We start from the raw sequence: 288,358 nt of genomic DNA, 5'->3' as shown, positions 1-288,358 counted from the left end.
GTTTTTGTAAATGGAATATAAAGATGTAATCACAAAGACTGGGCAGAAGATGGGACTGACGGTGTCAGGAAAGGGGAAAATGTTTTTTTTTTTGTTTTTTTTTGTTTTTTTCGAGACAGGGTTTCTCTGTGGCTTTGGAGCCTGTCCTGGAACTAGCTCTGTAGACCAGGCTGGTCTTGAACTCACAGAGATCCGCCTGCCTCTGCCTCCCAAGTGCTGGGATTAAAGGCGTGTGCCACCACCGCCCGGCTGAAAGGGGAAAATGTAAGAGCCGTTTGCCAGGAAACCCAATATAAATTTCCTATTGTCAGCTTAAAGGAGCAAAAGCTCACCTGGGTTGTTTAGGCACGAATTTCAGAAACACTGATTTTCACGGAGGTGTGCTTTTGCCTCGTTTCTGCTGTCTGCCTCCGGAAGTAGAATGTGCAAATGAGATTAGAGTTCTGCCAGACAATGCAATGGAAGGAGCAAGTGAGGCAGAGTGTGCCTGCATCAACTGGTGAGCTATAGAATAAGAACTAGGTCAACAGTGAGGTAAAGATAGATTGGGACAGGAGCTCAGGCAGAGGGGAGTGAAAAAGATGAGAGCAGCGAATCAGAAGTGCCGGAGGGGACGAGAATTGTTGGAGGGATGTAGCACTTGAGCAAGCGAGGAAAGACAAAGCCATACTCAAAAGAGAGAGGATCGAGATGCACATTACAGCGGTGTGGCTATGGCTGGATGGCTAAACTGGGATGGAAACATGGCAAAGGTTTTCTGGGGCTGAGGATGTATCCGTTGGTAGAGTGTTTGCCTAGCCTGGGAACCATCTAAAATGAGCACGCTGGTAATTACCTATAATTCCAGCACTCAGGGGGCAGAGGAAAGATGAGCAGAAGTTCAAGGTCAGCCTGGGGTGAATGAGACCCTTTCTAAAATAGGAAGAAGAAGAGGAAGGAGAAGGAAATTGTCATTATCTGTTGGGGAAAATTATTTTAAGGTGTGTTACTTTTGTTGATGCTGCATTTGATTAACTGTGAACCTGTGATGCTTTGCCTGTCTAAAACACCTGATGGTCCTAATAAAGAGCTGAATGGCCAATAGCAAGGCAGGAGCAAGGAGAGGAGGGGCTGGAAGGTAGAGAGTATAAAGAGAAGGAGAGCCAAGAAGGAGCAAGTAACAAGGGAACAAGGAGAGGACTTCAGCAACCAGCCACCCAGCCACCCAGGCAGCTGTGGAGTAAGAGGAAAAGTAAAATACACAGAAGCAAGAAAAGGAAAAAGCCCAGAGGCAAAAGGTAGGTGAGCTAATTTATGTTGAGTAAGGCTGGATAGACATGAGCCAAGATAAGGCCAGCCATTCATAAGTAAGAATAAGCTTCTGTATGTGGTTTAGTGGAGCTGGGTGGTGAGCCCCCCAAATAGCCGAAAGAGTAAAAATATCGCACAAAAATTTTCTTTGGAAGTGGGGGTGATCAATGAATTGCAAAGCCAGTGTGATCAGTGGTAGTTCTTAAGAGATGTTGCTATTTCCAGGTCAATGGATAGAGAGGTACTGATAGCTAGGAGGATGGAAAGCCAGGAACTAAAAAACAGTAAAGGCCCCTCTGTATGCTGTGAGTATGTTTCATTACCATTGGTTAATAAAGAAGCTGCTTTGGGCCTATTGCAGTGCAAAAAACAAAAACAAAAAACAGTAAAGGAGCGGGCTTAATCCAGAAGTCAGTAACAGTGTGGGAAAGGGGTCATTGGTGCATATATTTAATGCTATGTTCTTCAAAAGGAGCTGAGATTTTTGCTTTTATGGGGATCACAGTGGAGACACAGTAGCTGGAGCAGTCTTCACTTGAAAGAGCTGCATGAGAAGTTTTGTGGTCATCTTTGTTAGTCTCCAAATGCCCCTTTTACAACCAAGATTTTGTAACTTCTTAGTGTTAGTAACTTAAAAGAAAAGGAGATTTGTAGAAAGTTGACAAAATGACCTTTACAAGATATTTATCAGGAGGCAGGGCCAAGAAGGAGGAGAGCAAATCTTCAGATCCTAAGAGGAGCTTAGGTGAGAGACAGCATCAGAGCCATAATGGCACCTTTGGAATGAGGGAAAAATGGGGAGAGGGAGAGGGAGATTGAGAGAGAGAGAGAGAGAGAGAGAGAGAGAGAGAGAGAGAGAGAGCCTGCCTTCCCTCCAAATATAAAGAACAAAGATTTCCAACTCTTACAGTTTGTCGGGAGTATGGGTATCACATGGTCCAGCTGGCCAGCCTGTGAGCCAGAGGACATGGAGACATGTGCCAGAAAGACAGCAAAGTTTCTTCAGCACAAGGGCACTGCCAGGCTCGCACAGCACACTTGCTAGCATTCACTGGTGCAAAAAAACACAGCTCTCACTTCAAAAAGAACAAGAACTAGTTTATTTGGAGCCGAGTCTGTGTGGTTGTGTGTGGCGGTGTGAGTGAGAATGGCCCTCGCGGGCTCAGATATTTGACTGCTTGGTCCTCAGGTGGTGGAACTGTGTGGGAAGGATTAGAAGGTATGGCCTTGTTGCATGAGGTATGTCCTTGGGGGTGGGGTGGGGTTGCGGTTTCGCAATCCCACACCACTCTCTGCTGGCCCTCTCTACGCTATGCCTGTGGATCGTGTGAGCACTCGGCTACTGTTGCAGTGTCGTGACTGTGAGGTATTCACCAGAGAAGACCACCTGGACGCGGGTTCAAGCTGATAGGAAGTCTTTATCAGCCTACTGGTGATGATACTGGATGTTTGGGACCTGAGTGCCTCCCCAAGTCTTTCCCAGGATGAGCTTCTAAGAACAAAATCCACATCTTGGGATGGCACCCCTCAGTTAGCAAGAACTGTTAGCCAGAAGCAGAACTACAGAATCCAGAAAGCAAGGTTGGTACATTGAGGGACATTCCCAGAACTATGGACTTCGATAGATTGGGTGTTTGTTCTCCTTTTGGCTGGTATTGCTGCTACGTAGTGGGGTCCATGGCCTAGATGGTGCTTCCATCATGGCGTCAGGTGTGCTAAAGTCCGGGGCCTACTAAGACCTGGTGGTCTGTTACACCATGCTGGCTTGCCTGCTGCCCCTGCTTCCTGGTATGACAGTCATGGATTCACCCTCTAACACTGTAAACACCAATAAATTCTTCATAAGTTGCTTTAAGTCAGAGTGTCTTATCACAGCTATAGAAAAGTAACTAAGACACTACGGCCTGGTAAACATGGAGTGAGGCCACCCGTTTCCATGTTCTTGTGCACTGAAAGTGGTTCTGAAAGCCACTTTCAGAAGATTTTATGGTAGCAGAGCAAGCAAAGTCATAAATCAATGGATTTTTAAAAATCTGTTGATGGAAACAGGAGAAGGGGTTGCAGAAAGATAGGAGGATCTCTGCTCTAGGCCTCAGATGCTATCTGATGACGTCCTTAGCTTTGGGCTTGGTGGGAGCTGAGTTAATAGATTCAAAAAGGTAGATTTTTTTTTTAAATCTGCTAATCACAACTTGTTAGTTTCAACACAGAGATGGGTAAGCAATAGCTACTTAGTGAACTAAAGCTATCCTGAGATGAGATACAGGACCCTAAAGCTACCCTGAGATGAGATACAGGACCCTAAAGCTACCCTGAGATGAGATACAGGACCCGCCACATTCCAACCTCTCTACTGTGAAGGCTGAATTTATTTCTTAAGTTTAAATTACTGTGCTAAAAAGACCTATAAAACAAAAACCCCTGCTAACCTGTAAGTCCCATTTGCCCAAGGACAGACAACTTCCCCGGAATGCTGGGGGCTGTTGTTCCCATAAGTTAACAAACTGCAACCCTTCATTTCTGTGAACAACCACGGTTGTCCTGACTGAACAGGACCGGCTAGATCACTAATAGACAGGAGGTTCATAGGCAGGAAGTATGGCAGGATGCATGCTTGCCTCTGATTGGACACAGGTGGGACATGCACAGCCTCCTGGATTTGCCTTTAGATGCCTCTGACTAATGTAGCTTGTGACCATTCTCTGGGAATCCCAGGTATGGATCCGGCCAGTGTCCATCGTCCTGGTGTTTTAACTTAGCTTACTTCAAATTTGGCTCAAGAATTTGTGGTCGTGGTCTTACTCTCACCTGGTGGGATTACCACTCCACCCCTGCAGTTCCAATCAGTCTTTGAGGGCAGTTTCTTTCTTTGTGTGTATGTGTGTTGTGTGTGTTGGGGTTCCCTCGGAGGCCAGAAGAGGTTTATTGGATTCCCTGGAGCTGGAGTGATGGAAGGCTGTGAGGCTCCAGGTGTAAACCCTGAAGGGAAGTGATTCTGACTTCAGCAGGCATCTCTCCAGCCCTCAGCTTTTTTACTCCAAGTGAGCTCCATGGAGGCTTGGTCTGGCTTATGGGGAGCGTGTGTGTGTGTGTGTGTGTGTGTGTGTGTGTGTGTGTGTGTGTGTGATAGAGCTAGAGGGTCTGTGATCTAACACAGGTATGCTGTAAAGCAAGGATAAAAGGCCAGGTAATCTATTTTGAAGTGTAAAAATGACTACACTTAACTAAGTTGTTGGGTTTTTGATTTGTTTGTTTTGCATCTTGGGACCCAGCCACTGAATTGAAACGTGGAGTGGTGTGCAACTCATTAGATGTGCAGGAAGCCAAGACTGGTGAAATTTGTGGATAAATCTCACTTCTGGAAAATCCAGTGTCTTTTAAAAGCATGTGAACATACATTTGGTCTATTTGTGGAACACCTAAATTCTAGGTTCCCACAATTTTCTACAGTTCCCCACATCACCTGGAAGTCTGGCAGCACAAGGCAATGCTTGCCATGTCACTGTCTTTCCAGCACATTCTATCCACTTGGCAGAAGAGAAGCCCCACAATTCTGACCACAGCCTTTCACAACCCCAAATGCCTACCGTCCACCGCTGTCCCAGAGTAGTGAGAGAGCAGTGGGGGAGATCAGGGGCCTCACCGGTGACACTCACCAGTGGAACTCCAGGCCACCAAGGGGAGCCTTGGGAGGTGGGAAGGTGGGAGACTCTAGGCAGGAGGCCTCCTCTGTTGACCTTGCCATAAAAGCAGTGTGGCAATAGTCCCAGCTCCCGGTAGACTAGGACTGGAGGAGTAAGCCTGACAGGAGGCTTCTGGGAGGGGGAACTGGGTCAAGTATAGCTTCTGGGAAAGCTCCAAGGCAGCTCGCTGTGAGGAGGCCTGGGCGTGTACCTTAGGGACAGAGGTGGCAGGGGAGCGTGCTCTTCCTCCACATAGCCCTCCTGTTGTTGGCTTAATAAGGATGGTGCTGATCTCAATGAATTATTAAAGCATTACCCTGACGCTGGAGATGAGGTTGTTCCCTTTGTCGTCTTTTCTACTTAGAATTCCTTGCAGAGGTTGTTTTCAAATGTGCATCTTTGTGTCGCAGCTGAAGAGCCTCCTGGAGGCAGCCCTTCCCTCACACCCCTTCCCAGATCCCTTCCTGCCACCTTTTGCCATTCGAGGGGTGTTCTGAAACCCACTTACAAAACCACCCGAATTTGTGAGTGTGTTGGTGTCATTGCAATCTCACCAAAATTGTGTCATTTAAAACTTATTCGTTATAAAATCTAATCTCAAGATTGCTTTGGAGTGAGTTTTTTTATCTTTTAGTTAAAAATAAATAAATAAAATTTAAAAAGGATTTTCCCATGCTTATTTACTTTTTGTTCATCAACTTTGTGCAATTATTCCCTTTTTAAGGTCTCAAGGTTTCTGTTGTAAATGGAGTGAGCCCGTCGTCACACTGCACACCTAGCCACTGCCACGACTGATGCCGAACTGCCCCCTGTTCTCCACCCCTCCCCACCCCCATGCTCCAGTCTCCTTTCCTTGAGGACCCCACTTTGGAAGAACAGCCTGGCAGTATTCAATTTATTATTAATGAGGTGCTCTCCTAAGGCAGTGGCTCTCAGCTTTGGCTACACACTGGAATCGCCAAGAGAGCTTTAAATTCTACCTATGCTTACGTTTGACTTCTGATTTAATTGGCCTGGGCATTGGGGTTTTTAAGCATTCCCTGGGTAGTTCTAATGTACAGCTAAGGCTGAGAATCAAGATCCTAAAATTGGTAAATTGGTTGTTGGGTTAACCTGAAAAGTAGGGTGTTGGGGGTGAGTAGGCGTGGAAACAGGACTGTAGGGGGTAGTGGTAGTCCAAGTTACTGTTGGGTGTGGGGGGGCTGCAGCGGGGGATCTCAGGCTTCTTGCTGGTGTCAGCATGTCTTGGGCTCTTGGTTCTAGTTAGTGTCTGTGCTGCCTAGATTTATGCCAACCTGTCACAAGATATAGTCATCTGAGAGGAGGGACCTCTTTTGAGAAAATGCCTCTATAAAGTCAGGCTGTAGACAAGCCTATAGAGCATTTTCTTAATTTGTGATCAATGGGGGAGGGCCCAGCCCATGGTGGGTGGTGCTTTCCTGGGCTATGTTGAAGGAGCTGAGGGCTGCGTCTCTGCCACCCAGCTCCCGGCCACCTGGCTAGCATATGCCCCAAAATAACGACACACAAACTGTATTCATTTAAACACTGCCTGGCCCATTTCTATTAATGTGTGTAGCACCCCAAGGTGCGCTTACCGGGAAGATTCTAGCCTATGTCCATCCTGGGTCAGAGCTTCATTGCATCTGCCCCAGAGAGCAGAGCTAAGGCATATGAGCTCACTTCCTCTTCCTCCCAGCATTCTGTTCTGTTTACTCCACCCACCTAAAGGCTGGCCTATCAAATGGGCCAAGGCAGTTTCTTTATTAGCCAATGACCTTCCTCCATCAGGGCTAGTGGTCCTGGGTTCAATAAGAAAGAAGAAAGCAGGCTAAACAAGCCATGGGGAGCAAGCCAGTAAGCAGCACCCCTCCATGGTCTCTGCATCAGCTCCTGCCTCCAGGTTTCTGCCTTGCTTGAGATCCTGTCCTGATTTCCTTCAATGATGGACAGCCAAATTAACCCTCTATTCCCCAAGTTGCTTTGGTCATGGAGTATTCATCACAGCAATAGAAACCCTAATCAAGACAGTGCCTCCGTGTTTTTATTTGTTCAGTTTTTCTTCAGCATAATCCAAAACCATGCTACCTGCTTCTTTTAATATCTCAACATTATCACCGCCAATCATACCCCTTCTCCAGATACTCACTGTGGAGCAGAATTTACCTAGTCTCACAACTTTGCCTGTGTCTGCCCAACCCCACGGCCTTTGAAATGAGAACCAGGGAGAAGGCTCTCCCTCAGGATTTAGCCCACAGCCCTCTCTCATCCCTTTTGCTCTTTGTGATTTATATATTGGAAAGAGAAGCCAATCTCTGTCCTGATTGTCACTGGTTCCCAGTCGCTTGAATAAGATGATGTTGTTTTAAGTTCTATGCCAACTCTTGACTGATTTGCTTCCTCCGCTTATTGGTAAGGTCATGCCTGGCTTCCAGCTACATTTCGAAGTCTTCATATGTGTTCTATGTGCTAAAATCCACTCTTTTTTCCCCCATTTTCCCCTTCTCTCTAATATCGGCCCCTGCATCTCATGTAGGGACGCACTTACCTCTGTCAAGAGGACCTCTTTTGCTTGAGGAGTTACTCTGGCACAGAAGTAACATTCACAGTTTTAGACAAAAGCCTCATAAAAGATTCTACTGTGTAAGCTCTGGGCCGAGGAATGGGAAGGGCTCCTCAGGAGATTATGTGGAAATAGGACCGGGTTGGGTCCTTGGCCAACCAGAGAGACGCTGGGGTGATAGGGTAACCCAGTGCCCACACTGCTCTCTCAAGCTGTACCCAAAGTTGAGTGAGCAAGGAAGAATCTCAGAGAGCCACCAGAAGCTGAGTGGGAGGAAAAGCTGTTCTCTTCGCTGTCTACCTATGATGGAGGAAGGTCGTTGGCTAATAAAGGAACTGCCTTGGCCCATTTTATTGGTTAGAAGATAGGTGGGAGGAGTAAACAGAACAGAACGCTGGGAGGAAGAGGAAGTGAGCTCAGACTCCACAGCTTTCCTCTCGGGAGCAGATACCTGAGAGAGCCACCATGCCCCGCTCCCGGGCAGACACACGCCATGAAGCTCCCACCCAGGATGGACATAGGCTAGAATCTTCCCGGTAAGACCGGTGCTACAGTTTATTAGAAATGGGTTGATCAGGATATCAGAATTAGCCAGTAAGGGCTAGAGCTAAAGGGCCAAGCAGTGATTAAATGAATACAATTTGTGTGTTGTTATTTCGGGCATAAGCTAGCCAGGCAGCCGGGGTGCTGGGGACGCAGCCCCGCCGCCCTTATTACTACATACCTATAAGCCTTAGTCTACCTTAGACACTAACTTCCTTGGGGCAGGAACTCTGTCTTAGTTTCTGCGTCTGTGCAATGACCAGTGCATCGCCAGCAGGTGCACAGGAAATAATTACAAACAGATCCACTGAGTCATTGAATTGACTCTTGGTCCTGCTTCCCTGCTCCTATGTTAGAGTTTCTTGACACTGAATTCCTGCCCAACCCTTCTCCGAGGGCTTTAAAAAGTAATTGGATTCTGCTCCAAAGCTGTGCCGGAGGAGTGACTCACAGTTCAGCCGTCTTCACAATGGACTGATCATTTGCTGCTTGGATTGACAAGCAATGGTGCCTTTGCTGGCCTGTGGAAGAGAGAATCCCAGCCATTCTCACGAAGCTGTTTGGGGGGGAAAGGGATTATTAGGAAATGAAATCAGAACTAACTGAAGCACACCTAAGGCATTGCACAGAACTAAGCTAACCGTATCTGCTCCCTTTCATCGTTTTGTTTGTTTGTTCATTTGTTTTTCAAGACAGGGTTTCTCTGTGTAGCCCTGGCTGTCCTGGAATTCACTGGACCAGGCTGGCCTCGAACTCAGAGATCCGCCTGCTTCTGCCTCCCAAGCGCTGGGATTAATTGCGGGTGTCAACACCACCACTGCCAGCTCAACTTCATCGATTTTGCCTCTTTAGGAAACAAACAAGTACCTGGCTGGATGTTCTTACTAAAAGCAATGATAAAAAAGCGACAGTTCCACGCATGGAGATGTTTTCAAGATTAAAGGGTAAAACGAATATTATAAAGATTCATCAGGCCATTCTTAGCGAAGAGAAAATTATCTGGGAGGAAAGTACTTTTACGAAACTGCAGAGACATTGGCCAAACTGCTGAAGCCCAGGGGACAAAGCACCAGGCCTGACCAGCATGGGACTTCTATCAGGAGAGCCCTCTCTTGCAACCGAAATTTACAGGTCTCAGCCTTCCCAGGACTGGGTAGCTGCAAAAGGAATCTACCTGGGAAGTAGAAAAAGACAAGATCTCCTAAGTAAATTAGGAGCATGGGGACCTTGGGGGAGGGTTGAAGTGGGGAGGGGAGAGGCAGGGAGGGGAGAAAAATGTAGAGCTCAATAAAAATTAATAAAAAAAATAGCTCAATAAAAACAATAAAAAACCACAGGGGGGAATAAATACATAAATAAATTTAAAAAAAAAAAGAAAGAAAAAAAAATGGACACGTCTCTTCCACTTCCAGAGGCAGTCAAAGGAAGTAGCTTTGTTTCTAAGCAGATATAGTGCTGGGGAACTGGCCAGATACATGTTGCCCACAAAAATCTGCCTTCCAGTAAAAGTGTCGAGTTATTGTTTGAGTGGCTTCAAATGTTCAGGCTGAGGACAGGGCTCGGTGGAAAAGTGTCCGTCCATCACACTCAAAGGCTGGGGTTTCGTCGACGACATTGCAGGTGAAAGAAGACAAACCTAGATTTCCTCCAGGTCTGAGGCTGGTGGTGGCTCCAGGCAGCCTGGCAGCTGTGGCAGGGAGTCTTATCTGAATGGAAGCCTGTTCATAACAGGCGGCTCTGAATAGTGGATCATCATTCTAGAGATGTGAAGCCACAAGCTGGGGAGATGGCTCAGAGGGACCTTTTTTTTTTTTTAAAGAAAAACTAGGTATGAGGGCACATGTAACCCCAGTGCTAGGGTAGCAGAGACTGAAGGTTCTCTCAACCCTCTAGGTGCCAGCCTGGCCTACTCTGGGAGTTCGAGGCCAGTGAGAGACCCTATCTCCAAAGAAAAAGTAGATGGCACCTGGAGTTGTGTTCTGGTCTCTACAAGCGTACCCCACCACCACCACCACACACACACATACCACACACACACCACATACACCACACACACATATACACACAGACATATACGCACACACAGACATACACACACCACACACAGACATACACAGACAAACACAGAGACATACACACACACGGATATACCCCCCTCACACACACACACAAAGCCTAAGCCACACACTATGTCTAAAGAAGTAAAAGGTGAACCTGAAAATCTTTACATAAAAAAGAATATTTAAAGATAGTGGAACAATTGTGAGAAAAAAAACAAGTAGAACTTCTATAAATTATATAATTGAAATTTAAGACCATTATGTTGTTTAAAAAACAATAGATAAAAATATAAAGAGAATTAGGAAACTGGAAAGCAGGCCTGAAGAAATTAGCTGATACGAGGCGTATTGGTAGTGACAGCATCGAACGTGGTATTCTAAATTTTGTAGGGGAGGGATAAATAATAAAATTCACTTCTGCTTGTTAGGAATCCAGTGTGATACTTACACATAAAATGTTTCCTTTTTATGCAATGTGTGATGCATCGCTGGACTTGTGATGAAGTTTTTTTTGTGTTTATTTGAAATTAAGTTAGAATAAAGTTTGATATTGAACTTCTAAGATAGCAAATGTGGAGATTTTAGTAAATATCTGAGTCTGTCTGTATAAGTTTATAAATGTTTTACATTTGTCTCATTTTGAATTCTGACTTTGAATTTGATCTCTTTGCTGTGTCTTACTAGGCTGAGGCCGGCATGGTACTAATCACACAATCTGACAGAGCAGTTACTCAGAACTGTGACTTGAAAAACAAATAACCACAAAGAAAGCAAGGGAAAGGAAGAGAAACTTAGAGAAAGAACAGGAGGGAGCAAGGAAACATTAAGCAAAATAAATAAATAAATAAGGTAGTTACAAGTGAATTACTTTATTGTGGATGCATCTAGAAGAGGTAAGGCAGAAACAACATAAATTCAGGAATACAAATGAGCAATTTTTGAATTGCCTCTTGGAGCTCCAGGTTCAAATTCGGCAGATAACACATGTCATGCAGGTCTGGGTCCTGTGTTAGAGAGGCAATAGCAACTTGGTAATTTTTAAAAAGCATCTTAAGTGTGGAGAGCATTTTAAGGGATAATGGTAAGAATGAATCATGTGGCATAATAAAATGAAAAAGAAAAATGTACTTCCTATCTACAGAAGGTTCTAAAGCCCGGTGTGCTGGTACACATCTTTGATCCCATCACTCGGAAGGCAGAGGAAAGCACATCTCTGAGTTCGAGGCCAGCCTGGTCTACAGAGCAGATTCTGGAGCAGTTTGGGATACAGAGACTTGAATAAACAAATAAAGGTTCTGTAAACAGCGTGGAGATATAATGCTTTATAGACAATGTCAGCCGGACAATGTGTAAGCAGTCATAGGAACAGAAAATCATTTACTTTCACCACGTAGACAACAGCCATCAGTGAGTGGTAAATACTGGATAGAAGACTGGCAAAAGGGTTCTTACACAGTCCCTACAGAGTTCTTAGTCACTCAAAGGAGAGTAAGATAGTGGTAGACCCTAACGCGTACTGAACCGTAGGATCAAGCTTACCATCAGTAACAGCCCAGTGCGCATTGTATGCAATGAGCAGTGATGATATGTAAGGGCGAGGACACCATAGCCTGCATGTTTAACTTGAACTACATGGAATTTTGGATTTCGGTCAACAAAAATAACGATCGTATGTGATTCCGTGTAATGTTACTATTTCTGTTGCTTAAACATGAACGTGATCACTCGGAACCGCGAATGAAATCCGAAGTGAGAGTATTCTGCAAAACAGCTGCCCTGGAGTTTCCAACCGTGTTATTAGAGAATTGAAGAGGGCAGGAGACCAGCAGGGGAGAAGAGTGGCAGAGTCTAAAGGGATATAAGAACCAGCCACAAGCCAGACAGTGGTGCTGTACGTCTTTAATCCCAGCCGTCAGGAGGCAGAGGCAGGTGGATTACTGAGTTCGAGGCCAGCCTGGACTACAGAACTAGTTCTAGGACAGCCAAGCCTACACAAAGAAACCCTGTCTTGAAAAAGTCGAACAAAAAACAACAACAGCAAAACCCCACCACAAGAAAAACCAACTACAATTGTTCTCAACATGATCCTGGATGTTCAGGGCAAAGCTCAGATATAATGGCTTCATCAAATGTATCCCGCGTTAAACAGTGAATCTCATTTATGAACTTTTACCAGCATGACAATTACACTGTTGTTATCAAACCTATGTCTTTATTTTAAGGAACTCAAGTAGGGTGAGAGGTGATAATATCTGCAGACACCTCTCTACAGGCTCAAAAGTTTAACAAAGAATGAGGACATGTCTGTGTCACGTGGCAGATTATCGCCCAATGGCATATCTACATGGAATGTGTATGGATATTCTTTTCACTTCACTTGTGGCCTGATTTGGATAATTTCAGAACAAACAGCGGGAGGAAGGATGAGTTGTCTTTATTTTCACCCAGGCTCTGAATGCTGGGCTGTCGGGTTCTTTCCTGAATGGAATCTTTTGACTCTACGACCAGCTGTGTAATGACTGGGGTGATAAAAAAAAAAAAAAAAAAAAAAAACCAGATGAAACAGAGAAAGGGAAAAAATGAGTTCCACTCTAGAACTAATGGAACTGCCCAGCGACGTGCCCAGCGACGTGCCCGGCATCAGTGCGCTGGTGAATGGGACCCTGCTTTGCATGGTGCAGCTGTCCATTGGCACCTGAGAGCCACCTTCATCTTTGCATTAGGGTAAGTAAAGCTACCCCAGGACTAGGAAATGTTTTTACAATACTGAACTGTACTAGAGTCCTAGAGTGACAGGGAGATTAAGGCTCTGTAGACTGACTGCACAGCTGGAGATGGAAGTCCTTGCTAAAAATAGAGATGAGTTCAGTTTGCCGCATCTCTAGTATCAAGTTGGGTTTGCACGGTGAACTGGAGGCTCCGGGCAGGCAAAGGTGCTGAAGAGTCTCTGTGTCTCCCTGTGGTCTCTCTGTGTGTCTCTGTCTCTCTGTGTGTCTCTGTCTCCCTCCCTCGTCACTACTCCCTTCCTTCCCCTCAACCTTGTCTCTCCCTGAGCATGGTGCTACTGAGGCCCTTGCGACTTCTCAGGCCAGGCTTCCTGCCAAGATCCTCTTTGTTTTTTCCCTGGCCCTCAGTCAGGTTTTGAGCTCTTTGTGAGAGCCCCTTCCTGTCTGTGCTCCCATCCCTCACTCTTTCCCTTCTGTCCTGTCAGTCTCCCCTTTGTCCTCTGGCTTTCCTGTGTGCCCGTCCAGCCAGCCAGTCTGCACAATTCCTCCCAGTCTGCTCTCATTTTCAGCATAACTCTCTTTCCTTGGGAGGCAGAAAGAGATGAAAGTGAAAGTCACCCTGACCACACACAGAAGAGCAGGACAGGCGGGAGACTTGTCAACACGAGGAAAGGGCTCTCTGGAGTTTTGAGTTCTCAAAAGACTTTAACGGTCCATTTTCACACAGAAGCAAATTAACCTTTACCATGGGCTGTAATCTGGAGCGGACAGATCTGGGTTTTCAAGCCAGGCTCTTCACTGCCGGCACAGATGTGGATGAGTGGTAAGGCAGACCTGGAGGGCCCCCCTGGAGTCAGGCATGGAAGGCTTTTGGCTCAGTGCAGCAGCTCACACCAGGCTTTTGGGAACTAAGTGGATCCTGAAGGCTGTGACCTCATCAGTGAATCAGTTCATTCATGAACTCATAATTTAATGGGATATTGAGTTCTTAATTTAGTGGGAAACTTACCGCTTAGGAGGTGAGACCTACTTGAAGGGGATTGTACTCAGGAGTGTGCCTTTGAGGACTATGGCTTCTTCTGTTGCTTTCTCTCTGCCTCCTGTCCTCTGTGAGGTGAGCTGCTTTGCTCCAGGCACCCTCCTGTTGTTGGTTGTTTTTACTCTTTATTCTTTGCTCTTCTGGGAAGCCTGCCACCCAGCTCCCAAATAAATACTTGGAGGTTCATTTTTTCTTAGCTTGACTTGTTTCTTGCCAGCTTTTCTTAAATTCTTCCCATCTACCTTTTGCCTCTGGGCTTTTTTATACTTATTTTCTATTTCTATATATCTTTTTTCCCTCTTATTCTAAGTCTGGCTGTGTGGCTGGTCCTTTCTTTTATCGCTCCTCCATCTCTTCTTCCCAGATTTTTCCTTCTATTATTCTCTCTGCCAACCTCACCTATCCTTTCTCCTGCCTTGCTATTGGCCATTCAGCTCTTTATTAGACCAATCAGGTTTTTAGAGGCAAAGTAACACAACTTTATAGAGTTAAACAAATGCAACATAAAAGAATGCAACACATCTTTGCATCATTAAATAAATATTCCACAGCATAAACAAATGCAACACATCTTCGACTAATATTCTATAACATTGCCGCTTTTTGTCTTAAAAAAGGGGAAAGGTTTTAACTTTAGTATAGTAAAACTATATACAACAAAAAACAGTTATCAAATAAGAATTGCATTTACAATATTCAGTTCACTGTATTTAGCAAATTCAGAGAAAATACTCCATTATCTAGCTTATCTTAGTTATTCCAAAGTTTTATACCTAATTTATTTTCTAGCATAACTAAGGAAAACTGCAACTATAACCATCTAGTTTTCAACTCCACCAAAGGTCCCAGAAGGATATAATACTGCCTGAGTAAACAGGAAGTGCATTGCAAGCAATTTCCAAAACTTAAGAAATGACAGAGACATCTGGCTGTTTGGACAGTCACCCAAAGTTACTCTTCAGTGTTGGAGTATTCATCTTTGGCCCACAGGCTTAGAATATCTGGCAGATTTTTCAGTGAAGCAGGAAATTTGAAGGACTGTTCCACCTTGTATTAGTGAAGTTTGTCAGTCACTTTCGTCTGTGTCCTGCAGAATATCTGGCAGTTTCTTTTATGAAGCAGGAATCTCAAAGAGCTGACCTACCTTATTTTGGCAAAATTCAACAGACCTTTTCCTGTGTCCCTGTTTGTCAGTCTGCACAGCATACTGTCAGCAGTCAAAGGTAAGAGCAGTTTCTTTGCCAAGTGACTAATCTTGTCACAATGAAAGCAAACTCCATTAGGCGTTTCTTCAGTGCCCAGCATCCTCTCTGAAGTTAACTGGGGCTGTCAGCAGCAGATGGGTCTCACTATCATGAAAAACCCTATATTAACAAAACATTTTGAATGCCATCTTCTATAGGTCTTTGAAGTGTTTGAAGACCATCTGTCTATAATAGATCTCTGTATGATCTTGAAAACATACCTAACATACCTAGAAATTTGATGGTTATAAATGACTAACCACTAGTCTGTGTTTCTTGATTATCCTAAATAGTTTATAGTAATAGCTTTCAAAAACTAGAACTTTACATGACATTTTTAAATGACCTGCATAGGTACAATTCCTTAAACAAGAGTAGAAACATATAGAGGGTGTAACAACAATAACTTTGCATTTGTGTCCTTATACTATATTCCTGTAAATAATAGCAAGCATCCACAACACACCAAATAACCAAAGACCACCCACCCCATCTCTTGGGAATCTGGGCGTTGTGTTCTCCAGACTGCTTCCTGTTGTCTGTGGGTGAAGCCATCTTTTTTGGGTCCCTGAATAAAAGTGAGATAATAGCCAAGTCCTGGGAAACCAGTTATAACCTTATTTGGCATATATCACCTGTCAAGTTTCAGGAGGTGTCCCTTGATGGAACCCTATCCATATTAACCTGGAACAAATCCATAGCCTCTTGTTTCCTGTGGAAACAGAAACAAAACTTCTTTTCCAAAGCATTTTTTTACTTCCATTTGACAAATACATTTTGACTTAATTTTTAAAATTAAAATTACCCTAAGGAATCTAGATTGGTTCAGTTTTGCAGTCCTGTTCACAATCCCACATCCCCCAGCAGCTATCTTTTGCTCATCAGCAAGCAAAAAATTCAAGGTCAATGCAGCAACTTACAGGGTTCAGATTCCCTATGTATTTCCCATCTCCATGTAGCGTATTCTTTTTTTATATTACCTTATATCTCTCTTTAAAGATATTATTTTTAAACTATTCATTTTTTTCTATGACTATATACTTTTTCTTTTCTTAAGTCTATGAACATTGTTAAACACACTGTAACCTGTTCAGACGGTTTTTCCATCTGGATCTGTCTTTACTGTGTATCTCTTAGCCTTTTATGACCATGTGAGCAAACTTTAAACTGCTAAGCTATAGCTGGGTCCTCTGAGCAGCTCTATCAGCTGGCTCTGCTACACTCATGAAAACCAATCCTAAAGCTCGAGGCCAGGTCAGAGGTGTGTGACAGAGAACTGTATTCAACCCCCCACCCCAGAGATCTAGAGCCCCCACCATGGTGTTCTGCCACATCACAGGCCAAAAACAATGAAGCCAGGTGATCATGGGATAAAACCCATAGCCCAAAGAAGTCTATCTTCCTGAAGGTTGATATTCTTAGGTATTTTGTGGTATTTCTGGTTTTTGTTTTTCATTTGAGAAATGGAAATTTTTGTAGTTCCTTCTTCAAAGTATTAACTGTGAAAAACAAATGAAACCAACTTTAAAAAATATAGAAGAATCAGGCAGTAGTGGTACAGGCCTTCAATCCCAGCACTTGGGAGGCAGAGGCAAGTGAATTCTCAGTGAGCTCTAGTTAAGCCTGGTCTACAAAGAGAGTTCCAGGACAGCCAGGACTATTACACAGAGAAACCCTATCTGGAAACAAACAAAACAAACCAAACAAAAGTACAGGAGAACACTCCTGATGTATAACAGTTTTCTCCAACATTGAAACATTGTATCCTGCAGGGAAGCTCTTTTAGCAGGAAGATAAACAACTCAAGATAGCTTTAGGAAGTCCCTAAAACTGACCGGATTCTCTAGGCCCCTCCCTGCTAGGGTAATCAGAGCCACTCTGCAAAGACGACTCTGACATAAGCAAAGTTACATAGACGATTTTGAGACCAGACCAGCTAGCTAAATGGAAGAAGTTTAGACCAACTGAGGCATCTGGAAAGGACACCCTCCAAACTGTTGAGTTGCTTGCAGGCTGTGCAAATGCTACAGGTTCCCAGCTTTGTGAGCTGTCACCTATATGGGGGTGGGCTTATAACCATCTTTGAGTCATTTCTGCTCCTGTAAGTAACCCCTCCCTCATATTTCTTTAAGTTAGACCGATAAAACTCATTGGTTCGCCAAGTTGGACGCTGAGGGTATCCGTACTTTGGTCGGTCATGAGCTCCCTCTCTGGGGTGAGTAGAGTAAAAGTTTTGTCCCACAGCAACCCTTTCACACACATACCACATATACATGTGTGCAATGCATGAGGCCTTGTTGTTTAACTCTTCACTGACTGGTCAAGTCAGACACAAAGCGATCAGTTCATCCCCAACATGTTTTGCAGCTCAGGAGTTTGTATCCGGTTTTTAGGATTCTCTTTATTGTATTTCTGCATGACTCCCCTTCGATTTCCCTCCACATCCTTCTCTTTCTATTTCCTTATTACACTTTATGTATTATGTAACTTTTCTTGTTGTTATAACCAAATACTTGACAGGATGCAACTCAGGGAGAAGGGGTTTATTTTGGCTACACACACACACACACACACACACCCCACACACAGTCACTCACACATACACCCCACACACCATACACACTCAGACACACTCCACGCGCATTCAGATACACTCTGTCTCACATATACACCACACACATTCAGACACATTCTCTCTCTCTCTCTTTCTCTCACACACACACTCAGATACTCTTTCTCTCACATAAACACGCACTCACACACATACATCTAACTTTGAAAGTTGAAGTTCAGTAGTTAAGCAGAGATTGACGGTAGAAGCTCCCATATTGCCTGGTTAGGGAGAAATTCACAAACACATACCATGGTTAGGTATAATTGCTAGTTGGTGCTACATCCTTGCTGAGTTTCCTAGCAGCCAGAGATGGAAACAAATAATTAAGAGTAGTAAGGTCTCTGAGATTAAGAACATATGTAAAAACTGTAATTCTTTTCCTGAACATTTCTGTGGGATTTTCATAAAGAGAACCAAATAGCAAGAGATGTCTAGCATAATAATGCATATACCTTCATATAGTCATGACAGTCAGCTTCAGAGAGCTGCTTTTATGGTCCACTTTATATAGTCTGGTGATGTGCGCTGATGTGAAGTCTTGGTAAAGCATCTTCATGAGACGCTAAAACAGTGTGATGTTTGTACACAGTCCTCCAAGGTCCTCCATTCTGCATAGATTTTAGAGCTCAGGACACATAGGAAGAGACAGACTCATGTCCTGTAGGTGGTGTGGTACTCTACAGGCCTTATCTCCAACAATCTCTCTGGACAACTGTAATAAACTACAGTCCCTGAGAGTGGGCGCTCTCTGACACAGGTGAAGGGCAAAGAGATGTGATTGGAAGGCAGGTACAGGGAGGAATAAAGTCCTTTTAACTAAAATTATCCTTCAAGTAAACTTATCTGGCTGAACAAAGCTACTCCGTCTCTGCATGCGGGGGTGTTGCGGGAGATTTGTTTGTATTGTCGCTCCAATGGAGTCAAACCTTGATTCAGAGGGGAAAGTCGGCATTCAGCTGGCCAGAATAAACCAGAGTTTTGGTGAACTCACATGAAGATAGAGAGGCAGCTGATCTTTTTTTTCCATTGTTCTGTGACTCTATCAGGTTTATACCCTAATATCTGACTCCTGAACTTTGTAGTTAATAAAACAACAAAAGACGCTGCTATAGTGGGGGATTGGGAGGCTATGTATAGGAACAAGCAAAATGATCGACAATTATGATATTAGATAATTCTTTGATGTTTATATTGATTTTAAAATTTGGCTTCTATCTTGGAGGCAAAAAAAAAAAAAAGAGCACAAGCCTGTGTGTGCCTCAGAAAGAAAACACCAAAACGTTGGCAGGAGGAAGTTGGGAGAAGTGGGATTTGGAGTGGCGTTTCTTGCTCCTGTTGATGGTGTTCTCAGTGGCGAGCAGCTGTCACTTCGGTGGGGAGGAAAACGTGGAACAATGAGTGAACTTAGGGGACCATAACTGACTACAGTCAGCTGCGTCCAAGAGTCAGAGTGGGTGACCACACCTGGTGTGCTGCAATTTAGAAGAGTTAAGGGAACTTTACATTTACGGTTGATCCGGCTCCATCCCCATTTAGGAACGTAGAATGTCTGAGCCATTTTAAGTGCACTTAAAAAGTATTGACACTTAAAATAATTTCCCACGTGGTTATGAGGTGCAGCCGGTTGAAAACTACCTGAGGCCCCTGAGGACCCAGCTGGGGTTATTTGCCTGTGGTCAGTGTTCTCCTGAGCGGGCACTCTTTTTCTTGGCTTCATTGTTCCACATGGCTTCTACCAATAGCTTTCACAAGAGTGCCCAAATACGGAATGTTGTAGATCGGATGCGAAACAGTGCTGAATGAATCTATACACCACAATTTTCTGCCTGGGATCACATGGGGAGAAGGGCATCCGTGTTTAAGCCTTAGTTTTATGCTTTTTTTTTGTTCTGTTTTTTATGATGTGGTGTGGCCCACTGGGTTGACATGCATGGTGCTGGCCATCTCAAAGGACACGCTAATTAACAGCTAAAGATGGCAAGGCTAATTGCTCATCTTCCTCAGTCCTTGGTTTCTATTGTTTGTGATCATTGGACATGAAGGCCACGTATCTGCTAGATGGCTTTTTACAGAACAATGTGTGCTCGGAGAGCAGGGTTGTCTTTTTAATACTGTGTCTCTGTGATTTAGGAAAGTGCCTGGTGTATAGTAGGTACCCAGCAAAAATGCTCATGCACAGCCGAGAGAAGATTAATAATAAAATAATATGAATGCAGAATGGAGTGGCCCTTAGCCTGTCTGATGGGCTGAGGAGAAGGGTTGTGGAGTTTACTTCTGGTTCTCCTAACTTTTCATTTGCCCAAAATAGAGCGGGCACAGAAAGAGGGAGAGGAGAGGCCACCTTGCCAGGGCTCAACCCCTGTCACTGTCTGTCCAGGCAAAGAACCTTTCAGGAAACTAAGTTGGTTCTAAGTGTGTCCTGCCCAGCTGTGTTCCACTTTGGGACACGTAGGGAACTCTGTTTCGAGATATTTGATTACACTGTGTAAAGATGTGCCACTCTGATTGTTTAGTAAAAAGCTGAACGAACAATAGCTAGGCAGGATTTTCTGGGCAGAGAGAACGCTGGGAAGAAGAAGATGGCGTTGCCAGTCAGATGCGCAGGAAGCAAGACACACAAGAGGAGAGGTAGCAGCCACGAGCCATGCGGCACCACGTGGAGAAACAGAAATGGGTTAGTTTAAGTTATAGGAGCTAGTTAAGAACAGAAATGGGTTAGTTTAAGTTATAGGAGCTAGTTAAGAACAGAAATGGGTTAGTTTAAGTTATAGGAGCTAGTTAAGAACAGAAATGGGTTAGTTTAAGTTATAGGAGCTAGTTAAGAACAGAAATGGGTTAGTTTAAGTTATAGGAGCTAGTTAAGAACAAGCCTAAGATATCAGCCGAATGTTCAGAATCAATGATAAGTCAGCATTTGTTTGTCTACCAGTGAGTGGGTCCCGTACAAGGATTATGTTTAGCTCTTGAGAGTATGAGATCTAGAAATTATGAATTCTGTCTGCTGTGGCATTTCCCCCACATGGCTGGATTTTTCTCCTAAAAAACAGAAGATCAGGCATGGTGGCATACACCTCTAACCTGAGTCTTATAACAGCATCCCACATGCAATTTTATATGAAAGCTGAATTCAGGGCAGCCTGAGTGTAACAGCCTGGGGCACTGGTGATCACACTTACACATTATCTTCATGATCTGTTTTGATTTTCATTAGGTTTAGAATTATGCATGTTTGTGTGTATCTGTGTTTCTGTGTGCAGGTATGTGCACATGAGTGTAGGTTCTCGGGAGTCCAGAAGAGGGCGTCAGATCCCTTGGAGCTGAAGTTACAGGTGATTGTTAGCTGCCTGATGTGGGTTCTGGGAACCAAGCTCGAGTCATCTGCAAGAGCAGTGAGTGCTCTTAACTGACGAGCCATCTCTCCTGCCCCCCCTTATCTGGTATTTAGAAGCAACTCAACCTTCCTGGGAAGGTGGCCTGAGATAGCTGGACAGTCTGGGTTCAGAGTCGGTTTGAACAAAGCCTGTGCTAGGCAACCCATGACTCTCCTTGGGATTTGGTGTCTTTACCTGCGGAATCAGACCACAGTGCTGTGTAGCCAGAAATGTTGAAAGGGTCAGCATTTTCGAAATGCCAAACGCTGTTTTCTTTAGCCATAGCAACTGTTGCCTGTGACTTCCAGCTGGACTTTAAAGAATGTTGGTATGATAATTGCAGGAAGGACCCTCTGCTCCGGAACCCACGTGTGCTTTTTTTCCGATTGCACACCCACAAAGGCCACCGAGGAACCCACGGAAGCTCATAAAAAATTTCCCCACACTTTCGCTGCTTACGTTAGAGGTGAGAAATAGAAATACAGGAGTGGAGAGTATCGTCTACGAGCGTCTGTCTTGAGATTTTCATGCTGTGGGTCCTGTGGGCTTATAAACAAAGCGTGTGTGTGTGTACGTGTGTGCGTGTACGTGTGCGTGTGTGACTGTGTTCTCAGGAGCTTGCTCCTAGGTGTACCACAGAATAGCACGGCTGGATTGTCCAAGGAATAAAAATCATTAATAGAACTGTCTTCTGGGTTCCCCTCCAAATGGCTGTCTGTGTGCTCAAGGGAAAGAATTCCGGCTTATTCACAAATTGTGTTATCTTTCCACAAGATGTTCATTGTTTTGAAAATAGGCGAAAACCTCAACAGCTCTGCAGCATATAATTATGTGTCCTTGTTAGCCAACAGGAATGTTCCCTAGTGCTGTGACGATACACTTGAGAATAGGAGGGAGGGAGGGAGCTCCAGGGGAGAGCTGGAGGCCAGGAGCAGAGCAGCTGCCCCCTCCCATCCCTCCCATTCTGTCTTTTCTGTCTCAGGGTGTTCACAGATTGGTGGCTTTCCCATAAATCAACAGCCTCCCTAGAGCTTTGGTGGCGCTTTCCCAGGCTTCCTCTTTCACCCCCTCCCCAGCTATCAGTGTAATAAGTGATTTCAGAGTATTAAAGCAAATTCCACCACCGCTGAATCATATATAAGCCCAAGGCCAAAAGATGACATCAGGAACATATGTGCTAGTCGGAAGGCAAAACCTGGCTTTGGAAATGAGAAAAAGTTCTCCAGTGGGGAAACCGGGAATATGAAGGCTAGAAAAGGCTCCAAGAGAAGTGCGCCTCTAAGCTTTATCTCCATTCAAGAAGTTACTGGAAAAGAACCCCCCGAGGATGTTTGTGCACTTCTTAAGCAAGTCTAGGAAGCTAGGGTGTGTGTGTTGCACAAACAAGGCAGACAGTATGTTAGGGATGGACTTTGCTGGCTGTGACTCTTGATGAAGATGATTTTACAAGCCTGGAATTTTCCCAGCAAGCTTTATTTTCATTCAGAATGGTATCTGTGGGATATTAATTCATTAATCACACATGCCTGTCCCCATATCCAAAGAAGATGCATTTGTGATACGTGTTTATCTAAGCACATTGCAGCATCGGGATGTGGTCATTTCTCCTGGTGTTTTTCTGAAGCTACGGGACAAAGTCAAATCACTTCATAATTTGACATCATGTTTGAGCTTTATTCAGATCTTCTTGTTTCCATAGAAACAAAATCACTTAGTGGTGTAAGGAGCACGTGGAACAATATAGAAGCAAGAGGGAATCTGAATGGAACAAAAGAGAGGAATTAAGGTCAAATTTCTTGGGCTCTATAAATGTTCTATTACTATTTTATTTATCTCAAAAGATTAAGCCAAAACCTCCTTGATGCAACTAGGTATAAAATGTGTTTGCTTTATCCTGCCCAGGATTCGAGTTCACCTTTCTCCAACCTTCTGTCCTGCAGATGCTCCCATGTCTCACTGTTCATGGACATGAGTATGTGTGTCCATGCTTCAGGGTGTGAACACACATGCAGAAGACCCGTGGTCTCTTGATTGAAGTCTATTTTCCTCATCTTTGACCATCAGATGACTTTACCAAAGGTCACCCTTGTTTCCTCAGATGCACATACACTAGAACCAGCTGAATTCTCATCTGAGTAGACAGTAAGGGTGCATCCGAGGACACCCCCACTCTCCCAACCGCTCACTTGTTAAAAGTCTAGGTGTTGAGAGTCCCTCATGACAGGCAGTAAGGACACTTAGACACAGAGGCACAAGTGGGTAGTTACAGCCAGTATTATGTGTGTGGGTTATTTATGAGGAGCTCAGTGTGAAGACTTCCTGGTCCCCTATGACCAGCATCTCCCCCTTTCTATACTTCTAGTCCTCGGGATGCTTGATTGACAGCTTCTATCCCTTGCAAGTGTTGAGTGTTCTGTCCTTTACCTGCTGACTTCCACAGATGAGAAAACGTGTGCTCCAAATCTTGTTTCTCCACTCACTAGACAAATGGACGAGGCAAACCTTAGTGCCACACAACCCCAGCACTCTGGCTTTGCAATGATGTGGTCGGGGATGGGATGTTAGTTAGCCTGTGTTGTGGTAAGAAATATCTGGAAGGGGGGATTGTCTTGAAAAGAAGAAAGGTCCCTTTGCGCTCACAATTTTGGCAATTTCCTCCACAGTCAGTTGACCTTGTTTCTTTGGGCCTGTGATGAGGCAGCCAAGCCCATCACAGTGAGGAGGGCTTGAAAGAGGGACCTTCTCACGTCATGATAGCTGGGAAACGGAGACACAATGAGAGGAGGGCAGTTTCTCCCTCAAGGGTACACCCCCCACCCCCCAATGACCTAACTTCTTTCTGCTGGGCCTCAATTCCTTGAAGTCCCACAACACACTGGGGACCATGCCTGAAACCCATGGGCCCTGGCAGAACACTTACTAAGCTATGGAAATCAGCTAGGGGTCTTATGACAACATCAAGTCCTGATGAGATAGATGGCTTAGGTCACTAAGGCATTTGCCATCAAGGCCGGCAACCTGCATGCAGTCCCTGGAAGGAGCAAACCGCAAGTTGTCCTTTGATTCCCACAAGTGTTCATAGCACAGGCACATGTGTGTGCACACACAGGGGAAATTAGTAAGAATAAATAAGTGTCACCTAAATGCATGGCCAAGGATGCCATGCTGTCGAGAGAGTGACCTGCTTTCTCCCAACCTCCTCTATGCTTCTTGTCCATGTCCTCAAACCTGCCCTTAGGCTTCCAGCATCCAAATGTATCCATTTACAGATTGATCATCTGCACCATAAACTCAAGCCTCGTCTCTTCTCAGACTGCACTACATGTTCAACAGATGTTTGTTTATTGTTGTTGCCATGACCAGGTTGAGATGGACAAGTCAACAGATTTTTAGGTTTCACATATGAATTCACAATGTTGCCCTGGAGATATATCCATGTTGCTTAACTTGATTTTATATGTAAAAAGATAAATATTCACTCATTTAATGGCATCTGATTAATACACTAAATGCAGGTTAGCTCTCTAAGCAAAGCTGCATTTGAGTATGACCATTCTCTTCTGAAGTAGCAGATTTTATATTCATGGCAGAACTGTACCATGAAAGAGGTCACAATTCTACGTAGTATTTTTCTGTCTTCAGAGAGGGACCAGAGAAACAACAAAACTGAACTTTCCATTTTCCATCTTGCTTTAGCTTTTTCTCACTATAACAAAAACGTTCAAGACAGAGCCTATAAAGGGAAGAAGGATGTATTCAGGCGCAGAGGTTTTTCTCTACAGTCATGGCCAGTTGCTTTGGGGCTGTGCCTAGAAAGGCCATCACTGTGGGCAGTGGGACAAAGCCACTCACCCACACATCTAGGAAGCAGAGAATGAGTCAATGGCTGGAGTCTCACTGTCCCCTGCAAGGACACACCCCCAGTGACCCAATTCCCTCTGCTAGGCCCCACCTCCTTAAGGTTTCTCTGCCGACCAAGACATTTAAGATCCAAACCATAACAGTAGTTGACAAATAACTAAGATCACACCACTGCCCCTGCCACAGGGTCTCAGTGTAAACCTGAACCTGGGAAGGATGATTCTCTGAGGGTGTGACGTCATTTCTCCTCAGAGTACCCCGTGTCAGCAATTGACGCTCTGGACTGGAACAGAGGAGGGACAATGAGGTCAGAGAGAGTCCAGTAGCAGATCTGGTGTAAGGAACTGAATGAGTTAAATATTGGGCCTGCGTATGCGTGGTAACTCTGCCCTGTCTTGTCTACCTCTGCCCAGCACACCGGCTACCTGACTTGTGCTCTTGAACAGTACCAAACCATATGTATTTCCCTGCAAATAGCGTGTTCTTCCTTGCTTGCTCACTTTTGATCATGCTGTTCCCTTTGCCTAGAATCTTCTTCCTTCAGATCCTCATGTCCATCTGGATGTGTGAATCCCTAATTAGGGCCAGTTATGGCACGACTTCTTTTGAGGAAAGGTAAACCCATCTTCTCCTTCCTGACCTGGGTTAGAGGCTGTTATTCCCCAGTGCTGTTGTGTAAGGCTGTATGGTTTTGTCTTACTTTGTCTATTTTGTTTTGATATTTGGCAGTACTTGGCATGAGACTCAGGCCTCATGAGTGCTAGGCAAGAGCTTTACCACGGAGAACCAGATTCAGTACTTGAGTAGGCTTTTCATTGTATAAAATCATCTTGACAAGAGAATGAATTCTTGCCCAAGCCCTACTCCTCGTTGAGTGCCCAGGACTGGAATTCTTGGTTTCTTAGCTCCTCAGATGTCCTTCAATATGAGAGAGTGTTCAAACGCCCCCCTCTGTCTTCTCCCTCTGCTGTGTTACCGCAGCCTTGAGAGCTGTAGAATAAAAATGAGACCATAGAGAGGCGCTGGGCTGGAGTCACCAGCTTCAAGAAGTAACGCTCACACAGTGGTGTTCTGAGGGCAAAGCCTCTATGGGTAGTCAGGAGTTCGGACTCTCACACTGACTCAGTCCGTGGCCCGTGGGTGACTCTTAACCCTTAATGCAGGCGTAATGACACTCGCTGCTTTGTGAGGGGCTATTAAAGTTACCAACTGCGTGCCAATGCAGGGATGAAAGGGTTAAAAACTGTAATTTGTGAGGCCTGCCAGGTTGTGTCACTTGTCATCTGTGTTGTGCTTAGAGGTGAGGCAGATAATTCTTGGCCTTAATGCCACCTTCTTAGGAAACAGGAGAGTCATGGGGAAGGAGAAGCAATGTGTCCCTGAAGTGTAGGGGAAGAGAGGTTGGCAGGGATCCCGAGCAGCCAGCTCTCCTGCTTCCCCTGAAGGCAGAGGTGGAGAAATAAGAACTCGGGGAGACTTGCTGGACTATACATACCAGCCTAGACTTTTACAGCTTCACTCCTGGCCAACGGTTGAGGCCACCCCCCAATGGGCCCACTTTGTGCAGACCCGAAGGGTGTCTGCTGATCTGTGTTGTCCATTTGTCCTGTAACATTCAGAACTAGTTTGTCCTCAGTTGTCCCTGAGTGTTAGCCCTGGTTCTGTAAACCTGCTGTCTTAGCTGAAGGAGGAACTTTGTTTTTGTTTTGTTTTTTAGTATTGAAGTGGAAAGAATTCATCTTAGAAGCTAGGCTCTGAGGAGAAGGGTGCTTACTTTAAAACCTGTGTTGGAAGTCGAGTGGTGGTGGCACACGCCTTTAATCCCAGCACTCAGGAAGCAGAGGCAGGCGGATCTCTGTGAGTTCGAGGCCAGCCTGGTCTACAAGGGCTAGTTCCAGGACAGGCTCCAAAGCTACAGAGAAACCCTGTCTCAAGAAAATGAAAGAAAGAAAGAAAGAAAGAAAGAAAGAAAGAAAGAAAGAAAAAAACCTGTGTTGGAAGCCACGGTCACCTTTGCAGTCACCACTTTTGCATTTGTGTGACCAGAGAGCTGACAGAAGCAGCTTAGGGAGGAAAAGTTCCTATGGCTCACAGTGTGGTGGGTTACAATCCATTTTGGCCAGGAAGGGATGCTGGGCTAACTCAGTATCATTAGGACTATGTGACACAGAGAGCTATAACTTGGACCAGGAGGAGAGACCTCAGGGAGGTGACAGCTGAAGACCGCCCTCCTTTCCTCTTCCTCCAGCCAGGTCCCTCTTCTGCAGGGTCCACAACCTCCAAAGCAGGGCCACAAGGTGGGACCCCCTGCTGAAAACATGAGCCGAGTGAGGCGTTTCAAATGGAAACCATAGCAACCCCCACTAGAGTCCCCTGTGATCCGATGACAGGTTGGGCCTTCCTCAGGAGAAAGGTGCTTTTCAGATGCACCAATCCCAAGTTTTCTTTTGGAGACTTCATGCCTTCTACCATCCCTCCATACTGATGGGAAACAACCCTCCTGCGTGAGCGAAGCGGCCCTTCTCAAGGCCTTTCCTCGTACTCTGGTCCAGGACCTCTCCCTAGTCCCTGACCCTGGAGCATCTCCAAAGTGTTTTCATGTACTGGGTGGTGGCCGCGCTGAGACTAAAGAAAGTCACAGTGGTGGAGCTGAGTCTTCAGGTTGTCACTGGTTGCTGTGACAAAGCTGTGACTTTGGAGCATCACTGTCCTCTCTCACCTGTGCCTGCTGAAATCCTCAAGTGAATTCTGAGTTAGTCAGAGTGATGTCAGGGGTGAGGCTACTGACCCGGTAATGAAAATCACGGTCTTTTGGGGGAAACTGAAATACGTCACAGGTCCTAGGGGATGGCTGTGAGTGTCCCCTGCTGCCCACTGGGGACTTGACAGCACTGGGCATGGTGGGTAGGAAAATTTTCACGCTGGGGAATCCCAGCAAGTTGAAGAGTCTTCCTGCTTAGCCAACTCAGGCAGCTCCTGGGCTTCAAGAGCTATAGTGATTTCTTGAGCACTTCCTGTATTCTGTCAGAGCACTTTGCCGGGAACTGGGACAGCTGTAGAGGGAGCACACAGCAGTCCTTGTCCTTGCGTATATCATTCTGTGGAGAGATGTCCGAAGCAGGAGAAAACAGCATCACCGACTGAACGATGAGGGCTCATTCAGTCACCCTGCATCCCTGTGGCTTGGGGTCTTGGTCCAATTCTCATCCCAGTAAATCTTTCTCCGTGTCTGGGCAAGCCAACAGGGCTAACATAAGGAGCAGCCGTGTTTGGTTTTAACATATACAGGAGTGACGTTTACAATACTTAGCACCCAGTAAACAGAGGTGCTGGACAGTCAGATGGACATCTGTGACGGGGGTGTCAGAGTCAATCGCTTCCTTTCAGGGGTCTCAGGAGAAAGCTTGGAGCAGCTGGGGTCATCTGCTTTCCCAGAGAAGGTGCCTGTGGCACTGGCTGAGAGGTGAAGAAGCCATGGAATAACCAGATCAGACAAAAAACATACAAGTATCAATTCAGCCCCCAAAAGATTCTACAAAAATGATGTGCTCTTGTGAGGTCTCAGCTGGTGCTAACTGTTCAAAAGTCCCAGTGTTAACTTTATTTTTTTAATAGTTAGGTTTATTTAAGTGCATGAGTGGTTTGCCTGAATGTATGTATATGTACCACGTGCTCTGGTCTACAGAAGTCAGAAAAGGGTGTTCTCTCCCCTTGAACTGGACCTACAGATGGCTGTGAACCTTCCTGTGAGTGCTGGGAATTGAACCCAGGTCTTCTGCAAGAACAAGTGCTCTTAACTGCTGCATCTCTCTCCAGGCCCCTACTATTCACTTTTTAAAGAAGTTAGAATCTGGATTAGCACTTACAGCTACTGAGTCCTCAAAAGTTTATAAGATGACGTTGCAATAAAACGACCTTAAAGATCGTCACCTGTGACATCCAGGTGGGACAGCAGCTGTCAGGGCACCAGTCCCTTGAGCATGAAGTCTTTCCTGGGAAGAATGTGGTGGCCCTGCTGTGCTCTTTGATGTGGTGGCCTTCTCCTTTGGATCTGCTTGTGCCCAGCCGTGACCTGCTTTCCACACGAATGGAGCAGACCTGGAAGGACTCCTCTTTTACAGGGAGACAGGGCACACTGTTTGCAGGGAGTGGCAGTGACCTAGCAATCCAGAGCTGTGGTTGTTGGAGAGCTGGCCCACTACTGGTCCTGCAGGTTCCTAACTTGTCATCGTGGCTGGCAACAGCCCCTGGCTTTTATTGAAGACTTAATTGAAGAGTGTCTGAGGCCTGCATGTCTTTGCTGCCTGACGACCTTAAAAATGGAGGACCAAAGAAACTGAAGCAAGGAATAGTGTGTCCAGTGTGTGTTATCCTTCCTCAGGTGGAACCTGGCAGGAATCATCTTTTCTGTGATGTGCATGACAACTCCGGGATGACGAGGCTGAGCAGGGGCTGCCTGGAGAGTCACCTGCCTGTTTAAAAGGATGAGGTGTCAATCATTTACATTTCTTAATAAGGGAACTGCTCCACGCATGGCCCCTGGTGGTTGCCCACTTTCATATCACGTGATCAGTGATTGTTAGAAGACTCCAGTCTTGCCAGAGTACTGTGACGTGGCACACAGTGAGAACTGGGTCGATTTGGTCTTGACTCTTGGGATTATTATCCAGGAACTTGAGTGCCGGGGAGAAGGACAGTGGGTGCAGTGACTTGGCAATCATTGGGTGGGGTCAGAGAGGGGGAGCCTAAGTGCATTCATGGCAGGTCAGGTCAGATGAGAGGAAGGATGTGGGAAGGAAAACAGGTGCCATGGTGATAGGATTGCTTCACCCAACTCTTATTAATGAGCATCTCTTACGTGTCAGTCACTCATCTGGGGGGTAGGGATACATCAGTGGACAAAGCCGGCAAAAGTCTAACCCTCATAGAGCTGATATTCTAGTGTGGGGACAAAACAGTCAGGGGAGATGGAAATCGATATGAAGTGCTGCTAGGGAGAGTGAAAAACGATGCAGGGCGTGCTGGACCTGCTGGTGCAAGACTCTGGGTTCCATCCGTCTCAAGCAATACACACACAATGCAAGAAAAACTCTGACGGCCAGCCAAGTCAGCAAGATGGTCACAATGTGAACATCTGATTGGCAATGGATAAATAAGATTTATTATACTATTTTTTAGTATGTTTAAACTTTTTTCATAATAAATTTAAAAAAAAAAGGATCAGGAGACCCTGGAGGAAGGATGTGGTCACACAGGGCCTATGGGTCAAGACAGGAACTTTGTGTCTCGCTGTGAGTGACACGGAACCTTCAGAGCTTTTTGAGCAGAGAAGGAACACTGATTGGACAAGGTGTTTTACATACCTTAGAGCTGTGGGCATGAGGTCCTGCCAGCCTGGAGGTCCGCCACGGTCCTGGGAACAGGTCTGGCACAGCTCCTTTCTTTTGGTAGAGCTAAAACACCATTGTTGTTGTGTGTATTTCCACAATGGCTTGCCTTTGGCCATCTTTGGGAGTCTCTGTCCATCCAGTAGGAACAACATATGACTACGGTTGCTCTTTCTGATGTCTGGCTGGCACTCTTGGGCGTCAGGCAAGGTGTACCACATGAATAGGTGGGCTGCTTTTCGCCTCAGCTCAGGGGATCAGGGAGAACCTCAGAGTCGGAGTGGTGCAATCGCCCTGTTACTTCCCAAAGCCCTGCAATGGCCTCAGACTTTTTACTGTATTTGGAAAGCTTAAGGCAAGAAGGACATTTGGATCGAGAGCAAATGAAGGCCTATTAACTTATTTTAAAAGTTTTATGTTATTAGAAATTAGGAAATTACAAAAGCAGGAGCCATGGAGGTGGCTCAGCAGTTAAGAATGCTTTCTGCTCTTGCAGAGGACCCCAGTTTGGCTCCTGCTATCCACGGGTGGCTAACAATCACCTGTAACTCCCTCTTCTGCCCTCCATTGGCACCTGCATTCGTGTGTGCCCACAAACAGACACACAAAGACACGTAATTAAAAATTAAAAAAGAATATAAAGACACTCCCTGTGTTCTTCAAGTAAGGGAAGGTGGACCGCCCCCTGGAAGTTACTGGGGACACCTGGCCAAGAATGGCAGCTACTGGGGCAAAGCACGGCTGTGTTCCAGGGACCAACCAGGCCCCTTCCATTACGGGCCTGTCTAACTGGGCATTTGTCACGTCAGTAAGATTAAAGAAATATCATCTAAAAACAGAACTGAATCTGTCCCACCTTTATTCCCATCTTGACTCCCAAACTCCACCCTTCCATCAGACTTTGCCCACAAATAGCAGCAGGGAAGTCAGGATTCACACCAGGATGTGCTGCAGGTGCCCACGAGACTTCCCCGTGATAGAATGTCACAGAACCAGTTTGCCAGAGAACGCTCAACCACTTACTAATGAGTGAGCAAGTATGAACTGGATAGCTTCTAATAACATTATTTTGCCTGTAGATTCCTTTTGTAATACTTGAGCCAAATGTTACACTTAATTTTTTCCAAGTAGATGTTTTACTGAGGGAGGGAAGTTGTGAGAAGCGACGCTGTTTCAAATCCATCGGATTTCCGATACCTCGTAGGAAGAAACATGGAAACAGCAAGATTCCTTAGCATGCGTGCAGTGTTAGTATATAGTGCTGTGTCTTCATGTTTATAGCTCGTTATCATCCAACATCTATAAGCTACCTCTCCTCCATGAACTTGGCTGATTTCGTCAGCCCTGTTTTATGGAAGGCGGTGGAGGAGGTGGAGAAGGTGGTTTTAGATGCCGTAAAGCAGATAAGTTGGTTGTAGTGATAGCTGGGGCCAGCACACACACTGGGTGAGGACTGATGTCTTAGGGCAGCAATGCATTTTGACTTGAGACTCACCCCAAAGCAGCTTGACCAAGCCTTTGGATAGTTGTGCGAAATGTGGGATGGTCCCTGAAGTCAGGGCTCCTGTCGGCTTCCAGCATTCATTCTTTCAGGCTCGAGGGACTAAGATCTAGAAAGGCTCTAGGGAGAGCATTCAACTGATGCTGCAAAGAACCTGGCTGTGGCTTAAATGACCTGTGCATAGAGGCAGTTCTGGCTGGAGTGCGGCTTTGCCCCTGTCTTCCTTTCCACCTGAGGCAAATAAAACAGAATCATCTCAGTGGCCACCCTGAGCACAGAAACAATGGACGCTTACCTGCTTTTTGACAACTGCTAAAACCCCTCCCAAGAAGCAAGCTGATTCACAACGAGTTATGGGCTAATGATATTCTAAAATACTTGATCATTTATTAGCATGCTTAAAGATAAATTAGCCCCCCAACAAGACCACCCAAAGCCAGAGCCTGGTATTTTTCCAGGACTGGTCTCTTCAGACTCATATGACAGCAATCTTTTTTTTTTTTTTTTTTTGGAGTTCACTTTTCACTTCTTTGGATAGCTGCTGAAACAGAGCAAATGTTTTCCATGGTTAACATAATAGAGATTCCTACACAGTGTGTGGTTTTCCCCTGCTGGGTGCCCTTCAGTGTTCTGGCTAGTTTGTCAGCTTGACACAAGCTAGAGTCATCTGAGCGGGGAGAAACTCCATTGAGAAAATGCTTCCCTAAGATTGATTGATGTGGGAGTGTCCAGTCGGGCAGGTGGTTCTAGTTGGTCAAAAAAAAAGCAGGCTGAGCAAACCACAGGCATCAAGCAGCGAGCAGCACTCCACTGAGGCTTCTGTCTTCAAGTTCCAGTCCTGACTTCCTTCCATGATAGACTGCTAAGTGAAACTATTAGGTGAAATAAACCCTTTCCTCCCCAAGTTGCTTTTGGTCGTGGCATTTTAGTATAGCAAATAGAAACCCTAAGACACTGATAATCAGGTTTCTTCTGTCTCCCCTGCTCTCCTCTGATCCTTTTAGGCATCAAACTGGCAGAATGGGGAAGAGATTGCAAAGCCCTGACCTATAAGGCCAGATGTCACTTCAGTTTGTCATTCCCTTAGTGAGACTCAGCCACACAGAAGTAAACAAAGCTGAAAAATAGGACCCCTGGCTGGTCAGCCAACTTTGAGCAAGAATGTTACATTGCAAAAGAGGGCATGAAAATGTTGGTGGGTATCTCTCATCTCTGCCACTTCCTGTAATAGCAGTGAGCAAGGACTACTTTCCAGGATGCTCTGAAACTTGGCACCTCTTTAGAAAGTACCAGAATTGCACAATTCCATTTCTCGTCAAATTACCAGTGACAGTTGCAGAGCAAGCATCCACGTTGCACAGCTATTGTGTGTGTGGGGTTCCCACATGATCGGGCTGGAGGGCTGGATGGGATTCTGTTTGCATAAAATCCCAACAAGCTTCTCGGAGAGGTGTGGGAATGGGAACCGTCCAGGCAGTGGCATGAACGGGGGCAGAGCATTTGTGGGAGAGACTGAACCCTGTCGCTGTACTGTCAGCAGGGTAGGCCAGCTCTCTGGGATCAGCATGAAGGGATACAACTGGGGACAGTAAAGTTGGCATTATTGGATCTGGATACTATTGAGAACCAAACCTCTACATTGCACTGCATACCTATAATTTTCCTAGTCTACCATCTTCGTTTATATAACTTTATTCCCTGGGAAACGCCTTAGGAGATAGAAGTCATAGCCAGCTTTATAGATCATTTGAACACTTTCTGGAAGAACTATCCTTTAAGGAAAAGCATCAAACAACAGTTTGCATCTTAAGATTCTTGGAGATGCTTGACTTAAAACCCTGCTGTTATTTTGCTCACCAATCCAAAACTCTGATAGTATCATCCTTGATCAGTCCTGACCAGGTTTCCACATTGAAAGACTACCTCCAACAACACCTCCAAGTCTCTGCAACTGTCTCTTCCCATCCCCACATCTGCCATGCTACCGAGGCAGGGGAATGCCTTCCTTACTGCTGTGAAGAAACAAACCTGTTAGCGGGGTGTGTGTGTGTGATATCGTGCGCAGCCAGCATCCGGCTTCATCTCTTGGTGTAGAGACTGTGTGCCAACTTCCAGAAGGAAGAGAAACGGTAACAATGTTATAAATAATGTAACCAAAATGTTACTGGGGTGACAGAGTGGCTCCACCTGCTACTGAGAGAGGACCAGTAAGCCTATTGGTCTCAGTTTTTGGTTAAGTCAGTGGTTCTCAGCCTTCCTAATGTTGTGACCTTTTAATACAGTTCCTCATGTTGTGGTGACCCCCAACCATAAAATGATGTCATTGCTGCTACTCCATAACTGTAATTTTGCTACCGTTATGAATCATAATATAAATATCTGATATGCTGTCCTGGAACTCGCTTCATAGGCCAGTCTGGCCACAAAGTCACAAAGATCTGTTTGCCACTGCCCCTTGAGTGCTGGGATTAAAGGTGTGCACCACCACTGCCAAGCTAATGAAGAGATTTTTACCTTGGTGTGTGAAGGATTTGACCTTCAGTGATTCAGAGAAAGGGTGGAACTTATCAGAGCACAACCTAGTGATCAGAGTAGCTGCAGGACAGCCAGGACACAGAGGATCTCACAGGGACAATCACAAGGGTACAGAGCGGCAGAGCCACAAGGCCAACAGTGGCCACCCTGGGGGCACTCCCAACATGAGCCGCCTTGTGCACGCAGCAGTGACAGCTTCATGGATGAACTCTTAGTCTGGCTCCCAGTTGCTTGTCTCTGTAACTTTCAAGCATGCTCAGACATGTTTTTGCCTAGAGGACCAGCATCAGAAGTCCTATGACCTTAAGAATCAAGTGTCTCAATCTTCCAGACTGCTGAGCAGCTGAAGAGACGCCATTGTGAAGTGGATTAGTGCTGAGCCAAAAGAGTGTGCAGTTGGGATGGAAAGGAGCCAGGGGAAGAGACTACTGTCTTCCCTGTGCACCTACACCCTCGGGCCTCCAGGCTCTTCCCATGATATGTAGGTCAGTGGGTCGCAGATTGACATCTCTTGTGGGATGGGAAGAGGAAGAGGAAGGAAGCAGAGGACCCGGAGTCTCAGCCGAGTACCAAGTCTGCATAGACCACTTCTGCTCACCCTTGCTTTCGCTGAGAAACCCCCAGGGCTGCGCAGTCACGCAGTGAAGCAGCATGCTTCGCTTTTTAATAGTTTCTAGGGGCCAGGAAAATCTGGATTGTGTGGGGAGTGCCTCTGAGAGGTAGGGGGTGTTAGGAGAGGGAGAGGGAGTTCTGTGGAGTTTGGCACACTTCAGAGAAAACATCAGGTGTGACAGGATGTCATATGGGGCCCTGCAGCCAGAGGAAGTAGAGTGACATTCAGCATGTGTATGCGGGAGAGGCTCACAGGTGAGGAGGGGGAAGAGAGTCCTGCTTACCAATTCCTTTCCTACTGCACAAATCTGGCACACTTGGATTAACATTGGCTCAATACTCTGGGGAATTTAATCTGTGTGATGGAAACATCTGGTTGGAGCTGACCTACATACCTAAAGAATATGTATTTCATAGTGAAAGTATCTGGGACGTGGAATATTAAGAAGAAAACAGAAAAACATCAGTGGTCTGAGCTTTCTTTCTAAGGTGAGCGGCCCCCTCTGTGTGGGGACAGGGAGGGGACCGTGTTCACACTCAGCTCCGGGTGCTGAGAAACACACCCTGCAAACAGAGAGAGAAAGCCATCCATGTGCACCCGAGAGGTTGGTTAAATGTTCTGAGACCCAGTGAGGAAGGGAGTGTCTTCATTCTCTGCAGTCAGATGGAGAAAAAGGAAAGCAAGCATCAGAGGGCCGCTTCCCCTGCACAGCTCTGGGAGGATCTGCTAATCCAGGCGGAATTAGTGCAGGCAGAACAGCAAAGCAGGCGAGGGGAAGTACAGGGGAAGAGCAGGGGGTGGGGTTTCTGTGGAGAGCTGCAGTGCCATCGGGATTCCCCGCCCCCTCTGAAGGTGACTGTAAGTCAGCACCTTCATCAGTCTTGCCACAATCGATACATTTTTGTTTAACAATAAATGTATAAAGTGGAAAATACATGATAAAAGTTACTGGCAGGCGCAGTAGCACACGCCTGTAATCCCAACACTCAGGAGGCAGAGGCAGGAGGAGCGCTACAAGTTCAGGTATTCTGGGTCTACCTAGAGTTCCGGGCTAGTCTGTGCTACGCAGAGTTCCCGGACACCTAGGCTGGGGTGAGACCTTGTCTGAAAAAACAAATAAGATGAGAGTGTTTGTAATAAAATAATAATAGTAAAATAATAGTAATAAAATTATTGAACCTACCATTAATAAAGAGTACTACAAAGAGGTCCATAAAAGGGTAAACTAGAAGTCATTTTTGATAAACTAATAAGCACATCCATCCATAGTTAAAAATGTAAATATACAGAGAAATATAACCCCTAATTTTGCCCCCTCTTTCCATTTTTGGTGTCACAGACTTAGCTGCTGCTGAAACCCCTGTAGGAGGAACATGGTGCTGCTCCTTCTTTTGTACCCATAAGCTAGGTCAGAGCACTGGGCTGGCTGAGCTAATAGGCGTATGTATAAAATCATGGTAGTGTTATACCTGCCCTTTGAGGAACAGCTACTTGGGGCACGGAACAATGCATTCATCAATTGCATCCTTACAATACGCTTGCTAGACCATTTATGGTATCTGTGATCACAGATGAGGGCAGAGAAAAAATCTGCCCGGTAAAACAGCTTGAGCCATGGAGCTGGGATTCACTCATGTGGAGTCAGTAGAAAGAAGGTGTTAGAAACACCTGGGTTTTGGTTGTGTTCTGGTCCCAGCCTGGCTGCTTCATGTGAAGCAGGGAGACCCTGGGAAGCACCATTTTTTGCCAAGATCTATGGAGGTAGGCTGGGCTGCAGCCCCTATCCTGGGGGACAACCTTTCTAGTACTCTTGTGGGTTTGCATGTGTGGGCCACAGAAACCTTTCTTGCCAAGAAACACTGCTGGAAATATAGAGACTCATCTGCTCTGCCTCTGTCACGGGAGGTGGCCCTGAGACCTGGTCCTGGCTCGTTCTTCCCAAGGCACTGGGAAGATTATCATTTACACCACCCTGCCCCTGCGTGATGTGTTCACCATCCTTTCCTGTTGCATTGGGCAATGCTGGTAACTGGAGTGGGGTTAGCTCTCGTGGTCATTGACTATGCTGTCAGACAAGGCTGTGAAAGCCCATGGTTAGCTGTCTCAGAAGGCACAGGGAAAAGCATACAGAAGAGATGTCGTCAGCACATCAGACGAAGTGAAGCTGTCTTCTGCTTGAGATGTTTTCAGTAGAGAACCATGAACAGCCAGCTTGGGCCGGATGCTGCATGAGAGGTGGGTTCAAACATCAGGAAACCAAACAGGAAACTCGATGTGAATCAGACGGCAGAGCAGACAGGACTGAGAAGGGCCACATGACTTAATCAGACGAAGTGACCCTGCACTGTGTAGGGCCGAGGGGAGAAGGCACAGGAGCGAAATCGAAGGGTTGTATAAGGCTGACAAGAATGGGTTCTGCTGCTCCAAAAGGGACATCTTAAAACACTGGACACGCTCCAGGCTTCACGAGGGGAGGCCCTATTGGCCCGCCAGCCAGCTGGGCCAGGTATTCTGTTTCTGCGGGACTGTTAAAAAACAAACAAACAGCCGGGTGGTGGTGGCGCACGCCTTTAATCCCAGCACTTGGGAGGCAGAGGCAGGCGGATCTTTGTGAGTTCGAGACCAGCCTGGTCTACAAGAGCTAGTTCCAGGACAGGCTCCAAAACCACAGAGAAACCCTGTCTCGAAAAACTTAAAAAAAAAAAAAAAACAAACAAACAAAAAACCCAACAAAAACCTTTCGCTTATGTGTTCCTGTGGCTCATGTTCTGTTCACTTACCTACTTATTTCTGTGACACCTGCTACTGTGGAGCCTAGGAGATAGCATTATTATATGTACTGGCAGGCACAGAAGGAGCTGAGGTAAGTTCCATTCTGTAAGAGCGTTGTCTGGAGTGAGTTAGGCTGCCAGCACTCTGAGGGGCTTTGTGCAGGTGTCAGGTGTCTCTGTGAGACAAGGCCTGGGGTCACAGGTTTCTACTTGTATTGGTTTCTTTCACATAGGCAGGACCTAGAGAGGGGAGGCAAGCAAGCCATTGTGAGCTTTGGGAGCAGGAGAGGGCACCCTGAGGAAAGCCCAGGCCTCGTTGGTCTCAGGAGAGTCTAAAAGCAGCCGTGCCCCTTGCTCTGAACCCAGCCCTCAGAACGACTTTTGCAGGCCATTGGCATGAGCTCGTGATGCCAGTACTGGCCATCCAAGTGGTTCGGAAGCCATTCCACTTGTATTCCGAGAGGACATTAACATAGCACTGCAGTTTTAAGTGGAGAGAAAGATGTAGCGTGTTCCAGATAGCTCTGGGCTCAGGCTGGAGATGTGGTTTCAAAAGCCCTTCTAGAGACTGCACACTTGGGTGTGCCATTCTCCCGCCTTCCTTTCTTGTGTGCGATATACAGATCCCTTCCCATTTTTGACAGCAGGAAATAGTCCCCTGGCTGCTTCCTACATCCAGTCTCTCCTGCATCCAGGCCAGCTTGAGCAGAAATGAAATTAAAAGTTCTAGAGTGTGTATTAAAGTGCTGTGCAAAGGCTTTACACATACACACTCAATTCTTACACAGTTCCTTAGAGATAGGTAATTGGTGTTTAAAAGCGTTCATGGGTTCTTTGAGAATGTCGTACATGTTTTGAACACATACATCCCACTTGCCCAACTCTCCTCCCTTCCAATCCCCTTCTCTGTCCACCCAACTTTATTTTTTTGGTTTTGTTCTTGATATATTTATCAAGACCTATTTGTGCTGCCCAAATACGTTTGGACATGTGGCCTTTTACTGGAGAGTGGTCAAATGATCAGGGACTACACTTACAGAAAACTGTCTCTCCCCCTGCCAGCAGCGATGAGCTTGCACCCAAGCCCATTCCTACTGGGATCTGTTCTGACTTGGGCCTGTACGGATCTTATGCACGGTGTCCCAACCACTGTGAATTCATCTGTGCATCGCCCCTGCTGAGTCCCGAAGATGCTGTTCTCTTAGTTATGACCTGCCTCTGGCTTTTACAATGGCTTCCACTCATCCCCTCTTCCACAATGATCCCCGAGCCTGGGGAAGATACTGTGCAGTATTTGTGGATAAGCTTGAGCATCCCTTATCCTCTGCACCTGGGCCAGTTGCAGGTCTCTGTGTTAGTCACAACCTACTGCAAATGGAAACGTCTCTGATGAGGGCTGAAAGATGCATTCATCTATAGGAATAAAAATATGACATTAGGAACTGGCTTGATACTGTGTCCATTTAGGAAATAATCGTAAGCTTCTCTCCTAGGGCCTTTGACCTATCTAGCCATAGGGTCTTGGCGTGATAATGGTGCCAGGTATGGGTTTCAGTTTGTGGAGTGGGACTTAAATTCAATCAGAATGTAGTTGGTGTCTCTCACTGTATTCTAGCAATTGTCACATTAGTGGGTATTTCTCATCAGGCCAGTCATTACTGTAGCTGACAGGGGTCATAGCTGGATAAGACCAAAGCTCACTTTTCTCTTTGCTGGTGTTTATAGCACTTCCCAGCACGCAGCACGGGGAAAGCTATCCAAACTGCATGAAGCTCCTACGTCAATACCAGCCTGATTTCTCCATGTTTTGTGACTCAAATACGTGGTGTCTTGAGCAGGAGGGTCTTACTATCAAGTGCTAGAGACTTTGACGCTAGCCTGCACCGTCACTGGCCAACAGCTCCGACATTTTTACTTGTTAGTTACTGGTGTCTAATAGGGGCATTGTCTTAGTTACTTTCCTATTGCTGTGCTAAGATACCATAAGCAAGGCAGCGTATATAAGAAAGTGCTTTGTTATCTTATTGCAGAGGGCTAAAGTCCGTAATGGCAGACAAAGGAATGGCCACAGAAACAGCTGAGAGCTCACATCTTGATCCACAACACAATGCAGAAAATGCTCACTGGAAATGGGCTGGGCTTTTGAAACCTTGAAGCCAGGCCCCAGTGACACACTGTCTCCAACAAGGCCACATCTTTTAATCCTTCCTAAAGTGTTCCACTAGCTGGGGACCACATGTTATAACACTTAAGCCCATTAGGGAGGACGTTCTTATTCAAGCCATATAGTTACTGTTTCCTTTTATGGGTTAGCCTGTTTTAATATCTGTGTGTGTGCACGCACGCGAGTGTCTGTCTCTATCTCTGTCTCTCTGTTTCTCTCTCTCTCTCTTTGTGTGTGTGTGTGTGTGAACTTCTACTGTAGCGTGTTTCATATGATATTTTCTTAAGGTCTTCAGTGTTATTTATGTCTCCCTACATTTTTGTCTTATAAAGAAACTGTAGCACGGAGGAATTAAGTGACTGGTCTGGACCAGCATCCTACTGCCTTAAAACACTTGCCCATTTAATATGGGCAAAGGATTTCAACGAACGTTTTTTTTTTTTCAAAGACAATGTATTAATGGCCAATAAAGACAAAAAAGAGGCACAGTATCACTAATTCTTAGGAAAAACCAAATTAAATCATACAAGCAGCCATAGCATATCATATCCATTAGAATGGCTTTTGAGAGAGAGAGAGAGAGAGAGAGAGAGAGAGAGAGAGAGAGAGAGAAAGAGAGAGAGAGAGAAAGAGAGAGAGAGAGAGAGAGAAATAGCAGATATTGTTACAGAGGGGAGAAACTGTGGAAAACAACTGGGCAGCCCCTCAAAAATTCATCATAGAAGTATCATGCTGATCCAGTTACTTCCTCCTTACTTACCAAAGGAACCAAAAGCAGGCACTCAGATATTTGTACTCCGTTACAGCAGCATTGTTTACAACAGACGAAAGGTGGAAACAACCCAAATGCTTTGCAGCTGACTGACTAAACAAAATATGCAATAGACACAGAGTGGAATATAAGTCAGCCTTAAAAATGAAGGCCATTCATCCATGTTACAATATGAATGAGCTTTGAGAGCATGTTAAATTCAATAAGCCAGGCGCAAAAAATGCTGGCTTTTGTATATGATTCCACTCATCTGAGACACTAGAATGGGTTTATTAGGGATCTCCAAAGGAACAGAGCCAACAGCATGAATATATATTACATGGGCCTTATTAGGCTGGTTTACATGATGTGTGTGGGGCGATCCTGCAATGGCCGCATACACACTGGAGAGGCTGTTCCGGCCAGGGTACCTCCATAGTCCCGGTACGGCTCCGGAAGCTGAGGATTCTTGGAGGAGCACAGTCCTCAGTCTGTGGTGGAAAGCCATAGAAGCTGTGTTCTGCCATGACTGAAGGCTGCTCCAGCAGTAGCAGCAAAGAAGACACACTCACAAGCTAGCAGTAAGGACAGACAGACAAAAGCAGTGGCTTTACCCCGGGCCTCTTTGTATCAGACCATCACTGGAAGACACAGCCCACTCTGGGGGAGGACTTGCCCCTCAGTTAATCCTCCCGGTAAAATACCTTCACAGAGCCACCTGGAGGCCTGGCCCTTAGTTGATTCCAGATCCAGTCAAGCTGACAATAGAGAGTAACCATCAAATACATGGGCAAATCCGTAGAGGAAAGGTCATTTGGGGTCACCAGAGAGAGAGAGAGAGAGAGAGAGAGAGAGAGAGAGAGAAGAAGGGAGAGTTGTTGGGTAGTGTGGCTGTCCAATTTCAGCTTGGGATGACAGAAAGGTTCGGGAGACCCACACTGGTGACGGTTTTATGGAATGAGAATGTAATTTATGTCACTGAACAGTCTATTTGGAGATAATTAAAATAGTAAATTTTATATTCATGTCTGTCTGTTTGAGTTGCTGTGACAAAATACTTTAGGCTGGGTCTTTAGAAACAGTAGAATTCATTGCTCATGACTCTCAAAGCTAGGTGATTCAAAGTTTATTGAAATTCAGTGTGTGGCGAGGCCTTGTTCCTTTTTACGGCTCCTTCTGTGTCCCTGGGTCTCCTTTATTTTATTTTGAGACAGGGTCACACTTTGTATCTCTGGCTGGCCTAGAATTCACTATGTAGACTAGGCTGGTCCTTAAATCATAGAAATTCACTTGCCTCTACCTCCCTAGTGCTTAAAGACACGTGCCACAAGCCCAATCTCCTGGGCCTCCTTTAAAGGAAAATTAGTCCTTTTCATGGAAACTTTGCCCTTGTGACTTAATCATCTCCCAAGGATGATGTCTCCAAGCATTGGAGATTAGGCCCCGGTGTATGATGGGAGTAGGAAGGGGCAGGGAACACACACAGTCAGACCATAGATGTGTTCTGCCATCATTTTTGTAAAAAGCATTCCATCAGGCTCCTCCTCCCTAAACAGCAGACACACCACGCTGGGCCTCCTGCTCCTTCGTTAGCCCTTCTTCTACTCCAGCTTGCCAGTGGCAGCAATGGGACCATAGAGCAGATAAGCACAAGTCTTTATTGTATGCTCACGTCTCTCTCGCTGTGCCTGCTCAGCTGCGTCCAGACCTGCCTGCGGCTACAAAATCCCTCTTGTGAATCAGGAATCTCTATCCAGTGAACATCACAGCCCTCAGCTCTGCCGGTCACAGCTACGAACATTGGAGCTGGTGCCACTGTCCTCACTGAGCGCCACTTTGTAGGATGGTCTGCAGGTGCAGTCACACCCAGCGCCATTGAGATCGCCTTGGAGCTAAAGGACAGTATAGGTATGAGACTCAGAAAGCAACAAGCTCAGCGCTGCCCTGAAACCATGGCCCTGCAGCCTGCTGTGCCGGTTGTGGCTTCCATACCACCTCTGAGATTGGTCTGTGTTGAAATCTGTCTCTAGGGTTGGGACCCTTTGGACAGGTGAACTAGAAAGACTAGGAGGCAGGTGGGCAGATTTAATCTGGTTCATTAACAATGGTGTCCATTACATTCTCTCTCTCTCTCTCTCTCTCTCTCTCTCTCTTTCTCTCTGTGGTATCCTTAGAGCGCTCACCATCTAGAGAAGCTGCAGTTGACCGATAGCTTCAGCTTTGCTGTCTCCCCGGGCTTCTTAGCTCTTTTATAATCTGGGCATAGCTGCAGCTGAAGAGAGATGAGTCCAGTGGTGTCAAGTAGTGGCTGTCTACAGGTATAGAGTCTGCATTTCAGCGTGGCTTTTATTCAAGTCTGATTGCCAGATGGTCACCTGAGGCAAAATATGATGCACTCGGGCACGGGTGGGGGCTAGAGGGGACCAGATGAAAAGTCTGTGATTGTGCAGTGTTTGAATAAAATTCTTTGATGATTCGCTGTATCTCCCTCTTCTTGATAAGCAATGTCCTTGCAGGTGGCCGGTACGCACCCTGGATGAGAGAGCTGATTTTTCTTCCCTGAAGTCTGCAGGTTGCTCTGCAGTGAAGACCCTGCCTTGCGGGTTCCCCGCCCAACAGGGGAGCCAGGTTTGATTGTAACAAACAGCGGCCTCTAGTGGATAAATCAGAATTTGCACTTGGCAAAGACTACATCAGGAAATGGGGAATCCTGGTCAAATTTCAAAGGAACAAAGACAAGGCACTTTCCCATTGTTTTCTCCCACGAAGACGCTCAGGGTCCGGGTCTGAAGAGTTTGTTTCCTTTGCACCACTCACTCCTAGAGATGATATTCAAGACATTTTTTTTCTTTTTCCTTCAAATCACTGGTTTTGATTTTTGAAGGCTCTCCAGCTTGGCTCAAAGATTTAACCCCAATCAAAGATTTAGCCTCAAGATTTCCCATAGATAGCATCAACTTCTCTTACTGTTCTTGTGCATGTGTGCGTGTGTGCAATGTATTTGTGTGTGTGCAATGTGTGTGCGTGCATGTATGTGCGCGCGCGCGTGTGTGTGTGTGTGTGCACACACAGGCATGTGCAAGTCCGTCTCCACATGCCACCTTGAGGCTGGAAGGCAGGAAATCAGAAAACTACACAGTCCCGTCCCAACAAGCTTTGGAGGAGGCCTGAGTGCCCGCTTGTCCTTGTTTGTTATAGCTTCTTCCCTGGGCTCCCAGCCTTGTTTTTCACTCATGCCTGTGTGCTCCCTGTGAAAACAGACGGTCCTCTCCTTGACCAGCTCTTCCACCTAGCAGCAGTTGGCTGGTGTAGGTTCCTCTCTGTTCTCTGGCTTTGGTCTTGGCCTCACCCACACCTCAGATTCCAGGGTCTGGTCTCCTGGGTGATGTCCAGGCAGAGTTAGCTCTGTTGATGTGTTCAGTCCCAAGAAAACATGGGGCCAGGCAGTCAGTGATCTCTGACTTTGCCAGGAGCCGAGAGAACTGTAGTGGAGAAAGGCTAAAATCACAGCTCCTGACCTGTGAACTTGCAGATTTGTGTTGGGAAAAGGAGTTTGGGGCCTGGGGAATAAGAGAATATGTTTTCTTGTAATTTCAAAAAAACCAAAGCCAGTATAGTCTTGGTGTGTGCATACTGTGAGAACTGGGCCAGGCCTGATACGGCCTTTAACCACGTTGCTATGTGCTGCGGTGCTGGTGCCTTGTGTGACTCTAAGCTGCGAGTGTCCCTGTGCTGTGCTTCCACCATAATGTGACCAAAGAGTAAGCATTCCCTCCAAAACATCCCTCTCGGGGCCAACCTGCCCACCCCAACACTACACACACGGTCTCAAAGACTGATAGAAACTTCACCTATTAGGAATAAAAAGATGAATTATATGGACGCCGTTCACCTTCTGTTCAGAGGCAACGGTTGTCCTGACAAGGATTCTCTTCTTGGCTATACTCCAGGCAGTGTCCTCTGGGCCATCTTTTTGACAGGCCCTCAACCTTGACCTACAAACACTTGGACAAACACGAACATAGCTTCTAAAGTGTAAAGCTTCATCCCCTGGATGGCCCCAGGCTCCCCAAGCATGCTGATGTTAGGAAATTCAAAGCCATGAGAAGAATTTACTGCTTGTCCCAGTCAGTAACTGAAGACAGGGCCCCTGAATCTCAGTCTCTGTGGATAGGAGGAGCCAAGTGTCAATAAATGCCAGTAACCAAACCTAAGTGGACTTTAAGTAGATGAGCCTCCTCTTATAAGAACTATTTTTGAAAAAACTGTATGGACCTGAGTTTAGTTCCTGGCATGTCCATGCACTCAAAGCCACACCATGGCGGTGTACGCCTACAATCCCAGCACTGGGGGAGGAGGCGGGAAGAGGAGAGGATGAAAAGGTAAGAGCAGAAATGGGTGGGTCCCTAGGTCCAATGAGAGATCTTCCCTCAAAACACAAGGTGGTGGGCGATTGAGAAAGATCCCCCAAATGTCCAACTTTGACCCCCACACACGTGTGTGTGTGTGTGTGTGTGTGTGTGTGTGTGTATACACACCAGAACACAGACATACACAAGCAATGTTAAAAACATCATTTTATAGTTTTTAAGTAATTTTATAATGACTAGTGGCTTTCGTTTCTCTTAAGGCGACTTTGTCCCTGTTCACCTGTTTTCCCATTGACAGTCTTCCATTCTCCCTGTAAAACGCCTGGTCGCCTCTGCAGATGAAGATGGAACTCAGCCCAGCTGCAGCTTTCACCCATCACAACGACTATTCATTGCCAGTGTCAAGCTTTGTTTATCTCTGATAGTCCAGTCAATGAATGATGGACACCGTGGGCACGACTTGTACACATTTATCACAAAATTAATGCTGACTATACAAACACAGAGGCAATAGCCATAAACTCATCATCAAAACAAACAAAAGATGCTAAGCCCCAACATGGGTCTTACACTAAGCCACTGTGCATAGAGAATCACAAAGACACAGCTGAATTCCAGCTGGGGAAACCAATGGGTTACAGAGAACTTTAGCGGAGTTCATCCAAACAATCACAGTCTCACTCCATCGGCAGGCACGCTTGTCCATGTGTGCATGCCTGGAGTGGGGAGTCAGTGATGGAAATGAACACACAACACCATGGCGAGAGATCAGTACCGAGCCGGGAACTGTGTGACAAGAAGGTCTGTGATTGTAACACTCAAATTCATCAAAATTGACCAGACGTTGTGGCTGAACCTGTGACACAGGCATCCTTAGGATGCTCTCCTGGAAATGGTCCATGCCATCCTTACGGTGTGGCCATAGAAGGGACAGGCAGGACACCTGAGAAGCAGAGTGAGTAGCAATCAGAAATGATAAAGCAGCCTGAAGACTGGAGACTACAGAGGTCCTTCTGTCATGGGGTTGGCACTCAAAAAGGACCAGCCACTTCTGGAGACAAATGGAGAGCTAGATTCAGGTTGTGTGTGCTCTGAGGCCAATCCCTCATGGCCTTGCTTCTGACTCTCACTGTCCTTTCTCCATAATCTCTCCCTGGTTCCCAGTCATCTGCCCCACAGTGGTACTGTTCAATGCCAGTGACTGTTCCAGGCCTTTTCTCCTTCCTCAAGTCTCCAACATGCCTCTCCCTGCTCACCCTGTGCTCCTTACCACTTAACCTCTGAGACCTGGAGGAAGCCCGAGAAGTAAGGTGCTGTTCTGTCCCTGGTCAATCTGGAGTTCTATTCGAATTGAGGCTTTGCTAGCTATCCTGTGTAAAATTGCATCATCATCATCATCATCATCATCATCATCATCATCATCATCATCTGTCCCCTTACCCACTTTATCTTTCCTTTCTAAGAGCCTGATACATGTTTATTTGTGTCATTTGCTCTTCCACACAAAAATGTAATTCTTTGGGGGACCCTGCTCTGCTCAACACTAGACTCAGGTACACCCAATAGTGCTGGGGACATCGAAGGTGTTCAATGAATGACATGCATGTCTCTCTCTCTGGCATTAGTAACCCTTCTTCCCGAAAATGCTGTCCTCATCACGTCTTTGTTCTTGTCTCGCCCTCTTGGTTGCAGTTTCCTTATTTTCTCTCCTCTTATTTCTCAAGCTCAAGTTCACGCTTTTCTATCGTCTGGATCTTGGATGTCCCATGAGGCCCATGTACTGAAGGCTTAGTCCTAGCCCGTGGCACTAATTGGATGTGATGGGACAGTTGGGGGAACTTAGGTCACTGGGGTGTGCCCTGGAAGATGATCTCTCTTTGTTTTCTGGCTCCTACGGGCTGAGCAGCTTGTCACGTCTGATAGGCCCATGTCATGATAATACTGCATTGCCACAGGCCCAAAGTGACAGGGCTAATTGATCATGGGTTAAAACCTCTGAAACAGTGAGTGAAACAAAGCTTCCCCACTAAGTCAGTCATCCTGGTGTCCCATTTGTGCTGGAAAAAGAAAGAACAGATTTTTTTTCTTCCAGTGGGAGTGTCTGTATGTATTCTCAGATGACGACTCTCAGACCTATGCTCATTTCCAGTCTCAAGTATTCAGCTTCCCATGGCCAGGTTCATGTAGATGTCTCGCTGTCCCTAAAACTCAGACTGCCTTCAGCTGTGAGGAATACTAGCCTTACCAATGTCATGATTTTCTCCCGCTAATCAAAGCCATAAATCCAAGTATTCGGATTTATTTATTTGGCAATACTTTTTAAAACTTTCCCCAAATCAGCACCAAGTTTAAGAGTTTTTTTTTCTTCATGATTTTATTTATTTATTTATATATTTTTTATTTTTCGAGACAGGGTTTCTCCGTAGCTTTTTTGGTTCCTGTCCTGGAACTAGCTCTTGTAGACCAGGCTGGCCTCGAACTCACAGATATCCACCTGCCTCTGCCTCCCGAGTGCTGGGATTAAAGGCGTGCGCCACCACCGCCCGGCTGATTTTATTTATTTTTCTGTTGTCTGTGTGGAGGGGGGTGGCGTGTGCATATGTGTGTAGGTGTGTTCACCTGTGCATGCTTGTGTGAAGGCCAGAGATTGGCTTCCAGTATCTGCCTCTATTGCATCTGGGATCTATGTCTCTTGCTTCTGGTATCTGCCTCTATTGCATCTGGGATCTATGTCTCTTGCTTCCGGTATCTGCCTCTATTGCATCTGGGATCTATGTCTCTTGCTTCCGGTATCTGCCTCTATTGCTTCTGGTATCTGTTTATACTGCTTTTGGTACATTCTTCTATTGCTTCTGGTATCTGCATCGACTGCTTCTGATATCCACATCTACTGCCTCTGGTATCTGCCTCTATTGCTCCTGGTATTTGTTTTGATTGCTCCTGGTTTCTGCCTCCATTGCTCTCCAACTTACCTCTTCTGAGTTCTCTTACAGAACCAGGGCTTCCACTTTGGCTCTCCTAGCTGGGGGCCAGGCCTCCAGGGTCTGCCCTCCCTGCACACGTGGTCTAGATGGACCACCATACCCGTCTATCACCTGGGTGCTAGGGATCCAAAGTCAGGTTCTCCAGCTTGTACAGCAAAATGAGCCCAGTCCTCATCCCCATTTCTTTACTTACACAGCTAAAAGTTTCTGCCACTTATGGGGGCAGGGTGCATGTCTAAAGGTATGAGACAGCTCACAGGAGTCAGCTCTCACCTTCTGCCATGTCAGTTCTGGGGAATGGACACGGGTTGTCAGGCTGGTGGCCAATGCCCTGAACCCCTGATCCTTACTTTTTAAGACAGGGCCATACATAGCCAGGCTGACCTCAAACCCACCATGTAGCTGAAGATAAGCTTCTTGCTTCTACCTGCCAGGAGTGTGTGAGCCTCAGCGCCCACTTTTACGCGGTATGGAAATTAAGCTCAACTTAGGGCTTTGGGCACCCCAGTTGAGCGCTGTTCCACCTGAGCCAAATGCCCAACCCCCTTAAAAAGGGTTAGTTAAGGAGCTATTTGTGTATTGCCCAATACGTGCAAATCTCTCTGCAAAGTGTTCTGCAGGGGGGCGTGGCATAAAGAATTCATTCTTTTCTTGACAAGTTTTATAATTCTGACTGATGCGTTAAATATGCAAGAAGTATAATTTGAGGTCAAAAACGTTGAGTCACATGTTGTATTTTATGAGAGTCTCGAGGAAGGGAGAAACCCCTCTATTTGCATTAGGGACGACTTCAGAAAGCTGGGACATTTTTGGAATGGGCCTTGAAACTCAGGTAGCATTTGAACATACAGATCCCAGGGAGGGACGAGCATGGCCAGAATACCAGAGGCAAAAGCTGGGCGTCTGCGTGGAGGACTCAGCTGAGCGGCCACGGGGCCTAGGGTGTACAGGAAAGCAGAATGGAAGTCAAGGTGGGTGGGGATGCGCGGTCGGGGGTTCCCAAGTTCATTTGAAAGGCACTGGGAGGAGTGAGGAACACTGAGCAGACAAATGGGGCATCTCAGCAGCACTTCGGGAATGCTAATCTAGCTGCAGCCTCTACAAGGCATTATAGAGGAGAGATGCAAAGCAGGGGAATTATCTAGGGTAGAGGACACAGCATAACCGGGGCAGGGAATGTAGAAATGCAGTCTCGGGAGATGGGAGGGTAAGGCGGGGTGAGCAGAACTTCGCATGTGGTTGAAGGCGGAGGACCGAAAGGAATCAGTAACCAAGGGGTTGCTGAGATGCCGGACCCCCCGCAGAAGCAGGGAAGAGCAGAGGGTCCTGAAACTCACGACCACAGCTGGATAGTTTAGTAGCTGTTTGGTGGCCATTCTCCCCTCAGTCAGGATCAGCACTAAGGCTAAGAAATCACAGGCCATTTCCAGGGTAAGGTTGCAAGGAGAAGCTGGCCACAGATCTGTCTGAAGGGCACTGTTGTGTTGAAAGGAGGAGGGTCTAGAGGAGGGGCATCGAGAGGTGAGGAGGAAAACAGTGCCAAAGAAGATGCTGAGTACGGTTCAAGAAGGAGTCCGCGAAATGGCCAAATGTGCTGGGACCAGGAAAGGTGGAAGGGGACACTGGGTTCATGTGGCCGCATGGCCTCCCCTCATCAAACTCCTCATTTTACTTCCTGGGAGAAGCCCTGGTTTCAGAGCTCTGGGATCCTCTCTTCTCTTCCTCCAGCCGCCATAGCCCACCAACCAAACCAGTCCACGTGCTGCCGTTTGCAGGACACTGTCCTTCTCGTCTATGCAGAGAAAGGGTTGTTCTAGGAACACGGTTAGACCATGCTGCCCTGGCTCGCTGCTAAGTGATCTGGGCAACTCCTACTTCTGAGTTCTCTTTGTCTCTGAAGTCCAGGACCCCTCTCTACCACACCGAGCCTGTGCACCCCGTTCTAGCATTCTTGTTGCTCTGAACTCCACTTTGGCTGCTAACCTTGATTCCCAAGTGATCCAGATGGACTCAGTCTTTGAGTGCTGTGGCCAGATCACTCTTCTTTTGGCAGTTCGATAATGCCTGACGAGCCCAGTGTGCCGGCAAAGCCTCAGATCCTCGGGACCAGCTCAACACGCACTTTTCCCATGAAATGGTCATTGACCGATCTACCTCTCGTTGATGTTTTCTTTTGCCTAACCTCTGGGCACCTATGTGAAACATCTAAGCCTTGCTTTTCACTATTATTATTTTTAACAGCTTGTTGTTCTGGGCACAGTTGATCTCACTTCTCCTGGGAGTGGTCAGCTCTTTATGGGAATCCAAGCACATCTTGTGTGGCCTTTGTGTTGCCTATAACATAGCGCCTGGTGTGATACTGAATGCTGTGTTCCTTATGTGCCAATCAAGGTTCTTTTAACACACACACATACACACACGCATACGCGCGCGCACACACACACACACACACACACACACACACACTTGCAGGGGATGGGGAGGAAAGGGAATTATTTTTAAAAACTGATTGTTGTGGTTATCCTAATGGTGGGGGCAAAGTGGGAGCCAGTGGAGAGTGCTGTAGGGCAGGTAGCAAGCTGGGCTGGGCTGGTAGTGTTTCCATGTTAAAGCACTACGGCTTTGAGGAGCTTCCGTTTCCGTTCTGATTGGCTAAGGTCTGTCCAACGTTATTGTTGCAAGCCTTCGCCTTCGATGGCCTTTCTGCCTTTCCATGTTAAGCACATCCACAAATCACCTTCACAGAAACACCTCAGCGTTCAACTAAACAGCAGCAGTATAGGCTAGCCAAACTGACAAAGCCAACCATCACAATGCAATTTCCAGTGGCGTCCTATAGAGTATAACTCAATGTACAAGATTTACCAAGCTACAGTTCTCAGAATAAGAGCGAAGGATCGCTGGGGGATCCTGACAGAAGCAGCGAGTGTCCCTGTTAATGGAGGGTGAAGTCAAGGGGTGCTGCTGGGTGAGGTTCAAAGCAGGCTTATGAATCGGCAGAAACTTGAAGAGTTTGGAAATATAAAGATGCTAAAAGAAAGAGAAGAAGGAAGAAGGCTCTGGCAATGTTTGCATATAAAGACTGTGGGGGCGGTAGAGAGGGAAGGGGGTTTGAAAATTCCCAGTTACTTTGTGTGCGGCTGATTTAACTGAGGTGAATTTAAGGGCTTCAACATTAGAAAGGAAGTTTGTTTTTGCTCAAACAATAGACGAGAATTAGAGATACAGTTTGCCAAAAGAAACCTAAATAAGGCTAGGCGGATTCTTCTAGAGGCGAGAGCAAGAGTTCGGGACAGATTTTTTTTTTTTTTCAGATGACAAAAGACTAATTTTTGTATCCAAGTTGGTTTATTTCAAAAAGAAACTGTGGAGATAAAGTCTTGTGGGGAGTAAATACACACACATACACACTCACAAACACACACACATACAGACATATACAGACACATAAACACACACATATACCCCAAACAAACCAACAACAAAACAGCTTACAGCAGCGATGCAGATATTACTGCAAAACAATTGGAATTAGAATCGCTGAGAAATTCCAGAATCTGATGAGTTTCCCCATTAGCCTTCTGTGCAGCCAGGCAAGGAGGCATCATTACACAAATTACAAGCCTGGAGGAGGGGCTTTTCGCCGGGGTGAACTTGCGAGAACAGTTAAACCAAAAGCAATTTCGCCTGTCGGCAATTTGCTCTCTTCCCCTCGCTATCGTTGAAGATATTTATGCTTGAGCAGAATTCTCACTCCCCAAGCTGATTCCCCCTTCTTCTCAATCCAGCCATGAAGTCATGAGGTTTTCTGTTTGGGGCAGTATGATTTGCTGCCATGGAAACAATTAAGATATCATAAATTTATCTTGCCCCATGAGATCGAAGGGGGAAAGCAATAACCCAAACATTTTGTTGTTCAATAATGTCACTTGCCCAGCCGTCACTGCCTAGTAAATACCATCGATCTGCCGATGGAGAAAAACAAAGTGGCAAGCTTCCGCGTCTTGGTCTAAAGCTCCTGAATTATAGACTGTGCCAAGAATGTCCAGAGAGTTCTCATTCTCACCCGGAGCCGCCACTCGGGAGTCAGCTCTGGCTCTCTGTTACTCTCTTTCTGAATGAGGATGAAGCGTTGGCTCCATCTCTGCGCCTGCGCTTGGTCAGCTGCTCCTCATTACAAGAGTATTTGGTGGAACCTGGTTTGATAAAAACAGGCAAACAAAAAGCCCTTGGCAACTGTCGCAGGGTGAAAATATTTATTGGGGAGGGGAGGAGGATTTGGTAGTAGAGCCTAGACGCAGGGCTTTCCTGCCCAGCTCCCTCCTCCAGTGCCCCCTGCAAGTTCATTCTCTTGGCTCCCAGCTCTGGGTGAAATGCTCTAGAAGTTAATGGGCCTTATTTAATGAGCCCTTCACTTGTGTAGACCCTTCCCTAGAGTCTAGGAAAGACCTTAGTGATGCATTCATTTGAATAGACTAGTTGGACCACAGTCTGTAAGCCATAACACCTAATAATAAACACCTTCATATATAAAAACAATGAATATGTGTGTGTGTGTGTGTGTGTGTGTGTGTGTGTGTGTGTTCAGTCTATAAATTCTGTTCCTCTAGAGAACCCTGACTAATCCACTGCCTAAGTAGCATCCTTTCTGGGTGGCTATTTTTATCCTTGGGAGATTATTAGTTAACAGTGCAGTGCTTCTCCTTTGAGGGCTCACAATAATCCAGGAATTCAAGATCTTTCTCTAGGACTAGATAACTTTCCAGGTGAATTCAACCACAGGTATCTTCCAGGAGGGACCTGGTACGGTCAATTCTAACATTCCCCTAAAAGCCAGCCAAGTCCAAGGGGACAGACCACAGAGGCTCTGCAACTTACTACCTAAGGACTGCCAGCAAGTTACTTAATATCTTGGGGATTCAGATTTTTTTTTTTTACTGCAAAATGAGGATAGTGCAGAACTCCTTTGGAGGCTGTAGTGAATTCAGGTGTATAAGGCATACATAGCAATGCCGGACACACTTTGGCACCATTACCCAACGACATTCCCTTCCTCTAGCTGCATCCACTCATCTTCACCCATTTCCAGATGCAAGCTGTGGTTTCTGTCACTGCTCTGCTCTTGCAGTAGGCTGTGCTGACCTGCAATGCCACACTCTCCATGCTGTGGCAGCTCATGTCTGTCTGCTTTTCCTGCCTGGCTTCGTGCTCTTCCAGGGCCCAGCTCTTGCCACAGTGCAGCTGGTTTGGTTTTGTTTTATAATGTTTTTTAAAAGAGTAAGTGATCTTATAGCACAGGAACTAGTTCACCTCAGGCTGGGTTCTGAAGTAATTTTAGAAGCAGCCATTTCTTTGCCAGCTGTGGCTAAGTCCTGTCAGGCGTGCACATCTGTTTCCCTTAGTTTGAGACGACTTGCTAACCTGTCCCAATAAAAATCACCGTTCCCGCCTTATGATCATCTACTATGGTAGTTATCGCTCGGGCTCATTTGGATTCTGGACCCTTGCCTTGTCTGGGCTGTTGGACTGGCTCATTTCTGGTTTCCAGGTTCTTAGCTTCTGAACTCCAGTGCCTTCTACCCTTCAGTGTCTGCTTTGACCTCCAGGTACTCTGGTGTTCTGTTTTTAGGGAAGCCACACCTTGTTTCTGATGTTCCTTCCCATTTCTCAGATTTTAATATCCCAAGAAGTTCCAAGACCCCTGTTTACCTGCTATTCTTGCCCAGATGACATCACCATCTCTGTGTCAGTCAGAACAAGAACTTCCTGGTGTAGGAATAATTGGGATTAAGCCTCTTCCCCATTCAGCCACAATTGGCCAGTTCCATGCAGCTTCATGCAGGAGACATTTAGCTGAGGAGGAGGCCAGAGTCTAGAGAGCTGATTCAAGATCATAGAGGAAGGCCACTAGGAATTCTGTAGCATGTTGATGGCTTTGTCTGCATCATGAGCCTTAAGGGCACTGACACAGGACCCATAAGAAGGCCTTAGGTCCTAGTTTGGGGTAGCTGTTGCTGTGATGCAACACCATGACCAAAAGCAACTTGGGGAGAAAAGGGTTTATTTGGCTTACTCTTCCACATCATTGTTCATCATCAAAGACAGTCTGGACAGGAACTCCAAACAGGCCAGGAACATAGAAACAGGAGCTGATGCAGACACCATGGAGGGTCCTGCTTACTGGCTTGCTCAGTCTGCTTTCTTATAGAACCCAGGATCAAAAGGCCAGGGATAGCACCTCCCACAATAGGCTGGGCCCTCCCCCATCAATTACTAATTAAGAAAGTGCTCTCTATCAGTGCCTACAACCCAGTCTTACACAGGCATTGTCTCAATCAAGGCTCCCTCCTTAAAGATGACTATAGCTTAAACCAGTATGACATAAAACCAGCCAGTACACTATATTACCTTGCAACTTATAAAAAAAATCCTGGGACCATGTAAAAGATTCCAGGCCTATAACTGGGCTGTATTAACCAAATAAAACTGTGCACAGGACATAGACACCTCTACTTAAACCGGCCATGACTCCCAAATCTTCACCAATCCAGTCACACATAAACAGTCAGGAATCAAGATGGTGGTAATAGCACATATGTCTCTATTCCTATTCTTTCTTTTTAAGACACAATATTCTAACTTTGATATCATTTTGGGAGATGACATGCCATTTTCCTTTTATGGTTTCTGTGGGGTATTTTCATTTATGTTGGTGGCAGGGATGGGAGCAGAGCCTCTCTGTAATACATTGAATCCAGGTCAGACTTAGCCCAAGGTGGGGCTGACTGTGCCAATGGCTGCCAACTGCCTGAGTCACAGATTTATCGGTGCTCATGAAGCAAGGCCAGTGCCAGTGCCTGTTATTTTAGCTCTCTTCTGGGTATGAAGGAGATAAATCATTTTCGTCTTCTTTGTAACATAACTTTATATAATTAGAGACTTATTGCTCCCCCTTGTCTCTTTCTTACAAACCCAACATGAGCTATCTTCCATGCATTTTCTCCTAAGACTTATTTTTCAAATTTTTAATAGTTCTCATTTTTTTTTTTTTTACTCTGAAACTTCCTTGATTAGTTTGCATTGATTTTGAAATTTTGAACTCGGAGAGGAATATGATTAGCGTTCCCACTAGGTTTGGCAAAGGCCAGATCAAGAGTAATAAACACATTCCTCTTGACCGACGAGTAAGAGATCTACACACCCAGCCCAGCGTGCCTTGCTGTGCGATGGAGCCCCCTGTGGCCTTCCAAACCATTACTGATTCCTTGCTCAGCCAGCCCCTAAACCCCAATTCTCAGCTTGATACATATGGAAACCATTTGTTTGCCCTTGCTGAGTCTTAGCTTATTGATTGGAGCACAGGCTCTAATTCTGGGTGCACACACACACACACACACACACACACACCCTCCCTCATGCCATAAGGTACTTTTCCTCAGGGTCCTAAAATGCTTCAGCGTGAACTTTTTGCCTGACAAGATTCACATTTTTTGAGCACCTACTAAGTGAGTTAAAGAGAACATTTGCTAATTTACTCTTTCAATAATGATTGAGACTCTGTCATATAGAAGGACATGGAGAATGTTAACGGAAAAAATAATAAGAACTAAATCTGTATTTGTTCTTTCTTAGATGTAGTGCAAGTTCTAATAGGTCTTAATAACAAAAGCCCAGAGGTGGGGAGATGCTGAGAGATCAGCGAGATGAAGGAGCAAAACCACAACCACCTTACCTACAGCTTCCTAGCTGAAAAGAGACTGAGTTCCTGTTTCCTCCTGCTTTATCATTTCCTCTCACCGCCCAGCCATATCACTTCCTGTCTGTCTGTACAGACCTCCAGACCTCTATGGTTAGCTAGTGGCTAGCTCCGCCCTCTGATCTTCAGGCAAGCTTTATTTGTACAAACAAGTTATCACTACTCTAAGACATAGTTCTAATTCAGAGCTTACGCTCACTAAAGGCTTTTTCTCCACGACTAATCATAGTGGCCTAAGTGCTTCTCATAGCTCCCTCTCTACCCTCTCTTCAACACACACAAACTATGACTATGTTGGCTTCTAGTTGATCTCATGGAAGGTTTAATTCTGTAGCTGGAAGCAAGTAGAGAAAACAAAGGAGTGGAGAAGGTAATGTAACATCTTGAACACCTTAGCCACGAGAACTGGTGAGTCTCTTGGTGGGGCTATGGGTTGCGTGCCAGAAGCTGATGGAGCCATTTTCACTATGAGCTTAAAACCAGTTATAAAGTCAAGAGGTTTGTTGTTCTGGTACTCTACTGGACATGTTGAGATCATGGCAGACTGTCTTCTTGACAGGAGCTCTTCCAGTAAGTGTGTATCCATAGAATATATAGGAGAGGTCCATGGTATTAAATTGGCTCCTCTCTTGGAATTCCTAGGAAACACAGGAGTTGGGAATGTAACAACTATCTTGGAAAGTACCGGGTAAATATATAAGATTTCAAATATCAAAGACTTGACCGTAGCAGGCAATGAGAGTAGAATAGGGAAAGGGAAAGTTAATATTATCTTGAGTTTTTATTATGAGTCAGACTATATTGTATACTGCTGTAGTTGAACTTGTCTTTCCATTCAATAACCCTCTGAGACAGACAGCATTATTCTTTTTTTTTCAGATAAAGTAATATTAATAGGACCAAGTAACTCAGCCAAACCAGGATTTGGCTATAATTCTGCTTGGCTCAGAGACTGTATTTTCCATGACATCATGTCATTGTTTATTATGAATGAGGTTAATTTCATGTTATCAATTGTCATGTCGTATGAGCTGGTTGTGTAAACTCAGCGTCCCACAGAAGAGAGGCTTCACTCTTACAATTTTAGGAAGGTAATATGACTAATTCATCCTACCCTCTCATAGAATCCCTCAGGGAACAGTGAGGAAGGTGGATAAGACACCTCCTTTCTCTAACAAAATGATCACAAACTTGGTCTGGTGCAGAGCTTTTCTCTTGTGGCATAAAAACTTGTCCTTGTCACTCTTTGTGGGAAGGAAGGATACACATACTCAAGTTTCTGTAGAATTTTAATAATCTTATTATTATCATTTGGTCTAGGAAATACTGACTCACCCTGTTGACCCTCACATGACAGTCAAGAAAAAGTTTAGAGGCTTTTGACCAAGGAGGCTTAGGAGATATGGAGGAACTATGTCACTGGGGGCATGCTCTAAGATTCCAAACCATCTGCCATGCTCTGATGCGTGTGGTTTGAGACATGAGCTCCAGCCACCAAGTCTGCCATTTGCCAATGCTGTCCCCATCATTATGAACCCTAATCCTTGGAAACTACAACCCATCTCCCCAAAGAAACTCTTTTATGAGTTGTCTTGGTCATAGTGCTTCACTGAAACAATAGAAAGGTGATTAAGACAGCTTACCGCATGCCTTCTCCACTTGCTTTACATCTTACATCAGTGATGGTAATGTGCTGATAACTGCTCCCAACTAGATTATCTTAACCCTTTTCCTTTATCAAGTACGAATGATAACCAAATCCTCAAAATTCATTGAACTCCCACCAGGCAGGTTTCTAATCACCTCACACACGTAACCTTAACATTCTTATAAACATCTGATCAAATATACTCTCACACATGAGAGCATGGCGACCCTGCGAAACTAAGTGAATCGCACACCTCCTGACTCTTCCCAGGATCCAGCTGTGTTTATGAATCCAGTCTAACTCCAGGCTTGCAGTCCCCACTGCCGTACTGGACACCCCCTCTACAGTGTATCAAGGCTGCTCTCTTCTGTTTTCAAAGTCTTGACTGTCTCTTTCACGATGCTTTGAACACCAAGGTTGTTGTATCCCTGTTGTATCTTTTGAGTTGACCGGAAAGAAAGAGCCTAGACAGTGACCTTTATATTTCTCTCATTGTCCAGTTTGAAATGTCATAATCGCTCTATAAATCACTCTTTAAACCATCCCTTCAGTCCTGTTCTTGTACAAAAAAAAAAAAAAAAAAAAAAAAAAAACTCAGCTAATGTCCAAACAGACATCATGGAAGCTGAGGAGATGGAAGACAAAAGTAACACCTGTTTAGAAAATCCTCTCCACTCACAATTGTTATTGACCCAAAGGGTCAGCAGAGGGAGGTTTCCTGTAATGGTGACTGGACACTCTAAAGGCCTTGACTGTGGTATGGGATCTGATCGAAGCAAACACAGCTGACTGTAAGTCAAGACTTTATAAAACCCCTCCGTGACAATTAATTCCTGGGAAACCGCTGAACGCCAAGGTCTGCTATATGCAAGAGAGTGCGTTTATAGCAATTTAGGAAGAATGTAAGACAACGTACTCTGTCCATTATCAATAGCCGTATAGTAGCATTTCACAAAGCAAATTCAGCAATATGTTGACTCTATTGTATTTCCATGTTCTGTTTCTATCTATGGGCCAGTCACCATTCTAGGTACTAGGTATACAACAGTGGTGAGAGAGTATTTTATAAGACCTTGATTGTAGTGCACTGGTGGTGTATGCCTTTAATCCCAGCACTCAGGAGGCAGAGGCAGGCGGAGCTCAGTGAGTTCGAGGCCAACCTGGTTTGCAAAGTAAGTTCCAGGACAACCAGGGCTGTTGCACAGAGAAACCCTGTCTCAACGAACAAACAACAACAAAAACAAGACCCTGACCGCCCTTTGACTCTCAAGGAAAACTACTTTAATTAGCAAGGACACAGATGTTTCACCAGCTTGTAAAACTGAAGAATAACCTCCGAAGTGAGGTTGTGCTTGCTGAGCAAGTGTGAGGACCGAGTTTGGTCTCCAGCGTTCATGTAAGAGCCAGGCATGGTGGCAGATATCTGTATTTCTGGTCCTGGAGGAACACCGACAGGTGGATCCTGGGAACTCACTGGCTAGCCGGTGTAGCTGAAACAGTGAGCTGCAGGTTCACGGAGAGACCCTGTCTAAAAAAATGAGGAGGAGAGAGATGGAGGAAGGCCCAACATCAACCACTGGCCTTCATATATGTTGAAGGAGCTGCGGGCTTGCTTTTCATCCCACCCGGCTCCCTCACAGCTAGCTTTACACCAGAAATAACAACATACAAATTGTATTCTTTTAAACACTGCTTGGCCCATTATCTCTAGCCCTTACTGGCTAATTCTGATATCCCGATCAACCCATCTCTAATAATCTGTAGCATCAGTCTTACCGGGAAAGATTCAGCATGTCTGATCTGGCAGCTTGCTTCATGGCGTCTGCCCAGGAGAGGGGAGCATGGCCTCTGAGCTCACTTCCTCTTCCTCCCAGCATTCTGTTCTGTTTACTCCTCCCATCTATGTTTTAACCTATGAGGGCCAAGCAGTTTCTTTATTAAAATTAACCAATGACCTTCCTCCATCACATATACACACATACTGCCCTTTCCCATGTGCGCACACATGTATGTACACATGTACACAAAAACGGGGTGTGATGTGTTTTATGTGTGTGTGGAGGAGAGTCCTTGCAAATAAGATACATTAAAGGTTATGATTGTGTTGCCCTTTAGAACATGAACTGCTCTTGTACCTAATCTTGTTCAGTATATTTTTTCTCCCCCAGACCGACTACACATAAATCTATATTTTGATGTTCTTTGAATTAACTCTATCTTCCTCATTAATAAGTGGCCTAAAATATTATCCTATGACCAGAATATATTTTAGGAACATTGCTTTCACGTGAGAATGATGAGCGCAATGGGGGAAGTTAAGCAGAAAGAAGCCGGAGGTTTAGTGAGTGGGAGGAACTTAGGAGATGAAGTAGGGTGGTCTCAGGAGAGTTTGGGACAATGTGGCATTCAAGCTCAGCGCTCAGAGGTGACTGAGGTGGCCTGCAGGCACCCCGGGGAAGAAGATTGCAAGGTAAGGAATGATGAGGACCCAAGGTAGCTTTGGGCCAGAAGTCCCCTCCCCTCCTCCTACCCTACCTTCGTCCCTCTTGCCCTTCCTTCTCTCTCCCCTTCGCTCCTAATTACCGAGGGTTCCACCGAGGACCTTGCGCATGCTCAGCAAGTTTTGCACTGCTGACTACAGTCGGGTTCTCTTTTTACTTTTGAGACAGGGCGTCACTAAATTGCCCAGGCTGTCCTGTGGCTGAAGCCTGACTTAAAAGTTGTGATCTTCCTGCCTCAGCCTTCTGAGTAGCTGTGATTAAAGGCGTTTGCTATCGTTTTCAAAGTACAGTAATGAGTTCCAGAACGCACAGGAAGGCTCGTAAGGCTGACAGAGTGCCAGGGAAGGGTATGGGGCAACTGAGCTCAGAGAAACAGGTCATGGAGCAGAGACCCAAAGAGCCCAAGGCTCCTGTGGGCTTTTGTAAGATCATCTTTTCCTGAGATTTTGATCTAAGGAGTGACATGATCTGAAATATCTTCAAAGACTCACCTCGTGATCTACAGGGAATCCCCCCCTCTGGGGGAGGGGTAGGGGAAGAGAAGGGGAATACCAACTAGGAGAGATCACAATCCACATGAGAGCGAATGTTGTCCTAGACCCTAACTTGAGAACTAGCTGGTCTGCGCATGTGCTGAAGGCAAAGGCAAAAGGGGTCTAGGTTGGGTGTTGAAGAGACCAAAGCAGCCTGACTGGCTCCAGCGGGGACAAGAGCTCATCAGCTGAGTATAACTTTTGGAGCCACCAAGGGCCCCCACCGGCTCCAGGTACAGTACAGAATCTCTGTAAGTCCTGTGGGGATTTTTCTGACCACTGATCAAGAAGATGCAAATGTTCAGGATTCAAGATTTCAAGGATTCGGGTCTTCCCCCAATGAGCTATTTGTAGGAGCACCGTTCTCATTACCCATTTCACAACTTATATTTCTGATAATGTCTTTTTTAAAATTTGATTATCACTTTTTTAAAATTTATTTATTTATCAAAGATTTCTGCCTCTTCCCCACCACCGCCTCCCATTTCCTTCCCCCTCCCCCAATCAACTCTCCCTCCCTGGTCAGCCCAAAGAGCAATCAGGGTTCCCTGCCCTGTGGGAAGTCCAAGGACCACCCACCTCCATCCAGATCTAGTAAGGTGAGCATCCAAACTACCTAGGCTCCCCCAAAGCCAGTACGTGCAGTAGAATCAAAACCCATTGCCATTGTTCTTGAGTTCTCAATAGTCCTCATTGTCCGCTATGTTCAGCGAGTTCGGTTTTATCCCATGCTTTTTCAGACCCAGTCCAGCTGGCCTTGGTGAGTTCCCGATAGAACATCCCCATTGTCTCAGTGTGTGGGTGCACCCCTCGCGGTCCTATTGGCATAAAAACAGAGAAGTCGACCAATGGAATCAAATAGAAGACCCAGACTTTAACCAAACCTATGAACACCTGATTTTCGATAAAGGAGCTAAAAGTATACAATGGAAAAAAGAGAGCATCTTCAACAAATTGTGCTGGCAAAACTGGATGTCAATCTGTAGAAGAATGAAAATAGATCCATATCTATCACCATGCACAAAACTCAAGTCCAAATGGATTAAAGACCTCAGTATCAGTCCGAACACAGTGAACCTGATAGAAGAAAGTGGGAAGTACTCTACAACACATGGGCACAGGAGACCACTTCCTACGTATAACCCCAGCAGCACAGACATTAAGGGCATCATTGAATAAATGGGACCCCCTGAGACTGAGAAGCTTCTGATTATCACTTTTGTTTTAACTTTCATACCTATTTTTTTTTTTCAGGGCTGGGGAGATGGTTCAGTTGGTAAAGTCCCTGGCGTGCAAACATGAAGACATCGATTCAGATTCCCAGTAATCCTATAAAAAGGAGGGTGAAGTGGCACACATGAGTAACTCCAGTGCTGGTTGGTGGTGGTACCAGAGTTGGGGTGGGAGCTGGGGAAAGAGGTGGCTCAGATCTCTGAAGTCCCTGGACCAGCCAGTTTAGCTAAACTTGTGAGCTTGCCAAAAATTAAAGATGGAGCGTGAGAAAGAGACCCCTGGTGTTGGCCCTGATCTCCACATGCTTGGGCGCAGACCTCTGCCGACAAGCACACACACACACACACCACGTTCCTCTCACACGCACAAACAATCGTATTTTCCATTTTGTAGTAAATACCTTTTGAGGTGTTTGGCAGGCTGTAATTCTTACTTTGGAGAGAATCATCTCCCCAAATCTCATGTCTGCTACATAAACCCTGATAGATGCCTTATGTGATCCTTAACAAACAAACAGCCACTCTCTAATCTATCAGTTAACAAGCCTTCATTTTCCTAGGTAGCCTTTGACTGTCAGTTAAGATAAATCTCACCGATATCCACAGGACAGGACTAAAGCACCCGTGTATCCTAGTATGTTCATAGACTGTACTTACCTATTACGGTTTGAGTGTAAAATATCCCCCACAGGTTCATGCGTCTGGACACTTGGTCCTCAGCCTTTGGTGCTGTTTTGAGATGTTCTGGAACTTTGGTAGGTGGGCCACAGATGAAGGAAATGGGAACCCAGCCTTGAGGGTTATAGCATCACTCTGCTTCGAGCCCAGCTTCCACTTCCTGGTTCACAGACATGAGGAGTCCCAGAGATGTGCTCCAGCACTGGGCATGCAGCGCGGCCTCCCTCGCGGTAACGAACTCACAGCTCTCAAACTGTGTCCCCAAACAACTTCTTCTTCCCTTAAGCTGCTTCTCTCAGGCATTTTTGCCAGTGGTGGAAACGGTATCTAGTCCGTATTCAGATACTTTGGCGTCTTAAGGTTGTCAACACCTAAAGTTTGGGCTCCAGGAGTTCTTAGTTGGGGTCCCTAGACTGCCTACTGGGGCGTGGCCTCATGGACTTTTTACCCATGCGGAAGTGTGTCGGGCCCCTTCCTTCCTCTCTGCTTGTCCCTGGGCCCCGTTTTTGGCTGTTCGGTTTGCTTTGGATCGTATCTTCATCCATCATTCAAACAGAACATCCTGACTTTGTAAGTCTACCCCTTAATAAACACTGATCTGCTTTCTTAGTTCTGAGCTAATGTGGGATTCCTTTTATTAAGCGCCCGATCTCTCCGCCTTCACTGACACTCTTACTTTTATCAAGTTCTTAGTCTAGAGTAAGAGAAAGATGAGGCCCAGGTACGCAGCAGCCTCCCCTGAGCTCTGACTCCCTGGAAGTAAGGCGGTTATATCCTTACCCCGTTTCTTTGGGAATTCTAGCTCAGGTCTGTTTCTGGTACCCAGTGACACACACTACCCAAGCTATTTTAGGGGCAGCCACCAATCCACCTTGCTCAGAAAGATGAGGCCCAGGTACGCAGCAGCCTCCCCTGAGCTCTGACTCCCTGGAAGTAAGGCGGTTATATCCTTACCCCGTTTCTTTGGGAATTCTAGCTCAGGTCTGTTTCTGGTACCCAGTGACACACACTACCCAAGCTATTTTAGGGGCAGCCACCAATCCACCTTGCTCAGTGCATGAGGGCATGGGACAGGAACCTGGATAGAACTGAGTTCCCTGGGTAGCTGCAGTGGTTTGAATGAGCATGTCTTCAGTGGATGGCGCTGATGGAGGTGTGGCCTTGTTGGAGGAAGTACGTCACTGGGGGTGGGTTTTGAGAATTTAAAGACTTGCCCATTTCTAGTTTTATCCCCCTCTCCTCTCTGTTTTATGCTTGTTGTTCAAGATGTGAGTTCTCAGTTTCCTGCTATGCCTTCACACAGCCACCGCCCCACCACCACCACCACCGTGGATTCTCCCCTTCTGGAACTGTAAGCCCAAATAATCCCTTTGATCTATAAATTACCATGGTGATGGTGTTTTAATTACAGCAGTGGAAAAGTAGCTAATATAGAAACGAACATAAGGGTAGGTCCAGGGCAGTTTAGCTTCAGGATTGGGTGGATCCAGGGGCCCATAGGACCAAGTTAGGAACCCATCACTCTTCCTCTCTTTAGATCCTCAGGCAGGCTGGCCCATGCCTGAATCCCTACCCACTGGCAGCTCCAAGTGAATTCTTGTTGGCTTGTGACCAATGAAAGGGGGACAGAGTCTAACAGCTCCATCTCAAGATTTAGTTCATGTCCCAAAGCTTCACACACCTCTCGAGATTGATGTTCCGTGTGGAATAATGGGTTTGACTCTGGCTTGAGGGAGGGAAAATGATAGAAGACTGGAAGCTGCAGGAGGAAGGGAAATGATGCTGAGCTGACCTACCATCAGGGGAACCCCCTGTAGATCTGAGTTACTTTTCTGCCCCCTCCCCCATGAACTCTGCTTAGTGGCCTAGCACCCTCCACTGGGGTCAGGGTCCTACCTGCCCACTGAATTCCCCACGCAGGACAGAAAGTGTTCTTTTACAGGGAAACAATGGAGTTGCTTCTTAACGAGTTTTAAGAAAAAAACATCCCTCCCACTCCCTGCTTGAATTTCATCTTTTATATTTCCATCAGGAATAATTTCTAGTGTCCTTTCATTGGCAAATAAGTGCTGATGTTGTTTTTGCCACGCGTATTATTTATCATTCAATTCAGGGTGAGCCTCCCCTCCCTCCCGGATCAGCCTGTGGGGAGTGCGTGCTTGAATTTAAATGAGCGTGTATCTACCTGACTGGTTGAGAAAGTCCTTTAGGATCTCAGCTCTGGAAAGAGGCTCTGAGGACAGCAGCTTGGCCTTGTGCTGGTGGCGGAGGCGGAGAGCTTGCTAAGCCTGCTCACAGCAGTGGAAACCACACAGGCAGCACAGAGACCGCCCAGGAACAGAGAACGTTGTAGTGGGTTAACTGTGTCTCACATCCCCATTCTTGTTTCTAACTTTTCATTCTCCTCAGAAGAGGAAAATGCCAGGGTAAGGCGCCCAAGTACGATGCTTCCATTCCGTTCTGCTCTTAATTGGGTATCGGTGTTCTGAGTTGGCTGAAATTATAGGTGCTGTTTGAAAAACAACACAAGGAAAACAACAACAGCAAAGCAAGGCACCTCCACATGTAGCCAGTGAGGGATATAATAGTTCTCCTGCCAGAGGCCTTCTGTCCCCATAGCAACAGGAACACTCACAGAGAGAAGCTGGGAGACAAATACCCTGGGGCCCTTTGGCTCCCTCTCTAAACCCTAGTCTTGGCTTTGTCCATCCTGGCTCTGAGATTTCCTTGGCTGAGTCAGCTGCTAATGTCCCTGGTCTTTTGGAGCTGGCTTCATCTTGATAAGCCCCAGGGTGCCGATCTCAAGGGTTCTCTGTTTGTTTGATGGGGTTTTAAGGAGATTTTATTGAAACTGCGTGTTTTTTTTTTTTTTTAAAGAATTGTTAAGTGGGAAGTTTTTCTTTAGAATTCCTAAAACACATAAATGCCATTAGTTACGTACAGGTCGGGGCAGCAGCTAAACTGGAGAGACAAGCCCAAGACATGGCTAAAGGCAGCACACGGCAAGAGAAGCGCTCACTGCCCTGTCACGAAGTGACCACGCCAGTCTTCACGGTCTCATAAACACGAAGCAATGTCAGGCAACAATCGTTCCTTTTGTGACTCTTGCTCAAGAAAACATTTCAACATCAAACAAATCCTCGGAGCACCGTGCATCATTCACGAGAGCAGACAAACTGTCCCTGTCACTGCCGACACCCAGCTTGCGTTCTGGCTCTGGGAAGAGTTCTGGCTCTGGGAAGGAGACTCCAGTCCCTGCCTCCCTTTGTTCCTTTCTCGCTCTGGCTCACCTTCCTCCACTAACACTTTTTGCACAGCATCTGTTCCGCATCTAGTTCGTGATGGCGTTTGGTCATTCTTGGTGGGGGAGCATCTTTCCCTCCGAGTTTCCGTTTGAAACATTCCACAGCCGTGAAGCTAAACACACAGATGTCAGGACCATTCCCTGCCAGCCCGGCCTGGAAGGCTCCATGCTCCTAATGGAAGCCCTCTCCTGCACTATGGCCTGCTTACTGTTGAGGTCAGTCTGTGCTCCACCCTGAGTCTGCACAGACCCTGCAAAGCAGTGATTTCCCAGCCTGTGCCTGGCCCTGAGGGATTCCAGTTGACCATGGCTCCGTTTTCAGCGCAAATTCGGAAGTGAAATGACATTGCATCTTGGGGTCTATGTGAACAGGTCCTTCAGTCTCTCACCACCCGCGAGGTGCAGAATGATAAAAAAAAAACTTATTTCTAAAAGTAGACGCTTCCCCTTGAAATTTATCAAAGTAAATGGGGACTATAGGAAGAGAAGAGCAGATTAGGTCATATGAGGAAAATCAAGCCCAAGAACTTACCAGACATGTCATACTGAGGAAAGTGTGCAGCTTCCTTACCTGAACCCATAGCGAGAAGCCCACCTAATGCTGTGGTGGTGGTGGCCGCGCCAACCTGTCATCTACAACCCTGTGCGTATCAAGGGACCAACGGGCAGAGAACGCCTAACCAGGGTAGGTTCTTCAGCTCAGTCTCTGCTATTGACACGGACTACTCCAATTGCCATCTGTTCATTTATCCACTGGTCCACGTGGACCTGCTGTCCATCTGTCCATCCATTTGTCCATGTGACTCCTATCCTGACCGTCACCTCTGCTGCGTCCTCACACTCTGAATCTTCAGTTACCTCTGGCCCTGCAGCTGCCTGTAGAGCAGCAGGAGCAGCAGCAGCAGCAGGAGCAGCATCAGAAGGAGCAGCAGCGGCAATGTTTGCTCTGGATCTTGCTGCATGCACATCAGTTTCCCCGGGTTCAGCAGCTCAGAACTCTCTGAAATTCCTTGAACTCAGCTGCAGCCTCTTTAACCCTTTGTAGCTATTCTTTAACCTACATTACGCGCATACCTACATATAGAGAAAGGGGAGGAGGGAGAGGGAGGAAAGAAGAGAAGGGGAAGGGGTGAGGGAGGGAGAAGAGGAGAAGGGAATTGCGGTGGAATGCATGATCTGAGAGTTAATGTTTACGACTGAAACCCAACTGTCTTCGGCCTTGGAAGAGGCTGTCAAGGAACGTGAGACTACTTGACAAGTTGTCGCACCTTCGGAATTGTTGTTCCAGAAATTCTGACACCGTGGGAAGACACAGTGTGTTCATCCATGTTTCTGACGTAGCCAGGTCATAACATTCATTATCCTTTTCCTTCTCGGGAGAGAGTCCATGCATAACATCTTCTTTGTCCCAACCAACAGGACTTTTCTTGTTGTCCCTCAGGGGACTGCCTGCTGTGAAGCCTGAGCCTCCATCAAATGTCACCGACTAAACGTGATAGTCCTGGAAAGGACAGCCCTTGCTGCTGCTCTCCTTGGGTGTGTGGGGTGGGCTGCTTTCTCTGTGACCTTGGCGAGACACTTAGTCCTTCTGTGCTTTCATTTTCTGCTTTTCCAAATAAGATAATCGTGCCCATTTTGTAGGGTAGTTGTGAAAAATTAATTATTTTCCTTAAATACTTATCCTGGCTGGTTTGTGGCAGCTTGACACAAACTAGAGTGATTCTGAGAGGAGGCAATCTCAATTAAGAAAATGCCTCCATAAGACAGGGCTGTGGGCAAGCCTGTCGGGCATTTTCCCAATTAGTGATTGGTGTGGGAGAGCCCAGCCCTTTGTGAGTGGTCTGCTGGTCCTGGGTGCTCCTGTAAGAAATCCAGTAAGCACCATTTCTCCATGGCCTCCACATCAGCTCCTGCTGCTTGAGTTCCTGTCTTGATTTCCTTCAGTAATGAACCGTGATGTGGGAAGCGTAAGCAAAATAACCATTTCCTCCTTGGGTTGCTTTCCCTGTGTCTCGGCACAGCAATAGAAACCCTAACTAAAATAGCATTTACACTGACAAAGCGCTTAGGCCAGTGTTTGGTCCTGGGGCAGTGACTGTCCGTATATTTCAGGATAAGTCACTCTGCCTGGGCTGCCTTCCAAGGGCCTCCAGGATGGTGGATTTAGCACACCAACATGGCAGACTCTGGGTGCTCTTGTCCGGATTTCTTCAGCTCTGCTTTGCCAGATCTCCACTTTTGAATGGCATGTGTTGTTGTGGAAATTACTTTAACTGTGTAAAATTGTGTTACATTTGTTTAAGCTGGAGACTGTTACTTTAATTGTGCAAAGGTGTGTTACATTTGTTTCCACTTCCTTCCTTAGGGATGTAAAGGTGTGTGACATTTGTTTCTGCTGCATTGTTTAATTATGTAAAGTTATGTTGCATTTGTTTCACCTTGCCTTGCTAAGGCACCTGATTGGTCTAATAAAAAGCTGAACAGCCAATAGCTAGGCAGGTGGGGCTATTGGGCAGAGAGAATAGGTAGGAGGAGAAATCTAGACTTGAGAGAGAAGGAGGAGGAATAAGCCAGGGAGAAAGAGAGGGAGAAAGAGAGGGAGACCCCCCCCCCACACACACACACACACAGCCAGGCAACCACCAGACAGCATAAACAGAGCAGGACACACAAGAAGAAAGGTAAAAGGCCCCAAGGCAAAAGGTAGATAAAGAGGTTAATTTAAGTTAAAAGGGCTCCTTAGAAACAAGTCTAAGCTAGGCTAAACATTCAAAACTGATAATACATAGAAACAAGTCTAAGCTAGGGTAAACATTCAAAACTGATAATACATCTCCGGTTCATGATTTGGAAGCTGGCTTTTGCCCTCCCCGCCCCCCCCCCCCAAAAAAAAACTCACTACAATGCATACTTTTGAAGGGTTTAAGCCTTAGCACCATGTTAAATTTAGTTTGTTAAAAGCATCACCATTATGTATTTTAAAAAATAATCTCTTCTGTTGTGGTGGTTTGAATAGGAATAGGCTTATATATATGAATGCTTGGTCATTAGGGAGTGCTGCTACTTGACAGGGATTCTGGGTGTGGTTTTGTGGGAGGAAGTGTGTCACTGGGGGTGGGTTTGGGGTTTCAGATGCTCAAGTCAGGACCAGTCGCTCTCTTTCCCTCTCCCTCTCTTCCTTCCTCCGTCCTTCTCTCTCTCTCTCCCTCCCTCTCTCCCGCTTCCTACAGATTCAGATGTAGAACTCTCAGTTCCTTCTCCAGCACCACGAATGCCTGCATGCCAGCATGCTTCCTAACATGGTGACAATGGACTAAACCTCTGAGAACTGTAAGCCAGCCCCAGTTAAATGCTTTCCTTTATAAGAGTTGCGCCCTCTTCTGGCCTTCAAGCATACAGACAGAATATTGTATACATAATAAATAAATAAATTAATAAAAAAAAAAGAGTTGCCATAGTCATGGTGTCTCTTCACAGCAATAGAACACTGACTAAGACAGCTAAGGAAATTGAAATTATCTTTTGCTTGTATTTGTCCCCTCTCTTCTTTTCTCAGCCCTGGAAAATTGAGCCCAGGACTTCATGCACACAAAGCAAGTACTCTATCAGCTAAGCTCCAGTTACATTGCCCCTCTCTTTACATGCTATTCCAGCTGAGTGATAAAGTGCAGCCTTCTTCATTGTCCCCAGTGAACTGCCTTGCTCAGAAACAAATGTCTCTATGTTTATCTAGTTGATTTTGTAACAGGGAAAAATTCTTTACCCTATTCTCTCTCTCTACCATGATTCTTTCTGAACTTATAAGTGAAATATTTTAATTTCTTTAATGGAGAATTTTTTATAAATGTGATTTTAAGTGTGTTTTAAAATTTTTAATATTTATTTTTATGTGCATTTGTGTGTGTCTGTGTGCATGTGTGTGTTCATTTGTCTTTATGTAGACCACACATTTTTCAATCCCTTGGAGCAGGAGTTACAAGCAGTTGTGAGCAGCCACATGTGGGTACTGGGAATCGAACTCATAGTCCTCTGAGAGAACAGCACATACTCTTAACTGACAAGTCATCTCTTCGACCCCTTTAAGAGACAATTTTGAAGGCACTGGCAATTTCAGATGTAGAGCAATGAATCAGGCTCACATTGAGACATCCAGCCTCTTCCTAGGTCCCTAGGTCCCTGAGCCTAATTCTTTTTCTGAGCAGCAGGCTTCTCATCCAGGTATGGCGGATATGCATCCATCTACAGGTCCCAAGGCAAAGACTGGTTACCGTGTGATCCCACTGAGTCTCATTCAGCCGCCTGGAAAGTGAGGTCGGTAGAAGCCACTGCTGCATAGGACTCTCATGAAGATTAAATGCCAGCGCACGTGTGTGTAGCACATGGGTCAATACTTGTCACCTAGCAAGCACTCAGTTTGTGATAGTGGGTGCTATACCTCCAGTCTTGATTGAAATGGTTTTGGTGACCTCTTAAGTGACACCCTTTTGAGAAGCTAAGTGCATTAACCTTTTCTTCTTGAAATCAAAGCAAGAGCCTTGTGGATTTCTTTAGCAGGCGTCTTACACGCTGTTGCTAATTCAGTATGCTTCTTTCCATTAGCGTTGAAGGAATGCCTTGCAATTTCTCAAACCTGGAATTAAAATTAGAGAGTGCAGTCAGTGCCCTGAGTTAGACTAGGCATAAATAAACTTCTCCGGGAGAGTTGGGAACTTGCCTAGTTTGAAGATAATTAACTCTACGTCTCTAGAGTCGGTATATAAACACACTTCGGCTCTCACCATCTCAGAACCTCATGGTGTTTGGGAGCTGGCTTTATAGCAACTACCTAAGGGCCAAGGTATCCCTGCTTGTGTTTGGGATTTGTACTGGGGTATGGTCAGCCTCCGTCATGAAGGAGGGATCTGCTTTCAAGGACAAGCTCTTTATTTGTGTTTGTTAAGTTTATTAGAGGGATTCATGAGATAGACTTTGGGCAAAAGAACCAAGGAGAAAAACCCTACCTCTGTTTATCTCTGCTGGCTCCTAGAAGTATTATTATTGTTGTTGTTTTTCAAGAGAGGGTTTCTTTGTGTAGCTCTGGTTGTCTCAGACCTGCCTTGAATTTCCAGAGATCCACCTGCCTCTGCCTTCTGAGTGCTGGGATTAAGGGTGTGCACCACCACCTGGGGTGACTCCTAGATTTCCAGCAAGATCAGCCATAGCTGTTGAGCAGGAAGAGGAATTCTGCCCCATAGTATCCTTCTGGACAACATACCTGAGGTTACAGGCATGTGACTGCACACAGCTCTTTACAGGAGTTCTGAGGATTTGAACTCAGGTCTCCACTCTTGCACAAGTGATGCTCCTGACCAAGCTATCTTCCCTACCCAGAAGCAACTTCTGATATCAATGAGCAGTAATTTACAATTCAAGAGAAGACTTGACTCCAGCTTCGCATCGTAAACAGCACTGAGGAAATGTGGATACAGCACGTAGACCAGTCGTCTATTACTGAGCAACGAGGAGACCTGAAGAACTAGAGTGGAGTAAATTAAGACTGACTGTCCTACCAGGTCCCTTCTGCAGGGGTTTCCATCTGAGGGTTTCCTGCTTCTACCCTGCTTGACCTTGTCAGGACTAGCCCCAAAGGCTCTCATAGAAAACAAGCTGCAGTACAGGAGCACATGGAGCCTGAGTCTATGTAAAACAGAATCTGCATTTCTGTCAGGCACCAGCTGCTGGAAGCAGCCTCTGTAGTCACAGGCTTCCCTCCCATCTTTTTACTAAAAGGACAGGTAGCTCAGGATACTTGTGCAGAAAATGCACCAGTACTGCTCTCACAGATGCAGCGTGTAAAAGCCTCCTCTCGGCCCAGAGACAGGAAAGAGTCGCAACTAGATCCATGGAAGATGCAGGCAACCCGCAACCTCAGAACTCAGCCCCTGTCTTCCCATGGCTTCCACTAGCATCTGAATAACAAGGACGTAGAATCATTCCTCAGAACCCAATACATGCCATTTACAGTTGTATGCTTCGTGACTGCAACGTGAGCCGCATGCCAATGGGCGCATTATTCTTTCTGGGGTCTCATTTGGCTCGGTCTTTTCCCGACAAATGCTTCATTTAAGAACCCTCCGAGGTACTGCGTTAGGTGGCCAGATGGAAGTGAGCCCTACCTAATAACTCAAATCCATTCAATTGTCAGTGGGAAAACCTAAGTCCTTCCAGAACAGAAATTAGACTGGGTTTATTTCAGTCCAAGTCTGTAAGGCAACGCACACTCGCGGCAAGCAGCTGTAATCTCTGTGCACCTAGCACAATCTTGCACGTGGTAGTCATTAATTAAATATATTTTTTAATTAAACTAAATTTCCTAACATTGCCAGCAAACCCATTGCCCAATAGAGCTCCCCAGATCACTGAGTTTCAACTGCCTAACTGCATCCTGTTGTGCTGGGTCACTCATAGCCAAGGGCTTGCAAAAGCAGCTGCTGTACTGAAGTCTATAGTGATAAACGATTACCCATGATAGTGTTCTGATGTGGGAGTAATTTCTTATTAATAAAGAAACTGCCTAGACCCATTTGATAGGCCAACCCTTAGGTAGGCAGAGTAAACAGAACGGAATGCTGGGAGAAAGAAGCTGAGTCAGGGAGTCGCCATGATTCTCCCACTCCAGACAGACGCAGGTTAAGATCATTCCTGGTAAGCCAGCTCGTGGGCTACACAGATTAATAGAAATGGGTTAGATCAATATGTAAAAGCTAGCCAATAAGAAACTGAAACTAATGGGTCAGACAGTGTTTAAAAGAATACAGTTTCCGTGTAATTATTTTGGGTAAAGCTAGCCGGGTGGCAGGACACAGCCCGCTGCTCCGTATTTCAACAGAGTGGCACCCAACATGCTAATGAACTCCACATAAAACCTGAGAGGGCTTAAAAAGGAGAGAGAGAGAATTTAAGACAGCTTTTTGCTGTTTATGGGTTGCGTGCCGCAAAGAAATTGTCCTGATTCAGCAGCAGGAAAAAACTGGCTGTTTTAAAATGCTGGCTTTCTGGGCTGTGCCGCCATTGCGATCTCTGTCTGGCTCCTGTGGGAGACAGCTTTTGAATGGAGCATTTGGAGTAAAGCTCTACGGCTTGCTTGATGGCAATGTGGACTGCTGTGTGCCTGTAACTGTGTGTGGCTCAGGGGCACCAAATGGCTCTGAGGCAGGACCGGCTTGGCTCAGCTCTGCCATGCTGAACTGTGCTGGTCTCAGGCAGGAACTACCGTAATTACCATAAAAACAGTACATTTAAAGTTTCAACTGGCCAGGACACAGGCTGTACCGTATTACCTGTACATGGCACAACTTAAGTTTTTAAGAACTGCTTAACATTTTAAGAAATGCTCCTGGATAGTAAAAAGATGTTACAGATTCACAATAAAACAGATTCAGACATAAAAGACCACACTGTTGGATGAATGTACATAGGCTTGAGAGAGAGAAGAAAAAGATTATAGAGAATAAAGTTAATGGTTTAAAAAAAAAGGTAAAGTCTTTAAAGAAACAGAGTACAGATAGTTAAGAGATTAAAAGAAATAAAGAAAAATAAGCCATGTAAAAATGGAAAATTCACAGCGAGTCTGGATTATGTACATTGTGTTTTCTTTAAAATTTTTGACTGTGAAGGAGCTAAGTACAGAGAGACATTTCATTCTATGGGCTGCCAAGTGGAACCAAAACGGATATCATGAGGGTATGACTTCACAATTTGGGTCTAAGGATATGATGCTTTGGAAAGGGTCTTCTTTTGTTTTCACAGAGGACCAGACCCTATGGATTGCATCTATCCCGATATGGTATGATAGACCACGACCTCCTGAAAATTTCCTGTGAACACCCTCAAAAAATTACTTCACTCAACTGGCAACTGAGATAAACCTGACACACAGGTTACACCCTAAATGATCTGATTAACAGCGCCCCCATTCTGCAGAAAGCAGTTTGGAGAGAAAAAACTGCGCCCATGTTCCCAAAATTTTGTTTGTAAATGTTCTTTTACATTTAAAGGGGGAAATGATATAGGTATGAGTAATTTGCATTGGTGTGGATTTTACAGTCAATTTTGTTATATGTATATGTATTTCTGATCTTGATTAAGGTATTATGATTATGTAGTTCATTTAAAAATGTAATGTATAATTAAGAAATATAGGTTAATGGTTAATCATTGATAATAGTAAAGCTTGCAGTCATGTTAGTTAGATTTTGTAGATATATAGAGATACATTTCAGTTAGATAGACATTCTTCATATCTTTCAAAGACTGCAGAATATGACATTTAATGTTTTAATAACTTAGGACTTTTCATGACAATGAGACATATCTGCTCCTGGTGGCACCAATCTACTTCGAGAGGAAGATGGGCATCAAAGAGGATCCTTATGGAGTTGGATAGCCATTTGGGCAAGAAACTGCTCTTGCCTGGACTGTTGCATAAAATGGACACAGAGAACCCGCAGAGAGAGGACTGCTAAACTTGCCTAAAGGTGAGACGGTCTTTTGGGGTTCATGACTCATGAAAGAGTCTGCGAGACATTCTGCAGGACACAGCAGATAGTGACTGAACTGTCTTTGAAATTTCCTGCTTCATGGAAATGTCTGCTGGATACTATGGGCCTGAAGGCTGAAGATGGATGCCCCAACCATACAAAAGAACTTTGGGTGACTGTCCAGGCAGCAAGATGTCTCTGTCATTTCTAGAGTTTTCTTATTTCTTATTTACTTAGGTAGTATTATATCCTTCTGGAGTCTTTGATGGAGTTGAAGAATAAATAGATAGTTATAGTTTTCCTTAGTTATGATAAAAGATAAAATAGATATAAATATTGTAACTGTAATTCTTGCTTGATAACTGTTTTGCTATATGTAATTTTACTATGTTAAAGTTAAAGCCTTTCTTTTTTGTTTAAACAGAAAAAGGGGAAATGATGTGGGAGTAATTTCTTATTAATAAAGAAACTGCCTAGACCCATTTGATAGGCCAACCCTTAGGTAGGCAGAGTAAACAGAACGGAATGCTGGGAGAAAGAAGCTGAGTCAGGGAGTCGCCATGATTCTCCCACTCCAGACAGACGCAGGTTAAGATCATTCCTGGTAAGCCAGCTCGTGGGCTACACAGATTAATAGAAATGGGTTAGATCAATATGTAAAAGCTAGCCAATAAGAAACTGAAACTAATGGGTCAGACAGTGTTTAAAAGAATACAGTTTCCGTGTAATTATTTCGGGTAAAGCTAGCTGGGTGGCGGGACACAGCCCGCTGCTCCGTACTACAACAGTGTTCTATAGTTGCCTCCTAAGTATGAGAGTTATATTGCCCCCATTGTTTGGAAATTACATGGAGGATGGGGTGTCTTTGAAGACTGTAAAAGGTAACAGATCACCCAAGTGGCATTTGTCAAAAATATCAAATTCATAATGGTCTCTCATTTTGAGTCAAGGTATTTGATATGTAAGAGTGTTCCTTTATGGGCTGAGGACAGAGCTTAGGTGGTACAGTTCTTGTCTAATATGTATGAAGCCCTGGGTTTGACCCCTAGTATCAAATAAAACCAGGTTACTATCACATACCTCAAACCCCACTATAGGAAGTAGAGGCCTAAGAATCATGAGTTCAAGGTCATCCTCAACTATATAGGGAGTTCAAGGTCATCCTCAACTATATAGGGAGTTCAAGGTCAACTTGCACTACACAAGACCCTGCCTCAGAACAAACAAACAAGCAAACAAAGTATGAGAATTAGGTCTGTTGTCAACTTGACGCAATCTAGAATCCCCTGAGAAAAGACAGGGTGAGGGATTTCCTAAATCCTATTGGCCCGTGAGCGTGTCTTGGAGATTACCGTGATTAGTTGGGGTGGAAGTCTTGCCCACTGAAGGCAGCACCATTCCCTATGCAGGGAATCCTGAACTGCATGAGTGGAGAAAGGGAGTTGAGTACAAGCCACATGCACGAACCCGTCCTCTCAGCTCTTGGCTGTAGACACAGTGTGGTCACTGCTTCAAGTTCCTGCTGTCTTGAGTTCCCCATGGTAATGAAACCTGGAATTGTGCACTGAAATAAACCATTTTCCCCTTCAGTTGCTTTCGTTGGGGTAGTTCATCATCTCAAGAGGAAATGAAAGGAAGACACAAACACATAAAAATAAAACTTACATATATGTAAGTAAATAAACATAGCCCCAGGTCTGGTGGCGGCCAAACAACTGCTCCTCCTCCGGTGGGAACTTTGTGAAGTGGTGTGACCCCCCCCCAAGAGGCACAGCCTGGCTTTGGCTTGCCTTTGCTTCTTCCCTCTTCTTCCTCACTCTTCCTCCAGTCTACCCAGCCTTCCAGACTCACTTTAGACACTGTGGGCTAGTGAGGTTAATGGCCTCTGGGACATCCACCTTAGTACTGGAGTCAGTGAAAGCTGCAGAATAATGGTTTTGGATTTGACCTTGGTGAATTTCTCTCTGGCAGGTTCTTCCTTTCATTTTAGACAAATAAAAGGTAAAACCAGTGACACAGTGAGAAAGTGTGGAGTCACGAGGAGGAGCAGAATTATACCTGCATTACATGATAGTTTAGGCAAAGGCACAAAGAAAGCACAAGGTGTGGTCCTTGACTTTCTGTATGAGTCCCATGCAATGGTCAGGGGAAGGAATGTCTTCAACAACGCCCTCCTGATGGGGCTGAGAAATGGCTCAGCAGTTAAGAGTACCCGTAGCTCTTGCAGAGGACCTGGGATGAGGTCCTAGCTTAGCAGCTCACAACCATATGTCACTCCAGCTCCAGGGGATCTAACAACCTCTTCTGACCTCTCTGGGCATTGTACCCACATGGTGTAGTTACACAGATGATATAGGATGTCTCTCTTTATGTTGTGAATAGGTTTTATTATGTTTTAATTTTATGTTAACAAAGAAACTAATTTGGCCAATAATCAGACAGAATAGAGCCAGGTGGGAAATCCAAACAGAGATACAGAGAGAAAAAGGGTGGAGTCAGGGAGACACCAGCAGCCACCAGAGGAGTAAAATGCCATAGCATTACTGGTAAGCCACAGGACATGTGGCAGTATACAAATTATTAGGAATGGGTTTATTTATATGTAGAGCTAGCCAGTAAGAAGCCCGAGTCATTGGCCAGACAGTTTGTAATCAATATTAAGCCTCAGAGTGGTTGTTCTGGAACTGGCAGGTGGAAGAGAAACCTCCAGTTACACATACATGAAGGCAAAATACTCATATATATAAAATAAAAATAAACAAAATGTTGATCTTCTTAACTGCTCTGAGGTCAAGAGCAGCATGGACCAGTTTAACAGGAAGGAGATTGAAGGGATGCATTGTGAGCGGTATCTACCTATGCCATGAGACTTGGATCCTGTACCACACTCCTTTTACACAATACCCGCTTTGGGTACTTGTTACAAATGACTTGCTCCTTAAGATGGTGACAGCTTTTCCAGTAAATTCTTCCTTCTTGGGATCAAATGATTGAGGTTGGATACATACAAGTGAAGGAGTGGTTGCTCTAGGCTGGTCTAAGGGTCACTGTACAAACACATTTGGCTTGTGTACAGAAACAAGAGAAGAAACAAGAGACTTGGGTCTGCAATGCTTCTGGTGGGACTGCTTCTGCTGAAGACTTTGGTAGCTTTCTCCGTGGACGAGCAAGCCCTTCATCTGAAGGTCTTTATTGTGTAAGATCGGAAACTGGCTCATTTACTTCCCATATAGATAGATGTCCTATGAATTCTATGTCTTGGACATTGTTCAGGTAAACAAAACACGCTGGAATGAACTTTAGGACTTTAGGTTCAATAGGGGCTGTTCCTGCTGAAGAGGCCTGCGTCCAGGGTCACAGTCTTGTGGGTGCAGCTGTCCCAGTGGCCATCCTCCCAGGGGCAACATTCTTGAGTGGTAGGAGAACCCACCATCTCTCTGCTATCCAGAAATCAGGACAGTGGCACGGCCCTGGCCCTGTTCTCCACTGACTCCCACTCTGTAGAGTGGTCCAGCAGACTGGAGTCCGGAGTCCTGGAAGCCGTAGGCTTCTACCCATCCCTCATCTCAGAACAACTCTACAGAGATGCAGTTATGACACTGGTCTTCTGATGCAGTGTGACAGCTAGAACCTGTAGCTTAGAGACGATTGCATTCTGGGTCTGGAGAAGTTTGCTCATTTGAAATGGAGCATGAGTTCAACAAATAGTGTCTGGACGCTGTGCTCTTAAGACTTTAATCAACAGCTTCCACGCGAATCTCCTTCTTCCTCGGGCATGTTGTGAGCTGGCCTCGCCCTGCCAAGTCGATCTTTCTACCCAGGCACAACTTGCTTCCTCTGGGGTCCTCGGGGCAGATGGAAAGCACAGGATTTACTGGCAGCCGAGTCCAGCCACCTACCTTGCCACCTTCCTTCTTCCTTCTGCCTGTTTCCATACCATTCTCAGAGCGACTCTGCCATAAATGTTTGGTCTCTTGATGAGTCTGTGAGGTCATCATCTGTAAGCATCCAGGAAAACACTGGTAAGGAGTGTTTGGAGCCTCTTGGCGCAAAAGAGAAAAATGGGCATTTGGGAAAACAGGAATCTAGGACAATTTCTGCTTCGCCTTGGAACCGAAGCTGATGTAAGAGGCTGCCAGAAATCTGGAACCATTTTGCTGGCTGTGAGTTTTTAGTGAAAGCATGAACAAGCATGTTTCCTTTTTCTTGAGGCCAGTTCATAACACCCTGGACACTGTCCTTGGCTCTGTCATCTGAGCTCCGCGGCCTGCACGCTACCCTCCCCTGTCCTCTTGGCTGGCTTGTCCTTCACTCTAAGCTGAAATAACCCTTATTCCCTTCCTCTTGTTTGCCCCAGTGTCTTTGATCTCCTTCCCTTGGTTCCCAGAATTCAACATCATCCTTTGCCTTTTTCTCAAAGGCAGTCTGAATGTTACCAACCTCCAAATGATCTTCTGAAGGATTCAGTCAGTGACTTTTCGCATTTAGAGCTGGGCTGGACGAGCCCCAGATGGGCCATAATGCAATCTCAGCGGCCACTGGGTGTGTCGTCCTGATGTAGACACCCACACGCATGGATGTTCAAGACTGTGCATCAACTACTAAGCATTCCCTGCTCTTCCCCTTTTAATCCATTTCCCATGATCTCTTTTCTTTCATCTGTAAAATGGAAAGAAGACAGCCTGCTTCACAAACCACATCAGTTACCCCGACATGTTTTAATAACTCTGAACCCCCACATAGGCATTCTTAGTGTCATTTCTGCTACCTGGCATCATGCCCAGCATGGCATGTCTGGTGCTTGGTAATTTTATTGTTAGGAGAATGTCATAAGAAAGCATTTGTTTGCACTCCTTAGAAACAGGCTGGAAAGATGGATGCACACTGATGACAACCGGGTACAATAAAACTTTACTTCCCAACATGCCCTTTCCTGGCCATGGTAATTTTTAAAGAACATTTATTTATTTTTATTGTATGTGTACGGGTGTCAGCTGGCACATATGTGTGTGTACCACAGGAGTGCAATGCCTGAGGAGGCCAGAAGAGGGCAGAGGTGCTAGGAATGGAGCCTGGGCCCTCTGCAAGAGCAGCAAGCTTTCTTAGCCACCAAGCCATCTCTCCAGCCCTAGGTATGACAATTATCTAGGTATGACCATAGCTGATCACCAGTGTCCCTAGAACAAACAGCCAGGGGGAAAATATCCCTTACTGTCTACCTAAGTTCCATTTGCTTCAGGGACATCCTCTGATCACATTACTCTGCCTATGTCTGTATCGCCTGCTGACATTTCTAAAATACGTCTGACCTACTTGCTTGGGCTGCCCACAAGTGTGGGTCTGTTTGCCAACGCCTTCTTCCTGGGCACTGTGTTAATATACACAGGCTACTCACACGGAAATCCAAGGAGGACCTTTTCTACTGGGGGCCCTGTGTTAGGCTCCTTGAAATCTGGCAGTTGGGGTTAGCAAATATGTATGTATATTTAATGTACGTTTTTGAAATGGCAGAGAGGGAAATTTGTTTTGAAAGGAGGGAAAGCAAGCAAAGCCTTCTCCCGTCGGTCTGAGGCTGACAAGCTGCAGACGAAGGGTTGGCTTGGCTTCTGTTTTCACTGCCAGTGGGTGTGCTTTGAGTTGGCACACACACTCGATGCGCGAATGGCGTGGGAGCTGAGAGAGTTGCATTGCTACTTCTCTTCTTAAAATTAACAGTGGTATCCTTATGAGAGCCGTGTGGGCTCCGGAATGTGCCACGCACCGTTCCCCAACTGCATAACTAGGGAGTTCTCCGTAATAAAATACTCTTCATTCTTGCCAAAGGCGATGCCCCTCCTCCACCCCCTCCTCCAAGAGGCTGCAGACTGACAGTTGGTTGCTTTGCTGCCTTCCCTAAGTCTTATAATTCCCTCCCAACCTGGTAATGGGGGTTTTGCAGGGAAGCCTGAGACTGCAGTCCTGTACTCTGAATCAGTCACCTTTACCTTCCTGGCTCTTCTGAGTCCACAGCAAGTGACTTACTCTACACTGTGTACACGCGTGCTCCCTGTGTGCTCTGCGTGAGGTCAATTCCTAGGGCCTGGCTGCTAGGAAGACTGCTGGGCTGTAGTCCTGCATCTGCAGAGTTCCACTCAAGGGTCCTTGTTATGAATGCAGACTCAAAGACCCCAACTCAGCTTTCCTGAATCAGAACTGCTTTCAAAACAGCCTGGCACACTCCTTTAATCCCAGCACTTGGGGGAGGAGGAACCGGGGAGGGGGCAGAGGCAGGTGGATCTCTGTAAGTTCGAGGCCAGTCTGGTCTACAAAGTGAATTCCAGGACAGCACAGTGAAAGCTAAAACCAAACCAAAACAAAAACAAAAAAACGTTCCTTAGGTTGAACCGAAGGCCTTGCTCCAGCTAAACAAATGCCCTGTCACTGAGTCCACTCCTGGCCCCAGCATCAATATTTTAAAGTGTTCTCAGAAGACAGGCTGGGTTTTGGCATTTAGTATCAACCAAGCAGTCAAGAGCCATCCAGTCAGTTCCTGTGGAACATCTACCACGTTCTAAGTGTGGAAATCAGAGTTGTGGAAATCGGAGCTGTCTTCGGGGTTCCTAAGGAAAAACGTCTCCAAAGCTTGAAAGATCCGGGGCAGTATCTTAGTCCAGGAGCCGGGGTAATATGCAACCCTTGCAAATGCGGAGGCTGTAGTGAAGGCTAGCCCGCTGTGTTTCGACTACACTGGGAAGTCAGGGCTGGCAGGAGAGGTTTTGATAAGAAGTGGGGGCGGGGCAGATGGGTGAGAGGGTGAGAAGGTTAGGACATGTGTCCTGTTGTGGCTTTCCTAGTGGTGACATCAACTCTCTTTAGATTGTCTGTTAACTAGACAGGCATCACTCTATACTGGCTCTGAAACCATCCCACAGGGACCCATTCCAAGTGTTCTTTTCAAGTTCCTTAAACCCATGCTTAAGTCTTTTCTTCCCATCACCCAGCAAACCGCCATGCTGGGCATTTTCCCTTTAGAACGCCTTTCCCATTCCTTTCCTGTGCCATCCTTACAGGCTAGGGAGACCACAGCAACCGGATTATCACAGTTACATGACTGTCTTGCTTCCAAAACTTTCCCCCAAGCATGCCTTAACCAGGGAGACTTATTTTTGACCGTGTGTAAGTATGTGCCCATAAGGGCAGGTGCCCACAGAAGATCTGACTGGAAGCCAGAGTTACAGGAGCTTCGTGAGCCACCCGATACAGTCACTGGGAAAGGAACCTGGATCCCCTGGGGGAACAGCACATGCTCTCAATAGCTGAGCCATCTCTCCATGCCCCAATCACATCGTAAACATGCCTCTAGCCGCATAGCATCCTAAGATTGTGTTTATTAGGCTGCGTCCCTCCTCCATAACACAACATTCCGCCCGAATGCCTTTCTTTGGCCTATAAAGCTCTTACCAACTGACATCGTGTCTCCTGAAAGACAACTTGTCATTTATCGGTGCCCCGCCGCTAGCCCCCTCATCCAAGATATTAGTCAGTTTTCCTTCCACAATAGCACCCCTGGTTGAATCTCATTATATTTCAGGCTTTACAAGGTTTGTTGTCTTTTGTAAAGAGCACACAGACCGAGGATTTTCTCAATTGATTCTATTTGGAGCAGCGAGGTGACATCTTGAAGCCACACATATTAGACTGAACTCACTGCTAATCTGGAGTATCCACCGGGATTAGCGCTTAAAAACATAGGAAAGGATGCTTAATGTGGTTGTTACTGCCGACCCTGTGATCCCACTCCCAAAGTTCTGTGAGTAGCTATTGTACAGATTCCTAGAAAAACACAGTAAGTGAGGTTTTGTAGAAATCATATCCAAGTCTTAGGAAGGAGAAGGCAAAGCCCTGTGACTGACAAACGTCAGCTGGGATAAAACCTTTAGTAACCCATCTGCACGTGGATTGAAGGAATGCCTTATGTCTAAGCCATAGCTGGCCATAGGGAGGAGGTATGTTCTCTGTAGGCAAATTATGGCAATAAGTACTCTTGACGGTGCATGCGCACGTGCGCGCGCGCACACACACACAGTTGCAACAATTGTTCATAAAAGCTGTGAGAATGGAGACAAGGAGAGTTCACACGTTGTATTAGATGCAGCTGTTCACAGCCCGTGCTCAAGACGGAGGAGATGTGCGGCTTTGATGCCCTCAAGGAACAGCCTGCTCCTGAAGTACCGGTAGATCACTAGTGCTCAGGTGAAGACAGCACTCTGGCCTGATGTCTCCTGCTTGAGGCAGCTCAGTCTATGAAGGAGTGAGGTACTCTGAAGGCCTGGCCACTGTAGCTTCACTCTTGTGGAACCCTCTGCTCCAGGGAATGAGGGTAGCAGGATCTTTGTCAACTCAGAATCTCTGGTCATTATGTTTCTTTGTCCCTTTCTGCTTCCTTCCTCTTCCCTTCATAGCTGCTGAGCTCTGGCAAGCGTTTTGCTCCTCAGCCTCCACGTCAGCGTCTGAAGTTGGAAGATGCTGGAGCCCTGAGAGAGAGCTGAGTGCTTACCTTGTAAGCACAGGGTCCGAGTTCAACCCCCACAACCCATGTGGAAAAGTAGGTGCGGGATGCATGCTTGTGGCTTGTGACCCTAGAGCCGGTGATGCTGTTCCAGGCAGATCCCTGGAATTCACTTGCCAACCAACCAAGTCTCCTGGGTGAGTTCTAGGTCAGCGAGAGACCCTGTCTCAAAAGGGAAAAAAAAGTGTATAGAGCTTGAGAATTAGCACTCCAGGCTGCTCTCTGCCTACACACATACACACACACACACACACACACACAAAATAATGACAATATTTTTACTTAAATAAATATAGGAATAAAAGTCAGTACTACACCCATCAGAAAAGTCTTCCGCAAAGAGGCTGCACCTTCCTTGAAGACTTTGAAGAGTGGTGGGGGGAGGTCCTGGTGTGCAAGCCACCAGAGGAAAGGGCACTCAGTGTAACAGGGATGGTGTGAGCCAAGCTTACGGGGAGGATGCAGTGGTGGGGTGCAGAGAGAAAGGCATGGGGTGAGAGGGAAGTGAGAGGGGGGTCTGAATAGCAGAGTGAAGGGAACCCTGAGTGCTGTAAACTAGAACTAACCTTGGTCGTCTGGTGAACCTAAACTTTCCTAGAGACATCAACTTTCAAGAGAAAATTTAGTAGCTAGTTCAAATGTGCAGTGTGTGTGTGTGTGTGTGTGTGTGTGTGTGTGTGCATGCGTGCATACACTCACATGCGGGCATGCTGGCCAGAGGTTGACCTGGGATGTCTTTTTCAGTCTCTCTTCATCTTAGATTTTTTTTTTCCTTTCTTTTCTTCAGAACCAGTAAGACCTTAATGGGGTGTCTAGACATAAGATCAGTGTCTCCAGGTGGACAATTTTCCTAGAAATCTGCCTAACAAGAAACTGAGCCCTTCCACCATAAAAACAAAAGCCAAACTATGGGGCAGAACGCAAATAGAGAGCAGTATCATACAGAGATAGAGGCTGAACCACACTGAACGAGAGGCCTGGTGTTACAGGTTGTTACGGTGCCCCCATTGATCTTGGGAGACAGGGTCTCTCACTGAGCATAGTGCTCATGGATAGACTGGCTGGCCAGCGAATCCTGGGAGCTCCTGTGCCTCCCAGCACTGAGATTAGAGGTGAACACTGCTGCCCTCGGCCTCCATGAGGGTGCTGGGATCTGAACTCAGGTCCTCATGCTTGCTTAGTAAGCACTTTAGTGATGGAGTCCCCTCCCTCACAGCGTCTTATACCTGTTTTTGTTTTTTCGAGACAGTGTTTCTCTGATGGAGGAAGGTCATTGGCTAATAAAGGAACTGCCTTGGCCCATTTTATTGGTTAGAAGATAGGTGGGAGGAGTAAACAGAACAGAACGCTGGGAGGAAGAGGAAGTGAGCTCAGACTCCACAGCTCTCCTCTCGGGAGCAAATGCCTCAGAGAGATGCCATGCCCCACTCCCGGGCAGACACACGCCATGAAGCTCCGACCCAGGATGGACTAGGCTAGAATCTTCCCGGTAAGACCGGTTCTCACAGATTATTAGAGATGGGTTGATCAGGATATCAGAATTAGCCAGTAAGGGCTAGAGCTAAAGGGCCAAGCAGTGTTTAAATGAATACAGTTTGTGTGTTGTTATTTCGGGCATAAGCTAGCCGGGCAGGCGGCCGGGGTGCTGGGAACGCAGCCCCGCCACCCCTATTACTACATTTCTCTGTGTAACAGCCCTGGCTGTCCTGAAACTCACTCTGTAGACCAGGCTGGCTTCGAACTCACAGAGATCCACCTACTTCTGCCTCGTGAGTACTGAAATGAAAGGTGTGTGCCATCACTGCCCTGCCAAATATAACTTTATTTTTAAACTAGAATAAAACTTCATTTCATCCTAACAAAACACCTTAGCTGAGCACCGTCATTCCCTGATTGTCTCATGTGAACCAGACACTAAATGTGTCTGGCCTAATCTTGTTACCTCATAGTACAGAAAGCAACTGAGTTAATGTAGACACTATAGCCATGATAAAAACATTAGGACACAATCAGAAAAACTTAATGCTTACAGCCTGGAGCAGGACATTCCATGGCTTGTTTTTCTGCATTTGTCCTTAAAAATAAATAAGCAAACAAATAAACTAATAGCAGTTTCACCGTCAACTTCATTAGGAAAATGTCGCCTGCATTGCTGTCTTACTGGAAGCTAGCACACTGACTCATGAGATGTGGGAAGTTAGGTAAATAAAGCTACCTGCCTTTATTTAACCCAAATTATATCACTAAAAATACCACACTTATTTCTCATTTTTAAATGGTGTCAGTGTCTCTACAAAATTTATGCTTGGCAGAGTATACTCTAGAACCATGTATTGGTCAATAATAGGGTGAACATAGGCTCTGAGCTTGGGTAGTCCTAGACATCCAGAGATGGACACTCCATGGCCTGTCATCATGGTTCTGCAAGAGGGTGGAAGATGTCACGAGGGCAAGCACAGGAGGCCTCTGGATGTTGGTGATCAGTGCCAGTGAGTTCACGGTAATGGCTGCTCTAGAGTGGCCAGGCTAAATCCTGGCTATGCATGGGCAGCACCCAGGAGTTTTAAAACACCTATAGCCTGGTCTCACTCCATAGACATCGACAAGATGTTAAAAACTCTCCCTGTTGTTGAGTCAGCCATCAAAGTCAAGAATCTCTGCTCTGGGAGTATGGGGTGCTTGGACTACTTTTGTTCTGTAGGCTGGGATCCCTTTCCCCCTGCACCCTCTTCCTTCCCCCTTCCCTCTCCTCCTTCTGCCCATCTTTTATCTTTTCCTCTTCCTCCATTCCTCTGCTCCCCTGTCTCTTTTATGGAAGGGATTGAACTCAGGTCCTTCTTGTGCCCTCTAGGTGAGTGTTTGACTGAGCTACAGCCCCAGCCCCTACATTCCCTCTACCAGAAATCAAAAGAAGCTGGACAGAAACACAGGACTCTAGGCCCTAGCCAGCTCTCCCTGGGCGCGTGCCTGAGTAGGGTTGAGTGTCAGTGACTGAGCTGAACCTCTTGGGCAAGAAACTCTCTTGTCTCTTTGTCCAGGTGTCTGTCCTGTGTGACTATTTCTTAATTCGCGATCACCTAAAAGCTTTGTCATTCCTGGGCTCCTCAGTTGTCAGCTCCCCTGGAGGATGGATGAGCACCCAAGGGCCCTCCAATGGAAAGTTTCAAAGATCTGTAAGCTAATATTTAAATGGGGACTCTAAATTGGTGACAATCTCTTCAGCCCTAAGGTAGCAAGTTAGACAATCTAGAAAAATAATTTTACTTACACAGATGTCAAACGGTATCAGAAACGATTCTTCCCACTCTTTTCCCCAGATTTCATATAGGAGGGGCAGAAGTCAAAGATGGAGACCCCAATGAATGAGGCAATTGATCAAATGCATTTGAATGAAGTATAGTTGAGTTTGCTGGTCAGGTGGAGAAAGAGAATCCAAGCAGAATGGACAGAAGCTGTCAAATTCCTGCTTTCCTTCCTTTCTTTCGGAGTCTATGTAGACCAGGCTGTCCTCGAACTCAGAGATTCATCTACCTCTGCCTCCCAAGTGCTGGAATTACAGGTATGTGCCACCACGCCCAGCTCCTCTCTGACCTAAGTAGCTATAGCCAGCTCCTCATTCTACTCTTGTTCGCTACTTGGCCCCGACCCATCCGTTAGTTCCTTTATTTAGCTGCTCTACAGTCCCTAGTTAGCCTCTGTGCTCTGAGAGCCACACTAGTCTCTGGGCACACCAGGGCTTGCCCACAACAGAACACACAGACTAGAGACAGTTTCTAGGGGTTGCCTGGTATTGAAAGAAGACACTGGTGGGGCTTCAGACCTGGAATCCTAGCATTTGGGAAGTAGAGGCAAGAAGATCATAGTTAAAGTCATCCTAAACTACATAAAAGAATCAAGGCCAGCCTGGGCTTCATGAGATCCTGGCTTACAAAATCAAAAAGAAGGTCTGGAGAGAGTCCAGCAGTTAAGAGCATTAAGTCCCATTCCCAGCACCCATATCATGGCTTACAACCATCTGTAACTCGAGTCCCAGTGAATCCCTCACCCACATCTGCCCTCTGTGTGCACAGTGCACAGACATACATGCAGACAAAACACTCATACCAAAATTTTAAAACAAAACAAAAACAAAAAGAAAGTTAGGTATGTCATGTCATCAATAAAGCAGAATAATCTTTTAAAATAAATAAGATGATTATTTTGGGGCTTGCTCTGGCACACTGACTTTAAATTCCATTTAAAAAGAAGGCAGAAGTTGATTTGTTTATAAATCTTGTCATTCAGATTTTTTTTACAGGAAATATGCCCTATCTGCCCAAATCTGATACCAGTATCCTTGAGAACAAAGGGCATGGCCATTCTGGTGTGTCTGTCATCAGCTATGACATGGTCTGACAATCGGACTGGATGTAACCAAGTGACAAGAACCGACAGACACGTTTACCTGCGTCAGACACTGCAACAATAATATTCCTTCCTGTAGCAAGAGCCCAAGAAACAAACTGTCATCTTTTTGTCTCTGAATTCTCAAAGGAGTGGAAGGAAAAACCAAGGCTCTTGGTTACAAATCGAAGACCCTTTCTTGGCTATCTTATGGCAAAAGCCATTCACATGTTGGGGAACTTACAGAGCTAACAGGAAGGCTGAAGACTCAAGCATGGAAACGGGCAACCAAGAAAGGACAGGCTGGGAAGCCAGTGAGAAGGTTATACAGGTGCCACAGGTGAGCACTCTGCGATTCTGCAAGACCCGCTCTGGGCAACAGCATCAGCATCACTGTCACACCAACGTCCTGCCTCTGTCACCCCTCATTTGGCCATCGGGGCTGTATATCTACATTACACCTTCCAAAGGGTGGATCCATCTCTATTTGGGCTTTGTGAGTCTATTTACCTCAGGTAGGGCACCAACAATGGACCAAGGAAATGGTTCCACCTCTGTGTAGTTTGGTGAGTCAATGAGTTCTCGACTGAGCAATTACTTAGAGGAAAGTGAATGACCCCAGACATTTGCATCAGTCCAGCACCCCAAAACAGAAAATTGTGCAGGTAAAGTCTTGTTTTTGGTCAGCCTCTACTTTCCGCATCTTCTAGAACATTTCAAGGTCACATCCAGCTGCAGCTGGATTACATGCAATTTGGGTATGGCAGATTCAGGAAGGACTTAGGGTCTAGACTCTCAGGGGAGGTCTAATGACCTCCCCCAACTGTTCTAGAAGAGAACTTGATCGCCCCTATCTTGAGTGTCACATGCAGTAATCAAAGCTGCTCTCATTCCGAGATGTTAATGGGCATGCCAGGCATGAAGGATAGCATCTACAGCAACAGGCTGGCACTTCCCACTCCAAGAGTAAGAAGTCAGCTCCCATGATGCATAGTATCAGAGGTTAGTTAACAACCTGTAGTTGGTTAGTAACATAAGAAGAGTGTGTGTGGGGGGGGGCAGAACACGACATGTGTCCATGTAAGGTGGTACCATTTTTATTTATGTATTCACGATAATTAAGTGATTGGATATCTTTAAATAAAGATGGTACCTTTAAGACTGAGTTCATCCCTCCTTTTCTAGTCTCTGTGGCTCGCCTGTGGTAAGCGTCTGTGGAAGTTTGGTGTTGTAATGGTTTAGTTGTCAACTAGACACCATCTAGAATCACCCAGCAAGAGAATCTTGGTAAGAAATTATTTAGATGAGATTGGCCTGCCTGTGAAGGACTTTCTTTTTCATTCAAGATAGTTTTGCTTTGTCTAGCTCTGGCTGTCCTGGAACTCGATTTAGACCAGGCTGGCCTCAAACTCACAGATCCATCCCCCTTTGCCTCCCAAGTGCTGGGGTTAAAAGTGTGCACTACCACTGTCTGGCTGGAACTTTCTGGAAGACCCACCGTGAATGCGGCACTGTTTCATGGACTGGGCTGGGACTGGATGAAGAGGGAGAGGTGCTGAACACTGGCAGGCGCACAAACTTACTGCCTATGCTCTTGACTGTGGATGTAATGTGAGGGACTGTTTCAGGTTCCTGCTGCCCCAGCTACCCTGCAGTGATGGACATCCTGGTGTCTTATCACAGCAAAGGGAAACCAGGACAAAAGCAACTGAAAGGAGAAAAACTTGATTTGACTCGCTGTTCCCTGTTCTGTCCATGAAACAGTGCCGCATTCACGGTGGGTCTTCCAGAAAGTTCCTGCCTGCCACCGTGCGTCCTACAACTGTGATCCTGGATTAACCCTCCGAGGCTGTAAGCGAGCGCCCAGCTAGGTGTTTTCTCTTGTGTGTTGCCGTGGTCATGGTGTTCCACGGCAGTGGAACAGTGACTTAGACAAGATGTGGATGGACATGCCCTGCTAACTGGAGAGAGACGGCCAAGTGTGGGGCTCTGGATGCAGGACAGTGTTTCCAGGGACTGAGGTTGGGAGGCGGCCAAACAGTTGTTAGCTGAGCATTTCAACTTTGCTCCTTTGTTTTCCTTATTTTGCCGAAATTTAGTGTTGCCTTCATTGGTTAATTAATAAAGAAAACGCCTTGGCCCTTTAATAGGACAGAAAATTAGATAGGCAGAGTAGACAGACAGAATGCCGGGAGGTGAGGAAGAGGCCCCTCTAGTCCTTCAGTACTGGTCAGAAATTCCAAGAGTGCATGCTACTCACTTATTGGTGCTTCGGAGGCACCAGGACACTCCTAGGGGGAGCCCTTGTTGCAGAGTTTATGGATAGATTCAGAATCTTTCAGTACATGAATGATTCTCATATAACCTGGAGCAGAAGGGTCCTTCCAGATAGTCTGGGGAGACTGGCACACAGTCAGCAGGGGCTTTGGGTCTGAAGGAAACCATACGGGAAGGACAGTGTGACCTGTGGGCTGCAGAACCTGGCATCCCAAGCCCAAACAGGACAGAGGAGGCCCTGGAGTGATGGCTGTCAGCTCAGCAAAAGGGGAACCCGGGGTGACTTCATTGAATAGGTCTGGCATGTCTTGAATACTTGAGCTTAAGAATGAAAACTCTTGGTTGCTGCACTTGTGTGTACTAAGGTTGGATACACAGCCTTGAGAATGTCTGGGAAGGGCCCAGTACCCAGCTGGCATCTTAATGGCAGCACCCAGGACTGCCTGCAGCATTGCTTTCCACATTGAAAGCTTGACACGGGCTTATTTGGGGGCTCTTTTGTGGGCGGCTCTGTCAACTGACAGTTCAATAGTGGATAGGAATGAGCTCAGTTAGGATCTTCAAAGCAAAGGCAGACACATTTCAACGAAAGTCCTTGCAAATGCTTTGGAAGACTCAAGGAAGAGAAGTCACAGGGCAATGGCGACTATGTTTGAAGATGGTCCGTGCAAAAGCTCTAGGATTTGTTGAATCTCTCTGCACTGCATTTAAATGCTTATTTCATTTATTAAAAAAAAATCCAGAAGAGACGACATAAAGAGATCCCCTATGTCTGACTTGCAAAGAAAGGGAACAATACAGCATTCTGATCTGCAAATCTGTAGTCAAACACTGAGCAAATAAAAGGAACGCTGTGTTAACACTTTTCCCTTTCACACTGAAATGTTGAGTGTTTGTATTGTCTTGAGATTCCCATTGGATCTATCGCCCTCTACTGGTCAGAAGCCGAGATGCCACCGCGGGGATCACGTGGTCGCCCCACCCACGGTAGAGCATTTCTGTCTGTCCAATTGTGCAAATTTCCGCTGACAATGATTGGTAAGCACATGGCTGTGGTTAAGTCTACACGGCGCGACCATTTTATGTGAAGAGTACTTTCGTCTATCGATACAAGCATGTTTTGTGACCAGAAAACTAAAAGGAGTGACGGACCCCGCCCCGTCCCACTGTTTCATTGTCTTTCTCTTGCCGGTACGTTATGTATCAATCACTCCTCGGTAGCATAGTAAAGCAGATGCGTATTTAAAGGCTTTCGAAAGTTACAGCTGCCGTTGAGTGCAGTGTGAAATAAAAATGATCCTCACTCACTACAGAAAGATCTGATCTTGCTGTGGAATGGAAAAGCCGAACGCTTGCGACAGAGAAATCCCTCTCCCTCCCCCACCGGGGACTTTTTGTAGGGATGGAAAAGCCTCCTGCGGCAACCATCCTAGCGCTACTGCAGGAGACTCGGCGAGATGGCGGCGGGCTCCTCCCACCTCTGCCGCAGCCGAGATCAATAATGCAAGGCTCTGCGGCAAACACGCGCCTCCTTTCTTTTGCTGCGGCCATCAAGAGCCTGAGACTGGAGCATTGATCCGTCGCGCCATCTAGTGTCCTTAAGGGTCCAGTGCAGCTTTGAGCTGGAAAGTCGGGAAACAGCTTGAAAGCCGCCTCGGGTTGACAAGAGTTTCCATCAGCTGATCTCATTTAAAAGGACAAAGAAAAAGACAGATAAGTAGTGTGTCTATTTTCCCGGGAAGGCTCTCTTAATGTTAGTCGTTGCATGGAATAAAGACTCGTTACGTTTTATCCCCCATGTCTTAGTCATGGTTACTATTGCGGTGATGAAACGCCATGACCAAAGTAACTTGGGAAGGAGAGGGTTTATTTGGATCACACTCCAAATCACTCATCATCATCGAAGGAAGTCAGGAAAAAAAATTCAAGCAGAGCAGAAACCTGGAGGCAGGAGCTGATGCAAGGGCCGTGGTGGGGGCCTGCCCACTGGCTAGTTCCTTGTGGCTTGCTCAGTGTGCTTTCTTACAGAACCCAGAACCCACCAGCCCAGAGAGGGCACCACCCACAGTGGGCTGGGCCCTCCTCCATCAAACACTAAGAAAATGCCTTACAGGCTTGTCTACTACCGGATCTTGTGGAAGCATTTTTTTTTTTCAATTGAAGTTGCATTTAAATGCTTGTTTCTTAACGACTCTAGTTTGTGTCAAGCTGACATACAACTAGCTAGAACACCCATTTTTATGAAATAGTCTGATCCCTACATGATCCAAGCTAATAGGAAAATCCTATGCAAGCATATCTGGCTAAATTTGAATTTCTCGTTAAAAACCAGTAATTATTTAGTATAAGCATGCCATATATGCGATGAAACATTTCACTAGGAATCCTGACGTGATCATTATCTTTGGTTTTATTAGCGCAGTTTGACAACACTCCTAGAAACAGACTGTTGTAGTACAGGTTTTATTTATTTATTTATTTATTTATTTATTTATTTATTTTGCTGTGGGCGCCCTCTTCTGGCCTCTATGGGCACTGCACTCATCCGCTCTCCCCCCTGCACACCTTAACAGACCCATTATTAAAAAAACAAAAACAAACACCGGCAAACTAAAAGTTAAAAAAAGAAAACCAGGAGCCAGGTGGTGGTAGATCGCGTCTTTAATCCCAGTACTTGGGAGACGGAGGCAGGTGGATCTCTGTGAGTTCGAGGCCAGCCTGGTCTACAGAGGGAGTTTCAGGATGGCCAGGGCTACAAAGGGAAAGCCTTTGAAAAACAAAAACAAACAAACAAAAAATAAAAAAAAAAGAAAGGAAGGAAGGAAAGCAAGCAAGCCTTTCTTTCCTGCAGCACTAGCTCCACCCACACCCGGGAGCACAGGTAATACTTGGTCCTCTTTTCTCCCTACTTCTCCTGTGACAGTTTTCTGTGTCTGTGTCTCATTAACCCAGCCCTCTTTCCCACTCAGAGCTCCCTCTGCAAACCAGAGTAACAAGGCAAGGTATGGCACTTCCACTTTGGCCTTGTTTTCCTTATGCCCTTGGAATGAGGCTCGGACCCAGGGCCCACACAAGTGGCAGGGCAGGGCATTTTGTGATTTGCGTGTTGCTAGGGACCTGGTTTACTAGAAACCAAACAGAATGTGGTAACCCCTCTACTCCCCACACATCTGGAGAGAGACTGCAAACTGTGGGCCCTCTCCTCGCACCGCCTCTAAGAAGGCACAAGAGCTGGTTCACGGGGCTGTGCGCAGATCAGAAAGGCAGAGAGAGCATGCCTTCCTCTTGCTTGTGTGACTGCAGTCATGTTGGTCTTCGGAAGCTAGAGCTTGGTAGATTTGGGAATATAGTCAACAGAAGGGCTCGAAAGCAGTATCAGCAGATGCACAAAAGTAAACACGCAGTAGATGCACTTGAAACTATAGCCATGCTTGGCTTTGGTCGTTAAGATGTTATCTCAGAAAGAATTGTTTCTGACTCCCGGCAAGTTTCTATAGTGTACCTATTGTGTGAATGCCCTTTAACACTGTTGAGCATGTGGTACTAGCCTGACTGGACGGTTCACCAGGTTATGTGGGTTGTCGATTGCATGAGTTAGTTTTCCAATCGCTGTGATAGAATGCATTGGCAGGGCAGAGAAAGTGTTTCCCTAGCTCGCAGTCAGAGGGCACAGTCCTTTGCGATGGAGAAGTCCTGGCGGCAGGAGCTGGGCTTCCATCTACAGTCAAGGAGTGAAGGGCAATGGATGCTGGTGCCCAGCCCACTCTCTTCTTTTCATTTGGCCCAAGCCAGACGCTTCACAGCTCCCTTTCTCTGGCTCGAACCCTCCTCCTCACCCCTACCCGAGAATGGACAGTGGTGAACCCTTCCTCCTCACCACCACAGAGACTAACTCCACCTCTGGTAGAGTTGAACAGCAGCAGTTAGTGCAGGAGGCCCAGAAGGCGTCTTGATCAGAGATTAGGCCTCTGAGCTCCACTCCCCACGTTTCGGACTGCACCTGGATTTTCCATCTCTGCAGACACACACTTGAGGCCGCGGTTCCATGGACAGGCCTCCAAGGAAGTTTGCTGACACCGGACCCTCTGGGATCAAGCGAATTCCCCGGATGCATCACACTGAGCTTGGTCCCACCAGGAGGTTGGTCCTTCCCTGGGGTTACTCGCTGGTGGGGACCAGAGTACCCTGTTCTCACTTGGCTCTCCAACATCATTCCTCTCTTCTCCCGACACCATGGTCAACGAGATCAAGACAGGACCTCAAGTGACAGGAGAAACCAGTTCAGTGACTTCCACTTGCTGTTTGGGGCATGGGATGGTGGGAAATAGAGTCTCCCTCACCTTGTGAAATCTAGGAGGAGACCGAGAGAGAGAAAAATAGTGAAAACGAAAGGCAAATTAACATGCTACGGGCTACAATGCGATGTATAGGCTCTGTGGTGCGGCCGGGGATATGACAAGGTGACAGGCAGCTTGGGACCCTGGTTCTACCTTTTCCTCTCCATGGAACTTTGCCTAACTAACTTCCTGGTGAGTGAACAAAGGAGGTAGTAGTACTTTCTCAAGCGTGCCTGTGAGAATCAAGTGTTTTGTATCCAACCGTGAGTGCCCTGTGGAGAGCCAGGCGAGCTCCCGGATGTTAGCTATTATCTCTAGTCAGTCTACTTTCCCGAGGGGAACGCGGACCCTCCCTCCCTCTCTAGGCCTCCTTTCCAGTAGGTTACTACACAACCATCCTTGTCGCCCTTTCAGACCTAGGGATCCATGACCTTTCTGTAACCAAAGATGTGGGAAAAGAAGGGCTGAAGAGAGGCGCGTATGCTCCGTGAAACTTGCTGACCAAGAGCGCGAGTTCTGACTTTTGCCCGCCCAAGAAGGCTGATGGTCCGGAGAAGGAATTCGACAATGCCCTTACCAGAGGGACTAATGACGGGATTTGTCCTTTGCTGACGGGGCTCTCCTTGTGAGAGGCCTGCAGCCTGCCTGAGCACTGGGGCAGAAATCCTCTCTTCATCCTGTGTCATCTCTGAACTTTTGAAGCCACTTGCAATGTAAATTAGCTCTTATATGTCATTCTCTCTGAGTTTCTCTTCTGTTATTAGCCTTTCTGCAATTTTTAATGACGGATATTTTGTGTGTTTGTTTATTCAAAGTCTGCTCTGCCAGTAGATTGCATAGGTCTTGGGGGCAAGGATTAAGGGTGTTTTATTGACCAAGCACAATGACTTGGCTTTAACTTTTTAATCTGTTAAATGAGGACAGCAATACCGCTTTTGTCCACCTCACTGAGCTGTGAAATTAAAAGAGATAATACATGGGAAGCGTCCTTGTAAGTCGTGAAATGTGCTCCACAGAGTTATGCTTAGGGCTGTGTCAGTTTGAGGGGACAGCACAGGCTCAGGCTGTGGATGAGATAATCGCGAGAGAGATGAGATATAATCGAAGAAAGTCCTTGGAAGAGGGGACACGGTGACAGCTTTTACAGAGTAGAGCGAGCACAGCGGTTCCCACCCCTAAATATATCCAGTTCACGCAGCTGGGAGTGAAATAGTTAAACAGCAGTGAAGGCTGGAGAAGTCTCAGTGTGGGTAGCAGTGAGTACCCCAGAGCTGATGGGGGTCTCTTAAGTGGGCTGAAGTGCGTACACCAGAGCTGATGGGGGTCTCCTAAGTGGGCGGAAGTGCGTACACCAGAGCTGATGGGGGTCTCCTAAGTGGGCGGAAGTGAGTACACCAGAGCTGATGGGGTCTCCTAAGTGGGCGGAAGTGAGTACCCCAGAGCTGATGGGGTCTCCTAAGGTAGGCGGAAGTGAATGCGTCAGAGTGGATGGGGTCCCTTAACCGTGTGAGGTTTTGCTAGCCAGTTGTTCTTTTCCCACTACAGCAAGTGGACTGGACAGACAGTAGGACACCCTCCCTGTTCCACAGCTGTGAGATTGCGCAGTGAAGGAAGACATTTCCAGAAAACTGGTTGCGGCTGCAGGCTTTTTAGGTGGAGAGCGTGGATCTCTCTGCAAGTCCGGTCGCTGCAGATATATGGAGCTCCACATTTGAAATAGGGAGAGTGGGAGCGAGAGACATGTGGTTGATGAGCCAGAGAACAAGACATTATCAAATCAGATGGCCAGTTTGGGGCAAGGATCACTGTGCCTGGGGATCCAAATGCCAAATGATCACACCAGGGAAATAAAAAGAGAAAGGTCAGACTGGACCAAAAGCAGACACAGTTTCCCCTCACTGAGCCACTCTGGGCTTTTGTATTAATTCTTAAGGAGCAGGACACCCCAGTGATGGTTAGTCTTGATCATCACCTTGAAGGACTCTGGGATCAATTAAGAAATATATCCTTCCTTGGATCTGTAGGGTTTTTTTTTTTTTTTTTTAGAAAAGATAAGCTGAGGTGGGAAGATCCGCCCTCAATACGGGCAATACCATCATATGGACTGGGCTCCTGGGCTGGATTTAAAGGAGAAGGCAATGAGCTCTGATGATCATCTCTCCTTCCCGACTTTGAGTGCAACGTGTGGTGCGTGGTGGCCCCATGCTCCTGCTGACAGATGGATGGCACATGTAGGCCCTACCTTAACTCACCTCTGTCAGGTATTTCCTCACAATGAAGAGAAAAGTAACCGATCTGAGGCCTTAGAGCTGCAACCGCACGGGGGTCATCTGGTGGTCTGCAGCATGTAGCTGCTGGCTGTCTACACGTGTACACAGGCTTCTTGCACTGCGGGCTCCTCCGTAACATCAGACTCCCGGGGGTCGCCATGGGAGGCCTTAGCCGTGTGCTATGTTTATGCTTATAGTAGTAATATGAGTGGCGGGGCTGCATCCCCAGCACCCCGGCTGCCTGGCTAGCTTATGCCCCGAAATAACAACACACAAACTGTATTCTTTTAAACACTGCTTGGCCCATTAACTCTAGCCCTTACAGGCTAATTCTCATATCCCGATCAACCCATCTCTAATAATCTGTGTAGCCCACGAGGTGGCTTACCAGGGAAGATCTTAACCTACGTCCATCCTGGGTCAGAGCTTCATCGATAGCGTCTGCCCCAGAGAGGGGAGCATGGTGTCTCTCTGAGCTCACTTACTCTTCCTCCCAGCATTCTGTTCTGCTTACTCCTCCCACCTATGTTTTAACCTATCAGGGCCAAGCAGTTTCTTTATTGCTTAACCAATGAAATCAACAGATTGATATATGACACATCAGAGGAGCAATGAGTTCAGGATAAGGAAGACGTCAGGATACCATAGGCTGGGTGACAGGCCAGAGGAAAGGGTTTCTGCTTGCTGGATCCTCAGGAAGGCAGGTCTGTGATAGAGAAAGAGCAAAGGGCAGGAAGGGCTCACAGAGGTGCTGGTGACAACACAGGAGGGGACGGGCTGGTGGCCACATGTGGGGAGGGATGGGTGAGGAGAAATGGTACAAATACAGAATAACTTCACTTTTTAGATTTTTAAAGATTGTTTAAATTGATACGTAGAAATATAGAATTGTACAAATTAACGTGTAATTTGTAGTGTTCCCTAAGTTTTTAAAATCCTACTATTCTCTGTGGCTGTCAGTGTTTGGTCCTCTGCTGGGAAAGATCTGGGGTTAACTTTTCTGCAACCTTCCATGGAGCTGTGGCCCCAGAAAGGGGCCTGGCTTAGGCAATGCACTGGGAGAGTCCATCCTCATGACTAGGTTTACTGGTTACTGTCCTCCAGGGGTAAGATATGTACTGCATAGAGGACAGGGAAGTGGGGGGGCAGCTCAGAGACAGTGAGCTGGTGGCTTCCTACCACCTCAGGAAAAGCTGCTAGAATCCGCTGTTGGTAAAACATGAAACTTGGGTGGCACCTAAAGGGGGGGACCAGACCAGCGCCCCCAGCAGAGAAATCAGACAGAGACCAAGGGCAAAGAGGGGACGGTGTCTAAGGCGGCTAATGCCACCCACCTCCTGGAAGACAGGCTTAGACCTCAAGAACAGAGCACCAGCCCTTCCCCAGAGAGAAGCCTCCACTTGATCTTGCCCAGTCCCTGCAGGAAGGTGCTGGCCTCTGGAGACACAAGCTGTGCAGACCAAAGGTGCTTCTAGAAATCACATGAAGTAAGCAGGGCACTGGAATGGATGGATCCTCAGACGGAAAGTGCAGCCTGGCCCGGGAGGTGGAGACAGTGGTTCCCTGCGGAGGACACAGGGGATCTTTGTGCCCTAGGCTAGGACGGGCCAACGCTCCTCCGACTCTCCATCCTCCCACGTCCGGGCCACGTCCCGGCAACATGCACAGGCGTCTCTTCTGCACTCTGCTCATTCCTGGACTGGCACAGGTAGGTCTTTGTTTTACACCCCGGCTTCAGCTGTACTCCTTCAGGCCCAAAGGAAAACGGCAAGACAGAGATGGGGAAAGATGGGGAGCCATTTTCCTTCCCAGAAAGTTCTGTTTTACAGTTCAGGAGCTTTGTGAGATGCTTGACGTTTCTCCTTTTGAGGTGTGCCCTCTAGTTTGCTTGTGATGTGTGAACAGTCCACAGATATTACTTTATATCTATTTACAGAGTCCAGTTCCAGCTCTGGGACGGGTAGTGCTTGTGGCCACAGCCGTAAATATGGTCCCTTCAGGCGGGTTACAGGCACCGGCTCATCTTTCCAGAGCTTGCAGTATACAAAGAGTCCCTGGAAAAACGGTTTTGGGCATTTTTTTTTTTTTCCATTGAAGCCTGTCCTTGTTTGAAAGGAGCACTTAGGAAGGAACATTTAGTTTGTTTTTTTAATGTCCTAATACTTTGTCTTTTCTCAAGCCTCATGTCTCTGACTTTTTTGTGAGTGATTCTGTCCATGGAAGCTCGGAATATTTCGGAGAGCCGATCAAAGGAAGTTTAATTTAATATGAGCAATTCATTGCCTTGGTGTTTTCTAATGAGAAAATTAAATCAGGGTGACTAGTTTATTGATTTATTTATGTGGCGAAGGTCATTGCTGGCACAGAGGACAGAGCTCTGACCGCTTCTTGTCACTTGGACAACTGTACCCGGATGTGGAGTTAGGAGGCGGTTCTGGCCTGGGCAACAGAGGTGTTTTAGACTAGAAGGGAAGTTGTTACACTGTTTAAGAACGCAAGGTTTCAAAGGGATCCCAAGGAGGATGTCCTGGGTGCGGTTCTTCTCCTTCTCACAGTTGGAATGCATTGCTTCAGCAGCTGTGGAACCAGCCTGCTCCTGTTCTGCATTCTGAGAGGAGCAGGTGGTTATTGTCAACAGAAAGCTAGGACGCGTTCTTACACAGTAAATATTCCAGCCCAGAGAGATATGTACGGAATAGAAAACAAGTGCAAACATAAAAAGAGATTTGCTTAGAGCAGAAAATATCCTTTTCTGCTTATTTTTTTTGTCTTAGTGATTTTTCCTCTTTTGGTCACTGGGATAAAATACCTAAGAAAAACACCCGTAGGAAGGGAAGGCTTGCTTTGGCTCTCAGTTCCAGAGGTTTCAGTCCATGGCTGTTGGCTGGCTCATTTCAGTCTCTGATGAGACACAACATGGCAGCCAAAGCATGTGACAGAGGAGGCAGCTTACGTCACAAGCAAAGTGGAAAAACCAGAGACAGAGGCAGGAGTAACGACACACCCCACCCCAATGACGCCCTTCAGTGAGATGCCACCTCCTAGCTGTCCATTCACCTGAGAATCCACAAATGTGTGGATCCGTGAACCAGGTCAGCAAACTCACCGTACACAGACCATTTCTGGACAGTGGTGACCAAGTGAGTATGTGTATATGTGGTAAACATGTGTGCAACATGGTGCAACTCTCAAGTCTGTGTGTCCATACGGTGGCCAGAGTTCAACATCAAGTGCCTGTCTGTGACTCTCTACCTTGTGTTTTTGAGTCAGGGTTTCTCTTATTTAAGATCACAGATCTGTCCTTAAGCTCAGATCTGTTTTAGAACATTCTCTCACATGAATCATTCCATGGTGTCAAGACTTGACTTTTGAAACAAAATGTCTGAAAGGAAAAAAAATGTGTAAAATTCCTTATATTCTCAACATTTTTTGTGAACACTTTTTGCATTACAATCTATTATAATTTCCTTGTGTTTTTTTTTTTTTTTTGTGAGGTAAGTCTGCTAACAAAATCAAACAGAGAAACCAAGCAAACCAAAGGTTTGAAGGTCCCATGCTCAGAAGTTTGCATGGTAAGCTGCAGACAGTGGGGACCCACCAGAAGACTTTAAGGAGTAATACAGTCAGATAGTGTGGCATTTAGTATCTGTGAGATAAGAAAGGATAGACCAGGAGCATGAGGACAGTATAGTAAGCAGGATCAGCCGTGGCATGGCTGTGGTGTGAGGGCGCGGAGCTTGGTCTGGGTGGAAGACGAGTTTTGAACCCCCGTTTTTTAGAAAGGCCATTTGGGCATCCATGCCCATTGGGCAGTCATCTGTGTGGGCCTACAGGTCGGTGGCACACAGCATAGGGAGGAAACTGAAGACGGGGTGGGGAACGAGACTGCCAGTGATGGTATGTAGAAGTGAGCAGCTCGTCAAGGCGACAGCTGATGTTCTAAGGTACAGTCCCGCACAGCTGATGTTCTAAGGTACAGTCCCGCACAGCTGATGTTCTAAGGTACAGTCCCGCACAGCTGATGTTCTAAGGTACCGTCCGGCGTAGCCTAACAGGGGGCCTGGAGATCTGAAATGGCTGGGGGAAGTCACTCCTGTGAACATGCCATGGATGCTGAATAAATGTGACTGTATAGAAGGTTCTTCTAATTACCCAACTGAAAACTATGGTGGATTAGATCACAGTGGTAGGAGCGAGGACATGGAGGCCAGCGGGTAGTGGTGGCGATAGATTTGAAAGGTGCCGTCAACGAGATTTATCAATGAAATTGGATGTTAGCACGTGAGTTCAGCCTGATCCAGTGCGCAAGGTGTTTTTGAAAAATACAATGGACATTTGTATGGATGGAAAAGATGCGTGGAGGAAGAGGGCAAGTTTGCGTGGGCTGTTTACCATCTAAGTGGAGCAGTTAAACAGGCACATTTGGTGCCTTCAGAAGAGTGAGCTGGTTGGGAGAAGAGAGAAAGTGAGGGAGGGAGCGATCCTACCCGAGAGATTCCAGTGCAGAGCTCAGGGGAATGAAATCACAGCAGTTCCAGAGACGGAGGAGCAGTGTGGAGGGCAGAGACAGGAACCCAATGAGGAGTCAGGGAGTGCGCATGCCCAATACCGATACTGTAACTCACCGCCTGTTTGGCATGCATCTCCTACAGAGTCTCAGGAACCTTTTCTAACATCACCTTTATCATCAAATGAAGCTCTGCTGCAGGGCGCAGGGCACTGTGCCATCAGACACGATCCCCGAAGGAGGGCCCGCAGAAACACCCCAAGTGGGTCACCGGAAACAGGTCTGTCACTGGCCCTGCCAATGTCCTCCTCGGAAGCCCAGCTGTCCTCCTGGGGTGAGTTTGGTGAGAGATGGCTGCGGATGCTGCAAAGTTTGTGCCAAGCAACGAGGAGACCTGTGTAATGAAGCCGACCTCTGTGACCCTCACAAAGGGCTGTACTGCGACTACTCGGCGGACAACCCTAGGTACGAGACAGGAGTGTGTGCATGTAAGTGTCTTCTGGGCCCATTGGGAAAAGCTGAATTGAGACACATTTTCCTGCCCCACGTAATTCAGAGTGTGAATTTAGTTTAGCTAAATACAGGACAGATGCCGTTTCCGCGCACCGGTGGGCTGGTTCAGTTGTACCGGATAACGTTTGAAATTCAGAGACACACGTTTGAAAGCCTCATAGTTATCTCGCAGTTCTTAGGTAGCTGGGTTTGTTGCTGTTTGTTTTGTTTTATTTTTGCAACAGGAGCTCTCTACACAGCTCTAGCTGGCCTAGAACTCACAGAGATCCACCTGCCTCTGCCTTGAATGCTGGGATTAAATGCACGTGCCACCAAGTCTGGTTCAGGTAGCCGCTTTTTCCGATCGCATATAGGAAACCTTATGTAACTAGGGTCTGACCTAAAAATGACAGCTTTTGTTAATCCTGTCTGAAATTAATCTGAATTCATGAAAGGAGAAATAATCGTCTTTAAAAATGCATGGCTGTTTCTCTTCAGAAGGAGCAGATGGGGGAGGGAGCAGAACATGGGGGAGGAGGGGAGGGGAAACCTTGGTCAGGATGTAAAAGCTCGGGATTGTAAACCAAGAGGGTGTGGACTGTGGCATTCACTTTCTGCGTTACCTTCCCTCTGGCCAGCTGAGACTGTCTTCCCACGAGCGGCTTCACATACAACACGAAGATCTTTAGCAGCAGATGAGGGAGGCAGTTTAGAACTAGGACCTCAACTACTGCCTAGAGCTAACCTAGACCACAGCATGGGCTGTCATTGGCAATCTACGCCTGCTGCACAGAGCAAACCAGGGTAGAGACCACGTGGCCTGGGATGACTAAGCCATTCAGTCTTTCATGGAACATTTGTTGACTTCTGACTAGAACACTGACGGACTGTTAAGCTTGTTTTAAGGTCCGGGCATCTCCCCTTAGTCCTAGCAATCTTGAGGACTAGAGCGTCTGCTAATGTGGGCTTTTGTCAGTTGACTTTAATGAATTTGTAATTTTAAAGTTGGTTTAAATGAAACACATCTCATACAAGCTAATAATAATACATTTTCTTATAAACGACGTCTACTGACAGCAAAGAACATTTTAGTGAGGAGAATGCGGTCTTAGATTTTTGTGAACGTCCCAGATGTCTAGCTCAGTAGAGTAGACCCTCACATCTATCTGCCTCTTGTTTGCTTATCTGGTTGACATCTGAGGGAAACTTGGCTTCACACAGACACACAATTAGAAGCAGGTGGACCGCAGTGACATGCTCTTCAGACACACTCACGCGTGCTTCTGATAGACTCACGTGGGACAGGTCAGACACACGCGTGCTTCTGATAGACTCATGTGGGACAGGTCAGACACACGCGTGCTTCTGATAGACTCACGTGGGACAGGTCAGACACTCACGCATGCTTCTGATAGACTCACTGTGACAGGTTGCTCCTTAGAAATCAGCTGCATCATGGGATCTGAGACCAAACCAACAAACTTTTTAAAAAATTTTTTAAGACAGGATTTCTCTGTGTGACAGCACTGACTGTCCTGGAACTCACTCTGTAAACCAGGCTGGTTTTGAACTCACAGAGATCCACCTGCCTCTCCCTCCCAAGTGTGTCACCACTGCTCAGACCCAAAAAATTTTTTTTCTTTATTTATTATGTATGAAACATTCTGCTTGCATGTATTTTTGCATGCTAGAAGATGGCAGCAGATCTCATTTTATATGATTGTGAACCACCATGTGGTTGCTGGGAATTGAACTCAGGACCTCTGGAAGAGAAGCCAGTGCTCTTAACTGCTGAGCCATCTCTCCAGCCCCCAACAAACTTTTAATTCTAATAAAATACCTCAAACCCACTGGGCTGGCTCACAATACTTCTAGCACTGAGGAGGCTGAGGCAGGAGGATTGGAAGTTTGAGGCCAGTCTGGGCTACTTGGGAAGACCCCCCCCCCCCAACGCTGCCTTAACTTTTTTTTTTTTTTGATGTGTTTGGTTGTTCAGCTTTCATACACCACATGTGCAGCTGGTCCCTCTCGGAGGTCAGAAGAGTATGTTGGGTCCCTCGAGTCTGGAGTTAGAGATGGTCATGAGTTGCTATGTAGGTGATGGGAATGGAGCCCAAGGGGAAAGAAACCTTATCTTAAAAACTCAAAGCAAATACAGAATCCGCTTGGACTTGGTTTTTGGACTCATGCGCTGTTTTGTCATCCTCTGCTCTGGGTATTTGGACAGTACCAGTTTCCCGACTGTGTAAATAATAAATATATGCCCTTTAAACAATCGCTCTCAGCAGAAAGTTGACACAGTTGGTGGCTAGAAAGATCTCAGTGGTGGATAGCAGTTTTCCAAAATTCTTTTACTAGGAAGTGTGACTTACGTCATTGGCAACAAACACTTTTTTTCTTAGCAGTGACAATTAGTGACAACTTCTGCCCAGTTTCAAGAAGACACCTCCACAAGATCCAAGTCTGAGCACCCACAGTTTACCCAACAACTGTTTAAGGAAAGTTCCGACTGAAAACTTGACTCCTTTGTCTCCTAATACTATTATACTTGGCACACTGAATATTATGTATTTACTTTGTCATAAGAATATAATTAAACGGAAATGGGGAGGATTTAATAAAGTTAGCATATTTTACTGTGCTACCAAGAACACTGTGAAGCTAACTTTATTTTTCTAAGTACCAGTGCACAGCCACTTCCTGTACCGCCCAAGTCATGCTAATGCATCTGTTCCAGCCACTGCTGATTGTCCCACTGATGTCACACACACCCCAGTGTTGTGAACAGTTTCCACGGATTCTTTGAAAGCTATTCCTACGGGGCTGGTGGAGCACGTTTGGAAAGGGCTGATCCTGAAAGAGATCCTACTTCCAGTGACCTCGCAGGAAGGACTACAGTTAGTTAGGTGGTTCTCCAGCCCTGCCTGTGGACACATCCTGGCCTGTATCTGTGCATCCAGGTGGAACTGTCTCACCAGGCATCCACCATTTATTTATAACCACCTCACTGCCAAGCCTAGAACTTTGAATAGCTGCCTTTACTCCAACTTTTGGGGTTTTTTTGGAAGTGACATTTGGGGGTTTTAGCCTACAGAAAAATATAAACACCCCATTTTAACCTTTCTATAGATGTTCTGTAAAGGAGATTCCAAAGAGGCTTAAGGAATTAAGAACCACATTCATAAGAGACAGTTACAACTGGAGTAGGTCTATCTAGCTAAGCCATATAGTTTGATTTATTTATTTATGTTGACAATCTGCTGCTGCTGCTGTTGTTGTTTTCCAGATCTTGTGGCTGTTGGATGTGAGTTCAACAGGGTCCATTATCAGAATGGCCAAGTATTTCAGCCCCACCCACTGTTCAGTTGCCTCTGTGTGGGCGGTGCAATTGGATGCACGCCCCTGTTCATACCCAGGCTGGCTGGCAGCAACTGTTCTGAAGCTGAAAGTGTAAGGAGAGCTGGTACAACCAACTGTGGCCTGGGACCATCGCAACAAGGGCGCTCTGCAGGCTACAGAGCAGTGCCAGGTGAGCCTCAAAACCGTAGCCCAGACACAGGATGCCTGTGGCTACAGAGTAGGACCAGGTGAGCCTCAAAACTGTAGCCCAGGGCCACAGTCATGGGACACCCTGCAGGCTACAGAGCAGTGCCAGGTGATCCTCAAAACCATAGGCCAGGACCACAGGCACAGGGCGGGTGCTCTGCAGGCTATATTGCAGCAGCAGGTGACCTCAGCAGGGATGACTTTCTGTGGTTCTTTCCTGATTCCAGCCAGTAAGAACTCACAGGCTGATGCTTAGAGATTTACAGTGTGTGTACCTGTGTAGTGTTTGCTTCAGGTAGATATTCCAAGTGTTGGGAAACTTCATATTTTGGTTTTGAGAATAAAAGGGTCTGATTTTTAAAACCTCCCAGATTCCCCAACACCTTAGGAACACTAAACAAATTCTGTTCACATGTACCCTAAAAACCTTTCATTTGTAATTATGGGCAAGAAGTTTGACCATCCAGTTCCTGCATTTTCAAAGTTTTTCATATGGTACTGGCAGAAATGGAAAGTTGATTTAAAAAGCTTTTTTTTTTTTCTTGAGGACTAACACATTTTGAGGTTCAAAACATTATTTTCAAAACTGACAAGGGCTCCCGTCTCCTTCACTTTAAAGCCCTCTACGGTAGTCAGGCTGCAAAGCGAGACTCCTCAGTGCTTATCTTGAACACGAGGTGGCTGCAGGCGTAAATGATGTCCTACTCATACGCTGGAGAATTTTCCAGACAGGAGTTCCTCTGGGGCTACCTTCATTATGTTGTTAGTGAAAATTATTCTGCGTTTTAGATATTTAAAGATGCAATGAACAAAAACTTCCTCCAGGATTCTGGTTGTGTGAGTTAGTTAGACAGACAATTTCCAGGTTGTCCACATGATCACTCAGCTAACAGCATGGCATTACTCATGTTCCCACGAACTCCCAAATGGTGAGCTACAAAGAAGTGAGACGTCTCTGTTTTAAAGGTATACTAAGTCTGCCATGACTTGCCTTTGGTTACTCGTAAAAACGTGTTTCTGACTACATGGGAATTTGGCTTTCACAGTGAATGTCAGTGAGAGCTTATGCCTTAAACATGTATGTGTGATAATAAGTAATACAGTCTATTGCTGGAATCAGATGTGTGATAACTAATACGGTCTATTGCTGGAATCGTATGTGTGATAATAGCTAATACAGTCTATTGCTGGAATCGTATGTGTGATAATAATTAATACAGTCTATTGCTGGAATCTATCGTTTGCCAGGCCAGTACAAAGCAAGCAATGACATCATCCCTCGTTTCTCTCAGTGCTCATAAACACTAAACTTTTGTTTTATTAATCTCATAATTTCTTTTCTTTTTAATGAATGTTGAACAAATTCCTAAACTGCAGGCCTTGGTTTATCTGTAAGCAGGGTTATCAGCAATGCAGTGGTCTAAGATACCTTTACCTATTGCAGATGTATCAGGCTAATCTGCTTCCTGTAGTGAGGGCTTTAACTGTTGTCTGCCTCCGGGTATCTCTGTTTCCACTTCTGTTGCTCACTGTTACACTGAACTGAGGGTAGTTTTTCTTTTTTAAAATCCCCTCCCCTCACCTTTAAGTTGATATTCTCAAAGTAGAACTGTGCTATATAACTTTGGGCTCAAATCACCACTTTCCTCCCAAAGTATCAATTGTAGGATGTACATTAGAGAAATGCCTGGAAGTAACAAACCTGTGTTTACTATGAACCAAGGGTCTGCGTCACTGGAGAACAGTAACAATCTCCTAATGGTTTTTCATGGAGAATTATTATGGAAGAATTATCTTTTTTCCTGTTTCTTCTACACAGCAGACAGTAGAGAAGTTTCATTTCTCCACTTGTAATTCATCCACAGTTGCATTCCCTAAGTATTTCATAGGTGATTTCAAGTGGCTAACTTATAGAGCTTACTGTGGGCCTGGGAACAGGGAATGAGACAAGTTGGGTGAGATCAACATGTGCGATGATTTAGTATATAAGATTAATTTAGTGCAGTGTTGTTTGTTATAAATTCCCATGATGGACAGGTGAGACTTGCTGTGCAAGCCTGGTGACCTTAATTTGAGCCCTGCATAACGGGAAAAGGACAGAATTGATGACACGGAGTTGTCTCGACCTCCACAGGCACACGGAGGCCTGTGCGTCTCACCTTGACTACAGTTTTCTAAGAGTAGATTTAAAGTGGAAGAGAACTGATTTTGTCTCATTCTTAAATATTTTATTTTAGATCTTGAACATATCATGAAATTTAAATACTAAGATCATACATAATATTACACCAGCCATGGTGATATAGGCATGGTGCCTGTATTCCTAAGGCTTGGAAGGCAGGACTGCGAGCCAGTAAGCAGGTAGTCTGAGCTGCATAGCAAAACCAGGTCTCAAGGAAAGAAAACCCACACTATTCTGATTACTGTCCTGAATTCCCTAATCCTACCAACGTTCACTTTGGTATCTGTTGGAAATATCAGGCAAGAGCTAACAAAAGACAGATATCAATCGGAAGCAGTCTAATCCTCGAGGATGGATGGGCAGAATGATGTCAGTGGGTGAAGATGAGTCTATTCCCTAGGAAAGTACATGGCCACACTTGACGGAGAGAGGAAACGTAGGTACCAGGAAGGGAAGGATGACTTAGAACATAAGCGTTTATCCTTTCATGCAAAAAGCCTTAGAACTTTTAGATACCTGCCGACTTTATGTTTAAAAATTAAGTCCAGGGTAAGTACGTATGTGCACACATAGACAGTCTCCCATTTATGTTAGCTTACAGGAACCTCCCGCTTACTTGGAAAAAGAAGTGCCTTGTGCAAGCAACGAAGTGGACTCCCTGCTCCAGAACGTGTGGAATGGGAATTTCTAACAGGGTAACCAATGAAAACAGCAACTGTGAAATGAGAAGAGAGAAGAGGCTATGCTATATCCAGCCCTGCAACAGTAACATAGCCAAGACAGTGAAGGTACAGTGCAACCAGACTTAAGTGAATTATGCTTGTGTTAAGTTCCTGAAAAGTAAGTAAGGTGTGTGTATTCTGGAGGGAGGGATAGTGTTTGAATCTCATCAAACAAAACCACCTCACTGTGACTGACTCTTAAGTCAAATTATCTCAGAAGACAACAGGTGTTGACCTAGCTCGACTCTACAGGGAAAATTGTATATAGTAGTGGGATTGTAGGTGTTCAGTTTAGTGAAGTAGGGCTTGTTGGGTAGTGGTGGTGCGAGCCTTTAATCCCAGCACTCAGGAAACAGAGGCAGGCGGATCTCTGAGTTGAAGCCAGCCTGGTCTACAGAGTGAATTCTGGGACAGATCGGGCCACACAGAATCCAAGAGATGTCTTCTCTGAAGGAACGGTATGTGTGGAGGGTTCCAGGAGATATCTACTCTGAAGGAACGGTATGCCTGGGAGGTTACAAGACACTGGGCTGCTCAAGACCCCTATTCTTTGTTTGGTTTTCTGAGGCAGGGTTTCTCTATTTTCTTGTTCATCCTAATTATAGAAGTGTAACCAAAGTATTAAACATAAAATTCCAGTTGTTATAGCATAGCATGAAAGCAGTTCTGCTTACAGTTACACATGACTGCTGCTTTGGAGGGCCACACCAAAATGCTCTGTGCATGTTAGAGTAAACTTGCCAAAGGCCCCGCTGTCCTACAACCGGCATAAAGTAGCAGGGCTGGTACTACCTCTTGATTGAAGCAGGAGTATTATCTTTTTATTTGTTTTTTTTTGGAGACAGGGTCTCTATATTGTCCTGGGACTGACTATGTTGCCCAGGTTGGCCTCAAACTCAGAGATCTTAGCTGCCTCTGCCTCCAGAGTGCTGGGATTAAAGGGATGCGACACCACGCCTGGTGCTGCAAGAGAATTGTCTTAATGGATTGATTTTTTAAATTTATTTTTGTGTATGCTCTTAAGCGCACATAGAAAAGACTAATTTTTAGAAATGATATAAACTGTGTTATACTCAACGTAGTCCCTATTGTATTATCAAGTTGATACCTCAGCTTTAAAGGTGGCTGGAGAGATGGCTCAGCAGTTAACATGGACTGCTCTTTCAGAGGACCCGTATTGGATTTTTAGCACACTCATGCAGGCTCACAACCCTCTGTAACTCTAGTTCCAGGTACACAAGTGGGGCACAGATATACATGCAGATAAGACAGCCATAAATATAAACTAGAAATAAATAAGTCTTTAAAATTAACAAAAGATATTCATACATTTATTCACCCACCCAAACTGAGTGATATGTATTAGAGAATTTGCTAAGCCTTTGGTAAGTGACATTTAATAAGACACAGCTCTTTAAATGTAACTAAACAAATAAGTTTTCATTTATTGTACAACTGAATAAAAGACAGAACGAGAAACACCAGGGCGTCTGAAAACATGATGGGGCAAGGGTATTTCAGAGAAGAGGGTCCTAGATGGCACAAACAACTACTAGTAATGCCCAAGAAATAACTCATCTAGTATCTGCTATAAAATCCTTGTTACTGTAGTCAAATTTAAAGAATGACCTCTTAACTTCATTCACCTTTTCAGATCCCCAGAGGAAAAACATGTCAACCCACTTTCCAACTCTCCAAAGCTGAGAAATTCGTTTTTTCTGGTTGCTCAAGTACTCAGAGTTACAGACCGACTTTTTGTGGAATATGCCTGGACAAGAGATGCTGCGTCCCCAACAAGTCTAAGATGATCACTGTTCGGTTCGACTGCCCCAGGGAAGGGTCCTTTCAGTGGCGAATGCTCTGGGTCACATCTTGTGTGTGCCAGAGAGACTGCAGAGAACCAGGAGATATGTTTTCTGAGCTCAGGATTCTATAGAGCCAAATATAGGGAGGAAAGTTTAAGGCTAAGTCATTCAGTCATACAATCAAGTGCCATAAAAGGATGAAACATTTATCTAATGGATTTAAAGCAGAAAGAGCCACTAGTTATTTTTGGTTGCTTTATTTCTGACAATAAGTTTCTAAAAAATATTCTAAAACAAAAAGGAATGCCTGAAAAAATTTAAATAACTCATTTCTAGAGGATATCTATAATTATGTAATATGTACATACATGTACCATATAAGGATTTAATATATAATATAAAGTACAATTTACAAGAAAAATTTTATATAAATATAAAAAGATATAATTTATTTATTTATTTATTTTTTTTGATTGATTTTTCGAGACAGGGTTTCTCCGTAGCTTTTGGTTCCTGTCCTGGAACTAGCTCTTGTAGACCAGGCTGGCCTCGAACTCACAGAGATCCGCCTGCCTCTGCCTCCCGAGTGCTGGGATTAAAGGCGTGCGCCACCACCGCCCGGCAAAAAGATATAATTTAAAATTTTATTCTGTACCTGGCAATGCAGTCTATCATATCTTATAACATGATATCAAAGGGAAAATTCTTAAAAATAAGATACTACAAATGTATCTATAATATTCATTGTCGTGTTCTGAATATCAGCTAAGATGCTTATAGGAAGGAGAAAATGGAATGTCTGGGACTACTGCTAATAACTGTAATACTGCAGCTTTTATACCAAATACTATAAAAAAATCTAAACTATCAATATAAAAGCCAAAAATATAACAATTACTTAGCAAAGGGAAGAAACATAAACTATTAATAAACAAAGCATACAACAGATTAGTTTTTCTTGAAAAGAATTTTTCCCCCCAGATTTTTTCCTTGAAGGATAAACCAAACAATGGATCTGAAATATAAATGCAACTAAAATCGATATTAAAGATTCAAAATATTATGGAGACTGGAATCATTTCAGTAAATAATGACCACTTACTACGGAACTCAGATGAAGATACCAAGTTCAGCAGTGTTCTGCTCAGTGTGCAAACAGTGACATTATAAGTAGCACTGTTGGACATCTGCTTTCAAACCATTTCAGCAGTGACTGTATGTCTAAGCTGTGATTCTCTTGAGTATAGGCATGTTTCTACTCAACAGAACAAAGGCTTATCAGTTTTAATAAAGACTCCCCTAAAAGTCCAAACATGACACACGCTGTTCTTCCATTCCTAGGACCTGCTTTCCCAAGCATTTAAACAGAGCACGAAAGATAAAGATAACACAGAAAAGATATGTCCAGTCTTTCCTGAGGCTTTCACCAGAGTGAGGAAGCGATGGGGAAAGAAAGGCGATGAAGAAGCACTCTTTCCCTCTCCATCGGCTCTCACTGCGCAGCCCAGGCTGGTCCTGAACACACTGGATTACATGGTGTACCACAAATTGCTACAAGTGATCCCACACACCATCACAAGGCCACGCTTAGCCGAGGCACATCCAGCACAGGCATGCTCTTTGTGGCATCAAGTTCATTATACTCCTGAATGAGAGCCGACAGAGAGGACACAGCTTCTGCAAAAGCACACTCCTCCATCCCGTCAACTTGAAGATAGTGATGGAGGTGAGCCTGCAATCGAAAAGAGACAACATTACCAACTCAGGAACTTAAGACATACAACTGCCCCATAAAACAAACACTGTTAAAATTCTGTCATTCACCCATTCCTCCTTGGGAGCTCTAAGCAGTTGCTGAGGAAGGGGTGAGGCAGTTCTCAGTGGTAAACCCACTTGTAAAAGCCTTGCTTAAGTAAAAGCCCTCCACATTCATTCAAGGAACCCTAATAAATTACAGTGGAGGAATACACATACAAATACTTGAAGGTAGGAGGGAGGTTGAGAAGCAGAAGGGGTTCAGCTGGAAGGGAAGAGGAGAGAATCACAGGAAGTATAATCAAAGTAGATACTATGTATGTAGGAAATAGTGAAAGATTAAATGCATTTTAAATGCATAGAACATTCAGCTCTAATCTGGAAGCAGGAACTTAAGTCAAATATTTTGCCTAAAGCTGTGTCCACTGCACAAGAGTGGCATGGGTGATGATGGGGTTGGCCAACCCATTTGTGATTGGATTTGAGGCCCCTCCATTGGAGCTGTAACCCAGAACAAAAGTCCAAGACTCAGGAAGTCACATGATATAAGGGACAATCTTTTGTCATTGGTTTGCTAAATGGACATGTTGAAAATCTGTCCATTTATATTTATATTCATATTCATAGAATAGTGCTGCTCTCAATATTGGTCATAAAGGCTTTCTTTTTCCTTCCAGTGGATAGTGGATAGGGCAGAGACTAGTCAAAATGCAGAGAATAACTGAGTATTGAGTACTTAGCTATAAATGGACATCTACAGAATCCCTTCCTCCCACACCCCAGCCTCACCAAGGCTCAGGGCACACTGTAGAGGATAGTGCAGAAAGACTATATGCCAGAATATGGGAAAGAGCATTGTGAGCTTAGGTTCTAGACATGGCCACTGTGCTCCTCGACTCGTGGTAAGTGTGGTTACCTACATAAGACCGAGCCTGCCAAGAGTGTGACATGGACTGGGGAGGGTCTCATGAGGCCCCACTGATAGAGGAAGGTCATTGGCTAATAAAGAAACTGCCTTGGCCCATTTCTATTAATGTGTGTAGTACCACGAGGTGCACTTACCAGGAAGATTCTACCCTACGTCCATCCTGGGTCGGAGCTTCATCGCGCCTGCCCTGGGGAGCAGCAGCATGGCATCTTAGCTCACTTCCTCTTCCTCCCAGCATTCTGTTCTGTTTACTCCACCCACCTAAAGGCTGGCCTATCAAATGGGCCAAGGCAGTTGCTTTATTAGCCCTGACTTCCAATCATCTCTGCCAAAGTGAGTGCAGTTACAAGGTGTGAAATTACCTTTTTCTTGTAGAGCCTCATGAACCTTTCTCTCAGTTCCATGAAGGTGGGCTTCACACACGTGTTGTTTGCTAAAGCTAATAATGAATGGGAGTGACCCACAGGGGGCACTGAACACAGGCTAGTCTTCCAGCCTTCTTGATTCCAGGAGACAAAATGCAGAGCAGGTTTCAACCTGAAATACAAAAATTCTAAGGTAAGAACTAAGGTACAAAGAAGGACATTGCAGCAGCTTAGTCCACATAAGCAAACAAGACATCAGCAGAATCATAGGTCTAGCTATGTTGTTTGTAATCTGCCATCTGTCTTCAAAACTGGCAGCACCTAGAACCTTCATTCAGTAACTGATGGAAGCAGATGCAGAGACTCACAGCTAAGCACTGGGCCAAACTCCTGGAGTCTAGCCATAGAGAGTGAGGAGCTATATTACGAGCAAAGGGCTCAAAGTCATGAAAAGGAAACCCACAGAAAGGGCTGACTTGAGCTCGTGGGAGCTTACTGATTCTGGAGTGACAGCTGGGGAACCTGCAGAGAACTGAACTAAGCCCTCTGAACGTGAGTGACAGTTGTGTAGCTTGGGCAGTTTATGGGGCTACTAGCAGTGGAACCAGTATTTATCCCTAGTGCATGAGTTGGCTCTCTGGAGCCCATTCCCTATGGAGGAATACCTTGTTCAGTCTAGATACAGAGGGGAGGGGCTAGGTCCTGCCTTATGTGATGTGACAGACTTTCTTGACTCCCCACGGGAAGCCTCACCCTCTCTGAGGAATGTATGAGGGATGGGGTGGAGAAAAGGTGGGGGGAGGAGGACAGAAGGGAGAGGGAACTGGGACTGGTATGTAAAATAAGATTGCTTTAAAAATGAAACACACAAACAAAGCTGCAGTATGAAGAAGCACCTCATGTCTCCCTTAGTGCTGACAAAAATGAGGCTCTGTACTTAAAGAGCCACATTTTACTATAATTTCAACCTTGGCTTTCTTAACTATGCACTACACTGCCCCAACCTGTACACGTCAATTATCTTAAAAATAAAAACCAAACCTTTCAATATTTCTGCGAAGATCTGAAATCTGCACATTTCCTCTAACGATGAGGGCACAGGCGAGGTAGAGACTATGTCTGGGGTCTGCTTGGATGAGCTGGTGGTCTTTACTAAAGGCATCTGAAAACATCTGGTCCAATCTACAACAGGAAAGAACCACTGTTTACACAAAATGTGTCTCTTTCTTCTAAATATAACCACAGAATGAAAACATACACTGGTATGGCAGCTCCTGGTTACCTATCGTAGTGCAGATGTCAGAAACAAAGAAAATAAACCCATTAAAGCCTAACAACAGAAAGGGACACCATGACAAATTAGTATAACATTTTAAAAGGTCCTTGTGGATTTTTACTAAAACTTTAATAAACATTAATTACCACAAACTATCACAATTAAAGTTAAAATGTTGATGCAAGTATTATTTATATCAAAATATACCAAGCAGATTACAGAATAGTTCACTGACTTTGAAATATTTAAATTAGAGGATCAAGTCAAACACATTCCTTTTTCATTATGCTGAACTTAGAAATAAAGATTAACTTTAAATATAAAAAATTCACTTAATACTAGTTTACTACTGTTGGGCGTGGTAGCACGTATCTAATAATCCCAGCACTCAGGAGGCAGAGGTCAGCCTGGTCTACAGAGCAAGAGTTTCCAGGACAGTCAGAACCACAAAGAGAAATCCTGCCTCAAAAAAAATGGGAGAAAAAAAGTTTACTACCAGTATTCATTCGATGTCCACGTTAACCAGGATGTGCTGATGTGCAGTGACCAATCAGCGATCACGACCCATACACCACACACCGCTTCCCCTGCTGAGATCATTATGGGATCCCTGGCAGATACTAGCTGGCGCCAACGGCCCTTTTGCTAACATAAAGTTTATTAGCATCACTTGTAATATTCCTGAAGTATAGAACTGTTACCAAAACTTTAATTGTAAAAAGAGATTTCTGAGGGCTAGCGAGACAGCTCCATGGTTAGGAGTGTGCATTGTTCTGCAGAGGGCCGAGTTCAAGTCCCAGTACCCACAGAGAGCAGCACCCCTCCAGGGGATCTGTAGGCACCTGCACTCACGCTCACATACACACTCACAACATACACTTAATTAAAAAAAAAATCTTAAAACAACAACAAAACAACCCTTTGGGCCCACAAGATGGCTCAGCAGGTGCTTGCTGTCAAGCCCGGCAACCTGGATTCAATTCCCAGGACCCCATGATGGAGGGAACTGAATACAACAAGGTGTTTTCTGTTCCTCAAACACACCATGGCACACACAAAATAAAAATTTAAAAATGTAATAAAGATAGTAATAAAAGTATTTTTAATTTCTCTCTCATTTATAGTCTCTCACAGCAAATACCAGTGTGAGCCTTTGAAGCTCATTATCACTGTATAAGCTAAAAACATCCTTTCTTTTTAAAAAACTCATCCATCCATTCATTCATCCATTCATCCATTCATTCATCCATATGTTATCTGTCTAAGCCGTGTGTCTGCACCACACAGGCATGCCTGGTGATCCTGGAGACCAGAAGAGGAGCCAGAACCCCTGGAACTGGAGCTACAGAAAGCTATGAGCCATCATGTGGGTTCTGGGGGTTCCCAGGGCTGCATGAATGCTAGGCAGCACTCTACTAACTGAGCAACATCCCAGCTATGATGTGGGAGTGTCATATATCAATCTGTTGATTTCATTGGTTAAGTAATAAACAAACTGCTTGGGCTCATAGCTTAGAACATAGCTGGGTGGAGTAAACAGAACAGAATGCTGGGAGGAAGAGGAAGTGAGCTGAGAGACTCGACAGCTCTCCTCTCGGGGGCAGACGCCTCAGAGAGACGCCATGCTCCCGGCTCCTGGGCAGACACACGCGATGAAGCTCCGACCCAGGATGGACTTAGGCTAGAATCTTCCCGGTAAGCGCACCTAGCTGTGCTACATAGAATATTAGAAATGGGCTAGTCCAGGTGCGAGAGTTAGCCTAGAAGAGGCTAGATAGAAATGGGCCAAGCAGTGTTTAAATGAATACAGTTTGTGTGTTGTTATTTCGGGCATAAGCTAGCAGGCGGCTGGGGTGTTGGGGACGCAGCCCCGCCGTCGCTCTTATTACTACAGAGCTACTTTGTTTTTTGTAATTTTTTGAGATAGTCTCACTGTGTATCTCAGACTGGCCTGGCCCCCAAGTGCTAGTATTACAGGTGTGTACAACCTCGCCAGCCTAAAAACATTTTTTTTTTTTTTAAGACAGGATCTCACAATGTGGATCTGGCATGCTACTTGCAATGTAGACCAGGCTGGCCTCAAACTCATAAGAGATTTGCCTATCTCTACCTCCTGAGAGCTGGGATTAAAGGCAAGTCTGGCCCTGAAAACATATTCAAGGTGGTCTGAAAATAATATGCAATACATATAAAGCCTTCTATGGTGCTTGGCTATGGTTAAGATACCATTTCATCTACCCCACAAACAGTAAGATGAGGAATTTAAGACATTTGCCCAAGATCCTACAACTAGCAACAGAATCAGGATTCAAGCCTGCCAGATTCTATTAATTTTCAAAAGTCAAAAAATTTAGTTATCAGGTTTAGCTTCAGTTTAATACTACGTTTTAAAACAATTTACTTCTAAATAAATATTTGCCTAATAAAAATGACTTCACTAACTACATTTTATATGATTCTCACCAAAAAAATGATATAAATAATCTGAGTTAATATAAACTTTTTTTAGCTGAAATTTCACTTCAAGTTCTCAGGAAAATGTAAGCCAGTTCTACCTTACCTTCGAGGGGGAATGTTCACATCTGCCAGAGTATACAGAGGTGTAAGGCTTGACACAAGATAATGAAGTTGAGGGAAAGGAACCAAGTTCATGCTGATCTCATTCAGGTCCATATTAAGGGATCCCTCAAATCTTGCAGAGCTAAAAGGCCAATATTAGAACAATGAGAAATGTTTTCATTTAAAAACCATAATTCAGCAGATTATCTTCTCATATTCCTTTTTAGCAATTCTTATTTCCAGATTTCTAATGTGCAAGCAACACCTATTATATTTGTTCATTATACAAGCAAAAGTATCTTATTTAAACAGACACGATGAGTTCAACACCTACAGGACCATTGCTTAATGTGGAAATTTTACTATATTTATTAAGGGTTTGATTAATATACTCATAATCATAAAATCATAATCTTAACTGCTTGAGAGATTTGAGACCCAAGACATGGAAATGTTTTGTCTCCAATGACAAAGATGTATAGATTAGCTGGTTTATAGCAGTGGCAGCATGTCTACCATGAGGCTGCTGAGCATGGAACTCCCACTAGTGTTCCAAGTACCAATCTTGGAGAAATGATGGCTTATTACTCTAACACATGAAAACAATACAAAATGAGTAGCAAAAATTGGCCTTGATGGGAACAAAAATTGGACACCAAGTTGGGCAGGAGAAGGGTTAGGAGGGTTAGTATGACCAAATTTTGTTGTAAGAAATTCTCATAGAACTAATAAAAACATGTCAGACAAATCTGGACAGAAAAACAATAAAAGAAGCTCCTACAACTTAGAACAACCAAATAAACACAACTGGGCTGGGCCTGTAGCTTAGTGGTTCACTGCTTGTTTCAACACATTCAAGAACTGGATTTAACAGTGCCCCCAAATCAAACAAAAGAATAAAACACCACTAAATGTAAACATTGCAAAGGCACAGTGACTTTGCCAGCATCCTGAGTGGGTTACCTTGTCAGGCTGAGGAGCAGATTGGCCACAATGTTGTTCATTGCATCAAAAGGCTTCTTGGGGCACTTTGTAACGGTCCCCACATTTGTGGTAACTAGACTCTTAGGCTTCACAGCTGCACCCAACTTGCCAGAAGTTACAAGATCAATTTTGCTAATGATGTCAAATAAAGACTTGAGAAAAAAATAATATTAGGTGAGAAACTACTAGTGAATGACTTAGATGGCATTTTACTAGGCAAGAAAAGAAAAACAATTCAAACTTATTCTTTCTCTTAGACAGAGAAGGCTAAAAACTGAAGAGAATACCGAACAAACACAATGCATGTATATAACACGGAATTGAATGAATATAAAGTATGTTCGGAGTCCAGTACCATTTCTTACTTGGTTGTCAATGGGCAGCACACAGTCAGCATGCTCATTCAGTTCCTTCATGGCCAGCATGCTGTTGTAAGGCGAAGTGATGACATCGTCCTCGCTGGAAGGATAAACTGCTGTCACAAATCTGTACACTTCTGGGAATTCATCTTCGAGCACCTTTAGCAGAAACGTGCCAAGTCCAGATCCTGTTCCTGAGAAGCAACATTTTAAGAGGAAAACAACAAACAACACAAACAGTTTGAAGTCTAATTCTGAAGGACTCAGAGAGCACAGGCAAGGCTGCCAAGGCTCAGATGAAGAATTCCATCTCAGGTTCTGAGCATGAGTCTGGGGTGGCTTTCTCTAATCTTCTTTTGTATTTAAGTTATTAGATTACAAATAAACTGAACTATGAAAAATTCAACTAAAAGAGCATCCAGTATTCCTGATAAAAGCAACTTAAAAAATAAAAACAAAATTGACAGCCTTTGTAGGATCCTCACCCCTTATTCTCAAAGGGGCGAGAAGAAATTTCCTAGCAGAATGTTTTCCCAGGAAGATGGTGGCCTTCCCCTCTCCCACCTGGGAGATTTCCAAGCACAAGGTCACTTAGCCCAGCCAGCCACCTGGTACAGGCTGATAAAGATGGCCTTGCTCTAAGAACAAGGAGAAGCTGACTTAGCAGGATGGGAGGGAGCAAAAGACCTTGCACCCGTGCCAAAGCAGCTTCAAAAAGCCTCTTTGTAGTTATGCCTTTTAAAGCTTATCCCACAGAGGAGATATGACTCCTCTCTACCTCACTGCAGCGGGGTCAGAGATGGGTTCCAAACATGTTTGTATTATGCTAATTAACCTTGCTTATTACAGTCTGGGCCTCTCTGGTGGTCTCTCTCTGGGGGTCGTAATCTGGGCACAACACTTTGGTCTCAAGATACATATTGTCTCAATGACACAGAAAACTATCACGTCATCAAGAAACTTCAAACACCCAATAAAATATGTTCATTTGTTTACAAAGTTTCACACAACATGTTCCCAATGCTCATTTAAATGAAGAAACCCTGGAAATCTCATTAATAACTTTAATGTTTAAAGTCACATTTATACAAATTTAGAAAATTTTAAGGACTTAAAGGAAAAAAGTGGATTATATAACTTATTTCTATGATACTTAGTGATAAAGTTAGAGTGTTTTTTTAAGTTGAAACAGGAGAAAGTAGCAATGTGTCTAATGTAAATGATAAGTACTTTTCTGAATGGTGTTTATACATATGTGTAATTTATTACGTTAAAATGTGGAGCCAAAACTCCCAGGTGGGTGTATCATGTGGGCTTTGGGCCTGCCCTCCCCCGCTTTTTATAACTACCCTGTTCTTCACTGGGAACACTGTATATGACAATGCCATTTTTGCAAGCTTCAGAATGTAAAATCTTAATCTCAGTGTAGGAAGAAAAGGATGTTAATTTTTCCTTCCAAACCTTGTTAATTACCATTTTAAAATTAGCACACTAATCTTGTTTCTGTTTAATGAACAGGAGAGTAAAACACTTCCATTCCAAACTAGAGACTCATCTGGGAACACAAAGCAATGCAGACCATGCTTCAAGCTCAGCAGTTACAACTGTGAAATGGGTGCTCTTTAAGGAACTGACTGAAGTCATTTCTTTTATCTTCAGTTTTCTTATTGGAGGGAGGTGTGGGAAGGTTTGAAGGTGGTTAATAAAAGAGTTATTAGTATCCTCATAATGGCAAGCCACATAAGTACATGCCAGAAAAGGTCAACTCCACTTGAGATATAGGAACAAAGAAGTATTTCTCCAAAGAGCATGCCTGCTGGAGTGTGTTTGAAATATTACAAGAGAATCTAAAAGTGAAAAAAAATTCAAAATTCAAAAGAGAAAAATAGGCTCACAGTGAGATTCTCACAATGTTTTATGTGTGTGTACATGCTTCTTTGTGTGTTTGCTCATGCACTGCAGATATGTATACATATGGAGGCCAAAAGACAATACCAGGTATTATCCAAGTGCCATCCACTACTTTGCTTGAGACAGTCTCCCACTGACTTGGAGCTGGTTGTCCAGCGAACCCCAGGGGCCCATCTGTCTCTTGCTCCCTGAAATTATAAGCATGAGCCTCCACAGCCAGCCTTTTTATGTGGGTTCTGAGGCTCAAACTCAGGTCCTCATGCTATCTTAGCCCCAACTTCACAAACTTTTAAGATGAAATATACAAACACTGCAGCATACATATACCTATCAGGTAAACCAGTCTACATCATGGGTCATATGTACTCTAGGCTAGCTATGAATGTGGCCCAACACAATATGTGAAGCATTATGAGGTTGTTTTTCTGTACATGATGCTTGTGCATGAAGCTTCTAGTTGATACTGTGTCTCAGTGTGAAAAGGCTGGACATGCCTGCCTGCTCAGTTGCAGGCATCAGGTCTAAAAATAAGACTGATGTTTGCAAAATGAATTCCCAGTCACATGTAACTTCCTTACAGGCAAATGAATGACTCCTACCTCCTCCCATGGAGTGTATGATGAAGAAACACTGCAAACAGTCACACTGCTCTGCTGACTTCCGGAGCTTCTCTAGAATCTGTTCCCGGTAAAGACTTCCAAAAACTTTGTGACCCACAGCCCTGAAAATAAGAACACAGATTTAAAAAAAATCCTTGATTTATTATTTGATGATTTTATTATTTCTGCTCTAAATAAAGATTGAGCAAAAATGGAGAAACTATTTAAACTGTACTAAGAAATCTATTTTTTCATGTAATAAATTCTATTTATTATAGACTGATTACATACCAATTCTCAAAAATCCTGGTAAGTAAGCAGTGGGCATTAACTATTGTTTTCTAATCGTATTTACAATTTTTCTCCAGATAAATTATAAAAATAAGAATTTAGTTTTGTTTCCATTTAAACTAAACTCTGGAACACAGTGAATTCACATATTAAAAAGAAGAATGAGGTCAGCTCAACAGATAACAAAATGAAAAATTTCAAACTAATTTATCTGGTTTAAAATGGGAAAAGCTGGTCACATCACATTAGTAGATGAAATGGCAATGGTTGAAAATGACAGTGAAGAGTCTGAGCTGTCTTTGTTAATCAAATCTTGGAGTACCACTATGATACAACACAAGATAAAAAAGATCTCCCCTTTACACACAGCTTCGTATAATGCAAACATAATGATTATACATAACCAGAGGAAGGCTCATTTCTTAAGTGACTGGTCTCCTGACACATGAAAATCGAATTCAAATTCAGGCTTTAATAAACTATACATCTGAACAAACAACATGAAGCAATTAATTTTCAAGCAACAACAAATCGGTGTGAATTCTTTAACTGTTGGGCGTGACTTTTCCCATAAAGAGGTCACATGTTTAAGACAGCCTGTATCAGCCTGGATAGGAGGATCCTGGTTTGGTTTGGATCTTTCTGTTAATTCTACTTGTCGGGGTCTGGTACCAGCCCGGACCATAGGGGAGGCGTGGGAATAAAGATACAACTCACATGGCTTTATCGGGAGGGAGACTCTCAGTGATCCCTCATGAAGTCCTGAGTTCACATCCTGAAAATTCACCCTCGTTTATTCTCCAAAAAGGTTTTATATCAAAACGTAAACTGAGGGTAAATTCATTAGCATTCTGTTTCCTAGGTAACTAGGTGAATGGCTTTAGTCATGCTCACACCTTTCTATGCCCTCTGTGTCACATCTTCCTATCTTCCTCTCTGTATGCCAGCTCTGTCATGTAGGCTGAATTAACATCTCTTTTCCAAGCATCCTCCAAATCACAAAGGAGCAGAATAACATCAGCATATCCTGATCCTTTGTTAGGTTTTCTGGAAAGGCTAGGTGACCGCCTTCTGTGAGGCCAGGTGCAAACTATGGCCTGAGAGTCTGGCAGCCATACAATGTAGACATATGGGTCTGTATAATACATGGCCCTACATCTGCTGATTCAGATAAACAGGAGAAGTTGAAGAATCAAATAATGTAAGTGAATAGTTACCCTCCCCAGGCAAATTTTGACTTTTATTAACCAGAATAGTGAGAAAATATGTATAACAAAACAGCATAGACTCACTTTAAAAGTTATTCTTAAAAAATTGCAAATATTTACACTTTTTGCCATCATGTCAAAACTGCATTTAATATTCTGCATAGCCATTTTTAAAAATTGTATCTGTTTTTAATTTGAGCTATACATTTCTCTCCACTTCCTTTCCTTCCTCCTCTCTCCCCTTCCATCCTTCCCTCTGACCCCCACGCTCCCAATTTACTTAGGGGATCCTGTCTCTTTCTCCTTCCTTGGCAAATCCATGAATGTCTCTCTTAGGGTCTTCTCTGTTTGTCTAGGTTCTCTAGGATTGTAGACTGTAGGCTAGTTATTCTTTGCTTTATGTCTAGAAGCCCCTTAAGAGTAAACACACATTACATTTGTCTTTCTGGGTCTGGGTTACTCAGTATATTTTTTTTTTCCTAGTTCTGTCCATTTGCTTGAAAATTTCAAGATGTCACTGCCTTTTACCACGGAGTAAATGTGTAAATGTACATTTTTCCTTATCCATTCTTCAGTTGAGGGGCACCTAGGTTGTTTCCAGGTTCTGGCTATTACAAATAATGCTGCTATGAACATAGTTGAGCAAATGTCCTTGTGGTATGATTGAGCATTCTTTGGGTATATGCCCAAGAGTGGTATTGCTAGACCTTGAGATAGATTTGAGCACTAATTTCCTGAGAAATCACCATACTGATTTCCAAAGCAGCTGTACAAGTTTGCATTTCCACCAGCAATGGGGGAAGTGTTCCCTGTGGAGGCCCAAAAATGTGGGCCTATTTCTACCTTGTTGGATGGTCAAAGAATTTGGAGGTTATACAAACTTGATGACAACAATTGGGGCTACACATCCTTACTCAGGATGTGGTTACTTGGTTCCTTTGACATTAAGATGGTCATACAGGTAGACGCACTCCATCCTGACAGACGGTCAGGATATTCAAGCATACTTCTCCTCCTTCTTTGGTAATAGGTTATCTGGAGAGTGGCTGCCTTCAGGATACTTGGTCTAGGGTGGCTTTACTGCCTAAACAGCAGAATGCTAATGATTTGATGTCTCAAAGTGTTAAAGCAATTAACTGTTCAAGTTGTCCTTTGTATCATGTTAAAGAAGTCTTTGTTCCTTCTTCCCCATTTTGTATTGGGGAATAAAAGTGTATGGAAAATTAAATATGGGTGATTTCAGTATTCACTGGAACTCCCTCCCAGTATGATCCTAGGTTTTCTGTTTTATTTTATTCACTTCTTCTTATTCTTTACTTATTTTCCTGATCCCCATGCTCCCACCATGGCAAGTGGCATTTTTGTCGAGTCTGGTCCCAGACAGTTCCCCTTACTCCACATCCTCTCCAGCATAAGCTGTCATCAGTATTTTTGATATTGACTATTATGACAGGTTAAAGATAGTATCTCTCGGGCTGGAGAGATGGCTCAGAGGTTAAGAGTACTGGCTGCTCTTCCAGAGGTCCTGAGTTCAATTCCCAGCAACCACATGGTGGTTCACAACCATCTGTACTGAGATCTGGCGCCCTGCTCTGGCGTGCAGGCATACATCGAGGCAGAATGTTGTATACATAATAAAAAAAAAAAAAGATAGTATCTCTGAGTTGTTTTGATTTGTATTTCTCTGATGGATAAGGAAGGATGTTGAGCATTTCCTTCAGTGCCTTTCAGCTATTAGAGTTCACTGTTGAGAGGTCTCTGTTTAGGTCTATACCTCATTCTTTTCTTTTCTTTTTTTGAGACAGGGTTTCTCTGTAGCTGTGGAGCCTGCCCTGGAATTAGCTCTTGTAGACAGGCTGGCCTTGAAATCACAGAGATCCGCTTGCCTCTGCCTCACAAGTGCTGGGATTAAAGGCATATGCTATCACCACCTGGTGATTATTTGTTCTTTAGATATCTAAGTTTCTTGAGTTCTTTGTATATTCTGGAGACCAGCCTGCTGTCAGATGTGGAGTTGATGAAGATTTTTTCCCATTCTGCAGGCTGTTGTTTTGTCTTGTTGACTGTGTCCTCTGCTTTAAAACAGAAGTTTCTCAGTTTCAGGAAGTCCCATTTATTAACTGTTGTTCTAAGTGTCTGTACTACTGGAGGTATATTTAGGAAGTGATCTTTGTGCCAATGCATTTAAGTGTACTTCCCACTTTTTCTTCTATGAGGGTCAGTGTGGTTGGTTTTAGGTCTTTAATCCATTTGACTTGAGATTTATGCATGGCAATAGATAAGGATCTATTTGCATTCTTCTACATGTCAATATCCAATTATGACAGCAACATTTGTTGAAGATGCTTTCTTTTTATCAGGTGTTCGTAGGTGTGTGGATTGATATCCAAGTGTTTGAATCTATTCCATTGGTCATCCTGTGTATTTTTATGCCAAATACCAACCTGTTTTTTTTTTTTTTTTCAGGACAGGGTTTCTCTGTATAATAGTCCTAGCTGTCCTGGAACTAGCTCTTGTAGACCAGGCTGGTCTCAAACTCAGAGATCCACCTGCCTCTACCTCCGGAGTGCTGGGATTCATTACTATAGCCCTATGTTAGAGTTTGAAGTCAGAGATTGTAATACCTCCAGAAGTTTCTTTATTGTACAGGATTGTTTTGGCTATTCTGAGTTTTTAAAAAAAATTTCCATGTGAAGTTGAATATTGTTCTTTTAAGGTCTGTGAAGAATTTTGCTGGGATTCTGATGGATATTGCATTGAATTTGTAGATTGCTTTTGATAAGATTGCCATTTTTACTATGTTAATCCGACCTAACCAAGAACATGGGAGATCTTCCCATTTTTCTGCTGTTTTCTTTGATTTCTTTCCTCAATGATTTAAAGTTCTTGTCATACAGGTCTTTGGTTAAAGTTACCCCAAGATATTTTATGTTATTTGTGGCTATTTTAAAGGGTAATGATTCTCTGATTTCATTTTCAGCCTGTTTATCATTTGTATAAAGGAAGGCTACTGATTTTTGAGTTGATCTTGTTTGTATCCTGTTACATTACTGAAGGTGCTTATTAGTTTACGAGTCTTTCCTGGTAGAATTTTTGAGGTCACTTAATGAATACTATCATATATCATCAGCAAATAGTGAAAGTTTGACTTCTTTTCCAATTTGTATCCCCTTGATCTCCTTTTTTTGTCTTATTGCTCTAGCTAGAACATCAAGTACTATTTGAATACATACCTTGTCTTGTTCCTGATTTTAGTGGGATGGCTGTGAGTTTCTCTCCATTCGTTTGATGTTGCTGTTGGCTTGCTGTGTACTGCCTTTATTATATTTAGGTATGCTCCTTGTATCCCTGCTCTTTCCAAGACCTTTATCATGAAGGGGTGTTAAATTCTGTCAAAGGCTTTTTCAGCATCTAATGAGATGGTCAGGTGGTTTTATTCTTTCAGCTTGTTTACATGGTAGATTATATTAATGGATTTTTCATGGTGAAGCATCCCCACATCTCTGGGATGAAGCCTACCTGATCATGGTGGATAATTTTTTTTGATGCGTTCTTGGATTTGGTTTGCCTAATTCAATATTGAGTATTTTTGCATCAATGTTCACTACAAAGACTGGTCTGTAATTCTTTCTTAGTTGTGTCTTTTTGTAGTTTGAGTATCAGGGTAACTGTAGCCTTGTAAAAGGAGTTTGGCAATGTTCCTTCTGTTTCTGTTGTTTGGAACAATTTGATGTTATTGAAAATCTGGTAGAATTCTGCACTGAAAACATCTGGTTCTGGGCTTTTTATGGTTGGGAGACTTCTGATGATTGTTTCTATTTCCTCAGCAGTTATAAGCCTATTTAATTTGCATATCTGGTCTTTAGTTTTGGTATGTGATACTTCTCCAGAAAATTGTCCATTTCCTTTAAGTTTTCCAATTTTGTGGAGTACAGGTTTTAGAAGTATGATCTGATGATTCTTTGGATTACCTCAATGTCTATTGTTATATCCCCTTTTTATTTCTAATTTTATTAATTTGGACATTTTCTCTCTGCCTTTTGGTTAGTGTGGATAAGGTTTGTCTATTTTGTTGATTTTCTTGAAGAACCAACACTTTGTCTCATGGCTTCTTTGTATTGTTTTGTTTCTATTTTGTTGATTTCAGCTCTCAGTTTGATTATTTCCTGTTGTCTAGCCCTTCTGGGCTAGTTTGTTTCTTTTTGTTCTGGGCTTTCAGGTGCTTTTTAAATTTGCTAGTGTGGGATTTTTTTAACTTCTTTATGTAGGCATTTAGTGCTTGAACTTTCCTCTTAGCACTGCTTTCATTCTGTACCATAAGTTTGGATATGTTATGCGGTCATTTTCAATAAATTTTAGAAGTGTTTAATTTCTTTATTTCTTCCTTGACCCAGTGGTAATTCACTTGAGCATTGTTCAGTCTCCATGAGTTTGTGGGCTTTTTGCAATTAGTGTTGCTGCTGAATATGAATAATTTTTAAAAGTACTTAAAACATTTAAGAATTTAGGATATCAATTTCTCATGATTAGTTTTCTATTTAAAAAAAAAAAAAAGCAGAAGTGGGATTGAAAGTAAATCCTGGCAGCTTCTGAGCATCATAAAGCATCATCATCAACTAATTAATTATTAAAAGAGGAGGCATATACTTTTGTGTGGCAAACTGCACTTTGCTTTCATTACAGCAGGACCTATTAGGACAAGGCAGTGAATGCTCAACTTTTTCAAATGACATTTAGTATTTTCTCACCAATTGTTTCCTGAGCCAGAAATATCAGTGATGAGTTGCTTGCTGTCAAACACATCTCTCAGTGGTCCTTGGAGAATTTCATTAACTACTCCCTCTTCCATGTCAATCAAAACTGCCTGAAAAAAGAGAATTTAAATTTGGAGTATTTTCTCTAGTAATTTATAAATTCAAGAATTCATGAGCTGTAAGTTATATTGTTCTTTTTCACAATTTAAGGTTAATTAAAATATTTCTTCATGTAATCTATTGTAAGATTAAAGGCGTGCACCACCAATACCTGGTTAACCTTTCCTTTTCTTAAAATCAAAGACTACTAACCAACAACCAGAAGGGAAAGACAAACCACAGAGAAACAATTAACTCAAATTTTACTGCCATGTTACAAAGTAAGAACCCTAGAAAATGCATCTTACTCGTGCTTTTAACGAAGATATTCTTCCTTTGGAAATACTGCTGCCATCACCACCCACTCTGAAACATAAAGAAATTGAGAAAGGGTCATAAGACTTTCCAGGACTGGTAGTGTTCGCTTTCACTCTCCCCTTCTGTCATACTGGTCCAGGGGAATCAAACTCAAGTCCTCAGCTTGGCAGCAAGCCCCTGACCTGCTGCGCCACCTTGCCAGCCTCAGTGTCTATGTCTTTGAGGCATTTTCAGTTTTGTGAGATAAGTGGGTATCTTTCTTGTTTAAGTTACTGTTAATTAGCTATTTTGTTACGGCCAACACATCAAATGATATAAGACTACATACCACTCAGTCCATTTCTAGAATTTTACTACAACCTGTGAATGAGCATAGCGTACAGGTCATTATAATTCACAAGACGGAGACCAGATGAGGAGCCGATTAAACACAGGTACGACAGGCCAGCAGTAAGTGAACTGTAATCCCCAGGTCAACGCCAATCACCTGCCCGCTTTGCTAAAGAGAATTTTGTTTAAATCCAGCCATCTCTATCTGTTCATGTGCCTATTACCCATGAAGCAGATGAATACCTGCAAAAAGACCTTATGTTATGAAAAGTGTCCAAGTATTTGCTATCTGTTTTTTCATGCCTCCACTGTTGGTATATTCCTATCATGTTGTTAAAAAGGATTAATTTGATAGGCAGGTGTATACAAAGATGTGGTAGTAGCAGTTTGCATAAGAGGTTTTGGGTACCACACCTGTGGAACAGAGGCTGGAACCCACAGCACAGGAGAGAGATGTCCAGGCCTTCCCCTCCTCTCCAAACTCTAGACTGAGGAAATACACTGCTTTCATTTAAAAGTATATGACCCACAAGGTAGATGAGAATTACATGAAAATCCTCAGACTGTCAAATATGTGATAAATTTTATTTTATTAACTTGCAAAGAATTTGGTTTCATTATATCATTTTTCAAACATTTCTGCTTTTGTTTCTTTCCCCAAAGCTTCCTTCCTGCTTTCATGTCACATATTGACCTTCTGCCCCCACCTCTGTCTCTCTCTTAGTCCTCTCGCATGGCCTATCTAGTTCTATTCAATTATGTAATAACTGAAGACGCGACTATCAAGAAAGGAAGGCGTAGCAGTGAGCTAGTGAGAGAAGCACGTGAAAGGACTATTACCCAGACACATCTGCGAACACGTGATGAGGATATTGAGGGCCTCTAGTAAGTGAACTGCTCTAACCCCTCCCTGTAGCAGCTCTTCTTCATGTGACCCCCATGAAAGGGTTGTTGGACCCTGAGGGGTCTCAATCCATGGGTTGAGAAACTCTGTTCTAAGGTCAAATAGTCAATAAAAACCGACCCATGACATGGTACCCTCAGTGAAAAGCTGAGGTTTCTCTGACTGAAATATCATTCCAAAGTTAATGCAATCTCTTTAAAGGCTCCTTTTGTTCCTTCCTGTCAAGGAAGCCTGCTGCTCGGCAGGTATGAAAACGTGACATGAGAATGATCTTCAGTCACATCAGCAGACATGGCTGACACCATCACAGCAGGGGACTGCTTCCAGAACCCCGTAAGCAAGCCTTCCACTCTGCTGACATAACAGGAAGGAATCAATGTCAATGCAGGGAAAAACTCTCATCCCCTTACCTGGTATCCACGTTCCTGAAGAAACTGCTGAGTGCATCGTCATAAATTCCTTTCTAAACACAAAGCAAATAAAGCATTTAAGTTTATTTTCTCCTAAATCCTTCCAATTTTAGTAATTCTACAGCGCTGAAAGGGCCACCAGGCAGCTCTTAGAAAAAGAAACCCAGGTCGGTTCTTCCAATTGCGTCTAAAGAGTAAGATACCAATAGAACACCTGGTTAAATTTGAGAGAGTGATGAAAAACGTATGCCCTATAGGACTGTACAGCTGGTACACCAAGTGAGAATTTCCTGGGATACTAGATCGTCTGATACGTTATCTACTTTATAGCGCTTTCACCTATAGAGCCTACTGCCTTTCAAAAACGTTAAAAAAAAAAAAGGAAGACCGCTGAGAATTAGGGACACCCAAGACCAAACTCTTTGGCCAGTGTCTTCTGCCTGTGACTTACAGCAACATGGGTTTAAAAATCAAACTAGCTACGTTCAGCATGAGAAGATCCTATGCAACTTATGATAAAGACATAAAGGCAATTTATGGCATAGATAAAATCGCTCAAATGAGATCAGCATGGTCTACACAGCGAGTCCCAGCTCAGTCGGGACCCCGTAGCGAGAGCCTCAAGTGACCCCCTTCTTCTCCGCTGGCGGGCCCGGGTGACAGGTGGGGGGCTCAGCGCGTACCTGGTTGACCGCCGCGTGCTCCCTCAGCGCCAGGTCCCAGAAGCAGCAGCCGATCTGGTTTCCGCACTGCCCGACTGCGAGGAAGAGAGAGAAGCACGTTAGGAAGACAAGCAGGTGCCTGGGCTCCGCGGCGACCCGGGGGACAAGGGGGCCGCTCACCCTGTACGACCACCGACTGGGTCATTCCGGCCCGCGGACAAGCAACGGGAGCGTTCCCGCTCGGACTCCCGCCCCGGCATTCGAGCCGAAAGACGCGCTACGACGGGCGGCCGTAAGTCACGTCACCGCCGCAAGTAGCTACTGTCGTTAAGACCGTTTCATCGCGTCGCGGGGTTTCTGCGCAAGCGCATTTGCGACTAGCTGTTTCCATAGCGACTGGGCCTCCGGCAGGTAAATCCTAGCTGCCTTGTCAACATCTTTGGGCATCTGCAGAACCGGAGGCCCTGGTAACGGACGGGTAACTAGGTTTCGGAGTGGCATTTTAAAGAAGGGTCTTTCAAACCGATCCCGGGCTAGGAGAGGCGCACAGTCTTAACAGCCAGGGCCGGGGGTCGGATTCCTCGGGACGTTACCCTAGTGTCGTTATCTAACAGAAAACGAATGTCACGGAGCGCAGAGAAACCCCAGACCAATAGGCTTTTCCAAGAACACCCGGAGCTAGGTACACCTGACCCAATGGCACAGCTTTCAAAGGCCAACCTAAAACTCACTTTTAAGGTTTCTGGAGAATTCAAAAGCAATGAAGACACAAATCCAGCTTCTCAGGACAGCTGACAGTGTAGTTGAACACTCGGACGCTGTACTCCAAAGACATGACCTAAAATATTATGGGGCACTGACAAGGAGGGCAGTGGACAAGGGTGTAAGATAAAATAGATGGGTTCAAAGTTACGGCATTTGATGTATGTACGCCATAGACGGGATTTAAAAAAAAATGGGGGGGGATGGCAAAGTTTGAAAAAAAAAATCAGTTATTTCCAGAAACTGAATTTTTACTGACTAAATTAAATAAGATTTCACTTAACTAAATCAAGAATTTAGGCCGGAGAGATGGCTCAGTCAGTAAGTGTGGGGACCTAAGTGCAGATCCACATCACTCACAAAGAAACCGGGAGCCTATAATCCTGGGTTTGGAAGGGTGGAGGAGGGAGGATCCCTGTAGTGTAGCTTAACCTGTGAGCTCCAGGTTCAGCTGGAAACAGTGTCTTTAAAAAAAAAAAGGCAAAATGAATGATTAAGGAGAGCATTCCACGTTCACATCTTGCTTCCATACACACACACAAATCCGCAGGAACTCTGCTACCTTAATGAAATTAATACTTTTCCACAAACTACAAAACCTTTAGTCTTGATTTAATAAAATATAAGTTATACTTGCTATTAATGTGTTGTGATATGAGCCACAACATTTGATTGGCTCAAACACTTTATTTTGCCACTAAGATAAATAATAGTTTGTTATTACACATTTTTGAAAGATGAGAAGTTTGAAGTTGTAGTGGCTAGTTTGTACGTTCATATTTTGTTTGGATGTTTTACACTTTTATTCTTACATCTCTCGTAATTAAGGGGCACAGTTTAGTCAAGAAAAATGTGAAGTTGCTGGATACTTTTACCTGCTTATTGGGGAGCACACAGTCTGTGGTAAAGGTACAATCAGACACTTTGGGTCTTAAGGTTGAAATCCTCAAATCTGGGGCTTCCAAAATTTGCGAAACCCAGACAGATACTTAAGTTGTGCTGGGATTCAAGTGTCAACTCCTGTGTTCTGGCCTTTGTAGAACTCGCCAGTGCTGTACTTCCCGTCATTCTCCAGAAGTCGTGCAACAGCAGGAGCTGTAAGAGCATCCTTACGAGCTTCGCCAGTAACTTCAATCTGGAGGGAGACAGATGTGTCTGCTTAATAGTCAGGTGAGCTAGAACCTTCCACACCAGCCACACCAGGAACTTAGGGCAGGCACATAGGTTAGCCAAGATGGAAAGAGCTTAATGGCAGGTTGTCTGCAGTCTTACAAGCAAGAATTTTTTTTTTTTTGTTATGAAGTCATTGAGATTTGGGGGCGTAATTGTATTGGGGTAATAACTGATTAATACATGGAAGAAATAGATTCAAGAAGATTTTACATGGTGAGTATCAGCAAAAGAAAAAGTCAGCGATAGTCATGTAGATGGGTGTTATAAAAAGAAGGAAAGGGAGGGGAATGGGGAAGGAGGAAGGAAGGAAGAGGACGTGTTAAGATGGATGAGGCACATGATATGAGCTAGAATCTAACCTAAGAAGGAGGAAGGAGAATTTACATAAGTTCTTTGCACTGTGGAGCAATGGAAGAATATGATGAACACAGTACAAGATACTAGAACAATGTATTGAAAAATATAACCCAATTTGAGATAAAAGAAATAAGGAAACCAATTAAAGAGAAAAACACCTTTAAGAATTAATGGACAGGTTTTAAAATCATGGAAAAAGCAGACTAGAGGAATGAAGTCAAATTACTGATATAGAGAAAAGGCTTTGAGTAGTCACAAAGAATTCTGAGGGAAAGGTGAAAAATTTTGAACTTATCAAAAATTATATTCATGGGGGAGCACAATGGCTCAGCTTAAGATTAGTAGATATCCCTGCAATAGAGAACACAGAGTACGCAAGGACAAACAAAATGATACAAAACAATGAAAAGTGGATAAAAAGGATGCAGTAAATTCCACAGGAATATTTCTTTAGAACAATCAACATCAATAACTATATCATGTTTAAGTTACACAGTTTTCAGAATAAATAATTCTTCAGGTTTTTTGGCAAGAAACATTGAGAAGAAGAAAAACCAATTAGGCTGCTTTTATTGATGGTTAACAGGGCACATCTTTATATCTGTCTGTAGTGTTTCAGCAATTGTTGGAAATTTTATCCTAATCCCAGGGTGAAATTCATTTAATTGCTTTTTAAAAATGAGATTAAAGTCAGCAACTGAAACATCAATTTTAGAAGTCAAACATTGTGACATGGTACAACCCCAAGTTATACTTACTTGATACATGCTAAGGGGTGACAGTAGGAAAATATTAAAAATCATTGGGTTATTTTGTATAATTAAACCTCTATGTTTCTATAAGAAGCAGAAAAATGTGCACATACAGTAGAGACACTGCAATTAGTAACCTGCAATCTCCAACCTGAGCTAAGGTGTCGAGTGTAGATGGCGTGTAGAGTGCGTAGTATGTGCATGGTGTGTGCTCAGAGCCAAGGCAACCGTGAGAACATACAGCCCAGGATAGGCAAGCCAGACACAGGACAAGCTCATTACAAAGTGTGCACACTGTGTGCTCAGAGCCAATGCAACCATGAGAATACACGGCCCAGGATAGTCAAGCACTGCCAGACACATGACAAGTTTATTACAAAGTGTGCACACTGTGTGCTCAGAGCCAATGCAACCATGAGAATACACGGCCCAGGATAGTCAAGCACTGCCAGACACATGACAAGTTTATTACAAAGTGTGCACACTGTGTGCTCAGAGCCAATGCAACCATGAGAATACACAGCCTAGGATAGGCAAGCACTGCCAGACACATGACAAGCTCATTACAAAGTGTGCACACTGTGTGCTCAGAGCCAAGGCAACCTTGAGAATACACGGCCCAGGATAGTCAAGCACTGCCAGACACGTGACAAGTTTATTACAAAGTGTGCACACTGTGTGCTCAGAGCCAAGGCAACCTTGAGAATACACGGCTCAGGATAGGCAAGCACTTCCAGACACACAACAAGTTCATTACTCGCTTGATTTTTAATTTATGATTGTTGTATGTTGGATGGTTGTCAAATATTTCATTTGGTTACATGACCCGGCTGTTTAAGAAGTCATGGTCAGGGGGGTGGAGAGATGGCTCAGCAGTTAAGAGCACAGCCTGTTCTTTCAAAGGTCCTGAGTTTAATTCCCAGCAACCACAGATCTGTAATGAGATCTGGTGCCCTCTTCTGGCCTGCAGGGATACACGCAGGCAGAACACTGTGTACATAATAAATAAATCTTTAAAAAAAAAGCCACAATCAAGCACATACGGTAGTGGAAACACTTGGAAATCCTCTCCAGGGTTGCAAGGAGAATAGAATACATTCAGAAGAAATTATAATTCTATGGCTTCCCAAGTTGTCATTTAACTAAAATTTGATCTTGTGGTCACTTATCCACATTTATTCTTGTACACTGTCCCTTCTGAATCCACCTCTTGTGTAACTTGACAGTCAGTAGTGTTTTTACCAGCCTTTCAGATCTACTCTTTTTTCTTCCTGAAAAGGACCTTTGCTTACGATGCTGTTTGCTCCCTCCCTAACCAAACAGATTTCTTTGTCCCATCCCTTTCTACACAGTTAATGCCTACTTATCTTTTACATTGAGATTGGCTAATCTCATCTAGAGTTTATCTAATCTGTAAACTCCACTAGAGCAGAAACTCTATTTGCTTTTGCTCATTTCTTTTTAATATTTAACGTGCTGTAGCTCATGGTAGAGTCTCGGGGAAAATGTTAGATGGACAAATCAAGTATGATAATAGGCCTGTTTTCTTGACAACAATCTTTTTATTGTATTTCATGAATATGTTATTTAAAGGTCATTATTTGGGGCTTATGGTCAAGAGAGCACATTTGGAGATTTCACAATCCTTTTGTTCCTTATTTATACTTACATATTATTGCTTGTGGATACTGCTGTTGATCAAACCCACTTGGTCTTCTGATATATTACTTAATCTTGCCAGTTTTCACCAATAAGTTTGTTATCTGATTTAATTATCCCACCTGCACAGGAAATTTGACACAACCCATACCAAATAAATTGCTGAAATAGCACTAAAGGGCTTAAAAAATAGCAGCCTTGAAGATACTCTACTTTGTGGCTTTAATGCCATTTCACATATTAACTTTTGGTGATCTGTTTAGAATTTCAGTGTTAACCTCCTGTTAAGTTCATATCTAGTTTTGACGCCCAAACCCATCATATTTCCACTGTTACCTTGTCTCAAACATACCAACTTCAGCTTTGTTTAGCATCTTAAGAATCTGGTTAGATGACAGTCATGAGCTAGGTAACAATGGGCAGCAATTACTTCAGTTGTGTGACTGACACAGTAAGTTAAACTTAGTTTTCTCTAAGATGAAACTGTGATAAATGTATTTACATGTAGCCCTCGTAAGAGAAAGAAGATAGAGGTAAGATTTTTATCCAACATGAACTTCACTCCTAGATAAGATGCCAGTTTTCTGTAAGAAGTTTTGAAGCACAGCAGTGAGGACTATGTATAAACGCAGTTATCAAGACTTCCGTAAAGCTAAAGATTGGCTGGCTTGAAGGTTAAACTAAAGCACTTCAAAGTAGGACCAACGTTGAATGGAACAGCTGTGGCTACAGACACCCAGGATGGGGGAGGGGTGACAAGGAGTCCTAAGGGTAGGATTAGTAGGAAAGAAACTCTAGCACAAGGAACTAGATTAACAAGTTTGTATAAAATGGAGTCTTTCCTTCCCAACTGTCATTCCCTTCGTTTGGGAATTTCAAGGCTGTCTGGATGAACCAGGAGAAAGGGGTGGTCCAGGCATGACAAGAAATGGCCCAGGACGTGAAGAATTCCAGGTAAGAAGAGATTCAGAATCTCTTCTTAGCCTTTGTGTTGAGGCCAAGTGCAGAGACACAGTGAACCTGGCTCTGAGTTTCACGACTCTGAGGTGGGAGAATGGTGTAGAGAGACTGGGGGACTTGCTGTTGATTGGTAGAGGAAGTCTGGGAGGTGGTGATGAAGAGGAAATGTGTCTCAGGTGGGGAGAATCAGGAGTGTGATTTTATGCAGATTGATTAGTTATATGTCTTTATAGCTTAAGATGCATAATGTCAAAAGTAAGGCACTGACAAGAACAAAACTCTGAAATACTCAGTTTTTTATTGAACAGGCATCTTGTTACCAGAGCTGTGAACTGAGATGTTCCATTCATTAGCAGGCAGGAAGCTATGTGAAAGAATCTTCTGATGTCATAATTTCTGGGTGTCACTGGAACATTTGATCGTCATTTCCTTGGCAAGTCTATCCTTCTATGGAAAGTCAGTAGAAGCAATTGATTTATTCACCTCTACAGGAATCAGACTTGGCCTATTTTGGTAAGTGTATGTTTCCCTGAGCTTAATGTTTATACATATAGTGAATTTAAACCACAGGTGACTGTGTTTATACAAGATCATCAGTGAATAAAATCCCCTTTCTTGATAATGGTCACAGTCTACTAATCAAATTCTTAAAACGGAATACTTTAGTTTTATTATTACTTCCAACGAATACTTATTTTGAATAGACTACTAGGCATAAGAAACACTTTAAAGGCATTTTCTTGTTTCCTATCCCTTGTGTATTAATAGTTAAACATATGTAAATTAAATCAAGATAGAGTTATTAAATGTCCACTATGTGCCCAAACTCTTTTAGCTATAAAGGATTAAATAGTGACAAAGATGGAGAAAGAATGATTGAGGATATTTTAAACATTTTAAAAAATGATTAGGGCAGTGCTTTGCAATGGGGAGAAGTTTAAAAAATGATTAGGGCAGTGCTTTGCAATGGGCAGAAGTTTAAAAAATGATTAGGGCAGTGCTTTGCAATGGGGAGAAGTTTAAAAAATGATTAGGGCAGTGCTTTGCAATGGGGAGAAGTTTAAACAATGATTAGGGCAGTGCTTTGCAATGGGGAGAAGTTTAAACAATGATTAGGGCAGTGCTTTGCAATGGGGAGAAGTTTAAACAATGATTAGGGCAGTGCTTTGCAATGGGGAGAAGTTTTGCTTCTCTCTACCAGGGGATATTTGGCAATGACTTCTCTTCCTTCCTTCCTTTCTTTCTTTCTTTCTTTCTTTCTTTCTTTTTTCTTCCCTTCCTCCCTCCCTCCCTCCCTCCCTCCCTCCTTCCCTTCCTCCCTCCCTCCCTCCTTCCCTCCTTCCTTCCCTTTCTTTTTCTTTTTTAAACTGTCAAACTCTGGGAGAAGGTTGTTGTTGACATCTGGAGGGTGAATACTGAAGAACATTTTACAATGCCTACGACAGTCTAACTTTCTCCAGCTTAGAATCATTTGATCTCAAATGTTCATAGCACCATGACTGAGAAATCCTGAATTGGAATAATTAAATTATAACTGTTACTAGACCTGGATGGAGGTGGATGGTCCTTAGACTTCCTACAGGGAAGGGAACCCTGATTGCTCTTTGGGCTGACGAGGGAGGGGGACTTGATTGGGGGAAGGGGAGGGAAATGGGAGGCGGTGGCGGGGAAGAGACAGAAATCTTTAATAAATAAATAAAAAAAAACACAAAGAGAGGTCTATGAAGACTTAGACAATAAAGGTTATGGAAGAATTCTTCCTCTAAGGAAGGGAAATAAAAACTCAAACTTAGTGGATAAATTTACTCTAGCAAGTAAAAGGAGTGACCAGTGGGTTGTGGAGAGTTCCAGGCACAGGAAACAGTAGGTAATAATGAATTTATTTATGTACATGTATTGCATATACTTAATGTTTCCCATTTACAGTATCTACTAAAACTGTTATTACTGACTGAACACTTACTATGTGGTGTGGGAGGTCCTCTGTCTATGTGTTGCTTTTATTGGTTAATGAATAAAGAAACTGCTTTGAGCCTATAGCTGAGCAGGGCATAACAGAGCCTGAAAATTAAACTGAATGCTGGGAGAAGGGAGGTGGAGTCAGAGAGGAGCCATGAAGCTGCAGCCAGAGACAGATAAGTTGAAACCTTGCCTGTAGACCACAAACCTCATGGTAAATGTAAAAACTGGATATGGGTTAATACTAGATATAAGATAATTGGCCAAACAGTGATTTGAATAATAGAGTTTCATAGTTTCTGTGTGATTATTTTGGGAGTCTGGGTGACGGGGAAAACAAAAAAAGTAGCCTCATACTACAACTATGTGTCAGGCATTGTATTTCCCATGATTTATCTCCTTTAAACCTGTTATTCCCTGAAAGCAGATATTATTGTTATTCTTTGGACAAGTTGTTAAGTGCTTTTACTTAGATCATGATATTGGGATGTCTCAGATTACAGTGGTAACTCAGGAACCCAATTCTCCCAAGGCCAATTGCTTAACTTACACACTATAATATAGGGGGTGGGTGGACTAAATGGTTACAGGAACAAAAGGATTATCTAGAAGTATCTGAATGGGTAGGAAATTCTTCTCAAAGAAAGCCTACCTTAGTGGAGAGGCATGGAAGGGTAGGGAATGAAGACTCAAGCTTGCTGATGTCAATATGGATAGGCAATTTGATCTTTTCTTTCCCCACAATAGAGACATCACTGTTAACCACAGGCTAACCACAACAATAGGCACAATATACTTATACTACTTGGGACTATTTTGAATTTGTCATACAACTTTAAATTGTTTATAAGGGATATTTGTATAACAAAGACTCATAAACTCTTCAGATGTCACCTTCTGAATGTTTTTGTAAACGTATGACAAAATTGTAGCATTAAAAATGTCAACTTATCTTTGAATGATAAGCACCACCGTTATTCTAACTTTGTATTCTAGGATTTCAGTGAATTATGCCTTTTCGGTTTGGGACCCAGCCAAGGAGGTTTCCAGTGGAAGGAGGAGATTCTTCAAATGGGCTGGAATCAGGCCTGAGCTCCAGTGCTGCCTGTAATGGGAAAGAGACGTCACCCAATAGGTGAAGTCTGATTGTCTTGCCAACTGAGGTTATGGGTATTGGCTATCATCCATATGAACTCTGACATTTACTATTAGCAAGAAAAAAATTAAACCTAGGAATTCAAACACTGCTGTTATTAAATTAGTACCAACAGAGCCCAGGTTGAACAGTTTATATTTCATAACTTTGCAAGTCTAGACCAGTCCTTTCCCTGCCCCCGTATATTTTTATCTAGATTGTGTCTCTAGTCTCAAGATCAACATCAGATCACCAGGATAATTATGTGTAGGATGTTGTTCTAGGTACAAGACTACAAATGTAAAAAACATAGAGACCTCAGACTTGGTGTCGCTTGGATTAGATCACTGGCTGAGACAACAGTAGAGGCGAAAGCTGTTGTGAGTGAAATCCCTTACAAAATCGAAGCAGACTATTGCAAGTAGGATTTGTCTTGCTGTTTACCACAGCAAAACCACAAACAATACACTGTTAGTTCTCTTAGTGGATGAGAGTGTTAAGGGTCACCGAGTCAGGTCAATACTTTATGAAATTGGCTACATTATCCAAGGCTGATTGTCTGATGATTATCAGAAAAGGAACTCAGTCACTGGAAGCATTTTGAACTGGTGTCATCTAAGTGTTCTTTTAACTCCGAGATTCTACCCACATTTGAGCATTATTTTGTTAACTTTCACTCCACAAATGTTCTAGTTTTAAAATTACTCAAAGTGATTGAAGTCTCATTTCTGCATTAATTTTCATACTACAGTCATATGCATTTTTGCCATTTAGTAATTACTGCATACCCTTGAAAATGAACATCTGGAGCATTAATTTTATTTTATGAATTTTCTATAATTAAATATATGGCAATAGTCATATTTTCTTTGCTATGTACATGTAGACTCTCATTAGAACCTCTGTGTTATCAATTTCTGTGACATTTGAAGGCCTCAGCGAGAATTGAAATAGTTGAAAAGATCTTTTTTTTTTTTTGCTTTGAAAATTATTTTCTATTTAGTATCTTAACTCTGTTTCACTTGCCCTTTCATTCAGGCAACTCCGAAGATGCCCTGGAAGTCATTGCCTGACAATAACTGATGTTCCCATTACTGTCTATGCAACAATGAGAAAGCCACCTGTGCCAAGCAGCAAGGAAATGCCTCCCAAATAGCAGCATTAAGTCTCTGTCGAGGGTTGACTAGGGTCAAGGGTAATGGGCCGGTATCATCCTGTGGTCTGTCTTGTAAACAAATAAAGGTGGTGACACTACTTGAGTGATGCCAATAGCTGAGTAGTGGATTTTAATCAAAACAAAAAATGTGGTCAGTAGAGCACACACAATGAGAAGCCATTGGCTGCATCTGACAAGGCAGACTACTTCACGCATCGAAAGTCCTGCTCACAGCAGAGTACTAGTTCTGAAAATTCAAGATAAAGCCTGATCCATGATGGTCATAATTCCAGTTTCTCAGAGCTTATACAGAGCAGAGAGGTAAATGAAATTTCATCAGTTAAAGAGAAAAGGCCATGCATAAGTGTGGGCTCTGAGTCCTGCCTCTATAGGTCTAAACTACCTCAACAAAGACAATTTAATTCTACCTGATCTTGAACATAAGATGAGACTCAAAGTGGTCCCTGAGTAACACAGTTGTCAAGTAAAGATGCAATACTCCTTAGAGAAAGGAAACTCAGTCTAGACTGAGAGTTGCCCAACAGTAGGAAAAGAATGCAGGGCAGGTGCCAAGAAGGCCCCAAGAGCTCATCCAAGGGTGAGAATGATTAGTGTTTCAACCATTGTAAAAAGTCCTTCCCCCTTCCTCTTCCTAGCTATTCCTCCCTCCTTGCCCCCATTCCTTCACTTTCTCCCTTCTTTCCTCTCTTCTCTCTTTCTTCCCCTAGAGATCCAACTCAGGGTCTCCCACATGCTGGGAAAGTACCCTACCACTGAATTACACTGTAAACTAAAAAGATCCCAAGTCCTTAGTCCTTGCCACAGTGAGAATAGGGCTAGACTCCACGGTGAAGGCTGCGAAAGGGAAGACTGATTTCAGGGAACTTTGCTGTGACCAAGTGTGAGGAGAAGAGATAAACAATGATATTCTCAGAACCATGTCTTACAACTCAACAGGAGTCACGTGGAGGAAGGAGAGAACTGACTCCCACAGGTCATCCTCTGGCCTCTGCACATACATCAAAGCATACATGGCCACACATATGTGTACTTAAATGTCATAAAAAGCAAGAAGCAGAGAAATAATAGAGGAAAACAGTGGAACCCAAGCCTTTTCTTTACACGATTAGTAAACCTGATAAACGTCAAGTAGAATTGTCAGGGAGAACAAGAGACACAAATTACTGAGAATCGGGATTGACAGTGGAGCGTCACTGTGGATTTTACAAGGATAAATACCCTTGCGGCACAATGGATGCTTTAACACTGACTTGTCTCCCTGCATTCTCTCACATTACTGGGTATACGCATGCTCTCCCAGAGTGGTTCATATTTTCATAACTTGCCTCCACGTTGACATTAGTTCATGACTACTTGAAAAGAGAATCTGTTGAGGCTGTGGGCAGAGGTCACTGTGAACTCAGTGTGATCTGGCTAGGTTGACCAGAATAAATCCTGAGCTTCCTTTTGTTGCCACCCTTTGGAGCCCGGGAGAGTGCTGCAGCTGGCTGCTGGAGTCATCATCCTACACGTTCATGCTTGTGCCTTTCTGTCCCATGCTTACACAGACCGTCGGGATGTCATCCTTCAATCCCATTCCTTCGCTGGCTATCCCATCTCTCTCTCATGGTCTCTTCAAGGAACAGTGTCCTCTGCTGTAAGCTTAAGCCTACCTTATTCCCTGATTTTGAGAACTTCCTGACAGCTGTCTCCCCTCCTGTCTTCTCACTCCCTCTAGCAAGTCTCCGGCTCAGAGGAATCAAAAGTAGAAGTGTCAGGTTTTGCTTTTCTCAGCCTTCCAGGAACATTATGATGTCTTGGAAGGTGTTATGAGAGGAATAACCTTTATGGAAACTCTACTTGCCTGAAGTTCATGCAGTATTTACTGAATATACATGCCAGACACGATTCTGGTCTCTTTTGAACAATCCAGAAATTCACATAGTTTATACTTGAAAACATTTTATTCTATATGTATGAGTGTTTCATCAGCATGTATGTACCTGCAGTGCCCTAGGAGGACAGAAGAGGGTGGCAGAGCCCCCTCAACTGAAGTTATACATGGTTGTGAGCTAACAAGTGGGTGGTAGGAGCAGAATTAGGGTCCTTTCCAAGAGCAGTATTTGCTCTTAATCCCTGAGGCATCTTTCCAGACCCTAGCTTCCATTTTTGAAGTTGTATGAACTTTTTATGAGGAGCCATGAACAGACGTTTACTGACAGATGGGACACCAATGACAGAAATGCTTCCACCCACGTGTAGCATGGGGGATCTGTGAGTTGAAGTGGATTACAGGAGTATGGGAGAGGGGTTATGTATAGAGTCATGAGCCACTTACGGGTGGCTACATCACTGAAGAAAAAGGTTTTCTTTCTCAACCTTTAATCGCCTATTTTCATGGGAGGTGGGGCCTCATGATCCCCTCCCCCAGTAACCTCCCCCAATAATTGTTAAGGCCTATAAATTTTCAGAGAAAGGCAGAAACTGTTTCTCCAATTCCCAGCTGAGGGCTGAGGGGATCATTGCTGGACAAAGGGTAGAGGCTGTGCCATCCTGTATCTGCAGAACGGCAATGCCAAGATCTGCATGTCTGAGGATGTGTGCCCTGAGCTGCTAACATCACATTGCAGTCGAAAGCTCTTCAGCTTCAACTTCTATTAGTGTCTGATTTCCGTGTTTCATAACCTAAACTCACAAGAGAAAATATTCAACTGCTCACACTCATCTTTGCATCCCAGGCAGTGTCTTGTCCAGTCTGTTGTGGCTGTAAGAGAGGAAGTGGAACACAGGCACACCAAGGGGCTCCATCACACAAGGACCTCTTCATTCCGTAGGGGCTCTGAACTGGCAGGGACCATGAGGGAGAAAAAGCACATAGCTCATTTTCCCCCCTTTGTATCAAGTACTGATAATGCTATGCTTAGCTGAAAGAAGAGAAAGAGAAGGAGGAGGAGGGGGAGGAGGAGGAGGAAGAGGAAAAGGAGGAGGAGGAAACCCTTTTTCTTTTGAGTCTGGGAGAGTGAAATCTCATCTAAGAACGGAATCATGTCAACGGTGAAGCTGCCGCACACATGGCTTCTGTTGGGACGTCATAGGTTAACACACCTGAAATGGTGTGGGGCTGAGGAGCCAACTCCACTAGGCTTGGATGCAGACCCATCCCCACTCAGGACTCATCTTCCCAGCTCCATGAAAGCATAATCCAGGAGAGCTGTTTCTAACCAGGTCCTCCTACTGTAAACTGAAAACACTCTTGTAAAGATGAAAACGGATGATCTAATTTTAGGTTGTGAACAAGTCAGGAAATCTAAGGTAAGACCAAGGAGCCGAGGACAAACATTGGGAACAAGTTGAACGACCTCCCCTGAAAGACTGGTGACTCTGAGAACGTAGTGATACTGTGGGCATCCTGGCGCTGGTTTGGAGCCCTTCTACTTTATTAGGGACAGGAGCAATAACTTAGCCAGCTGAAGAACATGGGTTCTCAACAGAAGGAATTCTGCCACCTTTTCAATCGCTGCCACCGCAGACATTTTGGACCCATAGTGTAAATTCAAATAAGAAATAGGAAGTGGCCGGTCTCTGATTTATTGAATTCCCCTTCAACCAGGTGAGAGCTTCCATGGGGGAGGGAGCTTGGCCCCCTCCCCCAGTGGCTCTATGTTTATTTCAGTGCGAGGAAGAGCCCTGTCCTGCTATGTCAGGCTGTGGGGCAAGAGTTGATGCTCACGGCCCCGCTGACCAGGGCCGCTTTACTGAAGCTCACTGGGCGCCCGTCAATCACAAAGTGGCGCATGCAGCCTGTGTAGGGTTTACTGGGAGCCAAACGTGGTGTCAGTAGAGACTCTGAAAAGAGAAAAAAAAAAGCAGACATTTCAGTGGGGAAATTCCAAACTCCTATATTACCTCCTGGTAAAAACTGGAAAATTGCTCAGACTATCAAAATGATTCTCACACCAGCAATGGCACAGGGACTAGCGGACTCCCAGGACCGGTACTCACTTTTGAACAATGAGAACACAACACGGCGAGGGATTGTGTGTGGGGGGGCGGTATTTATGCTAGCCATGTTTTCTCTGAGCACATTTCTGTGCATACTGTGGCTGTTTTCTAGGGCTGCAGTTCGCTGCTTCCCCGTGAAGCCTCTCAGCAGGGAGTTCTCGTGACCTATCCGTGCCGAGTCCAGTTCATTTCCCAGAGGCCTCTTTTATTTACTGTGTTTTGCTGAGAAGGGAAAGGAATTTGAGCTTCCATGTTATTTTTGGACAGAGTTAATGTTTTTGTTTAATTCCTATCTTCATTACCCGTCACCCTTGAGTCTCTCTATTTTTTTTGCCAAGCTTATAGAAATAATGAGAAAATAATGAATTCAAACGAGGTAGAATTGAATTTTTCTGAGCTCAGGGCTTACGAACTATAAAGAGGGAAGTGGGAGGCAGCATGGATTCTGTATGGACACAGATGTCTTGTGTGTCGGGGAACCATCTCATCTCACAGTAATTAGGCATCCAGAGGAAGGCTGGTGTTTATTAATTGTACAGATACAATTAGGTGTGTTGGGATGAGAGAAGCGATATAAATTAAAGCAACTTGGAGAGCTTATAAATACTATAAAATTAATATCCAGTTAGTCAAAGCTCAATTATAACACACAGTTATATGAGTAGAGGCAGACAAAAGGAAAAAAAACACTTGGCAATCTAACTCAGAAAGGAACATAAAATAGAGCACCAAGCAAACAGCATCAAGCAACTGTGGCCATGTGTACTTCTCTGTGGTGTAGAGTAAGTCTGCACAGAAGCTGTGCACTGACAATGAAGAGCAGAAGCGGCATTCCGTCTTCAGAATGGTGATCCTAAAGCTGGAGATGTGAAAGGGGCCCCAGAGACCACTTCCTTTTATTTGTATCTAATTTACAGTGGCTGCATGTTTGCAAAGCCTGCTCCGTGGACTTCATCTTCAGAATAAAAACCGAGGGAAGGCTTGAGAGGAACCCTCTAAAGCCTCTGCCACTCCGGGCACAAAGGAACATGGCTTCTGTTGTGCCTGAGTGGTCTGCCCTTGTTTGGTTCGTGCAGAAAATCATCTGGAGGAAAATTTCCATAGCAATTATGGTCTGCATGATTTACCATAAAATTAATCTTAAGTAGTGTCAGAAGAGTATCCCAGGGCCCTAAGTAATTGATTAACAAAATTAACACATTTGTTTGTCTTTATGTTTATGTGTGTGTGTCTATATGTATGCATGTGTGTAGTGTGCTGAAGTCAGAGGGGTGTGTTGGCTGTCCTTCATGATTTCTTGCTGCCTCATTTCTTGGAGGCAGGGTCTCTACCCAAACCCTGAGCACACTACTTTGTTTCCCACTACGTTACTGAACTGTTGAGGCTGGGTGATCCCCCTGTCTCTGTTGCTCTCAGTGTTGGGGCTATATTCATGGTGAGGACACTATCAAGCTTTTGTGCAGGTCTTTTTATGCTTGATGGTTAAGCAACTTTTACCTGTTGAGCCATTTCCCCATCCCCCAAACACATACTTTTTTTTTTTAAAGATTTATTTATTTATTATGTATACAGTATTGTCAGTATTCTGTCTGCATGTGTGCCTGCAGGCCAGAAGAGGGCACCAGATCTCCTTACGGATGGTTGTGAGCCACCATGTGGTAGCTGGGAATTGAACTCAGGACCTTTGGAAGAGCAGGCAGTGCTCTTAACCACTAAGCCATTTCTCCAGCTCCTCCAAACACATACTTTTAAGAGAGGATGTTTCCAAGATGGAAAGAAGACTAGACTATATTTTATAGAAAATAATGTGGTGTTCTCAATAACGATTGGTTCGACTTGGGAATGGGCTTCACCAACCTCAAAGACTCTTTAATTTTTAAATTATGATATAGGCAGGTTAATTTGTGTGTGTGTGTGTGTGTGTGTGTGTGTGTGTGTGATGGTTAAATGAATTTTATTTATTACCTTTCTGTTTTCTTTTTAACCTTTCTGTTCTTTTTCAAGATAGGGTTTCTCTGTGTAGCCTTGGTTGTACTAGATCTCAATCTGCATGTAGATCAGGCTGGCCTCAAACTCAGAGCTCCACCTGCCTCTGCCTCTCAAGTGCTGGGATCAAAGGCATGAACCACCACTTCCAGGCTCTGGAGTTCATTAACTTTCTAGTGAGATGTGATAGGTTTTTTTTGTCAACTTGATACAAGCCAGAGTCACCTGGGAAGAAACCTCACCTGTGGAATTGGTTCCATGAGATTGGCCTTCAGGTGTGTCATGGGGTATTTCCTTGATTAATGACAGATGGGTAAGGGCCCACCCCATGATGGGCAGTACTGCGCCTGTGCAGGTGGCCCTGGGCTGTACATACAAAGGAAACTGAGGAGCCAGGAGGAGCCAGGCAGTAAACAGCATTCCTCCAGGGCCTCTGCCTGAGCTCCTGTTTCAACTTCCCTCCATTTCTCCCCAAGCTGTTTTGATTACAGTGTTTATCACAGTCTTGGGAAGCAAAGTGGGACATGAGAAAAATGTGTCACCGAAATGACGAATTGTATAAGAGTGACTGGCGTTTCAAGAGAATTCAGAGCATACAGGATTTCTATCTGTGCTTAATTTCTTTAATTATCATTCTTACTGCCTTGGTTTCTGATGCGATTTTAGTGGAATTAAACTCAAGCATCTCAGGATGATAGAATTAATCACAGTCAGCTTAAATTATAATTGCATTTGCTGAAGGCTTGCTGGCATGTTTCCTAGGTGGAAATGAGGAGGGGCAGAGGGCTGGTGGCTCAGACCACAGGTTAGCGCGTCCCTGTGGGGTGGCTCACTAGTGAAATTTTGCTGCCCATTAAGTGGGTTGGACACCTTGGTTGTTGACTCAGTCTCTGGCGCTTACTGAGAGACTCAGAAAGCAGACAAAAGGCAAAGATGAAATTCTTTGGAATCACAAGGTGAACAGCTCAAGCCCAGGGAGAAGCAAGTGCTATAAGGCTCACACTGGAGAGACACACCCGCCGTCACTCTCACACTGGAGAGACACACCCGCCGTCACTCTCACACTGGAGAGACCTGCTTGCTTGGCCACCCAGAGCTTAGACAGGTGCTTGTCAGGGAGTGCTGGATGCGATGAGGGCTTGCTCCCTGCCAGCAGGCAGTGTACTGTCTAGCTGCGACGGCATTCTAGAGTAACTTGTGATGGTTTGAATGAGAAATGTCTTCCACAGTCTCAGGTATTTGAGGTTCCCAGTTGATGGTGCTGTTTGGGAGGTTTAGGGGGTATGGCCTTGTTGGTGAAAATGTGTCATTGGAGGGGGGCAGTGAGAGTTTAAAGACATACTCTGTTTTGAATTTGCTCTCTCTGCCCTGGGCTGCTTGTTTACAGTATGATCAGCTTCCTGATCCTGCCTCCATGCCTTCACTCGGCCATCGTAGACTGTAACCCTCTGAACTGTAAGCCCAAACAAACTCCTTCTACTGCAAAATAGCCTTCACCATGGTGTTTTAGCGTGGCAATAGGAAAATAATCAACGTGGTTTCACAACAGTGGTATTGTATGAACCCTAGTGAGGAAAGATGGAAGGAAAAGCCCAAGTCCAGAGGATCAATAAGGAACTAGGTTGGAGGGGTAGGGGAAGCTGTTCCTTGAAAAAGCATCAGAAGAAAAAGGAAGAGCAACGTTTACTAGAAATTCAATCCCCGAGTCCTTGTGGGAAGGCCTGGAGCAAAGACAGCATCCCTGAACATTAAAGAACTGTAATCTCGGGTAGTACAGGGAGCCCTGAGGCCAGGGCACAAAGGGGACAGATGCATGCTTTGTTTAATTCTGTGTGTGCTGGAAGCCTGGGAAAGAGTGAGAGCTACACCATGATTTCTAGGGAGGAAGCCATGTGGAGAAATAGAAATGACATGAGACAGTTTTTACAGGGTACTGATGTGAGGGGCCTTCTCTAGAGCCCTGCTCAGAATCAAAGCCAGAACAGAGGTAGAGGTCCGGGGTACAGCGGTGTGAGCGCCTGTGTGAAATAGAAGAGGGGGCTGCCTTCGAGGGTCTTGACTATGCCTTTTGGCTCCCGAGTTACCATTATTGTTAACGCTGGTGTCTTAGTCATGGTTCTATTGCCGGAAAGAGACACCACAACCGAGGCAACTCTTACAAAAGAACGCATTTAACTGGGGACTGGTTTACAATTTTAGAGGCTTTGTTCATTATTCTAATTCCCATGGCACGAAGCATGGTGGCATGCAGGCAGACAGGATGCTGGAGAAGTAGCTGAGAGCTTTACATCCTGATCCTCTTGCAGGAGGGAGGGAAAGAGAGAGAGGAGAGAGAGAGACTCAAAGACCACCCCACTGACACACTTTTTCCAACAAGGTCATACTTCACCCATGGGCCATTCTCATCCCAACTACTACAGCTCCTATCTGAAAATGTCAGCCTAGAAAGAGGAAAGTGACTACTAATTTGAGAGGCCACGAAGTGAGATAATTGATTTTATCTGTAGATTTTTTTTTTAAAAATTATTCACTGCTTTTGCATGATAGTGTTAAAAAATCTATTTGGATTATTAAAATCCTCACCAAATTCCAGGTGAAACTTAAATATCTCCATCTTATACCCTTCTCTCTAGGTCTCATTTTCAACTTTTCCAAGTTGGAGAACTACGTAAGAACAGCCTTGTTCGACGGAAGATAATGGTCATTGTTCTAGGGGTAAAAGGTAGTTACAGGGGGCCCATAAGTGTCTTCTCACTATCCTGAGTTAGGCACTCTTTCGGCTGCTGTTTCCAGGACTGTAGATGGAAACCTCTCTTAGGGAAGCTATGCCATCTGAGCAATATGTAACTGGCAGTCTGCAGGTATTTCCACAATTCAGACCAGTTCTGGACAGTGGAAGCAGGCATTCTTCCCGGTTGTGTAGGGGGAGTGATTGTCAGCAAACTTTTAATCCTCAAGGTTTTCAGGTCCTACAGCACTCTCATTCATAAGACAGAGAAGGAGACAGAGGGAGAGAGAGAGAGAGAGAGAGAGAGAGAGAGAGAGAGAGGAGAGAGACAGAGAGAGACAGAGAGAGACAGAGAGACAGAGAGACAGAGACAGAGGGAGAGGGAGAGGGAGAGGGAGAGGGAGACAGAGAGACAGAGACAGAGGGAGAGGGAGAGACAGAGGGAGAGGGAGAGGGAGAGACAGAGGGAGAGGGAGAGGGAGAGGGAGAGGGAGAGGAGAGGAGAGGGAGAAGGAGAGAGAGAGGGAGAGAGTAGTGCTTGTGGATGTACAGAGGCTATGTAAAGGAGGAAGAGAGGAAGAGGAGAGTGAGCAGTAAGAATGGCAAGATGGAGTGGCATCTCCCGGTGGGCATGCTAATTCTTATGTGCTGGTAATCTTGAATCAGGAGTTGTAAGTTTTGACAATTTACTTTTTTTCTTTTTGTTTTCTTCAATGCTGGTATCGAACTCAGCACTTCGCTGATCTTTTCTATTAAGGGTTGCTACATATAAAACCGTTTGAATTTTTAGGTGTTATGACAATACATGGCTCAATTTTTAATATAATAGCAACAATTCTAAGAGCTTACTGGGTTTTCCTGGATTTGGAAGCCTGTCCCTCTGGGACGTACTTACCTGGAACACCTCCAACAAACACAGGCTCCCTGTGATCAACTGGCTTTGGATTCAACGGTCCAACCACGTGGTTCACTTCAGAATCCACATCCAGCTGAACCACGTTTGCATCTCTAATAACTGAGAGACAGGAGAAAGACCGGTCATGCATGGTACTGGGGTAATTTTTACAATAAGAAACTAATGTATCACAACACCAATACATTCCAGAATAAAAATTCCCTAACTTTGATATCATTGAAAATAACAATAATGTCTAAGCATATCTAATTGAGCAACAGTGATGACATTTTCCTTAACAAGAAGGACTATCAGAATACACTTCTATATCTTTCTTGCTCCAAAATGTCTATGTCTTGTATTTTGGCAGCATTCAGATTCGTGTATTCGGTGCACATTTTAGTCGGACAATTCTTTATTCTTTTCTCTTGTCATCTGTTAGGAATCACATAACGGCGCACCACCCCACACCCCTTATGTGCTGTGCAGGCTCAGGCTTGCCCAGGACCCTCTAGGTGCCTCACCTGTAATTCTGTGCCATCTGCCATCACAGAGATTCTGCTTGGGTGTTACTGAGGTAGAAAAGTCCCTGACACCGTTGTTGACTTTCACTATGACCTGTGTGGAGGGGGCAGATTAGAGTCAGTTTAATTTCTCCTCATCATGGTAAAGCTGGATTTCATAACTAATTTACCGCAGAGAAGCAATGCCTCGAATAAAGGCTCGCGCATGAGTACAGTTGCAATGTGAACACAAGGGGTCAGTCTTTGACAGGTAATAGAAGAGTTTAAGTTTAAATAGTTCAAGGCTTTGGAGTGAGAACAAAATGATCCTACTGGAGAGAACACAGAGGAATGGTGGGAAGTGTAAGGGAACGAATTTGCCGAGTTTATAGGTCCTGTTCTGTTTGGACAAGGCAGGTCGAGATACTGAAGCCACTCCAGAGCAGGCCCAGGCCTCGGAGCTGTTGGCCAGTGCAAAACAAACTCAATGGCCCTCTGTGGACTCCCTCTCTCTGTGGCATTTTTTGTGTTCTTGTTCTTTTGCTTTTCTTTTCTCCCATTTTTAAAAAGAGATATAAGAACACAAAATTGGGTGGGTAGAGAGGTAGGAAGAATCTGGGAGAAGTTGAGGGAGGAGATCATAATGATCAAAATATATTGAATGAATTTTTTTTTCAATCAGAAATGGAAAAATAAAAGATACCATTGAAGAGAACTTTCAAGCCAAACTGCATAGCCTCCATTTATTTACTTTCTACCCCATTTTTCGCAGATATAAAATTAAAGTGATAATATTATATACATCCTTGAGATGATAGGAGGTCTAAGACACTTCACTCATGAATCTTTTAGTACCTGATACCTGGTAACTGATACCTAATAACTAATATGTATAATATACAGTATATTTTATATACTGCAAATTATATAATATATATAATATAAACTGTATATCATACATATTAGTTACTATAGCTAATAATATAATATTATACTAGTAATATTATAATATATAATATTAGTACTTGATACCTAGTAACTAATATGTATAATATATAGTGTATTATACATATATAATATACCTGATACCTATACCTGATAGTATACATATATGTATATATAAAGTATTATATACCTGATACCTAGTAACTAATACATATAGTTATACTATAACACTAATATATATGTAATATATATATAACTATATATATAATATAAACACACATAAATATTCTGGTGATTCATGTCAGGGTTTTATGAAAGTTGTTTTAATTTTTTATGCCTTGATTGCATTAGAACTCAAATAAAAACTTGGTTATATTAAGTCTGAGGCATAATGAAAATATTCCTTTCTTTGAAACTCATTTGACTATCTTCCTAAATATTCTCTGGTAGTAACTTATGATGAATGTGGTGTTTAGCTATAATCCAATACAAACTTCTAGTAACTGAGAATAATATGTGTATATGTATGTGTATGTATACACATGACTGCAGTTAGCATATAAATCTTTAGAAAGATGCTTTCACATTTGTGAATATTGAAAGTGGATATATTTTACCTTCTATTTGCTGAAAAGCTTTCTTCTAATTCTTTTATTAAAATGTCATGCTGTTATTGGTGATTGTTTGGTAGCTTTGCCACATTTTCACGACTCTGTTCTAATCAATTCCCAGCACACGAATGTGAGCACCAACATTGCACACACTTAAATCTCATGCTCAAGTTTCCTCTTTTTCCCATTAGAGAGACTGAAGAAATAATTCTGTGGCACACATCTGCTGCTTTACATCAGCATCCAAGGTGAGACAAGATGGGCGGTTCATTCTCAAGCCATACCTGTCCGTTTTTCATGTGTACATTCAGGTATTCTCCGTTGACACTGTGGCCATGTACAAGGGTTCCAGAACTGCTTCGGGGACGGACTTCAAAGGCGATTTCAAACTTTAATCCGATATTGAAAGACTCATCTGCAGAGAGAAACAGAAAATTACGAAGATGGGAAAAATAAAATTTCTAGCTCCAGTGTGATTTTGCGAGGACGGTGTGCTAAAATTAGTTCAGCATGCACATAGTAGCTCACAACCATCTAATCCCTCGGGACCCAGCACCCTTTCTAGATTCTGTGGACACCAGGCATGCGTGTGGTGGACAAACACTTTTACACATAAAATTAATCTTAAAAAAAGAAAGAAAAAGAGTAGCTGTGGGGCTGGAGAGATGGCTTAACAGTTAAGAGCAGATGCAGCTCTTCAGAGGATCTGAGTTCAGATCCTAGCACTAACACTGGGCAGCTCACAATCTTCTGTAACTCCAGATCCGGGGACCAGGCACCCTCTTCTGGCACCTGCACTCAAGTGCACCCACACCCCTCACACACCCCGATGTACAGGTAATTAAAGGCTCATTACAAACCTAGGAATCTTGATAGTGTTTACTTGACATACTACTCAAAAACAAGTTAAATATTTATTTCCCAACACAGTGTTCCTTTCTTCTTGTTTTTAGTCAGGGGTCTCTTTGTGCAGCCCCGACTAGCCTAGAACTTGCTATGTAGACCAGGCTGGCCTCAAACTCATGGAGATCCTAAGAAAGCTGGAATTAAAGGTGTACACCACCATGCCCAGCCCTCCTGGTAATGCTCAAGGAACAGAACATAAATTATACGGTTGACTATACATTTCAAACTGTCCAAACTTTAGAATTCTTTAAAGACTAAGAGACTTGAGTGTTATGTTTTTAGTAGGAGTGAATGGGAGTGGGCAGGGAAGGAAGGCAAAATCCTGAGGTAGGCAGAGGGCAATTGCCTCTAATCACATTCTACTGGACATGAGAGGTTGTTTATGAAAGTGTACCTGCTTACATCATGGCCTCCTTATCAGAGGTTGTACAAAATCCCCAAAGGTTGTTTTATCAAACCCATTAAGGGGTTGCATCATAAAGAAGGGTTAATCCTTTATATTTATGGCATGTTTGCTGTTGTGAGTTAGATGATGGCTGTGGATAGTCTTTTTTGTGCTTTTGGAACTGTCACCCAGCACACAGACTGCTGTACAGGGGTGTGCACACTGCCCTTGAGGAGATGTGCTCACAGACTGCACAGATTGCCATACAGGAGATGTGCGCGCAGACTACCTGATGCACAGGGGTGTGCACACAGACTGCCATACAGGGGTGTGCACGCAGACTGCAGTACCCGGGGTGTGCACGCGGACTGCAGTACCCGGGGTGTGCACACAGACTGCAGTACCCGGGGTGTGCACGCGGACTGCAGTACCCGGGGTGTGCACGCGGACTGCAGTACCCGGGGTGTGCACGCGGACTGCAGTACCTGGGGTGTGTACACAGACTGCTGTACAGGGTGTGTGCACGCAGACTGTCTGATGCACAGGGGGTGTGCACGCAGACTGCCGTACCCGGGGTGTGTACACAGACTGCCTTACAGGAGGTGTGCACGTGCTGAATGCATGAGCAGCGCAGTAATGGTTGGGGAAAATCTTCAGAATAAGATCTCTGAAGAGCCGGGCGGTGGTGGCGCACGCCTTTAATCCCAGCACTCGGGAGGCAGAGGCAGGTGGATCTCTGTGAGTTTGAGGCCAGCCTGGTCTAGTAGAGCTAGTTCCAGGACAGGAACCAAAAAGCTACGGAGAAACCCTGTCTCGAAAATAATAATAATAATAATAATAATAATAATAATAATAATAATAAAAAGATCTCTGAAGGCCAGTGTTATATTGGGGCTTCAGATCAGGTGGAGGGAGTGTAAGTTCCCTCAGTGGGGACAATATTTTACACGGATAAGAAAACTTAGAGGAGTAAGGTGGCCAAGAGCTGACAGAGACCACGTTACAGGACAGTAAAGAAAGTTCTGTGCCACGGTGGTCTGCATCCACAAGTTTGCCCAACGAAAGCAACAAGAATGGGTGCTGCATATTGGATTTGAAACCGTAAAGGCAATAACAGTGGTCCCTGAGGAAAGAGGGACTTTACAGGGATGAGGGACCTTACAGGGATGAGTTTAGCATTATTAAATTTTAACTTTGGGCTTAAAGTTTTCTGTCAACTATCTCCTGTAAAGAGGCATCTCAGGATGCAGCTTTCGCCATATACCATTGTTATCATCTGTTACGTTGCTCTAACAGGGTACCTGACACTGGCCGATATCTAAAGGAAGGAAGTCTATTTGCCTCTCAGTCCTGGAGCCGGGAAGTATAGGCGGCAGCATCTGTTGAGGCTCCTCCTGCAGAAGTGGCAGAGGGGCCCGGGTTTCTATACAACAGCTCACTCTGACGGCGAACAGCCGAGAGTGAGATCCCACTCACACCGGAACAACATTCATCTTTGCAAGGACTAAATTTCCTCTCACAGGCCCCCATTCCGGATGCATTGTACTGGGGAAGCGAGCTTTCCCTCGAGTTTAGGTGGGCCCAACCATAATTACACCGGAGCAGTCGCCTTACCTAGGACCACATAGCCTCCTTCTGCTGAAAAGTAAGTTCCTGTTTCCATTGGCCCTTCGAAGCAGGGGGTCACACTGAATGTTTGCGAGGCCGAGGTGATGGAGGCACCGTTGAGCTGCAAATTGCCCAGGCAGCCGCTGAAGCTGTAGACGGAGTTAATCTGAAAGAAGTCATTTAAAATCCCCTTGCTCAGCGCCAGTTTGTTTGGGAAAGCAAACGAGTGAGTTCCAGAGGAACAGTCTCAGCCCCTGTCCATTTGCCCTTTCTGAATGATCAATATGGCTCCACGTAATTACTTTTAGCTAATTCATGGAAGCTGGAATGTTGTATTTCATAACTTTCGCGCACAGTAATTAAGCAATGGGAATGAAACGTTTCTGCAGACTGTGACGAGATGAGAGCCGCAGTCATGGTTTTCCAGGAACGACGGCTGGGCCTGAGATCGCGGACATGGAGGGGAATCCTACGAAAATGGTAGGAAGCTTGCTGAGGGCTTCATTAGGTCATAAGGCAGGTGTGAATCTATCATGCTGTAGGATGTGGCACTTGGGACCCTTTAGACAGCTGATTCTATACTACATTTGGGAACAGTGAAAAATGATTGTCCCAGGACGGGGGCGAATTATAATGTAAACTGCCTTTCCTAGGATCTTAACATTGTATTGGCGCTGTGACAAAAATCAGTTCTATGTTTGTATTTAAGATAAATTAAACCCTTTGGTACCCTCCTTTCGCTGAGAAACATTTTAAAAACCTGCAATGGTTACAGTTCAATGCACAAAAATGTTTCTTATATTCTCAATTCTTCACCTTACACCCATATTCCTTGCATATTTAAAAATTGTATGTGAAAAAGAAAAAGCTGGAACTGGATTTTAAGTGAGCTGAAGGGTTTTTTTGTTTGTTTTTTTTTTTCCAACTCAGTAACACAGTGCAATGACTTGTTCTCTGGTCTCCGTGTAACAAATGAAGTAATGAGATGCCCTGGAGACAAAAGTTTCAAGACCTACCAAGCGTTCTTCACCTCACTTCTATTTTAAAATTAAGAGGTGACAGTTGAGTTTGTAATGCCCCAAGGCAGGCAGGAAGCCCGTGGAACAGCCTAGGATGCTTCTTCTCCAGCAAAACCACTTCACTTTTGCTGGTTGCCTACTCTGTGCAACGAGGACCTGAATTCAGTGATCTTCCAGTTCAAGGGCCAGCGACTTAGTCTTGCCCCTGCTGGCTTACCTGGATGTTTTTCACAGCCCTTCCAGGAGCCACTCCTCCCAGATAAATGGGACCCTTGATTTTCCAAGCAGCCCCACTTGGAGGAAGGCTTTCTTCTAGGACTCGTAGTCCATCAATGACCAGTCGGCCGCTGCTCTTTTCCCGACTAAATATCACCTGGATAGAGAGAAGGAGAATAGCCTGGCTTAGTGATGGCCCCAAAAGGAGGGGAGGTTGTGTTGTCTACCCTCTGAGTCCTGGTATTGCAATGCTGTGGGAAGGTACAGGAAGTTCTCGAACCATGGACCCATCTCTGAAGGTCAGCAGCCATCTTTCTTCCTCTTAGTAGGCTTTTGGCTATCTTGTTCTTGGAGTGCCAGAAACTTTATTCCTTGATTAATAAAGCAGACACCTCCTTGCTTGATGCATTCTGGCATCTTTTTGTTTTTCTGGCTCTCCTTGGGTTTGCCACTTCATGCATTGGACAAGTGTCCACCTGTTTTGTTATCTCTGGATTGAGTGACTTAAAGCTAGTTTCTGTGTACAGGTTATATTTTTGGCAGGGTACTTTAGGAAGCTCCTCCTAGCTGAAAAACTACTGTGGGACATTTGTTTACTGTGTGAAGACGTGTTGCTGTGATTGGTGCAATAAAAAGCTGAATGGCCAATAACTTGGCAGGAGAGACAGGCGGGACTGCTGGGCAGAGAAAGATCTCTGGGAGGAAGAAAGAGGAGTCTCCAGAAAGCGTGGAGGAAGCAGGATGGACAGTATGGAGAGATGAGTTATCAAGCCTTCTGTCAGAGCATAGATATAAAAATATGGATTAATTTAAGTTATAAGAACTAGTTAGGAGTGAGGCTAAGGTAAGGCCGACCTTTCGTAATTAATATTAGTCTCTGTGTCATTATTTGTGAGCTGGTGGCCCAAAGGAAAGCCTTCTACAAGTAGCCACATTCTCCACATTGTGTGCAGTGTCCTCTAGCCATTCCACCCCACGGCCACCGTAGTCGTCAGGTACTCCCCATCGGAAGAGCCTGTCTCCCAAGGGGCTTGCTCACTTCATATCTCCCACAGATTACTTTTCGAAAGAAAGTCAGTAATAGTTGTCAAAAATTATAAACTTAGCTTACTGTTAAGTGCGGGGAAAGGAAAAAAAATCATTAAAAACCAAACTTTAGTTCATGCTGATGACTGGGACTTTGGTTGAGATTATTATTCTTAGCCTGTTATTATCTAAATATGTGGTTCAAGACTTTTAAAGTAAACAATTATTAAACTCTTAAAATCGAACTCCGGGTGCCCAGCCTCAGAATCCTAACGTGGCTGTTTCTATCAGGCCAGTAGTCTAGAATCAGCGGCAATCCCCAGGGCAGTGGCCAATGTGGGCTGACAGCAGCGGTCTCTGCACTCAACTTACATCATGCCATAATCCGTCATTGTATTTCTCCTGGCTTCTAATCTTCAGTTTCTTGTGGCCAACATTAAACATGAAGACCAAGCGACCATGAGCCAAGAACAGAGTCATGAAATCACCCTCTTCCTGGTCTGAGACATAGAAAATCATCCCGTGGGAGGACCGGGTTTTCAGACGAATGGAAAACTGAGATCTGGTAAGGCAAGAGCGAAGTCGCCATGGGTAAGGCAAGACTGAGAATAATAGGTCAACATGACATTTCAAAGCAATACAGTCCAGGGAAGAATAGTCATTCTGTCTAGTTGCAAATAGCTTCATTCGCGTTATCCCTGGCTACAAGCTAATGGGTTTTGTTGGGTAGGCATGGTTACTTCAAAAATGCTAATTCTCCTCGAGACCTATTCTAGAAATGTCAGGCACAGAGGACCCCACGCATGTGAATCTTTACTTTCTCTACAGGTCTGTTACACATTTCACACAGTCTTATCTTGTTTATAGATCTTACGTTGTCTTGCTTTGAAGATTAATGGGATTAATCTTGTCAATTTGACCACATCTGGAATTAACTAGAATCCAACCAGCTGGGCACATCTGTGAGGGATTTTTCTTGGCTGGATTATTTGAGGTGGGAGATCCACCCTAGATCTGAATCTTCTGAGGTCAGAAACAACCCCCCCCCCCACGAATCTGGGTCACACTGTCTGGAGACTGCTGATAGACCAGGACACGGAAGAAGGAAGCTTTTGTTCTTTCCTTGCTCGCCATCAGCCTTGCTGGCAAGCTCATCTGCCTTGCTGCTGAGATATTCCTTTGTGCATAGTAGAACCTACTGCTTTGGGGCTGTGACACAGGTCAAAGACCAGCTGAGACAACTAGCCTCATGGGTAGTACAAAGAACTGGGTTCTTTGCCTTTCTGTTGGGAGACTGCTATTATTTTACTAGTCAGACCACAGCCTGTAAGTCACTCTAACAAATCCTCTTTTTATCTATATATATTCATTCTATCAGCTTCTTTAGAGCGGTGGTTTTCAACCTTCCTAAGGCTGGGACCCTTTAATACAGTTCCTCAGTTGTGGTGACCCCCCAACTATAAAGTTATTTTTGTTGTTGCTTCATAACTGTAATTTTGCTACTGTTATGAATCATAATTCAAATATCTGGTTTTCGACAGTGTTAGGTGACCTCTGTGAAAGAAGTCTTGACCCACAGGTTGAGAACCACTGCTCTAGAGAATCCTATCTAATAAAATTAGTAAACACTAAAAGCCAATATGTTAAATTAACTTATCTCTGTGGACAAATAGCCATGAGTAATTAATATGCAGAGAGAAAATTTCACAGAGATATTGTTTATATCCTACATAAATCACAGACTAAGGTTCCTCCCAGTAGAAGGGTATAGAGTCTATACTATGAACAAATATCACATGTCAAAAGCATGTGTGAAGAAATCTGCCTAGAACTTTAGCTCCAAGTGTGGGTAAGGCGCGTTTATTAAGTCTCCTTCATGAAGCATATGAAAAAGCAGATTTTGCCTGCTGTGTACATAAACACTATGAAAATGAATCTTTAATAACAGGGAGTCATTAGAGATTTGCAAAGAATGGGGTTTGAGGCAGCTGGAGGGCCACAGATGTACACGAACATTTGGGTGCATCCTCATTCATAATCTGCATGCAATTTAAGTGGGGAAGGGAAGGCAATATCAAGTCTGCTGATGGGCCGTTCTGGACTTTCCCTGGTTAAGAGGCCTCTTTTTGGAACGGCCTTGGTAAACTGTGAAGATGCTGCTCCATGTGCCTTCCACTGGGAGGGAAAGTGTGAGCAGTTTCTTGGAAAGCAGGAATCAAGTGTTGTTTAGCATATACTTTCACACACACACACACACACACACACACACACACACACACACACACACCAGGATTAAGACGACATAGAAGGAAAGGTAGGAGAAAGGTGCCCCGTGACAAACAAGGATGGAGCATGGCACAAAGCTTCTAGAAGGACAGTGCACTCCTTTACTTTTCACCAAAGTCTCCTTGTACGTGTTCAAATTCTTGGCGGCTGTTGGCTGTGCCTCCATACTGGTAGGCATGTTCTATTGCTCTGGGGCTGTTGGAGAGGTGGCAGTGAGAGTCTCTTGGAGCCTTCTGTTCTAGAAACTTCAGGCCAATAGGATCCCAGGCAGGAGGTTCATCCTTATTTTTCTTTCCCTGTAGGAAACAAGTGAAATGGAGAGACGACAGTTCTGAAACTGGTAACAGAATTTAACATGTAACGTCTTTATCCTTAATAAGAATACAAAATTTGCAAAGTGGCTATTCCTTGTGAGTTTTCTGTTTATGAGCAATCAGGCTACATTTTCTTGTAGCACCATAAACAAGCGACAGCAACAGTAACCACACGGCATGATAGCAGACCCAGGATTCTAGTCTGTGATTGCAAACCAGCACGCAAGTGCAGCTTTAAAGAAAACTGCTCTAGCGCTTAAATTAAATAAATATCCTAAATAACAGTGACCAATGGGAAAGCTGTCAATAAAATAACCCTGAGAGAATCAATCAATAAAATCTCCACATATCCACACAGCATCACATTAACACATAGTATTGCTCATATATGCTGTGGAAAATGTTAAGATATCGGGGTTGGAGAGACTGGCTAGTGGTTAAGAGCACTGGCTTCACTTCCAGAAGACCTGGGTTTGGTTCCCAGTATCCACACGGCAGCTCACAGCAGTCATTCGCTCCAGTTCTAAGAGATCTGATGACCTCTTCTGATGTCCTGGGGTACCAGACACGTACATGGTGCACAAGACATGCATGCACTCAGAACATTCATACATATAAAATAGATCTTTAAAAAGCTTGAAAATATTTAGGGTTATTATTTTTACCAACAGGCTGTATAATGAAACTTTATGTGACCGAATCAATATAGAAGAACATTTTAGAATAGAATTCTTTTCTTTGATGATCTGTTGGGCCTTTTAAATTGCCCCACTGATGCAAAAATGTAGTGTTGTGAAACTATTGACTAATATTTAATTATAAGGTCATCTTTATTTCTGAGGCAAAATAAAAGTGTAGATAATATCAAGTATGTAATAGTTTATTCACTATTTAAAGCAAACATTTATTGATGAGTAGAGAAATGAAAAACCAGCCTGTTCTGATTGACTACAGATATGTAAGCCTTAGAGCAGATGTGTACAAAGAAAGGAGCTTTCTAGAAAGAATAAAAGCCAGAAAACTAACCTGAAAGGAAAAGAGAGAGTGAGAGCAAGAACAAGAAAAAGAGGAGAGAGAGAGAGAGAGAGAGAGAGAGGGGGGGAGGGTGGGTGAGAGAGGGAGAGAGAGAGAGAGAGAGAGAGAAATGGAGTTGGTGTTGGTTTTGATTTTGGTTTTTTTAACATGTGTAAGTCTGACACTTCACCAGGAATTAGGGAGAAGGGAAATGATTGCACTCAATATAACTAATGCTCTTTTGCACTGTAAAGATTCATCACTTGTATTAGTTTAATAGAATGCTGATTGGCCAGTAGCCAGGCAGGAAGTATTGGCAGGGCAACCAGACTAAAAGAATTCTGGAAAGAGGAAAGGAGAGATGCAGTTACCAACCAGACACAGAGGAAGCAAGATGAGAATGCCTCACTAATAAAGAGTGATATGGCTGGGCGGAGAGAGGTATACAAGGCAGAAGGAGACAAGAGTTCATTGCAGTCTGAGGTCTGGTGGAGAGCATTGCAGTTTGCAGTCACGCTGAGGACGGGGTCACCCCTTTGTCTGAGCCTTGGTAGAGGTTAGAGCTCTCTAGTGGCTTGGTTGCTTTGCTTTTCTGATCTTTAGCATGAACCCCAATATCTGTCTCTGGGACTTTATTATTTGTGTTACTGTAAAATAAACTTTAATGATTTTCATGACTATGACAAAGGCTGAAAATTATTGCTGAAAGTAGATTATAGTAGACAGTTATAGTTCTAAATATTAAACACACACACACGCACACTGCTAAGAGCAGAGCTATTTTGATCGCCTTTAATGCAAAACCATTAGGATTGGAAGTAAACAGCAGACTCTGCTCCTCTGAGAGCAATCCCTGGGGCAGTACATGCTACAAGCTGGGCCATCTGCTGCTACCGGACCCCTCTTCCACCTGGGCGCATGCGTCAGCGAGAGCAGGGTCTACAGCGCAACCGCGTCTGGGATTGTAAGTACACAGCACGAGGGCCACTGTGGGTTCCGCACAGTGCTAGCGGTTGATTACCTGCTTATTTGTTTTAGGCTTTGAGGAATTTCTTCCTTTCTTGTGAAGGAGAAGCAATGGCGATGACTCAATGGGACACTCGTAAAGTGAAGTGTGGACCTTTTCGGAATAACGCTGGAAATCTTCCACCTCCACATCTCTATCCAGCCTGCGTGTAAGAGGAAGAAAATCATCCTAAAAATGCTGTCTGTCACTACGTAATGAAAGCTATGGCAAAACCCTGCAGTGGTGGAAATGTAGGTGTGTGTATATTGAGTTCGTGTGCTAGATCCTAACCTATCTTAACAGGAAGCGTAACAGTCAACTAACGCTGTTTTTTGGGCATTTCACATGCCGGCTGACAGCTGTCCTTTCCTCTATACACTGAGTGACGAGGACCATGCCTGTGTCCCTTCGTCTGTGTTCAGTTTCTCCCTTGCTTGTCTTATATCCTCAGAGCCTCTGTTGTCTCTTAAGGATCTAGATCAGTGGCTTTGTTTAAAGCCAGGCGTTAAATTAAGAAGACCTTGAACTTCGAACAAGGATTTCAGAATGCTTACCTGTAGTTTCCTATTAATAGCCAGCACAAAATAAAGTGCATATCATATTTATATCTTGTTATATACCAGGTGCTGAACAAGGTACCTTAATATGTCTTGTCTTGTAAATTTCTGTGACAAGGCTACCAAGCAGGTACTCTTGTTATCTGTGTTTTTCAGGTGAAGAAATGAAGGCTTGTTTAGCCACAGCAATACAGGAATCAAAGGTCAAGAGACTTACAATCCTAAGTATGTCAGTTGCTCAAGCACATGAACTTTTAATTGCTGTCTGGTAAGGATCGTAAATTTCATAATTATCAATTTTACTAGTGTAAACATTTCACTAGTGTATTGATCAATATCCATCAGGTCCATTCGCTGGTTAAAAATTAGTATACCTGGTAAAGTAGGCATTGCTTATGCATCCGGTGAAATTAGCATATTGAGGACTAATGGGTGAGCCACCAAAGTAGAACTTCTTCTCGCTTGTTTGAATCTGTTCCCCTTTTTTGCCTGCAAGAGTCTCAATCCGTTGGCTTTTGTCTACTACCAGTTCATATCTGCAAAGGAGAGAGGTTTTATACACAGCACATCTCACCCAAACATTACTTTTCACCGGACATCCAGGTTTTCTCACAGGGCCGAAATGGAACGTCTCCTGCATGAAAAGACTGATTCCTCAGGAGGCCCAGGAGGAAATGACTACACACGCCTATGTGTAAGACGGGTTCTCCAAGCCGAGGTTGGAATTTAAATCTCCGGGCTGAGAGTTTTTTAGGGAGAACCAGAGCCCACCTCTGGCAGTCGTCACATGTACCTGAGGTCAGTTTCATTGGCCAGCACAGTAGGGGCTGATCATGAGAAGCAGAGTCTGCAGACACTGTCCCACCGTTTACTTCTGATGGGAATATTCTAGACAAAGAGTCAGGGCAGCGGCAGTCTCCAACAGAGGGTTTTTTTTTTTTAAATTTCAAAACATTTTGTTTTATGAAAAGAAATCCCAGTAATTATATATATGTTAAAGATGAACCTAGAGCTTTTAAAAATGTGATCATAAATGTAACACCCTTTACTGTTTAGATTGAAAAATCTAAACACAACCAGTATTGGCTGAACCCCTTCTATGTGAAAAACTCTATTCGCCAAGTCCTTGGTGTGCGCTTCCAGCACAGAGATGAAAACGGATCTTTTTATTGACCGCCCCCCTCCCAAAGTGTCTGTATTGGTTAAGCAACTTTCTGACGGTGTCTTTGGTATCTTTTGAAAATGAATAGTACCTTTTTGGGAAGAAGGTAAGCTGTTCCTTGCATTACTTTTGGAACACTAGAAAAGCAACGGTACAGCCTAGGAGCCACAGTACTTCTGACAGAAGCACACCCTGGAAAGGGAGATCCTGCTGGGAAGTATAGGAAGGGAGGAGCTATACCTTGTGGGTGAGACGGAGGCAATGACGAAGTGGGGTAGCCCATCATGGTAATGATTGTCTGCCGACATAACCTTGGTCTTCTTTACTTCCATGACGACAGTCCCATTGTCCAAAGAGATGGAAAACACATCAGACTGAAAAACAAGCACATGTATTTAAGTAGGGCTCTCAGGATAAAAACTGGACATGTTTTCAAAATCCACTTGATAGCATTGCTTAAAAGAACACACAGTGTGCAAAAAATTTGCTGATAGGATAATTTCTGTGACTAGCAATGACTAAACACTTTTGCCTAAATTAATGCGGCTTGTAAAAGTAGATGTGGTTTAGGGCTGGCTCAGTAGATGAATGTGCTTCCCCGGAAAGCCTGATGACCTAAATTCAGAAGCCCGGAAGCCATGTGAAAACCAGATCCAGTAGCATGCATATGCAGTACAGTACTGTTATGGTGAGACAGAAAGTGTCGATAGGAGTTTGCAAACCTGGAGTACACATGGACCTGGAAAACCAAGAGAGAGCTGTCTCCAAACAAGGTGGAGGAAGGTGAGAATGGATGCCTAAGAGTTGTGCTTTGACCTCAACACATGGTAGGTATACATGGTAGGATATACATGGTAGGTATTCATGGTAGGATATACATGGTAGAATATATTTGTAGTCTCTTGTAGTCTCTCTCTCTCCCTCCCCATTCCCACCACTCACATATTTCAATGGAAAAAAGATACTCCCACATTTTGAGCTGAAACCCTTTGGTGGTTATGTCATGCCAAGAGATGACTTTGTCTCAATACTTTCCTAATCTAAGCATTTCTATCACATTGCTCTCCTTGATCCCCTTGAAAGAGAGCGTGTCAGCCTCCTGGAGGATGCAAGTAGATGAAGAAGCTGGACTTAATTCACTAGTATGTTTTTTAAAAAATGTTTCACTTATTTGATTCATCGAGATAGAAGAGACCTTTCAAGAAGCAGAAGTTACTTGTTTTCTGAATTTGCTTACTGCTCATTTCAAAACACTGGTGGATGATAATGTGTTTTCCCTTTCCTTACATGTACACTAACTTTTAAAGTCAGCTGTCAGTCCACAAACCCCAACTGTACACCAAAACCGCCGACGGTGAGAGAAAATAATTTAACGGACGAGGGTACTCGGAGACAAGCGTTGAGGACAAAAGTTGTACAAAAAGCTTTCTGTAAATCCACACGGATGCTACTGATTTAAATTATATTGAAAATAAAAATGACAGAGCTAGGGGAGATTCATCAGTCTACAAAGAGTTTGTTGTACAAGCATGAAGAGCCCATTTGATCCCCAGAACTCATGCGAACAGCTGGGCATGGTAGCTTATACTTGTAATCCCAGCCCTGGGCAGATGGAGACTGGCAGATTTCTGGGGCTCACTGGCCATGCTGCCAGTGAGGGACTCCTTTTCAAAAACAAAACCAAACAAGTCCAAGGCAAATGGCACTTGAGGAAGCATGACACCTGAGGTTGTCCTTTGACCTCAACATGCACAAACACCCGTGTGTACATGCACGTGTTAAATCTCCCAATATACACAAGCAACAGAGACAAATTTTTAAAAGGTGGCAGATACAGGTAATTGTAAATAGCAAAATTTGCTTTCAAAAACTGTGGTATAGGCAGAGGTGTATCGGCTGAATCTTAGCGTCACCAAACCTCTATAGAGCTTTATTTTCACGGGAATGAAGATTGAAGTGGGCATCACACAGGGCAGGCCAGCTCTCTGTCACTGAGCCACAAACCCAGTCTTTAATTTTTGGCTTAAGTTTTGTAAACTCAAAGGCAAAGAAGGGTGCAACTTTCTTCTAATTTATAAACTAAATCACTAATGTGTTTGTTCTTACATGCAGAGGCTGCTGTTATTATGGTGCCATGGATGCTTTTGGCAGGTTGTAGATATATGTGGTTCCTTTCACAAAGCAATAACCTAAAATGTTTAAGACAAAATAAACATGAATAGGAAGGAGATCTACTACATTGAAATATTGCTCTCAAAATGGTCAAATAAGGAATTTGTGATATATAGTAATACTCTTCCATATAAAGACATCAACTAATAGATTTAATAGACCTGACAGCTTCTATATTTGCAACTAGTAGAAATGAACAAAAAATGATAATTTCAAATGTCTGCGCCAACTGTAATGTCAAGTGAAAAATATGTGTAATTTTGTTTAATGATAAAGTTAGAGGTAGTGCTAATACGACTGTGGTTTAAAAATGTTATTTCAGTTGGAGAAAATAAAGATACAGTTTTCCACAATTGAGTCTATGGATTCTTTGAATTCTACCCATCAGCTCCTGAGGGGCAGGACTGAATTCCACACTAAGATATGTCTATGGTTGCAATAGTGGCATGAGTGTTATGGATGTAATCAATTGCTGTCTTTTGGGATTTAAGGCCTGGTCTATAGAAGCAAACACATGCCTAGTACTGTTGACCTGGCTAAGAACCTCTGGTTGGGAAGCTCACAGGCCCCAGGGTGAACTTACTACGATCACTCTGCTAATCAGACATAGTATCTAACTGCCCTCTAAATTTTTATCTCAATACCGGGAGAATAGTACGGTTCTCGGATATCATCAGAGAAGTTTCATTGTGCAGTGGATGGCAGGCAGTCAACCCGGGAGCTTACGACTAGTCAGAGTGTTCAGAGTGTAAGTTCATGGGACTCATGGACCATCAGGGGAGAGGGGGTGAGAGCCAGAGATTGGGGAAGTCTGGAGCCAAAGTGTCATCTACACTCCCGAGCGCAGGCACCTTTGGTGGCCTCAACAGGGCCTGTGAAACATCAAGCCAGTCAACATTCTAGCATGAGAAGAAGGGGTTCGTGAACCCCACCCCAACTGTGGAAGTGCGGTGTGTTGATGGCTTCTGCAGGAGGGAGTCAGTTTTCTTAAAGGGTATGGCCTCTGTGGGTCAACAGTGTTCCAGTGGCTGGCCTCACACCCAGGAGTACATGGGCAGCGCGAGGCAGACGTGGATGTTGGGTCATTAGTAATGGTCACATCACCAATATCACCCACCAACATTTTATCCAAGCCAACTGGCCCAAGAGAACTTTTAACAATGTTGGCAATAGAAGCTGCAGACATAAATTTCTGGGAGCGGATCGCTTCCCCAGTACTGTGGTCCCTTAACATGGACAGAGGGCCCTCCATCTTCAGGGATCCTGGCCAACCTCACTAACACCACACATATCTGGTATCTCTGCTCTGATGGTGGTGACCATAGCGTGGAGAGGCCCGAGTGAAGGATTTTTTTATGTATAGGAAAAGAGGACATTAGTTGGGTTTAGGGAGGGAGGGAGGTGGGATGAAGCAGGAGGAATTAGGGGAAGGAACAAACATGTGTGTGTGTGTGTGTGTGTGTGTGTGTGTGTGTGTGTGTGTGAGAGAGAGAGAGAGAGAGAGAGAGAGAAAGAGAGAGAGACTATAATGAAATACATTGTATAAAATTTTCAAAGAATTAATAATATTATATTAAAAATATGTGTATTGCATATTTAGCATCTGATAGTCTCTGTGTATTTGTGAGCTAAAATCTGAATCAAAATTCACTTTCAACTTGCACGAAACTTGTTTCTGATAGACAAAACAGCTACACAGAATATCCTCAGCGGGAAACAAGTACTTACCCCTGAAGCATAGTAGAACAGTAACCCATTTGGCTGTAATGTTCGGAAATTGAAACCTCCTTCGAAGCCATCAAAGAAAGATATTTTCTGAGTTGAAGCAATAAAACTTTGCCCGTTGAAATATGCTCTGCGAGATATCTGTATGAGAAAAGGTAAACATAGTGTTTTCTTTGGCACTTATGGACCGTTTATGTCAGTTTTCACATACAAAGAGCCTTGCTGCCAGGGAAGCAGTTGGTGTTTGAATTTGGTTTCTGCTGGAATTCAGGCACGCTAGCTTCTTCCCATGTTCCTACAGCAGCTGGACTTCAGCTTTCCCATTTCTTACACCCGAGTGACCACCAGCGTCTGAGCAGCCTCTGCAGGTGACAGGAGAGTCCCACAAGCCTTTCTAGTTTAATGAATTTTCTTTCTCCTGGCAACAGAAAGGAACCCAGCGAAGCAGAGGAGGGTTGATCTCACTGTCAAAAGTGATGTTTACCCCTGAAAGAGCTCTTGGCTGAATGGTACTTACTAGAGAGTCTTCTGGGCATCCGTAACCAACTCCTAGGGTTTCTGTCTGCTCCAGTAAATTGAAATCTTTCTTTTGGAACTGGAAGCCCTTCATGCATCCCCTGAAGTTGATATCTAGGGGAAGGTGTGCTCTCAGGGTCCTGGAAAAGGAAAGCAGTCCTCATGGACACAGCTGTGCTGATAATGCTGCACTGCATACAGTCCCTTCAGAGCTCTGCTTGCTTACCATCATAGCCGCTTTAAAACCATCCGCTCTCAAGCTCTGTTTTGATAAGCACACAGCTGTGTTGAGCTGTGTCAAACCTTGGTGTGCAGCGGACTTTGCTCCAAGTCAAGACAATTGCTTACTTCTTTATAGTTTTGAAAAAAAAATTAGCTTACATTGTCAATTGCTATCTTTATAACAAACAAGCGATATAGATGGAAATACTAGTTGTTTTTTTTAGAGTCTTGAGATTGAATTGATGTATTACAGATTAAAAAATACTCTGCTATCAGAAATTTTATTGGAATTAGAAAAACAATTACATTGTAAATACTAAGTTAGGACTTGAACTTGTGTTTTCAGACTTCTACTAACGGGGTTGGCCTTATTTGTAGCATAGTCTAATCAAGGAAAGGCAGAGATGGGTCTTAGAGAATGCCAGACTGGGGGTCTGGGTCCCAGGGTCCGCACAGGCCTGCACCAGATGGGTTCCCAGAGCTGAAAGGAGACATGAGCACAAGCCCCTATTCCTAACCCAGAAGCTATCTCCAGTAGATAACCACTGGATATCGGGGTAGCAAATGAAAAATAAATTTTTTTTCCAAACGAATCCCACTGAAGAAACAAACCACTATTAAGGGAAAGCCTCATGCTTAGCAGCAGATGGCCAACACAAAATGATTTAAACAACATTGTTGGAGGTTCTTCGTTTCATGATGTTAAGTCAGGGCACTTAAAAAAAAAACCCTTTACAGGTGCATTGTGTATATTTATCATGGTTTCTGACTTTGTGACTTTTAGGGGATTCCTGTGGGCACCCACACGTGTGTCTGCATCTGTATGTGTTTCTTGTGCTTTTTTCTTGTTTGGTTGTTTTGTCCTATTCTGGTTTGTTTGATTTTGCTTTATCTTTTATTTTATTATTCCTTAGATGCCTGTTTGTTTTCTAACAGGAGACAAGAAGGGTGTGAATCTGCATGGGAAGGGAGGTGGGGAGGAACTGAGAGGAGAAGAAAGAGGGGAAACTATCATCAGAATATATTGCAAGAAAAACATCTATTTTTATTAAAAAGTGGAAGTAAGAGACGTCTTATCCTTCTGATCAGGGATGGCATTCTTGTCCAGTGCTCAACTTAGTTTCTGTCTTGCTGGGTATATAGGAGGTGCCCAAGAACACGACACTTGGTACTGAATGAATGCCAAAGTGGTCTGGACCAAATCACAGTGGGTTAACTATGCAGAGGATGAATGGTTCTGCTGTGTTCTTCCTCCACAGGTCAGAGCTGGAGGGGTGTATTACCCAGCGGGCAGACATAGTGGTAAGTTCCCACAGGACAGCACTGGAGGACTGGAAAGGTGTTTAATTTGAAAAAAAAATGTAGGGAGCCTCTTTCAGATATGGTACTTTGCAACACGAAAGGATTGGACTCAAGATAAATAAGAACTTTATAACAATCGAAATATTAATACACACATATTGCCTTCTGAAGTAATAAATATGTGTATAGCCTTCTGAGGTAAACGTTTATACAGCACTAAATTTACTCAGAAGTAGTGCTAACAGAGAAGTAAATGCTAATAGAGAAGGGTGTTTTGGTTAGATGAGGGGTGGATTCCATCATCACTTCTTGCTTAAGTAGGGGATTTTTTTTTCATTCTTTAAATGCTGGGGACTGACTTCAGAGTAGTTAGAATTTAGGTACGCAAGTGACTTTATGTTTAAAGCTCTCCAGGTTACTCCAACAAGAGTCATCATACAGGGTAATCTCAAAGCTGCTTTTAAGCTTTAAGGATCTCTGTTTCTGTGAATTTATTTATTTTGAGGTGTTGGATCCCCTTGGAACCGGAGTTACAGATGGTTGTGAGCTGCCCTGTGGGTGTGGGGAATCAAATCCAGGTCCTCTAGAAGAGCGGCCAGTGCTTTAAATCACTGAGCATCTCTCTAGCTCTGCTTCTATGAATTTAATGCATAGAAAGAGCTGAATTGTTGAATACAGCAGGACAATGTGTCAGTGCACACAAACCACGGCCTCTTGGGTACCCGCAAGAATGGACATACTGTCAGATACTAGAGAGTTCAAAATAAGTTTAAAGACTAAATAAGAAGTGAAAATATGCACGCTGTTTCATCTCCACGTGATATGTTATCTTCTACTCTTTCTCTTCTTGAGAAATACCGCAGGAGACTATGTTCTAAGAGTAATGTTATACTAATGACATAAAATGCTGATTTAAGGGTGTCAAAGGGCTGGCTGTAGGTGGCCTGAGGTCGATGGATATGTTTGTCTATACCTATGTAGGTGTGCAAAGGCAGCAAGCAAGGATGCTCAAGCTTGTCATGGGACCACTGAGTATTGAATACTCATTAGTATATTATTAACAGTGAAAAGCTACGTAACAAGAGGGCTCTACCTGGATTGCAAAACTTCTTGGGGAGCACCTCCAATGTAGATGTCTGTGAAAGGTATTTTCTTCTTTTCGTTGTCCATGCTCTTGACATGTCGTCTGTCAACTACCAAAATCATTTTCTTGTCATTGTGGTAAATGATTGAGATCTGGAAGAAAGGATGCATTTTAAGGCTCTTTAACAATTAGTTTTGTTTTTTAAAGAACATTTTAATGTATTTTAACTAGCCTGGTTGTTACCACCAGTGTTCTTGTTTGTTCACAAGATAGGGAATAGATTTTCCCTTTTAGTCACAAATATGAGAATTATGGCTTTTATGTAATGTAAATGAACAGTTTATGTTTCCTAAGGAAGGGTCCCTTTTTGGGAAAAATAACTAGCATAGGCTAAATTTTTCTACAAGACTTATTTTCTTCATCTATCTTTTCTGTAAAAACAAAAAGCTTCGTTAAGACATCCTTGATTACAAAACCGCACATATTTTGAGAAGTAACACAGTTTTTTAAGTTTGGACTTATGAAAACCCCCACTATGCCACCAGCCCAATCAAATGAACAATATCTAACATTTCTTAAAGTTTCATTGCTTCATTATACTCCCTTGTGGGGTGTGTGTAAGACATATATTATGAGATCTATCCTCTTAACAATATGTCTTTTTTCTTTTGTGGTGCTGGGAATGGAGCCCAAATCTTCTGCGGGTACATGAATGTGTATGACTATAGCTATATGAGTGTTTAAAATAGCAAGCCGGAAACTTGCTAGGACGGTACTCTACCACTGAATTACATGCCCAGCAACAAATTTTAATTATTGGTATTTGTAATAGCATTGTGTTATTTAGCAGATCTCTAAAATATATTCATGTACCATAACAAAAACTTCCTACACATTGGGCAACTCCTCATTTTCCATTCTCTCTAGCCCCTGGGCAGTGCCACTATAGGCTTAAGCAGGCGCTTTCTGGGTTGTAGAATGCATGCTACCAAAGTGTCAGTTTTTCGCACCATAATAATTTTGAATTACTGGGTTTGTATAAATAAATATGGAATTATTGTTTAAATGACAGTGAGTAGTTCTAGTGAATCTGCAAAAATGCTGGTCAGACGAACAGTCAAGTCCTTCTTTTATTGAAAGTCATGAAAGAACTGAGCAGGAAAAACAGCTGGCTAACAACTGCATTTGGATCCAACTTAGGAGACATTACATCTTTTATATGTCTTATTAAATTATGTAGTTAAAGTAGTTGAAGATGTAGAAGAAGGATATTTTCTGCAGACTATAAATATGGTTGAAGAATAATGAATCTACTTCTGGGATCCTCTTCATGAAGGGACTCACTAGCATGGCTACATTCTAGAGACCAAATTCAAGAGAAAATTTTGTATTTACTTATGTTACCTCCTTATATTAATGAGGCTCAAAGTATAAATAATAAGGGCTATGCATCTGAACCCTGACATGTTCAACAGACCACACACACACACACACACACACACACACACACACAGCATTTTGTCAGTCTGTTATTGTAATCAAGACATTTAAGATTAACAAGAGACTTTTGGTCAATGAACCCCTTTTAATGACAAGGGGACTTCCACTGACTTGTTTGTTAGAAATTCCAATATGTGTTTTACTGGGGCCGAGTAGATGAGGACATATCCACTGTACTTCAGAAGTGACTGTACTGATTTTGCTATCCCGCTCACGGTATTTGGCCACCTGGTCAGATACACAGATGTAAGGGTCGAAACCCAAACACATCCAAAGTGCAATGACAGTACCTCATGGTATCTTGCATCATTAATCTTGGCTTTTTTCAATGTGTCTTCAAGATGTACGGGACCGTTGCTGAATCCAAAGTCATAGAACACATGGAGGTAGCCATTGCGCATTTCCAGGCTGAAAAACATGCTCTGCAGAGAGAAAGCAACTGTAAGACAGGAGCATCCACTGTTAGGACAGTGGGGCAGATGTAGCTGAGTTTGAGAAATGGTATTAAAATTCTTTATTAATGAAATTCCTTGAAGAATAGTCTCATGAAATTCTTATAAGAAGGAAAATGACAATTATATTCCTATCAGCATTTATTTCTTACAGATTACTAAAAGCACTAATATTTTTACAAACTTTAAAATACCTATCTTCTTTTATTTTTATGTTACCCTACAAACCACGGCATGGAAAAATAAGTCACGTTACTGACCCTTAATTCTCCAAGACAAAGTACCACGCTTTTTTTTTTTTTTAAAAAAAACTGCCTGGTTATTAAGCAACTTTTAAAAATATAATAGTCCCAAAGATGCAATTGTATTCAATTGAGGATGAAATTGGTAATTCTGAAAAATCATTCCAAGGTAGACTAAAGAATTCCTCCAAAGTGCCAACAAATACGGATACAGGAAAAAGAAGGTCTTTCTGTATTATTTTGAGCCACTGGATTTGCATAAATGAAGATGAAATTAGAATGTACTTGGGCAAGATAATGTTAAATAATAGACATAATTCAGCAGCTGTCAAATAACTTGCTTTTTAGGTTTTTTTCATTTCAGAAGATAATTCATAGATACAAGAATTGAATGAATTTAAAAAATAAAGTGTTATGAGAAAATCATCATTCTACACAAAGTGATCTCGTGAATGGATTTTGTTTATTTCTTGACATGGGAAACAATCCCTGGAGGTGGGAGAAAAGGTCTTAACTTTTATTTACATCATTAAAAATATTTGAAATAACTGGGCGGTTGTGGTTCATGCCTTTACTCCCAGCACTTGGGAGGTAGAGACTGGCAGATTTCTGAGTTTGATGCCTATTTTACAAAGTGAGTTCCAGGACAGCCAGTGCTACACAGAGAAAAACCTGTCTTGAAAAAACAAAAACCAAACTAAACTAAACCAAAACAAACCCACAAGAAAAAAAAAAACCCAAACCTCAACTGAAATATAGAAAGAAAGTGATCTTTGATATAGATTATTGGTCCTGGGTCTTCACTTCATCGTTGCACCAGACTTTCACAGACTTCCTGAACTGAAGGGCACAAGGTGTCCTCTTCTGGTCTCTTTGTGGGAGTTTATTGGTGATCTGACTTAAAAACCAGAATTTTGACAATCATTCTGTACTGAGATGAGGAGTAATATACAAATATTTTGGGACAGGATACTGGCTACTTCCTGTGAAGTTTTGACAATACTGACAACTTACACAACATTTTATTAGTTATGAAAGGTATTGTTTGAAATTGCTCAACTTTATATGTAATGGTGAATATCTTTAAGCAGCATGAAACTTGGATATTTCAAGAAACACAGTTGATATGTCACCTCAAGATAAAGGGAATGATAACAATGGATTAGGAAGTAGCATGCTCTCTCTCTCCCTTCCTCCTTCCTCTTTTTCTCGGAAAGTATGCTATAGATAAATAGTTGTTTGAGAACATTTTGGGAGTATTTTTCTATTGTTAAGTGACTTTGGTGATGAAAACATGAATGCACAACCTATGAAAAACTCCCATCAGGTTCTAGAGAGGGAGAGTGGTACTAAGAAAGGTGGGTAAAGATAACCAATGTCTGATTTGTGCGTGTATGCAAACACCACAGTAAATCCCACTAGTTTGATGTGGGAGTGTCATATATCAATCTGTTGATTTCATTGATTAAGCAATAAAGAAACTGCTAGGCCCATTTGATAGGCCCACCCTTAGGTGGGTGGAGTAAACAGAACAGAATGCTGGGAGAAAGAAGCTGAGTCAGGGAGTCGCCATGATTCTTCCACTCCAGACAGATGCAGGTTAAGATCATTCCTGGTAAGCCAGCTCGTGGGCTACATACATTATTAGAAATGGGCTAGTCCAGGTGCGAGAGTTAGCCGAGAAAAGGCTAGATATAATGGGCCAAGCGGTGTTTAAAAGAATACAGTTTCCGTGTAATTATTTCGGGTAAAGCTAGCAGTGGGGGCGGCCGGGTGTCGGGGACATAGCCCGCCGCCCTTGTTTCAACACTAGTTGGTACAATTTGTGTTTCTCCTTTTGTTTTTTTTTTTGTAAACAACTTTACATCTGTACTATTTTCCAATCTTTGGAATATATATTTATATTTTAAGCAGCAGCGATTTTATATTGCCACACAAAATCACAGTACAATTGATCGTCTCGTGAAAAGCTTCAGCTTCTGGTCACAGGATTAAGTCATATTTGTACTTTCAAAATATTTTTTTATGAGAAAAGATTTCTAATCCGTTAAAATATCTTTAAAAGAAGATGTTTAGTGATTTGGAGCAATTTTACTAAAGTTTCCAAGATAATATAATATTTGATTTGCTCAGAAGCCCTGACATGGGGACAGAAAATGAACCAGCCAAATAGCTAAGGTTACCTGGGCCAGGTAGAACAGAAAACTTAAAAAAAGTATATGATTTAGCAGACACAACTAATAATATATGTCTCATATATATGTATATACATGCATACATATACATGTATACACACATATTTGGGGGAGGAATTCTATCTAGTTCTGACAGTAAAACAGTAATGAAAAAACTGGATTAGGATGTCATTCTTGAATCACTGTATCACAAAGAGTAAAAAAAGAAATTCAGAAATACTTAGCACATTTTATTACATCATTCTCACTAATATTATTACTAATAAGATATTTTTAGTGAGTTTAGGTTTCTATATTATTAGTAAGTGAGAATAAGTTTCCTTTTATTGAAAATATTTATATTTACATTTGTATCTAATGTTTTATTATTTTTATTATGACTTTTGAGTGTTTCATGACATGCTTATGCTGCATTTGCCTCATCTATAGCACACAGAAGGAGAAATATCTTAATATATACTATATCTTGGTGATGAATTTTTTCCAAGTTTTTTCTTATGAAAGGGCATATTTAATATATATTGAAATTGAAACGTAGAGAAGTGCATCCCAGGACTGCTTCTATTTAATGTTGCCATAGCTTCTCTGGAGAAAAATAAATCCAATTTTCCTTTCTGAACTAGATACTCATTTTGATGGCACGGCATATAGGTGTAACCTTGTGTGTGGGGGTGCAGTTCCAAGAAAAATTAATATCAGAGAGCAAAAAATAAATAAATAAAGGGGAATAAGGAGGACTTCCATTTGTACTCACCCCGTTGACCATCAGAAGCACGAGGCCATTGTCGGCTGGTGTCCGAACTTCTATGTCAAAGCGAGTCACCTGGCCAAATTTCCCTCTCCTTGTGATGTCTCTCACCACAGCGTAACTTGAGCCATCAAAGAAGTAGCTGGCAGCTCGACTCTGAGTGAAGGCCAGTTTATCCCTGAAATGGAACACAGGGTCACACAAATGTTACAGGTTTGGTTATGCTTCTCAAGTGAGACCTTTGAACCCATTCTCAGAACATCTTTCCCTGTCCTGATGGCACGCAAGGGAAAGCTCTGTTGTTCACGGGGAAGAGATGAAGTATTTATAATGAATCTAATGAACTTTTTAAAATGAGTTTTTTCTGTGAAGGCTCAAAAATGTGAGCCTATTTCCACCTTGACCAAAGGTCAGAAGGGTTGAACTTACCTCGATTCCTTCAAGGTTATTGTGTTTCTACCTCAAACAGACGTCCCACCTAGATTTAAATCAGAGAGTTCTGCTCTCTTAAGGTTATTGTCAGCAGGTGTGGCTAATATCTAGACCTTGTATTTCAGGAATATAGAAGTAGATATGTTTTTACCTCAAACTAAAGTCTAAGGATTCAACTAAGGTTCTGATTCCCTTAAGGAGATAGCATTGAATTCCACCCAGGGAGTGGTTTGCCTACAGAATGTTTTGGTCTAGGGTGTGAGCATGACTTGTTTGGTTCTAGCAGCAGAATGTCTAACTATAGATATAGCCCATGACCTTCAACTGGTCTGCTCTTTACTTGTATCATGTTAGTGCAGTTTTTTTTTTGTCTTACTCCTACCTTTTGGTATTTTGGTTCAGGGGTATTTTAAGCAATTGGAAATTAAACATGAGTGATTTCAGTACTCACTGGAACTCCCTCCTGGTACTATTCTATGTTTCTCCATTTTATTATTTTTCATGCATCTTCGTGTTCTTTATTAACATTTCTAAATCCCCATGCCCCTACCATGGCAGGAGGTGTTTTTGTTGAGGCTTGTCCCAAACATTCCTCTCCAGCCTACACACTGGGACAGTTCAAGTCTTCAAGGAAACCTCTCACCTTAGACTCCTAAATCAAATATATATATTTAAACATTTCTGTCGTAGGAGCTGCGGGCTGTGTTCCACCTGGCTCCCAGCTGCCTGACTAGCTTATGCCCCGAAATAACAACACACACACTAGCCGGGCTCCTATTACAACAGAGTGGTGCCCAAAGCGGGGCCAGGAGCCGGGCTGGCGGAATGCAACCCGCAGCTCCTACAACAGAATGGTGCCCGACGTGGTAGCAGCAATTTCTCGGGACTGCTCTGCTTGCTAGAGGTAAGCAAGCGCTCTCATCTAAGAGAGGCTTCCTGACTCAGCTTTAGCTGCAAAACCCTGCAGCTCTTAAGAGGTCCCGCCATGAAACACTTAAGTGGTGTTGATAAAAGCCGACTGAATGCTTGTTTGTTTTCAGCAGTAGCAGGAAAAAACCTGTGTTGTTTTAAAATGCCAGCTTTCTGGGCTGTCCTGCCAGTGCAAACTCTGACTCTTTGAGGCAGGAAGGCCGGCTACAGAGAGAGGACCTGAGTGTTGTCTGTTGCAGCTTAATGCTGGCATGGACCTTAAAATGCCAGAGTTGTGGCGATAAACATGGCGACAGCCTGTATCTCTGCTATGAGGCTAGAAAGCTAAGGAATGGGCTGGATCCAGCCACCAAAGCCACAGCTTTAGTCCTACCAATATTGCTTGGTAAATTAAAGACTCGTGTGGTCAAAAAAGAGACATATACAGTAAAAGAAAGATTCAAAGTCAAAGAAAATGTTTAAATGATTTACAGTGTCTTAAAAATATATGCAAGCTAAAAGTTAAAGTTCTTAAAAGTAAAAAGGAAGAAAGAGAGTAGTTGGGTGTGGTAGTACACACCTTTAATCCCAACACTTGGGAGGCAGAGGGAGATTGACCTCTGTGACTTCAAGGTGTGGTAGCATATGCCTTTAATCCCAATGCCTGGGAGGCAGAGACAGGTGAATCTCTGAGAGTTCAAGGACAGCCTGCTCCACAGAGTTATTCCAGGTCAAAGATATACAGAGAACCTGTCTCAAAAAGCAAAAAATAAAAGTAAAAATAAACAAAATAGAGTTAAAATAAAGCTGCACAAAGATGGAAAACACACAGAGAATCATGATACTGTATGCTATTATACTCTCTTTGAATCGTTTTGAATGCTGAGGAAGGAGCAACAGCTGCTAAAAGATATCTGCTTATAAATGCTGCTGAACTAATCCAACATAGATATTTTGAAAATACCTTGACTTCAGAATTTGGATCTAAGGATATGATACTTTGGAAAAGAGATTCTTCTTTTGTTTTCACAGAGGATGAAATTCTGTGGATTGCTTCTATCCCAATATGGTATGATGGACCACACCCTCCTGAAAAGCTGCTGTGAACACCCTCAAAAAATTACTTCACTCAATTGACGACTGAGATGAACCTAGCACACAGGTTATACCCTGAAATATCTGATTAACAGGGCCCCATACAGCAGAAAGCAGTTTGAAGAGAAATAACTACGCCCATATTCCCAAATATTATTTATAAATGTTCTTTTACATTTAAAGGGGGATATGATATAGGTATGAATAATTTACATTGATATGGATTTTGATTTAGTGATTTAAATTTAAGGTCAATTTTGTTATATGTATATGTGTTTCTGATCTTGATTAAGGTATTGTGATTATGTAGTTCATTTAAAAATGTAAAGTATATAGGTTGTTAATGGATAATCATTAATAATAGTCAAGTTTGTAGTCATGTTAGTTAGATTTTCTAGATATATAGAGATATATTTCAATTAGATCGGCATTCTTCATATCTTTCAAAGACTACAAAATATGCTATTTAATGTTTTAATAACTTTGGGTTTTTCATGACAATGAGACATGTCTGCTCCTGGCAGCACCAATCTACTTCAAGAATAAGATGGGCATTGAAGAGGATCCTTATGGAGTTTGATAGCCATTTGGGCAAGAAACTGCTCTTGCCTGGACTGTTGCATAAACTGGACACAGAGAACCCACAGAGAGAGGACTGCTGAACTTTCCTAAAGGTGAGATGGTCTTTTGGGGTTCCCGATTCATGAGAGTCTGCGAGACATTCTGCAGGACACAGCAGAAAGTGACTGAACTGTCTTTGAAATTTCCTGCTTCATGGAAATGTCTGCTGGATACTATAGGCCTGAAGGCTGAAGATGGATGCCCCAACAGTACAGAGGAACTTTGGGTGACTATCCAGGCAGCGAGATGTCTCTGTCATTTCTAGAGTTTTGGATTTCTTGTTTATTTAGGTAATATTATATCCTTCTGGAGTCTTTGATGGAGTTGAAGAATGGTTAGTTATCGTTATAGTTTTCCATTATTATGATAAAGATAAAATAGATATAAATATTGTAATTGTAATTCTTGCGTTATAACTGTTTTGTTATATGCAATTTTACTATGTTAAAGATAAAGCCTTTCTTTTTTGTTTAAACAGAAAAAGGGGAAATGATGGAGGTGGGTCTTGTATCTTATCTGTTGCTTTCATTGGTTAACTAATAAAGGAAACTGCTTGGCCCTCTGATAGGGTAGAATTTAGATAGGCAGAGTAAACAGAACAGAATTCTGGGAGAAAGAAGCTGAGTCAGGGAGTTGCCATGATTCTCCCACTCCAGACAGATGCAGGTTAAGATCTTCCCTGGTAAGCCACCTCGTGGGCTACACAGATTATTAGAAATGGGTTAGATCAATATGTTAGAGCTAGCCAATAAGAGGCTGGAACTAATGGGCCAGGCAGTGTTTAAAAGAATACAGTTTCTGTGTAATTATTTCGGGCAAAGCTACCCGGGTAGCAGGAAGCGGCCCGCTGCCCTTATTACAACACATCTTCACATATATATGTATATATAAATATATATGTATATGTCATCATATATATATGAAGAATTTTAATGCTGCAATGCTCATCTGTGGCAGAGGAAAACAGAAGTGTGTTTTGCAGGCCTGGCACTTACACACCTTCACAAATCCTTTTCCCAAACAAGTTTTGAGAAGCCATGCAATGACAACACTCTTGTCCTGTCCACCGCCCTGCCTGACTACTAAAGGCATTCACGCTCCTAACGGTCTCTTACCTGGCGCACGGCACTGACTTGGATGGATCCATATTATAAATGTGTTTGAAGTTGTACAGACTTATGACATCATTGTTCAGCGTGGCCAGCTCCAGGCAGCCTGAGTAGCTGGGCAGGTTTAAGCTGTCAGGGAGCTGTGCGACAGAGAGGTAAGATCAATTCCCCTGAGGTCATGTTTCACGCAGACACTGTGGAACAGGAACCCGAGGGACCCGCCCGTTGACAAGAACACCCCTCAGCACTAGCCTTTGCATCAGTATGTCAGATCACTTAAAAAAAAAAACACAGCTATTTGTTGGTTTTACTTCTCTTTGTGGAGAACCAGTGTTTATTGGGTATGGACTATGTATACTACTCACCTTAAACAACAAATTCACAATTATCACACTGATTCTGTGAGGTGAGTATTCCTGATCTCATACAAAGACAGACTAATTCTCAAGAGAGGGTCAACAATGTGCCTACAACTGTAAGCAACAGCCTTTGAATGGAAGACCTGATACGGACTTCTTATCTTCTTGGGCCTTTCCTTTATCCACTCTTCGTCAGGTCTCCTGTTCTCCCTGAGGTCTTAGCTTTTCTCATCTCATATATTTTATACTCTGCTTGTATATTTCAGGTAAGAGTATCTGAAACTGCCATGGGCCATGCTGAAATCTAGATCCAAGCCAGTGAAAACTGAAGGTACCAACATACTAGTCGCAGATTACCTTTACATTATGATACTACAAAATGACATCACAAGACGTTATTACGACACTGCAGGGTTTTTGTAATGTCTTTTTTTGTGAAGACTTTTGATTTCAAAATGACAGTAGTTAATCTTCAAGCATCAGCTATAACTTGAAAGTAATAGACACTGCATATATGGGTGGGAGAGACTAGATTGAGACACTAGACTCACAGAGAGATTCTGGTCCAGAATTCGAGCACCCATTGAACTGAGCTCTTAAAGTGGTGTCCGACTCCACCCCCTGCTCCCCCCACAGTGATCTGGGGTTTATACATTTGGAAAGGAGCCATTGCAGATTTGCACCAAGCCAGCCAGTTCCATAGCTTACCTTGAAGTTGGCAGGCACCCCACCGACATAAAACACAGTGTCCTCGGGGGCCAGATCCAGCAAGGAGTCGTCTTCTGACAACCCGCCCTTCTTAATAAATTTCTCTTCAGCTGTGCTACTGAGACTGGGCACTGTCAGGAACACCTTTCCGTGTTTCCCTACCCTGGTGAGAGAAAGGGTTGGCACCCGCTTCAGCTTGGCCATTTGGAGAAAATACTTTCATTATATCAAAATGTTAATGAAAGCTTACCACTGAGAGAACAGATCTGTGAGAAAAAAGCCACACGAATTTGTACTGGCACTGAACGCATGGCAGTTTCTTTAAGATTTAAACTAGCCTAGGCATACCTCCATTGTAGTCAAATGAACTAGTGGCGTATGCTCTACTTACTGGTCATTTGAAAGACCTAAAATGTTTGTCATATGTTAAAGAGTGTAGTGCTTTTTATAAATTAATTAAAGATATGTTTAAGTAGAAAAAGCAGGTGTCTGATTGTATCACAGTGTTGCGCACATACAGAATATCTGTGACGGAAAAAAAGTAGGAAAACGAACGATATAATTTTAAATTTTAACTTATGCCAAGGTAAAGCCATCCAATAATCAGTGATCATTTTTATAAGTGATCATTTTTTCTGGTATTTATGTTTTACTCAGGTATTTGGGAAGAAATATAGGAATAGTGGAAGAAAAAGAGTAAGATGAAAAAGAAAGAAAAATTATTACGTCCACAGAAACTATGTGTGTGTGTGTGTGTGTGTGTGTGTGTGTGAGAGAGAGAGAGAGAGAGACAGAGAGAGACAGAGAGAGAGAGAGAAATAGATTTCTAAGGAAATGCGCATATGAGCCACTTGTCATGGATTCACCTTACCTCTCAATCTTGACGATACTAAAGTAAGCAGGCCAGGAGCTGACAGGCTTGGAGTCCAGGGGAATTTCCACGTCTTCGTTCCCCAAATTATAAACATATACCAGGTTATCATTTTTGATTGCGAGACCCATGTACTCTTTTTGAGCCTGAAATATCAAGACATCACTTAAATAAAACTGATAAGTATATTCCACACAGACGATATGATCTGTTTTGTTTCTGCAAAGTGCAATCATAGGTCTGAAGAGCTGCTGTAAACAAGCAACTTCGGGCCCTGGCAGACTGCCTGGCATCTGCTCTCATTTCTACCCTCCCTGGGACTGCATCAGAGTGTACTGTCCGTGTCTCCAAGTGCTTGCTACGTTGGTGGAGGGTGAGGAGAGGGGAGAACTATTGAAGGCTCATGGGAACGCAATCACTGCCTGAAGTGTGCCAGCATTGTCAGGGCAGCATAAGGACCACGTGCCTTGACAAAGCCAGTCTGTCTGCATCTTTAAGTAGGATTCAGCACTGACAAAGGGTATAGTTACTCCAAAGGCCTTTCAAATGCTTTGTCCAGATTTTCTCAAGTTAGAGACGGGGTGCCGCCAGGAAGCAATCCCCTAAACATGCCCCCTACTCCTGGGATCCCTTGTTCTTCAATCCCAGCTTGCATCCTGCCATTGAAATGATTTCTGGCCCTTACTACCACAGTGGAAATTTGTTTGCTCTTTTGGACATTTTTGTTCGAGGCAGAGGCCAACACTATCTCCTTTAAAGCCTCCGCTATGCTCTTACATCTTTGCTCCCGAGGTAGAGGACAAACTGATCTGCTATCCAGCTCCCAGCCTGCTCTGGCCGCTTCGCAGGAGGCTTCATGTACAAGCTGATGGATGTGAAGGCCTTCAGGTCATCCACGCTGACTTTGGGGTGCACTTCAACGGCCGACTGACCATCAAACATCATGGAGACTTGGATCTGGAATGACAAACTTGTTCCATTAAAAGTGCTCCAAGAAGAGGGGCGGAATGCTCTCCCACGGTGTCTGGAGGGACCCCTACTTGCCTCCATCCCTTTATTTACTTACACGTTCTCGCTCAGTTAGAGGAAGAAGTTAGGGCAGATTACAACGCGATAGTTTTAGACTGAAATGGACCGAAGAGAGCAGACGAGCAAAGGGTGACAGAGTAGACCCAAGGATGATAGATGTGACTCCCACAGTTACCCGTACAAGAATCGTACACGCAGGTTGCTGAACTAAACCAGATCAAGGGCCACTTGACTGCTCTTCCAGTTCCCAGTGACTCCGCAAGGCACAGAAGAATTATTTGTTTGGGAGAAGTATAACTCATCTCGGGTACAAAAGCTGCTGAAATTCTTTCCCCAAGGGCAGAGGAAAAGCAGTGTAGAACAGAGTGGTGGGCAGCATCCTGACCGCACGTGCACAGTCAGGGTCTTGGCATGGCCCCTCACTCACACTGGCCATTTCACTCAATTACCAGGCCACTCAGTAAGTGTTCTTCTGTAAAACGACGTAATGAACACGCTGCCCGAAATAAGGGAGTAACGATCAAGCGCTTCCCAGGCCCTGGCTCTCTCCCTGTAGCAGCTGTAATATGAACTTCCTTAAACCGTTTCCCGGAATGTTTCTCAGAAAGGCAAAGAGCACTTTCAGCGCATTTCTCAGAGGCCCAAGACGACACTAGGAGCTGATTTGATTTGCGAGAGATTTTTGGGGGCATTTGGTAATGTGTATATCCGCGCTGTCTGTACAAACCTCTCTGAACAATTAGATGTATTTATGTCAATATAGCTGATGTGGATACTCAGCTAGTGTGAGATTCTGTTCTTGAGCGCTTAGAGCACAGCTCTTTCCTGCTGTCAGCTGAGCAGAGATCAATACACCTCAACAAATTCTCAAGCAGTGTGTGGGACGGAAGAGTCTGAGAAGGCTGCGTGTGTGTGTGTGTGTGTGTGTGTGTGTGTGTGTGTGAAAAACATCTCACTTCGGAGCTCAGTGTCCAGCAGCTGGACAGTCTTTCTTTAGAAAATGACCTTTTTTGGTGACCAGGAAACCAATATTATATTCCATATAAGTAATTAAGTAATACTGAATAACATCATCAAGAATCAAGAAAACCCCAACAAAAACTGTTCTTGAAAATATCCCTTTTCTTTCTCTCTCTCTCTCTTTCTTCCTTCCTTCCTTCCTTCCTTTCTTTCTCTCTCTCTCTCCTTCCCTCCCCCCTCTTTTCTTTCTTTCTTTCTCTCTCTCTCTTTCTTTCTTTCCTTTCTTTCTTTCTTTCTTTCTTTCTTTCTTTCTTTCTTGTTCCTTCCTTCCCCCCTCTCTCTCTCTCCCTTCCTTCCTTCCTTCCTTCCTTCCTTCCTTTCTTTCTCTCTTTCTTTTTTAGTCTTCAAGACAGTCTTACTGTTTCATCCTGGAAAGTTCTTATTAATTCAGTATGGCCTTACACCCACAACCCTCTGTCTTAGCCTCCCAAATTCTGGGATTACAGGCACGTGTCATCACACCCAGCTTAAAATACCATTTCTTGATATATGTTTTAGATCATTTATCATGGAATATTCATGGAGGTATCCAAATAAGATAATTTGTAAGGCAGGGCCCTGTCTAACATAGCATTTGAAAGCTGCATGTATTTACCAAGAATAATCCACGGCACTATAAAATAACTGATTTCTCATTCTTGTTTCTACCAGTCCTTGGGTGAATGTTCTGTTTGATGCAGTTCTTAATTGAGAAAAAAAATTACACAATCTGTTTGTTAATATGAGGCTGATCTATAAATCAATTAAAACAAATTAAAGAGAGGCCCAAGCACAAGTCCTCTTCTGCCACATGAAAATGTTAACTGTGTGGGCATTGGCCCCGACAGCGCAGGCTCTAGGTGTCTTGTGACTCGGTTGCCTCTGGAACAGAGCCTCAGACATGTGCCCTGCTTCAGTTTCTCCCATTCATGATTCCTCAGTTAAGCCTGCAGAGTGCGCAACACAACCTTCACAGGATACACATCCTACCAGAGAGGTCTTGCAGAGGTGGGACAGATGGGCAAAGCTGTTCCATACAGTAACTGCGCTAGCACATCTGTTTAAAATGAATAGTTATGACATTGAATCGAATCTTTTTATTGAAGTTTAACTTGACTTCTTTGCAGTTGATTCTGGCTTCACACTAGGAGAACCAAGTAACTTGAAAGATGGCAAGTGTCGAGCCTTCCTTGCTCTGAAGCTGGGACTAAGAATTGGTCTACTAAATATATATATATTTCTTTATGTGTATGTTTCCTGAGATGTGAACTTGTTCTGTAGCCCCAGAGGCAGGGAATTTGCTCTGTAGACAAGGCTGGCCTTGGAACTTGCTGTGATTCTCTACCTGCTGCCTCCAGGTGCTTGAACTATAGTCATGTGCCCCCATCCCCCACAGGTTTACTTTCCAACGTTTCTCATGGGACTGTAAGAAATGACCCTGTAGGAAGGGGCCAGACCTCAGGAGCTGCCAAGGAGTCGGAGCTCAATGTCATGTCTGATATAGATATGAATAATTTGCATTGGTATGGATTTGAAGGTCAATTCTGTTATATGTATATGTGTTTCTGCTCTTGATTGAGGTATTGTGATTGTGTAGTTCATTTAAAAATGTAATGTATATAGGTTGTTAATGGATAATCATTAATAATAGTCAAGTTTGTAATCATGTTAGTTAAGATTTTCTAAATGTACATAAATATATTTTAGATAGGCATTCTTCATATTTTTCAAAGATTATAGAATATGGCATTTTAAATGTTTTAATAACTTAGGACTTTTCATGACAATGAGACATGTCTGCTCCTGGCAGCACCAATCTACTTCAAGAAAAAGATGGGCATCGAAGAGGATCCCTATGGAGTTTGATAGCCATTTGGGCAAGAAAACTGCTCTTGCCTGGACTATTGCATAAACTGGACACAGAGAACCCACAGAGAGAGGACTGCTGAACTTTCCTAAAGGTGAGATGATCTTTCAGGGTTCCTGATTCATGAAAGAGTCTGTGAGACATTCTGCAGGACACAGCAGATAGTGACTGAACTGCCTTTGAAATTTCCTGCTTCATTGAAATGTCTGCTGGAAACTATGGGCCTGTAGGCCGAAGATGGATGCTCCAATGGTACAGAGGAACTTTGGATGACTGTCCAGGCAGCAATATGTCTCTGTGATTTCTAGAGTTTTGTAAGTTGCTTACTTCTTGTTTGATTAGGTAATATTATATCCTTCTGGAGTTTTTGATGCAGTTGAAGAATAGATATATAGCTATATAGATAGCTATAGTTGTTTTCCTTTGTTATGATAAAAGATAATGTAGATATAAATATTGTAACTGTAATTCTTACTTGATAACTGTTTTGTTATATGTAATTTTGCTATGTTAAAGTTAAAGCCTTCCTTCCTTTTTGTTTAAACAGAAAAAGGGGAAATGATGGAGGAAGGTCATTGGTTAAATAAACTGCCTTGGCCCTGATAGGTAAAAACATAGGTGGGAGGAGTAAACAGAACAGAATGCTGGGAGGAAGAGGAAGTGAGCTCAGAGGTCATGCTCCCCTCTCCCGGGCAGACGCACAAGATGAAGCAAGCCGCCAACATGCTGAATCTTTTCCAGTAAGACTGATGCTACACAGATTATTAGAGATGGGTTGATCAGGATACGAGAATTAGCCTGTAAGGGCTAGAGTTAAGGGGCCAAGCAGTGTTTAAAAGAATACAATTTGTGTGTTGTTATTTCTGGTGTAAAGCTAGCCGTGCGGGAGCCGGGCGGGATGAAAAGCAGGCCCGCAGCTCATACTACACATGTCCCCAGCATTCCCAGGTAACTGATGACATCCCTCAACACATCACGTACCTTGCTGGCGACACTCCTGGTCTGAGCAATGAGCTCTCGGATCCTCTGGATGCTGGCAGAAACATTGCTTGCAGGCCGCTTCTGCTCGACGGTACGAAGCTGATCCAGGAGCTGGGGGACAACCTCTGTGAGATTTCTCACTGCAATGAGGAAAATGAGTCACTTGAATTAATTATATATTAAGAATCGAGTGAGAGACAGAACATATTACCTCTGGTTGATCTATTGGACATAATTATCAACCTTACAGAATTAACAGTAGAGCTCAAAGCACAATCCATACTGGTTTTTGTGACATTTAGAGCACATATTGATTTGTAAAATGGAACGAGGTGTGTGCTGACTTATAATGTACATTCTAAAGGGCAGGATCCATGGCCGACATACAGACGTTTCTTTAATCATACAGCATAGGCGCCACACATCTAGTATACAGGCTGATACTCTTTCTAAAGTCTTTTACATTATGGTACGTTATTTAACATCCTTTTTTAAAACCACAAGGTACTATTTGAGAAAAACACAACAGCTTGAGACAATTTCAGTTGGTACTGTCCTTGGATGCTTATTGCAATAACTTGATAGGACAAATGACAAAAGATGAAAACAATTTTAATACAAATACAGAAAATATTGCCAGGGCAATGTTTTGATGAATGAAAATACTGATTAACACCACCTCCCCACCCATGTTGGAGATCAAACCAGGGCTTTACAAACTCTAGGAAAGTGCTCTACTATCAAACTAGACAAATCTTTTAAAGGTTAAAAATTAAAACGTGATGGGAGCTGGGCAGTGGTGGCACATGCCTTTAATCCCAGCATGTGGAAGGAGGAGGCAGGCGGATCTCCGTGAGTTTGGGGTTAGCCTGGTCTACAAGAGCTAGTTCCAGGACAGGCTCCAAAGCTACAGAGAAATCCTGTCTCAAAAAACCAAAACCAAAACCAAACCAAACCAAAACAAAACCCAAAAAACCCCAAAAAACAAAACAAAACAAAAAAACCCATGTGATTGGGAAAATGGTTATGTGGATGTGTTATGAATACTCATGGGAAATAATATAAAAGAGTTATATTCCTCTTACGGTAATCGGTCTTTGTAAGTTGGGGTAGCATTGCTAGCAACTGACAGATCAGGTGTGGGCTGACGACTCTTTTTGGCTCAGATGGAGATTGGGTAGTGGAGAATGACTAAGAATGGTGACCAGTCACGATTTGTCATGACACTGGTAGACACTGCTATCGGAGAGATTTATGAAGAATCCGAACAAAAACACGAGAAGGGAGAATTGTGTCCTCTGCTATCATGTGATCTTTAACTATACATACAAAGCTACATTAGGTAGACATTCATATATTCCATTTTCATTGCTGTAAAATCGTATATGTGAATTGGCCAACACACAGTTGGTATTCATAATAATCTGGCCCCCTTACATGAGCAGAAGCCAAATGGCGGATAGTGAAATCAACACCATTTGCTATTTTTCCTCTCACAGTAGACCAGTGTTTTGATGAAATTATTTACTCCAACATTTGATTAAACTTTCATGCTAGAGGATCAGCCTTACGTCAATAAAGATAATTGCTACCATTACAATTGCTGCCACACAACACAAACTACTCCATCAATTTAACTAATTGATTTACTTCTATAAGTGTATCTATCTGTACATTTATGTGATATTTACATATATTTCATGCTGGTCTGTACCTGTCTAGAATCTAGATAAATCTGTAGATAAGTACATAGACGGACTGAGCGATATGCTTCTCTTTTTCTAAACTGGTTTCCGCAACATTCCAACTTAAAATGCAAATGGAGCACCCTGTTTGTCATGAAGAGTTGTGTAGAGTTTAATGGCCAATTCTTGTGACGCTTATGAAGAGCTACCTGCGTCCCGAGCAGAGGCCACTGCAGTGTTGTATGCAGAAGAGTCAAACGTCTGAAGGTTCTGTGACCAGTTGCTGATGTTGCTGGCCATTGGCGTGGTGACCTCTTGGACAGCCATCGTCGTCCTGTTAGCTTCCTCGATGACCAGCTTGGACTGGCCCAGGCGCTGCTGGGCATCCCCTGCACACAGAGCAGAGGGACATCCCCTTCACTGGAGAGCACTGACATCAGTTCAAACACTGGAGTGAAACAGACCTCAAATTTTGGGTTGTGAGAGAAGACTAAGACTTTAAATCCGGGACAACTGTGTTGTCGGTTGAATGAACTCGAATATGATAAACAGCATTGATATGTGTGTTGCTAAGACTATGCAGTCTCAAGTAGTACAAGATATTTACTTAAAATGTTTTAAAATTAAGAAGTAAATTACAAAAAACCTAAAACAAAACAAACAACAACAACAAAAACCAAACCAAACTGAAAACGAGTACATCCTTAGGTTAGCAGTCTGGTTAGAGTGTGACAGAAAATGCATCTTCTATGATGTTCACATCAGAATTTCATCTTGAAAAACCTCTTCCTTTTATAGAAGAGAAATTCTTGGGGAAGACTCTTGGCATAAAAATGATGCTGCATTTAGTTCAGAAGTAAATTCATGAGAAAAGTTTTTTTTTTCAAAAGAAAAACAAGTTTTAGAAAAGCTTTAATGTTAAAAATCTGGTTTTCATTAAGAAATAATTACATAATTTGTCTGGGATTCCCTAGAACCCACATGAAATCAGCTGGAGTAGCACACATCAGTAAACCCAGTTCTGCACAGCAAGACGGCAAGCAGAGAGAAGAGTCCCTGCAAGCCTGTGGTCCAGCTGGCAGCAAGGATTGACACAAGTTTAGAGCCAACCTTGCTAGGGTATATAGTAAGGTCTAGGCCGCCATGGCTATATAACAAGACCCTCCCTCGCAAAAACAACAGAAGAGCCAAGTATAGTGAAACATCTCTAATCCCAGTTGTCTGGAGGTAGAAGCAGGAGGCAAGTTCAAGGCCAGCTCAGTTCACATAGTGAGTTTCAGGAACTAGAGACCTTGATGTAAACCAGGTAGACAATAAAGGCCTGTACTTGTGGTTGTTGTTTGACTTTCAGAGTGCACAGTTGTCCAGTGCACGCGTGTTTGTGTTCTCTCTCTCCCTCCCTCTCTGCTTATACAAACATATGCACACACACACACACACATGCATGAATCTACCATACTTATACATACACACAGATAAAACTTATTGCATATTTAAAATAATGATAATGTAAATTTACAATACATTTGATCTAGATGATGGGATTATAGGTGATTTTTCCTTTTTTTCCCTATAATATGTGTTTTTACATTTTTCTATAAGGTTAATGTATTACTTTTGTAATAAAAATACTTAGAAGTTGCTTAGGTGATGTTGTAACTTTTAAGTTTTTAAAGTGAAAAAACATTTGTTTAATCTTTCAAGCTCTGGATTCGGATTTGAATGCTGGTTTGCACTGGTGTGAAGCCTGGCTCTTTGTCGAAAAGGCCGCTTGTTTGTTCCTGGCTGCTCAGCTCTGAAATAACCACATAGAAACTGTATTAATTAAATCACTGCTTGGCCTATTAGCTCTACTCTAGCCTCTTATTAGCTAGCTCTTATATCTTTGGTTAACCCATTTCTATTATTTCATATTTTACTATAAGGTTCATGGCCTACTGACAAGGTTCTGATGTGTCTGTCTAGGACAGCAGCTACATGACTTCTCTCTGACTCCACTTACTCTCTCTTTATATATCTTTTTTAGCCTGGCTTTACTCTGTTAAGCCATTGGCCGAAAGCAGCTTCTTTATTCATTAACCAATAAAAGCAACAAATAGACAGAAGGACTTCCCACATCAGCTTTTCCTCCTGGTCGCTGTACCCAGGCCCTGGCAACCCTCAGGGTTCTCTTCAGCTGGAAGGTAAATAGTGACTCTCCTCTCCAGAGCCCAGAGCCCAACAGGCATCAGTATCTCTGAAAGGGTTATCAGTGCAGGCACACTCTCCTGGCCAGACCTCTGGGCTCCAAGGCCAGCCTATTTCAGCAAAAATTCCCATAACCAGTAACACGGTCTTAACTTCTGCTCTGCCTAGGGAGACATGCCTGTTTCCAATCACAGCTTTTCAAGACACCACTAGAGTCCCAGGTTAGGCGAGGGAAGCACTCTCTTTTCTCTTTTTGGTGCATCGATCTCCCTGCTCATTTGATAAGAATAACTTGACACCTAACAGAAGGATGCTGTTTACGGTGGGGGCTGGAGAAATCCACTAACCAAATTAGGGCACACTGTTAGAAAGGCTGGATATTCTCAGGAGAGGCACCAAGAGGTAGAAACAGCACAATCCTACTTAGACACACGTGGACACATGCATGTAGGCACAGAGTAAAGACTGGAAGAAAACACTTTTCACTTAATAATGCTCATCTCTGTGTGATACGGTTACAGCTTTTTTTTTTTTTAAGGATAGATTTTGGATAGCAATGAACGTTGTTGTTGTTATAGGAGAACGAAAATCCTACTGTATGAAATTGATTGCATATCCATAATTGATGACTAAGCAATCACCTCATCTCCCCTTGCAAGGTTGTTTTCCACCAGTGGACACACACGCAGGACCTTGAAGTTCTGTGTCCTTACCTCGCTCTGCCGCCTGCAGTTGCTTGACAGCATCATTCAGCCTGTCTCTGAGGGCTCCCTTCCTCCACAGGGCTCCTCCCATCCTTCTGCTGGTGTCAGCCACCGCTTCATCATTGCCTGTGGAGAAGAAGCAGAGAAAAGCATCAGGAGGTCCACGATGCCTGGAAGATGTCTCCCTCCCAACAAGCTAAGTTCTGACTTGTATGGTGGACACATATGCAATAATGTAGCACTCTAGAAACGGACGGTCTGTTCTGGAAAATGGCATTTAGAATCAGAGGTGCAAGACAGCAGACAGCTTGTGGCCCTAGCTGGGAGTGACTTAGGCTGCTGTGGTGCTCACATTTTAGAGAAACAGGGCAAGGCTGTGGCTGATAAAATTCAACAGCACAAATGAGAACGTCAGAAAGAAAAGTATCTCTCCATATGATGATACCCAGCTATAAGAGAATCCGTTGCCTCCCACCCAGTTCTCTCAATATAATTTTTATAAATATAAGACATGAACCTAAGAACCAGACTATATATATATATATATATATATATATATATATATATATATATATCTTGATAAACTTTCACACAGTGAACACAAGATATAGCCATCCGGAAGTCATCAAGATGGGACATTATGAGCACCCACCAAGCTCCCCTGGATTCTGTCTCTGATTATCCAGAGAGGACTGCTACTTGGTTTCTGTCTATTATTATCTAGCTTTAAAGGTTGGTTTTATTTTTGTTTATGTGTATATGTTTGTGTGTGTGTGTGTGGGGGGGGGGATGTGCATGTGGCCACAGAGGTCAGAAGAGGGCATTGGTTGCCCTAGAGCTCAAGTTATAAATGGTTATGAGTCTCCAGAGATTAAGTATTGGGAGCCAAGCTTGGGTCCCTCTGCACAACCAGTGTGTCCTCTTACTTGCTGACCCATCTTTCCAGTCCCTATACTTTGTAAAGATTTATTTTATTTTTAATTATGTGTGTGTGTATGTGTGTGCATGAGTGAAGGTTATAAATTCCCCCCCCCCCAATATGACAAATTATTTCTAAAATCATTTGTATGTCTGTTTTGGTATCTGTAAAGCTATAAATCTTGCCTTCTTTTTCCATTTTCATTAGCATTTACCATTTACATAAAACAATAGGTTTCATTATGACATTTCACACATGTTTATAATATACTTTGATCATCTTGAGTCCCTTATTATTATTTCCTGGCCCCTCCTCACTGTTCCCTTCCTCTACCTCTAAGCCCTCCTTATTTTATGCATTGTCTCTATTGTTTTCTTTTTCTTTGATTATGCTGTTACATGTTTACACACTTATAAATATATAAATGCAACCACTCAGTGTTGCTCATATATGCTATTGTTTAGATATTTTGTTCTTACTTTTCAAGATTAGCTACTGGCATTTCTTCTCTTCTCAAGGAAATTCCATAACTACTCTATCTATATATCCACAGTGTTTACAGTTTCTCAACCATCACTGTATTGCACCTATAGATTTGTGTTGTAGAATCGTCCATTTCACACAGTTGAGTCTTTCCCTCAGTGAATATTATGTCTATTATTTTTTAAACTTTTACTTAGATATTTTATTTAGAATTGGTAATGGGGATACATTGGTTTTGCTTGCAGTGTCATTGAAAAAGTACTTTAATATTTTATTATGGATGTGTTTAATGAATATTATTTTATTATTCTTTATAAGTATTATGGAAATTTCCTTCTCTTTGTTGTTTACTAAGAGTTTAAGAATGTTGGTTGGTTGCTGGTTTATTTATGGAGTGAAGTGGGTAGGTAGGGGTGATCTGGGAGGAGGGGGAAGACTATGACCAAATTATATATGAAAAATTTTTAAAGTTAAAAGTATTTCCTGTGTATAGTGAGATGATTGTATTAACATTCTCCAATAGTCTGTCAATGTGGTAATATTTTAAATGCTAAACTATGTTTGAAATCCTGTAATAAATTTATTATGTTCGAAATCCTGTAATAAATTTATGCTGTTCACCATATGCTATCATTTCTATTCATGCTAGATTTGACTTACTAATATCTCTTATTTATTGTTTTGAGCTAAAGTCTTATTCTCTAGCCTAAGCTGCCCTTGACCTAGTAGTCCCAGAAAGCTGGGATTACAGGCACGAGCCACCATACCTGGCTGATCAGGATTTTTGCATCCGCAAGAGAATTTGTCTTGCATTTCACCCGTTTCTATGTCTTCCTGAGGTTTTGACATATACATATTTCTGGAGTTCATAGAACAAGATGGAGAATATTTCTTTTGCTATCATTTGGAAGTGTTTGTATAAAAGTGATGCTGGTTATTCTCTGAAATTTAGAAAGAATTCACTGGGAGCCTGGAGACTTCTTTGTGGGAGAGTTTAATTTCTGAGCTAACCGACAACATACCTGTATGTACCTGTATGTGTATATTGCTCTACCAGATCACCTATTCTCTGCAATTCATCTGTGGTAGTTTTTTTTCCTTTGAAAGTATGCCCTGGACATGGTTCCCAAACTGGAGTTATTCTTGAGCAAACCCTAGCAGGTCATGAAGCTGTATCTCCTTATCTGAATGGAAGACTGGCTTTCCCAGTAACTGTTTGGGTTTGAGTTTGGCTTACTTCTGAAGCGCCGGGGAATTTATGCTATTTGACTAATAGCAAACTGGCTGTCTTGCTTCTTCTTTCTCAGTTTCCTTCAGTGGCACCCACACAGGGCATGGTCATTTCTAGCGCCCATGTTGCAGGATTGTGTACTGCTCTGTATAGTGCGCATAGACAAGGTGGGCCCCACTGTTTTACGTCACCAAGCACAGTGTAACCAGGAACAAGCACTTACCTCCTCTAGGTGTCTCAGCTTTCCAAGAGTGACTTAACGTACCTTTTTAGTGACAGTGAACCTCCCTTCCCATTTTTTTAAAGTTTCTGTTTTCAGATACATGGCAATATATGAGCAATTTCAGCTTTTGGTTTTGGTCCTGTGACTGTATTAAATGCTGCTTTATTTAACTCTATATCTGGGACTTGATAAAAATAAGAGGAGAATCTGTTTGGGGCTAGATAAGGATTTCTATATGCTGGCCCTCCCCATGTAAGAAACAAAAGCAGTTCACAGATTTGGCAGCATTTAGTTTTTAAAATTGCTGTTATCATCATCCTAATCTTGCCGAGTGGTGGTAGTACCACACACCTTCAATCCCAACACTTGGGAGGCAGAGGCAGGTGAACTTTGTGAGTTTAAGACCAGTCTGGTCTAGAGCAAGTTCTAGGACAGTCAGGCTGTTACACAGAGAAACCCTGTCTCGAAAAACAAAACAAAAATCCTAATACTTTACTGCTTATATTCCCACTATTCTCATAATTTCCAGAAAGCATATTCAGAATTAGTTCTATAAGACATTAATATAAATTATGTGATAAATTAGGACAGAAAAAATGAATCGTGTCCTTGTTACTTTTGTCTACCTAGAATGCATAAGAGAGCAGTTGCCTTGTGGTACTCAGCATTCAGAATATGAAAATCAAAGTGTGTTCATTTCTCTATAAAATTTTTTTCAGAAGAGGACAAAAAGATAACGCGTGGTTGACTTGAGATTGTTTTGATAAGGCTTCATGAAGTTTTCTGTTTTGAACTTGGCTTGTTTTCAGGCAAGAGTTAGGAGTCAGCTGGGCAAGGGCTTTCCAATTCCCTAGTCAATGCTCAAATATCCTTAGGAATGATTCCATGACCTCAGAAATGAGGACCACTTAATGGCAGCCTTAGTCCATTCAGTTGTTAGTAGGAGTCACTCATGAGCTCTAAAGGGACTGCAGTGTTTAACTTGTGTCCTTCTCCGTTCCATTCTCAGAGTGCTGGCTTTCACAGTGGTGGGGAAAGCTTCTTTCTATGTGTCTGTTAGGGCTGTCCACAACCATCCGCTGCGGCAAACAAGCTGTAGCAGAGCCAACCAATGTGATGGCTTGTGGAATCACAACATCCCACACGACTCTCACTGGGATGACATTTCCCATCATCCCAATCGACATTCACAGGGATGACATTTCCCATCATCCCAATCGACATTCACAGGGATGACATTTCCCATCATCCTAATCAACATTCATGGGGATAACATATTAAGTCAGCTCTCAAAGTGGCAATGCCTTCCTTCACTGTAAAAATGTGAAGGTTTCTGGATTATGGGCAACATCATTTTAGTGTTTAGTATATTTTATGATTTTATCTCCTTGAATATCAGTATTATAATATTTCTATGATCCAGCCCATTTGATTAATATGAGTTTCCACCATATGTTGACTACATATATGTTTCCATGTAGTTTTCCACATGGAAGGGGTTTTTCAATCATTATTTTCTTTGAAATATCAAGTCTGCTGTTTCGTGACTTGATTCTAAAGTACTGCTGCATTTAGTGAAACATTATTTCCTCCTTCAGCCTTCGCTTTAGAAATCGGTCTACGTTTGTCAAAGGTGGCTGTGTGGTAGGAGGAGGAGAACATGAGCTTCTTACTAGAATCCGCCTTTGCTTGCAGCTGTCTCGCTTGATTGAGAAGGTTGTCACTTTCATCCTTATGGTAAATGATCTGAGTGTCAATTCCGCTCACAGCCTAAGAAACAAGCGGTCAGAGCGGGTAAGAACAGTTGGAGAAACGCCAGCTTTTTACAGTTTTCGGATTTAAGTGAAATAATTTATCTGCTAAATGCCAAGCAAAATTCACACAGCTTTACTTCCATAGCTTAGAATCAAGAAGGAACACAGAGAGGAGAGAACAAGGTCTTGGCATTTCCAAAGTAAGTCCCTGTCCCTACCCCAGGACAACTCAGCCAAGTAGGAGAAGGCTTTGACCAAGGCTTGAACTAAGTGATCTCATAAAGAAAGCACCCGATAAATAATTTTGAATTGAGAGGAAACTAGAAAAAGAGGGATGCATCCTAAGACATCTTCTGCATCCCAAGACGCTAGCCTAAAAATGTTTTCTTTGGAGACTTTGGCAAAAAGGAAGAAGACATACTGAACAGCCAGCGAACCAAGCAGCATCTGCAAAGGAACTCGGATTTGCTAACGGCGCTCAGCCGATGAACTTGAAAACCCAAGTCTTATGTATGGCACACGATGCTTGCTTCTTAGTGCTCCTGACCTTTCTGACATTTTAATTTTTCATTGAAAGGTCAGGGGTTAAGGGATGATGTTAGAAAACAAAGATATATATTCACACACACATATACATGAAACACATTAATGTATATTATACTATGTATAATGTATTATGCATGTATGTTCTAACACATACATGCACACACAAAGGTAGAAGGGGACTGTTTAGTGAATGGGGAGAAGGAAGTACAGTAGCAAATAAGAGCAAGGCATAATGATGCTTTTTTCATAAAAAACAAGAAAGACCATAGGAATCTGTTAATAAAAAAAGAGAGAAGAAAAGCCAGAGTGAGATGAGGCCATAAACCAACAAACCCTGAGGTAAAGGAACACTCACGTCATAAATCCGATCGGTGATATTCAGAGCAAGTTCTGCTGTTTCATTGGCTTCGCTGACATAATTGGCAATATTTTCATAGACATTCGATGCATCCAAAGCCTTCTGCACCAGTCCGTTCATGTCTGAACTGTGCAAATTTCTGTTAATAAACGGATTTGTCACTTTTGCTTCTTACTTCCGTAGGAAATGGGGTCCCACTCAGGTCATCTAGACCCTTCTGTGATCACAGATGCCCTCCTTCCTGTTTTCCAAAGCCACCTGTCCTGGAAGGTGTGCCCAAGTCTCCCTTCCTGGGGGCACACACATTATGTTTGCATTTGTCTTCCTGTGCTGTCCCCAACATCACATCCCATTCTGGCTTCACAGCAGCTGCTGTTGGCAGCAGTTACTGAAAAAAGGTAATGGTGATTTAGTAAGAGTCCCCTGTTCCTCTTCCTGCAAGGATGGAGGGACCCACAGATGTGAGCCTGTTCCACCTTGACTGGAGGTCAGAGAGTTTGAGTTTTTTTTTTTTCTCTTTCAAAGTTGTTCACAACAGGTGTGGTTACACACCCTGACCTAGAGTGTGGTTACTTGGGTTTTGGACATTAAGATGGCCTATAGAGGTGGATCTGCTCCATCCTGACCAAAGGTCAGAGAATTCAAGCCTATTCCTGCTCCTTCATTTCCAAAAAGGAGGTTTGACACAGGGAGTGGCTCCCTACAGGATACTTGGTCTATGATGGATTCGTTGTAGATTCTGCCCAAAACATCAAATGCTTTACTCAGGAAATGATGGCTCGATGTCTCAAGGATTGACTGTTTGTCCTTTGTGCCATGTTAAAGCAGTCCTTACCTTCTTCCCCCACTTCTGTATTGGGGTATAAAAGCGTATGGAAATTAAACACTGGTGAATTCAGTATTCCATATCCACTGAGTTGCCCCCCCTCCCGTACTATTGTATGTCTCTGTATTCCTTTCACGTCTCTGTTTCTTCTACCTAACATTTCTAATCCACACGCACCTACCCTGGAATGTATGAACCTGTTGTGACTGCACCATGACAGAAGTGCCACACCAAAATGTGGCTTACGACACAAGGGTTTATTTAAATTGTGCAGGTCAGACAAAGGCCTGAAGCATGTGGCTTGGTCTACTCCTTACCAAGTGCTTACTCTCTATAACAGAGATCCAGCCCCCCAGAGAGGTTTCAGAGCTTCCAGACCACACACACTGGTTTGCCAAGGTTAGCCTGATTCCTCAGGCAGCCTCAATTCAGTCTAGCATCCCCTCTGCCCTGAAACACCATGTTCTCTGCATTATCCCTTCCTTGCTTTGGTAACGATCATGGACTGTGTACCAAGAACCTATCATAGATGGGGTGTTCTCGCATACAATGGCTAATAACCACACATATAAGGATTCACCCCAGGAATAACAAGGATCAGCTGCATAATGACCAGCAGCATCCCGTGCATCTCTTGAACTTTAGGATTTACTGTTATACTGTTTCTGAACTGGACTCGGAAACCATGTGTGACATTTAGTTTCCTGACCAATACTTATGTTCTCTCTCTCTCTCTCTCTCTCTCTCTCTCTCCCTCTCTCTCTTTCTCAGGGTCTCTTTACATAGTCCTGGCTGTTCTGGAACTCACTACACAGATGAGGCTGACCTTGAACTCAGCCTGCCTCTGCCTTCTGGATGCTAGAATTAAAGGCCTGCACCACCATGCCTGGCTAACCAATACTTCTTTATCCTTTATTATACAATCTCCATTCCCATTTCATGGCTCATCCTAAATCTTTAGTGTTTTCCTGACTCTCAGCTCCAGCAGCTTCTCGCTTCCTCCCAGTCTCAAACATCTACAACTTGTATCGCTTGGTTCGTCAATACCTTGTCCACACTGCTGGACACTGCAGCTCCTACCTGGGTCTTCTCCAATCATAGAACCGATGAGTACAACCCACTCTTTCTTAGCCTCCTCTACCTGGCCCAGGTCCAGTTTGCTCTCAGGCTGAGCAACTTGCTCCGTGCTTCCTCAGCTACTTCTCTCTTTGTTCACATCCATTTCACATCCATCATTAGCCAATTTGCTCTGTAGCAGGGCTGACTCCCCCACCCCACCCCCATGGGTACAGCTGGGATCCACAAAAATGTTTCATTTGAATTTTTTAAATCAGCAGGAAAAAATAAAGACAACAAAATCATCTTGTCTCCATTATATTGTGATCATGATACAGATCTTAATTTTGATGGAGAAAAGGATCAGCCATGGTAAGAGTGTTGTTATATGGAAGCGATTCCCTTCCAAATGCTCTCCGCCGTTCCCCCCTGGAACCTGTTCTTAGAAATGGTTCATTCCAAGAATAAAATATGAAGAAAGTAAACAAGAAAAAGGACATGGTGTCTGTAATCCCAGCACTCAACAGGCAAAGGCAGGAGAGTTTCAGGCCAGCCCTGCTGCAGAGTGCGACCCCAAGGTCTCAAAACAAACAAATACAAAGAAGCACCTAAAATGCACAGAGTTCTGGATTTGATCCCCAGCAATGCATAAAACAACACAGCAGCCCCCTCCTGAGATTCCATCCCAGCCCTGGGAAGGGAGTGCAGGAGGATCAAAAGTTCAAGCTTTAGCTGCACAGAGTTGGAAGACAGTCTGGGTTTTAGGATACTTTGTAACAAAACAAACCAACGTAAGCTGCTCCCTAGCAGGCAAAAAGAGTAAAGGAAAAAAATGTGTACACCAGACAGATGTTGAGGAATTTTCAGCCTTTACATTTTGAGGGGGGAAGATCTGCAAATTTTGAATATGTCAGAGAATCGATTGAGTCAAAAACGTGACATCAGGGTGACCAATACTTGTGGCGGGGTCCAAGTGGGAGGCACAACAGCTTCCATGGAACCCTGCCTGATGCCAGGGCAAAACGGCATTTAGAGACGCTTGCTGTGTGCACCCGCCAGTTGAATGTGGTTCTGGTAAAGATGAAGGAACGATGAGAGAGCCAGAGGGTGGCTGGAAACTAATAACTGACAGGCGAGCATCAAAACTGGCATTTGATCTAAGTCCCTTTTACTGCTTTCATAAAAGGCACATTTCCTAAGGGTACAGAGCCAAACTGAATAACTGTAACACAGCCGCACTGCCAATTCTACAGACTTCCATATTATGTCCCCTCCTCTCCTTCTTTCTTCTCTTTTTCTTCCTCCCTCTCTCCTCTTCCTTTTACCTTTTCCCTCCCCCTCTCCCCGCTTCCTTCCTCTCATACTCTTCCTTCCCTCACTCAGTCTGGATGTTTGAAACTTTCGGTGAACAGGAGTAGAAGGATGGCGTGTGTTTTGAACAGGCATTAATCTCCGGTCTTTACCCCTGACCTTTCAAGGCATGTGGTCTCTATAACAATCTCATTATTTGCCTATTTCAGGGTCATGAATCCAATTCCAATCTTTCGGTACATGTCAGTTAACATTAACTGAATGCCCAGAGGATGTGTGACTCTTTTCTAGGGGCTGTGAGGGAAATTACCAATTGATTTTTCCCTTAACTCGAGTGAAATCAAACATTTCCAGCTGGGTACTACAGAAAGCTGAGCATTTACCAGACAGTTCTATTGCTAACTCCCAACTAGTGTGGATTATGATATTTGGGTATGGAAAGTAAATGTTGCCTATGATATAAGCGGTGATGATGGCAGAGTTAGACATTGTGAAGGGTTTGACTTCTTGCCGCAGTCATCCCACTAACAATTGTGAAACAGACTTCACTTCACTTGCACCCTTGCCTCAAACAAAGACCAAAACAAAACAAAACATGTCTCCCTGAAACAATTGCAAAAAAAATGGTGATTATCTCTGAGGGAGCAATTAACAAACAAATCAGCAACCAGAGTTGCCCCCCTCTCCCGGCCCCCAACCTACTTGCTTTGTCCTAGAGACTCTGGAGTGGACACTGGACACAAAGGGCTCCTCCAGACTGTGAAAATACTTGCATTTCTAAACCTCCGACGTTACCTGCTCAGCTCCTCGGCTTCTTGTTGAAGGTTGGATGCATGGTCCATCGCTTCTTGGACTAAGTCTTGACTGAGGTTACTTAGGTTGGAGCGTTTTCCCTGTAGCTCATTTGTGGCGCCATCTATTTCTGCATAAATTCCAGATGCATTCTAAAGACAAACAAATTACGTGTCTTGAGTTTAGAGAAATACAGAACAATTCCCCCAGATAACAACAACATCAGTCATTTTCCTTCTTGTCAACTTCAGGCCTTAATTACTGTAAGGAAGATTTGCATAACCCTGCACCTTCACCCCTTTTTCTATGGAGTGCTTCCTCATCATTCAGACATGCTCTATTTCCTTTCCAAAACAAAAACTAAACCTACAGCTTCCGTTACCCATACATCCTGTTAGCGTTCTACCTTTCAATTCCCTTTATAGCAAACCTCTCTGGGGAATCTACCAGCAGGAAACCTTGCTTTCCAGTATCCAATTTCTAAACGTATTGGAAAATACATAAATAAATAAGTAAACACAGAGACCAAGCATGTTACCTCATTTCTGTGCGCTGAGGGGAAAGCATGCCTTCAGATCTCAACCAGCAGGTAACTGGTACTTGACCCAAGAAGTACAGTTAGTCTACCTGGTCAGGCAATGTGACTATCAGGGGCCCTTGTGCCCAAAGAGCTTCCTTACGGAATAACACAAGGAAATAAGTCATCTGCCCAAAGCTTCTATCCCAAAAAAAAAGTGGAGTTGAGCAGGGCCTGAACAATTCTTACTAAATTTACCAATAAAGCAAACCTCCCCTTTTCACTGGGCCCAGTAAGGAGAGGGATTGGCAAGGTTTGCCTGTGTGGTCAGTGTTTCCCTATGAGCTGAGTCTTTCTTGCTTTTTATCCTTTTCTACCATCTTTCAGGGAAGGTGATGATTACGGCATGGTCCTTCCCAGAATCAGCCCATTGCCTTTTCCCTGCTAGCTCCCTTCTTGTCTGGTTCATCTTTCTCTGTTGATTTAATCACATTTTTCTCCACTAGATCTCACAGACCAACCTTGTCTAACGAGTTGTGTGTGTGTGTGTGTGTGTGTGTGTGTGTGTGTGTGTGTGTGTATACACCCTGTACATGCTCTTTCCCTGATCTGGGCTAGCTTTCCTTTCTAGAACCCACTTGGAGCTCCACTCATTCTTCTGAATTCAGCTCAAGTATTGCTACCATTCTGTAGCAACTCCTGACTTCTTGGGTGAGCTTGTGTTTCCACAGGTCTCTTATCTACTGTAACCACTGTGCATGATTATTCACCAATATTATAAACCCTTTCTTGATATTACACACTCAGGAATCAGGAGCTGAGATGAGTTTGGTTTGATTTCTCTAGACTCCAGCACAGTTTCTAACACACGAGATTTATTTCTTAGAGTCTATATTAAGCCTTTAGCCATTTGGCTGGTCACATTGCTTTGAATTATATAAACAGAAAAAATACCACAGGCATTCCATCGTTGCCCATTATCTCATTCTTCCTTCAACAAATGTCCACTGTGCTCCTAGTGTCCCCCCATCACTCTTGAAGAGAAGACCACACAGTCACTGCCTTCAAGGGTTGCAGTTGGGTGTCGGGGGCACAGATAGCAATGATCCCTTAAGTGGGTAAACTAATTTGAGAAAGCTAAAGACATTTTGAAGAAACTGCAACACGTAGAATGGGGTGGATAGAGGCTGGGGGTACGGGGACCTTTTGGATTAAGTTCTCACAAAGATGTGAGTCATTTAAAGATCTAAGGACAGAAGGTGCAAAGGCCTTGTGTGAGGACTATGTATGGTATTTAGCATTTGTGAGAATGAGAGTTTGCTGAGCTGCTGAGTAGCCAGTGAGGAAGACAGCAAATTAAAGCAGTCAGGCAGGTGGGTGAGCAGGTCGAGTGGTGTCTCCTGGGTCATGGTGCAATGTGCTTCTGGCTTTCAGTGTCAATAGAAGTTCAATAGGAGAAACACTAGAGTTTAATTAGGTTTCAAAGTGATTTTTCTGGTACAGGATTGGGAATGCATCTAGAAGGGCCACAGTGGTGGCAAATGCGTCTGTTGGTGGCTTTCTTTGCCACTTTGCATGGGGCAGCAGGTGGCTAGAACTGAGGGGTTTAAACGTTGCCACTTTCACATCTAAATCTAGGTTTCAGTTCTCGGAGAATGTCAAAACAGGTGTCTCCCCCAACAAAGGACCGATCGTCAACAACATCCTTACTTAGGGACAAGCCTGAGTGAACCCCACAGTTTCTCAAGGACAAATCCTGCATCCTTCTTCTGAGTCATGTCCAGACTTGACCAAACTTGTTTAAGTAGTATGTCCAAAAATGGTAAAACTCAACCTCAGTCAATTACAAGTATACTAGTGTGACTGTTGCTTGCTTGGCCAGTTATGTTTGAGATGGCCTAACTGTTCCTGAAATTATCCTAGCTGTGGTTAAAAGAAGCCTGCATGCTCCTTTGAGGGTAGTCACCATTTTGTACAGGTGTTGACCCCTGCATTTTGGTCTAGTAATAAAAGATTTTGTTCTTACATGCTATTTGAGTCTGTGGTCTTCCTTCAGAGTTTACAGAGCCAGAGGGAAGCAGCAGGAAGAAAAAGTGGCCAGAAGCTATGGTTCATTTCAGATCGAGGGCCAACATGTCTTGTCAAAAAGTCACCCAAATAAAGGAGAACTCAGGCATGACTTGGGATTTTGGACTTGAGTAGGTGGGTTGTGCCATTTCCTGAGATGTGGGCAGCGGGGTGGGAGGAGGGATCAGTTTTTATTCAGAATGCGTGAGGTTTGATTTGCTTATTATACAGTAGATGAAATTCTGATTTTGTAACACAAAACGCTACCTTCTGACTTGTAATGTCCAATAAGCAGTTGTCTACAAGGGTTTGGACAGTGGGGTCAGACACAATGCTACAAATTATAGAATCATCTGTCTAATTATTCTCTAACGCCATCAGAGCCCATGACGTCAGGTAGGAGAGACTGGGGTGAAAAAGAGGGCTCCATACCGAATGCTAAGTCACTCATTCTCCAGAGCAGAGCCCAGAGCATCTCAGAACCAGGTCCAGCTCAACGCCTTTTTTTATGCATCCCTGAGCTAAGAATGTATTTCTCACTTTTGAAGTGTTCAGCAATAGCAAAGAGAGCTGCACCAGTGGAGAATCCTGGAATCCCATGCAGAGTGGGTGGAGCCAGGAGACGGGGAGGGGCGTGGGGGGCCTGGAAGGCAAATCACAGCTGTGACTTGAGACATTATTTTCCCTAGGATGCTGAGCAGAGTAACGGGCAAAGATTAGAGGCGCTTGAAGATTTTTTTTTTTTAAACAAACCAACAATAGTTCTTTCAAAGGGCAGTTTTCTTTCTTTGTGCGTGCATTTAAGAGCTAGGAGATGCGAGGATTAGTAGGGATTCAACAAAGCTAAGAATTGGGTGCTAAAGGAGACTGGAGAACAAAAGCCCTGCGACCATGTTTCTAGGGCATGGGAGGAAGGTCCAGGAGGAGCAACATCCAGAGTGGCTCTGGCAGCAGGTGGGCTGGCAGACCGAAGGAGGAGAGGTGGGATGGGGGGTTGCTGTTTGTTTTCAGTTTTCCAGTGATATACGAAGCAAAGGCACCAGCCAGAGCTGATGGGAGGGAGGCAGTGAAGAACTCCAGCGGGCCTGAGCATGGCAAACATGTCGCTAGCAGGTTTTGCTTTTACCTTTTTCTTCCTTGCTAAAAACCATTATATTACATTCCTAAAGCTAATCCCAAGGTCCAAGCCACTGACTCATTCTTGAGATAAAACAACAAGGTCCAACAATCAAAATTCATTATTTGGCTACAGGATTTACCACCTCACCCTAGTACAGACTCCCCGTTTTTCTCCTTAAAAACCTACTGCTGCAGAAAAATGCTTGGAGCTTGTTGTTTGTTGCTGCTTGCTCTCTGCCTTTGCAGGCCACCCCCCAACCCAGGTAATAAATTTCTGTTAAGAATTTGGTGTCTTAGTTTGTCCTGTATTGACTCTGAAGGGGGCAACCTCCCTTCCAGACAGGGTTTCTTTCTTTCTTTCTTTCTTTCTTTCTTTCTTTCTTTCTTTCTTTCTTTCCTTCCTCCCTCCCTCCCTCGCTTCCTCCTTCCCTCCCTCCCTCCCTCCCTCTCTTTTTCTTTCTCTATCTCTCTCTCCCTTCTTTTTGTGATTTTAAGAGACAGGGTTTCTCTCTTTAGCTTTGGAGCCTGTCCTGGAACTTGCTCTGTTGACCAGGCTGGCTGGAACTCACGGAGATCCACCTGCCTCTGTCTCCCAAATGCTGGGATTAAAGATGTGTGCCCCCCCCCCCGCCCACCCCACCCCCACCCCTCGGCCATACAGACAGGTTTCTTACAAGTCTCATTCAACTGCTCTGGTGCAGCAGTGATACCTGGAACCCAGGGTTAGAATTTGTGTGTAAATAAACAGGAAGAGGTGTACTTGGGAGCTCAAGGTATTTTTCAGGCATAATTAGATTGACCATTTCAGCTGGTTCAGAAGGAAAGCAAGGAAGTAGAGATACAAGACAAAGGAGGAAGGAGGGGCTGATGTGGTTGGAGAATTGTTGACCTGGGTGCTCTAGGCTGAGATAGAAGACAGCACTTAGCAAGGGAAGGTTTGAGATGGATTTAGGAGAAGTAAGATCATGGATGGCAAGATTGGCCCTATGAGGGACAGCAGAGGTGGGCCGGAGGAGAAGATGGAAGTTAAAAGAAATATGGGGGACGAAGTTGGTGGGACTTCAGTAGCTGAAGAAGAATGATGTGGTGACCAGGTTGCTTTAGTCGGATGTTCTTCAAAGTAAAAACAACAACAAAAGAAAGAAAAAGAAAACAAGTGGAGTCATTTGTTTCAAGGTAGTTTCATTCATTGTATCTCATTGGAAAATTTCTATTTAAAAATATGGAGCTACATTAGTACTTTCAATAGATTTTACTATGACTATAAACCATCAAAGCTGCTAGTCACATGTGGCTTTGAGGACTTGAAACGCAGCAGATTCATATGAAGTTAAATTTGTATGGCATTCTTTAGGCTCTACTACGGCATTTTCATGCATATATGCTGCTCGATTCTCTTCTTATTTGTCTTCCTCCCCTACTGCCCTTTTTTGTGATCCCATCTGTCTCTGGTTGGCTCCCTTCCTTCTCTCAGTGTCCTCTCTGCTTTCTTAGAACACATATTTCGCTGCAGCTTCCAGTTCCCCTCCCCTTCAGATCTCCTCCTCTCCTCTCACAATCCCCCTTTCTATACACACATGTACACAAGCGCGTGACACACACACACACACACACACACACACACACACACACACACAATTTTGTTTCCAAAATGAGAGAAAGCATCTGGCACTTGTCTCTCTGAGCCTGACTTATTCTCTCTGACATGATGGTCTCTGGTTTTAGTCATTCTCTTGCAAACATCATGATCTCATTTTTGATAGACGTCTAGGTTGGTTTCATTTCTGATCCCTTGTGAATAATTTGGGATGTGCAAGGATCTCTGTGGTGTGTTGACTTAGTCCTTCAGTTTTACACCAAAGAGTGGGATAGCTGGGCCATATGGCCGTTCTCCTCCACAGTGGCTGTAAAAGGCTACATTCCCGGTCTGCAGTGAATAAAGGTGCATCTTTCCTGACCTCTGGCCAGCTTTTGTTTTCTTGATGACAGCCATTTCGATTGGCATGAGATGGATTCTCAAAGTGGTTTTAATTTGCGTTTCCTGATAGTTAAGAAAGCTGAACACTCTTTCCCAAGTATTTATTGACTGTGTGTGTATTTCTTTTGAGGATTGTATATTCCTTTCATTACTTTATTTATTGACTAAACAATTTGGTTTGTTAAATAGCTTCCTAGAAAGACTGAGTAGGAAGGAACTACAGGGTATTTTTAATACTTTTAATAGATTTTACCGTGAGCACACGCCACCAAAGCTGCTAGTCACAGCTGACTCTTGAGGGTTTGAAATGCAGCTGATTCAGATGGAGCGGAATTTCTAACTTTATAAAATTGAAATTTAAGTAGCTGTGTGTGTTAGTAGCTGCTGTGTAACACAAGAAACTAGAGATTCTCATCATCTGATATTATTTTGTAATCTTACTAGTTTTAATTGAGTTGGATTACTCTGGCACTTAGCTTCTGTGCAAGCTTGCTCTAAAGGCAAATCTGAACAATCCAGGTATTTCCTTACCTTTATTATCTCATCAAGCTCTTCAAGAGTTTGCCGAGGGACCATCAGAGAGTCTGCGGACATACTCAGAGACCTGCTCACGACTTCCATCTGCGCCTTCACTCTCTCATATTGTTTCTGAGGGAAGGAAGAACAAGAGAGAGAGGATGTGACTGTACACTATATAAGCAAACTGAAGACAAAAACTACAGGATCCTATCACTGGCTACAGAAAAGGCCTTTCACAAAATCTAACACCCATTCATGATAAAAGTCATGGAGCAATTATGGCAACAGGGGACATATCTCAACATAATAAAGACAGTTTGCGGCAAGCCAGTAGCCAATATCAGGTTAAATGGAAACTCAAAGTAATTCGACTAAAACCAGGAACAAGATAAGGTTGTCCAATATTCAACATGGCACTTGATGTCTTAGCTGGAGCAATAGGACAGCTGAAGGAGACCAAGGGGATACAAATTAGAAAGGAAGAAGCCAAAGTATCTTCATTGGCAGATGACCTGATAGTATACACAAATGACCTATAAATCCACTGGGACACTCCTACAGATGATAAGCACTCTTAGCAAAGTAGCTGGGTCAGAAATTAACTCGCAAAAATCAATAGCCCTCCTATACAAATGAAAAACAGACTAAGAATGTAATCAGGGAAACAACACCTCTCACAATAACCTCAAATGAAGCAAAATATCTTGGGGTACCTCTAACCAAACAAGTGAAAGACTTGCATGAAAAAAAAAGCTTTAAGAAATTGAAGCAGTTATCTTCTATGCTCATGGATCAGTAAGATTAATAAAGCAAAAATGACCATCCTACCAAAAGCAATCTACAGATTCAATGCCATCCCCCTCAAATTCCAACCAAATTCTTCACAAATCTTGAAAGGACAATTTTTAGCTTACTATGGAAATCACAGACACAAAGACACACACACACACACACATACACACCTAGGATAGCTAATAATAAAAGAACTATTGGAAGTATCAATGTCCTTGACCTCGAATTCTTCTACAGAGTGATAAGAACAGATAGAGAGTGACTGGAAAGGGAGGACCAAGATGGAAGGATGGAGAGGATGAGGGAGGGGATATGAAAAGAGACAGCTTAAAGTAAGAGCAATATGAGGGGTTAGCATAGAAGCCTAATATAGTAGAAGATCCCTAACATACAGACACACAGACAGACAGATAGAAACAAACACACACACACAAACATACACACACACAAACACATACACATATGAAGGTGATCTAAATGAAACTGTCAAATAATGAGAGAGATAGAGATACAACTAGACATTTCTTGTCACCAAGTGAGGCTTCCAGTGTCAGGAATGGGTTACATTTAATTAATGTAGGCCAAAGGGGCCCCATAGAAACCCCCCAAAAACCCATATTGTTGTCAAGACTATAGGTGACTTCCACAAACTAATTGGAAGGTCCTTTCCTTTTGCTGAACACAATGCCCATGTAACTCACTAAACGTGGAGAAATTGCGCTGATGTATACTTAGAGCCTTCACCCCTACATGCTAGAGTTTTGGGAGTAGAAAGGTACTCTGCACACCACCAAGAGAAACACAAAACCAACCCAGCCATAAAACTTGTAATATATAATGATATCCTACCTTCAAGGTTTGCTAGTGCAATGGTGGTACAAAGTTTGTGGAAATAATCAGCTAATATGTTCTCTGACTTAAGGTCCACTCTGAGATGGAACCCATATCTTACTGCTTGGGTGATGAAAACCCTGAGGCTAGACAGCCCAGAGACCAAAAGTAAACCAAATCCTACTGTTCTACTTAAAGAATATAGAAAGAAAGTGACTCCCAATAACATTCTGCCATATTCATATCTCAGTGACTTGCTCAGACATTATCAGAGAAGCTTTCTCCTGCAGCAGATAGGAACAAATACAGATGTATACCACCAGACATCATACAAAGTATGAGAGACCTTGGAATACTCAGTCCTAAGTAGGATGTTTCTATCAAATCCCTCTCTGCCAGGGCTCATGAAATCCTAAGGAAGAGGAAGCAGGAAGAGTATAAGAGCCAGAAGGGATAGAGGACACCATGAAACCAAACCCTCTAAATCAACATACTCTACCCATACTCGAGTTCACAGAGACTTAGGCAGCATGCATGGGGGCTGTAATGTTTTGTATCAGATGGGCTCCCAGAGCTGAAAGGAGAAATGGACACATTCCCCAACCTGGAAGCCATCTCCAATTGATAGCGACTTGCAAATGAAAATTTAGTTTTCTCCCAGGGAGTCTCACTGGGGAAACAAACAACTCTTAAGGATAGGCTGTATGCCCAGCAGTATTAGACAGGAAATGTGCAACCGATGGATCTATTAATCTAATCCATGGGCGTATGGGTACTCCATATGGAGAACCCGTGTGTGCAGAGTTGAGGAAAAACCTGTCTTTTGGATAAGTCACTGCCAATCCTGTAGAAATCTTGTGAAATTATGTCTCTCCCTTCTGTAATATCCCAGCAGTGTATAAACCTGACTTTTCCTGTAGGGCAGTTGGATATACGTGCCCCCCCCCCCAAACACACACTGTGAAGACCTGGGGTGAAAGCATCCACTCAGTCAAACCTTTGTTCTCATAGATGGAATCTGCATAAAACTAGTCCTTCATAACTTTCTTTATGGACAGAACTCATTGATAAGAAAGGAGCCCCAAATAGGAGGCATTAAATGGAGAGACAGTATGTTTGCTCTAATAGCAGACTCAGGAAGCTGTGATCTACTGTCTTCTGCTCTGACTTAACAAGCTACTAATATTCTGTATCACCCTTTACCTCGGTTTCCATTAGTAGCCCAGGAAATGAACTGCTTAAACAGGAAAAAGACCTGAACTGCTAAAACTAACTTCAGAGAGAAAAATTTTCACTTGGGTGCCCTGATGGAGTCAGAAAAAGCAAAGTCCTCAAAAGAGATTTCCTTTAGTTCAACCAGCTAAATGTTAATGCAAATCAGGTACCTTGCCTTCCTCCCAGGCCCTTGCTATGGCTACCAATATTGTGATCCCAGCCACACCCCCTCTGAGATGTAAGGCGCCTCCTTGCCGGATCCACTGCTTTTTTTGTTTGTTTTGTTTTGTGTGTGTGTGTGTGTGTGTGATTCTGTGAAATGCATGTTTAATACTACCATTGCCTATGGAACTGCTAACTTGTGGAGTTATATATATATATAAACTGAAAACTTTGTGGAGAATGGCCATTCGTTTATTCTTCCCCTTCCTTCTTTTCTCCTTCCCCCAAGGAATAAAGAAACAGGCAGAAGGAATATGCTCCAGTCAGACAGTTTGCTCTACCCCTCAGATCCAATTAGCCAGGTTTTTGCCTTCTATCGGAATATTAGCTGGACCCTGAGAAGTTTAATGGGGCTTAACCCCAAAATAAACCTTGACAACAAAACAAACTCCATGAAATCTTTGGTGGTTCCTTGTCTTATAATGTTATATCAGAGTATCTTCTTTTTAAAATATTTTAGACTTATTTTCTATTTTCATATATATACATATACATCTATCTATCTATCTATCTATCTATGTTACTCTACAGGTTCTTTCTGTGTGTGCATTTGTATGCATGTATGTATATATATTTATGTATATATACACATATATAATTTCCAGTTTAGTGGTTTTATGGGATCCCAGTGTGAATGAGTAGGTCTCTGCAGCTATAACTATTTATTGGGCTCTTGCCTTTGTGTTTTTTTGTTCTATTCTGATGTGTTAGTTTTTATCTTATTATATATTATTTTATTTTATTATAAATTAATAAAATGATTAGAGCCTGTATGTTTTCTAAGGAGAGACAGAAGGGGGGATTCTGTGGAATAGTCCTTTTGTACATCATGAAAATGTGTTGTTCTCATTGTTAATAAAAAGCTGATTGGCTTATAGCTGGGCAGGAACAGGTTGGGTGGGAGAGCCAGACTAGGAGGATGCTGGGAAGAAGAAGGGTGGAACAAGAGGAGGCACCATGAGATGCAGAGCAAGCAGGATGGGAAGTAGGTACTTGAGGTAAATGAGCCTTGGGGCAGCATATAGATTAATTGAAATGGATTAATTTAAGTTATATGAGCTAGCTAAAAAGAAGCTTAAGTTAATCATAAAGCATTTATAACTAATAATAAGTCTCTGTGTAGTTATTTGGGAACTGGCTATTGGGACAGAAAAGTCCTAGTACAAATGGTGTTCCAATGTGGGGGCTGAATTTCCACATTGGGTCTGAGAAAGCTTAAAAACACCCAAACCCAGTAAACTAAGTAAGAATGCCTGCCTTATGCTGGACACAGGTGTCCCAGTGCTTGGGGAAGCCAGTTGCCAAAACCAAGGTAGTCCTAACTATATTTAGCAGTTTAAAGGCTCATGCAGATGGAATAGGATAGAGATAAGCAGTAAAGGCAGATTCAAATGGAAAAAAACCCCTCTAAATGGGCTACAGTGTGTTTAAAAATATACATAGGTTTGGGAGAGAAAAGAGAAAAGGTATATACAGTCATATATTTTAAAAGTAGTTAAAAAATAATAAAGTCCTTAAAAAGGAATAAAGTAAAACAAAAAATAAGCCACATAAAGATGGGAAATATAGAGAGTCTGGATTCTGTATGTTATTATGCTGTCTTTAGATTTTCTGATTGCTCATGAAGGAATGGCAGCTGCTATGACACATTGGATTATGAAAACTCATAGATTGAATCAATCTATATATTTTAAAAATGTCTTGACTTCAAAGTAGAAGTCAAAAGATGTTACTTTCGGGAAGAGGTTATGCTTTTATTTTCACAGGAGATGAGAGGCTGTGGATTCATTCCAGGTTGATACAGATCAGGTTTGGTCAGGGAAGACCCCTTGAAAATCCTGAGTACAAATATAAAAAAATAAATCTAGAACTACAGGATATGTGATGTATAATTTTACTTGTTCAAACATAAAACAAAAAAATCAACATCTTTAACTGACTTGTACACAACTCATATTTCATAGTTGTAATGTATGTTATATTTAAAAGTTTATGTAGTTTTAGAACAAGGGGACCAAACACCAATTAAAATGGACAGCCCAGTGATCCAAAATCTCAGAATACTCCTGTGCAGGAAGGATGGAGAGGATGAGGGAGGGGATATGAAAAGAGACAGCTTAAAGTAAGAGCAATATGAGGGGTTAGCATAGAAGCCTAATATAGTAGAAGATCCCTAACATACAGACACACAGACAGACAGATAGAAACAAACACACACACACAAACATACACACACCGACCATGGACAAGGCTATGGGTTTTATACCAGCAGTACAATTAATTAGTTAATTGAATAAAATCGGACAGTATAATTCACTTTTGTTCATGACATTTTAAAAAATTATATTCCAAAGTACAGAATCAAATATTGCAATAAGGTTACATCCTTTCAAAATAATTTATTTTAGGAAAGACTAATAATATATAATTGAAACACTAGGTTTTAAATTCTGTTGGAAAAAGTTAAAATTTAATAACATTTAAGCATGCAAGAATAGAGAAAAGTATCAATAGTAGTGTTAGTAATTTGAGGGTCTGGTTTATATGTGAAGGAGTATTTATAATTAAGAGAAACCAGTATATATAAATGTCCTTGGTTGTTGTTGTTCTTGTTTGTTTATTCTGGTTTTTCGACATAGGGTTTCTCTATGTAGCCCTGGCTGTCCTAACTAGCTCTGTAGACCAGGCTGCCTTTGAACTTGGAAATTTGCCTACCTTTGCTTCCCTAGTCCTGGGATTAAAGGTGTGCACCACCAGCCTCCAGCTCCATGTCCTTGTTTTATTCATTTGTTAACAAATAAAGCTGATGCATGCAAGACATCGTGTTAGGTTCTGGGAGTATACAACTCTTGAAAAGCAAGGGCACTGACCTTTGGATGCTTATGATCTTAGTGGGGATAGGCACACACACACACACGTATATGTGCACATACACAGAGGATACACAGCTTCACATTCAGTAATTAATGATGCCTTTGAAACTGGTGCATAGACTATCTGCTAAATGTATTAAGGACATTTAATAATGTGTCTGTAGCTACACTTTATGGCTGTACTGGTGCAGAAGAGGGAGGGGCTCCTTCTGATGGTCACCTTTTGTTTTAACTTTAGAAGGACTTCTCTTAACTTTTAGAAGGCTTTAGAAGGGCTGCCTGAATTTGTCTGCCAACATATGGTATGTATAAATAACTGAACATGTTTTTCATGGCAAAACTGCATCTGTGTGTGCATGCATATGTGTCTGTACATGGGAGTGACGTGCGAGCGTGGGTGGTTGCCCTAGTTTTCACAGAATTTTCAGTAGATGTAAGACAGGAAGGATGAAAAAACTTTAGTAAGTGGATGAGACATGCTACATCGTGAGTCACTTAGCCCAGACTAAAATAAGACAGAATTAGATAAGGATGAAGGGCAAATCCACGTGAGCAAAGGAAACGGGGGGAAGCTACAGGGTCTCCACATCTGGGAGACAGCTTTGTACATAAATCAAAAAACACTGTTGAAACTGGGCAATTTGCCTTTCTTACCAACACACTATTGAGGCTTCTTAAAATACTATTTTTGGTTAAAATTGCTTTATTACATTTATTTCTCTGCCTCTGTTTCTGTCTCTCTGTCTCACTCCCCACTTTTTTCTCTGTAGGTCAGAGGCTAGAAGACAACCTTCAGTCATTGGAACTCTTCCTCTACCCTATGGGTCCTGGTAGTTGATCCACCAGGTGGTCTGGTTTGGTGGCAAACACCTTACCCATTGAGCCACACCACCAGCCCTTCTTTTTGAGAGAAGGTTTCACTGTGTAGTTCAGGTTGGCCTGGAACTTGCCTCAACTTCCCCAAGTATGTACAGCTATACCTGACTTCACTGAAGCCTTTCTGAGAAGAAACAGAAAAGGTCTTGAAATTGATCCAGTTGTAATCCGATGGAGAGAGAGGCCCGCAGCCTAGGAGGGCAGTGAACAACTTAGATACAGGATAAATGTGCGAGTTAGATACTTGGGACTTAGAAGGGAAAAATTTGCCTCAATGGGTATGGAAAAGTTGTGGGAAAGTGTTTATTTTTAGAAGGCAGTAGGATGATATTTTCCCATGGCTATTCCCACAGGCAGACACCCATATGAAAGACATTCTGTGGGGTGAGCCAGAGACAAGTACAGTGCCCCCCATGTCTTTCCAGGGCAGGAGTGGTGAGATGAGGTGTAAATCACCAGAGAGAGGACCAGGGCGACAGGGAAGGAGGCCTGGCTAATGCTAACCGCCTAATTAGGAAGAAGAAGTGGGATGGGCTTAAAGTGCTGTGCGCTCTGCTGTTCTCTTTCTAAAATTTTGCTCATGCTGTTCATTTGTACTTAGTAGAAGGATTTGTTTAACCAAGCTAAATGAGGCCTACCATCTGTCTGCGATCACCGAAATGCCAAATTCCTGGTATCCACATCCATGAGAGGATTGTAAAAAGATGTGCACAGGAAACGTTTAATTCGGAGCTAGATTGGCATACATTTGCCTTTAGAACTGAAGTCACTCCACACAGGCGACACTGTTCATTTACTGCTTATGACAAAGTCCTGACACACATCAGTATTTCCCAAATTCTAACAAAGCAGCTGGACGTGACTGTGTATATACATTGGTCTCCAGTCCATTGTGCATCGTTCTTGTTGGCTGTGGAGATTACAGAGCCCTAAAAATGAAGTCAGTGGAGAATTGAGCACATTAACTCACAATATACTTGAATGTATTCTCTGGGAAAGGTCTATGCAGAAGATAAAGCACTTGCTGAGATCCACAGCTCGCAGCTGGGAAAGAGAACCCAGTATGGTTTGCAAATACATTAACGTAGATCTAAGCTTTTTTTTCCTGTCTGTGATAAAATCTTACTTCTGTGGCCAAGGGGACAATTCTATGATTCTCCTAAGTGCTGTCACTTGTCCTTGTTCTGGCAGGGAGGGGCTGCTCTGGGTTGCTCACCTTTCCCTTTCAAGACTTTCTGCACTGAACAGTTTGGGAGTCTTCATCAATGAGCCCCTAGACCCGTTAGATGGGCGGCAGTGATGCTCTTGTCTTGCATTCACCACAGTTTTGCTTCATGTGTCCTAGCTTGCCACCTGCCTGCACATTTGTTAGTGTGTGTCACGGCTAACGTGATTTAAAAGTCTGCACCCTTCATGAGGCATGCGGGACCCTCTGATCCGCCCATCAGCTGCCTTAGCCTTGCCCCATGCTGTTCGTGGGCAGATGAGTTCAGCTCCGGCAGGCCCTACCTACTGGGAAGGCACTTGCCTTTGCTTTCTCTTCACCTGGCTAGCTTAGCCATGCTTTCCTTTCTCCTGCAGACGCTGACCATCCAGTCCGATTCCATGATGTCAGCTGTGCTTCTCCACTGTGGCCATTTGTAAATGGATTCATCTGCCCTCGAAACTAGAAATTCTGCACTATCACGGAATCATGTGATCTTCACCCTTGCCACAAACCACCTGTCATAATTTCCGGCACAAATTAACCTGTCAGCAAAAATTTGCTTATTTGATGAAAATATTTTAAGACTTTCCAATTGTGTGCTGCTATAATTTTTTTTTAAAAAATTGTGCCCAACTTTATTGAAGGTGCATTGTAGACATATTAAATGGTAACACCAATGGCAAAAGTCACAAATGGCTCTTTTGTTTGTGGACTTAAATGTACATCTATAACCTGTTTGGTAATACTACCCTTTAATCAATAAAGGACAATTCCAAGCACTCATGTAAGACAGGTCTCTAAAGATCCTTTTATCTAGTTTTCTTTTGAAAACGATTATCGTAAACCTCCAAACTTATTTTATAACCCATTGAATGGTTCACAGTGACTATCTTCAAACAATACTTGGTGCTATACTGACATGTTTATTATACACCATAAGCACACATTCATTCACTAAAGAATGTCAGCATGGACATTATTATTCTAAAAAAGAAAAGAAAACAAGAACCAAAAAAAGAAAAATCCTATTGAATAGAGTTTGCTCCTGTTAGAAAACTGGTGGTGAGTGTAATTCATTTTTATTTATGAATTTTTACAACAAACTACTGCGGGGGGGGGGATGATGACTGAAAATCACATCAGTGCACAATTAAGTTGATTTTATTGACAATAAAATATGTAACTGAATTGATGAATTTGGTCCTGGTTGTTTCTGTTTGTGTGTTGGATTTTTAGCCTAAGTTTTAGAAACACGTCCACGGGTGGTGGTCGGAAGTACGACTGTGGAGTAGACACATGGCCGACACTTCCAGCGCAGCGGGTGTGGGCCTCAGACAGAGATGGGCTGAGGAAGTGGTGGAGATGCTCGGAATGTCCCTCACCTTTTGGTGTTTGTACAGTTTTAGCTTGAGTCCAACTCCTTCCCTCTACAGCTGCTACCAGTGGCCTGTGAAATTTACTTATGGTGTCTTTCAAAAACTCTACCTTCCTAAAGCCTGCACACACCTAAAACACATGGTTCTGGATGGCTGAGTGTTTAATAATAATCCATTTTCCTCTTGAGAAAGCTGTGTGGTCATACGTAGGGGTGCAAGCAATGCCCAACTTCATTCTAACTCAGCAAGAACTAAACACATCATCGTTCAACATAATTTTAGGCACAGAAATGGTAGTAACTTACAATAGCAGGAAAGCAACCATGTTTAAAACATAAGTATTTAGCTATAGCAGTCTTTACATTTTGTGTGTGTGTGTGTGTGTGTGTGTGTGTGTGTGTGTGTGAACTGCTTTTTCTTGGCATAAGTTCAGATCGTCTAGCCTGACATACATTTACAGTTCTGCCTCTGTACCTCATGGTCCCGCTGCTTAGAGGTGATGGCTCTGTTCATGTCTTCAGCATCCCTGACATGGTCAAGGGCCTGATTAAGTGATTCCTGGATGTCCGACAGCTTAGCATTGTAGTCGTCCAGCTGCTCCAACACCACGGGGAACAAAGAGCAGGTGTCATTGTGTAGCCGCTGCCAGTTCTCAACCAGGCTCAGCACTGAAGAGAAAGGGAGACACATTTACTTGGGGCTTCTCCTGTATCTAGCAAAGTATAAAATAATTCAGGCCTGTCTCCTTCAGTAACTGAAACTGGAGATACAAGTAACTCCAAGGTTTACATCTGGTACAAGATGCTTTTCTGGTGGATTTAGGAGCTTCTGGAACAACAAGTGAAGAAAGGGATTGCTTTGTTTTCCCATGAAGATTATACTTCGTGCAGAACCTAGGCTGTTATACTTTCCTGCTTATCTCCCGAATTATCCATAGTTTTACCTGCGAAAGGGAAACTGGCTATGCAGTGAACAATAACCACCGCTTTCTAGTTAGCGATGGAACAAACAGCTATGCCGTTCATAACCACTCACTTTAACTACTTTCTCCTGAAATTTCCAGTTGACTCCTCAGGTCAAGTTCGGGTTGAGATTCTGGGTGGGATAAAAATGAAATAGCAACGGCATCTTTGTGTGCAAGCTTTACTCTTGGCTCATAGGTCCCCTGGTTGATTAGATGTCATAATTCTCCCTGATGCTATTTATTTGACGCCACAAGCCAATGACCTTCTCCCCTGGGAATCACAGAAATTGTCATCAGGGGTTTCTAGAGTGACTTTTGTGGGACAAAGACTTATGCCTTTTGACTTTTGCTGTCTCATTGATTCCCCTGCAATCTAGTGAAGCTCCATACCCCCTTTTAAGATGGATTTTTGAGTGGGTAAAATAAAATATATAAAAATTAAAAGTGACTATATAAAAGTAAAAATAGTTCTACTATATAAAATTCAAATCAATAACTTTGTAATCTATATTTAATCAAGTTTTACTAGCATACGAAGATAAGATCTAGCAATGGATTATTAACTATAATTCTGAGGTACCAATGAAGGTCTTAGGAGGTATCAGCAACACCTGAAAACCGATCTGAAAATCTATAATTTCCTTTGTTGAATGTCTTGATCCTTTGTAACCTTTCTCAGGAATGTAACCAATCCTAACCTCGAATCCAGGCTGGCCTTGACCAACAGAACAGATAAACTATGACTGAGTTCCAAGCCTAGGCTTGAAGAGTTCTTGAATTTTCTATTCTTCCCTCTTGGAAGTCTCCCCTGCCATGCAAACAAGCCCAGGATACTCTCCAAAAGACAAAGACTCTACATGAAGGGAGAGGCCTAACTTGCCTAGCTAGTCCCAGACATATGAGTGAATCTCACCTATGCCATATAGAACAGAGGTAAGACTTTAGCCCGAATAATTACCCTATGAAATTAGTATCAAAATCAATAGTTATGTTTTGAAATGAATACACTTGGGGTCAACTGGTAAACAACAATTGATGAGCTATATAGCGACCAAGTCAGAGGTCCAGCAATACCATTTCATGTGTTTTAGTGATTACCCTTAGGTATGTCAAGTTTCTATTGGAGGTTAAAGGTTATAAAAAATCAGGGCTGTCAGAGCATCAACACTGTTGACATTTATAAAATTTCTCTCACTATAGACTTGGGAATTTAATCCTCCCTTTTCTCCTCCACCAACTTTTAAGACCCTATTCTTTCTCCACAGTAGTAAAAGTTTTGTAGATTCTTGGCAGAATCTCTGCAATTTCACAAATTCTTAAAAACTGTGCCTGGATCTAAAACCCTTGACCAAAAGGTCAAGTGTTCCTGAATGAGTCCCTGAGGCTGTACATAACTTCTACATAGCTCTGAATATTGAGAATTAGTGGTTTGATCAAATGTTGCCCTGTGGCTTGCTGTTCTTTTTTCCTGGTCCCACAGAGAAAGAAGACATATGTTGTGTTGGCCAGGAATGGAAGATACATACATTCCTGGGCCTCATCTGCTTCCTCATCCACGAGCTCCCGCTGGGTGAGGAATGGTTGCCGGCTTCGGATCTCCTCCAGCATTCTCTGGGCCAACACCAGCTTCTGCGCGATTTCCTCTGGACCAAGTTCCTGATTCTCTCCATAATAGAGCATCTTGCTGTTGATCTCTGAGAAGAAGAAGATGATGAGACGGGAACAGAGGAAGGATGTGTAGGACTGCGCAGTCTGGGGGCAAGACTTAGGACTGACCTTACAGTGGAATATTGGGAGAATTGGTGTCAGCACGGGAGCTCTTCCTAAGGGGAGAGAGGCAAACCTGAGGAAACCATTCTGGTCCTATGGTATGTGTTCAGAATGGAAACCGCTGCTCCCCAGCCTGCCTGGCTTCTCTGTTCACCGGATAGCCATGTTGATTTGAGAACACTAATATTTAAGGCCCAATAATCTGAGGGCTTTTGTTCATGATTTTATAGCAATACTTGCCTTGGAAAAAGTGTTTGGCAGAGTCTTCTGTCACTTGTAGCAGTCAACAGAGAGATTAATTACATTATAGTCATCAATGAGTTAACAGCACAAAGCTCTAGGCCAAAATGAGAGTCCAAATGACTCTTAAATTTTTACAGACAAGCTAGTAATAGGAATTTAAAAAATTATTGTGATAGTTTCGCTCATATATATATATATTTCTGAATAATATGTTTATATATTACACAATTTTTCTTTTGGCCTTCTGTGGTGTGTATTTTCAAGACTGGGCCATTTGATGTTGATTCTTTTTGCCCTATATCTGATATAGGCTGAAGTATTTTAGAACCAAGGGGACCACTGATATCTTGCCTAAACGTTGGCATGCAACGGTTCTTTGATGCCATCATTCCTACTCCATACGATCAGAGAGAGGTTGTATGGCTCACTTGTTCTCTGGCAGCTCTGGGAGGAAGTGCTTTATCTTCCTGGTATAATGAAATTGTGTGTCTGTGGTTCACTATGATCTATGTGGTTGGCCAGACAAGATGGGTAAACAAACACTGTTGTCACATAAATCATGCCAAGATGAGGAGCTGTATTTTATGTGGGTAATAGCTTGAAGGTCACCAGCAGCTATTTTAGAGATGGTTGAGAATGAGAAATGACCTACTACGGGTGCTCTGCAGCATTCCTGAATTCTGAAAGAAGGGAGATAAATGGGAATAGATAGTTTCAACGCTCCAGACATCACTGGGAGTGTTATAGGGAGATCAATATATGCTAACTCCCTCCAAACCCCGTATGTCAAAGCATTAAACATCCACTTTTCAAACAAAGCTAAACAATATGAGTCCTTGAAATAAATGAAATACAAACATTAAATAAGTCAAACACATCATTCTCCCCCCAGGTTCTGATAGTGGTGAAGCTGAATTTCTTGGCATTTTGATGTAAATTCTGTTCAGTCTTGGGATGTTTTGTTTTAGCTCTGTCTGGGGGTAGATTAGTAAAAAGAAATGTAGACGATAACATTTGTGCCTTTGGTCTTCAGAGACTGATCACACATTATTTTAAAGAGATAAAAAACTGGTAAAGGTTACTGCTTCCCACTTCCTTTCCTTCTGTGTTTTTCCTCATCCTTTCCCATGACCAAAGGTCAAGTCGGATGGTTCAGATTCCTTCCGAATGAAACACGTTACAACCAAAGTCTGGGTTACTAAATAGTAAAGGCCAATTACTTCCCCTGATTGGCTTAGAAGGGTCTTGACTTTATCTGCTGTCCAATGGGGCATTTATTTCTTAATTGGATGATATAATATGAGGGCATCGAATTTTCTAGGTTCATCCTCTCTGAACAAATCAATAGAACGGTGCTTTAGGAAAAGAATATTTTACCGGTTAATGCTCGGGAGCTAGGGAGGTAAACGCACGTGAGCTAGGAAGGATGGCAGTGGGAAGCTTGAAATACGTGTCATTTGTTTTTACGGTGCTTTATAGGCACCCAAGGAAACGAAGCAAAAGATTAATCTGGGCTTTATAAGTCCCTTAGCCTAGACTATGCTCCCCCTACCTCAGTATAAAGAGATGAATCTCTGTCACTGTGGGTCCCTTTTTTGTCATTGTGTTCTGAGATGCATTTGGTGTTGTCACCCAACTCTTGATGTATAGTATATTAAAGCACCATGGCAACAAACAGTAGATCTGAGCTGACTCTAGCCCGAGGAGTGTCTCTTTACCCTAGAATAAATGCCGTCTCTTTCGGTTGGGCAGCCGGCAGCAGCTTTCACACTTCACTAAGATAGTCTTTCAGGTGCAGCCGGCACTTAGTAGAAATCAGAGCACAGATGGAAGACTCTTCAGCAGGGACAGGTAGACTTTGCCACAGTGCTTTAGGACAGGGAATCACTCATCCCCCCCCCCCCCCCCCCCCCCGCTTTTCTTTTGGGCTACAAACCTGAGCGACTCATCTGGCTGGTCCTTGAGGAAGAACACATAGAACAGCTAGTGACTATCTGGGTTGATGTTCCACCCCCACTCCACTCAACCCCCACTTATTTTGAGGCAGGGTTTCTTGTGTGGCCCAAACTAGACCGGAACTCACTCTGTAGACCAGACTGATCTTCAACTCACAGAGATCCACCTGCCTCTGCCTCCCAAGGCTAAAGGCAGGTACCACCCTGCCTGACATGGTTTGTTGATATTCTGAAAACATATTTGGGGGCTGTAAATAATTGAAAAAGAAATGCGACTCCTACTAAACTCTTTTATTTGAAAGACACCACATTCCCTCAAAAGAAACGTACTGTGGCATGAAGCCTAAGTGATTTTATACATTTATTCTTTAACATTAACAGATAATAAACAGGAATAGGGGTTCAGAAATCTCAATGAACGAAATTGCCATGGTTAGTGTATGTCAGGTAAAACCTGTAACACTTTGAACAGTACGCCCCTGCACATAGCAACCACTGACAATAGCCCTTGTCACCTTCACTGTCACTCAGACACCGCGTGGTTCTTTGATGTGAAGTTAAACCGAAGAGAAGATAATTTACCTTGGATCTTGTCCCTCATGTTGTGGGCTTGCTCTACAAGTTGAGTTGCTTGGTTAATGGTGTCCATGCTTTCCTTCTGCAGCGCCTTTCCCTTCCTGGAGGCTTGACTTTCCTACGGATTATATAAATGAACATTGGATTTATGTGGTATATGCACACCTGGGGTGGGTGTGTGTAATGTATTCATTTGACAAACATAAACTTTCCTGGCACCTATAAGCTCTGTGACACGCTGAATGGTCCTAGGGGTCATACAGGAAGACTGGGTAATGACCCATTTCAGGATCCTGGAATGCTATTAAAATCAGATGCAATACCAAGGCATAAGTTATGGTGCAGTTCAAACCAACGACCTATCACATGGGCCTTATCCTTGCAATAGTTGCTGTAGCTCAAGATGCCAGACTAGGAAATGACCCATGTCTGCGGATCACTTTGACATTGTTCTGGTTGAAGGGTTTAAACTTCAAAGAGGAAATCGTCTAGAAGGAGGGCAGTTCTTGAAATTCTCCTACTGGGTGGTCCAACCGCTGCTGAAAATGAATCACCATGGGGCTTTATACAGGATTATACTCCCTGGGCTAGCTGCTGTGTTCAGAGCTTCATTCCAATTTCCCCTCAACATTGATGGCCCTTGCGTTCAAATAACGGGTCAGGCAGATCTGGCACAGAGTAAATGGAACTCCCCCCACCCTGGGGCTGACTCTACTCAATGTGGTGTCTCAATCTTAAGGCATCCATAAAGTATCTGATGTCATTAAATCCCATCTGCTCTGTGGCTTTAGAAGAAAGTTTGTGTGTGTGTGCATGCACGCATGCATGCACGTGCATGCAGGCATGTGTTTATGTATGTAGTCAAAGGCATGGAGGTCAAGGTCAGGACATTACTCCCATTGCACGAAGGATGAGCCCTTCCTTTGGGCATCAGATAGATACATAGATAGTTACTGTAGCTAGGGGGAACGGGTAGTTCTTCAGCCTGTATTTAAGAGGTTCCTGCTTGCCTTTTTTGCTGCTTTCTTGGTTCACCTCTGTGCTAAAGGGCTACAGTGATCCCATGAATGGCAGGTTGAAGCCACATGGATAGAGCGCTGAGAGACTGCTGAGCAGGTTCTTGGGACTAGGAAAGGGGTCGTCCCAAACCTTTCTTCTGTCAAGGAGTTCTACCCAGGGGACTGTGGCCTTCTACTATCAGCAGTGTTCTTGCCCTTTCTAGGAAAAACCAAGCAAGTGTCCCTCTGTGATGGCTGTGAAAGAAGATGCAGAAATGGCATCATAGTAGACACATTTAGAAGCTGTACTGGCTGGTTTTAGGTCAATGTGACACAGGCTAGGGTCTAAGAGAGGAGGGAGCCTCAACTGAGAAAATGCCTCCATAAGATCTGGTTGTAGGCAAGCCTTTAGGGCATTTTCTTAATTAGTGATTGATGGGGGAGGACGTAGGCCATTGTGGGTGGTGCCAACCCTGGAATGGTGATCCTGAGTTCTATAAGAAAGCAGGCTGAGCAAGCCAGTCAGTAAGCAGCCCTCCTTCATGGCCTCTGTAGCACCTCCTACCTTCAGGTTCCTGCCCCAGTGAGTTCCTGCCTTCACTGCTTTTGATAATGAACAGTTATATGGAACTGTGAGGGAAACAAACCCTTTCCTTCCCAAGTTGCTTTGGTCATGCATGGTGTATCACGACAGCAACAGTAACAGTCACCCCGATTAAGACAGAAGTCTTTTATCAGCCAAGTCAGTACTTCCTTCACACAAAACAGGGCTTGTGCCAGAGGCAACATAGCCTTCATATTGTTGACAAGCTGTGCATTTCCTGTGCACACTGTCTCCTGAGTGGTCACATCCCTTCCCCCAAAGCCATTCTTTTCCTTGGCTTATTCTAATGCTTTGTGCAGGGAAAATATATAGTGTCACCATTTAAAAATTAGATAATAGAGAAAATGAAATGAATCTTATTTTGATGCCACCCCTCACTGCTTTTAAAACAGGAATGTGATATATGACACATTTAAATGTTTATGGTTGATCCCATTCAAATATCATGTTTAGAAAGAATGGGACTTTCTAAATTGAATACACACACAAATGTGCACACTCACTCTGGTCCCACACTTCAAAGGGATGCTTGATCGCTAGTTCTCTGTCTTTAAATTTATTTTTAACTTTCAACTTTGAAGAGATGCCACACATATAAGAAAACTTTTTTGGCATTGGCCAAGTACTCCTGGGCATGGGACCTTCCCTGAAGCACCGCTACTATGCCCAGGGAGACTGCCTTAGAAGAAACTGATTTTTCTTTTGTTGGTGGGTGTCAAGTTCAGATAGAACTCAGAAGAATTTTTAAGATTTTTGTCTCATTTTTCTGTGTTTGGGCATTTTTTGTCTTATTGGTCTTTGCTTGTGTATTCTTATTTGTTTTTGTGGAATATTTTTGTGTGTTTGTTGGGACTTTGTTTGTTTTTTATTTATTTGCTTGCTTTCAAAGAGAGGAAAAAAGAATGTTTAGTTTGGTGGGTATGGAAATGGGGAGGATTTGGGACAGGGGACAAACATGATCAAATATGTTGTATTAAAAAAATTTTAAATGAAAAAAAGAGAATAATGGAAATGATAAAAAGAAAAAAGAAAGAAAACTTCTAGCTGATGAGCACCAGAGGGCGCTGTGAGATACAAGAATGGACAGGGACCTGTAGCGCTATCCTTTGTGAAGAGCAGTAAAGGTGACCATTTATTACTTGAAATTAAAAAATTACCAAATACAATGCAATATATAGGGAATTTTTAAAGGTTTAACTTCTTTCTTTAACATTGCTCATGGAAGGAAAGTAATGGAATGTGCATAATGAAACAGGTGTGCTTTGCTTTAAAAAAAAAAACAAACCCAAACCTGCAGTTAAAACGTTACTAATAGTTATAAACTGGTTGATTATTTACATCATTACAAAAGATTGACCATTTACTGACCCCAATGGTGAATTCTACTGGTATTTATTTGACTTAAGTGATGGTGATAACCAGTCTGTAGAATCACCATGAATTTTATTGGTTCAGTTGGCATTCTTTTGTGATCGAAAGTGGGGAAGTTTCAGGCCTTACCCTGGGTCACAAGTGCAAATGAAGATAGTTCCAGAGAGACAGGCAGTAGAAATACTGGTGTGCTTTCTCAAACCTGATGTCAACTTCCGTGAGCTTCCCTTCCTCCTAAACATTGGTCACATCTGGATATCGGTGTGCCCCTCATGTAGTGTCTGAGCGGCTGACTCTGACCTCACCAGCTGCCTCTGGACATCTAGAGGTACTTCATTGTATCGGCGTAAATAAATGCAATGCAGATATTAAAGAATATTTACACTTTAATGATAAACTTACAGAACCAAAGTTCCCGCGTGGCACAGGAGGTAGGAAGGAAAAAGAGACGGAGCCGCCTCCCTCGCGTCCATTTATCTGTAGGCATTCGCGTGAGGCAAACCCCGCCCCCTCAAGGGGCTGTCTTAACCCTACATCTCATACTTAAAATGTCCAGGGTGATGCACCCTGTATTTTTAGTCCTAGTGATCAGTTTCCTCCAGACAGAACGTCCCTCCCTGCTCCTTGTGACGTCCAATTGGTCCCACTGCCTCGTTTATTCTACTCGTTATTCTTGCTCTTTCCTCTTCTACGGCTACTGCTCAAGGTAAATCCTCTATAAGGGAAGGCCAGGGAAGCAACCAAGCATTTTCTTTTCCCGTCTCCGGTGGCAGTCTGTCATTGCACCTTACCCCAGGAGTCTTCCCTGACCAGTTTGTCCTCTCTGCAGAGAAAGAATGCTTCGGAAGTGCAACTGGAATCAGCGGCTCTATGTAAACACTTCAGTGACTTCAACAGTTGAAAGGCACACATTCCTGAGTTTGCTGGGCAAGATTCGTCATGGTCTAGCCACTGGGAATAGCCTCAACTGTTACTTCCTGCCTATTGTCTAATACTTAAATCAACACAAGGCCACAGTCAAAATTCTTCTAGTGCCAAGAATATGTCATATTCTTCACATTCTTTGCATTATGGTATATTGCCCTTGGAACTTCTTGATAAACTCCTTGTCATTCTCAACACTGGAGGCAATATTCACCTTCCCTAATGAGAGGATTCACTTCCACTATTTCTTCCTTAGAGTTACTGTTTCTTCTGAACCAGGACTCCATTGGGAAACTGTGTATCATTTTAAACAATGTATCTGCTCCCTGCTAGACTCTGGGCATCTTGAGATCAGGGCCTAATATTTACTTCCAAACCCCTAGCACCTGCCACAGTGACTGTGAAGTGGCCAGTCTGTAACGCTTCCGAAAAGGATCTCAGTTTCTCTCATCCGACCTTTTTGGCAGGACCAGGGAAGAGGTTCAAACACTTTCATTATGCTTCCCATATGATATATTTTTTTTTGCATGAGTTGATGATACATAGGTGCTCTTTGTGTGGCTAGAAGAATAGGGTGAACTTGACATCTGTGACAATGGCCTCTTTTGCTGACTTTTAGGACCCAGAGAGAAGCTGACATTGGGAGAAAGCTACTCTTTCCATCTCTGCTTGTAGATCACTGTGCTCTGTCATGGGCATGATACACTTGGGAGCTTGGAGAGTGGAACCTTGGCCTGGTCTTTGGAATTTCTAAATGGGTCTGATCAGCAGCAGCAAAAGGGAAAACCTTTAGAGTATGGGTTCTCTGGAAGCACAAATACACGGACATCCTTTAGGTTATCCCAGGGGTAATTGGTATGGCCTAGTTCTAGGGACTTCCAAATTGGGGCTGGAAGACTTAGATATAGAGGTTGGCAAACAGACAACAACAATAATATATATAACCCTAAACTCCAAACGTCTCCAAAACCTAGTAACTTGAGATGAGTAGACTTTGTGAGATTTTTGACCATATGGGACCCATGGGTAGAGGTGTCAAGCTCGAGGCTGTATCATGGATTTTCATCACCATGGGAATGAACACAAATAATGAGAGGACAGCATGTGTTTGCCTGGTGCCCGCAGAGGTCAGAAGAGGCTGGTGAACACGCTGGGACTGGAGTTACAGACAGTTGGAGTTATTGTAGGGGTGCTGAGAATAGAACCTGGGACCTCTGTAAGAGCAACAAGCACCTTTCATCGCTGAGCCAACTCTCCAGCCTTGTGTGAGAGTTTTTATAAGTCATGGATCTCTCTCTGAGTGTTTTCCCTCACTCCATTTGGCTATTTATTTATTCAGTGTTTCTCTGAGAGCTGAAGTTAGAACTTGTCAAATCTATTGTCGATATTTTTGCAGAACTTCACACTGCATTTATGCTATGCTATTTCCTTTTCATGCTAGTAAATGACTTGATTCTATTTTTCTGTAGGCTTGAAATTTCTTCTTGATTCTCTGATCTATCTGGAACTCATTTTAATTTATGGTGTAATGTAAAGGATGAACTGGCTTTTCTTTTAAAAAACTTAACTTCCTTTTCTTCTTTGTATGCGTGCATGTCTCTCTCTCTCTCTCTCTCTCTCTCTCTCTCTCTCTGTGTGTGTGTGTGTGTGTGTGTGTGTGTGTGTGTGTGTGTGTGATGCATGCCGAGGTCAAATAAGAACTTTTAAACATGAGTCGTCTTCACATGGGGTCTGGGGATTGAATTTGGGTTGTCAGGCTTGTGCGTCAGGAGTTTTTACCATCTAAGCCATCTTGGCAGCCCTAAGAGTGACTTTGTTTTTACCATCTTGGAGACTTCCTTTTCACTGAAATTTCTTGTTTTTCTCTTTGTAGTTATTGCTCCTTTACTAACGTTTAAAGTGTTTATTGTATATAATAAGCATATTTCTGGATGCTCGACAGCCCTTACCTGTACAGTGCTCAGGCAAACAGTTGAATGACTAGCCTAATTGCTGCACACATCAACTGTGTTAGCCAGCTAGAAATGGATAGAGCGTTCCCCATAAACACGTTTTCTCTCTCTCTTTCTTTCTTTCTTTCTCTCTCTCTCTCTTTCTTTCTTTCTTTCTTTCTTTCTTTCTTTCTTTCTTTCTTTCTTAGAAAACCGTTTAAAACTGGGATATCAGGAAGATGTCCTGTGTTAACTCTCTCTGGGGATCTGGCCTTGATTTATGTGGCCCCTCATGGGTTACTTAACTTTTCAAGGCTCATTGTTGTGACTTGCTTGGCTCACATGGGCTACCTGGGCTCTTCAAGGTGGGTCCTGTTGCTTTAACAGTTTCCTCCGAGATTGAAATAACCTATCCTACACACTCGCTCCTTAGACAGGAGGGTAAACAACTCAGAATAACTTCAGGAAGTCCCTGAAAGTGACCAGATTCTCTGGACCTCCCCTGCCAGAGTGAGCAACAAAAGCTGAGAGTCCCTCTCAGGATCTGAGCTAAGGTGCTAAGGAAACTCAGAGAAAGGAACTACAAAGAAGACTCTGAGACCAGACCAGCTGCCTGAAGAGGCTTAGACCAACCGAGTCACCTGGAAAGGAACCTCTCCAGCCTCTTGAGCTGCCTGAAGGCTGTGCAGTGTGCTCCAGGTTGCCAACTTTGTGAGCTATCACCCACTTTTGGGTGGGCTTTGCTGATGCACCCGTCTTTTGAGTCACTTCTGCTCCTAGTAGTAAGTAACTCCCCAGCCATATTCCTCTAAGTAACCCTAAGAAAACTCAGTAGTTCATCAAGGTGGACTTTGGTGGTATCTGAGGTGAATATATGTGTGTGTTGGGTCTCCTCAGACGTTTTGTCACGCAACAGACGGGACGCCGAACACATACCTTCTCACCCAGCTCTTCCACGTCAGACAGAAGGCTTCTCATGGTGCTCTCAGCGTTGTTGGTCTGGATCTTTCTTAGGGTGTATTGGTTTTCTCTCTCTGACAGCCTGGTCTGTGGAAACAAGGGTTTTCAAAGTTATGAGCCGTTGTGTCCCACCAGTCCTAAAAGATGTTATGTATTTTTAAATTAAACATGTATGGAGTATATTAGTGTGAATTTGTAAATGTGTAGTGTCCACAGAGGCCACAAGAGGGCGTTGGCTCCCTGGAGCTGGAGTTACTGGTGATTGTGAGCCACTCAGCATGGGTGCTAGGAAATTAACTGCCCCTCTGCAAGGAAACTACTCAATCTAAAGTGCTGAGCATCTTCCCAGCCCCAGACACAGGTTCTAAAGAATATTCATGACTTTTTCAGTATAGGAAGATTTAGGTAGATTGTGACTTCTGTTCCTTTCTTTTTGAATATATTATTATTGTATGTATGTGGTTGTTTTGCCAGCATTGTGTCTGTTCACGATGTGCGTGCCACGCCCAGGAGGCCAGAAGAAGGCATCAGATCCCCTGGAACTGAAGTGACAGGCAGTTGTGAACCTCCATGTGGATGCTGGGAATTGAACCCAAGTCCTCTGTAAGGGCAGCCAGTGCTCTTGACCACTGAGCCATCTCTCCAGCCCCTGACCTCTGTTCTTCTTAGAGGATTCCCAGACGGTTGCAGAATTCTGTATAGAGTGGGTCTACAGGAGGGAACCAAAAGCCTGCCGGCTCCACTTAAAGAGCTGAAATACAGGCTGGCGCAAGGAGAGGGCGCCCTTTTCTATTGTCACAAAACTATAACCAGGCTGGAGGTGGTCCTGGGAATCTGGCAAAGTTCAATCTAGTCAGGTCTTAGAGAAACAGGTTGAGTAATCAAGATCAATGAAAATGGAATTTTAGAAATACATTTTCCTCCTTTGGATGCAAGAGATGAATTCTCGTTATTTTGGGTCACGCCCCCCCCCCCCCACTTTGGTATTTTGAGAAGCTTGGCGGAAATATAGCTGTCCTGGGGCTACTTTGGATTAAGCGCTCTTTAATCCTAGTAGAGCCTTGCTGCCAGCCACAGTGACACTCTTGTGAGGTGCACCTTATGGAAAGGGCTGAGTGCGTTCAGCACCCTGGGTCTGGGACACTCCTTTGAGAATTAACGCTCTTTTGTGTCCCAGCAGGGGAGTTTGGGGAATGCTCACTCAGGTTTCGCCCAGTGCTACAGCTTAGGGCATTTATTTTGGTCTGCACTGCACATTTTCAGCCAATTGTGGACATTATTTGACCCCCCCCCCCCAAGAGTCATGAATGCTTAGGTCCTGCTCTGACTACTTTGCATATCCCAGCTCATTGGCTCTCCCCCAATAACTTCCTTCGACGTGAGGAAGCTGAAAAAGCAGACTGAGCTCACATAGCCATGGCTAGAGCTGGGTACAGACAAAACAGTTGAAAGTGTGAGCTCTCAGGCTTTATGCTAGAAAATAGAACAGTTCTGGAACTGAGTCTGCTGACTTTTCACCGAGCTTGTTGATAAAAAACATCTGTTAGCTGTGATGGAGGTTCGTTACAAGCTTAGATAGGTAGACCTTTTTATTTTATCTATTTATTTCATTGATTTCCCCCCCCCCAATTGACTTCCTTTAACTTGTTTCTTTATAGAGGTACGAGAACAAACATGTATGTATACATTTGTGTGGTTGAGGATGTGTGCATGTATTTCAGAGACAGAGAAATTGAGAATGAGAGGGGGAAGGGAGGGAGAGAGGGAGAGAAAGAGAGAGAGAGAGAGAGATTGGAGAACCAAGTGAGAACAAGTGTAAGTGAGAAGGAATTGCTGAAAGGGGTGGGGGAGGTTCTAGGTAAACTCCTCAAAACCCAGCGAATTGAAACGAGAGTGCACTGGGTAGCTAGGTTTGTGCTTGAATAATGAGTGTGAAACTTTGCCAACCAAAGTGTTCTGTGTAGATGCTAGTCTTTTAGTGATTCCATTTCCCATATCCTCTCTTACATAAATGGCCACTTCTGGATGGGGCGTTAGCTCATGGTTGTGGTGAGCTTTTCCTGACTTCTCATGTAACTGGGTGTTACCTACGTTGGGCTTACAGTCTGTAATACAGCCACGGAGCTCAGTGGCCAACGGGACACAGAGTTGCTATGAGGGAACCTGTGGAACTGCCTTGAAAACATAGACAACAGCACAACATCTAGCATACTTTGAGGAGGTGGATGGTGGAGTTCATCTCGTTGATGTGCCTGTGTGCCGCCGCCCCAGAGGACACGCTCAACAGCCCGGATTTGCTCTCTTGGATGGAGAGTGCTGCTAATCGCAGGTCATCAGTCAGGTCCCAGATGCACTTGTCACAGCCTGCAGATGAAACAGGGATGTCATTTCTGCAGAACCGAAAGGCAGCTGGAAGCATATGGCCTTAAGCTGGACCCCCCTGGCTAATGCCATGTTTGTTTTTGTTTCCTGAGGAGATGCTGGGGCCATGTAGGACCAGTCTTTACCAAACCAACTGTACCTCAGGCAGGATTTTTTTTTACTTAAAACATAATGAGAAGCAGGCAGCAGGGACGGGAGGGTAATAGCAACACTAATTGCTGACAGGAAGGAGGAGCATCATGGGATGGGTGGACAAGAAGCCACTCATCTTTTCCTTAGTAGTGGGGCCCGACCCCCTCCACCGGAAAGATTCCATTATTGTCAGCCTTTCCTCTTTGCTTGGTGGCAGCTAGAAGAGCAGGCCAGTGGCCCAGCATCTTTCTTTGCCCACTAGCTTTTCTCAGGCAGTGCGGGAATGCTGCACCTGCCTTTGCCTCCCCCAGGGAGGGCCCGTCTTCTCTCCACGCCCTGCCTCCTGTCTAGATGAACAAGCCCTCAGAGCAGATCTGCAGCGTACAATTTTTGGTTAATGTCATGCATGAGTTGGTTTCCAAGAAAGGAGCCAAAGCTCTGACTGAACCTGGGCATGTTGAAGAGCTGAGCCCCAGTTTCTCATCGCTTCTCATCTTTCACACCGTGATCCCCGCCCAGGACCCAGCAGCCCTCCATGGATACCATCCAAAAGAACACACACTGAGTTCTGCACCGTGTCTTGACCTCTCTTTCTACCTCGCCAGTTCCCATGCTCCTTCTCAGGGGAGCAGCTGCTTTCCGAAGAGCTGGGAAATGGTGGCTAATGGGTTAATGCGTGTTAATATGTTAATTTGTTATTGGAAGGTCAACATAGTACTACCCCTAAGTTCCCTCAGAAAAACGAGTCCCCAGCCTACATTTCAGGCTGCGGAAGATGTTTAGGGCTATGCGGGTACCTGGGTATCCTTAAATGGAGCTGGCCAAGGGACAGTCTAGTTGAAAATTATAGACTTTGCCCTGCAGTGCCTCCCATCTCGGGCATCTTCTAAGATATGATGCACTGGCTGTATTTACTCTCCTGCCCGCGAGGCCTTTGGGACCAATAGGGATACATAATGAGCAAATATTCTTTAAGACAAAAGCTTCGTTTCTCAAGAGTGACAAAGCAATCCAGAAAAAAAAGAAAGGGACCCTGCTTTGTAGGGCCCTTTACTTTACTTCTAGTCACTCTCCAGATGTGGGGCAAGTTGGGGAAGCTACCTCAGTCTCCTGGTGTTTCCCTGTCTACAGGTGTCCTGAAGCACTGTCTGTCCCATTATCTGAGGGCTGGTCAGCCAGTGCAGAGGGAGCTCTGTCCTGGAAGCGTGAAGCTGAGCGTGAAGACCGGCTGAGTAAGATGTCTAAAGTGGAGTGATGTCACCAACAGCTGCCTCCCTGCTGAATGAGAGCAGGACCATCAGGGACCTTAGTACGGGGTCCATGACCCTGGAGTGAATACAACCTTAAATCCAGGCCTGGCTGAGGGCGAAACATTTCCAGGAATCACGTCCGTCTTTACATTTCTTTTTACGACCTTTATTACCCATTTAGTGTGTGTGTGTGTGTGTGTGTGTGCCTGGTACATGTGTGTATTGTGTGTGTGCTTGGTGTGTGGTGTGTATGTGTGTGCCTGGTATATGTGTGCATGGTGTGTGTGCATAGTATGTGGGGTGTGCGTGTGTGTGGTGTGTATATGTGTATGTGGGGTGTGTATATGTGTGTGTCTAGTGTGTGTGTGTATGTGTGGTATGAGTGTGTCTGGTATAGGTGTGTATGGGGTGTGTGTATGTGTTTGTGTGGTGTCTATGTATGTGGTGTGTGTGTTTGTGTGTGCCTCATTGTGCATGTGGAGAATAATTTTGGGGGTCAGCTCTTTCCTTCCACTATTTTGAATTTTTTTTTTTTAACTGCAAATGGCTCTTCCTAACTGAACACCTGCAGCACATTAGAGAAAGTAGGTTAGTCATTCATGTATGGTTATTTTTACTTATGGTTGGGCAGTCCATGCCTGTGGGGAGTTCAAGTCCTTCTTCCAAGCACTCTCCGGTTACGCTGTCACATGGGCCTCCCCCGCAGTTGCACACTGTGGGGAACAAAACCACGAGAGCAGGGAGTTATCGTCGAATGCTTACAACAGGGCCGTCTTTCCATGGTCTCCGGAAACACTGGCTACTGCGGTGAAATCCTTCAGTGGGAATTAACTCATCTTCATGAGTAGGGAGTCTGTGACATCAAGATAATCCTGTCTGTCAGTTCAGTGAAGGCAAGGGGGATGGGCAAAGCTGACCCCAAAGCAAAATGAAATCTCATTTCCTAGGATTCCTCTTCCAGCTCTTTAGGATTCTCTCTCTCTCTCTTTTTTTTTTTTGAAATCTTTTTTTTTTCCTTATAAAAGTGATAAGTGGGGGCTGGAGAGATGGCTCAGTGGTTAAGAGCATTGCCTGCTCTTCCAAAGGTCCTGAGTTCAATTCCCAGCAACCACATGGTGGCTCACAACCATCTGTAAAGAGGTCTGGCGCCCTCTTCTGGCCTTCAGGCATACAGACAGAATATTGTATACATAATAAATAAATAAATATTTTTTTAAAAAAGTGATAAGTGATTTTTTTATTGAGAAAAGGAAAAAAAAAGTTTCCCCCTCCTCCCAGCCTCCCATTTCCCTCCCCCTCCTCCCACCCTTCTCCCCCTCCCCCACTCCTCTCCCCCTCCCTCTCCAGTCCAAAGAGCAGTCAGGGTTCCCTGCCCTGTGAAAAGTCCAAGGTCCTCCCCCCTCGGTAAGCGGAAGGAGGGATAGGATGGTCGGAAGGGGTAGGGTTCTCTTATAACTCAACAGATCTCTAGTTCAGAAAGGCCTGGGAAATTCTCACAAGGAAACAATGGCCACAGAGCCCAGCATTCAGCTTGAAATCGAAAGCCATCCTTTCAGCGCCGAGAGTCTCCAGTGAATCCAACAGCAGGGTTGGTCCCTGCCAGGTGTGAGGGAACAGCCCCAGAGGAGAGAGTGACTAGGCCCAGGAGCAATTCTTGGCTCCCAAGCCTTTGACTCTTGGCAAGACAGATTCCTAACTCCAAATGGGAGGTGTCAGGGGGATGCTAGGAATAGTGCCAGGGAAAGAATTGGGAACATATTTACACGAATGTAAGAGGCTCGAGAGCCCATCATTCGTCTACTGTTGATTTTTCAGTAAAACCTTTTGGAAAAAAAAAGCCAAAATCCAATCTTACTAGACTTTTAATTTTCCAGTAGTTCCCCAGGCAATGAAGGGGAGTGAACCGGCTGTGTGCTTTACCGCCCAGTTACGTTCTGAATCCCCCCTCCCCTTGGAGCTTTTGTGTGCAAGTAAATTTGTAATAATTTAAGAATCCCTAGGCTACCTCTGCTAGCTAGCCAGCCATAAGCTGGAATAGAACTAGGCGTTTTTCCTCACAGAGAAACCACAGAAGATTCACTCCAAGGGGCCCAGCGCTTATTATACTTCAACTGTGTAATGCTCCACAAAACGCAGACTTATTAGAGCCCTCTGTGAGGTCCTGCTCCGTTGCTTCCCACAGCAGTATCAGCTAGGAGCAGCTGCATCTTTATTGTTTAAATAGAGGTTTAGTTAGTGCTATGAGAATAATGATGCCATTTTTCAGGCTTATTTTCCTGCCACACTTCTAATGCCTGACCCTTCTGACTGCACAGTCTTCTGCCTGCCATTGTTTTTAGTATTGTGGTTCTGGAAGCCTTTCTGTTCCTATAGGCTTGTTTCTTTTCACTATGGTCAGATCACAGGTACATCTTTCTCGATAGTAAACTCTTCCCTCTGTAAGTCTTTCAAGCGACTCTTTCAACCAGGGCATTTCCCAGAATGCGTGCTGTAACACTCCCTGCTTCTCTCCTGTCCTTCCTAAAAGTCTCCTAGGGAGAAGAAGCACTAGGGCGGGCGCAGCCCTCCTTCCTCCTGGAGGAAGGCAGTTCACTGCCCGTCTGAAGAGCTTTGTTCTATGCAGCAAAGGTGCTGGAGAAACTAAGGATGAGGAGTGAGCACTTCAAGAAGAACGGAAGTCGAACCATGAGATTTTCCCACCCTCTCTCTGAAGTACTGATTCTGCCCATGGGAGGGAATGTAGAGGGCCCTGTGTGATTCAACCGTGTCTGTGCCTTTGAATGTCCTCTGGAACGTTAGCTTTATTAAGTGTAAGTGAAAGAGGACACAGCTTCCAGAACAAAATAGCTCACTTGAGCCACATCAGATTCCATTCAGTCCCTGGTTGATACAGGTAACTCATCACGATAGGACTTACTTCTTCAATCGAGATCACAAGTATGAACGTAAGAAGTCACTCATGTTGCTGTCTCTTGCTTCAGCTCACTCCACTCACAAGCTAAGGGTCATCGATTGCCTATTTGAAAATGTCTAACTTTGGTAAATGTTGATGTGCCGTCTGTATATTGCCCTAGACCAGCAGTTCTCAACCTGTGGGTCATGCTGCATATCCGATATCCTGCATATCATATATCTACATTAGGACTTAGAACAGTAGCAAAATTGCAGTTATAAAGTAGCAATGAAAATAGTTTTATGGTTGGAGGTCACCACAACATGAGGAACTATCTTAAAGAGTTGCAGCATTCAAGAGTTGTGAGCCATTGCTTTAAATGAGTATCAGGAGGACACTGGGAATATTCCCTCAACAAAAATTCTTTACCTAAATTCAGTTCTGACAGAGAGCAGTGTTACCTACATAGCTGGCTGAGTGTTTTAAAGCCTGTACCTGCACAGTTCTTGGCGGTCCTGGCGTCTCCGAAATAGCCAGGAGCACAGCGCTCACACTTGAAGCCTGTGGTGTTTCGTAAGCAGTTCCTACACTGGCCAGTGATTTCATCGCAGTCTTCAAAGATCAGGTTGGGATCCGAATTACCACTGCAGTCACACTTCTTACAGGTGCTTCCAATGAGTAAGGGGTTTCCATAGTAACCAGGAGCACATCTGAAAGTGTTAAACATGCCAGCTATTTAGCATCCATAGTTACTTCATCACTATGCTTAAAAAAATCTTTCCTACATAGAAGAAATACATAGTGAGTGTTTGTAGATCCCGCCTGGATTCATTCCAGTTCTCCCATATTATTAATATGACCAGAATTCTAAACATTATCGTTGCTTATTTATTTGCATGTTTATTTTGATTCTTTGTTTCCCATACATCCCAGGCTGATCTTGAATTCATGATCTATTCTTCAGGCCCCAAATGCAGCAGCGTCTTGGTTGAATTAGTGTGAGGGCACTGTTGGTGGTCTTGGGGACTGGTCTGCATAGCTGACATGTGATGGGTGGGGTCACCTTTGCTAAACGTCCAGTAATAGAATGCATCAATAGGACACAGCTGAGCAATATCCTGGCCAAAATGTTAGTGGCACCTCTACTGAGAACCGTCACCCCCTGTCCTGCCATCATGAATTGTTCAAGGAACTTAGTTTGAGCCAATCATTGCTGAGCATTCTCCTAGCCCAAAGTATCTGATTTGGGAACAATTCTGTTAAAGCTGTCTTAGTTAGGGTTACTGCAGCTATGATGAACCGCCATAAAATAAAGTCATGGAGGAAACGATTTATTTGGCTTCTACTTCCATATCATAGTCTATCCCTGAAGGAAGTCAGGACAGGAACTCAAGCAGGGCTGGAACTTGGAAGCAGGAGCTGATGCAGAGGCCATGAAGGGGAGCTGCTCACCAGCTTGCTTTCCCATGACTTGCTCAGCCTGCTTTCTTACAGAAACCAGGACCCCCAGTCTAGGGATGGCACCACCCACAATGGGCTGGCCCCTCCCCCACCGATCACTAATTAAGAAAACACCCTTCAACTGGAGCTTCTGGACACATTTTCTCAACTGAGGTTCACTCCTCTCAGATGACTCTAGTTTGTGTCAGGTTGACATGAAACCAGCCAGCAGAGAAGCTCAGGCTAGACCCTTGTTTGAATGCCATAGAAGGGCAGCAGGCTAGGTCCTTAGCTACCGGCAGCCATCTTGTGATAGAGCAAAGGCAGCTTGAACAGAAAGTGGGTGGCAGAATTGGAGAATACCAGAAGTAAACAGAGTAGAACCCAGATTGCTATTCTTCCTGGTGCTTTAGTATGTGAACTAATAGAGACCCAAGTGCATATACCTCAATCTACTGGGGAGGAATGAGTTAGTGTCTATATCATAGCAACTTTTAAGGAGGTGGAGACCAACTCTCTTCAGCCATCACTCATGAGCCACACTGGGTACCCTGGGTGAGGTGTTCTCTGCCTGGAGGCAAAGATATCTGCTTCTTTTTTCCCCAAAGTGACCCTGTTTTGAGAGTAAGGACTTCTGGCCTCATTTAAGGGGGCACTTGCCCAAAGGCACAAGTCATTTATTACCAGGTTATTAGCCTTTGGGGGACAAAGGACTTGGGCTGGCAGATCATATTTTTTTAAATTAATTAATTAATTAAAGATTTTTGTCTCTTCCCCGCCACCGCCTCCCATTTCCCTCCCCCTCCCCCAATCAAGTCTCCCTCGCTCGTCAGTTCAAAGAGCAATCAGGGTTCCCTGCCCTGTGGGAAGTCCAAGGACCGCCCACCTCCATCCAGGTCTAGTAAGGTGAGCATCCAAACTGCCTAGGCTCCCACAAAGCCAGTACGTGTAGTGGGATCAAAAACCCATTGCCATTGTTCTTGGGTTCTCAGTAGTCTTCATTGTCCGCTATGTTCAACGAGTCCCGTTTTATCCCAGGCAGATCATATTTTTGAAGGAAAAAGTAGGAATTTGGATTTCGATGCAGGATTGCATTTTTAGAGCATATGCCAAGGTTAAACTACAGGTGTTTGCTGGGTAATAATGGACTGTCCTTTGCTGTAGGGCCTACAGCTAGATTAGGGAAGAAGGGGCAAAGAGGAGCTGAAGGCAGCATGGGAGGGGCTGGAAGAAATGTGGTCACTTCTTAGTGGAGCCGAAAGCCAGGCGAAGGATCAGTTCTCATGGAAAAGGAAAAATAGAGAAATCTAGGGGCGGATTCTGAGTGTGAAGAAATGGTATTGACCACTCTCAGAATGGGACAGAGACTGTAGAGGGATGTGGCAGGATAGGTTTGGGGTGATGGCCTCCAGAGTGGACCACAGGGAGGACTTTGCAAAGAAATCAACCATCAGGGCAGTGATAATAAGATACTGTATTTTGGGGAGATGGTCTCCAAAGGGGATCATAGGGAGGACTTTCCAAAGAGATCAACCATCAGGGCAATAATAATAAATTACTACATTTTAAAAAGTTTCCTTTTGAGGCAAGAGAGCCCTGATTCAGAGCATTTGAAAAGCAGATCAATGAGTGCAAGCAAATCACACATAATCAATCCCAGGGCCCTCGAACCCCATTACTGTGTAACACATGGTGCATGACTCTCAGTCTTTTTCTCAAGCTGGTTTCTCTATGTCCATCTTTCGGTGGAGTTGTAACGTTGGTGTCTGTCAGTCTTTATGTCCTTTGTTTGAACCATGTTTCAGAGCTGCTCTGTTGTTAGCTCTTTCAGTTCCCACTGACGGAGGGAGACCACTCACACCCGGCCGTCTGAGGCTGCGAGGCTAGTCACCTCTGTTTTCTAGGATCACACGGGAGGTCACAACTCAAGGCTCAACCCTTCCAGCCCTGATATTCCTTCTGTTGCTCTACCCTGTACCAAACTGCTGCTGCTGCTATGAATGAATAAAGTCACCCAACAGAGGGACAATTCATGTCCCTTTTATGTAAGATATATGGGGGGGGGGGTGGGCAGGAAGAGGAAAACACAGCTCCTGTTCTGAGAGAACAGGAAATGAATTAAATATAATATAATGTTCTCTACAAGTCAATGAAAAGACAAGGATGAATGTGAGTTCTATACTCTACAAAGAAACACCCTGAGAGGAAATGTCCAATAAGTTTTGTTATTCATATTTCCTTATGTCTTTGTGCCTCAGATTTCTAGGCCTTTGGTCTTCCAGCCAGCATAAATTATTCATCTATGGAGCCTGTAGCTGGATTGAATTTCTATTATTTGCTGCAGTTCACCTACAGAAAAATATTAGACTTGTTGGTTCATTGAAATTGGATTCAGATCTACTTCAGCGGGCAGCTGGGAATCTTGAGGGCTTGGGTGAAAGGATGTGCTTGCCTCATGGAGGCCAGATGCCAGTTCCTTTGTTTCCTTCTTGACTCCATTCCATCACTATAGGTTGCCTCCTGGCCTTCCAGAAAAGGGAAACCAAGGGGGACCTGGAGATGGCTCAGTTGATAAAGTGCTGACAGTGTAAACATGAGACCTGAGTTTAATTTTCAGAGTGCACATAAATTAAAGGAGATGTGCATAATTCTGGTGTGGGAAATGGAGATGGGGAGATGGTTGGATCTCACTGGCCAGCTTGCGTAGCTGAATTAGCAAAATCCAACTTCAGTGAGAGACTGTCTCAAAACATAAGGTAGAAAATTATTGAAGAAGACACCTGACCTCCACATTCGTGTGTGTGTGTGTGTGTATACATACATTCATATATGCGTGTGTACACAGGTGATACACACACACATACAGAGGGAGGGAGGAAGGAAAACAAGATTTTGTGTCCTGTATTGGAGTCTTGATCACAATGGAAACCAATGAGTTTCAAGACCATCTTTTGGTTTAGAGTCAGCCCTGAAGTTACAGCCTAAACTTTGGACCCTTATGGACTTAATGGAGCTAACATACAAATGTTTTCCTTATTTACTGTCTCCTTTGAAATCCCACATTTACAGATAAGGAAGCCAACATGGATAAACTGACGGTCCATTCCATGCTGGATTAGCCGTCTTGCATTTAACAAATCAACTTCTTTGTTTTGCATTTTTTTTTTTGTTTTTTGTTTTTCGAGACAGGGTTTCTCTGTGGTTTTGGAGCCTGTCCTGGTACTAGAGAGAAAGAGAGGCCAGCCAGAAGGAGAGTAAGAAAGACATGCTGGAGAGGTAAAGTCATGATCCTTGGGGCACCATGTAGATGAATAGAAATAGGTCACTTTGAGTTGTAAGAGCTAGTTAGTAATAAACCTGAGCTGTGGGCTGAACATTTACAATTAAAATTAAGACTGAGTGGTTATTTGTGAGCAGGCGATTGGAACAGGAAAACTGCCTACAAAGAGTCACAGTGGGTAGCTGCATTTGGTCTACATTACTTAGTAGGGTAAGAGACAGAGTAAGCAAAATGTATTTATGTTTTAGACCTTTCATTTGGCATATAGCTTGACTCATTTTAAAGAATAAATTTTGACATAGGCTGTACCCTCCAGTGTCCATTTAAATGATCTTAGAATTTCAAAAGTAAAACTGGTTGGAAACTCCTCATACCTATGGCTTTTATATGTCTGAGAAGAAAGCCAAAATGAAATTTCAAATAGAATGCAAACTAAACTAAAAGAAATCAGAAGGCTGAAGAGATGGCCCAGTGGTTCAGAGCTCTGGCTGTTCTTGCAGAGGACCTGGGTTTAGTTCCTAGCACCCACATGTTAGCCCACAACTGGACTCTTTCAAGAGTCTGGCTTATTCTGCTACGCATAGCATCCTCTCTCCAGTTCCATGCACCCCCAGCAAATGCCATCTTTAATGCTACTTTAGAGCTGAATAAAGTTTCCTTGCATACCTATACATTTTTCTCATCTGTTTATCCATTGATAGAACTCCTGGCTTGCTCCACATCCCGGCTACTGTGAGCAATGCAGCAGGGAACATGGCTAAACAAGGATCTCTACAGTGTGCTGACTCAGAATCCCTCCACTCTACCGCCTCCTGAGTTCTTTCTAAAGCATATGTTTCCATCAGCAGAAAACATATCAAACTCAGGCTTACTGGGCAATGGCAGATCCCACGAGCCTCTGATATGTGCAGGATAATTTTTTTTATCTGCATGGTGCCCTGTGTCAGAGTGGGAACCCTTGTTTTCCTACAGAGGTCTTCTGTGTGCCAGCCTGGCACTTGATCACCAGGGCCATTAACTCCTTATAGCAGACACTGGAGATCTATTAGCAAAACGCTCCGTCCTAATCAGACTACACAGAATTTAACTTTAGACACAGGAGAAAAACCTCCATCCTTGCCTGATAAACAATTATCTCAGACCTCCCACAGAGCCAGAAAATGAATAAACTGAGTGCCTCATTTTTCTGTGTCTCCAAATAAGGAGACACATAATGATTGTGACACAAACATTAGTTAATCATCTATCTGATCTCCTTTGCCAGTCCTCCTGTGGGTTCTCAACGCTCCCTTTCCCTCCCATAACGTCAACGGGAAGGAAGACTTCCATTCACCAGGTGCAAGAATTACCTCCATCCTGCACTTTTGAAAGTCAGTATAATAAAGTAGAGATCTTTTGGCTTCACTATGAGCTGTGGCTCTTTTTGAGTCCCAGAACTATTCTCTGGGAGATGCAGGGATATTTCTAAGGGGACAGATGTCTTGTAATTAAAAGTTTACTTCTTAAGCCACAGGCTGAGTTTGTGAATCTTGCTGAGGGGTTGGTCTGTATCTGCTGTCCATGAGGAGAGAAGTCTGTAGATAGATTGCTAGACTTGACGTTAGGCCAGTACCTCTGGCATTTCCCTCCCTGCCTTTATGGAAGCATGACATCCTGGAGTTGCTAAGGCCAATGGTGAGGTCAGTGGCTCTGTTAGGAATACTTCTCTGTGAGATTCTTTTAGTAAAGGCATTTCATCTTCGAGAACTGTGAACAGCCGATAGGTGGAATGATCGGCACCTTACTAGGTATGATTCTTACTAGGAAACCATGCAGTGGGAAGTCCCGCATGTCTAGCTGCTGAGGCCTCTCCTCAGCAAACCCCGGGGAGACAAAAAAACAAGCAAACAAACAGAAACAAAAAACTCAAATCATTTTGTGTAAGCACCAAATAGGGATGCAGAACACCCAGGTCTGTGGTTTTTATTTGGTAAGAGATGGGCTGATGAGCCACTCAAATAACTGGTTAGCGCTCTGTACATTTCTCTTTCTATGAGCAATAGAGGGTTCAAGATCAGACGATTCACTTTCTGTTTACCCGGGGAGTCCCGCTCTTTGTGGGAGAGACATGAATTACTGTGCTGGATTGTTATGATGGAGAGGGGAGGCTTACTAAAATCATCCAGAGAACTTCCCCAGTACATCCAGATTCAGTTTCTTCTTTCCTGTCCATCTATCCCCATGCTGGTTTGGATCCCAAGGAAACACGATTATAACAGTACTGGGTGGGTCATGGAGTTTGAGGACAACCTCCCACTTGGGGTTTTGAAATATTTCTCCACCCCCAACTTATTTATCAATCTCAAAACCAATTGAAGAGAAACACGGTGGGGCTGATGCATATAAACACAGAAAGCTTTCTCTGGTCCCACAAGAAAAAAATAAGGGATTTTATTTACCCACCTTTCACAGTTAGGCCCAGCATAGTTTTCTTTGCAAATACACCGAACAGCTCCGTTTTTCCGGTAGCAGGATTCTGCAAAGCTAGAGTCATGAGAAACGTTAGAAGTCATTCTGTTATACTGATCTCTAAGGTGAGAGGGTTGTCTTCACTTTAGATTAGGTCATTTCTACCTGGTTGCTCTCCAACACATGTGATTATTCTTGCCCTTCAGAACAGACTGGACACTAAGCAGAGACAAAACACCCACTCCATGTGGGGCCGTCTCCCAGGTATATCATTGCATTTCTCCATATAGATGTGGTTTATTAGTTCTGCCTGAAGCACTAGGAGTTTCTAACATAGCAATATGTATTCAATTATGTTTTTATAATACTTACCTTTTAAGTACAATTCTAAAATATATGCTGAAAAGTCATAAATAGAAAATTCACTAATAACTTTAGACTTGTATAGAATTCTCTCATATTTCCACCATTTTTGTGTACACATTAAAATTTCTTCACAGTTTTTCTGCATTAACCTTTGTTTTTAAAAGATCATGACCTGGTCCTAATATAATCCACGATCTCTTAACCTTTTAGAAAGCCTCTGTGTGCCTTACGTATTCAGCCAGTGAAGGGACTGGCTGAGGTAGATCAAAGAACTTCAAAAACAAGTCCTCAGGAAAGAAATAGGCCCACGGTGTACATATACATGCATGTGCATGTGCACACACACACAGACACACATCCCCTGGGAATTTATTATTTTTTTCTTTCTCTCATCTTCTCTTCCTTCTTTATCCTTAAGTTAGTGAAAAAAAATTAGAACATAAAGCCTGAAATGTAATAAAAATAATTGTCCAGCCGAATAAATACCTATCTTAATTTATTGAGACCAAAGAAACGGAGTGTTACTCTTTCAGGTGTGGGAAATTTCACAATGGCACACCAGTTATGTGAAGTGGAGGTGTAGTGTGTGTGGTGTGTGACTTTCACATTACTTTTAGCTTCTGCACTGTGCAGTCAGCAGAGTGTGACCTCTGCTCGTGACCTCTGCCTACATCTTCCAGCACGTGTCAGCAATTTCACCCTAATGATGACTGAGAAAAAGCAAAGGTTTTTACTCAACAGTGGTTATAAGATTGGTACAAAACAGCGTGTGCTCCTCGTTGAAAGGCTCACAATTTATTTTCTCAGCAGTGTGGTGAAAACATTCCAATGACATTACATTTTCTTGGGATTTCACCCTTTATTTTGCCTGTTCTTATTCCTTAGCTGACCTAGAGAAGAAGTCTTGCTCAAATGAACAAATACTCATGTATCTTTCTTTGAAGGTGCTCCATCCAGCCTGCGCACAGCTCAAAGAGGAAACATCTGCTTGGGGTGTCTGGAGTCCTCTGCATTTATTTGATGTCCTACTGTTTCAAACAGATGCCATTTTCCTTAATTGGCGTGATTAGCATAGCTGCTGGTTGCACAGAGGATGTCTGGCCAGCCCCAGGATAAACAAGAGGACTCTATGCAAATGGCCCTTGGAAACAATGGCAGGACTACTGAGTGGTTTCCATGGTGCAGGCTCTGGACAGTGCAGCACAAGCCATGGATAGTCCCTTCTATTTTCACTAGCATTAACTGTTTATGTTTTAAAGACAGGGGAATCTCTGGTATTGGATGTGAGAGTTAAAGCCTGATGCCTTCTCTGAGTTAGTCTTCTCTGTAGTGGCATTGGCTCTGTTGTTGAGGAAAACTGGCTTCAAATGGGGCAGAGATGGGTTAGTTTGTGCTTACAGGACTAACAAGATTTGGCTGGTCCCCCAAAGGTCTAATCTTTGGTCTGGTTTTATTATTGATTTAGTTAGGGAACTATCTCAAGCATTAATCAGATATATTACAAAAAGTCAAATGTCCCACTCTCATTTTCAGCTTTCAAGAACTATTTCTATTGCTTATATATATATATATATATATACACACATACATACATACATTTGTATGTATGTATGTGTATGTATGTATGTATGTATGTATGAGTCTAAAATAATTATCAGATTCCAAAGTAGTCACTTGTCTGTGAAGTTGACTGACATTTATTTTAGACTGATACATACATATATGTATGTATGTATCAGTCTAAATAATGAGTGGAACTTATTATTAGAAAGACAGGGGTAGATAAATTTAAGTGTGGTAAATGTCTCATCAGAGGTGGTTCAGATTACTGCTTGAGAACAGAATCTTAATGAGCATTTGAAGACTACCCTGATGAGAAAGTTCATAAATCAGGACATTCTTGAGTGAAAATAACAGAACATTTAATGCTTGTGTTCTTCGCTCTCCCTTTCAGGACTGTTCGTCTTGCACACATTACTAATACTGTCCAGTCATGTAAAATTACTAAGAAAGGTCTAAAACAGCTTAGTCTTTTCTGTTTTTTTTTCAGACTTTGCTGGTTGACTGGCAAGTTGTGAGATTCAAAACCAGCTCATTCCTCAAGTGATTAAGGAGGACAAGTAGGCAGACATACAGTTGCCATCTTTTGTGTGGAGGGGGAATGTATTGGGCACTGTTGGGTGTGTGCATATGTGTATATGCGTGTGTGTGCATGTGTAGGTGAGCGGTTGGCTTCAGATGTTAGATGTGTTCTTCAATAGCTCTCCACCTTATGTATTGAGGCAAGGCTGCTTGCTTGAACCCAGAACTCAGTGATTCAGCTAGTTGACCTAAGCAGATTGCCCCAGGGATGTAATCCCTGGGGTTAGAGGCAAGCTTCCACACCTGCCCAGAATTGACATTGGTGCTGTGAATCCAAACACTGGTCCTCAAGAGAGTACGACAAGTACTTCATCATCGGGTCTCCTTCTCAGCCCAGTAAGTGGGCTCTCTCAGTAATTTATTTAATTTACCCTTATACTTACTATCACTTGTGTAAATGTTGTCTATAAATACAATGGTTCCTGGCATAGAGTAAGTAAAACACAAGTTTTAGAAAAGTTACTGTGCTCCCTGTTTAGTAAAGCCAGTGTCTACTCCAGCTTTTTCCTGTGTTCAAGGCATCCACGCACATGGTCCACATATGTTACCATGTCTGGTTTCACAGCACTACCATGGGCCCTTCCACCTTGCTTTCATTGACTTACTAAGGAAAAAGCTAAGTCCAGAGCAGGTAAAAGAACCAAGGAATGGAACCACAAGCTGCACTGAGTCTCACGGAGAGCAGTGCATAGTAGAGACAAGGGAACCCGTCTGAGACCATGTAGATATTATATGTCAAAACAGAAACACGGAAAAAAAAAACCCAGAAACACGAGGGTAGGTTGCTGACTCTGTTCAATAGGCTTATGGTGTGTTTAAAAACACATCTAATCTCTGACCTCCCACTTTTAGCAAAGAGCTACTGTAACCCTTGAATTTGTCAAGTGAAAAGACTTCTTGGGTTTAACAGGTATCTTCACCATACCTGAGTATGCTAATGAGGAGACTTAATGGATTCAGTGTAGGAGTGGTCACTAGAGGAAACATTTCAGTGGCTAGAAGGCTAGAATGTTCAACGCCTGTTCCCAACTCTGAGCTCCATGACCACTGACCCATCCCGCCTCTGAAGGGAAACCTGGATGAGAAGTCTGGAACAGTGGGGCTCAGGAACTTCTGGGTTCTTCACATCTGGAGACACTGAGAAGAGGGGTTCTGCTCTTGGAGATAGCGAGGAATTCCTGAACCTTCTCCTGTGCCCATGTATTTCCCTCCTACACTATGCATATATTTCCTCATGGGTTACTGCATTCAGCTCTTTCTTAGTTGTAGCACTTAGATAAACTGATAGCCATAAGTATAGTGCTGTTCTGAGTTTTGTGAATAGTTATAGCGTAATTAAACATAAGAGTCCTTGGGGGAACTCCTAATTTGTAGTCAGATAGTCAGAAATGTGAGTAGCCTGGGGATTCATTTTTTTGACTGGCACCTGGAATGGGGCCCGTCTTGTGGAACTGAACCGTTGCCCTGGGGACTCTGCTACCCCTTGGCATTCTCATTCAGAGCAGAATAGATTGCAGGACACCAGTTCGGTGTTAGAGAATTGGAGAGCTGGTTGCTGTCTGAAAAAAAAAGTACCATACTATTTTAATTCTACACTTTTTGTTTTCAGTGCAATGGGTGAAATCCAGGGCCTTGTACACGTCAGGAGTGTGCTTTGCCACTATACCATGTTCTCAGCTCTTGCACACTACCATTTTCGTTTACTGGGTTTTTCCTTCCTCTGCTCATAAATTGCATTATTTCCGTTTCTGCCCTATGGCTGTATGTTTCTTCTCTGGAGCTCCACACTCCAGCCACAACTGAGCCAGGATTGGCTCAAGGCCTTCTTTCTGTGTGTCTGTGTTCTAATTCCGACTGAATTGCACTCTGGAGGAGACGACTATTCTGTAAGAGTCTGAAGGGGCAATGCTTTTGGAAACACAGTGAGCTTGTTTGTATTATTAGCCGTTGTGTAGGCTGAAGGAAAGCTAGAGAAGAATGAGATTGGCTCTGCTTGTGACAATGAGAGGACTTCATTGACTTTATGATCTATTTAATAGTTTGGCAACAGTTGTACCTGTAAGTGCTTAAGCTCCCCACAAATGTCTGTAGGCAGAGCGCTTTCTTTTTCCAACACGAAGCATTCAGTTTTGGCTGTGAACAAACCTTGGAACTCTGTGTAGAGCCAAAAGAATAATTGTGAGAATAGTCATTATTCTAGGCAGAGGCTGTCTGCCTTTAGGACTTACTTGGCCAGGTGTGGCAAGGGACAGGGGCATGGCTGGCAGAACTGGGGTGCACCTCTGATGGAATCTCCAATATAGCCATCCAGACATCTCTCACAGTGTTCCCCTGTTGTGTTCCGCTGGCAGTGCTGTAGGACAGAAGAATGAAGACATTTCACAGACAGCAAATGTAACACTCTGGCTTACTTCAAAAAAAGGGCCATCAGGCCTGCCCGAATACATGGTGTGGGGCAACATAAAGTGTCCATGTTAGTCCTAATTGGAGCTAGAAGTGTAGATGAAGGTGGGTGTATGCATCCTGAGTGTGCACTGGCAGGCAAGGGACACTTGGCCGTCTATGTGCAGAGAGGACTGACTCATCAGTTGTCCGTCTTGGTTCAGAAAGGTAATGAGAGCTATCACACTCTAGTTGTTCTGGAAGCTTAAGCTTACTGATGTGGAATGAATATTAAATGAGAACAAATCGTATTTCCATGACAGCGGAAACACTAAGGATTTATGGGCATGAAAGAGGAAAGACATCAGGCTGGGGCACATGTGCAGTAGAAGGAAGATAAAGGACCTTCTTCTACTGATGGTTTGCTAGCTTGGTTAACAACACATAAGAAATGGTAGGCAGGTTGATTCGCATAATTTTCCATTTGCGATAAAGGTAACAAATAGGGAGAATAGCATAAACTAGGTTGTTCCTTCTGCCTGACTGCAGCAGGCTTCAACATCTCCAGAATGTTCTCTGCAGTTCTCCCCTCACAGTCTGGCCTGTGTTCTACTGCCCACACGGAGCTCTCTGCTTCCCGCCTTAGCCCCCTTCTCTAGCACACTGGGTTATTTGACACTGTATTACAATTAACATGGGTGGAGTAGGTCCTTAGCACAGGGCAGCAGCCCAGTGGGAGGAGTCCTATATGGGGAACAAGCCATCCTGGCTAGAGCTTCCAAGCATTTGGCCTACTATTAGGTCTGTAATTGCACAGCAGAAAAGAAATTAGAATCTGGCTTAGACTGTGCAGCCAGCGAGAATTCATAAAAACAAAGTTTGTTGTGCAGGCAAGAGTGTGTTGACATCGTTCCTGTGCAGTCTTTAAAACTGTTGTCGTGTGTTCAGCCATCCCTCAGGAAATATTTAGGGAAATCAATCAAGGAAAGAGGAGAAATATGAGGTAGTGAACTAGTATCTGGAGAAAATAAAAGTAACAAACATCTAAAATGAGCCTGAACTTGGGGACAATGTTTTTTCTCAGCAAAGACAATGAGCTGTAAACTACCATGTACCTGAACCATAAGACACTAGTAAGGATGCTTGGGAACCATCAGTAAATTTGTTTGAATCCTTGTTACGCAGATGGAACACAGGTCTGTGTAGAAAAAAAACATTCTAAGATCATAAACTCACTAGTAGGTCACAAAAATGAGCTATTCCTCAGTCACTTGATGGATGCTTTTGATTCCCCTTCAAGGCTTTAGTCCTATTTGTAGTAGCCGTGGGTAGCAATGTTCAAGGGCAAAGCAATCACAATCTCTCTCAACTGCTAAAATATTGGAGTGCAAACACAGGCTTTCTCACCTGCCCCTTCTAAACAATTTATTATGAAATTCCCTAGAAGGCATTGGTATCAGTGGTGCTGGGAGTCTGGTAGAGATAGTGCCAGAGGCATAACGAAAGGACCCTAACTTAATTTTCCAATTAGTTCACTCAGAACAGTGCCTTGATCTTCTTGTCTCTCTAGTCCCTTCTCTGTACAATGAAGCTTTAGACTAGATGGCCTTCAGGGTTCTTGCTCTGAAACTCTTTAACCCTGAACTTTCAAAATGCTCCTTCACCTTTGACACTCTGCCATTTTCCAAACCAGAAACAAACCTGATGACAATAAAAGTTATGGGGGTGGGGAGGGCCGGGAGCCACAGTTTAAGAAGCAGGGATCTATATAAAACGTTGGTATAAAATTTATAGAAATATAAAAGGTTTATGAAGTTCCTTATGTTTAAGAATGGGGTACGTCCACCAGCCCTCCTTGAGTTTCAGGGCACACGTGCCTCTTAGTGCACTGGCGAGAGAGCAGATTCGGACGCAGGACATCTGGGCTCTAACCTGAGAGTCTACATGTCATTCCAACTCCTGCATAATTGCCAGTGCTGCTGGCCTGGGCTCCAGTTAGAGCTGCAAGTGTCTGGAGAGTATTAGCAGCTAATTAGTTACTCTGAATTAGGTCCGAGCCTTAGTCTGCGGCAAAGGGTAGTTTATCTCATTCTAACAAAGAAGTGACATAAGTAGTTCATAAATCAGAATATTCATTAAAAGATATTTTGGCATGGAAGCCACCGTCTCATCAATTCAGTAACTAATGCATTTATTCAGTTAACAAACCTGGATTAAGCTGATACATGATGGATAAGGAGCTGCAACTGGTATTGAAACGAGGAAGACTCAGTTTCTGTATTTGAGGAACACACAGGCTTATGAAAGAAACAAAGAAGAGCCTTGTGGGCTCAGGGATATGACTGAAGAATGTGAAGGCTTAGTGGAGACATTGCTACCTGAACAATGTAGTTGTTCTTCAAGAAATCCCCCATAAAAGACAAATTTAGGCATAGAGTGTCAAAGCACAGAGATGGCTTAGGGAGCAGTGTGTTCAGGGTGGTTAGAGGCAGAAATCTGTACTTTAAGAAGAGGGATCCTTGTAGTTGGGTGTGTGGTTGGAAGAGGTAAGCAGTGTAAGGGAAGGGTGCTGTGGTCCCAAATTGAGGTAGTATCAGGTCATGGAAGAGAGGCAGCTAACAATGTGAGTTGTTGGGATCTAGGATCAAAGTAAATGTTGGAGAAGAAATGGAAATCGATGAAGAGAGTGGGGCTTCTGGCAGAATGCTGCTGTCATTAGTGAGGTGGGGAATGAAGATGAGCAATAAGTTGTTGTAAGGGCAAGGATGGAAACTGTACAGAGAACCTTATATCTGCCTTCACTTTCTGCTGGATTCTTTACTGATGTACAAGGCAGAAGGGGGCTCCACCAAGCTATTCAACTTTAGCATTCTTTAAACCTTGACATTTTTGACTTTCGATTAACCTTTGAATATCATGGAATCAAACTTATGGTTCTTTGAAAAACGTCATTTTTTTAAAAATTTGCTATAGACCAAAACTTGGGTATAGCAATATGTCATCAATAGTCATTTTTCTTGCTGTATGTCTTTAGCAGAATAAAAGTGGCAGATTGTCCCATGGCCCATGGCTTATCTAGTCTTGGGTCCTTGGCTACTTAAGCAGTGCTAGGTAGGAGTTCAGTGTCATAGAATGAACCGTAAAGCCAATTAGGTAGTGTTTGATTATACCCAGAACATCTATGCCACTATTGCACCTGTGGAATTTTCAGGCAAGCTGCTGTTGTCTCAGGGTTTGTAGCTGGATGATACTAATGATTTCTTTTCTCCTCTGGTAGGGTGGAAACTACCTCCCAGAGCCCTCAAAGCTAGCGAGTAGGAGTGAAGCTTCTAGTTGGATACCAGTTCAATTTATTCACGTCCAATGACGTAAGTTATCGGTGTCTTCAGCAACAGGGCCTTCCCATCAGGTTGTGGAGAGTAACCAATAGCCTTAGAAATCACCTGTGGTGTTGGTGTGTGCATGTCTGATCTTTTAGTTGTTTAATTAAATACATTTTGTGTCCTTTTAAAAAATTAAACTTATAAGAATATAAATATGATAACTTGGGAAATAGGTTGTGCGTGATTTTTTTCCTCCTTGAATTTCAAATATATTTATTATACATATAGTATATATGTATATACATATAATACATCGAGTATATATTTATTATTTTCCCACTGAGCACACTTTACTAAGTTAGAGGGGTAGACATTTCTCTCTGTATAGAATGTAATGGGGTCACTACCATTAATATGAGAGGAATGTTATTTCTTTCTACATACACTTTCTGTCTTGGAACAAAGTCATTGCAGGAAGGCTGACAACTGATTCACCTATGAGTGTTTAACGTCCTGGTGCACTGCCAGGATTGGAGAAGGGTCCTGTCACAATGAATCATCTCAGAAGCTCATATTTAGATCAAAAACCACAACTGTTCCTGCTCTGAAAACATCATCACAGCTGTGGCTTCGACATCGCTCACGGTGGACACTAGTGGAATGAACGAGCGAGCTTACCCTATCTTCAATGTATTCCACTCCTTCATTTTGCCAGTTGCCTAGTGGCAGCTGATGGGACTAGCCATCCCTCTGTCTTACAGTTTAATGAAGCAGGTAACAAAAAGCCTTTAATTGGTCACACTATCAGCAACGTACATGGTTAGTTCAAGGGTATGCATGGGATTTCCCCCCGAAATGTCACTGGGATTAAAATAACAGGAAACCGGAGATGAAAGCATTAAAAGGGGGGTAGATTCTGGCAGCTGTGTGTGCCTACAGGGCTGTGGAGGACATCCTGGATGTAATGGTTATTTAAGACTATGATGGGGGGTGGGGAGAAAAGAAATACCATGATTAAAAAAAAAACTGGAAAATAATTTAGTGTTTTGCCAATTAATCCCATCTCTAGAAAAGTGACAACTACTAGGTTCATAATAAATGATTTTTAATTTGCATCTTAATGGGAAATGTGAATTAAAATGGACCTTTAAGGTACACACCTCAGAGGCCACTTATAATAAGTGTTCAGTTGGGATAATTCTGTAGTGGTGAGTGTATCTAGGTAGGTAGTGTTGTAGTTTGACTACAATTACTCTCGTGGTTTGGGAAGGCTCTTTTTCCATACAGGAATCTGAAGCACAGAGCTGTCGTGTTCTATGGTTGTGGAAGAGGCACCTGTTTAGAGCACACAAACTTTAAATGCTTTCATGGCTTCTACTGGAACCACTCTGGTCAGTACCTCAGTTGTAACTTTTCCTAAGTTGCTAATCCAGTCTTGAAAATGTGACGTATTCAGCAAAGTCTTTTACACTAGCAGACTTCTCGTCATCAGTATCTGGTTCTCTGGAAAGCTGTCTGCTGGGGAATTCATCTGAGTGAAGGAGGAAAAGGCCTCTTTCAGGCTTGAATGCAGAATTATAAGGAGCAGAAGGACAAAGCCTTCATCTTCACTGGCTATTTGGTTTAGACAACTCTTTAAAAAAATAATTTTGATCCACAGAGCTTACATGCTACAACAGGCTATGGGACAACAGCTATATTCTTGTTGACATGGGATAAAGCCAAACACCTGGCAAACTCTACTGTTACAAAGGAATCTGGAGGGTGGGGGTCCTCTGCTGTGTATTATTTTCAACCTATCAGCACTGGTCGACAGCAGGAAGCCAGCTGCCAGGGGAGGGAAGGCAGGGTCCGCCTGGGGCACATATGCACATTCATGCAGAGCCTCGGGGGCCCCTTGCAATCAGAATGCACTGACACAGTATATTTTACAGGAAAAACTGAAGTGTAGGAAAAGAGCTTGGTTGGCCGTTTTCTCCTGTGCATCTCGGACTTACCAGACAGAAGCCGGAGCCATCCAAACACTCCTGGGAATGGCCATTACAGTCACATGGAGAACACTCTCCTGACCACGACCGAAAGAATCCAGCACCGCATCTCTGAAACAGACAGCGGCATGCGTTTTCAGTATTGGAAAGAGACATCCTGGTCAGCATTTTATGAGGAAAGCAATAATAAAAGGCGATCGTTAAATGATTTTTTTTTTAGCAAAACATGAACGTGTGCTATTTGTATAGCCATTCAGCAGCAGAGGTGGATACACAGTCTCCTTTGTTGTGCACTTTTCTTTCTTCTTTGACGCTCTACCAGAGGAACACTCAACAAGGTTCCAGCAGTGTAAGAAAGGAGGAGATCTTAGGTAGGAGAGAGAGAGAGACAGACTTACAGACAGAGACAGAGAAACAGAGATGGGGAGAGAAGGACAGACAGAGAAAGACAGATGATGGAGGGGGGGGGGAGAGAATTTTCTATTTTTTTCCAATCCAAAGAACACAAAGTCAAATGAGACCACGACCGGGTTTTTCTTAGGTGAGAAACTGTGTGATGCTCCCTATAATAAGGTCCTGTATTTCTGAATGACTGACTCTGACCTAATAGCTTAGAGCTGTGCCTTGCATAACTTGTCTCATTAATGTGAGCTTTTAAAGAAGCCCGTGTCTGGGACTAGAGGGATTGCTCGGAGGGTGAAAATGCTTTCCATAAAAGCCGGGTGACCTGAGTTGGGTCCCCAGAACTCAACCCAGGTAAAGGTGGAAGAAAAAGACTGACTCCACAAAGTTGTCCTCTGACCGCCACGGATGTGCCACATCAGGTGAGTCCTTCCCCACTGCAGCATACTTATGCAATTAAAAGACGAAACACTCAGAACAAACAAACAAACAAACACCCCTCAGTGTTTCCGGACTGCAATGCTGTAGGAAGTTAAAGAGGTCTTACACGTCCAGGCCTGTGTGGTGATCACATACTTCCCTGATTTTCATAATTTGTGGGAATATATTATTTTTCTTCATTTTTGGGCAAGGAACCTCAGGGAAGCTAAATGGCTCGTGGGATTGGGCACCCATGGACCTGCACGATAATGAAGTCACCCTCACCTTTCCTCCCTCCAATGTCACCAGAGCCTCCTGTGGAGAAACTTTATGAGGTTGCTCTCTTCCTATGCGGCTAGTTTTAAGTTTGTGATTTTCTGGGATTTCTCAGTGGTGTCGGGAAAAAAATGGCATCACAGACCTGGAAGTAGACTTCCAGACAGATAAGCATCTCGATTGTTCCATAGACTTACAGAGAACATTTCACGTCACACCCCCCATTGACCCATTGTAGTTTGAACTGTGCTGGCTACCAGGACAGTTTTTGTTGTATCTGGCTTGAGTCCCTCTGAGTGTCTTGTGAACCCATTTCCTCTCCTTTCTTTTCTCTGCAAAGAAACACGGTGATTTACAGCATAAAAGCTTCAATCTGTACCCTAATGCTACAGAAAAGCAAGTATTTTATCATACAAAAATCATCAGTCTGCATCCAAAAACTAAAATTTAACGTGTTCACTCAAAAAAAGTACAAAAGATAATGATGATGTAAAGTCAAAGAAATTTTGCTGAAACGAGAAAATGACAGGCTGAGAGGGACCACGGAATTTATCAGGAGGGTTTGTAGTAGATGGGAGGCCTTTTCCTCAGTTTCTCCAAAGGGAAAGGGAAGAAAAGAGAAAGATACTAAAACTGCCACTGGCAAGACTTAATGTAGAACATTTGATCTCACATGTTATTTCTTTGTCTCTTTTGATTTTCTTTGTTTTGTTTTTATCTCAAGGCATACATATTTTTGCTATGATTCAGCATCTAGGCAGGTCAGTCTAACTGCAACATTCATAATTCATCTCGATTGCTATTGATAGAGATCAGGCTATAGATTCAGCTCTACATACACAGCAGAGACACAAGACAGTAAGATCCCTATGTCTGCGGTGCCTTACAGTTCTCTCAGCTTTGTTTAAGATCAGCCCTGCTTATGACTAATAAAAATGGATTTGATGGCCCATAAATGTGCTGCGTTTTGCAATTTTCAGGGTTTTAGTTATAGTATGAGTGGCTGACAGTAATAAACATCTGAATAAAAAATTAGCCTGGTAGTTTCCAAACAGTGGCTCCTGGGTCTGCAGCTGGGCATATTACAGTCATTTGGGGAGTTCCAACTTCAGCTCTTCTGACGTCAAAGCCAAAGGATTCATGTTTTATTAATAAACACACTAGCATTTTGAAATAATTTCAGATCCACAGAAAAATAACAGAGTTGCATTAAAAAAAAACTTCCTCAATGATTCCAACTTTGGGTGAGCGGTGGTGGCGCATGCCTTTAATCCCAACACTCGGGAGGCAGAGGCAGGAGGATCTCTGTGAGTTCAAAGTCAGCCTGGTCTACAGAGTGAGTTCCAGGACAGCTAGGCCCATTACACAAAGAAACCCTGTCTCAAAAAACCAAACCACAGCAAACCAAACAAACAAAAAATTTTAACTTTGGACTTGGTGGGGAGATCTTGAATGGTGCCTTGTTTGCATTAATTTCTCAGTCAATACGTAGTGTTTGAATGGTTTAGAGCCCCATAGCATAACTGGGGCATACGGGCTTTCAGAAACTCAGTGGCATACATTCCTAACCCACCCTTTACCCTAGAGCTCACTTGGTCCTTCCCAATAGTCCGGCAGCCACTGTCCAGACAGGACCTTGTGCTGGTCCCGTTGTGCCAAAGTTAGGGGGAAAGTTGAGTCTGAGAGTTTATCTACTTCCCAGGCTGAGGTGTGACCCGAGGCAGAGGATGGTTTGTTTTTAAGATTACATCATGAGAGACAGGAAGATGGGAGGCAGAGATAGGGCTCTACTGAGCAGGTGTCTGGCCTCTTGCTAACAGGGAAAAGGAAAGCTAGTGAATTTCTTTCCTATTGGCTATGTCCATCTAAAAGGATTATGTCTTACAATTCCTGTATCCAGACAGGAGACATCTTTTAAAAAACCAAATAAGTGCAACAGACAGGGCATGCAGAGGTTTTGATGCCATCATTTCGGCATATGATGGGATTTCTCATACCTTCTGCTATAGAGTTTCTGAGATTTCCTCCAGGGGAGATGAGTGTTCTGGGAAGTTAAATGATCCCAAAGGAAGTCAAGTTTAAGACTATTTCTTTACCTGGAAACATTCCACCATGGTTTTTAAGAAGTCCAAGATTTCTTTATTAAGTGTCTGCTTGAAAACTCGTAGGAACTGGCAAAACAGACCCTTTAACATTAAGACACAAACATTTTCACAGACAAAAGCAGAACTGTGTATCTCAGTATTGTTCCCGAGTAATAGCTGTCATCCACTCTGCCATGGAAAGGCCTGTGGGGAGATAATGGTCTTCCTTGTAAATCAAACTAATGGGTGTCTGTTTTCTTTCTAGAAAATGGTGTTTTGTATGCTTTTACTTTCTTAACGATTAAAAAAAGAGGTAAGTATTGAATGTCTTGCCTGTATGTATGTATGTGCACCACATGTGTGCCTGGTGCCCTGGAGCTCAGAAAAGGGTGTCAGATCCCCTGGAACTGGAGTTACAAATAGTTGTGAGGCACCATGTGGGTGCTACGTAGCGAGCTGGGGTCTTCTGCAAGAGCAACAAGTGCTTGTAAATCCTGAGCCACCCCTTCATCCCCTGTGCATGCGTTTAGATGCCACATTCAACTCCTTTTCCCATTTTCTTACAGAAAAAGCAATGATAACAATACATGGATGAGTAAACTTTAAGATAATTCAGAGGGGCTGGATAGTCAGTTGAGAGGATGCTTGCTCAGCATCCATGAGACCTTGGATTAAATTCCTAGCACTCAATAAACCAAGCATGGTGGTGCTCACCTGTCATCCCAGTATGGAGGTGGAAACAGGAGGAGCAGAAGTTTTGGGTCATTCTTGAGTGCACTGTGAGTTTGATGTCAGCCTGAACATGTAAGAAGAAGAAAAAGGAGGAGGAGGAGGAGGAGGAAGGAAAAAGAGGAGGAGGAGAAGGAGGAGGAGGAGGAAAGAAGAAGAAGAAAGATGGACCCCGGTGGCTTATGAAACATTAGTAATAGGCTTACAGCATGGAGGATGCTTGTTCAGTGTGGTTCTCACAATGTCATTCTGCTTTGTAAGAGGTTCAGGTCAACACAAATCTTTCTTCACTGTTACATGGTGACCCCAACAACTAATTGATGTTTAGCTAATTGAACACGAGCATAGGTCGTGTACAGTTTTCTCATTTAGTCCACAATCAACAGGGAAGTAAGCTGTTATCTTTATAATGCAGATAGGGACATTGTGGTCTTCTTTGTAAGTCAGCTAAATGAAGAAATGCAGATAAGAAATGCCAGGCTTGGATTTATAATCTTTGGTGTTTTTTTTCATTAAATTTGAACTTGTATTGCATCATTAACATACATCAATTAACCTTTCTGGATAATTTTGTTTGCAAATTTTTATTATTACGAGCATTATAAAGTGGACTAAAATGAATAAAAAGTGTAAAATTTCTCCTTTACTTCCCAAAAGAATATGCTTTTTAAAAATCTAATCTTTAAAACTATATGTTATTAATGTGTGAAAATGATTGAGTGGTAAATTTCCCTTTAAAATGGTTTGTCCAGTCACATTGTCATTCTGATCAGTTGTTCTCCACTGAATCACCTGTAGACCTTTTTTTTTTTTCTGGTGCGTGCTATTGTTGTTTTGAGACAATGCACCCCTGGCTGTTCTAGAACTCACTTTGTAGACCAGGCTGGTCTTGAAATCAGAGCCATCCACCTACCTCTGCCTCCCAAGTGCTGGGATTAAAGGTGTGTGTCACCATACCAGACCCTTTTGTATTTCTTGATTATTAAGTGGCCCCATTATTATAGCTTCCTCCAGCTCTATTAAGATTGGATTAACCAGTGCCGTTCGCTCCTGCCTGTGAAGATAGTGAGAAATGATTTTCATTTGCTCACTCTATCATTGGTGTGAGGTCCGGCTTAGAGTGAAAGTCAATAGATATGTTTTAGTTAAAAGCTTTTTAGTGCTATGAAGAGACACCCTGACCATGGCAACGTTTAGAAGGGGTGGGTAGCTTATGTTTTCAGAGGTTCAGTCTATAATCATCATGAGGGCAGGGAACACCACCACAGCAGGTAGGCAGATGAGGTACTGGAGGAGTAGCTGAGAGTTTTACATCTTGTAGACAATCGGAAGTCAACTGAGAACCTGGGCAGTATCCTGCACACAGGAAACCTGAAAGCCTGCCCCCATAGTGATACACTCCAACAAAGCCACACCTCCTGATAGTGGCGCTCCCAGTGAGATTATGTGGGCCAGTTACAGTCAAACTACCAAATGATGTATGTAAATTACTTATCTAATTTTCCATTTATAGAAATTAGAGTAGAGCCGTGGTGGTACATGCCGTTAATCTCAGCACTTGGGAGGCAGAGACAGACAGAACTCTGTGAGTTTGAGGCACACATGGATGGCACTTATTCTTAAAGGAATGGGTGGTGATAATGTATGTTTGCAAGTATAAATGTCATTATTCCCAGAAGTCATCATCAGCTCATGATATAAATTATTTAATAATGGAATTAGAATGAATTAAGATTAAGTTTTTACAAACAATGCCATTTGTACAACTGTCTTGTTATTTTTGCTTTCATTTGAATAATTCTCCTTGGGGACATCTAGACTCATTCTGACAATAATGCCATCATATAGAACACTTTGGGTTTCTTTTAAAATTGTAATCATGGGGGCTAGAGCGTTGCCTGGGTGATTAGGAACCCTTGTTGCTGTTGCAGAGGACCTAGGTTTGATTCCCAGCAGCCACATGGTGGTTTACAGCAGTCCATAACTCTATTTCCAGGGATCCAGTGCCCTCTTCTGACCTCTAAGGTCACATGGCATGCACATGGGGCACATCCATACATGCAGGCAAAACACTCGTATACATAAAATAAACGTAAAAAAATTTTAAGCTAATTTTCTTTTAAAGAATAGTTCAGTCTCTATTCTTTGGCTATGGCAAACTTGTAAGTATTTGGAATTATTACATAAATCAAGGACCCAGCTAAATAATAAGATTTTGTTTGACACCTTCACAGAAACCCTTCTGTGCTTCCCAGGTGCCATCACAGGAGAGCACATTAATTGACCACAAACATCACTTCTGCATAGTCCTAAATATCTGGGATCTTCAGAAATTCTTTTGAACAGTCTGGTGAGTAAATAATTTACATGCTCTAATGCAGCCTCTTGGGATCTAAGGTCCCTAATTGCTCATCGAAACAAACTAAGTGGCAAATTGATGGGATTTGGGAAGAACCTGAAGGGACCATCTGAGGATAAGAGACACATCCTGAGGTCTCCAAATAGATGAACCTGTGACCTGTAGGGACACGGATAGGGATCTCCAGCAGCAGCAAGTGACAGTAAATTAACTATAACAAAGTCCCATGATGAAGTGCGTGGTCTCCATCCCCAGTGCTGTGCTCACAGGACCTAACCAATAATTGCCACCGCCAATTGCAAATGATATTTGCTTTGTGCCTGTAACCAAGGATCTGCAAACATTTTATTAATATCAACATGACTTCATCTTCCTTCCTGAATTAGACTTGGAATTCTGATGCACCATTTTTTTTTTGCTATAATTTAAGAGACTTGAAGTGGAAGTCTGAATTTACTCACTAATATTCAGAGTTGTTGCTACTTCCCAAGTTGGTATTTCTCAAATATAAGAATAACCATTAAGTTATCTTTCTGCTTTAGGTCTTTGTGTGTATATAACAAATCTATTTTCTTCTTGTTTCTAGGCAACAATGTTTTGGGCCTAATTTCAGTGTTAACAGGTTCCATTTTTTTGTTTAAATGATAAAATCATTTAAGAAAGATATTGTCAGCAGCTGCACAAAATAAATAAAACAAGCAAACATAAAACCAACTGAACAATAACTAAATATTCTTCTCACTTAGGGGGATGAACTCTAGCTCAGAGTCTCTGAGGTCCTTCACAATCCTGGTTTACATCTGTGGACAGACTTAAGAATCAGATAGTTCGGTTCACATCAATTTAGATTTTGCTGCAGAGGACTGATCCTAAGAACAAACTTAAAAACAAAGACGAAATGCATTGGATTCTTTGTTGTTGTTTTTAAAAACAAAACCACAGTAATATCTGCAATGGGAAACAGCCCAGAATTAAGCTACTGACAACTTTTGGTTCTGTTTTTTTTTCCCCCCAGATGGGGCTTAATATGTCCGTGTTTTTCACATTTGAAACCCTTGGCAAGGTACTAGACCGAGTTAACTGAGTGAGTTAGCTTCCTTATGCAATGTGCTTCTGGGAGAAGTTGGAGGATTGACTAATTTTACTTGAATCTGGAGCAAATTACCACATACCCTCCCTTGGGTATTTCTAAGCACTTGTTTGCGTAATTGAAATTCCCTGCATTTTAATAGGTGAAGTTAATTTTTTGATTTTTGACAATGATTTCACCATAGCTTGATTAGGAGAGTGGTTTCAACACTGCTCAGAGTTATGTCTTTGGCTCAGAGGCCTTTCTCCCGACCGCCACAGCGAAGCAGATAAAAGCCGTGTGCGAATAATGGTGCTTCTTTGTTCTAAGTTGATTTTAGAGTTTCGTGCTTGGTGCGTAGGGCTCACGACCACCATGCCTTGTCCACTTTGCAAAGCATTCTAGCTTTCTTAATCACGATCAAGATGGGGACAGTGATTCAGATGCCCAGAAACTCAGAGGAATAGTGTTCTGGCTGACCATAAGCCATCCCTTTCCATTAGGTCAGAGTAGACACACAGTTAGCGAGCCTTTCGTGCTATATCTGCATGTCCATTGCTCAACATTCTTCATTTGCTGCTGGGTATTCTCACTGGTGGAAGCCACTGATCCACCCCGATCTCAAGAAACTGTCCTCCTACCCTGTGCATCAGGCATCTGTTAGGACCATAGATCCCAGGGGACTCAGGCTCTGTTGAAATAGTCCTCTTTATTTCTAAAGTTGGAGGGATCAAATAAGAAGCCCAAGGCCCTACAGCTAGACAACTGTTCCATCTGGGGATTTGGGATGGTTGTGCTTTTAATATTGATGAGAAATTCCTAAACTTTTCTCCTCGGGCCATTAGAATACTTTATAGGTTGCTCGTCTATAGTATCAATTGTCATTTTTTATACGGTAATGTGGCTCCATGGTTCCTCCCTCCCTTTTTTCGAAATAAGTCTTCTGCTACCATCTGGGCTCCTTATCTGGGTTCTGCTAATATTGCCTTGTGTAACTGGCTTCTTCTTTTCACTCCTCGCCTTTGGGTCTTGATTACACAATCTAGACTCTGCCAATTTTTTTTTTTTTAATCTGAAGACTGACTCAGTCTTATTTAATTTACCAGGGGCAACTGCTGTGGACACATTTCCAAGAAAGGAAGAGATTCAGCCTTCGGGGCCAGCTATAAGATCCCATAGAGAGGATGACCTCAAGTGCAGCCCTTTGGTGGATTGTTATGACGCCTTAGCCCTTTAGGAGGAACCACGCTGCCTGGTGACAACCACTGCCACCATCCGCACCCGGGACTTTGTAAAGAATAGCAATAGCTCATATTTATGGACAGATACCAGCACTGTGCTAAATGCTTTTCATGGATCATTCTGTTTAATCACTACCTCTTAATGGTCTGCCATCTTGTCCATGCCTGCCTACATCACCTTTTCTTTTTTTAAGTTTGGAGGTGGAATTGTTATGGGTGACTAGGGCTTTTCTTCAATGGTCTCAGCCAAGCTACTTGGCACTGGTTTGGTGTGGAGCAGCAACCATTGCTTCTGGTGCCACCACTTCTGTGTTCTGTCTGGGGCCCCTCTGTACGTCAGTGTTCCTCACCCAGGCTCACTAGGAAGAGAGGCTCACATGCAGAGAGTGAGTAGGAAAGCCCTCTCCCTGTGTGTCCTTTCTTTCTGGCTCGCAAACCACTGGAGAAATGCTGCTGAGGGCTTAGAGAAAGGAGGAATGCGCCCCAAACTTCTTTCTTCTCGTTAGCTAATCTTGCTTCTTTCAGTAGAACAAGAGGCCACTGGCTGGGAAATCTCACTTTTTTTTTTAATGCCCTATTCTTGACTTATCTTTATGCCTTCTACTATCCCAGATTTTCTCCCCTATTTACTAGAAGGATGAACCTTTGCTCTGGAATCCACACATCTGTGTCTCTTTGACTCTGACCAGTTTATCTTCCTCTCCTCCTCCCTCCCTTCTCCCTCCTACACTATATTAGCCAACTTTCCGTTACTATAACAAAATATCCAAGTAACTTAAAGTGACTTTTAAAGATGAAGGGGGCTTTAGAGGGTTCAGTTCAGGGTTGCTTAGCCTCATGGTCTTGTCTCTGTGGCATCACGGGACATTATAGCAGAAGCATGAGGCAGAAGATGGTCTGTTTACTTCATAGCAATCAGAAAGGAGAGGAGAAGATAAGAGAGAAGAGGAGAGGACACCTGGGGTTCAAATACAGGCTTCGATGATGATATTCTCCAATGTCCTAAGTTCTTTCTACCAGGTTCCACATTTTATAGATTCTACCCCCTCCTAATAGTGCCACAGGCTGGGGCGACTTTAGTCATAGCCATTGGGTAGGCACTCTAGATTCAGATAACATCCCCACCCATCTCTGCACAATCCTTGTCCTGAGAGCAGACCAAGTTAGGTAGGGAAGCCTCAACCGCCTCTCTAGGCTAAGCTTGCAAACGCACCTTCCCTCAGCTCTGCTTCTCCTTCATTCCCTTTGTTCTTGCCCAATCAGTCTTCTCATCTGCATTCGCTCACACTGGCTTGGCTTCTGTCACAACAATCCACGCTTCTACCTAACATATGGCTTCTGCTGCCAATGAGGGGCTAACAGTGAAGTCCAGGGATGTCCCAGGCTTGCCTTCTCCAAGTCCTGTTCTCATTTACATGCTTAATGCTGTTTAACTGTCTCCTTGAGGTTCTGTCTTCTCTTGGAGAAACTCTCTAAGCTTGTTTTTCTTCTATCTTTTTCTCCATTTTAGTTTTGGGGACACCAGAGTGAGCGAGTCTCACTCTCTGCTGTCCTTACTTCATTGGCATTTCCCAGGGCTCACATCTCCCCCTTTTCTATCAACATGGCTTTGCCAGATGAAGTCAGGTTCTCCCACAAGCACACCTGTTTCCTGATGCGATGTGGGATTCCCCTCTGTATGCTGTGAATACCATTGGTTAATAAGGAAACTGTCTTTGTTTGTGATAGGGTAGAGTAGAGCTAGGCAGGGAAACAACTGAATGCTGGGAGAAAGAAGGCGGAGTCAAGGGACGCCATGGAGCCTCCAGAAGAGAAAGATGCAAATTGAGAGTTGGAACCTTGCCGGTAGGCCATGACTCTTATGATAAAATATAAAACAATGGAAGTGGGTTAACCAAAGATATAAGAGCTAGCTAGCAATACGCTTAAGTGATTGTCCAAGCAGTGATTTAAATAATATAGTTTCTGTGTGATTATTTCGGGAGTCTGGGCATCCAGGAAATGAACAGGCAATCTCCTACAACACTGTGACTAGTGAATCTCTACATATCTCCAATCTGACTCTTTTATATCACTTCTTGCTTCTAAGTTCATACCATTCATACTTATACATCTCTGTCTTCTTCCATAGAATGGAACGAGTAGAATTTCATGTGTCCCATGCTAACATTACTGTAAACTTTCCCAAACGTATTTTCTTCCTCTTCATATTATATTACATGTTAACAATAAAGATGAAAGAACATAAAAAAAAGTGATGGATTAACATTGCTAAATTACACAAATAGTCCTTTTACAAATGTAGTTTTTAGCCGGGCAGTGGTGGTGCACGCCTTTAATCCCAGCATTTGAGTTAGAGGCAGGAGGATCTCTGTGAGTTTGAAGTCAGCCTGGTCTACAAAGTGAGTTTCAGGACAGCCAGGGCTGTTACACAGAGAGATCCAATCTTGAAAAAAATAAACAACAAAAATGTAATTTTGAGAAACACTTCCAAAAGAATGAATCCTTCACGTATGAGAAAGAAATTTGCTCACAGAATAGGAAAGAAAACACACTGCATGCTGCCTCTCTTCTTCACAATCACTGTGACATGGGTGTCTATTTCAAATCTGTGTTCTGATTGCAGGCACACGCAGGTGTGAGAACAACCAAGAAGTGAACTCACAGGATCTAGAACTGTCAGGAACTTGCTCTCTAACCTCACAGTCCATGCATTGGAATGGACGGGAGGACTACAATTCTCCAAGCTCATGTCTGTGCGGAACACACACGCACTGTTGATGGACGGCCCAGCAGGTGGGAGGTGCTAACTGAAGTGTATGTATCTGCTGTTTGTTGATACTTAAAGTAACTGCAGGAGTTGTCAGAATGGAAACCACAGAAAGTTCTCCATGGAGGAGCATGTTGTCCCTGACATTTTTAGGATAGCTGCTTTATGTTCATAGAAAAAAAAAACAAAATGGATTTTAGTAAGTTTTAGTAGAATTTTAAATTCTCTAATTGCAAGCATCTCTACTGCCTCGTGGGTTCGATAGTTCCCATCTCCTAGCACCCTTGTATGCTGTTATCCCACAGAATTAACGTGTACCTCTAAAATACTACGAAAACGGTTCTTCTTGGTTTCCATATCGTGGATCAGATCAGGATCGCAAGTATTTCTCCTTTCTGAGTTATTGTACTTACACTTCTCCCCCAACACACACACACACACACACACACACACATGCACGCACACACACACTTCCTTTTAGTTTACTCTTTATATCAGAGTTAACTTTTAAGAGATCTTATCACACTACATCTCTGCCTCTTCGTGACTACACGAACAAATAAAATTCCTGAGCTGAACAACCAAGGCTATGTTATAGAAACCCAACGTCTCTTTAGGATAAACTATAGCTCTCTCTGCTCTAATAAAAATCTCTTCCCATAACTTCCCATATGCAACACATCACAGAAGTCAAGAGTGTCTTTTTTCCCCTCCTTCCCTTGGGAACACTTTTCCCAGTCTCTCAGACTTGTCACGCCCAGGACACGTTACAGATACCTTGTTAGAGCGCGTGGAACACGATATTACAATTTTTAAAATTACACCCCTGATACCCTGAGATCTCTGGTTGGACTGTGAAGACAGAGATCGTGTCTTATTTATCTTTACACCCTCCTTACCTATCTCAGTGACTGACAGATGACCAAAGTTTTCTGGAGATGCCAGCTGGAAAAGACAATCTATTTGAACCAGTCAAGAATGAGCCTCCTGAGAGCAAACGTGCCATCACTTTGGAGAGTAATCTAGCAAATATCACGGCAAAGATATTCCTAGTTATGAATGCATCTTATACTACAAGGGAAAGAAACATAGTATTATCTTTATGTTACATTTATTGCATGTAAGACATTTAGTACCTTGTATCGGTGTGCACACATACAAAGGAAAGTAGGGAAGCACGAAAGGGAAGTAGAGAAATCAGGCTTCTTACGGGTTAAGAATGGGAGTGGGATATAGGGCAGGATGAATATTGGCCTCTGTACTGGCAATATTTTATTTACTAAGCTATAAAAAGAATGTATAAATTGCCATGAAAGTCTGAAAGAAATAAGAAAAGAAAGGAAAACGCCCTGGATTTCCATGTCCAGACCTGGTGAGGTCTCCAGCATCATTCCTAGGAAGTCACTGATGTGGTCCCGACAGTGATTCAGATGAACATGTGTAATTTCCCTCGCTTTCGGGCTACTCTCTTTGTATGACCTTATCATTACATATGCTTTACAAAATGAGCTTGAGAATTCCTTGCTTAATTAGCTCTTCCTTTGTTTTCCCCTTCACGGCAGTGATGTTCCCCCTCCCACCCTCAACTTCCCAGACATCCTTTCACAGGGAAAACACTCATCAATATCTAAGTTCTGCTTGTTGCATATTTAATTTAATTTTACTAGTTTTTCAGTTTATTGGTAAACTTATTTGCCTGATGTTACCAGTGAAACTTAGGGGACTTGCAGCACCCACTTATTTTGACGGGACTTTTCTTTTTAAATATTTATTTTTGTTTTATGTGTACGAGTATTTGCCTGCTTGTATGTATGTGTTCCATGTATGCCCAGTTCCCACAAAGGTCAGAAGATAGTATTGTATCATTTGGGACTGGAGTTACAGATGAATGTGAGACACCATGAAGGTGCTGGGAACTGGGCATGGGTTCTCTGCAAGAGCAGCTCTTAACCATTGAGACATCTCTCCAACTCCTGGTTGGACTTCTCTTAACACAAAGTTAAATTCCCAGAATCATGCACAATATCCTCCCTTTCCAATTGGCAGATAACTCAAGTTCTGCCAACACTCAAATAATAAAGGCTCATTCGCCAGTTTTCTTCCCTAAGGAGAATATTGGGGCCCAATCTCACAATCCAAGAGAGCCAGCAATGGAACTCCAGCCAGCTTTGCCCTACGATGGACAGAATGTACAAAGAGTGACCAACAGGCTAGACTCACAAGCTCTCCCCAACTGGCTGGGAGCTAGAGGAAAATCTGAAAAAGATTGCAATAATTTAAGATAAACAAAGCTGGGTTGTAGAATTTGAGATAAAGTCCTTTTAGTCTTCTACATTGAAACTGATTTATCCTCTTTTTTACATTATTCCCATTATGTGAAGGGAAAAGAGAATGTAAACAGTTGGGGTTGTGTATGTAGTTCAGCTGGTAGAATGCCTACCCTGCAGAGATACAACGCCAGGTTCAATCTCCATAGCTGTTAGGATGCACACCTCCAATCCCAGCACGTTTGGGAGGAAGTAGAAGCTAGAAAAACAGGTTAAGGTCATCATGGGCCACATAGGGAGTTTGAGGCACATGTGTCAGTCTGGAACACATGAAATCCTGTCTCAAAATAATGAAATAATTATCTGACTAAAATGGGTGAATGTAGATATGGCTTCTCTAAAGGAGAGGAAATGAACAAAGGATTTGAGTAGACACTTCATGGATGTGGTCTACCCATCGTTTGGGGATGGAGAGAGAAAGGATGGTCTTTTCAGTTGACCCAATGCCCCCTTTCTTCAGTGGTAAAACGCTGTTTCATGGGCAAAAGCTGTAGCTTCCAAAGCAGCTTTCTTTCACAGTGCGTGTTTAGCTCTTGGCGCTAAGGGTGGGAGATCTCAGCAGATTCCAGTGGTTCCAACCTTTCTGTTGTCCTTCTATCTCTTGCCCCCTAACTTCCCACACTTCTCCTTTCTGTTGTCTTCTTACTTAGCCTTCTTTGCTCCTCAGCCTTTCTTGGGTATAAGTTACTCCAAACACCCAACCCTAGCACACCTATTATCTTCTCCAAGATCTTGAATTCAGCACTACATTTAATAAAAATTAAATTATCTCCTGGGTGATTATTATTCTTTGTCAGAGTAGAAAGTTCTTTTTAAGAGTAAGCATTAGAAACATCAACTTTAATGACAACAGAAGTTTTAGTGATTTCATTGGGGGTCACTGGTAGGAAACAGTGTGGATAAAAAGGTTTCCTCCAAGATGTATTTCTGGGATAACTAATAAAGGACTGAAAATATTTTTAAAAATTTAACTTTGTCCACTTAAGTGTTGGAATGGCTCTAGCAGAAGATGGTTTACACTTTATGTAATCTTTTTCATAGCTTACAGAAATCTGAGAAAAGCAGCACTTCTCTGTGTAGTTGGTAGAATCAAAATGGGTAAACATTTGTGTTTAAAACAAGAACCTGTTTCAACTAATTGGTTTTGATAGATTTTGACATAACTACTGCAAACTAGATATTAAAGGGAATAAACGTCATAGATGATGATTTTTTTTCAAATATTTTGTCCTTTGTTTTGTTTTGTTTTGTTTTCCTGGTACCTCTACAGGTCCTCTGTCCCTTCAGGAATACACATGATTAGATGCTACTTCTTCAGAATGGCAGGATATGTTGAGAAACCTTCCCTTGATAGCTTAACAAATGTCTACTTGTATTGCAATCTCAAGTTCCCTTGTGTCTACCATTTCTCGAGCAGGCATTTCGTACATCCTCACCTAATGGAGAAATGAATTTTTCCCATAAACACGCTTGCATTCAGGATACCACTGGCTTTTAGACCTCAGGGAAACTGATGGACTGTCCTGTGAATTATTTCCGATAGCGAGCACACTTTCTCTGCAGTTACGTGCTTCATAAGACAACCCGGAACTGTGGAATTCTCTAGAGCACCTGGACGTCAGAGTTTCAGCTCTACCTCTGGGAAAACTGCCCAGATACTTTTATTTTCAGCTCCTGCTCCGTTTCTGAAGAACAGGCGGCTTTGCCACGCTATCTTCTAGAATGGTTGTGAGGATCAACTAACTTTGTGTAGTTAGGTGCAATATAAGGGCAGCGGGTCGATAGCTACCGGAGTGTCTTCTCTTTTTTTTTTTTGTGCTTGCTCCCTGTCTGGAAAGGCCGTCTGTTGTGACTGCGGCTTCTTAGTGAGCTACAGCTCTCCTTGTCTATAGCTCCACAGCTCATCTGTGGCATTTGGAGGTACAGTTCACCACTCTCCTCCCTCAGAGCACACACTTCCTCTAGAGCAGAAGCAGGAGTTGATTTGTCACTGAAGTCTCAGCCACCTCACAGAACAGGTGCTTACGTGAGTGTGGCTGTCTTGACTGTCTGCCATTTCAGAGTCACTGAATGCCAGAGTTAGCAAGAGCCACAGGGAAATAAGGCCCTTACCAAAGGCTGTTTGCATAGAACCAGGCAAGATCATCTTTAATGCTTGTTGCACTAGGCTATACTACCAGATGATGATGAAGGAAAAGAAAATGATGATGCCAGAGGTGGTGGCACACCTTTAATACCTGCGCTTGGGAGGTAGAGGTAGGCAGATCTCTATGAGTCTGTGGTTAGCCTGGTCTACCTTAGAGAGTTCCAGGGTAGCCAGGGCTGTAGGTATGTATGTATGTATGTATGTATGTATGTATGTATACACACACACACACACACACAATTGAGACAGGGTCCCACTCTGTAGTCCTGGATGGTTTGAAACTCACTATGTAGACTTGGCTGTCCTTGAACTTGTTGATATCTTCCTGTCTCTGCCTCCTAAACCACTGTATACCACTCTCTAGGCATCTTTGAGGGGGATGAGAGTGATGGGTAGAGCAAACACGATTAACAGATTCACATTCTGACTCCAGATAGGAAACACTGCCTGTCAGCACTCTGTAGTTATTTGGTGTAGCTTGCAGCAACTGTTCTTAACTTAGATATAATTATTTATAACTGGTGTTTTGGTTGTAAACTGTTTTTGTATGAGCAGCTAGAGAGTGACTATTCAGTAAACAATGCTGATTCCTCATCAGAGAGCACATCTCCTGTGGGAAGTTGATTGCACGGCACCCAGCTGTGTATCCGACACCTCCTTGTTCCATCTGAGAGATCTGACAATCGGCCCTGGGAAAGGATGCCCTTTGTGTAATAGACACTGGAGTGTGTGCAGGTGTTTCCTCTCATGCACCAGAAGCAGATGTCTGCTCTGGCAGAATATATGGCAGCTTGACACATATCTGGATGCATCCACAGGAAAAATATGGTCCATAAATTATACTAATAAAATATGCCATTTGAAAATTTGAGTGAGCCATGAGATGCAGGCCTTTGTCCTTCAGCACCAAGAAAGGGTCCGTCTCACAGAGAGCTTGTGATTGGTTTTAAATGTGATTGGTTTTAGATGTTTAAAGCTGAACATCTATTCTGCCTTTGGTGTATTTTTATGAGACGTGTAACCATATAACACACGTAACCACGAGATCCTATCTCACTTTCTCATTTGTAAAATGTTAGCGGTAGATTTGTTTAATGACTGTTTTACGGGTCTGCTGTGCGTCAGACACCACCGATGTCTCAGAAGGTTGGAATGGGTTTTCAGATCAGGATCCAATGACTGCAGAGTGGTGACAGACCATTTTCAAACAGTTCTTAAGGAAACAAACATACCAAGCACTAGCCGCTCCAAGAAAGGGAGAGAAGGGCATTTCCACCCCAAACCAAACATTACCTCTTTAATTTGGGGTGCTAATGAAAAGCAAAACAACAACGCTCTAAACATATGCTAAACATTTTACTCATTAAACTTTACACTCTGAACTGTCCACAAACCATTTCTATTACTTTTGGGATATGAATAGTATTAAAAATTAGAACAAGCTGGGTGGTGGTGGTGCACACATTTTATTGCAGCCCTTGGGAGGCAGAGACAGCAGGATCTCTGTGAGCTTCAGGCCAAGTTGATCTACAGGCTGAGTTCAAGGATAGCCAGGGCTACACAGAGAAACCCTGTCTCAAACAAACAAACAAACAAACACTACAAAAATAAGAAACAAACAAAACCAATTAGTACAGTGCCTCCATCTTTTCATATTTTCTATGCTTTTTTTTCTTTCTGCTTTCTCTGAAGATTTCCTTTTGAGATTTTTGTAGGATGATGTTTAGTGAAAACTTTTCTTTCTTTCAAGCGAGGCACAGTCTGTCATGTTGTCTAGGAACAGCTGTGGGCCTAGTCTCAGAACCATTTTATAAACTGTCAACTGTAGCTTTGAAATTTCACCCCCAGGTAACTGCTGTGATCGGACAGTTGTTTTTTGGTAGGATGTTTATAAAGGCCAAGTTGACAAAGTGAAATAAACAGAAACTGTGGCAGGGACAGCAATGCCCAAGGTGCTGCCAATCTTGCCCTTGTACCGCCGTTTCAATGACAAGAAAATAGCGCGCAGTCCAGAGGGGAAGTGAATGGTGATGGGTGAGTGTGTGCTTTAAAGCAATGCTATTATCTGTTCTCCAAGGGGAAAATCATGCTGATTTTAAAACAATACATTGGTTACAGATGTTTCCAGACCCCTTCCCTGATCCAAGGAAACAAAATACCGTTGAGTAACAAGCCCAGATTTAGAGATGGGGCTTGTTCCAATATAAACATTTCTTAGTTGGACCTTCTCCGTGAAAGTGCATAGTCAATTTTTCCATATACAGTGGGAAAGACAAAGCTTTTAGCTTAAAAGGCATTCTCCCTCCTCTGCAGTATGGGGCTCCTGGGATGGGCAGTTCAGAGAACCCACTTCATGGCTTCACCATTGGTGTTGAGCTGATTGTTAATGTCTCCGTGAGAATTAGATAGGAGCATGCACGCTCCCTGAACTGAAAAGGCGGTTCCGTTTAGGCTTCTGGTGTTTGGTATGGTCATTTATATACTTGGTGTTTCTGTTTCACGTGCCACTGTTTACTTAAGGCTTGGCTTGGGGCTTGGCACCAAGCAGACATTCAACAAATAATCGAGGAATGCACACACAAGGGAGTTGAGCATCAGCTACACTGAAGGCACTCGCAGAGGCCCTTTGGCGTGTCAGAGGATGACTTGTGAACTCTCCCACCCTGTACACGTTCACTAGGGATGGCTAAGGCGTCCCCCTCACTACAAAACAGGAGTGTGCTGAGAGCCGTCAGATTCTTATCATTGAGAGGTACTGAGAAATCCCGCCACAGGGAAGAGGAGGGGATTAATTTTATCAGGGAAGTGAGGGAACCAGAATAACCCTAGGGGATAGTATGTGTACAGGCTTATCTGGAAGGAGAGAGCGAAGTCAGAGGGCTGGAAATAAAAAGACATTGTTTCTCGTCCCTGTAAGGGAGACAGGCTTAAGGTTAAGTTTTTGGCTGTTGTCCACTGCGCAGGACCCGTGTCTCGCACTTCCGGTACTCCACCCCAGTAAAGATACCGCTTGGATTTGCTCCTTTCACTTGCTGGAATTTTCTGGAAAGGTTAGTGGATGCCAAGGATTAAACTCGTGTGAACTCCTCAGCAATTTTCTGCTTACAATATGCTCACATGGCTTTCTTCATACGTTGTCAACAATACTCTAATCCCTAGAGTAAGTGTTAGGAGGATCTGGAAGCTTTGTTAATTCTTTGTGGCCACTAGGATCCCACACGTCACTTTTATGTGGCCTGAGAGGAATTCTGGAGTGACGATAAATCTCAAGTTATAACTTTATAAATAGGGACAATGTCACTGAACTATGAAAAGAGACTATTTTTTATTTCCGTCCTCTTTCATTCTACTCACACCGTGTTGAGGAAGAAATGGAGAAGATATTTGGTTTTGTGACTGAGCACTTACAACTCTGAGTTAACTCATTGAGAGAGGGTGAAGAATTGAAGAACCTGATGTTCTTGCTTCTCAGTCCTCTGCCATCCTAATCCGATCTCCAAGGAGCGCACAGAGTGGGTTAATTGTTCCAATTTAAAGTTTGGACTACAGAATTTTAATTTTTTTCTTCCCTTCTTAAGATTTATAAATTTCTTTGATTGTTGAACCAAGCTCTGCTTATCTTTTACTTTGAGGGAAAACCACATTTTTTTCTCTATGAATATGATCTTATGCTGGAAGATTAAAATAGAAAAGATTGTAATACAACAAAAGCTCAACTACTTTAAATAAATTTGACGATATAATGCCTCACAGTTAAAAACATAATCTAATGTTTAATGTTCCAAAATAAGTGAGTAGAAGTTCAGACAAAAAGAGCAGAAAAAGTCGTTTCCCATGAAAATTTGGTATTCCATATGTCTAAGAAAACAGGCACAGAAAACAAAATGTGTTCTCTCGGCTGAAAAAACAATGAATTTGGGGGGGGGTGTTAGAAAAAAAAAATCTTAGCCTTGTAGTTAGAACCTGGAGGTTTAAAACACCTTAGAGAGAGCTTTGACCATTTCTCCATCCTTTCCACATTTCCATCGCTGTGATACCTGCTATACTGTGGCACATCCTCGTATCACAGACTAGGATGAACCAGGCATGGCAGCGCCTGCCATACTGAAAACGAATCAGGTAATGGGCACTAGACTGGAGCTATCCTGCCCCTCTAAAGTCTTGTTATTTTGCTGAGCACATAGGGGCTGCCTTAACTTTCTGTAACCCCCCCCCTTTTTTTTTGTCTTCTATTACGTTCAAGACACCTCTGAGCATATGTTTATAAGTCAAATCTGGATCATACCATAAGGCCCAACAACTCTGCCGTGAACTGTCAGATTCCCTTTGGAGAAATGGATGTTTAGCGTCCGAGCTGTTGGAGTGTGATAAAACATAGCTTCAAAACCAATGGTGCAAAAGTTCTACAAATAAGAGAGGGCGTGGTGGAATTGCTATGGAACAGGCTCGGAGGGTCACAGTGGGGTATACACATGAGCAGATCGCTTTGGAGCTATCATGCTCTGATTTTCTTCATTAATTTCTTATCTTTCCATTATTTTGCAACATAATAGGGGAGTTCCTAAAATCATGTAGAAACCTGATTGCAGGCTGTGGAAGGGGAATCCCAGACCTGATGTGCTCTGGGCATGTGCAAACCTCTTTCTTCAGTTGCTTTGCAACAAAAGAGTTATTGTTCACCTTTGAAAGACATCTGTCTTGCTTCTTTTTAAGATGACGGATTTGTTTTTTATTTTTATGTGACCATCAGAAAACTTTAGCCATAGAGAGTAAAGTTTAGAGGGTTGACAGCTGTGGGAAGCCATGACTAAAATGCCTAAAATGAAACAAAGGGGATGAAGGATGTTATTATAAATTAAATTCAAAGTTAAGATAAATATAATGACTCACAGTGTGTATGAGTGTGATATATGCACGTGTGGTCTGTATACATGTATGCACCTGTGCATGTGTGTGTATGGGTGAGAAGCGGACATCAGCTGTCTTACTCCATCATTCTATCCTATGAGTCGCTCATGGGACCTGGAACGAATTGTCAGCCAGAAAGCCCCAGTAATCCTCTGGTCTCAGACCCCACAGTGCTAGGATAGCAGCTGTGACACCTGAAGCAATGCGTGGCTTTTGAAGGGAGTTCTAGAGTTTCATTCTCAGGCCCCTCTCCTCTCCCCTTGTGTAGCAAGTGCTCTTACCCCTGGAGGCATCTCTCAGGCACTCAGAACTACTAACGTCTTCATAATTAAATTAGATCTGAGCCCTGAATAGCTATAGCAGACCTATCAAGAAGGCAGCCATGGATTTGCTTTAATATGAGGCAGCTCATTTGATGACCCAATAGTCATCTCCAGGTACTCCTCGTCCTTGGTCTGTGGGATACAGTAGGAGGATGAAGGCTGAAGGGAGAGCTCAGTGGTAGAGCATCTACCTGGCATCTCCAAACATCTAAAGCTACATCAAGCCCATGATGTAGGAGGGGAGAAGGCTGCCTCTAATGCAAGGAACTTGGCTGAGGTTCCAGTTCCAAAAAGTGTCTGGGGGACCTTGGAAATGACTCAAATTCTGGCACTAATTTCTTCCTCTTCAACGATATTAGCAGAACAATGGTTCCTCGCTGTCTGGACTTTTGTGAAACTTCCTGCTGCTTCAGTAGGGTTACCTGGTAGATATCACCATGTCTCATGAATAGATTAGCAACAAATGGCCTGGCATGTAAGATGGTTGTGAAGATCAAAGCTCGAAATAACACAGGAAAACACATCATAAACAAGGAAGCTTTGTCAATATTAACACTGTTCAATAGAGTTAGTTGTCATTGGAAACTGTTTTACTTGGAAGTTTGTGAATAACATTTTTTCAATGTCAATAACTTTTTTTTAAAAAAATATCTCTTATACAGTACATCCCGACTACAGTTTCCCCTCCCTCCACTCCTCCCAATTCCCACCTTCCCACCTCCCCTCTTCTCTAGATCCACTCCTCCTCCATTTCCCTTCAGAAAAAAAGCAGGCCTCCCAGGGATATCAACTGAGCAGAGCATAAGAAGTTAAAATAAGACTAGGCACAAACCCACATATCAAGGCTAGAAAAGGCAACCCAGTAGGAAAAAAAGGGTCCCACGGGCAGGTGAAAGAGTCAGAGACCCCCCCGCCCCACTGTTAGGAGTTCCACAAACCAATGCCAATAGCTTTGAAAAAGCTGAACTCTGCATGAGATAAAAGAAGCTTCCTCAATTCCTTAGATGATTAGTAATCTCTAGGTATTCTGAATATATGTCATTAAGCAAAATTTCTAAGGGCTGAAATGAACCTTGTTGACGCTGAAACATGTAGGAAGCAGTTTTTTAAATGAGTAATAAACTAAAGACAAAATATTGGATGTTTATTTTCCTCATTTTTGTTGTTTGGAGTGGAATCATTTAAAGACTGGCCTTTCGACAGCACATAGAGTGTAATATAATACTCTTGAGGAAAGAGTCAGCAAGGCTAGACCTTGTTAGCTCTTTGTGGAGTCCACAAATCACCAGATTTATATTCAAATGGGGTTCACATTTTAACTTAAAATACTGACTCTTGTGGTAGAATAATAGTTTAAAGAGAGAAAAACTTATCAAAAATCCGAGGGTTGCTAGGAAGACCAAAAGATAATGGCTAGCATGTCTGCCCGTCACCACCCCACTCTCTCTGAAATTCCTCTGTTGTTTTCCTCAGCACTCCCAGGTAATGACTGAGACAAAAAGGGAATTTCCTAAGGAAGGGCCAAAAATATCATCAGACAAGGAAGAGGAAGCATAAAAATATCTCTCTGGAGGATACCAATTGTTAAAGACTTTAGCTCATGTGTGGAGGTGTGCAGAACATCCGAAATTCTGCATAGCCAGCCACAAGTGCTGGCTGAAGACAGGCGTGTGTCCTGCTGGGATATGCCAGGAAGACAGATTTCAATGACACTCTAGAGATCTGTCATGATTTACAATGTCAACTCCTAAGGCCCCTGTGTAGTAGTTTTCAAATATGCTAGAACAGAGAAACCCTATCAGAACAGCAACCATTCAACAATGAAGTTCTGTGAGGAACTCATGTCCATCCTTAGAGAACCAAAGGTATTCCCCTCATGATTCAACTTTAGAGCCATTGATTTAGTGGGACTAATGTTAAAAGGTCCAGGATTCACTCTACCCCATGATTAACTACTTCTCTACAAATGTCAGTAGTACATCAACTTCTCCCTTATCCTTGCTCTCCAGACATGGGACACGCCATCTTGATCAAATGTTGGTGATGATCCCCATCTCTGTTTTCTCTACAATGACCACCAAACAACATAGAACCTTTTATTCTTTTCTGGGCAGTCATCAGTGCATAGCACACATCACCCAGGTTCTGGGCTATCTGCTACTCAATACCCAATCCATCTTTATTCCAGACTAAGGTTTAAAGAGCACAATCTTCATTGTATTTCTCTTTCTTCTGTTACCTTCAATGACTCCCTATTTTGTGGTCTAACCAACTGGGACTATTACTCGTCTTCTTAAGTCTTTTTTCTCCTCTTATCTTGTTTTTATCATGAGCTGTACTTTCTCAAACCTTGAAGGCCCACATGACTCACGCATTGACTTGGTCACTTCCCAGCAGAAACATTCTTTCTAAACTCTCCAAGTTCTCATAATGATATGAGATTTCCCTCTGTATTCTGTGATTACCATCAATGAATAAAGGAACTGCTTTGGACCTATAGCAGGACAGAACTTATCTAGGCAGGGAAAACTAAGCTGAATGCTGGGAGAAAGAAGGGTGGAGTCAGAGAGAAGCCATGGAGCTGCCTGAGACAGATGCTGGGAACTTTTACCGGGTAAGCCATAGACACGTGACAATATAAAGATTAATATAAATAAGTTAAATTATTTTGTAAGACTTAGTCAATAGGAACCTAGAGCTAATGGGCCCAACAGTGATTTAAATAATATAGTTTCTGTGTGATTATTTCGGGTCTAAGCTAGCCTAGCATGTGGGAAGAACAAGCGGCCTCCATACAACATTGTAACATAACTTCATTTTTTACATTATTAATGTGCTTATCTTATCTCTCTGATTGTGTTTTATTTGTAGGATACATGACATTTAGTGGGCATTATAGTAAGGTTAAGTGCAAGTAGCCAGATTTCTTGCTGTGACCTACATAAGTTACTTTATGTTGAATGAGAGTGGAGTTTCCAAAGCTATTAAAAGCAAGTGTCCCTAAGTGCCAAAGAATACAAGATAACACAGGGATTAAATACTATTTCTTATATTTCAAAAATGGAATTAAAGTTAATTGGGCCGTTATCTATAAAAATGTACAACTAATATGAAATACTACATTCATTTTTTTGCTAAAGTTCAAATAAAGTAATGACACTATTTTATCAGCAACTCTCTTTTACAGTTACGAGTTATCTCATTAAATATTGTTTAATATTTTTCTCAGCAGATACTGTGGGTTGACTCATACTCCTCAAAGTTCAGATGTTGACACTCCAATTCAGTCTGACCCTATTAGGAGACAGGGCCCATAGGGAGATGGTAAAGCTTAAATGAGGTCACATGGGCAGGACCTTCATGTGACCCGACTGTTGTATTCCTCTAAAGACACAGAAGGAAGGTTTCAGGAAATGTATGAACATGGCTTTCTACCAGCCAGAAAGAGTTCTTATCCTACACCCCTGACAGCTATTTGATCTTGGACTTCAGTCTCTGGAACATGGAAAAGTCTACTTCTGTTGGTTAAGTCACTCCATGTGGGGTATCCTGTTATGACAATCTTAGCATAGGAACACAGTAGGTGAAATAATGTAAGACACGAGGTTAGAGGAGAAAGAGAGGGGCAAGGAGATCCCTGGGCATGAAAAATCTGAGGCTCATCAGGTTCGAAGTTGTCCCCCTCCAGGTTACAATGGACTTCCCTCAGCCGCTGTGCTAGTCTCTGAGGGACAACCTGGGTCTATGCCAGGTTGAACCATGAGTACTGCTGGTGACATCTTTCCACACTAAGCTCTCATTCCTTGCTCATCTCTCTCAGACAACTTGTTTTCTTTTCTCCAGTACTTGGTGGTTTCTAGGAAGGGAGCTAGGCTGTTTCTCTTCAGGAGTCAAATCCTTTTGTTGTGAACTGCCTTACTCTTTCCACAGTCATTTTCAGGAGAATACCCATGACCATGTTTCCAGGAGGTGGCATCACCCTCTCAGTCCCCTGGTTTACCCAAAGCAGCATTTAGCATTGTTTTTCTATTTTATTGTTACTTTTTAGGAGCAAGGCTCTAGTACATGACCTGTGACCTTCACTCAGCTATAATTTGATTTAATATTCTGGTCTCTTCCTCCTCTTTATATAAAAAAGTTTCCCCTTTCTAGATTCATATGTTTCCCCTCTCCCAGCCCATCCAAAGTTTAGTCAATGAACTAAACACTGAAACACTGAAAATTTAGACTTCAGTGTTTCCTGTATTTCAGTGTAATAAAGAGGATGTTGGGTAGGTGGAAGGAGGATTCTGGTTCTGAGGTTTTGCATCGCTAATCTGTGCTTAGGTGACAAAGATACTGCCCCATTGCACCATACTCAAGGGTCAGTCTTTTAGGCTCTGCTTCCCCACAGCCAGCGATAACCAGTCTTTTATCAAGGCAAGTTTCTTCACCGACTTCTGACTTGTAGAAAGTTCCTAGTGCATATTTGTTTCCAAATGTGTCCCACTGAATCTAAAGCAAGCTTTAAATTTTCTTTTAGTAGCTTTAGGACCCAGAGGACAACTCTTCAATGCCTAGTTCCATATGGTGATTTGGTTCGATGTTTATAATGTATTGACACTTTGCTGGTTTGTTCTACGATTTCCACCGAGTGAAAACACACTCTCCTCTCTGGACCCTCTGCCAGTTGGTACTTGACTGACACTTAAGTATGGATATGTGTTCTCCTTTGGTGACCTCATTATACTTTATTTTCATACTAGGGTCTGAGTAGGGGAGGTGGGAGCATCTAAGAACGCTGACATAGATTTTTTGACAACAGAGTGGCATACCTTATATGCATGGGGGTGTTTGCAGCTCACACCGTCTGAGACACTTCCTTGGTGTGTCATCATAGAAGGCTTATGTCTGTGCTTGGCCTGTGCCCTGACTTGCTCCCCCAGCTTCAACTACAGAAGGTGATGGGAAGCCGGGAGAAGTATTCCATTGAAGTGTTTCTCGTTCCTTCTTTTGGGTCAAAGTCCTATGTCTCCCGCACTCTCTGGATACTTAAGAATATGGGATTTTAAGGGACGACAGCTGCAGGTATGTTCCTTATGCTGGGTGCATTTTAATCTCTGTTAGGACTTGCTGTTATAAGCCATATCATTAGCAACACCCATTTCCTCTTCTTCCTTCTCTGTCTTTATTTTTTGGATGAAGAGATTCAGGGGAGGGGTGCCCACATTCCTTAATCTACCAAGAATGATCTGTTTATTAGCGATGAAGTGAAGAACCATCAAGGTTAGTCTAGGTTCATAGTTCAGCTTTGCTTGGTGCCTCGGGACTCTCCGTCCTGCTGGCAGTTCAAGTCAAGGATAAAAAGAAGCAATAAAGACTAAAATGGAAAATATTATAGTGAAATAAATGATTTTCTACACGAAGATGCCAAGGTACACCTGTGAGGTTATCCAATGCTTAAGGCGCCTCAGTCCACTTGAACAGCCGGGAAGAACCTGAGGCAGTCAGGGGACACAGTTCCTTGAAATGTCTCTAATGAGCTTCCCTGTTTCCCTCTGCCCCGAAATTCCTCAGCTACAAAGTGAGAGGACTGTGTCTCCAGACTTCCTTTCTAGATTGAACATCTGATAATTTCTTAGACTTTATGGTTCAGGGCACATTAGAGTTTTGTATCTAAGGATAACCTCCCACTGGCTATCAAACAGCTTTCACCCTTAAACAAGTCTCTTTTATGCTGATTTCTGTGCTCCAATAAAGGCTACAGGGTTTGTCTCTTTATGAGTGAAAGTTTGAGCATCTGTTAGCACTGATCACAATGGACAACAATATCCAGGGAAGACAACAGAATAAAGTAATTGTCTGTGCACTGTGACGAAACATTCAGGCCCAAGCACACAGACTCCACTCACTTCTCAACTAACTGAGCATCTCACTTGTGGGACTGACAGAAACAGACTACTGCTACTAAGATTTGTGGCAGATCAGTAGGAAGAGAGGAGCACTTAGGGGGTGTGCTTGGCTGGTTAGACTATGTCCCCCTTCTCAAGGGCTAGCACACACATCACCGTGCTTAAAAAGAATCGTAAAGGAACCAGTTACAAAATAAGATTTGTCACATTTTAAGACTAAGATTTGGGGGAGGGGACTGGAGAGATGACTCAGGGGTTAAGAGAACCAGAGAACCCAGGTTTGTTTCCCAGGACCCACATGGCAGTTTACAACTGTCTGTAATTCCAGTTGCAGGGGATCCAGTGTCCTCTTCTGCTCAGTAGGATCCTGCACGCATGTGGAGTACAAGCTCTCACACACATTCACATTAAATAAAAACAAAAAACAAAAACTGAGATGTGGGAGTTGTGCTGTGGTATATCACATTTTAAGGGGTGAAAAAGAGAGTTCTCTCTTTTGGCTATCCTGCAGCCAAAAGATATTTGATATTTTTTTATTTGCAGCTTTTACAATCAGCCTACAATCCTGGTGAGTTAGGGCCTAAGGATCACTCATCATCTCTCTTGCTTCTGGCTACTATGCTATGCAGTCCTGTAGGCTGACATACAGAAGTTTTCAGTTCTGTTCTCTGTGTTGCTGTGTACTTGGTGCAGACAACAATACTCTGTGTAGCTGTTAAGTCCTCAAGACAAGCTCTCCTGACTGCATTTTAGATCCCCAGAGTCTCCAACTTTCTTTAAGGCAATGAAAAATTACTCCATAATTTCAAAATAAATCTAAGCACCTGAAGTCTGCACCATGCTCATGACATCTTTTAGTTACAGGGCACAGCACGGATTTCTGTTCTTGTTTTCTTTTCTTTTTTCATTTTTTGAGACAGGGTTTCTCTGTGTAGCCCTGGATGTCCTGGAACTCACTCTGTAAATAGACCAGGTTGGCCTCGAACTCACAGAGTTTCGCCTGCCTCTGCCTCCCAAGTGCTGGGATTAAAGGCGTGCGCCATTACCACGGGCTGTTTTTGTTTTTATGACATTCCTGCTCTAGAGTTACCCCCACTTCACAGTTCTCAGGGACTCATCAGGGTAGCTACATCACTCCATTGACATAAACGCAAGATCTCTAACTTTCACACGCTTTAAGACATCCCTGGAACTAAGAAGAGGGTCGCTTTGCATGTTATTATTTTTAAAGCAGACCACTTCCTTTTCTCTTGATTTTTCAAAGGAGCAACGTATGTGTTTCTCTTTATGCAGAGTATTTGGGTTTGAATATGGAAAGCTTCCCACTGCATTCAGCCTCGGAATGTTGTTCCCCCCAAGTTTCTCATGACAAAAAGACAGAGCCCCAGAGGCAGGCTGCTGGCAGCTGAATTTCATTAGGACTTTGATGGGAAACTTAAGTTGGAATTATAAACATCTGCGGTTAAACTTCCCTTTAGTAAGCCATTTCTCAGAACTTAACTTTACCACACCAGGAGCAAAAGAGGAAAACGGTTGAAAGAGCGAGCCTGCTGCTATTGTGGGGCCCGGGAGAGTAGTCAAATATCTGGCTGTGGCTGTTGTATCCTAATGGACTCACAGACTCTTTATTTTAGAAAATTAATAATTATTTAGAAGTACTAATTTTGGGACTTGAAGCATGTGCCAAAAATTGGAGTGGTTTCTAATTTAAAGTCTCAAAATTGTATCTGGCCATCCTCATATTTATATGATTGCTAGAAGCAAGCAAACATCCTCAAGACTCTCTCTGGCGTTATATATTTCACAAAACTACAAGCCAGATTTGAACATTTGGGAATCTGTCGTTTCAGAGCTTTTTCTCCCACTACTTAATTTTTTGTTCAATTTCATTGTTTTTTGCTTTGCTTTGTTGTTGCTGTTAGTTAGCTTCTCTAGAGCTTTAGAAAAACCTATCATTTCTCTCAACTATTTAGATAGCATATTGCCGATGTAAAACTATTTAAAAACTATTAAAGAGAACGATTAGAAGAGACTTTCTATAATCCCTCTACTCTTGGGTTGCACAGCTAGGAAATTTGCAGACGAGATAAATTGTTAAAGATTCAGATGACAGAATCTGTTCAGCGAGTCATTAACCTCACTTTTTCCTGTGCTTGATGAAACTGCAGGGGAAGAGAGGGGCCGGAAGAGGGCAGAGCGAGAGGCTGAGGCCGCCTCGTGTGGCCTGCTGACATCGTGTCCACATGTCATCTCACAACAATCTTGCCGGGCAAAATCTTTCCACCAATTTTATAGTAAAAAAAAGAGAATCCTTAGAAGATGAAGTAATTTGCTCAAAGTCATGCTGCTGGAAGTCTGGGCCCCGATTCCCACATCTGTCTGGCTACAGGCCCACATCTGGCCTCGGACGAAAGGTGAATGTCAAATATGGTAGAGACAGCAAAGCAAGCTGCCCATGGCCTTCACATACACTTGCCTAGAACAAATTTAAAACTGAGTCATCAGTTTCAGCTAAGAGTCCAGATTTCATCTTCTCTTAAAAAACAAACAAACAAACTAAACAGGGCGACAAGCTTCCAGAAGAGTTTGCAGGGTGGAGGGTACTGAGGGTATTCCACTCTGGACGACTGTCTCCTGTGACTCAGGGCTCATCGCCCATAGGTTGCTCTTCTTCCTTAGTTGGCTCCACTCCAAGCTTCTGTAACAATCTGAATTTTAAAAATTCCTTTGAGCCATAGGATCCAGCAATTCCCTGGCTATGGACCCGACGGAAGTGAAAACAGGGACTCAGCCAGATTCTTGCACACCGTTGTTCATAGTGGTATTGTTTCCATCCACCAAAGGAAGAAACCACACTTATTTCAATGAGCGGATGAGCAAACAACAAATGTTTGATACACATACATCCGTATATGTCAATTATAAGTATTAAATATATGGATGTGAATGGAAGCCTTAGCAGCTGAGATCCTGATGCGCCCACAGTGTGGATGAACTTTGAAGACTCTCGCAAGTTGTCTGCTGACCACCACACAAACACCCAGGCACACGATGCCACCCAGTCCCCTCAATAAAAGAAAAAGAAATTCGTTCTAACAGTGTATGCAGCTTACACGGCTCTTCCAGTAGCACCGAATAGGATATTGAATAGTGTATTGTATACTTCATTTAAAAAAAAGCACTCTCAAAATTTGAATAAAATGATCCCTATGGATGGTTCTGTACACTCTTCTACATATTCCTGCACAGTCAAATGGATTTTATAAACTCTATCCCGGCTGAGCCACTTGGCGGCTAGGAGCTCGGGCCTCTGGCTCTGTACCTGTTTCCCCGTCTGTGACATGAGATGACAACTGTACAGTCCTAGCGACTGGTGGAGCTGACAGGAGATGCTTTAGGGAGTGTAGGCTCTACCATGGCAACGCTGTCCCAGTCTTTCTAAAGCAAGTGGTATGAAATCTTCTTTGCAATTTGGCAAGTAGACTATGGTGTCCTGGTCTACTTCATTTTCTGCATGGTACTTAGCTCGTAGTCAGTCTGTAAGAGCATTCGCCTGTTCGGATGGGTGTCATTATTTTCTCTCAGATGGCTCACCACTTGAAGGGAATGGTGAAAGTGTTTTTGCTACCCATTTGTTGTTTGTTTGTTTGCTTTTCTCTGTAAATCTGCCTATTGCGTGAATGTAAGAAGTAGAGATTCCAAAGACCTAATCTAGCACGGCAACAGCCACCCGGGGTGGCTGCCTAGGTTAGTGGCTGGATGATTTATTGGCTACACAATCTTTTTCGAAGCAAGGGGTTGAGATAAGGAAAAGGAAAGCAGATTGGGAAAGAGATAGGATTTTCTGTAAACATTCCGCAACCCTTCCATGGCAAGGAGCCTAACAGTGTGTCAGGGCATGGGACTATGTCAACACAGAAACGAATGGAGGGAAAGTCCCTCAGAATGGTCTCCTTAGAGCTCCTTTAAGCAGGTAAGTTCGTTCAGAGTGAAGTGTCCACGGGCCCAAGAAGCAGTGGTATTTCTGGAGGGAAGTTAGCATGATAACGGTGCACTCGCGTTAGGGCCTGGAGCCCTATTTTCTCCTCTCGGAGAATTTTCACCTTGATCAGTGATTTCTCTTTCTCAGGGAGGTATCAAAACCAGTCACAATGATGAACTCGCAGCCACCCACTACCTCCTGGCCCTCCCAGCGTTCCTTCTTTGCCCTTCATTTCTCAATGCTGCTTGTGGCACGTCCATCTAGCCTCTACCTCTAGCCCAGTGTTCTTGACCTTGGCTGACTCCTGGCTGTGTCTCCATAGAGGAGAATCTTGCTTTCCCCAGGGGTACTCTGATGCTGGTGGCCTGGGGACATTTGCTACGGTTCTCTGGGGTCATTTAGTCAAGAAGACTTCAGCTAGATTCGGGTCACTTACCTCGCTGTAAAAGCCACACATACAGATTTCCCCAACTTGGTTTCATCATTCTTATCAATTGCCACCACCCTCCAGGCGAGAGTAGAAAGAAACAGTTCTCTCCCCAGCTCCGAGCGAACCAACCACATCCCCCCTCCCCCCAACGCACAACTTTTAGACTTTCACTTTACTCTTTACTTGCTACAGTGCACGTGACAAACTGAAGGGGTTCTGTTCTCCTTTTAAAATGTTCTCAGAATGCTGAATGCTGCTTTTGAAAATATTGGTCTCCTTCTGGGCCACACTCACCCACTAAAACATCCACTGCCATACACTCAGCGGTAATGGACTCAGTAAATTGTTTGTCAAGGAGCAGGAGGCAGGAAAATCCTCACGTGGGGTGTAGAGTTTCCTTTGGGTGCGTCTCTCTCACATTCTTTCCCTCCTACGGGGAAGCTTTTCCCAAAGAAAGGTTGGCTCTTCCTTCTTGGCCTGCCAGTCCATCTTGTCCTTCCAGTCTGTTACTTTTTCTTTCCTATTTGCTCCCAGCTCACACTGAGTACCACTGTGGGTCCGAGCCACTGCTCTAGGACAAGCATCCAGCCATGGAATTTGGGGGGAGCATTAGGGGACTTCTGCCAAGCTCCTCCCACTGACCCATGCTTGCCTTACTTTTTTTTCTTCCTGCTTTTGGAGAGTTGGTTGGAGAATAACCATTCATATAAATCCAATTCAAATAAAGTGGACATATTTTTAGAGCACCCTCCCACCCGCATTTGAACCCCTCCCATGAATAATGTGACCATATTCTGTTTGATGTAAATACAGTTTCCTGGCCCAACCCAGTAAAACAGTCATTCCATGTTATTACAACTCTGGGGTGTTTTTGGTTTAAGATCTGCCTCACTGGCTATAAAGAGCATGGGAAACCTGCTGCCAGGGCACTGGGATCATCTGGAGACCACAGGCGAACTGGAGGCTCTCTGTGAAACTATCCTTTGGAAATATAATTAGTGCTATCCTACCCTGTCTACTGTAATCTTCCCTGGGATGACTAATACCGTCTTTCTCTCTCCTAAATTTCTCAACTAGTATTTTGACCCTAGTAGACCCTGACAATATTGTACATTTAACTGCCTATGGGGCATTCTTTCTGATCGGAACAATATAGACAAACACAGATATAATATTAACAAACATTAGGTAAGTTAGTAGCTTAAAAATCTCTGAGAAATAACACCAAATAAGGGATCAGAAAAAAAAAAACCCAACACTAATCCATCTATGGTAGTAATTCAGTATGATCACTTATACCTATGTTAAATACTGTACTACCATCACCATGGTAACCAGAGAACATATAAAAATAGTTATCATTGACTTCTCTAAGCCTCAAGTTTCTCTACGTGCAACTTGGGCAAGCTATTACTTTGGTAAAGTGAGGAAGCTTTCAGTTTAAACCTGATCAGAAAATCTGCCATCTTCAATGCTTTGTTGCCACTGTGCTGAACATGTGTGTGCATGAGAAATTGCTGGCAGCCTCAACATTAACCTTAAGGCACCCTAACATTCAAATAATTGTTATGAGATACAAATACAAAAAAATAGCTATGTATGATATGATCCTGTCTTTAGATTTAACATATTCACATCCAGAATGCCCGGACAAGTTGAATTAAGATGACTAATGAAAACATGAGCAAAAATGAATCTTCCACAGTCGGGACATGATAAAGGTTTATTTACTGTTTACCTGTAGTCCAAGTTTAATTGCGTGCCTTATACTCTGTATCAATTCTACTCTTAGGCCAAGCATTTCATTCAGGCGCTTTCCCTGCTGGAAGCAACAGGTGTGGAGATAATGTTGCCTGGGGTTCGTTCCAAGAGTGCAGAGAAGCAGTGCATTACTTCCCATTGACAGAGTTTGGCTAGTCTGGCCTGTCCCCTGTGTCGGGGTGTGATCAGAAGCCAGGACCCTTCCTGCCCATGGGGCTTTTACTCTGAACCCAAACACGCAGGTTCTATTTACCTGGCCCCTGCCGCAGAAGCATGAGTAGAGCTTTCACTTAAGAAGGGCCATCTTGCATTTTATTTCTAATCAACAATTAGTAACTCTAATTATGTTACCAATGAGTAGAACTAGGAGCAACAGTTGAGACTTCATCGACTGTAACACTTACCAACCTGCATCACTACTTTAGTTGTAGGATTGTTGTAGCCATGGGTACAGTGGTGTGTGTGTGTGTGTGTGTGTGTGTGTGTGTGTGTGTGTGCGTGCGCGCGCTGTTAGGTCAATTGCTCTTTCCTTTCCCATGAACTTAGGTGACTTCATTTTTCTCCTCCTTAGCATCTCCCACGGCCTGGACGTGCTATTATCTGTCTAGGCTCAGGGGCTCTTAAATCACTTACTGCACACTTATTCTCTAAATGTCTACACTTCAGCTACTTTTTAACTTAAAAGTCTCTTAATGTATAAGAACAGTGTCTCTTTGAATAAGCATTTGATCAATAGTATATGGTGATCATCTCTCTTTGTGAATGGAACTTGACTTAATCTTGCTTCTGGCTTAGAGTGGTTTACTTCTGTTTAAGGCATCTGCCCTAAAATTTCCTAACAGCTTCTTTTACAGCAGATTAAAGCCCCCCTCCCAGCACCCCACCTCCAGCCTTGAAGAAAACCTTGTTTAGTTCCAGACAGAAGGTTAGGTCTTTTAGCAATATTGTTCCCATTGTTCAAAGAGCAGAGAGGAACAGGGAGATAGTGAGGGGCACACACATTAAGCAACAAGGCTCGACTATTGGACACACCAAAAGACCACCACCTGCATACTGCCGAGGTCTTTTGTGAGTCTCACAGACCCATGTGGAACATGAAGGGTACTTGCACTTCGTCAGCTGGAAGAGACAGGTTGCAAAGCCTCACCTTTCAACTCACATCCAAATCCAACTGACAAAACAGAACTCTTTATTTCAACTGAGGGGACCCAGTCCAGTGAAACTCTAGGCTGTCAGAAAGGGGCACAGAAAAAAAAAGAGGATTGTGGTCCAGCCGGTAAGCACAGGTGCGCAGCAGGGTGGCAGGGGACACCTTACCTCAGCAGCAGACGGCAGGCGTCCCAGTGTCACGCGGGGGTCGCTGGTCTCAGGTGGGTCTTGCCTACCGACCACTGAGCTCCCCTCGATGTCAAAAGGAAAAGCATTGCCGTCCCCGGACGCCGCGCGGGAGCAGGCAGCACCCCAGAGGAGCCACAGGGACAGGATTGAGCACCAGGCTGTGCTCCAAGCCATCGCTCCGCTGGTATTCGACAAGCCCTTCCTAGAGCGAAGGATCTGGGACTCTTGGTGGGCACCCCCAGAGGTGCAGCGATGGCTGGTGTTTTATCTTCTTTGGCGGTATTTAGATCCAGGAACCCAAGGTACAACTTTGTTGTTGTTTTTAGAAGTAGAAAGTGACAGTCAACGTGGTCCCTCTGCTACTCGCCTTTCCCTTCCACCCACCCTCTCACTTTGTCTCTTGTCTCCGGCGCTCCTAAGGCTTGGGCTCTGGGACCTACAGGCGCCCGGCGAGCATCAAAAGGCAGCAGAGCGGGACTGGCAGGAGCCGGGGGAGCGCGCCTGGCCACCTCCTCTCCCTGGCGGCTGGGACCGAGGACGGCGCAGCTCTGGCTTCCTTCCCACACTCATTCTCACCACTCCCTTTCCACCTTCCCCTTCCAGGCCCTCCCACTCCAAGTTGGCTTTCAGACCCTGAGGTCAGGCCTTTCCTCGTCGCCCGCTTCCCCTCCCCCCTCGCAGTTTGGAGCACCTCCAAGGACTTAAGATGAATATTCAGCGTTCCCGATTGCTTCCCCACATCCCTTATTTACGTAGCCAAGGCGCCGGATGTCTGATCTATATTTATATAGATTTGTATGTGCCCCCCCGCCTCTAGTGTACAGGAAAGTGGGCGAAAAGGGATTCCAGGGGCGGGAGGGAGCCTGAGGTAGATGACCTCAGGAACTAGCGGCATTTCTGGACAAGTTCTCCTCTCTTCTAGAGATAGTCGGTGGCTCTCTTCTATCGACGTTCACTGGCCACTCCTCTTCCTCTGCCGGTCCTCACCCAGCGGGCTGGAGAGAATATCTTTCACTACAGTGCTAGAAAATGACTTCATTATTGAAATGCATGAACTTTTATTTACAAAGAACATCTTGTTTTTTCCTAAAGAGGTGCTTTGTGAGGGACCACAGAACAAGGCTTGCAGTGTATGTGCCTGTCAAATATGCAGCCCACAGCCCGTAGCCCTGACCTCTTCCTCTTGGCTGTAATCTCATGCCTACTACATCTGTCTGAATCGAGTAACCTTTCCAAGATTGCCATAGGACTTGGGCTACAGCTGTATGCGGGAACGCCCTTGATGGGCACCTACTGCAGCTAATAGGTGCTTTTGTGCCTATGGGCTTCAGGTCAGAGCTTTAGGTGTCTCTGGGAGGCCGCCAATGTGGCTTTAAAATTGCCAGATGGGAAAATAACCATACAAGGATACCCAGGCCAGTTTCGAGGAACCGGGAATCACGATCACGCAATAAATCAACTCTCTGAACATTGGTATGAGCCCCTTTCCACAGGATGGATTGTTGTGTCTAAGGATACACAAAACAACCATTTCTCCTCTTCCATGTGCCAGCTACTTTCCTCATGCTATTTGTAAACACGACAGCATTTCTGCATAGTAGAGCTATTACTTCCTTGTTGTGTAAGAAGAGATTCCCCAAGGCCACCCAAGGTAGAAAGCTGAATTGGATGTTAGCCTTCTTGGTCTAAAGCTCTGCTTCAGGTCTGTAACCTACTGAAACTGATAAGATAAAGACAGAGCTGGGACACAGAGGAAGTGGGCTCTGTCTTTTTGAGTTGCTTTCTATGTTCCAACAGTTTGCATGAGCTATCTCATTTGATTTCACACTGATAACTGTCTGGGATAGTGGATGTTGTCCTTTCCATTTGGCAACCGTAGCTTAGTTTAGGTAAACCTACTGGTAATGAAGCCACACCACTGAAGGTTAGTTTCTGTGTTCCCTAAATCTTTCAAACTGTTTTCAGGATGCAGATGCAGAACCCTGTGATGTGACCTGATCTGGAATAACATTGGGTGCCGATAGAAGCAACAGTCTCCAAGGAACAGCGTTGAAGAAGAATGGGACCTGCTGACCTCTGGACATGGATAAGAAGTGAATGGTTCTTCCAGAAACAGCATCTTAAACTAGACTAAACATCTTAAACTAGAATGACATCCAAGTTCTACCTGGGCCTGTGTGCTAGGTGTGGTCTATCCTGAAACTCCTATATCTCCTGTCTAGGCCACTTAAATCCTGGTGCCACCTGCCAATATGTGAAGCAGGCCTGAGCAGCTCCTGTCTACTTATTAATCTATGGTCAATAAAGATCTTTTGGTGGAATGAATAAACAATAACAAGATAAATACCTCTAATGTAGTATATTGCCTTCTGTGTGCGCTGAACAGTGAGCATGTGCTTGTTGACCGTGAGGTTCTTGATTTTAAATAATAAAATGGTATAACACGAAAGAGCTAATGTCGGAAGAAGCAGAGTTATCATAGATCCCACGATATCTGTGTTGTTTTGGTTTAGAAATTTAACAACAATACAAGAAACTGTTAAACCGATTTGTTCTGTTTTTTTCCATATAAATTGGTTAATTTATTAAATTAAGTTTGTGTTTTGTTTAGATGGTTCTTGAAAAGATTTCTGATGGAAGAGAAGGTGACCAGACTCTGAAGAAGAACAAC

At 43.5% G+C, this 288,358-nt stretch overlaps 4 protein-coding genes across 7 annotated transcripts; 2 read left to right on the top strand and 2 right to left on the bottom strand.

Moving 5' to 3' along the window:
* Positions 1-100,726: 100,726 nt before the first annotated feature.
* Ccn6 (cellular communication network factor 6) lies at positions 100,727-109,689 on the top strand. The gene is made up of 4 exons (XM_041655047.1): positions 100,727-101,051; positions 104,342-104,584; positions 107,378-107,571; positions 109,160-109,689. The coding sequence occupies exons 1-4, from the start codon at positions 100,748-100,750 to the stop codon at positions 109,439-109,441; spliced, it is 1,023 nt and encodes a 340-aa protein (XP_041510981.1). The 5' UTR covers positions 100,727-100,747; the 3' UTR covers positions 109,442-109,689.
* On the bottom strand, positions 109,300-129,314 carry Tube1 (tubulin epsilon 1). The gene is made up of 13 exons (XM_041655046.1): positions 129,203-129,314; positions 129,044-129,117; positions 128,361-128,413; positions 126,707-126,764; positions 126,294-126,409; positions 120,047-120,168; positions 117,543-117,730; positions 117,157-117,329; positions 116,195-116,335; positions 113,400-113,540; positions 112,356-112,530; positions 110,882-111,042; positions 109,300-109,435 (listed from the first exon to the last, which is right to left on the bottom strand). The coding sequence occupies exons 1-12, from the start codon at positions 129,225-129,227 to the stop codon at positions 110,884-110,886; spliced, it is 1,425 nt and encodes a 474-aa protein (XP_041510980.1). The 5' UTR covers positions 129,228-129,314; the 3' UTR covers positions 109,300-109,435; positions 110,882-110,883.
* Positions 129,305-139,021, top strand: Fam229b (family with sequence similarity 229 member B). Of its 3 annotated transcripts, none has more exons than XM_041655048.1 (5): positions 129,305-129,433; positions 130,825-130,954; positions 134,994-135,198; positions 137,641-137,779; positions 138,818-139,021. In XM_041655048.1, the coding sequence occupies exons 4-5, from the start codon at positions 137,655-137,657 to the stop codon at positions 138,933-138,935; spliced, it is 243 nt and encodes an 80-aa protein (XP_041510982.1). In that variant the 5' UTR covers positions 129,305-129,433; positions 130,825-130,954; positions 134,994-135,198; positions 137,641-137,654; the 3' UTR covers positions 138,936-139,021. The 3 variants fall into 3 exon arrangements, with proteins under 3 accessions (XP_041510982.1, XP_041510984.1, XP_041510983.1); XM_041655050.1 differs by having other exon boundaries at positions 129,425-129,489; positions 135,042-135,198; XM_041655049.1 differs by having other exon boundaries at positions 129,425-129,489; positions 135,039-135,198.
* A 3,300-nt stretch (positions 139,022-142,321) lies between these two features.
* On the bottom strand, positions 142,322-286,406 carry Lama4 (laminin subunit alpha 4). 2 transcript variants are annotated; one of them, XM_041654188.1, is made up of 38 exons: positions 285,667-286,406; positions 251,241-251,342; positions 245,767-245,891; positions 241,025-241,105; positions 234,358-234,572; positions 231,608-231,682; positions 229,418-229,569; positions 227,182-227,292; positions 220,424-220,535; positions 217,400-217,567; positions 215,384-215,577; positions 205,530-205,646; positions 199,321-199,469; positions 195,330-195,471; positions 194,348-194,444; positions 189,828-189,944; positions 187,137-187,316; positions 185,243-185,382; positions 181,144-181,323; positions 180,367-180,512; positions 179,496-179,658; positions 178,435-178,568; positions 174,269-174,440; positions 170,916-171,047; positions 169,135-169,277; positions 166,519-166,657; positions 166,005-166,142; positions 162,345-162,478; positions 161,317-161,478; positions 160,401-160,548; positions 158,157-158,347; positions 156,138-156,327; positions 154,741-154,896; positions 153,511-153,670; positions 150,890-151,020; positions 149,071-149,164; positions 148,547-148,666; positions 142,322-142,781 (listed from the first exon to the last, which is right to left on the bottom strand). In XM_041654188.1, the coding sequence occupies exons 1-38, from the start codon at positions 285,859-285,861 to the stop codon at positions 142,636-142,638; spliced, it is 5,451 nt and encodes a 1,816-aa protein (XP_041510122.1). In that variant the 5' UTR covers positions 285,862-286,406; the 3' UTR covers positions 142,322-142,635. The 2 variants fall into 2 exon arrangements, with proteins under 2 accessions (XP_041510122.1, XP_041510121.1); XM_041654187.1 differs by having other exon boundaries at positions 231,587-231,682; positions 285,667-285,939.
* Between the last annotated feature and the right edge of the window lie 1,952 nt (positions 286,407-288,358).

Source organism: Microtus oregoni, unplaced genomic scaffold, assembly GCF_018167655.1.
Source record: "Microtus oregoni isolate MIOR12 unplaced genomic scaffold, Mior012 000006F_ref0000085, whole genome shotgun sequence".
In the NCBI taxonomy this organism is placed as follows: Eukaryota; Metazoa; Chordata; class Mammalia; order Rodentia; family Cricetidae; genus Microtus; species Microtus oregoni.
The sequence above is the reverse complement of the archived record's forward strand: the minus strand, read 5'-3'. Positions and strand labels throughout refer to the sequence as shown.

Excerpts from the sequence above, each read along its gene's own strand:
- Tube1 (XM_041655046.1), bottom strand. The coding sequence starts at position 129,227 with ATGACCCAGTCGGTGGTCGTACAGG. Across the intron at positions 129,118-129,202 it reads CCAGTCGGTGGTCGTACAGG|TCGGGCAGTGCGGAAACCAG; the intron begins GTGAGCGGCCCC and ends TCTTCCTCGCAG. Across the intron at positions 128,414-129,043 it reads AGCACGCGGCGGTCAACCAG|AAAGGAATTTATGACGATGC; the intron begins GTACGCGCTGAG and ends CTTTGTGTTTAG.
- Ccn6 (XM_041655047.1), top strand. The coding sequence starts at position 100,748 with ATGAAGCTCTGCTGCAGGGCGCAGGGCACTGTGCCATCAGACACGATC. Across the intron at positions 101,052-104,341 it reads CGAGACAGGAGTGTGTGCAT|ATCTTGTGGCTGTTGGATGT; the intron begins GTAAGTGTCTTC and ends GTTGTTTTCCAG. Across the intron at positions 107,572-109,159 it reads ACATAGCCAAGACAGTGAAG|ATCCCCAGAGGAAAAACATG; the intron begins GTACAGTGCAAC and ends TCACCTTTTCAG.
- Fam229b (XM_041655048.1), top strand. The coding sequence starts at position 137,655 with ATGCCTTTTCGGTTTGGGACCCAGCCAAGGAGGTTTCCAGTGGAAGGA. Across the intron at positions 137,780-138,817 it reads AAAGAGACGTCACCCAATAG|GCAACTCCGAAGATGCCCTG; the intron begins GTGAAGTCTGAT and ends CCTTTCATTCAG.
- Lama4 (XM_041654187.1), bottom strand. The coding sequence starts at position 285,861 with ATGGCTTGGAGCACAGCCTGGTGCTCAATCCTGTCCCTGTGGCTCCTC. Across the intron at positions 199,470-205,529 it reads AGCTTGATGAGATAATAAAG|AATGCATCTGGAATTTATGC; the intron begins GTAAGGAAATAC and ends GTTTGTCTTTAG. Across the intron at positions 148,667-149,070 it reads CAGATGGCACAGAATTACAG|TTATTAGAGATGCAAACGTG; the intron begins GTGAGGCACCTA and ends CCTGTCTCTCAG.